The 288,358-nt window shown below is 39.9% G+C and overlaps 2 protein-coding genes and 1 non-coding gene across 5 annotated transcripts; 2 read left to right on the top strand and 1 right to left on the bottom strand.

The window, feature by feature from the left end:
• Positions 1-92,198: 92,198 nt before the first annotated feature.
• Positions 92,199-134,966, top strand: RRP15 (ribosomal RNA processing 15 homolog). The gene is made up of 5 exons (XM_057729359.1): positions 92,199-92,352; positions 103,974-104,245; positions 106,661-106,758; positions 109,158-109,359; positions 131,992-134,966. The coding sequence occupies exons 1-5, from the start codon at positions 92,211-92,213 to the stop codon at positions 132,133-132,135; spliced, it is 858 nt and encodes a 285-aa protein (XP_057585342.1). The 5' UTR covers positions 92,199-92,210; the 3' UTR covers positions 132,136-134,966.
• Positions 134,967-146,201: 11,235 nt separating this feature from the next.
• Positions 146,202-227,928, top strand: TGFB2 (transforming growth factor beta 2). 3 transcript variants are annotated; one of them, XM_057729144.1, is made up of 8 exons: positions 146,202-147,104; positions 161,707-161,790; positions 197,858-198,021; positions 217,717-217,849; positions 217,971-218,081; positions 219,607-219,784; positions 221,110-221,263; positions 224,511-227,928. In XM_057729144.1, the coding sequence occupies exons 1-8, from the start codon at positions 146,759-146,761 to the stop codon at positions 224,667-224,669; spliced, it is 1,329 nt and encodes a 442-aa protein (XP_057585127.1). In that variant the 5' UTR covers positions 146,202-146,758; the 3' UTR covers positions 224,670-227,928. The 3 variants fall into 3 exon arrangements, with proteins under 3 accessions (XP_057585127.1, XP_057585129.1, XP_057585128.1); XM_057729146.1 differs by having other exon boundaries at positions 219,722-219,784; positions 224,511-224,661; XM_057729145.1 differs by lacking the exon at positions 161,707-161,790.
• LOC130850554 (U6 spliceosomal RNA) lies at positions 177,838-177,944 on the bottom strand. Its single transcript, XR_009052926.1, has one exon. It is a non-coding gene; the product is annotated as a U6 spliceosomal RNA (small nuclear RNA).
• Positions 227,929-288,358: the final 60,430 nt, after the last annotated feature.

The following is a 288,358-nucleotide window of genomic DNA, read 5'->3' as shown; positions in this document are numbered from 1 at the left end:
CTTCTGGGCACTATCATAAAACGCAACGTAACTTCCATTTGGTTTGCTTCTTTCTAGAAACCTTCAGCCCATATGAGCAGCTTGACTACCCTGAGACTGCCATGTTGCAAGGAAGCCCAAACTACCCATGTGCAGAGATCATATGAAGAAGCCCTTGGACATATGAAGAGACCCACAGCTGATTGCTGCTCCATCCCCACCCCTGCCATGGTTCCAGCTCCAGACACCATCGGACTGCAATCAGAGTCCCACAGCAAGAACCACCCAGCTCAGCCCTTCCCGAATTCCTGGCCCACGGAAATCATGAGGAATAATAAGATGAAGGTTGTTGTATTAAGACACTAAATTTGGGAGTCATTTGTTATATAGCAATAGATAACCATGATGGCTTTCAGAAACTTAGTGCTGAAATGAAGGTAATGAAAAAAAATCTTGTTCTATGCACAGCTATAAAAGCAGGGTAGGCTGAGATTCAGAATTCTCTGGTCCTCTAGAAAGGTCTACCAGCTGTTGATACTTGTTCTTTGGCAGTACCTAAAATTATGCTTTATCATGATTTGTTAAATATTATTGAATTTTGTAAAATATATGTCACATTAGTATAATTTCTTTTAAAAACAGTATCCACCTTTCTATTAAATCTAGCAAGAGATTTTATTATTATATCCTATAATGCTAGGTGGGCAAATGGAGGCCTTTTATGCTCTTTTAAATGTATTACTCAAAAAATGTGGTAACTCCTGATATAAAACAGCATATGTCATTTAAGATTAGTTCAGCAGTAAATGACAGAAATCCTCAATTTACAAAAAAGAAGGAAATCTATTATCTCAAGAAATCCAGAAGTCAGGGATCTTCCATGATGGCATGGGCTCTGCTTCTTTGAGTCTTCTGGGTCAGCCTCACCTGTGGGTTGGCTTCATCCTTACACTAGTAACAAGAAGGCTGCAGCAGTTCTGTGCACCACGTCCAGACACAGCAATGGCCCAGAAAGAACAGTCTGTTCCTATGAACCCTTAATTTGAATGAAAAAACTCTTTAGCATTTAAAATCCATTCATTCAATAATTATTTATTCAACACTTGATAAATGCCTGCCAACAGTCTAAGTGCTTGAAATGCAGCTATCGGCAACATAGTAGACCTGCACTTATATGTCACTGAACATAAATAGGTCACATTTATGTACCCTGTACCCATTCAATGGAAAGAATTATAATAAAACCAGTATGATTGATTGAAACCCAATCCAAGGTATTCAGGGAAAAGGATCCCTCTTCTCTAAATCATGTAGGAGAGGCATAAACACTTGAACAGATTGGGGATTTTCTAGCAGGGATCAAATTGGGGGAAAGAATATGCAGTAGATCACTTCGCAGTGTCTGTAAACAGAACTTATCAGAATATATTCTTATTCAATTTATGAAGACTATCTAATAACATAGACATGTCTTGTTACATTATGTTAGGTTAAGTACCCAGGATTTTTAAAAGGTATGTATAAAATTATCTCAACTATGTATGTTTAAATCTTGGCATATTCAAAAAGACCAAATAGCAATACTAAAATGCTAGTAGCATATGGCCCATATACTTTTCATGGTAGAGCTCTTTGTGTATTTGTATATTCTATTCCACTTTCCCCCCTAAATTTTCTTTAATGAGCTTCCTCTTCTTTAAATAGTTCTTTAAATGAAAAATAATTTCTTGTCAACTGTCTGGCTACATTATCTACTGCCTAATCTAAATCAAATAAAACAAATTTATGGAGCCTGAAGTTTCCCAGTCTCAGATCATAGCAATGACATCTTTTTTTTTTTCCCAGTACTTTCAGCTCAGCCAAGAGACAAGCAATTTTAAATAAAGAAAAAGAACTCCCTTACCAAGAATCTTCAGGTCAGTGATCAGGAATATATGATATTTTAGAGTTTAAATATTTGTCAAAGATTAATATGGTTACAAATTCACTAAATATATATTCTTACAACCATACTAGGTTTTGGTTAATGTTAACATATCTTATGTTTGAATTAATTAATGATTTACCAGAAAATCTGTTTTATAGTATAAAAAGAAATAAAAACCTTTCCTCCAAGCATCCGGATGCCTAGAGCCTGCTAAGGTCAAGCCAAAAAATAAATTGTATATAGTTCATCCATCTCTCCTTCCCATTAGTATTTGATTTCAATTTTCATGTTGAAGGGCTAATTATGACCATGTAGGCTGTTGGGAGACACACATTCTCTTGGGAAGAAAAACTGTGAGGTTGAAAAGCAGCAGGGCTGCTTTTTCCCGCTGCAATCAGGATAGTCCACAAAATACACTCTGTAAGAGGTGTTTGTAGGCTAAAAAAAACATGAGTATTGTCATTTCTCAGTTGTACTAACATGCTTATGCTCATCAGCAGGGCTCAGTTGAAGACTTAGAAAAGGTAGATTTGGGAGACGAAACATTCAGTAATTTGCTTTTTAAAGGTGACTACCTATAAAGCAAGCTCTTCATGGCCGATGTAAATTGATAACCTCTTTCATGAATCTAAAGGACAGAAGCCTGTCTCTAGTCGTAGAGATGTGTTAACTGTTGACCTCTCAAAACTGTCTTCAGGAATGAGGTGAATACTGTTTTTCCCTATTAGTTTGACACCTAAACAGCTCAGAGCTGATAGGATTCTTCATCAATCAACTTGATCACAATAGCTGTATGGACAGGGAATTTAAGAGAGCTGATCTGCTCTGTCACTTTGGGCTACATTGTTCTCTTTTTCTTTCTTACTTTTCTTTAGGCCATCTCATCCATCAACTGAACTGCACAACAATTGAGACCTAAAACTAAAAAACACATTATAATGACACTTGGTTAAATGACTGGGCACTGCTAAACCCACAGGGAATCAGACTAACTCTTCAGTTTGATTTAAAGAATTAGTCCACCCGTTGTGAGGTACTCATGCAAACAAATGAGTATTTGGTAGTATACATCTTGTATCTAATAGTCTCTGGTATTGCAAAGACTTTAAATATCCAATGCAATAGTATACATTTTCAAAATAATATCAAAGAGATCAGATTTGTGGGTACCAAAGGCAGGGGGTGGAAGGAGTGAGAATTGGGTGAAGGTAGTCAAAAGGTACAAAATTCTAGTTGTAAGATAGATAAGTACTAGTGATGTAATGTACAACACAATAAATAAAATTAACACTATTGTACGTTATATATGAAAGTTGTTAAGGGAGTAAATTCTAAGAGTTCTCCTCGCAAGGATAATATTTTTTTATATTTCTATTTTTGTCTGTACATGAAATGACGCATGTTCACTAAACTTACTGTGGTCATCATTTCATGATGTATGTAAGTCAAATCATTATGCTGTACACCATAAACTTACACAGTGCTGTACGTCAGTTATATCTCAATAAAACTGAAAGAAAAATATTAAATCACAGGTGTCAAACTCTGTGAATGAATACTACTCTGAATAAATCAAAAAGGACATTGTTAGAAAAGAAAAAAACGAATACCAAATATAATAGTTCTGGTAAATGGGTGTCAAATGTGGACCACGTGTAGGAGTTTGTAGCTTATAAATTCAAGAATAAGCAGTGGGGTAAATGTGTCAGCCCACGATGTAGTGATGCATAGTGAGAAACCCAAGTAGCACAGCTTCAGCTGTCCCTGGGCACAGCCAGGGAATCTCTGAAGGCTCTGATACCTTGGAGGTCACATCTCCCTCTGAATTTAAAGGTGCCTTATTTTGTCTTTTACATCAGTGAATATGATTAAACTCCTGCTGTTGTGCTAAATTTCCAAGATTGTAAAAAGTCAGGGGAATTAGAAAGGTCACTGCAGTATTTCATTTCACTAGCAAATCTGTGGACTAATGTTATAGGAGGACATAGGAAATTACTTGAAAAGAGAACCTGTATCCAAATTCTGGAAAATCTGACTGGGAAAAACCTAGGAGGGAAAGAGAAGATCCTTTCAGGTGTGTAGGGACAAAGTGAGACTCCTTATCAGGATGTCTTAGTCAAGAAAATAAAAAGGTCATTTTAATAGTAACAAAAGGCTACATTCTGGTCACTTAAGGTGAAGATTTTCCAGGAGTTAGCTGCAATATCCATCTTTCTGTGGACACCTGGACTTCTTTATAAATTTAAAATATTGCTTTTACACCTTAAAGCTACACAGTAACTATACAACATAACCCTTTCTGTTTTAATACAATACCACTATTTTACACAACTAGGAGTAAAATGGTAGATATAAATATAAAATTAAGAAATAGTGACATCAACAAAGATAGAACACATACATGAATGAACAAGTCTGCATTCATTCAGGACAAAATGTAAAACAATTTGCTTACATCTGTAAGATGAAAAAATACTCATGCTGGCCTATAATAAAAATAATGGCAATGCATGTTAATGCATATATGCTTTGAAATCTGACTCCCATGAGTAATATAATATTTTGTGATATAGTTCAAAATTCAAGTTGTTTCAAGGACAGATCTTAAGCAGACCCGTCCAAAAGGACTGCCTCAAGTGTATTCCAATTTAGTGTCTGTACAACATGAGATATCAACATGGAGCATCTTGGGACTTCCCTGATGGCACAGTGGTTTAGACTCCGTGCTCCCAAAGAGGAAGTCCATGTTTGATCCCGGACCAGGGAACTAGATCCCACACGCATGCTGCAACTAAGAGTTCACATGCCACAGCTAAAGGAGCCCTCCTGCCGCAACTAAGACCTGGTGTAATCAAATAAATATATAAATAAAAACATGGAACATATTCAAAACAAGTTAATATTCATGATGTTTGATTATGTAAAACATTTGAAAAATCTTATAATTCTTTAATATTTGAATTTGGGTAGAACTTTTTTAGATTCTCCCAGGGTAAATGGTGTGCTTTATTAGTAAACGTTTATTAAATTCATAAAATATGTCAGACAAATGCTTTATAAGTATCATCTCATTTAATCTTCTCAAAAATACTATGAGGTAATATTATTATGTCCATTTGACAGATTAGAAAGCTGAGATACAGAGAAGCTAAGCAACTTGCATGAAGTAAATGTTGGAGCTGGAATATAAACACACAGCTCAAGCTCTTACTCAGTGTATTAGTATGTGTAGAAACAATTTAAGCTACAAACCACAGAGTCCTTACTTTAGTAAGTTCTGGTATACCTATAACATCATTATGAAAATAGTTTCAAACTATTATGTATAGGATGGATAAACAACAAGGTCCTACTGTATAGCACAGGGAACTATATTCAATACCCTGTGATAAACCATAATGGAAGAGAACATGAAAATGAATATGGATACGGTGGGGGGGGGGGGAAGTGCGCGAAGGGGAAGCCGGAATGAAGTGAGAGAGTAGCATTGACACATATACAATACCAAATGTAAAACTGATAGCTAGTGGGAAGCTGCTGCATAACACAGGGAGATCAACTCGATGATGGGTGATGACTTATAGGGCTGGGATAGAGAATGTGGGAAGGAGTCACGGGAGGGAGGGGATTTGGGAATATATGTATAAATACAACTGATTCACTTCATTGTACAGCAAAAACTGACACAACAGTGTAAAGCAATTATATTCCAATAAAGAGCTCAAAAAAAAAAGAAAATGATTATATATATATATATAACTGAATCATTTTTATGTACAGCAGAAATTAACACACATTGTAAATCAATGATACTTGAATAAAGTCAATTTTTAAAAAAGAAAATAGTTTGGTAACATTCAAAGATGTTGTGTAACTAACGCCTTTTAAATTGCAAAACTAAGTTCTTTTCAGGTTCAAATAACTCTCTGGGATGAGAGCTGTTGTGTTAACTGGAATTTGAGGTTAATTTATTTGATAGAGAAGCCATTTGTCTTTCAAGAAGGCCTCTCTGTGTAAACAAATAGAAAGAGCATTGAGGACCTGCTCATCTTTCTAGCCCAAACACCCAGTGTACTTAGCACATACTATGTGCTCATTAAGTATCTCTTGATTATATTAGCTAATCAATTAATTCATTTTTGAACACCTATTAAGTGAATCTTGATCTTATAAGCAAAATCATTTGTGTATTACATTCTTTAAAAGAGGCCTCATATGAGGTGGATAGAACTACAATCTGTCATACAGAGTGAAGTAAGTCAGAAAGAGAAGGACAAATATTGTATGCTAACTCACATATACGGAATCTAAAAATGGTACTGATGAACTCAGTGACAAGAACAAGGATGCAGATACAGAGAATGGACTGGAGAACTCGAGGTATGGGAGGGGGCAGGGGGTGAAGGGGAAACTGAGACGAAGCGAGAGAGTAGCACAGACATATATATACTACCAACTGTAAAATAGTCAGTGGGAAGTTGTTGTATAACAAAGGGAGTCCAACTAGAGGATGGAAGATGCCTTAGAGGACTGGGGCGGGGAGGGTGGGGGGGACTCGAGGCGGGGGGAGTCAAGGAAGGGAGGGAATACGGGGATATGTGTATAAAAACAGATGATTGAACCTGGTGTAACCCCAAAAAATAATAAAAAATAAAATAAAATAAGAAACAACTCAAAAAAAAAAAAAAAAAAGAGGCCTCATAAGTACACAACATTAACTTACCTCTGGTGGTTTTCTGAATTTACTTGTTGGATACATCTATAGAAAATGTAGAACAATACTCATACTCAAATTAAAACTTTGAATAAAGGCATTGTCTTAGTTCAGGCTATAATAACAGAATATCATAGACGGAGTGGCTTAAGCAACAAATATTATTTCTCATAGTTCTGGAAGCTAGAAAGTCCAAGATCCAGTGTCTGGTTAGGGCTCTCTTCCTGGTTCGCAGGAGGCCATCTTCTCATTGTATCTTCACATGGCAGAAAGGGAAGAGAGAAGAGAAGAGGGAGAGAACTTTCTAGGGCAAATTTCATTCATGAGGCCTCCACCCTCATGACCTAATTATCTCCCAAAGCCCCCCCACCACCTGCTAATACCATCACACTGGGGGTTAGGATTTCAACATATGAACTTCAAGGGCACAAATATTCCGTCCATAATGGATATCAAAAAAATATCGTCTTAATAAGTAATTCCTGTTGTTCATTTTTTATTCCTCTTATGCCTTTGTACTGAGTTAAATTTCTGTTCTCTCCTTAACAGTCCAATGTTCTGATTTGTGAATTTATCCATGCCTTTGTAAAAATATTACCAGGACCTAGAGACTGTCCTACAGAGTGAAGTAAGTCAGAAAGAGAAAAACAAATATTGTATATTAATGCATATATGCAGAATATAGAAAAATGGTACGAATTAACCAGTTTGCAAGGCAGAAATAGAGATGCAGAGAACAAACATATGGACACCAAGGAGGGAAAGTGGGGTGGGGGGTTACGGTGGGATGAATTGGGATATTGTGATTGCTATATATACATTACCAATAAGAAAAAAAAGTACCAAATTGTACACTTTAAATATATGAAGTTTATTGTATGTCAATTATATCTCAATAAAAATTCTTAAAAAAATAAAAAATAAAAATATTACCAATCTCACATAGTCATCTATGCATCATGTATAATTCCCTACTGAGTATGACTAGTAATTAATCTAACTTGTAGATGTCAGATAATATACTATAGTTACCTACTTGCCTAAAATTATACCAGAACTTTAGTCTGTGATCAACATATATAAAATCTCTCTGTATAATTTCTAAATCTTTTTTAAAAATGTGCTTGTGTACAACCGAAAGACAGCTTGGGAGTACAGATTTCTGGGCATCTTGAAGATCTATTCTCCACTAATTGCCTGAGACTGTTGGTTTCCCTAGCATGCTGACTGACTGGTTAAAGGTTTGGACTGTTCTTACTGCAAAGTGGTGATGGTGTTACCATTGCATCATTTACTTCCATGCAACAAATGTCCTTACCAAGGCCTGTATTTTATGATCAGTAAAAGTTTATGAATGAATGGGGAAATTGTCGCTCACACATTCTTGAGGTTAAGGGCATACCTAGTTGGAGAGGAGTACTCAAAGCTCTGGACCTCTCTTCACACCCTGAAAAATTGGAACAAGTAAAGACCATATCAGTTTCTAGGTGTGCATGTTCTCATACACTCAAACTTTTAGACTACTTTAACTTGTTGAGGCTCCTGAAGACAAAAGAGAGAACTGAGAGCCTGGTGAGTCCTTCCTTTCCATGTTGGGAGGATGGATGAATTGCTAGGACTGTCGAGCTAGCGTCCTGATTTGGGGATGAGAAATGAACATTAATATTCAAGTCTCTTAATGTCTTTCCTAAATTTCTTCGTCACAGCATCAGGATAATCAGTTTACAGGATTTGTACTGAAACCTTCAATATGAACTGGTGTCCTGCCTTTTCCGAGGATTCCTTCCTCGTTGTTTACATGAGCAGCACTTGGGAAGCAGAAGCCAGAACATCACTTCCACTCCCCTCCTTCCCCACGAAATTCCTTATCCGTGTGGCTCACAGATTCAACATTTGTGACCAGTGAGAGCCAAACCAAGTAATAGAAGCAAAGTGCTCGTCCTAAAGGATTGACTTATCTATTTAAATGATCTGTCTAAGATAGAACAGGCAATGGAAGGAAAAAAAACCTATGTTTTGAAGGCAGTATTAATAAATATTTTATGTTTCTACTGAAATATAGTGGTGTTTCACAGAAACACGTACACTCAATTTATCCATTTTATCTTGCAAAATTTTTTCTTACACAAAGTGAAATAGTGGAAGAAAGTAGAAACATAACAGCAATCATTATAAATGTTTATAGACATAAGTAAAGGCTTATCTAAAGTTCATCCAGTTTAAGGACATGTTTTATGTTGTACAATTCCTCTTAGAATATCAATCTAATAAGCACCAAATGAGGCTGAAGACAATGCTGTTATAAAAAATGGAGAAAAATGATTAAAATATGATAATTATACTGACAGCTTATATGCTCAATCTAATCAACCAAGCTTCCAATTTGTCATAATGTACACTCACTCATACATTATTGCTTAATTATAGCAACACTTCTATTTGGAAATGTTGTCAATCATGTGAATACCCATCATTTTTCTTTTTTTTTTTTTTCTTTCCCTAAGAAGGGGCATATTGTCAGCAAGGATTTGAAGCCACAGTGTTATTGATTTAACCCTTGAAATACTTTGTATCCAAAAACTGTTGTTCCCATTGAATATTTTTCTTTATACACATATTAATATGCTTACACTTTGTAACATTACTCTTCTATTTCAGAATTGATATACCACATTCTAAAATAAAATTAAATATTGACAGAATTTGGTGATTTTATGGTTAAGATTTCTATATGCTTGCACCAAGAGACAGAAGATGTGCTTTTTTTTTAAAAGAGGGAAAATTTGACCAGAGTGTTTCCCAATTTGCCTGTGATCTATATTGAGTAAGAAATGGCAGTAAGGGTGAAATTTAGATAGCTCTTTAGAAAGGATATGAAAGCTTATGTAAATGGGCTTTACCCTCAGCAAATTAAAGATTTCCCTTACCTTTTACAGTATCTCTTCTGGCTCCGTTATTCTTCTTTCTATTTGGTAAAAATGTTTAACATATTGCAAAAACAATCATATAAGTGCATCTGCCAGGGTCACCTACTAAGAGGTTAGTAATTGGATCATATAACCAAGTCTTTTCTAGCAAAATGAAGAAATACATTGAAACAACTACTCATACTATTGAAAAGACTGAAACTGTCTCAATTATTTTGAATATATTATTGACTTTGGAAGATATATGTTTGTGTATATATGCACACAGATCTATATATATAGATTATATGTGATCTCTGTATAAGTGTATAAGTTATTTCTCCTTTATTTCTTTAAATATTCTCTTTTGCAAGCGTAAAATACAGAAGCAAATGTTCACCTTTGCAAGCCTCCATTATTCCTTAAATCTAGTTTTGTGATGATGGGAGACCTGATATGTACAATTGCAAACACAGAGTCACTAAATCCAGCAAATGAATATTCATAGTCAATATTCATACTGGAGTCTAGTAACAATGCTTATGATATTATTCTTAGTTTTAGTACTTATATGCCCTTTTTTACTACTCCTTAACATCCAAAAATCTTTTAAGTCATTCATTTGTTTTTATATACTGTGGATAAAATACATCATCATTATTATAATTATAATTATCATTAACTAACATTTATTGAGAGAGTAAACATGCCAGGTACCATTCTTAGCTCCTTGGGTGTTTTACTTCATTTATCCTTCATAACAGCTGTGGGACTGGCATTATTAGTCATTATTTTCAATTGAGGAAATTGAGGCACAAAGAGATTAAGTAGCTTACCATAATTATTTACTAAATATTAGAAAATATTCAAGGTGGAATCCTAGAGTTTTCTGAGTGCACCAACAGTAATAACAATGAAAAATTTGGGAGGAAGTAAAGGCTTATGCTCCTTGTTTTAACTGCAGCCTCACTTCCTCCGCTGCTTTTTTGCCCCATTGTGGGGTGGCCTGCTCTGCAGTCTCTTTTCCTCCTGGCCCCGGGGAGCTGCTTCTCTAGGCTTGTTCCCTCATTTCCTGATGATTTCGTTTTGATAGTTGACTGACAACTCCAGGGAAGGATCCAGGTTCATCCCGACACCTTGCATGTCCAACATTAATTAATCTGGTTGTGTTCTGCTGATATCATATGTTTGTGCAAAAGCTGCATCCAAACTTCCTAAGCAGAATTTGTAAATTGTATAAATATGTAAATAAAATAACATACCTGAACATGTAAGGAGGGGAGATGAGTTTGGGTTTGAAATTATTCAAAGAATGGATATGTTTTCATTTCTTTCATACAATAACACAGCTGAAAGCAATCCTTGCTTACTGTGAAAGGAGGCAGGAAAGAGTCAGGAGAGTACTACACTACTGAACTCAGAGGAGGGTGAGAATGAAAAGTACCCAAATTCCACAGAGTTAGACTAACAGCTCTTTGCTGTAACACTCTGCCCTGATCCTGGGTGTGCACTCAACAGAGACCAGAACAAACAAGGATATTTTAATAATCAAGAAGGGTATCATAAAGAATGTAGGTTAGATGGAAGGAAGAACAATCTGACATGGAGAATATTTGACCATGACACTAAAATCCTTAAAAAATTTAGGTCAACTTTCAGCCAATTGGATTAAGAAGAAAAAAAATCCAACCAGGACATATATGTGACAGTATGGGAGTTGAGTTATAAAGACTATTAATGATGGGCTGAATTCTTTATTGGCCTGATTAAATTTATCACACAGTTTGCTATCAACATGGATGTCATTAGGTACTAAAGATAATCTATAATCTCATTTCATGGAGACGTAGAAAAATATAACTGCCTTCTTGTCTCAAAGAAAGAGGTTAACTCTTTCTAAAGAGAAAAGAATAGGGGATTTTCCTGGCAGTCCAGTGGTTAGGACTCCATGCTGCCAATGCAGGAGGCACTAGTTCGATTCCTGGTCGGGGAACTAGGAGTCCACATGCCATGCGACCAAAAAGATAAAAATAATAATAATAAAAAACAAAGAGAAAAGAATAAACAAGTTCATGCATTCAAAGTTTCTTCTAGCTCTTCTAATTAGTAACTAAGCATGTATAGATGTAACAATCATATAAATCATATAAATTTCAGGTTAAGGGAAGCACATACAAGGAACATTTTTTTCTCTTCTAGTATAACAATTAAAAAATTCAACACACATTTATTGCAATGGGCCTGGTGTTGTAAATAAGAACATCCATGTCCTCTACCTTATTTAACATTGTTATTAAACAGTCATTTTCATTTTCCTTGTAAAAAAGAAATTCTAACCCCTCTGTAGCCTGAGGGAACCACTTAACCTTTATTCTTCAATTTTACTTAAAATTGAGATGATAATATTTACTTTGCTAGGTACTATGAATACTAATTAATTAGCGCTGGCAAAAGATCTTGAAGACCAAAAAGTATGAAAATCGTAAACCTAATATTATTATGTTTTTATTCTTCATAGTGCCCTCAATATTAGTTTCCTTTTTCACTCCATTTCCTATCAGTAAGTAACATTTAACTTGAAACAGTTTGACATGAGCTAGCACCTACCAGTTGTTGTCAAGATCTCTTGGCTAAAGACAGTATTTATGTGAATGTTTGTAGTACATACCAAAATATATGTGTTTGTTCGCTAAATATAGGAAAATTTGAGTGAAAATAATATGACTAAATTTTTTTAATATTGGCTCCCATGTGATTTCAAATAGATACGAATATATGAAATGGAATACAATGCTTTGTTTTTCATATTATTGGTGATATAATTTGAAGTAGCTTTGATGTTAAGTAAACAAATGAAAGTATAATCATCTGCCTTTTGACTTTTCTCATGGAGTTCACTTTCTGTTAGGAATAGTCCATACCACTGAATACGTTTTGAAAATACTCAGAATAGTATTCTTCTTAGCTTTCTGAAGCTTATTTCACAATAATTAAGCAGCAATTTTATATTCTAAACCCAAAAGTCAAGCTCTTGGAAAAACTACAATTGAATTATTGTACTTATTATTGTACTTATTAAAATTCTCTGAAAATAATATTAAGGTTTTCACACATGGCATATTTTATATGAAATTCAGTTGAATCACAGCACTGTTTGGTTCCTAACACCTGTAACAATGAAAGGAACTCAGGAGTCCTGAAACAAAAAGGAATGAGTTTTCAAGTAAATAGAATGGGCAAATCTGTGAACTTTTAGTGTGCTTTTCTTTAGGGACTATTATATGTTATATTTTAATAAGAAAAAAACTCTTAATTTCAATGTCAATGTCAATCTCTCCTCTTCCCTTTCTTTTCCATTTCCAGCCCACGTATCTATGAATTGTGAGGTGATTCTGAAAACAAATTATCTTCCAATCTATGGCAACGTGTTTGTTTTAATTTCTTCCATATTATGAAATTTAAAGAATTAATATAAAAATATTTTATAATCGATAAATGATTAATTCCCTGTCTTAGACTGAGAGCAATTCTATTACCACTGTTAATATAACACAATATTTTACCTATAAATTTTTATAAACAGTTCAAGGTACAATATAAAACTAACACAGCAGACAAAATCTGTGAGGAGTTTGCAATCTATGTTAAAATTATATGGAAAATAAAATACTATTTGAATCAAATAGTTGATGTACTGTAACACAAGATCAAAATGAGGGCAAAAGAGGTAGGTGTATATGACCTTGGACAACTGATTCAGCCATCTTAAATTACACATGTAATGATATCAGGTAAATGATAGTATATTAGGAATCAAAAATGAGAGCAGAAGTGAAATCGTTTTAAACTTCTATACAAATGGCAGATATTATTGTAGTTGTATAAATTAATATGAACACAGAGAAAAAATACATATGTTGAAAGGATGGGATATAGGGAAATGATACTACTCTATTCCAGGTTGACAAGTTTTCACTGAGTGACATCATAATGCTTTAGACCTAGTAAACTGTATGCTTAATATCCAAGCTTAATGTACATGCTTGGGAATATCCCATGCTTTTAAGGCAAGGCTTCCAGAATGAGAATAGAAGGAGCAACCACAGAGGGAACTGGGGATCTTGGAAATGAGGGAAGTCACGTTTATGAATGAGAGATGGTGGTCTATTACTCAAGTGTTTGCCACCTTATTTTTCCAATTTCTGGGGCCACCCTTGCCTATGACTTTAAAACAAAAACAAACACTTTGGAACAATGATATTTAGTCAATTAAGATGTGGAATAGAATACAGTCAAACTCATAAGAGCAGAGAGTAAAATGGTGGCTACGAGGGGACAAAGGGAGGGAGAAATAGGGAGGTGATGGTCAAAGGGTACGAAGTGTTAGTTACACAACGAGTAGGTTCTGGAGATTATTACACAGTAAAGAGCCTATACAGCTAACAATACTGCATTCTATATTTAATTGCTAAGAGGGTAAATCTTATGTTGTGTTCTTACAACACACACACACACACAAACACACCACACTCTAATAATAAAGGGCAGGAGGAAACTTTGGGAGGTGATGAATATGTCTGTGACCTTGATGGTGATGATAGATTCTTGGGTGTAACCACTGAGTTTAGACTTTGAATATGTATAGTTTTTTATATGTCAATCATACTTCCATAAAATGGTTTTCTAAAAAAAATGCATACTTGCATTGAGTAGTCTGGAATGATAATCAATTAATATAATCTGATTATTATATCTGAATGGTGAGACTTTTTTTAGCAATAATTACTTTTACATTTGTAACTGGGCAACTGGTATGTATATTTTTATGATAAAAATCCTTATTCCACAAAACAATTTGGGAAACTAAGTACATGGTAAAAGAAAGCTTCACTAATAATAAAATGAATGAAAACTTTTAAAATGAGCTGTCATTTTTCACTTCTATAATTAAAAACAGTAAAATCTGATAAAGACTGGGGTTTTGCTCAAGCCACCTGGTCAATCAGTGTCTGAGGAATAGTCATAGGAGGCAGAGACAATGAAATTGCCACTTTTAGGATGACACACATTTGTTTATATAGGGTCAGGTAAATTTGCTTTAAAAATATTTGTAACTGATTCACTTTGCTGTACACCTGAAACTAACACAACATTGTAAATCAACTATACTCCAATAAAAAACCCTCAACCTTTTATAGCAACACTTCACGTATGTTAACATGATGAGGCACAGATTCAATATTTTATGAGATAGTTTTATTCTATGAATAGATACGTTATTAAACCATCAGCCTTCACAATAGAGGTAAATATATATACTAACCATTTTTCTCTGTTTTAATTCAGGCTTTATAGAATAAGTAAGGTGACTTCCTTTTGGAAAGATTTCGTTTGACACTGAGTTTTATTTCGTCACTTAAGATCATAAAATTGTTTTGAAATTGTTTGTTCCATTGGTGGGAGGGTGGGGGGTAGGTCAAAAAAGAAAATAAAAGAGTGAACACATATTATGGGAATTTTCCTCAGTGAAGGGAACAAAGGCTCCATGGGGTAGGTGAGTTTCTCTAGCCTAGTCTTCGGACTGTGATCTTCCTTTGCCACTATGGATACACATTCTCCATGTCACGTCACCCAGTGTCAAAAAATGGGGGAAGGAGATAAGAGGACACAAAGAATGACAAATTGAAAATGAGATATACATATATATGTAATCTCATTGGATGAAATATATAAATAGTTGGAAACGTCATTTTAATTACTACCTGGTGAATACAGAAGTATTTGACTTCACACTAATGATCTTGATATTGGCACTGAACCATAACTAATGTCAAAAATTTGCAGAATTTCTAAGAAGAATATCATCTATAATACCAATGTGTCCTAATATCAAGGTCATTCTCTAACGATGAGGATTGTACCTACTTACATAATTTATGTGTAAATGAAGAATACATATGCTTTATGTTTCTGAAGAAAAAAACTCCCACCAATGCCAAGTTTCTGATCCCTGACAGTGCTCTTATTAATACAATTCCAAGTGATATCACATTTCCCAAAAAATCTCTTGAGAGGGACTTGAGAGCCTCACCACTCTCTAAGATTTATCAATTATTGCTCTTCCTCCTGAGCTGGATAAAAATTATCCATCTCCAATAAATCAGCAAATACATGATAGTTCTGGGGCCGAGAGTAAAAGAAACCTTTCCTTAAATTGACAGCTCTTGGAAGACTGGCCTTTCCTAAGGGTTGGAAGATTGAGCCCCCATTACAGTGGCCTTTACCTGTTTGAAGATTTTATCTTAAGAATCAGTCCATCTACTGTCCTCTTTAGCTTGGGTTGCAGGATCAGTTAACTGTTTTCAACCCAGATAAAATATGTGTCTTTCAAACTGGTATCAAGATACCCAAATGGGATCATGGGAGAGCGTTCTGTGGAGTCTCTTAGACTATACACACTGTAGAGCTTCAGAGGCCTTCTCAGTGAAGATGGACGTGATCCTGAGATGAGGGTTGTGAATTTCATGAGCAGGCCTCCTCTGCTTCTGCCATCATCCATCTGGTTTTGTAGGATCCACTGCAAAGCTGTCAAAGCCCTAGATGACAGTAACACCAAGGGCAAGGGGAAAAAGCCCATTGTTAAATTGCTAGGGTAAAGGAAGCATAGTAAGTTCCATGTGCTGAGATGCCTCCTATAGGGTAGGTACACATGGTCTCACTTGTTAATTCCCACTCTGATCCTGGAACGAAAAATGTATTTATCCCTATTATGAAGATGAGAAAACTGAAGTTCAGAAAGGTTGAATAACTTACTCCAGGTCACAAAGCTTCTGAGTGGCAGAGACAGGATTAAAACCTTGGTTGATTTGTTACCAGGACCCCTGCTTTTTTTTTTTTTACCACCTCCCTAAGAAGGAGTGATATCCCAGCATGTGAAATTGTGTGTTCTCCCTGGGAGGTCAAAGAATAAAGAAATCATTGAACCCTGGAATTCAAAAGCTCCAACAGGGTCATTATTGTGAAGAACGGAGGAAGTTATATCCTGCAACGAATAGTTCTGTGCATTGTGGCTTTCTAATGGAAGGCACACAGGCAGAGCAGAGGTGAAATACAGGGGCTGGGGGTGGGGATAGAGATCAGAGCCCCAAAGAAGCAGAAGATAAGCAACACAGTTATACAGGGGCTGGAGAGCAGCCTTGAATGTACTCTACACAGATCACTGCAGACCAGCTCAGCTCCGAACGGTGTTTTCAGTCCTTTTCGAAAGCAGCTGGTTTCAGGCTGCAGGTAGTAACGGCCAAATTTTCACCTTCACATTTACACCCAGCTCTTCCCCCAGAAGATCATTCTTTGAGCTGAAAGAAATAGGAGTCAGGAGCTGTGCAGCGGTGCATGCCTGCTCAGCTTATTAAAACAGGGGAAGAAGGCAATATTTCACCCCCCAGAAATAAAAAAAGATAGACAAGTGAGAGCAGCTAATCCATCGGAAGAAATTAGCAGGCAGAGTATGGAGCTGTTTGAAATGATGAACGAGGCTGAAATAGCTACACAGGCTAACATCCAGTGGGATAATTACTCCAAGCTCTCAGGCTAAAATCTGTCTTGGAGGAACCGGGAGGCTTTGATGACTCAATTTCAATGGGCATGCTTATGAAATACGTAGTAAAAGCTATTAAAATTGAAATTGTTCTTGGTAGGTATTCTGTGACTAGGCTGCTGACCCTGTCAGGCGGCTTTTAATAAGGTACACACTATGTTTATTCTCAAAAGTGGCATGTACTTTAGCTGCCCACATACTCAGTTTAACCCTATAGTCACTTGCCCTATGATTTTTCCGTAGATGTGTGTTGTGTGTACTTGTATTCTTCTCATATAAATTGGTGAGTTTCCAAATCGGTGTAGACATTGTTGGTGTTTGCTGTAAGAGAAGCTGCTTTCCTTGATCCTGTCAACCAGTTTTCCAGTTTCAGAGACAAGGAACTGTCGACAGGACTGATCACACTTGATGTCCATGGAGCAAATGTTTTCATAATGCATACTTGCTGATCTACAACAACTTTGTTTTCCCACTGGTGCTGACTATGTTCAGCCATGACCATCCTGACATTATTCCTGTGGAATGTATCCACGTATGACCTAAAATAATCCCCACATTTTTGAAATTAATTAAAACTAAGTAGATCTCCCAATTTACATGCCTGGGCATAATTGTCTTAAGAAAATCCTCAAAAGTAGGAAAGAAGTTAGAGGATGGCTAGGGCCATACTACTCCAAGTGTGATCTTCAGAGCAACAAGATAGGAGCTTTTTAGAAATGCAGTATATCAGGCCTCCCTTCAGACCTACAGAATTAGAATCCGCATTTTCACAGGGTCCCCCAGGTAATATGTATGCACAGTAAATTTTGAGAAGCCCTGTTCTCATGCACAAATGGTTTTAGATTTCTATCATCATTCACCATCTAAGCAACATTGCACTCAGCCAGATCTTTCTCAAACATATTCAGAGGGAAAACAACTACAAAAAATCAGAGGAAATCCACTTTAACTCCCTCTATTTATAAAACCACCCCTTCATTCAAAAGTACTGAGAGTCAAAGCCACTCAATGATTTAAGGAAATCTAACAGCATAAATAGATGCCAAAGGAAACATGGAATTCAGGGAACAGAAGAGAACATTTACAAATTTCCAATTAGCATCTTCAAAGAGAGCTGAGGCAACGCCGAGAATTACAAAAGAACAAGCTTCTTTGAGAAAGGACCACTGAAAGAAGATGAATGAGCTCTGGTGAATTAAAAATATGATGACTGAAATCAAAATACAGTTAAAGAACTGGAGGTTGAGGCTAAAAAAAAAATTCCAGAATGTAGAACATAAAGACAGGGGAGGGAAAAATTCTTTCATTCACTCATGCGTGGAACAAGTATTTATCGTATAACTGCTTCAAGTCAAGCAAGGGCTGAGGTTTTGCTGTGAACACAGCAAAATATCCGTGCTTTCAGAGCTGATGAGGTGAAAATGATGTAAATAAAAGTTAAGACCTATGGAGAAGCAACCAAGGAAGTCTGTGATTCATTCAAAAAGAGTTTCAAAAAAGAAAACAGAGAAAATAGGACAGATAGAAAAAACTAAATAACAAACAAATGAAAAAGTAAATACAATTTTCCTGGAGCTGAAGAAAAACATGATTTTCATATTGAAAAAGCCCATCAAATACTTAATGGGAGACACCTATATATGTATATACATATATAGTTTTATATATATATATATTTATACATGCATATGAAATTTCATAATACTCACTAAAAATTGGATTATTTACCAAGAAACAAGATTTAAATTAGCAACAGAGTTTTTGTTAGTGATATTATATTTAGATAGAAAACACTGGGAAAATACTTCAAATTCTAAGGGAAAATGTTTTTCAATCTAGAATTCTATTCCCAGCCGAAGTTGACCAAAGGCAAGGGTGACCTGAGAGGTAAGGATGGGAAAATGAGGTGAAGAATCGTGCAGGAGCAGAGTTTGCTTCACCTTCACTCATAAAAAGTCAAAAGATACTATCTAAAGCTGACACAATAGAAAAAATAGGAGTTTTAAGTTTATTAAAGTAGAAAGGGTAACCAATAGAAGTACCAAAAAGTACTGTCTAAAATCAGAAGAGAGGAAAGATGAAAGCTATGAGGGAATTATATTTCTTATTTGTCAGGATGGGGCATCAGAAGATGCTGTTGCCAGTAGTTAAATCAAGAATCAAGACCGGATACTGTAAAACTCTTAAAGGAAAACATAGGCAGAACACTCTGACGTAAATCGCAGCAATATCTTTTTTGATCAGTCTCTCAGAGCAACGGAAATAAAAACAAAAATAAACAAATAGGACCTAATTAAACTCAAATGCTTTAGCACAGCAAAGGAAACCACAAACAAAACGAAAAGACAACCCTCAGAATGGGAGAAAATATTTGTAAACGATGTGACTGACAAGGGATTAGTCTCCAATATTTACAAACAGCTGAGGCAGCTCAAAGTCTGAAAAACAGACAACCTAATCAAAAAATGGGCAGAAGGCCTAAATAGACATTTCTCCAAAGAAGACATATACATGACCAAGAGGCACATGAAAAGATGTTCAACATCCCTAATTATTAGAGAAGTGCAAATCAAACCTACCATGAGGTATCACCTCACACCGGTCAGAGTGGCCATCATCAAAAAATCTACAAACAATAAATGCTGGAGAGGGTGTGGAGAAAAAGGAACCCTCCTACACTGTTGGTGGGAATGTAAGTTGGTACAGCCATTATTGAGAACAGTATGGAGGTTCCTTAAAAACTAAAAATAGAGCTACCATGTGATCCAGAAATCCCACTCTTGGTCATATATCTGGAGAAAAACATGGTTCGAAAGGATATATGTACCCCAGTGTTCACTGCAGCACTCTTTACAATAGCCAAGACATGGAAGGAATGTAAACGTTCATTGACAGACGAACAGATAAAGAAGATGTGGTACATGTATACAATGGAATATTGCTCTGCCATTAAAAAGAATGAAATAATGCCATTTGCAGCAACATGGATGGACCTGGAGATTATCATACTAAATGAAGTAAGTCAGAAAAAGACAAATATCATATGATATTGCTCATATGTGAAATCTAAGAAAAAAAAGTGATACAAATGATCTAATTTACAAAACAGAAACAGACTCACAGACTTAGAGAATGAATTTATGGTTACCAGGGAGGAAGGGTAGGGAAGGGTAGGGAGGAAGGGTAGGGAAGAGGGATAGATTGGGAGCTTGGGATTGACATGTACACATTGCTATAGTTAAAACAGATAACGAACAAGGACCTACTGTAAAATAAATAAACAAACAAAATTAAAATGAAAAGAACCAAAGTTCACACAGTTAAAAGTGGTCGTCTTTGAAGATTCAGGGTGGGTTGAGGCAAGCCAGGCAATTAACACTCCAGTGATGATTATTGTTACAGCTGAAGATGATGATGCATCCTGTCAAAGACCATCTCCCAATCCTCTCCTTGCTCCTCACGCCCCATTCACCAGCCCCATCCTCTTTCCAGAGTCGTTGTTTCCACTCACTCTTCTCCCACAGTGACATTTCAGCCCCCATGTCACTAATTTCTCTACTTGCTCTTCTCCTATTATCTAGCCTGTGATTTATATTCTGAACCGCAAGCTGAGGACACAGACGTCTCACTCATCAGTGTACCCAGAAGACAGTGGTTTTTTTTACTTAAAAGCATTAGATTTAGAACCCGGGATTGTAGCATATAAAGGAAGTGTGCTGCTGCTATCCAAGAAATGTTCATACTTCTGAGAAGTGAGGGATGGACTTGAGTCAAATCGTGCACAACAGGAAGCTGCTCTCTCTCAATTAAAAGAGAGTTATATACAAAAAAGAAGCAGACTCACAGATACAGAGAGTAAACGAGTGGTTACCAGTGGAGGGGGAATAATACAGGGGTGGGGGAGGGGGAGGCACAAACTATTGGGTGTAAGATAGACTTAAAGATGTATTGTGCAACATGGGGAACACAGCCAATATTTTGTAACAACTGCATATGGAAACTAACCTGTAAAATTTTTTTGTAATCTAAATAATAAAATAATCATGTTTTTAAAAGAGTTATATAGAAGCCTTCTCCTGAGAGCTGCTCAGGCCAGGATGTGATGGTTCTAGGTCATTTTGTTGTTCACGGACCCTTATGAGACCTAGAGAAAGTAGAGGACCCTCCACTTAGAAACATGCGCAGATACAACTTTGCATACAACTTCATGGATACCCTGAGTTCTTCTGTGAACCCCAGGTGAACAAGCCCTAGATGAGAGAATCACAGAGAGAACTATTCTATTGACAGGGATGCCAGTCCCGACCTAATAAAAACTGCTGCCAGCCTTGTACAGAAGTCATCCCCTCATGTCTGTACCATTAAAAACCGGAGATAAATTATTGAAAAAGACTGTTCACAGTCTCAGTTTAAACAATGTCACACACAGAGAATGAGAATTCTCTACTCCATTAGTAAAATTCCTGATACAAGAAAATGCATGTCCCACTACTGGTTACAGAGGAGAAAAATCAATAAGATCTAAAGAAAAAAAGGAAAGAAATAAAAAAAGGAAAAAAACACTAGTTTATTCAACAACAACCACAAAAATAACAGAAAACACAGAATCAAGATGATGAGAGAGAGGAAAAAAAAAAAAAAAAAGAAGAAAATTCATGTAAGATTAGACCAGACATGTTTTCCCTCATCTACTTCTAGGTTAGGTTTACACCACTTTGGTAATGCAAAGACTAGGAGTTATTACTGGGTCTGTCATTCAGGATGTTTGTAGTTTTGGGGTGGTAGTGGAGAAGGGGATTCACCATCTAGAGCACTGATCCAGTAATTTTTAGTGAATATTTGCTATTGTTTCTGTGAACACACAGTAAGAGTCCCTTCAGGTATCCTTAAAGGTGTACATCTGAGCCCATCGTACACTAAGCTTCTGTCATCCTGCGAACTCCACACCAACCCTGATTATCCTTGTCTCAACCCACCTCCAAGTCACTCCCCCTTATTCTGCAACCTGATTCATCCACTGTTACTTCTAAATGCCAATGATATTCCCTTCACCTCCTCTTTAAGCATACATTCCTATGACCACACCATAGTTGTCTTGTTTTGTTTTGTTTCTCCACCAAACCCACAATCCTGTAAGTCTTAAATTCTTTGACCATAGCCATGAGGCCCTCCAGTGCTCTGTGCACTCTACCCCATAGAGACCTCCAATGCCGTGAATTCTTCCTGGTCTCTCTTCCTTTTTTTTTTAAATTTATTTATTTATTTTATCTTTTATTTATTGGCTGCATTGGGTCTTTGTTGCTGTGCGAGGGCTTTCTATAGTCATGGAGAGCAGGGGCTACTCTTCGCAGGCTTCTTATTGAGGTGGCTTCTCTTGTTACAGAGCACGGACTCGAGGCATGCGGGCTTCAGTAGTTGCAGTGCATGGGCTCAATAGTTGTGGCTCATGGGCACTAGAGTGCAGGCTCAGTAGTTGTGGTGCACGGGCTTAGTTGCTCTGCGCCATGTGGGATCTTTCTAGACTAGAGCTCGAACCTGTGTCCCCTGCATTGGCAGGCAGATTCTTAACAACTGTGCCACCAGGGAAGCCCTCTCTCTTCCTTTTGAACCCAACTTGAACTCTGTGGTTGATCACAGGAACTCCTATGAACTTAACTCTTTCCCTCGCTTCTCAGTTTCTTTTCACGTGTCTCCTGCATCCATCCACCCAAATCCCAGCCTTGGATCCAGGTACCTACACAACATTAGAGAAAAGTCAAGCAATTGTGAATCTCTGGCCATTTCTTCCCTGTTACTAATGATCTTCTCTTCCTTCTCCTACATTTAAATACTAATGTTTCTACGTGTATTCCAAGGCTTAAATGACGTTATATTTTACCCTGAGCAATTAGACTTGCCCACTTCTCATGGTTTCAGCAAATATTTGTATGCAAATGGCTAACAAATTCACACTTTTAGAGGTAACTCTCTTCAGGGTCCAGATCATTTACTCAACCCCCTCTTTGGATATTTCATTTAGATATCACTTAAGCACCTAAAACTCATTATATCCAACATGGGCCCAATCCTTCCCCAGAACTGCTTCTTCTCCTGTGTTCCCAATCTGCATGGTACTACCATCCAAAAGACACCAAAGTTAGAACTTTGCTTTCTCACCAAACAATTGATTATAAAGGGTCAGTGATAAAAAACTTCCTAAATATTTCTGGACTTTAATTCTTATTTATTCTTCTTACTCGTTCAGGTAATTATCGTTTCTGTGAGGATTACTATAATTTCCTGCTTTTAGTCTTGATTTCTCAAATTCAACTTCCACACAGACAGCAGAGTCCAATATTCATTAATTAATTTCACAATTTTTTTACAGTAAAGTGAGAAAGATTATTATTTGTGTGACTAGGTGAGAATGGCAGCAATATAAAATTCCATAGTATATGGCAGGGGTCAACTACTTGTTTTTTTTGTACAGTCCACAAGCTGGGAATGAATTTTATATTTTTACATGATTAAAAAAGAAGAAAAGTCTTCCATGACACATGAATATTACATGAAATTCAAATTCAGCATGCCAAAATAAAGTTTTATTGGAACATGGCCATGCTTATTCATTTATGTATTTCTATCACTGCTTTTAAGCTACAAAAGAAGAGCTGATTAGTTATGACAGAGACTATCTGGCCAGATCATCTGAAAATGCAGGTATCTGAAAATATTCACTATCTGGCCCTTTGCAAAAAAGGCTTACTGACACCTGTAAGAGAGTATTTTTAAAATTTAGTGATATAGTGCCAAAAAATTGGGGGGGAAATGGTTTAGAGGTGCTTATATTTTATAGGCTTCAAAAAGCTTATTTAAATTTATGTATCTTCAAGTAATACTTTCAGTTTAATAGACATAATATATAAAAATTACCCCTCTGGTGAGTCCAATAAATATTTGTTGAGTACCTACACGTTAAATTTTTTCTAGGCACTGGACATACAAAGATGATAAATATAGGCCAGTGGGTTAGAAAAATAGAAAATTTTCATAAAATTAATCAGAGCTATGAAAAGCCTTACAAAGACTAACAAGTTATGAAAGACAGAAGAGGGACCGTCAGCCAACAAGGGATGTTCGGGAAGGTGTTAGAAAGGACCATTCAGCTAGAACTGGAAAACAGTGTGTTCTCACTCAACCCTCTCCCGTTGGTAAAAGTAATTCATCTCTTACATTCATTTATTCTTATATCCTACATGATAAGATTTCTTCATGTATTTTTTCACGTGACAAATAATAGTTTAAACTTATATTAATACATGTCGCAACCAGATGAAGCTAAAAGCTTTCATTCCCACACAACTGCTTGCACGCCAGTATCTTCACCAGGTTAATGACCACTGCCATTTGAGCCTACAATCATAATGAACATGGAAAATAACATAAGTCTGATGGATGGTGCCTAGTGCAAATATTTTATACCTGTTAGCTGAGTATGTATGTCAGATAATTATACATTTACTACTCTCGGACCTCAATTAATACATTCAAGATGATTGGATATTCGTGAAAATAAAAAAAATGCAAACACCATAACATTACCTGAAGGGGTATTTCATTACCTGTAGAATGTAGGAGACATTTCTCTCATTAGTGTTTTCTAGTAAATTAGGCTTTTATGTTGTTAGAGTATTTGTGGCTTAGTCAAAGCTCATAAAATAGACAGTAGCCAATAATGGAGAGAAATGATTTATTGGCAAGGAGCCAAGTCTCTAAGTCTTTTTTTTTTTTTTTTTTTACAGTCATGTAGACTGAAATTACTTACACACATCTTTTCATATTTCTTTCAGGAAAAGAAAAAAGAAAGAATAGATTTTTTTCTAAGTCAGGAACTTGTTTTAAAAGAATACATGTAAATTTAAAGACCTTCAACATTTTATACTGGCCACTAAAATTTCATTTGTACTGATCCAAGTACCAGCTGGAGATACAGATGTAACATGATTTTTACAAGTCATTTTTCATGTGTTCCTCCTGTTATACTTGCCAGCTCTACCATCTAGATAAGGAAATAATTTAAGATGGGCCGAATTATTGACTTGAGTGCTTATTAGCAAACAAGGTCAGAACTAGGAGTTAGTTTTCATAACTCATCCAGGAAACTGTGCTATTATCCCCTTACATCCGTAGTGGACAACAGCTGCACGTGTATCTGAGCCTATGAGCATTTTTGCAAGTTTCATTGACTTCCTCAATGCCACCAGCCTCAAACACCGGAGTGCTGCCTTTGCAACATAGATGTGGTGTACAAATGGGCAGAGTGACTCCCCTCAAAATCAAAATAATTTGCGTTTGGAAGAGATAAAAAGGTTGAGGAAGAGTGAGTGATCAAGAATGAGTGTGAAAGATAAATAAGGAACAAACCAGTCTTTACTGGTGGGAAGAGGGACGTGAGGAGGGGCAAGATAGGTGTGAGAGGAAAGAAAGGGTTATTATGGGATTATGTGAAATCATGCGTGTGAAACTTTTGAAACTTGTAAAGCACTATAGAATTTAAAGAACCTTTTATTCCATATAAAAAGAGAATGACTGTGGAAGCCTGAGAGATCATTTAAACTCAGTAAATATTTGTTTTAAAACTTCTGTAACCAAAAGTGGAGTCTGGCTGCTCACCGCTCAAAAGCCAATAAAGAGGCCAGGTTGGTGGAAAGGAAATTTTGCTTTATTTTGGATGCTGGCAACTGGCGGGGGGGTGGGCGGGTGGGTGGAGGGTAGGATGGCGGAGGGTGGACCCCTGTCCAAAGGCCAACTCCCCCACCTGACAATCGGGGGCAAGAGCTTTTATAGACAGAGGGAGGGGGCTACATGCAGAAACAGCACAGGCAGCTCTGACAGTCATCTTGAAATTGGTCATCAGTGGTCTGATCAGCATCATCTTGATTGTTTCTTAAAACAGTTAGTCTTCAGTTCCAGGGTTGGTTTGTTCCCATTTCCTTGAGGCCAATTCTCGGAATTGTGGCCGCTTATGTCATGGCTACAGTCTGGTCATCATGTAGTTAACTTCTTCCACCTGGTTGGAGGTTTCAGTATCTACCAGAGAGCTCACAGGTTATGGCTCAGAATATTGTCTATACCCCTTGAGGAGGAACTAAAGGTCCTTGACTTTGCTTATTGACTAAACTATTATTATCTGGTCTCCTTTGATTGTTTTCCTTTGTTTCTGCATTTTCTCACTTCTCTGATTAAACTTATTCTTTGGCTAAAGTTTTTCCACAGACAAAAGGCAGGCTGAGGACGTGGGGGGGTCAAGGACCTGCTCCATTTCACTTCTACTACAGTTTCGGAGGATTTGTCTAAAGCCAAAATATTTCATGGATCTTAGGACTGCAAAGCCCCTTTTCTTAGGGCTTGCTTTATTTTTACAGACTATTTAAATTTTATCACAAAATGATATACTTACTTTAAATATAATGTAATTTAAATTTCATTAGGCGCAAAAGTATTATATTCTCATTCAAAAACACATTTTTAAAGCACCTTCATGTCTTAGAAACAATATTAAGAGGCATATGCCTTTGGAATAATAGTAGCTAGCATATGTATCATTTAGTAAAGAATTTCATAGAATGAGATAACATTTGTAACAAAATATTTTTAATTAAGGAACTTAGACAATACTGGTCTCAACTCATGTGATTTAAGTTGCAAACTAGATTTTTAATTTTAAAATGTCTAACATCTTGGAAGTATTCAGTGGAATTATCTTTCTTTGAATCAAAAATATTTATTCAGTGCCTATTATATATAAAATACTATGCTAGGTAACTGAATATATAGACGTGTCCTCAAACTACTTATTGTCCAATGTTGGACACCACAATTCAAATAGGATGTATCAATCAAATGTAACAATAAACTAGGCTTTTCTCTGCTGGCATAACAGAGTTTATTGCATGAGATTAATTTTATGTTGTCTTACAATTAATTTCTTATGTGGTTCATTATCAAATATATTTACAACCTAAAAAATACGTGTTCACTTCATATAAGAATTTGCTAAGTTGATATTCTGTGATATGATTTGGAAGGTTTAACAAAATATAAAAACCAAGAAAGCACCTTTATAAATAAAATTCTGTTACTTTAGCTGATATAATTCCTACATGTCTTTTTGTGCTTTAGTGATGAAATGACTTTCTGATGACATCAACAGAAGAAGTCTTCACAACATGTAAATCAACTATATTTCAATAAAATTTTTTTAAAAATTGGAAGTCCTTTTCAATACCTCTTATGACTTTTTCTATCTATTCCTTTAGCCTGCCTTTCCTTCTTCATAGCAGCTTTGGCATTCAAAATCTTTCCTGCCTTCTCCTTTTTTCACATAATGAAAGATTACTCAGTTCTTTGGAAACTACCAGCAGAAATACAATAGCCCTTCTCCTTATATGTGTGTAAATAAAAGATTGCCTGTCTCAACCACCTATGTACACAATCCCAAATATTAAAATTTTAGGGCTTAGATACTCAATGGATGTTTCATTGATACTTTATAGTCAAAGCCTACAAGAATAAACATTATTTGTATTTTCTGTTAATGTTCAGTCATAATTTGGCTTAATAAAATCCCTAAGTGAGAAAGTTCTCCAAAGAGAACTATGTCAGAAATTCCAATTTAGTTTGCTGGCAAAGTAATGTTTAGAATGAGTGTATCAATAATATAAGAAAATGATGTTTGATTTTTTTCTCTTAGCTAATAGAAATGTTATATTTTCAGTTTAAATGAATTTTCCTTTCTACTTAAAGACTGTTTTTCAGACTTTTAGGGAACAAATTTAATATTCCTGCTATTAATCTGTTTCAAAACAATTTGTTTCCTAGGTCAGCATTATTTCTTGGTAAAAATAAGGGAGTGGCATTAAATGAATCCTGTGTTCAGACTTCAAAGCAATCAAACTTGACAAGTGTTGTGGCTGCTCACTGTCCATAGCTGACCTTACAATAGCAGGTGATCATGGACACCATTTAATGGACTTTTAATTCCCTATATTTTAGGGAGTTATAAGGAATCAAACATGGAAGGTAAAGAAGTATAGTATTCCAGAATTTAGAAAAATGCATCATTAAATGAAATATTCAATTATAAGAAAGAGTAGAATTAAATTTTCTACTGAATATGCTAACTATAAGTTGTTTCATTCAATACTTTAATATAAATTTCTGAAGCTTTTTAGAATAGAATATTTCTTTGCCTTCATTTTATAAGCTGATATACAGGAGGGATTTAACAGTATTTAAGGCAACCATCTATGATAAAACATAATTTCAGATCTTTTCTTAAGAAGTTGTAATGCAAATTCCAGTTGATCATCAAAGAGGCTCCACTAAAAGATTATTGGATATAACAAGATAATTCAGAAAGGTGACTAGATGCAAAATAAATATCAAAATTAGTAACATTTCCAAGGAAGAGCACTAATCAGAGAAATAATGGAAAATGTATGCTTCCATTCATGTTAACAACAAATACATATGAAAGAGTCAGAATGAAAACAACAAGCCAGATACAGGCTTTTGTGAAAAAACAAAAAACAAAACAAAGAACAAAAAAAACCCACAACACTTTCCTATAGGATATGAAAGAAGATTAGAAAGCATCTGACATTTCTAGCTGGTGACATCTAATAGTCAATATTTCTTGAATTAATTTGTGGGTTGATATAATTTTTATCAAACTTCAGTGGAATTTTATTTTGTGTCTTTACAAAATGATTCTAAGTTCACCACGAAAAAGAATGAGCTAGCAAAACCTCTGTGTGTGTATGTGAGTGTGTGCACGTGGGTGTGAGTGTGTGTGTGTGTGTGTGTGTGTGTGTGTACAGAGATAGAGAATGATGGGGGGTAGAAATGAACTCTCATATTCAAGGTTACATCTTATAAAGCTAAAAGCAATTAACAAAATATACTAGTTCAATGTTATAGAGACTGAACGATGAATACAGTAGAAGGTCCCCAATCTATTCACTTTATGTAAGAATTTAATATATAATAAAGGTGGTATTTCGAATTGGGAAAGAGCAAACTACTCATTAAATTGTACTGGCACAATTGAAGGAAGTTATCCTTATCCTCATTTTACAGGAGAGCAAACTGAAGCACAGAGAAGTTAGGTAATTTGCTTAAAGTCACACAGCTAACATACAAGAGATTTAGGACTCAAATTCAGTCGGATTTACTCCAAGGTCCAAGCTGTTACTATTACACTATCTCTTCCTAATACTTGATTTTTCCAACAACGTTATTTTATAAATAAGAAAACCAAACAACAGAAAAGTTAAGTAACCTCCTAAGATCACGTATCTGAAGTACTCCAGAAATAGTTTTGGAAAATTCAGGCCATCAGAGTAGTTATTTAATTTTTCAAAATATTTCATAACCATTATATCTGAATTTTTAAAAATCTAGGTCTTTTAAAGTGGTCAGATCATTTTTTCTAAAATACTTTCATCAATTATTATAAGCTATCAAATATAGTGTTATTTCTAGTGTTTGGATAAGAAACTGTGATAAAGAGATGTCTCACATCAACTATGGCCTTCCAAATTTAATAAAGACATAGCTCAAAAATTATTTTTATATTTCATAAAATTCTCCAAAATAGTCCCAGTTCAGATTTCACCTTCTTTGAGAATTTTTTTTGGAGGGAGGGACTTTATTTCACTTTCATCCCCAAACTTATGGCAAAATAAATTATTCCCTCCTTATTGTCCCCCTACCTCTAGTTGCGCACAGATTCCACACTGCATTATAATTATCTGTAAAAATGTTTGTTGTGCCAAGATATCAATAGCAAAGCAAAACATTTGTATTTTCAGTGCATATTATAGTATCTGGCATATAATAGAAGCTCAGTAAATATTCTGCCTTGTCCTGAGTCTGTTTGTCTGTACTTACAGAGCATCCTTCTTTATGGTACAAAACTGAAGACTCTTGGGAAATAGACAAGACTTTTTGATCCATAATCTCTATAAGCGGTAAGGGAGCAAGTAAAATGCCAGAAATCAGATTTTTAGAATCTGGCAACTTCTAAACTATTGATCTCTGAATTTTATATCTCTACAAAATAGAAATTATAATATTTACCTCTTAGGGTTTTTGTGAGCAATAAACAAGAAAAATTTAGTAGAAGGACCAATTATAATGTCTACTATGTACTACCGGTCAACAATGTTTATCCTATCAACATTAATATAGCCATTTTTAAATTACTACAACATGTCATCTCTTCTGCCAACCATTTTATATATCATCTCATCCTTATGACAGTGCTTTGATTCAGTAATGATATCTTCACTTTACAGGTAAGGAAAGATTCAGAGAAGTTAAATGGGTTGCCCATGGTCACACAGCTAGGAAGCAAGAAAACTAGAATTCCACCTCAGAAGTTGCTGATTATATTTCCTGCTCTGAGCCACTATAACGTTATTTTATAAAGCAATATCTTAAAAAATTGCAAATCACACTACTCTAAGAAAGCTGTTTTCTAAAACATAGACAATAAATAGATAAAGATTTGAGGGAAAACAATGGGAAAAAAAAGCAGACTTCCTGGATGACTTGTTTTATAGAACATTCTGGAGCCGAAATAGTAGAGTCAGGATTTAGAGAATGTCAAGTGACTTCCAATCATGCTCTCCATTCCAAATTTTGATTCTAATCTATTAACTACTGAATATTTTCACTTGGATGTCTCAGAGACTTTTTAAAGTCAACAGATCCAAAATTAAATTAATCCATCTTTTTTTTTTCTTTCCACAACTTTTGTTCTATCTTCCTCCCTACTAAAGAATTTCTTTTTCTGTGTTACTAAATCTGTGGATTACAACGCCATCCTTTCTTAATTGCCCATCTCAGAAATCCGGAAATCCTGCTTGAAACTTTTCTTTCATAACCATCTTCTCAAACCCCTCCATTTCTTCTGTTTCCCATCTTTACCACCATATCACGAACATACCTGGCAAGATTCTTGCCAAGAGAATTACTGTGCATACTGAGCACATTAAGCACTCTGAGAGCTGAGACAGCTTCCTGAAATGGGTGAAGGAAAATGATCAGAAAAAGAAGGAAGCCAAAGAGAAAGGTACTTGGGTTCAGCTGAAGCGCCAGCCTGCTCACCCAGAGAACCACACCTGGTGAGAACCAGTGGAAAGGAGACTGAACTGTTGGAACCCATTCCCTATGAATTCATGGCATGATGGGTGTGAAGAAAATAAAAGACCTGGACTGTAAAAAAAAATAATAATAATACAAGCCATCTACTTGACTTGTATTAAAATTATGTTTACAGGGACTTCCCTGGCGAGCCAGTGGTTAAGACTCCATGCTTCCAGTTAGGGGGTGTGGGCTCCATCCCTGGTCAGGGGACTAAGGTCCCACATGTCTTGTGGCATGGCCAACTAATTTTTTAAATATATGTTTACTGTCCATTTCCAGGTAAAGAAAATTGTGAATGCACTGATGGCAGAAAATTTGTCTTCCTCAAATTCTACCTTATGCTTTGCAGTATCTCACCTCGTGTTTGTCTCCTAATGAAAAAAAATCCTATTTGTCTGTTTAGGTATGTACATCTACCTGTCTATATATCTATCTACCTTTATGGGTACATTGTGCACAAAACAAAGGTAACCAATTTAAAGACAATGAATTCTTTGACTATGGGTAAAGTGTTCTGTTTTTCATCATCTAGTTTTAGTTAATACATAGCTCACTTCAAGCAAATATCCCAACCCTCTACCTAAATGCTGGTTAATTTTTATACTGAATAACTTTTTAAGTACAAGTAGGATGTTTTGGCAAAATACGTTCCTTTCATTTCAGTCCCTTCTCAATTTACATGTAGCATTTACTTTCAAAACACTACAGAATTCTGGTGTGACCACATGGAAAAAATATTCTGTACTGTATCTCTTTGTTTTTGCCTTCTCCAAAGGGTTAAACATCTTGAATTAGAATTCTCAGGTAGAAGTTAATTCTTTTAGAAGCTAAGTACATGTATTTATATTTATCTAACAAAGATTTTGAGGACCTATTATATGTCGGGCACTTTGCTAGGTGCTAAGGATAAGCAAAGATTTATAAAACAAGATCCCTGATAGTTAGAGGCCCACAGTGTACAAAGGCTGATGTTATTCACATTCAGTGAGAGGCACGTGAGAATATCGAGTTCAGTGTTTGCAGCATGCAAGGCACTCAATTAATGTATTAAAAGAAATAATCAGACTATGATACAGTAAGGACTACCTTACCGGTTCATACAGAAATTACATTCAGCAGCCTCTTTGTGGCTCAAATTATTTTCCAGGAGACAAAATTCCAAGAGATTAACCAAAGATATTTTGATTTCAAAAAAAAAAAAAAATCTCTATGTCTACATGCATCTGACATGTATATCAATTTTAATAAACCGCAACACATTTAGGGGAGGAAACAATTAATGCCATAGTACATAAAAGGCAGCTGATTGATAGAAGCACATCCCCAACCAGAGTAACTGCAATTATTTTAGCTATTTTGCTTTTCTCCTAATGCTAATATGTCTCTGAATTGTTTTCAGTGGTTTTAAAGCAGCGAGGTGATTGTTTTGCCACAGATTCTGGAAATCATGGTTTATTGGCCAAGTCGCTGACCTTCCAAGATCCTAAGCTAAAATCCCATTAGCACAAGTTGTTTTAATGTGAACTTGATACAGCAACTCAGAACCTGAGAGAGGAGATCTGAAAGGCACCTTTCTAAAAAACAATTGATTTGCTTCATTTCATTGAAATGGCTAATGCTTTGATGGTTCATATTTACAACGGCTTGTCCTGCTCCTCAATGGAGTTGATATGTTGGAGTCTTTAACATCATAAACTTGATCCGAACTTCCTCAGTAATAAACAGACTGGATGGAAGGGGAGCGCCCCTCCCCACCGGGCCTCTGAGCCCATTTGCTTACCAATTTGTAGCTAAAGACATTGAGAATGGTGCTCTTCATGCTTAACTGCTCCAGGTAGTTGAAAAGAGTGCTGGGAAACTCAATATGCAAACTGGTTTGGGAGCCTGAAAGATTTCAAAGGGAAGAACATTTGACCTTCCTTCGGAAAAGGCTGTTGCTCAGTTACATTCACTTTTAAGTATGGGATTTTGGTAGCATTCATAAAACCCACGAAGAAAGTCTATTTCCCTTGTAAGTCGCTGCCGAAACAACTCAGAAAACCAACAAGCTGGGATTCTAGTTTGTACATTTTTTTCCTAAATGCCAAAGGTGCGTCAAACTTCACAGTGATGTATGTTGAATCCCATGGCTGTTAACGAGCAACGGACACATACCTCTCCCCCGCTCTAGGGCACTCAGCGGCTACTAAAGGGCCTGGGAATGTTGGTTTGTTTTTTCTTTTCAATTCCATTCTGTCGGAGGTGTCGGAGTCAGTGTAATTTTTTTTTTCTTTACTTTTGAACAGCAGATCCCCTTTAATCGTGATGGTGTTAAAATTCAGCTAGTACAAAACGCAGATTCAATGTGCTCTCCACCTTTTTCTTTCTTTTTCTTTTTTTTTTTTTTTTTTTTTATGTCGGAAGGTTTTCTTTGAATAGGTATACCCTATGACAAGGTACAGAATCGCTCCCAGGTTACTTGCCTATGTGTTTGCGAAGTGATTTTGCCATAGGAGCACTTGGGTCTGTGTGATGAGGTCGGGGGTACCTTAACAGTCACCAACAAAAATTCCTACCCAAACCCTAAAAGATAAAAGAATTCCACTGGGGTCATACCTCAGTACTCAGAGATAGAAAATATATCCTCTGTGGGTCTGTAGGAAATCTTTGACAACTAATATCATCCCAATCTCTCCACACTCCTGCCAACAGAAAGAATTATATAAATTCCTTATGGAAAATCTCAGGCCAAAAATTAAAACATCTTTTTATACCTCATGGTGGACTCCTACTCAGCTTCTCACCTAGGTTTCAATAAAATCCTTCCATGACACCCAGCCCCATTTTTAGTGTATTTCTCTGGCATTTAACCTATTTCTTTTCATGATGAAAAATAACTGACTCATAAGTTCTTCATAAAAATTATGGCAAGAGACTTCCCTTGCAGTCCAGTGGTTAGGACTCTGCACTTCAACTGCAGTGGACCTGGGTTTTCAATCCCTGGTCAAGGAACTAAGATCCTGAATGCTGCTCGGTGCGGCATTAAAAAAAAAAAAAAAAAATGATGGGGATCATAGAAATACCATGATTAATAGTAAAAGTCATTTGTGCAGGAAACAAAAGATAAGATAAAATGATTTTATGTCAGGATTTCTATACTTTTTTTATGCTCTTTATTGGAGTATAATTGCTTTACACTGTTGTGTCAGTGTCTGCTGTACAACAAAGTGAACCAGCTGTATTTATACATATATCCCCATATCCCCTCCCTCCTGAGACTCCTTCCCACCCTCCCTATCCCAGCAGCTAGAGATTGTTTAAATCATTTGGAAAACAAATTCAAACTTGTAAGATGGATCAAGAAGCTGTTGTATGAAGTTGTTCATTACCAAGGGAACATTACCAAGGAAGAGTTGTACCTATTAAAAAGCAAAATCACATTTTAAATAAAATTAAATCATAAACTTATACATTTATTTTATTATTTTAATGTATATTATGTATGTATACATGTGTGTATGTATAATTGAGAATAGCATGTCTGCTTTCCTATGTATCTCCAAATCTCCAAATTGTCCAGCAATTGATAAAAGCAAAAAATTAAAAATCTCCTTATTTTCAAATATTTTAATATGTGTTGTTATACGTATTGAATAAAATGTGCAAATAATTTTTTTCCCTCAGTTTTCTTCTTTAGGAGCTTAACTGCTGCCAATTAAATGAGAGAATAAGTAAATAAATAATTATTTAAAGCTAAAGTATCTAAATTGATTTAATATTCCAAGTATTTCAGAATATACAGACAAATAATATCAATAAAGATGAAAAATTAATCTGAGGTCTCCAAATATTTATATATGTTTATGTATATTTATCTACGTTTTAATCTCTCAACTTGATAAGTAATAATCTGGCAGAAAAATCATGGAAATCCTTTTTCATTTCAACAGTGGTTCCTAATCTCAGCAAAAATACTCAAGAAAACTTGAAAACCACTCCTGACCATTTCACGGGCTTGCAAGTTCACACTTCAGAAGTTATTTATTTCTCCTGTATCTGTCTCAGCTAGAAAATTAGGCTAATACCCTTCCTCCTCAAGAGGGAAATTAAAATTTACATATCAAGTACAAAATAATGCCAGTTCTCTTATTTCTTTGAAGAAGAATTCATATGAAACACAATCTGTACAATTGTGAATGAAAGGTGGAAATTTAAAGAGAGTAGTAATGCATAGCTGTGAAATCCCAATGCCTATGAAATCCAATCAGACAAGGGAAGAGTTAAAATATGAGAACTCCCCAAAGCGTAGATGACTTTGGAAACACAGATCAAAAACAAAGAGACGGAAAGTATAATTAACTCCATTACTGCTCAGTCAAATGAAAACAGCCATGACATACTTTCTTATTTATGACACCAGCAAATAGCTCAATTCCACCCCTGGATACTGCTGTAGGACAGCACTGGTTCCACAGCAGGTGAAACAGAAACAAGCTGCTAAAATTTATGTCACTAGATCATGTTATAGATACAAGATTTATGCAGAAGTCCCATAAAAAATAAGTAGCTTTTATCTCTTCTTATAACAATTCTTGATCTTGAGCAAACCAAAGTCTATACACAGAAAGCTGTAATTTTCTCAAGTGCTTTTAGAATCATGAAAAGCCTATTTACTTAAGTATATATTTTGTCTCAGCTTTGGAATTTACCAACAACAATAATAAAATCTTTGCATCATCAAGCCATCTATTAACATTTATGAAATATTTCCATTTCTGAGTTGTCTTTCTTAGCAAATTGAAAAATTCACCAATGTGGTATAGAATCATCACTGTATAGAAGGTCCAAAAGGAGCAAGAACAAAGGGAATACTCAGGTCACTCACAACATTTCCTCCTGGGATGTTGTCTGATTCCTCTCCACCTCTGTTCTTACCTTTCTAGCCAAATCTTACCTTCCTGATCACTTTGGTATTCCTACTACCTAGGACAGTGCATGTAGTAGGTATTTGTCTGCAAAGAATTTCACTGTGCAAATATATTCTACTCAGACTCTGTTATATTTGCTTGAATCTATCTTCAATGCCTAGGACAAGTACCTTATTTACAATAGACGTATAATATTTAGTTGGTTGACCGATTTCCTGAGTTAGGTAGATAGTTTTACAATTATCTTAAATCTTTTCTTCACTGCTGGTGGGAATACAAATGGTTACAATCATTTGGATGGCAATCGGTTTTTGACACTTTTGGTCAAGAATATTCAATGACAAACTGCAGAACATAGTTTGTAAGAACAAAAAAAAGTAGGATGGATAAATAGTGATATATTCATAGAAGGTAATGTTGTAGACTAGTGAAAAAGTATCAAATATCCCTATACAGGTTACCATGGAGATTCCCCCAAATAAGATGTTGAGGGGAAAAAACAAAACAAAACTAAATTGCACATCATTTATATAAAGTTTTAAAGCATGAAATCAATACTGTCTATTTTATTATACAGGATACATTATTTTTTTAAATGCATGGAAATGCGAAGCATTACATTTAGTGGAGTGATCGCCTTGGGGTAAGAAAAGGATAGTGCAATCAAGAAGCGTACACAGGAACACGGAACACTGGGGAAGCCAAATGTTTTACTTTTTTAAACTGGATGTTGAGAACATGAGATTTTTAATTATTATCATTCTATTCACCTTTCTGCAAATCCTAAATAGTTTTTAAAGGAATAAGAAAATAACATTAACAAGGTAGTAATCTACCACGGGATAAATATCCTAATTAGATTCTTTTTCTCTTTACCATCTCAAAATTGTTAAGGAAGATACTGCCCTGAATAGAAATGACATGTTGACATGAGGGGCACCATTTAAATCAAGCATGGTGAAGGGACATGAACCCCAGAGCCCACAAGAATAGATATGAAACCTTAAAAAGCAAAGAAAACACACTCTTTTTAACCACTCAGTAAAACATGACATAGTGGCCAGGAATCCATCAAACACCTCCTTCTGCCAGCGATCTCAAAATGCTGCTCAAATTCTTTCTGTAAATTGGGTGAACACCTAAGTTATCATCCAAGTAACAGTTTTAAAAGCAAACATGGGCGCTATTAAAAACTACACTGGGACAAAAAAATGTAAACCAGGACTGTTCCCGCAAACCAGACTGACAATAGACCACAAATGCTGGATGTCCCACTGCAGTCACAGGTTTATTGAATTTAGTGGGTTTTACGGAGGCAAATATGAATAGAGAAGTGTAAATGTTGCACTCCATTTGAAATATTATTTTTAGATGAACTGGGAAATCAAAGAACTGGAAAATAAACTGACAAAAATCAGGTAGACATAGGGCAGGAGTGAAATCCTCTTCTTTAATTGTGATCTATCTGGAGATTTTGTCTAAAATCAACATTTGTAAATGTCAGATATAAGCATTTAATTCAGAGTCATAGTGGCAATTTAAGAAGCTTTAAGTGGTTATCTCCAGGAAGTAGAATAGCAGATGGAGGAGGAGTAATTATGTCAATAACCTTCCACGTGGCTGGAGACATTCTTTACTGTAAGCATGCATTCTTTTTATAATTAAAACGTGTTAAAAATTTATAAAAAGGATAATAGCCAGTACTCACAAATGTATGGGGTAAACAATGGCAATGCCTCATATTTTTATTGAGCCTTTATTATGTGCCATGTATGTACTTACTTAAATGCTGAATATGAGTTACAGTGTTTAATCTTCACCACCATCTGGTAAGTTATTACGCCCACATTCTAGATGAGGAAAATGAGACATTGGGTGGGTAGCACAACTTGTACAAAGACACACACAGCTCACGAGGGTGGGACCTGAGACTTGTACCTAGGCAATCGCACTCCAAAGCTGCCCTCTCACATCATTCTTCTGTTCTGTCTTCTACTTGAACGTGATGTTACAGGGAGTATAAACTGGTACAAGTTTTCATATAGTATTTTGATGACGTATCAAAACTTTTAGTGCATATACTTCTTGACTCAGAAATTCTAGTCGTACGTGTTTATGCTAAGAAATAATGGTAAATACGCCCCAAGGGATATTTCAAAGGAGGTTCATCCCTGCAATTCATATGAAAGCAAAAAAGAAAATCAATATCCATCAATAAAGGATTGATTTTCTTAAATTATGATATATTCATACAATATAATACGCTCAATCTACACTTATTAACATGGAAGATTAACACTGTTATATTGAAAAGGCAAGTTGCAAAACAATATGCACGTATGATCTTGTTTTTGTAAAAAATAAAAATGTATAAACAGAGCCATAGAAAACAGTTTGGACGGCTCTCCCCTATAACGTCACTTCCCAGGAGAGGTCATTTCTAAGAGCTTGACGTAAGTGGTACCTTCCCTGTTGATTTGCCATCATGATTCTCTGTTCTCAGCCATCATAAAATAATAATAATAATAATAATAATAATAATAATAATAATAATAATAATATACATTCATTTGCTTTCTTGCCTATTTTTTGCATCTTTCACCAGTTTTATGCTAACCAACCCCAAGGAACCCCAGCTGTATTAGTTACCCCTATTTACCTGGGCACAAGTGGTACAGAAAATGTGCTTCAGAAATACTTGTTGAATTAATGCCAAACAAATTTGTTTCCAGGTGATTTTCACTTTCAGGTCTCTAACTCCATCCATTGTTTCAGCTTTTACAAAGAGAAGGGTGGGTATTGCTGGTATAATTATGGGAAAAAAAAACAACAAAACAGTAAAGCTATTTTTATTACGGGAAAGCCAATCAATCAATTCATCTAGCAATGCAGAGGCAGTGCTGATGAATTTAAAAACCTTGCTAGATTTGCATCCACATGACTTCAGTCTGCAGCCTGCCTTCCAGCTCAGGCACTTACTAGCTGGGGCATCAGTCTCTTAAGCCTCATCCATCTTCTTTACTTTCCCTCTTACTCTCATTGAAAAAATGTATTTGCAGAGCAAAGAAGTGGGCTACCTGCCTCAAGGAGGCTACAGAATCTTGCAGTCCTCAGGGCCCTAGGTGGACCAGGAAGAACCCCGCACAGAGATTATAGAGGCAGGGCTGCTGAGGATTTGGTTTGAGGGTTTTTAGTTTGTTTTGGTTTGGAAGTGCCATCAGGAGGTGGAGGCCATAATTTAAGGAGCTGCAAAGCCTGCTTTCTCTCTCATTCTTCTCAAAGAGAATAGGCTGACCTAGCCCCGGCCTCCCACCGTCAAAGGAATAGTCACTCCATAAATATTGGTTGCAAAAAAGAATGAATAAGTGAACATGTAAAACATTCCTTTTCACTGGTTTGCTGTGGCAGTAAAAACCCTAAAAATCGTAACTGGAAATATGTATGATTTGATAAATATTGAGTTTAAGGAAGAAAAAAATGTATTTATAAATTAATTTGTTTTCAGTATAAGACCTTGTATGTAAGGTTCCAACACAGTGAATTTTTACAGTGAAGCTATAAACTCTAAAATGGGAATTATGAACGTGGACACTATAATTTATAATACTTGCATAGCTTTCAATTATTCAGGTGCTCAAAGCCCAACAAATTGAATAATGAACAGGGGTAATGAATTGAACACTGAGAAGATGATAACAGAAAATACTGGGAAGTCACCACGGAGAAATTCACATACAGAAGTAGCCCTGAAAGAAATACACTTGTTTGAAGGACACATTTTTATTTTCTTTCAAGCCAAAACATTTACAGAACAGTAATGCAAGTAGGAATTGCTTCCAAGAAATACCTGTTAAAGGCAGAAAGCTGCTAAAATAGTATATTTCAGATGACCAAACAGAGAATTAGAATCATAAATTGGCCTGTAACATTCTCAGAGAGCACAGTTCTCTATTTCATTATCTTTAACCACATGGAGAAGGGGGAGAAGTGGTCATATAAATTATTAAGCACCATCGCGTTAGATTTAGGCTGGGAAATGTGTTGATATTCCACAGATCCTAAAGCACGGGCTTCCTAAAAGTATTTCATACAACACTGCAAATCAGAAATTTAAATAATGAAATGGTTTCTGAACTCACTGTTCAGACCTGGGTTGGATGATGCATGCTCATGTCTGCAGGTGAAGGTTCTGGAGGAAGGATGCCTGCTAAGCCTGGTACCCACACCTCTGCTGTCAGTAACACTGCAGACCCAGACGGGCACAACGTGCAGTTGGCCAAAATCATGGAAAGAGTTGAAGTAAATGCAATTAGCTAAAGTCAATAAAAATTAACAACCCCCTGCACCCTCAACCCCCACTACCATCAAACACACTATTCAGTCTGCACACTCATCATCTTCTACATAAAGGATATTTATCAAAGTAACTTAAAAACCATCTGACTTCTAGACTATTACAAGCCAGAAGGTGATACTGTATAGTGATTAGAGAATTGTCCTTGAGGTCAACATCACTGGTTTCAAATCTCAGCTTTACTGTTTTCTAGATGTTCCTTAGGCAAACTATTTAACCCTCTAATATTCAGTTTCTTTCTCTGTATAATGGAGATAATAAAAGTACCTACCTCTTCAGATTATTGGGGGTATTAAATAAGATAATATATGCAAAACATTTAGTACAGTTCTTGGGCATAATTAGCACTCAGTAAGTATTAGCTTTTCTTACTGGCTAAAGCTGCATTGGCAAAGGCTATTTCAATGTATTTGTGACACTGGTGCCTGGCACCTGTAAATACTAGTTGTGCTGTTCACAAGAACTATTTAAATGATCATTGTGGGCTTGAGGCTTTCAGCTGCAGCTATTGCTATCATATCCTTAGAAACTGTTTCAGCAGCAACATGGAACAGTTCACATGGAAAATAAGGGCTTATTTACCTCTGACAATTATTTTGACGGGTAGACAAAAGAGACTCATCAGTTTGATAAGAATTGTGAAATATGTGTTACATTTGTTAAACTGTTGTACCTGTATAATTTGAGTTTGATTGTTCTGATCCTAAAATATTGTTCTACCCAGTAGAAATCATGGTAATTAACCCAAATCTATCCTGGAACTATAAGATCGACAGTGCACAGCTCTAAAACCAGTTATTTTACTGGGAGAATTTCATAGAAAATTCTCAGTGGTATTTCACCACTCAAAAAAACAATTTAAAACTATTGAGGTACTTCAGGACTTTTCTCAGATGCAAATGTAAACCTACTAGAACATGTGGACTATTTTGCCTCTTGTTTTAGGTCACTCACTAGTCAAGGGAAAGTGGAAATTTGTAGGAACATTAAAGATTAATCTGACCACCTTATATTAAAAATGAGAAAATAAGGATCAAGAGAGGAAGCTGTGTTTCAAAGAGGAAGCTGTGTTCAAATGGAATTTTTTCGTGAGCCATAAACATATTTCCAGTGATGTGAGTGGCTGCTGAAATGACCAGAAAACTATACCTAGACATTATAGAGCACAAAGTATAAGTTTTTCTCACTTTTACTTTATAATCTCAATAGTAAATTAATGGCTCTCTAAATATTAATACAAATACACTGTCTTTAGTTTCTTTAAGATAAAGCATAGGACACTTGCTCCACAGAATTCTCTTTATGAACAGCGTTTACATGCATACATCTAGCATTTCCTTTTTCCTCTTGCTATTTCTATTTCTTAAGTCTCCAATTAAATTGTAAGATATTAGGTGCAGAAACCTCTTTGCCGTTTTTTAATCACCTATAACATGGGGGGCATCTTCATGATAGGTTCCCATGATACACTGCCGATGAGTGAGTTCTAAAGGGAAGTATTTAAACTATTAAAGCCGATGAACTATGAACTCTGAACTCTTAGAAACCTTGCGAAAAAATATTTCGTTTAAGGGTGACCTGAACAATCAAAGGACAATAATTCACAATATGACCTTGGATAAGTCAATTAACCTCTTTGAACCTGGGTTTCTTCACCTGTAAAGCGAAGGGATTGGCCGGGGTGATGTCTAAAGAGCCTTCCAGGTCTCCCCATTCTACGATCCTGTGGTACTTCATTCCCGCGGTTTCTCTGTACAGTGTTAGGTTATAGCCGTCACCCCTTCTAATAGCCATTCAATCTTACTTCTAAAAGCCAGGTCCCACCGGTGTCGCTGCTGGTGGAGACTGTGCTGCGTGTTTCTAATGCGCGGTGGAGAATTCAGTGGTGGGGAACAGATGAGGATCAATGCCCCTGTTACGGCCACAGCTGGGAAGCAATCTCAACGGAGGGCCCTTTGCTTTGGGGTGGGGAGCATTTCAGATGGCAGGAAGGAAAACAGCCACTGGCAGGACAATCCCAGCACGGCTTTGTGTTGGGGGATGTCTTTTGCCAGGAATGTCACTTTCCTCCAGTGAGTATTTGGTCTGGAAAAACAACAACAAGAAGAACAACAACAACGTGTGTATCTGTTGAACTGATAGCACTGGGAGGCTTCCTTTCTGTTCAGCAAAGTACAGAAACCCCAGCCAAGTAGAAAATCTCCTCTTTGCCCCTCATCCCTAGCTTTTCACTCCAACTGAGATACACGGCCAGTACCAGGAATCTTTGCTCTAACCTCTGGAGACCTCCAGAGAAAGTAAAAGAGACTTAAAAAGGAAAACTCCTCCCCTAAATCATAAAACTGGCATGAATAGAAGGCCTCCACAGCAGGCAAGCAAAAAGGAGGCAACTAAGTTGGTTTAGGCCAGAGTAATGTGAATATTCCACCCAAATAAATCTTATTAGGTGAGGATACAGCAAGAGAAATGGCCAGAGGCAAGAAAATCAGGGAGACCCTAGAGCTGTATTAAAGAAGGAACACGCTGTCCACTTTTTCAGTTGAAGGTAAGTTCACTGATAAAATAGGGTACAAATAGCAGTCACCTCCTTGGACAAAGCTACTGATTCACACAATAGCCTGGAGAAAGAAGAGTACAAGTGGAAAATTACCGAAAATAACAATCTTCTCCTCACCACCATAACCCCCTCTAGCATGTCATTTCCTAAACTGCCCAAGGCGTCCCCACTGAGACATTACTAATGCTGACCAATTAGCTGTAAGGATAAACAAGCCCTTAGAAAAGTATGATTATTTGAGAGAAAAGGATAAAAGAAAATCTCTTAGTGATGGCAATTCCAAAATTGAACAATTCTCAATTATTCTATCTGTTTCTTCTGAAGTTCACCAGCTTTGCTTGGAAAGGTTTGTGTGTGTGTGTGTGTGTGTGTGTGTGTGAATATTTATTTATTTATTTTATTTTTATTTTTTGGCTGTGTCAGGTCTTAGTTGCACAAGCAGGATTTTTCATTGAGCCATACAGGCTTTTCTCTAGTTGTGGCACGTGGGCTCAGTAGTTGTGGCATGGGCTTAGTTCCCCGCGGCATGTGGGATCTTAGTTCCCCAACCAGGGATCAAACTGGGGTCCCCTGCATCACAAGATGAATTCTTAACCACTGGACCACCAGAGAAGTCCCTGTGTTTTCGTTTTTAATTTAATAACAAGTTAGAAATCTTGTTGCTCATGTCCTAAACATTTTCTATCCCATGATCTTCATTATTATCCATTCACTTTCTCGTTCTCACAATAAGAACTTGAGGAGACACAAACAATAATTAGCCTAAGATTCCTATCTTTTTCTAAATGTATCAAGTCTATATCTGACTCAGAGAGCAGAAGGTTAGAATAAGGCTCTTCTTATAAGCCAGCTATGGGCAAGCAGACTCTTCAAGCTTCAGTTTCTTCATCTGTAAAATAAAAATAAGAACAAATTTCTAATAGAATGCTGCACACAAAATACCTGGACTAGTCTTTGGAACATAGTGGGAGCTCAATAAATAACAAGAATTATTACCTTTACCATCAGTATTTTCTTGTGTGCTGTTAGCTACCTTCCAATTATGTACAGAGAGTTCTACTTCAATGAAGTTTTCAAACACAAGGGAATAGATTATATTACATCCATAATAAATCATCTTGCTTTCCTTATCAATTTCAAATCTGCAAAATTTTAGGAACAGGAGGTGTCATACTTAGCCAAACTGTTCAAGTAGTCTGTCACCAACAGAAACACTAAAGACAAATTGTCAGTGACAATGATAGTGGTTACCATTTATTGAGCTCTTACTATCTATAAGGCCCATGCTAAGGAATTTATATAGATTGTTTCCTTTCACCCTTTTAAAAACCTTACAAAAGCCCCTATGGAATTGTTATTTTTATCCCCATTTTCCAGATGAAGAGCAGGGATGCTGTTGGGAGTTGCTTGGAAAGAATGCATTACTTGTCCAAATTTACATAGCTAGTAGGCAAATAAACCAGGATCTGAAACCAGGTCCCTCTTATAACAAAGTTTTATGCTTTTACACTCTATCAAGGGTCTAGTATTCTTCTGAAGAATGATAGCATTTTAGAAATTTAAGGGAGGAAGAAATTCGGGGGTTTTTAGCACAAGACCATCCTTTGAGAAAAAGTGTTTTCTCTACTCAGTAAAATCCCTGAGTATGGAGCCCAAGACATGTACACTTCAAAGCTCCCCAAAGTGATTTTGATAATTTTTTGAAAACCATTGCTCATCCCAAATCCCGTTTATAGTTCTAACACAAACAAATTTGTTTACATTCTTTCTTGGTCAGTTTTTATTTTATGCCAGTGTTTCCTCATAAAATACGGAATCCCAAACATTAATTATGAGATAAGTGAAGTTTTAAATCATAATTTTAGAAAATTTTCTTGAAATGTATTTGGCTTTAGTTTCAAATGGTAGCTTCTCTACAGAGTTTCTGGCTTTGATGAAAATGTTTAGATTTATTTATCTATATTATCAGCCTTCATGGTCATTTTCAGAGGTGAAATTTGCACAGTTTTCTTATAACCAATAATTTTCTCCCACCTCATTTCCTCAACCATGTAAATTACTTTTTCCTGACACTTTTTTAGTTCTGTAGATTGTATATGAATTTCCCCCAATGAATCATACCTCCCAACAGACATCAGCAAACATGAAGACAGAGCGGTATAGTAGCAGAAGCTTGGGCTTTGGAGTCAGCAAGACCCAGGTTCAAATCAGAGATTTGAAATGTGTTAGCAAAGACAGTGGAAAAATCATTCGATTCCTCTGGTCCTCATTTTAAGAGGCAGGTTTCAAATGGTAGCATATGTCACAATTCTAGAGCCTGTGCTCCGCAGCAAGAGAAACCACCGCACTGAGAAGCCCAAACACCGCGACAAAGAGTAGCCTCCATTCGCCACAACTAGAGAAAGCCTGTGTGCAGCAACAAAGCCCCAAAGCAGCCAAAAATAAATAAATAATAAAATAATAAATAAATCTTTTAAAAAATGTTTAAAAATTAAATTAAAATTTTAATTATTAAATTATGATGGAAAATCTTGTCCTGGGTGTGCATTCATTCATTCATTTTGAAGATGTTTATTGCAGTATAATGAAGTGATCGAAAGTGCTGACTCCAAACCAGACTGCTCGTCTTTTAATATTAGTGTGACCATTCTCTAGCTGGGTGATCTTAGGTATATAACGTCTCTGTGCCTTGGTATCTATCTTCAGCATAGGGGTAATAAGATAACAATAGCATATATTTCATGGAATTATGAGAATTCAATAATTAATATATGTGGAATGTTAGAACAGTGTGTGGCACAGAATAAATACTCAACAAATGTTGGCTGTTGTCATAGTCAATTGTGGCTGCTATAACAAAATACCATAGACAGACTGGCTTAAACAACAAACATTTATTTCTCACAGTTCTGGAGGCTGGGAAGTCCAAGGTCAAGGTGTGGGCAGATTCGGTGTTTGGTAAGTGCTTTCTTCCTGGTTTGCAGACTTCTTGCTGTGTCCTCAGATGGTGAGGAGAGGGCTTTGCTCTCTTCCTCTTGTTATAAGGGCACTAATCCCATCACGAGGTTCCCACCTTCATGACCTCATCAAAAGCTAATTACCTCCCAAAGGCCCCACCTGCAAATTCCATCAGTTGGCGATTACAGCTTCAATACACAATCTGGGGGAAGACAAACATTCTGTCCATAGCAACTGTGGATGTGATTAGGAATATTTATTGGGTGTCTTAGCTCTGTGCCACAGATTGTGCCAAAAGCTTGGGTTGCAGAAATGGATACCACTGGATGGCCAGCCTGTACAATTTTTTACATAATTATCCCACATAAAAGAAAACTGTGTAGTTGGTAAGTAGAACAGGCTCCATCACCTCCAGGTCCCTGTTTCAAAACTCTTTCCCATCAAGAAGAGATAGAACTCATCTTTAGCAGTCTGTTGAAAGGCTGTAGGAAATCAGCTGCAGTTCTTTGTGATTAAGTCCACCCGAAGCCATAGAAACTTAGGTGACATCTTCCTAAACGGATGCATCTGTGACTTCCATTGAACTGGTACGACTTCCTACATTGCAATATAAAATATGTAATAAACAATTAATAACTTAGATATGCCAAGCACTTTTCAAAATTGTTGTCATTAATTTTCAGAATAATTCCATCAGTTAAGTGCTATTATTATCCCATTTTAAAGATGAGGAAAAAGGCACAGAATGGTGAGTACCTAGGGTCATATAGCTTGTAGGTAGAAGAGCCCAGTTTGGCTCCAGCATCTTTGCTCTTAAAAGCTGTACCATAGTGCCTTTTTATAATTAGTCTGCCTAAGTCTCTCATAATTCAATGGTTTTTCATATAAACTATGACTGATGAGGATATACAAAGAGATCTAGATGGCATAGTTCAGAAATTTGGTGTCATATTCATGAGCATTTCTTCAATAAGAAATAACAGGGGGCTTCTCTGGTGGCACAGTGGTTAAGAATCTGCCTGGCAATGCAGGGGACATGGGTTTGAGCCCTAGTCCAGGAAGATCCCACATGCCACAGAGCAACTAACCCCATGAGCCACAACTACTGAAGCCCGTGTGCCCAGAGCCCACGCTCCGCAACAAAAGAAGCCCCGTGCTCGCCATAACTAGAGAAAGCCCCCGCGCAACAAAGAAAATACAGCGCAGCCAATTAATTAATTAATTTAAAATTAAAAAAAAGGAAATAGATCCTGGATCTCTGTCTCACCAAGGACTAGAAACATCATGGCACCAAACAGCTGCACCTCCAGTCTAGTTACTCAAACACATCAGCTAGTTGGGTTTACACAGAACAAACAACTTGCTGATTTACTGGCCTTTTCACACATCCGTGGATTGTTTGGTGTTATGAAGACATAACATGATTCAAATGCATTTGATAGAGCTTGTTTGGGGAGGCACAGATAGCTTCTATTTGGTGGGGAAAATACGTGTAGATAATCTAAGTCTCAATTTGACATTTTCATCAAGCACTACATTTACAGAAGGAAGTCTAAGCAGGCAGAGGTCTCTCTAGACAGAGTAACTTAGAAGGGTGGCAGGTAGATTTCCATTTGATACAGCATCCTATACACAGGTGAGCAAATTAAGGCTCTAGTTCTTTTGGCAATAGGGTGAAATTCTTTTCTTTCTTTTTTCATACCTCTTGCAATTATACCCTCTATAGACTCGCTTTTAGAAGTTATCAATAAGGACCATGCCCCAGTTAGTCCCAAGGTAGACGGGAATTATCCTAGAAATCAGAGAACTTCCTTGCTCTTCTCATCAAACATGCATGTTTCCATTGTCCTGTACAGCCTGCCTTTTGGCAGCCATCTACACACACAAGGGGAAATTCTACTAATGCCTCAAATCAAATCCCTAATTTGGATCATTCAATCATTTATCTACAGATTTGTTTGTTTATTCTTTTTTAGGGGTGGATCTATGCTTCAGTTCTCTACTGCATTCTAAAGTGATACGCAGGCCATGAACAAAAATTCACATGGAGTTTTACTTTCAAATTTAAGTCTCTAGTTGCTTCAGGATAGGTTAGTTCTTCACTTGAGTTCATCCTTGTCTGCATGAGGATAAATGCAAATGATGCATAGGCAGAATGGTGCTCACCAAGATTTGAAGCGAGAAAAGAGGATCTAGGATGGAATGCCGTTCACTTTATCCATTCGCCTTCAATTCATCCTTGTTAAAACTGGTATAAATGCCTTTCAACAATTTGGAACTTCAGCAGTGAGAGGGCCTGTCCAGTTTCTGGGGAGAATTGATCTTCTGCCATCTACAGAGCTTAGGTACTTTGGGTGTGTTTAAGATTTCTCCTCTTAGTCATTCTCTTACTCATGAGAGCTCCAATTTAGGGGACCTTTGTGGATCAGTTACCTATTGAAACCGCTCTCAGTTCATTTCCATGAAAATAGATAATTAGCATGTAGTGATACTGGCTCTATATTTTTTATAGCAGGAGAAGATACATCTTGATGAATTCTGTCCAACAGAAATAAAATGGGAGCCACATATGTAACTTAAAATTTTCCAATAGCCATGTTGAAAGGAGCAAAAAGAGGCAGTTGTAATTCATTTTACTGTCATATTTTATTTAACCCACATATCCCAAGTGTTCTCATTTCAGTATATAATCAATATACAAATTATTAATGAGATATTTTTTGTCTTTGGTACTAAGTCTCCATTCTGACTAGTCACATTTCAAGTGCTCAATAACCACATGTGGCCAGTGGCTACCTTTTGGGTAGTGAAGCTCTAGATCATCAAAAAGAGGCTGAAAATCATTAAATTAAAATAAGGTGCCTCCAGACCAATTTTATTTGACTCAAAATTGTTTAGTTTCTACTGAGACACCTTAATTGTATACAATTGTACACAATTACCCTAAAAATAAAGGTTCTATGTAAACAGGAAGCTATTCTCAGCTGAGTCAAACTATAATGAATTTCTTTTCACAAGATCAAAGGTCAAGGATATCTGTACAGCTGACAAATGTTCTTGAGATTTTTGTACTATAATTAACAAAATGCTTCATAAAAAGTTAAAAGTGAGTAATGTGGATTAATAGTAAATAGCTATGTTCGAATCTGAGTGCTCTTCATCCAAAAATAATTTACCAAATAAAAATCTTTATTATGAATATCTAGTAACTATACAATTCTAATTATAGAAATTTATCCTAAGGAAAAAATTTTAAATGTACATATGAAACTCTTTGTCTACAAAAATGTTTACTTTACCACTGTGTATAAGAAAATAAAGTTATAAACAATATAAATATTGTTACAATAATATGAGAATGGTTATGTAAACTGTAATACAGTAGAGTCTGATTCAAGCATTCAAAATTAATTTGTAGATAATATGTATTGATAGGATATTTTTATATTTTGCTTGATGAATGAAATTGGTTACTGTTTTTTAAAAGTATACATATATATAAAAGCATAAAAAAACTGACAGAACATCTGCTGTGAGGTTGATGATGCCTCTGTATCGTAGAATTAGTTAGTTTTTCCTTTTCGCATATTTGCATTTAAAAATTTTGCCTCCAATACCTTTTCTTTGATAAAACAAAATCAGTAATTTTTTAAATAAAAATGTATATTTCTCTATTGAATATCTTTTTCAAAAGGAGGAAACTAGCACAAAAATTAGATGGAATGACTAAAATACTAAGTCAGTTGTTTGGGGAGAATACCCTCCCTAGACTCATAGACATCAAGAATCCAAGCCTACAAGTCAGGGAAGGTTTACAATAATACTACTACTAGAGAAAAAAAAAATCTTTTCCTGAGACCTCACTTAATTTCAATCAACCAAAGTGAAGAAGTTAAAGAGGGACCTGATACCTTCAGAATGTGGGCCAGCTATCTCGGATTCTAAAGCAGAAAAATAAAAGATTTTTCTTACAGTATTTGCTAACTTCTTGCTGACTGCAGATCCTAGTGACCAAAATTATCGCCATCTACATAGTTTGGTTATGTAGAAATTTCATTAATGCAAAAAGAGATATACATTGGACAAAGTAACAGGTGGCCTCTTCTATATGTCTCGTCTTAATCTGATTAATAACTTGTGTGTTTATGTTTTCTCCCTTATTTTCTCTAACAACCCAGATCCCAAAAGACAAATCCACATTTACCTAAAAGAGAAATAAAAGCAGTAACCTGTTGATGTGGAATAAGAGGGGGGACCTTTCTGTCAAAACAACAAAGGGAAAATTCCTACATCTACACACAGAAGACAATCACAAAATTCAAAACAACCTTACATCATACTTTGCATTGAATGGTATTCATTATATCTTTCTGTCTTTTTATGCTGAAGAGAGTAGATGCAGTTTCATTGACAATACATGAAAAGTGAAGATATTGGCAGTTTCTCCTCAAGTTAAAGATACAAGCATTAAAATGACCCGGTGGTGCTACTCTTGAATACTTACTCAATAGCAATAAAATCATGTTAAAAAAATTACTGGAAAAAGTTCATAGCTCAACAATAGTAAGCAGCTAGAAACAACCCAAACATCTATCAACAGGTGAATGGATTAACAGTTGTGATGTACTTACACAATGGTGTGTGAACACAACCATAAAAAGGAACAAGCTACAGATGGGAGCAAAAACCTCAACACTGCACAGCTCAAAAATAATGTGACGAGCAGCAAAAGATGTATACTCGCTCCCCTCCCTCCCACCCCCTGCTTATAATTACATCTGCATGATGTTCTAAAACAAGCAAAACAGAGTTATGGGGTCAGAATTCAAAATAGTTGGGCAGCTGACCAGAAAGGCATGAGGAAGTGTGAGTGATAATTGAATTGTTTCATAGCTTGATTGAGGTGGTGGTTATATTGTTGTATACTTCTGTCAAATGTCATTGGGCTGAGCACTTAAAACCTATGCATATATAAGTAATAAAATAAATTCAAAGTTAATTTAAAAACTTTAAAAAAGAGTAAAAGGACAGTGGTCACTTTTATTCAGACTATAGTTACACCATGTTCTTGTGTAATAGCTTTCGGTCTCTTCAACCTTCTTACAGATATTTTAACTCCCCCCTCTCCCACCCAATTTGCACTAAGGATGAGCGATGAAAAGTCTCCCGATGATCGTTTTCACTGAAGAGCTAATATTAAGTGAAAATATAGATGGGGATCTGCAGTCTACTCACACTTCTCCATCATTTCTACCATAGTTTTATTATTTTTTGGCAGATATTCAGTGGTGACAAGTGATTTTTCAAAGGGTAAACAATTAGTATATAAGATTCAGCACATTAAACAGATTTCATGGTCTCTTTATTCATCTTGAACTTGATAATTTCTGGAAATTTTGAATCAAGGGGTTTCTGGTTACTTTCCAATGACATTTAACAGTTAGACTTAAAAATACAGAAGAAAGCATTATAAGTTTTATCCAAAATGATTATGGCCATCATTTGAATAAAATACAGATTTTGCAAGCTGTAAAGCATATCATTACTACACACTGGCCTAAGTAAGGTTTGGTTCACAAACTATAGAGCTCTAACCAAGTCATTAAATCTATCTAAAAGGGCCTCATTTGAGAAGCAATAAAATTTTTAATCATTTTATTATTAAAAGAGTGTTTAATATGTAGCTAATTAAATGCCAAAGGCAGGTTATCTGAGTTTAACCTTCAAAAAGAAAATGATGTATCAAAGTCTGCCTCTGGCATCATGGGATAGAAATGTCATCCTCATAATCATCGCGTGACAACTAGCTGGTGGCCTTTTCTAGAGCTATAGTTAAATTACCTGATTAAATTAATAGCCATTTAGATGTTTTAGGAACTGCAAAGACCTATACTAAATGAAAATTAGGTCCATTACATTTTCTGAGTGGGCTAGATAGACCCTAAAATAAAACACGTATGCCATTGCCCACATTACTTAGATTAAGCAATTAAAAGCTCTTTCTAAAAAGCGACTAATTCCCTAATAAAGTACAGACAACTGGATTTACACTAATGACCAGAGGTAAGTTTTTTTTTTCCTGCTTGTTTTTTTTTTCTGCTTGTTTTTCCCTATCCTCAGACAAATTCTCTGTTTATTTTAAAATAGAAGATTAAAATTTGAACATATTACCTAAATATGTAGCTAAATATGTAGCTATTTGTAAGTTTATTTTTATAAGGCAATGAACAGTGTTTATATTCAAGTAAAACAGTAAATTAGACAGTAAAATAAAAAATCATCCTAATTGGGAATTCACCGAGTCATTATTGAAGCATTCTAGGTAACAACTTTTAAACTATTCAGTCTCAAATGTTTGGAAAGAATACAAAAAGAATTTATGCCTTCTTTCCTTACTATGTTCTTTCATATGAAATCCAGATCATCAAGTAATTAAATATGTCTGAAAATGCAAACAGCATATTTATTAACTTATTTAAGAGGCAAATACTATTCCTTCCATATACTTCCAGTTGCAAATGAATACAGATTGCACCTAAGTTTTAAGGACAAAATGTGTGGTCACTGCTATGTGCAGAGTACCTAGAATAGCATCTAATACATAATAGGTATTCCATGAATATTTGTTGGGTTGAAGACAAGCCTGAAATTTTTTATCAGTTTTAATTAATATCAGTTATTTAGAAGTCATATTGACATATCAAAATTCCTTATTTTGACAGCATGTTATAAAACTAAAAATTTTCACAAGGAATTTTTAGTCCAGTGCCATTTGATATGCAACTAATAATAAATGAATTGCATCAGTGTGGGGGCTTCCTTTATTTATAATTAAGATTTTGCTTAACTTAATTTCATTTCATACTTACCAAGGATACAATGTTTTATCCTATTCAGGGACTTTAAGGGATTCAAAATAGATACAAACTGTTAGCAATATTTCTTAGAATCCTTCTTGTGGCTAATAAAGCTTAGATCTACTATAACATCTGGTACTATTTACGGATAAATTTCACCTGTGACATGTTCATGATGTTTTAAACATTAAGGAGAAAGAACCAAGGCAGCATTGATAAGAATGTGTAAACAAATCACTCTTTGGGAATCAACAGTGCTTTCATCATAACTTGGTTGCATATGAGTTAGTCTTTATTCATTGAATCCTCATTTATTGGGGGGCTTATGGTGTGTTTGCATTGCACTAGACACTTTGTAAAAATACAAAGAGTAATAAAACAACCGGTGTCTTAACTCTTGTGTAAATAAATAACCAACACTGAATATGAAAGAATAATCAACAATGTACAGGAGCAAAATTAGAAATGTGGACAAAGTACAGTGGCTATAATGAGACAGAAATGATAAACTGTCTCACAGATGGTGGAGACAAGCTGCAATAGAAGTTTAAAAAAAAAAGACAATGTTCAGAATTGTTACATGACAAAATGAAGATGGAAACTTGTAGATGAGGATGTCAAATCAAAAAAAAAAAAAAAGAAAACCCTAAAAAGATGTGTGAGAAACTAGATTTAATTTAATACAGATCTTTCTTGGAAAATATCAGACTCCGATTTAACGGATTGCATTTTTTCAGTTGTTTTATTGGTATGTCAAAAAAATATCTCTAAGTACTTTGTGATTTTTTTCAAAGTTACCATGGAAAAACTTCCTACAGAGGAGCATCATAGGAAGGACATTTCCATAAGAAAGAAGATAAAGGAATGTTGTCATGTTTACAGGAAAGCACAGAAATAAAAATTTAAAACTTTCATAGACCACGTGCTTTAGAATGTATTCTATAGAGACCACACCATGTCCCACTGACCCAAAGCCTAATTGTCCTGGTAAGGGAGCTGTGAGAAAACCCCTCAAATTCAGCTAGGGTAAGGGAGGAAAGACTGGGAAGAAATAACCAGGTAATCATAACAGAGATGGACCTAAGGCAGAACATATTGGAAAATCAACCTTAACAAACAATTTTAAATTGTATTTTCAGCCTATGCCTGTCTTAAGTTTTAGTTGTTTTGCCTGTCAGAAGGTTGGGTATTTGACAAACAATAACACTGACAGGAAAATTCCTGTATACATTCATAGAAGCCCATCTCAGCCTAGATCCATTTTGGATGTCACCGGAGCTATTAAGAATAGTAGTCCGTATATGTGAGTTAGCATACAATATTTGTCTTTCTCTTTCTGACTTACTTCACTATGTATGACAGATTGTAGTTCTATCCCCCTCATTACATATAGCTCCATCTCATCCCTTTTTATAGCTGAGTAATATTCCATTGTATATATATGCCACATCTTCTGTATCCATTCATTTGTTGATGGGCATTTAGGTTGCTTCCATGTCCTGGCTATTGCAAATAGTGCTGCAATAAACATTATGGTACACGTTTCTTTTGAGATTATGGTTTTCTTTGGGTATATGCCCAGTAGTGGGATTACTGGATCATATGGTAGTTCTATTTGTAGTTTTTTAAGGAACCTCCAAATTGTTTTCCATAGTGGCTGTACCAACTTACAGTCCCACCAACAGTGCAGGAGAGTTCCCTTTTCTCCACACCCTCTCCAACATTTGTGGTTTCCAGACTTTGTGATGATGGCCATTCTGATTGGTGTGAGGTGATACCTCATTGTGGCTTTGACTTGCATTTCTCTGATGATGAGTGATGTTGAGCATCTTTTCATGTGTTTGTTGGCCATCTGTATGTCTTCTTTGGAGAAATGTCTATTTAGGTCTTCTGCCCATTTGTGGATTGGGTTATTTGCTTTTTTGGTATTAAGCTTCATGAGCTGCTTGTATATTTTGGAGGTTAATCCTTTGTCTGTTGTTTCACTGGCAATTATTTTTTCCCATTCTGAGGGTTGCCTTTTAGTCTTGTTTATGGTTTCTCTTGCTGTGCAAAAGCTTTTAAGTTTCATGAGGTCCCATTTGTTTATTCTTGATTTTATTTCCATGATTCTCGGAGGTGGGTCCAAAAGGATCTTGCTTTGATGGATGTCATAGAGTGTTCTGCCTATGTTTTCCTCTAGGAGTTTTAGAGTGTCTGGCCTTACATGTAGGTCTTTAATCCATTTGGAGTTTATTTTTGTGTATGGTGTTTGGAAGTGTTCTCATTTCATTCTTTTACATGTTGCTGTCCAATTTTCCCAGCACCACTTATTGAAGAGGCTGTCTTTTTTCCATTGTATACTCGTGCCTCTTTTGTCAAAGATAAGGTGCCCATATGTGTTTGGGCTTACTTCTGAGTTCTCTATTCTATTCCATTGATCTTCCTTTCTCTTTTTGTGCCAGTACCATACTGTCTTGATCACTATGGCCTTGTAATATAGTTTGAAGTCAGGAAGCCTGATTCCACCAACTCCATTTTTCCTTCTCAAGATTGCTTTGGCTATTCAGGGTCTTTTGCGTTTCCATACAAATCATAAGATTTCTTGCTCTAGTTCTGTGAAAAATGCCATTGGTAATTTGATCAGGATTGCATTGAATCTGTAAATTGCTTTGGGTAGTACATTTTCACAATGTTGATTCTTCCAATCCAGGAACATGGTATGTCCCTCCATCTGTTTGTGTCGTCTTTGATTTCTTTCATCAATGTCTTAAAGTTTTCTGCATACAGATTTTTTGCCTCCTTAGGCAGGTTTATTCCTAGGTATTATATTCTTTTTGTTGCAATGGTAAATGGGAGAGTTTCCTTAATTTCTCTTTCTGCTCTTCCGTTGTTAGTGTATAGGAATGCAAGAGATTTCTGTGCATTAATTTTTTATCCTGCTACTTTACTAAACTCATCAATTAGTGCTAGCAGTTTTCTGGTAGAGTCTCTAGGGTTTTCTATATATAATATTATGTCATCTGCAAAGAGTGACAATTTTACTTCTTCTTTTCCAATTTGGATTCCTTTAATTTCTTTTTCTTCTCTGATTGCTGTGGCTAACTCACATATATGGAATCTAAACATGGTACTGATGAACTCAGTGACAAGAACAAGGATGCAGATACAGAGAATGGACTGGAGAACTCGAGGTATGGGGGGGCGGGGGGTGAAGGGGAAACTGAGACGAAGCGAGAGAGTAGCACAGACATATATATACTACCAACTGTAAAATAGTCAGTGGGAAGTTGTTGTATAACAAAGGGAGTCCAACTCGAGGATGGAAGATGCCTTAGAGGACTGGGGCGGGGAGGGTGGGGGGGACTCGAGGGGGGGAGTCAAGGAAGGGAGGGAATACGGGGATATGTGTATAAAAACAGATGATTGAACCTGGTGTACCCCCAAAAAAATAAAAAAATAAAAAATAAATTAAAAAAAAAATGGTAGTCAAGCTGTACAAGGGATTGTGTACATCTCCAGGGAGATCTTGGAGTTCATTCATAAGGGCTAGAAAAATATTTAGTCTATTCACCCCACATACACAACGTTTCTGTTTTACATAAGATCTAGTATTGAAGTATTGTAGGTAATGGTAATAACCATGACTTCCTACCCACATGCTATGCTCTGTACTTACTAGGATTTTTCAACCTTCACACTATGGTTACTTGGGCGAGAGAATTCTTTGTTGTGTGGCCTGTTTTGCGCTTTATAGGGTGTCCAGCAATATCCTTGGCCTCTGAACATTAGATACTAGTAATACCCCTTCTCTAGTTGTGATGACCAAAAATGTCACTAGATTTTGCCAAGTGTCACCTGGGATGGAAGAGAGGAAAGAGGGCACAAAATCATCTCCTCTTGAGAACCACTATTATAAATGATCATTTACTTGTTACCTTTTTCTTTTTCTAACAATCCTGCATGGTAAGAATCATTACGCCTAATTTAAAAATGAGAAAACTAAGATTTATAGGAGGATTTAAACCTGGGTTTGTAACCACAGTCTTTATTCTGCACACCATGCTGTATTATCTCCACCTTTAAAGATTTTTTACTCTGAATTTTCTAAAAGATTTAACATTAATCCCAGAAACATCCTTGTGATACAAGTCTAGAATTGAAGGTCCTTAACATACTCAACCCAATGTGGTTGGGTATGTGGTTGAGTATGTGGTTCAAGATTTTCTTTTAGTGTTGCTCTGTCTTATCTACCAAGTCTCATGATCATTTTTGGATGGAAAGCAAAGAAATCAAAACCACTGGGGGACTTTGGTTGTTTGCTGATTTTCAGAAGTGTTTTGTGCGTGTTTCATGGGGGAAAGAGAAGGAACTCCTAAATAAATCTCTGTAGTTCATAAAAATATTGTTTGATGTTCACATGAACGGTAAAACTTTCTCTCATCTTATTGTGACTCTGTTTGCATATTTCTGAATCTGTCAAAAGATTTACGGATTCCTAGTGATTGGACAAGTTGAATTGACAAGGGCAATGAGGAAGGAATTGTGTTATCTCTTTTTCCTTTTGTGACCAACTTCCATAATTACTTCATATCGTGCTCTAAGTTGCTTCTGAAAAGCTCTGCCCAATGGAAGAATTTCCTCCCTCAGTTCAACAAAAGCTGGACTGGTGTAACAGCATACTTTTTTTTTTACCTGATTACCTAGCATAGAAGTCGAGGCTGAAAAATGTCTGTTGAATGAATAATAAATAATGAACTAATGTCAGATGAATAAATAATTGGCAGATTCTTGAATTCTGGTTACACATAAAAGATGTTTTATTGCTATTAGCTGCAGTGAGTCACCTGCAGACCTGGAAGAGAATATCAGAGATGATCATTTCTTTAATTTCTAAAATTCGCCTCCCCCCTCCCCCCGCTATCACTACTAATTTATGTGGTGGGAAGTCAGGGAAAAGGTAGTGGCTGCTCTTTTTTAAAGGAAGAATTAGGTACTTGGGAAGTTTGGGCTTTCACACTTAAAACATTCATTAACATGGAGAAGAAAAAAACATAGGGTATAAAGAAAGAAGAAACTATTACTTTTGCCTGTTCTTCTGAAATAAAAGGAGTCTAAAGTTTTCCTTTGAATGCTATAGTATGGCTTTTTAGATGGTAGAAATCACCCATATCTACAATAATTCAATTTTTGTAAAAAAAAGAGCTATGTATACAGATTATCAGAACAAAATAGAACAAAGCAAGCAAAATCTTCATTTTACAATTGATTGTGTTAGTCAATAATTTTGAATCTTTTTATAATTATGAAATGTTAGCATGAGTGTCATTATTTGATTTACTGGCATTCTTGTCCTTCCTTACACAAGTATACTATGATTTTTAAGAATTATAGAATGCTGCATTTTTGAAGCTAAAAGTTACCTGATGTTATCTGTTTCAATCCACATGCCCCTCATAAAAAACAAACAAACCACCCCCCACCTGGCCCAAAAACCAAAAAATCAGTTGAAAAAAAAAAAAATGAAACTTTAGTCAAGAAGTTAGCTTAGGGACTTCCTAGGTGGCGCAGTTGTTAAGGATCCTTCTGCCAATGCAGGGGACACAGGTTTGATCCCTACTCCAGGAAGATCCCACATGCCGTAGAGCAACTAAGCCCATGAGCCACAACTACTGAGCCCATGTGCTGCAACTACTGAAGCCCACATACCTAGAGCCTGTGCTCTGCAACAAGAGAAACCACTGCAATGAGGAGCCCGTGCACCACAACCAAGAGTAGCCCCTGCTGGCTGCAACTAGAGAAAGCCTGCGTGCAGCAAAGAAGACCCAACACAGCCAAAAAATAAATAAATTTATATAAAGAAAAGTTAGCTTATACCAGACCCTGCCTTCCTTTTGCAATTAAGTAAAAATGTAATTGAAATTTTAAAGTTTTAATTTGAAATTGTGAAACAGGTCATTATTTTGACCCTTTAAGCTCCAAGGAGCATTGCCGGCATTATCAGAACTTCTAGTAAAGATTCTTTCTCTAAATCTGTTTTCAGATGACATGGGTTGAGATTTCTGCCGATTTTAAGCAGGAGGCCCTGCATTAGCTTCTTTTTTTTATATATATATATTTTATTTATTGGATGCGTTGGGTCTTCGTTGCTGTGCGCAGGCTTTCTCTAGTTGTGGAGAGCAGGGGATACACTTCATTGTGGTGCGTGGGCTTCTCATTTCGGTGGCTTCTCTTGTTGCAGAGCACGGGCTCTAGATGCATGGGCTTAGTAATTGTGGCACATGGACCTAGTTGCTCTGTGGTATGTGGGATCTTCCCGGACCAGGGATCAAACCCTTGTCCCCTGCATTGGCAGGCAAATTCTTAACTACTGCGCCCTCAGAGAAGTCCCCGTGTTAGCTGCTTAACCGTTCTTTGCCTCAGTTTCCTCTCATAGGAAATAAGTGCTTCAGCTATGACCTCTGAGGTCCCTGCTAGCATTTCTTCTCTGACTGTAGCTCCTGTTGGATTTTCCTTCTAGAAAAAAGAGACTTTTCTTGCCTCAAGATGGGTGAGGGTTAAAACCTATTTTCAGTATTTATTTTGGAAGTGTTCCATCCACTGAGCCATCATTTGATAACCCAAAAGTTTCTAGGAATATCTGTCTTTAAAGTAACTTTTGAAGTGGAGAGCTAGAATCCTTAATGAACACCAGGAATGAACAAGTTTCATAACCTCAAAGGGTCTGGGCAAGACAACCTAAAAGGCTCATTACACACATACTAGTAGTAAATTTCCCAGTAAAGATGCCACAAACAGCAAATATTTACCAGGAACCTATGCTGTGCTCAGATCTCATTTCCCTTTACTTAATCTCTGTAGTGATCTCATCTACATCTGGACTTTAAACTACCATGTGTATCCTTAATTCATCACACAACATCTTCCTTCTTAGCCCTGGATCTGTGCATATTAGAAATAATTTCCACATGTTTGTTCCACAGGCATCTCAAATACATTAAGTCCAAACTGTCCTTTCTACCTGCCTTCTAATCTCATCCAACATTTCTCACCCATGTGAAAAGGACTACTATGCGCTCCATCTTCTAATGCAATAAAAGTGAAGGACCCTGTGGGGAAATAAGAAAAATGCGGTTAGAAAAGAAGAGGTGAACACTGAAGATGGAGAAACAGACAGTGGGAAGACAGGCAAAGGATTGTTCTGATTTGACCAGGCATGATAGGATAAAAAGGTCTGGAATGGGAAATAGCCATGACCACATCACAAATGAATGAATGAATGGCTGTGTTCATGTAATTTGTGTGTGTGTAGTTTATTAAGAAAAATAATAAGACAAGGGACACTGAAGAGAACCACATTGATGCACTAACTCTTAAGTCATCTAAAACACATGTTATCATTAGTTCTTACTTCTTTGTTGACAAGTTCATAGAAAGGGCAGGCTCACTTTTATTAAAAGGGTAAGGAGAAGGCAAAACCTGCAAATTGCAACAGTTTTCACACTGTAGCTTGGCTCAATGTGTTTTGAAGCAAGGAGTGCAATGAAACATCCTTTCATTTGGTGGGGCCTCTTCTCGCTGAGTTCTTCCTTGGAGGTTAGCAGCTGCTTCCTCACTCATGGAGTTTGTGACAACTTGATTGTACTCAGTTCTTTTTCCTGTCTCCAAATATGTGCTGACATGTCCAAAAAGGTGATGTTAGCACCAGGATCATTTTCTGGAGAATCAAATGTACTTCTGTGTCAGTTGATCAATAGACACGAACTTTAAGTTGCATTTTGTACTTTGTTATCAAAAATTACCATTTAGATTTTTAATGTACAAAGATATATGAAAGCTTGTCAAGCAAAAGTGAGCAGCTCCTTTGTGCCTTTGTGGACGGGCAGAAGCAGGGCAACAAAGATGTGTCTGTCACTCCCACACTCAGGATTCTCAGAATGACGAGCAGAGAGAAACCCATCTCTTTCACAAATTGAGGGTTGCTCGTTTTACGTTCCACACTTGATTATAATGTCCAGGAAAGCAAAGACCATGCCTCACTCATAATCTATTAGCTAAAGTTAGAGCAAAACCAATACAGCTCCTGCTCCAAGAAGTTTATCATAGAATACAATGGAGAAACATATGTATAAATGAACCATAATGCAAGTATTACGTCAGTGAGTCTCAAGCTTGGCCATGCATGAGAATCACCTAGTAGGTGTGTTAATCCACATATTACTGGACCCCATCACCAGAGTCGCTAATACAGTAGGTGTTAGGTTGTAATATGGAAGAACTTTTGTATTCTATGACAAGTTAAGCACTAAAGGGATGTTTCCTATAAGCTTAAATTATACATAATGGCCCATCTCCGGGAACCCTGCCTTCCAAGTAATGAGCATTCAGCTAAAATGTCTTGTTTAGCTCACAGGAAACATCCGGGCCAGGCCCACCTGTGAATGGCTGCAGGAAGGAAGAAATTAACATATCCCCTTTGGAGTCTGGCTGGAACCAGGACTTTCCCCCTCCCCTTTTCATATAAAAGAAGCCCGAATTCTAACAAGGGGAAGATGGTTCTTTGGGACACTAGTCCACCATCTTCTCAGTCTGCTGGCTTTCCAAATAAAATCACTATGCTTTGCCCCAATAACTCTTCTATCTATTGGCCTGTTACTCAGCGAGCAGTACGAGCTTGGACTTGGTAATTTTTAATGAGTGATGATGATTCTGCTGGTCTTGGGACCACACTTGGAGAAGACTAAAATATGGTATTGATGGTGGATAGGTGAGCTTATACTTACTCCCAAATAATCACAATATGGTGGGGCTGACAAAATTTTAGAATTGAAAGGGAATTCTGAGATCTTTGAATTTAATCTCCCAAATATTATGTAACAGAAGTCAATAGCGGTGGGACTCAAACTCCGTACTCCTCACCCAACTTCTCTCCACCATCTTTTCTGCTTCCCAAATGAGGTTTCCCAGATTTAGTAAAATCACCGAAAGGCATCCTGCATTTATGTCTCCCATATAAAATAGCTGTAGAAATCAATAGGAGTTCTGTGTCTACAGCTATATCATTGGTTGCTTATGGGTTTTATTCCATAAGTAGAAATAACAGAAAAAATACACATGCGTTGGTTTGATTTTGGTCCCTTTGCTTGACTTTTAGAGGTAAAAATGAATATGAAAATGTGTTCTTTCTGAGGTTTTTCTCCCAGGCGTTTCCCTTTTTATTTCTCAGGCAAAGTTGGCTGCTGTCTTAAACAGGAATAAAAGGCTCCCTGCCCTTTTTCACCCGCCGTTATGCAGAGTCAGTTTTCCACCATTTAGAATTTAGTGCATCTTTGGTGAAGCCTGACAGGTACACGGAGGGTCGGTGGAGAGAGGTTGGAGGAAGGTAAGAGGGCTAAGAAAGCAGCCATATAATTTACAATCTTCATGACCATAAAAGCACAGTAAGCAGGTAAGGTCGAGCGCTCTGTCACGGGGGCACTAGCCAGGCCTCCACAAGCTACAGGGTCTTATTTCATTATCCTGTGACCTGCATCACAGTGCACAGAAGTCCCACTCTAGGGCCATAGCTAATCTACCCTGACAGAATAGGAAAACAACTGCAGAACTCTGCAGCTTCTCTTCCTCATAACCAGGAGGCCAAATGCAAGCGACAGAACTACATTCTTTTGGAGAACCAGTGTGACAAGTTAGAGCATCCAGAACTTACGATCAGGCTCTGACTCTGTGATTTCATAGCTGCTACCACAGTGCTGCCTAGATGTTTAGTGCATGGGTTTTGGGCTCACATATTGATTCTGCCATTTGTGAGGTGGATAACCTTAGCTTCTACTTCAATAAGTTGCATCTTCCTTAACTATTAGATAGTGATCAGAATAAAGCCAAACACTAAGGGTTGTTAAGAGATATGAAAAAACTAATCCACGTAAGATGCAGAGTACAGGACACGTCCCATAGGAAGCTTTTATGATTACAGCAGGTGCCTCATCAGTCTATCTGCGATATGTCAGGCTAATTTACTTAGAGCTGCTTATATATTTTTTGGCTCTTTGTCTTTAGCTATTAAAGAGACTGTCCTCAAGTTTTACAGGTTAGGCTGATGAACGAAGCAGGTCACAACAATGAAACACTCACACCTTGACCATATCGTGACGATTACCTGAATAACCAAGGAAACAATTCAAATGTGTCCTGCAAAGGAGAGCTTCACAAAATGTTGAGTCTGCATGGGTTTCTTATAATCAGTTTTTTTTTTATTGAAGTATAGTTGATTTGCGATGTTGTGATAATTTCTGAGGTACAGCAAAGTAACTCAATTATACACATATATACATTCTTATTTTTATATTCTTTTCCATTATGGTTTATTCCAGGAGATTGGATATAGTTCCCTGTGCTATACAGTAGGACCTCATTGTTTATCCATTCTAAACATAATAGTTTGCATCTACTAAGCTCAAACTCCCCCAAGCCCCAAACTCTTACAATCAGTTCTTATCCTTCCCTTGGAAGGACACAGCTCACCTCGGAGTAATGTAAAAATCACAATAAAGATACAACTAGAGCAAAATAATTAGTTTCATGTGCTGTTTTGCCATTGATGAAACAGGACACCATTTCCAGCAGGTCACAAATAATATTTTACAATGAAGAGCTCCACTAACATTAAAGAAATGCTATACCTAGACTCTGAAAACTGACCTTCAGATTGGCCTCTGTATCATTGAGTCCTTTTGTTAGTGGACAAAGAAATAAAGGAGGTAGCAGTCAGCGTTCATGCTTTACTTTCTAGATTTGAAAAGAAAATGAACCATGGTGATGTTTTTGATCTACAGTGAAACATAATATTCTGCTCAGGAGTTGACATTAGTATCACCGTATTGGGGAAGGGGGGCAGGTGGGGACAGAGGGGACCCTGCATATTTTTTGACTGTTTCCTCTCTCATCAACTAGAAACGTGACAGTGTTAGTAGCAAGTGTTCTATCCAGTGTATAAAAACCAAGCACTTAGGCATTTTTTGAGTGATAATTCAATAGGATTAAATTACACTCATGTGACAGCTCAACTTCACTAATGAGGTATGTTTCAGTAAACTGTTGACAGAACTGTCTGGAAGGTTTCTTTAATTTACCAACATGTAACAACATGGGAAAAGCATTAGTCAACTAGATGAAGATGAATAAGCAGCGAGGTCTAGGGGTATTTTACATTAATACCTGACAACCTGAAAGGGCTTTTGTCACCTGCTCTACTTAGCCCAAGGCAGGCACAGAATCGCTGGTACCTGTTAGTGTGATTGACTTACCAAAGCAATGAAAGGAATTATCTCGAAGAGGGCTGAGTGGAAAATATGTCAGAGAAATTTCATTTCCTTCCAGTTAACATGAAGCATGTTTCTTGCAAAGTGGGGGCTGGTTGCACTAAAGTTGAAGGAATGTTTCAAAGCTTTTCAGATGGCTACATCAATATTTTCATTTTTCAAATTCTTTGAGTTTGTCCTTATAGATGAAAAAATCTGTCTGTATAGATTTCCAGACAGATGCTGATTGGGAATAATGTAAGGTTATCCTTGCTCAACTAAATAATTTATTCCAAGCCAAGAAAAGAAAGAAAATATAGGAAACATGGAAGAACAGTAAATAGGAGACAAGGAAGTATGCTTATGAAGGCATTAAATGCTTATTGAAAAGATGCTCTAGCTAAGATTATACTGTCCAACAAGAAGGCCATGAAATCATTTGCATTTTTTGAAACATATCCCCAAACTACTGTTCCTCTAGTGTCTGGCAAGCAATAGGTTTAAAGAAAAAAATCAAACTCTTATCTAAATGGATAAACATGGCAACCATTAGGGGGCGCTACAGATTCCAAAATAGATATTTCTGTACCAAAGTTAACCTGTTTCACTAGAATCATAGACAGAACACAAATTTAGTCACCAAAGGTGGGGGGGGTGGGTATAAATTAGGAATTTGGAATTAAACTATACACACTACTATATATGAAATTGATAACCGATAAGGACCTACTATATAACACAGGGAATCATACTGAATATCTTATAATAACCCCTAATGGAAAAGAATCTAAAAAAGATATATATGTATATGTATAACTGAATCACTTTGCTGTACACCTGAAACTAACACAACATTGTAAATCAACTATATTTCAATAAAAATTTAAATAATAAAATAGAATAAAATAGAATTAAAAAATAGTTATTCTCCATACCTAATCATCCTAAAAAAGTTAATATTTCAATACATCCTCAAGGGAAGGTCTGCCTCAAAGGAGAGCTGGAAGCAAAGACGGAAATACTTTCTTACTACATCTGTTGACCAGAAATTACTCGAAACCACTGAGCATTTTAGACGAATTAGGAGAAAAAAAAAGAATCAGTGACAACTTTAACTCTTGAGTATCAAACACATTAGAGAGAATGGTCAGTTTAGCTAACCCAAACTATCAGCTAATCTATAAACCACATTTATTTAGCTGTGAGAGAAGAATAAAGTTTATGGGGTTTCTTTGCAGCAAGTTACCTTTCTCATTTCACCTTGATATGGTGATTATTCTAGTGATTTTGCATTTCCAGAATACACAGTGATTTGTTGGAGACGCTTTGGAGACAGGCTAAGAGGGAGATGGTGGAAAGATCTAAAAAAAATAGAAACCGAATTTTCACAATTTCAGCTGTGTCAGCTCAAAGTATTCTACCTGAGTGGTAACAAAGGTGAGAAAAACATTCAGCAATATTGTCAACACACACATACACATATAATTTCAAGCTGGACCCTGGAGTAAGACAGAAATTCTGCCAATAGAAAAGCTCTAGGAGGTCTGAAAATGCTGACAAAGGGTTTGCTGAATGGAATGGGGAGTATTACAAAAGAGCCAGATAATTTTATAGATGATTTCTTTTGCTGGCCTCAGATACTATCTCTAACTCTCTGAATGCATTTCCAGGTTCAGTAATCATAATAACAATAATTGCTAAAATTTTCCCCATGTTCTGTTACTCACAAAAACTTACACCACCTCATTTGCTCCCGTGAGGTAGGTAGGGTGGTATTTTTATAAAACTTGACAGATGAAGAAGCTGACTTCAGCAACTGCCCATTCAGGCTGCAAAACCAGCCAAATGAGACAAAAACTCAGGTCCTCTGACTCCAAATCCAAGTACTTTACTTCCACTGTACCGAAATGTCACGGAACATCTACAGGCAAAGTTGCAGATTTTGAGGAGGGCTGGTACAATCCAAGTGGACATTGAATATCCCAGAGGGCTTTGATCTGAGTGGTTCTCATAGAGAATCCAAGAGGAAGGATTCTAGCTTTCCACAGTCAGGTTAGGCATTTGGAAGACCAATAATTTGATTCTATCTTTCCTTTCCTTTACTCTAACTGTGTAAAAAACATGGGCAGGGGGAGTTCCAAAGTAGTGAAGGCCAAACATTCTTTTTGAGTTCTTTTTTTTTTTCTTACTCTATTACATTTTTATTAGTAGAAGCAATAGAACAAAATTATGAGGAATAGTATTGGTAGATTTTTCCAAATATCTCTGTTACCTAAATTTCAAAAGAAGAATCACTGGGTTCAAAGATATGCACATTTAATAGTTGATTTACAATAGTGTGCTAATTTCAGGGGTACAGCAAAGTGATTCGGTTCTACACACACACACACACACACACGTGTATGTATATATATACATATACAAACACACACATATATATTCTTTTTTCTATTCTTTTCCATTATAGATTATTACAAGATATCGAATATAGTTCCTGTGCTGTAATCTTTGTTGTTCATCTATTTTACATACGTTAGTGTGTATCTGTTAATCCCATACTTGACTCCTTTCACATTACAGAACAATATAAAATTAATAATAAAAGCAAACTAGCAACAGAGAAAGAAAACAAGATTTCATGCCTATAAAATATTTTAGTATAAGTTCTCAGTTGAAAACACTTATCTGAACAGTGATACTTTCCTTACCCAATAGTGTGTATATAGTAGTTGCTAAAGCTTGGACCATATCTACTTATAGTACGGTTCTGAACAGTGTTAGGTTAAAAGAATTGTCTGGCTGTTATTCTGACCAAGTAAAGATTGTCAAGTAATAGCTTGATGTAAACAGTTTTAAATGAAAAATGAACAATCAAATTTTGTCTGTCATTGACTCAGCTATCTAGTCGATTATTTTGTAAAGTTTAAATAATATTAATAGCCCACGATAGTTAAGATTTTTTGACTGCTTACTGTAAGCCAGAAGCTATGCATTTATAAGCATTATGTAATTTCATTCCCCTACGGTTATATGAATGTCGGTGCTGTTATTAGCCACATAGAGAAGATGCAAAAAACAGACTGAGAGCCTAGGTAACTTGCCTACATTATACAGCTAGTAATCAGTGGACCTACCACTTGAATCCAGGTCTGTATTATTTCAGAGTCTAAACACTTTACTATGTCCACTTGACTCTACGTTGGCCAGATCCTCTCTCTCAATTAACTTCCTAATGTTCTGCTATATTCCTAATTCTGGTTATCGAACTCAAAGACAGCTTACTTGCGAAAGATGGAATGAAGTTAAATCAACTGAGAGCAAAATGGAACACATATTAATAGGAAAGCCTGCTTTCTGTAATGGGGTAGTTTGGCACCAAGGTGAGTAGCCAGTGCGTGGCCAGGAATAGTATCAGAAGCAGTTCTTTTCAAATAAGAAATTAATCTTCCAGATATACTTGAATTCAAATATAAAAATGTATCACAATGATTTTAAAATTGCATGTAATAGGAAAAGATACAAAATTTAGATGGAACCAGAATACATAAATTATGACAAATGCATACAATAGAGTACTGTGCAACCTTAAAAGAAATTAGATTAGTGTGTGCTAATGTAGATCAGTCACCAAGACATACTGTTATGTGGAAAATCAAGGTTCTGACTAGTGTGACCAGGATGTTACTAAATGGATCTTAAAAGATAGACACACAAATTCATACAAAATAGAATATCACTGGAAAGATATACAAGGTCCTGATATAGTCTCTGGAGACGGTTAACTGTGATTCAGAGAAAAGAGAGCGTCTACATTTTACTATGCAATTATTTGTATTGTTCAATCTTTTATCATATACATAAATTTATTAAAAGTATTTTAATATTAATAAATAATAATAGGTGTGCAATCAATATTTGTGGACCTGAATAATGATTGGAACACGTGGGCCATGTCAGCCTAGAAGCATTGGAATTGGAAATAGACCCAAAAAATGAGATTTGGCTCTGTCACCAACTAGCAGGGCAGGGTTTGTGTAAGGGACTTAATCTTTTAGTTACAATTTCACTTATGGGAAATTGGTACAATGGTATCTCACAGGTTCCCGAGGATGAGATGAGATAATTTACAAAAAAGCATTCTCTGCAGTGTAATAATGCAAGGAATTACTGTCGCTGATCTTTTTATTTCTTGGCGAAGCAGGCTCTGGTTCAGGTTAGGAAGCCATGTGGGCAGAAAGGAGGACTTACCATGTGCAGCCTGACTTGCCACATCAAGCAGAGCAACCAAATATTTGCCAAATATTCACTTATTTTGTACCGTATTCCTATTGTTTTGCAACTAGATGTGAAAATATTTATGTGAAAATATTTACTAGATGTGAAAATATTTATGATTTCTCCTTTAGAAAGGGGAAAATCTCTGTTTGGAGAAATATTTGGGTGTTTCTTTGGGGTAGAAGGTAAATGTGAGAGGGACCTCGGCAAGATGGAGAGAAACAGTCTTGTTCCTTCGAAGAAGAAGGTGAAGGGGAGAGAGGAATGGATGAAGCCTCAGACAAGTGGAAGATGGGGGGCTCAGCAGTGTGACCCCGCCAGACTGCCTGTCACTAGAACCACAGAATGGCGAAGGTGAGCAGAGTTTAGTTTAGGAGAAGCTAGTAAAAAGGGGGAGTACAACACGCATAGGGTCCCTTGAGACAAAAGAGACAGGGATTATGACAGTGAGACTGAGAGAGATGTATAGGAAGTAAAAACCCAGGACCTCTCAGGAATATAAGGAAGATTCTTGGACTGTCACAGACGTGGACTGAGATCCAGGTTTACCCTAGAAGTCTAAGGGGCAGGGGCCGCAGCTGACCTCAGGGTAACATACTATTTCCCCAAATACACGCTTAGCTATCAGGATGCCCGAGCCTTAGACGGAGCTTACAGAATGCGGCTCGTAGACGGACTGCCAGGGGACTGATTGTCCGCGATCAGCAGGAACATTCCTGGGTGAAGTGCAAATTGCTTTCCCTGGTGCTTGACCCCTGCAAGCCATAATGGTAATTGCTGCTAGGTTGCAAGCTGGGCGTGTGCACAACGTGGGGGTTAGTGCCCTCCCCTCAGGAAGGCTACAGAGGAGTAGGGACTGCATGCATCTGATTGTGACAAATGACTAGTTTAGCTGCTAATCAGCACACAGTAGTAGGTATGTCGTATCTCACCAAAGCAGAAAACCCCACACCTCTCAACTCAAAAAAAATCAAATCAAATCTACTGCTTCTATATATTTCTGGTAAGAAATGAAATCGGTTCAATTTTAATCCCATGAGCAGTCAATCATATATTAAACTGAAAACAATGAACTACAAAGAGCCTCCTTCAAGTCACTTAGCATTGATAAATTAGTAATGTATTATTAAATTATTGATATCTTTTTTCTTTCCTTTGGACTATAATGATATACTGTACACAGCACTGATAATTTACTTAGGCTGAGTCCATTCATTTAATTATGCTGCTAAACTTGGTAGGCCAATTGGTCATCATGAGAGTTTCCAGGCGAGCTAATCACAAATATATAGAACATGTTCCTTATTGTCCCCAGCGGTTAAGTGCTAAAATGCTATTTAGTGCTCAGAAGGTTAATGTCCTGCTTATGTAAATTGTCCAATTTAACATTCAGCAGCAGTATCATAAATTCTGGCTCCAGGATTTCATTAAACGTATGTTCAAACTAGTTGACCTTAAAGGTTAACAAGCACAAGTTAAACAGGACAATTATTTAACTCACTTCTTATCAAGAGACTGAAGTGTACTAGCCATTTAATAGCTCTGCCGACTTCACAATTAGAATTCTTCGAAGGTCTCTGATAAAACGGCAGGTCATGAATTTTCATAAGGATGTCAGATCATAACTATTTATCTGCACTTGTTTTTCTTTCTTATAAACTTAAACTCTGATCTTAACATTCAATTAGAAATGAGTCCACAGAGAAGAACTAGGTGACTCAAGTTGCTAGGGTTTGCCTTCATTTGGGTCTGCAAGGGGATTTAAAACATTGTCTTTGCATTGTCATTCATGGAAATTAACATGAAAGTCAGGGGCTCACCGTTAAGCGTGCAGGGCTCAAATGAAGCATGGGGCCCAACACTGACTTACAACATTGCTACTGGTTTGGGACATTAGACTAAACACTTGATTCTTTTCTTAAAAGACCCCCAAATGCCTATTAACCTCCTGGAAAAAAAGTGCATTCTCCCTTGCATTTATTTTATGATGTGTTTTAAGACAACAGAGAGATGATTCAAGACATCCTTTTCTTTGCCAGTCTGGTTTCTTCTGGTCTCTTTGGGCATTTTGTGTGTGTGTGTGTGTGTGTGTGTGTGTGTGTGTGTGTGTGTGAGAAATGGGAGCGAATCTCTGGACGTGATGGCTACAGCCCTGCTACCTACACTGGGGCGAAGCTTGGAGCGAAGTCCCCAGGATGACATATCCGCGTGCTTCTCTCTGAAGGAGGCTCAGGCAGTGGCTTCAGGGATGCATTAAATTAGTAACCACACACCAGCAATCTCAACTGTTGACAGTGATTGTCCACCAGGAAAAGGCACAGAAACCTTCCCTCCTTGCAGGTTTAACTGTTCAGACTGCAGCTCTTTGGAAGATAAAGCAGCAAATAAGAGAAACAGGACTTTATTAATAAATCATGAGCTGAGTTTCTGTTAGGAGCTGAAATGGAGCAAAATGTGTCCAATTTGCCTGTAGGTACATTTACTGGGGGCGTGATAAGGAATTTTTAAAATTTGGTAATGTGCGTTAAAGCTAATTAAATGTAATGATAGGAAAGGGATAGATAGATGATAGATAGATAGATGATAGATGATAGATAGATAGATAGATAGATAGATAGATAGATAGATAGATAGATGTTAAATAATACCTATGCTTGGCCCACTTCCTTTCTGCATTCCTCATTCCCCCAGAGGTTACTTATTCTTAGGAGCTGTTTAAAAAAAATAATATAAGGAAGAAATATTTTCTAGCATGAAAAGATGTGACAGTGTTTTATATCCTCTTGTGTTGCTCTTCATCCAAACTTCATCTTTTGAATATTGGCTTCAAATCCTGCCTGAAAGGGGACATAAATAAAGTGAAATGGCTAATGGACTAAAAACACTTATGATCAGGTTTTCATAACTAACATTATTGATAGCTTCTCCCGCGCAGGCGCCTGCACACAGGGCAATATCCATTTCTAAAGTAAGATTTAGAGCCCTATTTGCAATAAAAAGGCTAGCACATGCAAATAAAGAATGCGAGAGTGAGACTGGGAATGGCCTCCCCCAAGAGAGGGAGGAAAGACCTCCTTTCATAGCAGAACTGACCACGGGGGACACAGAACACTTTTTCAGATTTCAGACGTGGCTGTGCATTTCACGGTGTCCTGGAAGGGTCTTTAGAGACAGAAAATTGTTAAGTCCTTAATTTGGAAACAACCACTTCTTTCTATTCAATGGCATGAATATCTGCACTTGGTCAAGTGAATAAATTCGCATGTCTGTGCATTGAAAGAATAACAAGGTTGCCCTTCAGTAAATGTAACACAATACAAATAAGGAAGCAGGCAAGATGGGAATATTTTCATGCAGTCCAGTGCTTTCCATGTCCATTCCATTTTAATGTAATTTTCCTGTTTTTTTCTTCTTCTGAGGATTTTTATTTTAGCAAAAATAGAAAAGCCTTTCTGATGACTAGAAATTTATTTTGTGTTTAAAAATTTTCTTACCAATAACTAACTAATGAGAAGGTGCTGTGTAGCACAGGGAACTCTACTTAATGCTCTGTGGTGATCTAAATAGGAAGGAAATCCAAAAAAGAGGGGACATATGTATACATATAGCTGATTTACCTTGTTGTACAGCAGAAACAAATACAACATTGCAAAGAAACTATACTCTGATAAAAAATTTTAAAAAAACAACTCTCTTTAAAAATATTTTATCTGTAGTAATAATAAGAAAGATGCTAACAAAGCAAAAAGCTTTTTATCTGCCTTTTGCTATTTAGATGTGGTTTTGGGCCATAATTTTCTTTTCTTTTAGTTCTTACTGTTCCCACCTCAGCAGAAAAAAAAATTTTTTCCTTCAAACTCTGGATTTTATTTATTATTCTACAAAAATGAAGTTCATATTACATAGGAAACTGTAAATTATGGCTTTATTAAGTTAAATTAATTTGAAAGAGCATTGGATTTGTGGGACTGGTATAGTTGCTTAGGTCTATAGCTTCTATTACGGTCGGATCAGCTCCTTCAATTATGTTGAAAATCTGAAAACAGTAGAATCCCAGTATATGTTTCCCCTTGAAACTGTGCATTAATATCAGAAATTGTCACTTCTGTACTCTAAAGAATAGTAATGGTTTTTGAGTTATATAGAACCAACAGCAAAACCTTTCTCCCACCCTTCAGAATCACACAGTCCTGTAAAGTATTACCGAGAGAGAAAAAATGTTTTATACAGGAAATTGCAACAAGGATTTCAAGCACAAGTATCTGTGTTTAGTTGCGAGTCCCTATTTTTGTCCTTTCTTTCATCTGAATTTGAGTATAACAGAGAACAAAGAAAGATGTAAAAAGGAGGATGCAAAATGACTGCAAACTCTTCATAAATGGCATAGTCATTGCTCAGAGACAAGCTGAGGCTCATTGCTGATGACAGACACAGCCCAGATGCCCGGATGCAATCAATGCCACCTGGCAGGGAGCTGGGAATGATGAGACTAGTGTGACACCCCCTCCTCCCACCCCCTCCCCGCACCCACTCCTGCCACCAGAGCAGAGAAAGGGCCAGCAGTCCAAATCATAACTCCAGCCTGCTGCATGCCAGCACAAGTCCAGACAGTGTCCACTGTAGGAGAGACAGCCCAAAGGGATGCTCAAGTCACGTGACAGCCAGCTTTGTGACATATCAGGAATGAGTGGCAGCTGGGTGAAGACAAGTGGAAGACACACTGGCGTAAGAGAGGGAAGGGGGTTGCCATGGGTTGAATCGTCTCCTCCGCAAAGATATGCTGAAGTCTTAATCATTGATCCCTGTGATATGAGCTTCTTTGGAAATAGGGTCTTGGCAAATGCAGTCAAGTTGAGGTCGTACTGGATTAGAGTGCGCCCTAAATCCAATAATGGGTGTCCTTATTAAGAGGGAGAGATTTAGAGATGCAGAGAGAATGCCATGTGATGATGCAGGCAGAGACTGAAGGGATGTATGTTCAAGCCAGGGATCTCTCAGGATGGCAGGCAACCACCAGAAGCTAGGAGAGGGCATGGAACAGCTGTCTCCCTCAGAGCATATACTAGGAACCAACCCTGCTGACACCTTGATTTCAAATTTCTAGTCTCCAGTATGATGAAAGAACACATTTCTGGTTATTTTAAGCCACCCAGTATGTGGTACGTTATGGCAGCCCTAGGAAACTAATACAGAGGTGAATAGGAACTTGACCAACTTCCTTCTTCTCAGTTTCTCCTGGCAGTCCCTGGGCCAGAATCTGTTCTGGCATCTTTCCTATTCTCCTGAACAGAACTCACAGACTGACCAGCACTGATTACACTAAATCAGAGGATCATCATGCGGAAGTCTTGATGTCCTTTCTCAAACTGGACCTGCTTCTTGGCCCACATGCCAGTAAGTGAGACCTGATTTTGCTCTAGTTCCTCAGAATTGATTTTGAACTTCCTCCTTAATTAATTATTAATTAATTATTATTAATGCCTCCTTATATCTCCCCATTTTAAAAAAAAAGGTCATCAGCTCTTGACCCATATCTTCCTCTAAAAACAGCCCTGGCTTGGACCTAGCTCCCATTCATCTAAAAGTTTATCAAGTATCACATTTATACGGCCATGCTCTTTAGGGCAGACAGGAACAGGCAGAGGTAACTGCTAGATTGCATTTAGAGGTTAGGTTTGGTGCTCAGACGCCTTTGATGAAGGGAAAACGAATCTGGCAGCTTCCGTAAGCCTATCCTCAGACCTTATGTCCTTGTCTCCTGCAGGGTTGAAGCCTAAAAGCTTTTCAGACAAGACTGCCTGGCAGTAGTTATTGGTTTAAGGTTAGATAATCATAACCATGTCAATTTTGGCCAAATGTACAATCGCCACCATCGTGGCGTACATCGTAACAGCTACAACTCACAACTGCGACTCCAAAAGAACAGGGTTTGGGGTTATGAATGACAGACCACTTTGTATCAGGTTTCCAATGCTCATGACCTGTTCACGGTTGGATTAATATGACACAAATGCCAGGACCAACTTTCACCCCAAGTATATAATTATTCAAGGTGAGTTACTAATGACACAACATACATATGTGTGTATGTGTGTGTATATCGTCCTGACACCCTTATAATTACTCATACACTCTATACATAGCTTCCATAATATCTTTCCCCAAAAGAAATCTTTAAAAAATTTTTGTTTAGTTTTTTTACACAATTTTTAAAGTTACTTTCCATTTACAGTTATTAGAAAATATTGGCTGTATTCCCCATGTTGTACGATGCATCCTTGAGCCCAGCTTACCCCCCATAGTTTATGCCTGCTCCTCCACTGCTCCCCCCAACTGGTAACTGCTAGTTTGTTCTTTATATCTGTGAGTCTGCTTTTTTTTTGTTTTATTCACTAGTTTGTTGTATTTTGTAGATCCCACATATAAGTGATATCATACAGTACTTGTCTTTCTCCGTCTGAACTTACTTCACTTAGTATAATGCCCTCCAAGTCCATCCATGTTGCTGCAAATGGCAAAATGTTGTTCTTTTCTATGGCTGGGTAGTATTCCATTGTGTGTGTGTATACATACATAAACCACATCTTCTTTATCCATTCATCTAATAATGGGCACTTAGGTTGCTTCCATATCTTGGCAATAGTAAATCATGCTGCTATGAACATTGGGGGTGCATATATCTTTTTGAATTAGTGTTTTAGTTCCCAAAAGAACTCTTATTCAACCATTTAAGGGAAAAAACACCTTGTTGCATAATTTCCACTTTGCTAACTTTCCTGACCCTGTTTCCAAAAGTCAACTACAGTTAACAGTCAAGGCATACCATAGGATTTATAAAACCAACAAAACCTTCACAACCAGCAGGAGAGATGTAATTTGCTTAAACTTTTGTCTACAGTTGTGAAAATGAAACATAATTTTAAAGGACTCCTTCTGCTGTGGAAGTTTTTCTCTGTTATAACTTCTGTGTAAAATTGAATATTCTTTGCCTTTAACAGGGGGGCCAAAGGGATTCATTAAATCACCAGCCTGTTTTTCCAGGGGCTTCTAACTGGCTCAAGGGAGAGAGAAAAATAATGAATCGTGAGCATACCTTTTGCTTTTCCTATGTGTCTCTTTCCCTTTTCCTCTTATATGTCTCCTTCTTATACCTCGTGGATTAACCACCTAGTAGACAAACAGACACTAAATAAAGACAGACATGAAACTCTTTCAAAGATGTGATGTGGAAGAATGGGTATGAATTTGGAAGGCAGGGAATCCTAGCGCATCACTTACTAAGCTGTGACCTTTGGCGAGGAAGTTCACTCATCCATTCAACAAACACATACTGACGCCCACTTTGAGCTGGCCCCTGGAGTTAACAACAACAAATGTCAGATGTGGGGCCTTCGCTCAAAATATTTCACTATATTTAACTATCTTCTCCAAAGCTCAGCTTCCTCCTCTGTTAATCTGGCATAATTATAACACCTAATTCATGGGGAAAGTATGAGGAATGGATGACATTCAATACACGTGAAGGAATTGTGGAGCCCAGTAAAATTAGCTATTGTTTCCTCTGGATAGGAAATTCCTTCAGAGTAAAGACGGCTTGCTATTTACCTTTGGTATCCCCTGCACCTTGCACAATGCTTGGCGTCTAGTAGCTACTCAGTGAAAATTTATTGTATGATTATGAACACCAATGGAGATCAAATTAGTCGCTTCCTCATCTGCTCTTCATAACCGCTACCACACTTTGAATACACCATGCAGTGTGAGAGCGTGTTATGCTCGTTTGGGTATTCCTCTCGCCCTTTCTCTCACCCTGACTCAATCCTCAGAGCATAGGGGTGCTTGGAACTTATCTGAGTGCAATGTCTGTCAGTTATTAGTCATTTCAAATAGAAAACTTAAGGGGGGAAGGATCAGCACTCAGCCTCGTCTGCTCCGAGCTCTGCAGAGGGGGGTCCAGCACGCCCTCTCCCACCAGCTAGCAGCCTGTACTGAAGACTTCAGTATCAGTTCCACCCATGTCTGGAAATGACCCTAACCATGCTTGTTAGTACATAAGAGACTGGGTGGACGCTGGACAAGGTTTACCTCTGGAAAGGACTCTTAAAGTAACGGTTAGATGATGAGGGGGGGAATTGCTGGGGAGAGAGCCTATCTTTCAGAGAAAATAACATACACGAAGGACTGAAAATAGGAGATAAGATGGAAAACTTGTGAAACCAAGAAACCTAGCGTGTTTGAAGTGTAAGTCAGGAGGACAGTGGTCCAAGATGAGGGTAAGGGGTGGGCAGGGGCTGGGCCGGATTGGCAACGTCCACACTGTTGACATTTGGAGCCAGAAAATTCTTAGATGTGGAGTCCTGTCCTGTGCCTTGTGGATGGTTAGCAGAATAATCTCTAGATGCCAACAATATGCCCCAGTGTAATGAGCAAAAATGTCTCCAGATGCCGCCAAAAGGCCCTCTGGGGGACAATCTTCTGGGATTGAGAACCACTGGGCCGCTAGGCCATTGCAGGGCACATAAGGAAGTACAGGAGATCACTGTGACCTGACTTGCAGTTTGAAGAAATTACTATCTGCTGAATCCATGCAGGGAGACCAACTGGGAAGCCATGGCAAGAAGTCCACTGGAGGGAAAACAGAGATTTTGACCAAGATAGTGGCAGTAGGATGGACAGAGCCTGGTGGATTCAAGAGACATGAGGAAGTAGAATGCGAGTAGTATTCATAATTTTGCCAATCGTCTTTTTTTTCTGACCATTTTCACTGTTCTTTTTGGCCCTACTCAAGGCCTGGGGAAGAACCAGCAGAGCAGGTCTTCTGGTTAATACCCATCAGATTTCAATTGGTTACATCCTTCTTCTGACTCAGAAGACTTCTGTGCTTATTACTTATTACTTATCACTATAATTTCTTTTTTTTTAATTAAATTTTTAAAAAATTCCTTACTTTTTATTAAGGTTGACCTTGCAACTATCTGTGAAGGACATTGTTTGCATTTCCTTTTGAAGTTCACATGCCCCTTTTGATTATCTACCTGTTTTTCCTGGAGGCAGGAAATTACCAGAAGCTTGTCAAAACAGTTCCCATCCTTCCACTGATCCCTGTTTTACAAGGAACCTCAGGGAGGAATCCCAAGTTTAAAGGACAAAAAAATACCATTGATGAATCTACCATAATCTGAGCACTTGCTGAAGTCAACAGAATGGTCTTCTGGTTAACTCACAGAAAAATCAACAGTAGTCAGAACATATTTATTACCCTATTTAGCGGATTTCAGTACCAATCTCATTATGACTCCCCTCACACAGTATAAGGCCTTTTCCATTAGTAAAAGGAGGAACAAAAGGTCATAGCTTCCCTGCAACTTCCATCCACTAATTAGAGAGACCCTTTGCTAGCTGAGGCTGAACATAATTGGGCCATTACCTACCCCGTTACAAAATAAAAAATATACAATTTCACTTTTGTTGGTTTTCCTGTGAGTGAGATACAGATTGTCAGTGGATATTTAAAGTGTAGCAAGAATATTACTGATGGGTTTTCTAAATGTGAGATTCCAGCTCCAGGGATTTTATTAATATTCCTCACATTAGAGAACCTGAATGGACAGGTAGCCATTTGGGACCTGCTTCTGATCCAAAGCCATTCCAAATATCTAGTTTCACCATTGTGAGCCTAATTCAATGGCAAGTTCAGAAAATAATATTGACAGTGAGAGGAAAACTCTTTTCTTCAGTAAATACAGCAAGGTTTCCTTAAAGCCAAAAATATTCCAGGAACAATTTAATAAAAATCCTCCTAAAAAGATTCGTGGGTATATATACACATAGAGGCAAAATCATGGTACCCACTTCTACCTAGAGCTGTATGTACACGTCCGGATTAGGACCTCAAAATCTGGCCTCAAGTCACTAGACAACCACTAGCTTCACGGAGACACCTTCTTCTCTGCAGGCGAAGCTAGCTATAAATTCTATTGCAAACTCTCATATCCTCCACCCATTTCTCTTGTCTTCTCTGCAAAGACAAGGCCCTAGTGCAATGAGTCTGATGTTTTGTTGTTGTTGTTGCCAAATGTTGTCTAGTTTCCATCTGAAGAAAATTAAATGTCATGTTTTCTACTTTCATATGAATGAGTCCATTGGAAATGACAAAATGAACAAAGCTTGAAAGAAAATTAGAAAAGCAAGTAGGCAATGCACTCTAGCTTACCTTGAAAGTGTTTGTGGTAATAATGGCCATTTTTCATTTGTCGCGCTAATGAATATGATTAGGCTTCATCAAGCACATGACTAGCCTCATTTTTTAATAAATCTCTTGCACTTTTTAAAATTAATTAATTAATTTATTTATTGGCTGCGTTGGGTCTTCATTGCTGTGCGTGGGCTTCTCATTGCGGTGGCTTCTCGTTGCAGAGCACAGGCTCTAGGTGCACGGGCTTCAGTAATTGTGGCTCATGGGTTCATAGTTGTGGCATGTGGGCTCTAGAGAGCAAGCTCAGTAGTTGTGGCACACGGGCTTAGTTGCTCCGCAGCATGTGGGATCTTCCTGGACCAGGGATCGAACCTGTGTCCCCTGCATTGGCAGGTGGATTCTTAACCACTGAGCCATCAGAGAAGTCCTTATCCTCATTTTTTTTAAAGGAAAGTTCTGTCTATTTAATACCATAACAACTCCTCAAGGTAGTACAGTCCAAAAAACTGCAAAGTTAATATCTCAGTAGAGCCTGAAAAGGACAACCTTGTTATCCATGGAGAGGCAACGTGGTGCTGAAGAAAGAACACAGAGCCGGGAGTCAGCTCGATGAGTGCTGGACAGTTCCTCCTCCCGTGTGGCCTTAGACATATGAGTCTCAACCCACCCAAGACTCATACATCTAAGGCTTTACCAGGCATTAAAATTCTATGATTGAAAGAAATAGAGGCATATATCCAGACAAAGCTATAATTCAAAAAGATACATGCTGTGTTCTCTGCTGCACTATTCACAATAGCAAAGACATGGAAACAACCTAAACATCTATCAACAGATGAATAGATAAAGGAGATGTGGTATATATATATAATATATATATATAATGGAATATTACTCAGCCAAAAAAAGAACAAAATAATGCCATTTGCAGCAACATGGATGCAACTAGAGATTATCATACAAAGTGAAGTAAGAAAAAGACAAATACCATATGATATCACTTACATGTAGAATCTGAAATATGATACAATAAACCTATCTATGAAACAGAAACAGAATCATGGACATAGAGAACAGACTGGTGGTTGCCAAGGTGGAGGGGGTTTAGGGGAGGGGTGGAATGGGAGGTTGGGATTAACAGATGTAAGCTTTTATATATACAATGGATAAACAAGGTCCTACTATATAGCACAGAGAACTATATTCAATATCTTATGATAAACCATAATGGAAAAGAATACAAAAAATAGAATGTATATATATACATGTATAACTGAATCACTTTTCTGTACAGCAGTAATTAACACAACATTGCAAATCAACTATACTTCGAAGAAAAAGAAAAAAAGAACCCACAAGATCACATGCTTTCTTTTAGTCCTCCATGACTTCATATGGCCATGAGAGGCAACAGAAAAACAAATTCCTTTGCTAAGAAAGGGGAAATTGTCTTTTGGCGATTAGTTCCCTAATGTCTTTCTCAACTTGAGAGCTCACTTTCCAGACTCACTGCATATTGGGGTCCTTTTCAGCCCAGGTCCAGGATCATTCTGAAAATAGAAATGTTTTTCTCACTCTGCTAGGCAGCAAGTGTTCAGAACAAGACTGAAAGGCTAGACAAATCTCTCCATTGTCTAAATGTCAGGATTCTTGTTATCACCCATCTGTGAATCAGAAATTCAGAAAACAGAATCCCTGTTTTCTAAGACAAAGAAGCCTGAGGGCTGAGTGGTGCATTGTGCCACATGCTGAGCCCATATTTTGAACCCAGCAACCGTAACCAATACCCCTAAATTCAATAAGAAATAAACACTGAGAAACTCTGTAGGGTAACAGCATCAGTCCTCTGTGCTTAGCATCCCTTCCAGGTACTGGAAGTGCAGTGGTGGAGCAGTGAAACAGCAGAGAATCTGATGACAGAAATCTTTATGATACAATATTTAGTGGAGAAGTAGTATATACAACTATGATCCAAATTATATTTCAGTATAAATGTAAATTTTTTCCTTGGATGCATCTTTTCCAAAATTCTTACAGTAAAATTTTATTAATTTTGTTGTAAAAAATACAACAAATTCTATTTTGAAAACATAGAAATATTTAGCAAATCAATGTAAGTTGAGAAGTCACCCAGTTTTTAAAATTTTGCCAGTTTTAATTTGTATTTTTTTTCAAAATTTTATCCACATATTGATGACTTTGGCTTGTTATGTCAAAAATTTACATGCTTTTGCTAAGCACAGGAGAGGTGGATATTATATTACAGCATTCAAATGTTCTCTTACTCTTTTGTGTGTGTATGTATGACATCATAGGGTGAATTAGAAGATTAGGAGTAAGAACCACAAAATCCCTGCCATCAATCTCATAGCACTTGGCATTATTTGACTATCTGCCTACAGTGCTTTATTGTGCAATTAATAAAAATGGGGGTGGGGAGGGCTAGCTTTAAAATAGCTGGTTTACAAACATTATAGCTTTGCAGGCAAAGCTGAATGTGGTCATCTTTCCTTAATCAGTGGATGGTGCTAATGAATTTACAACTACAGAGTCAATGAAAATAGACAGAATTTAAATACAAAAGACTATGTACATACAATTCTATGTATATAAAATTGTATAAAAGGCAAAACCAGAGTGTCAGAAAAGAGCTCAGTTGTTGTTAGGGGCTGGCGGTGGGTTGAGGGGATCTAATACAAAGGGATATGAGAACACTTTAGGGCAAGGAGATGTTGCTGTATCTTAATTATTGTACTATCAGGATTCTGCACAAGCACTCATTAAATTGTACTTTCAAAATTGGTGGATTTTAGTGTATGTAAATAATACCCTAATACACACAAAAGAGGAGGAAATGGGCAAGATTTGCCTAGACCTGTTCATTTGAGGCAAGACCTAAGGTTCTAGAAAGGGGACAGAGGGTAGTGTTTACCATACGTGGTAAGAATTCCATGAAGACCCATAAGAGAATCATTAACTGACATTTTCCTTGTTTATTTCTTGATTGGTTGATGGGATTTTTGTTCACTCAGTCCCATAAGAATATAATCTCCATGAGAAGAATGCCCTAGTTTGTCTTGTTCTTAGTTGTGTTTTAACACCTAGGATAGTGTCTGGCATATAAATATTTCTTGACTGAATAAAATAAGCAAATACATAAGAAAATTTCAGATTCCAGTAGGCACTTGAAAATTCCTTATAATAAGGAAGGTTGTCAATTAAATTTGCCTGAACAAAGTATTTTCTGCATGGTAAGTCTGGACAACAATTCTGAGATATTAATTTATGTTTTTCTGTTTAGACTCCTCCCTTCTTTCTAGTTGCAAGCAGATAACTAGGTCTTTGTATTTTATTGATCCTTAGACTTATAGGGTTATAAGCAAGCTGTTTGAAGTCTGTTACTCTTCAAGTCTTTGTAAAATCATGAATTCAATCTAAGAGATTATATGTCCCTTAGACTGCTGGGAAGGGCTGCTGGGAAGTGAGGGGAATACCTTTAAGTAACAAAGGAGAGAAGAGAAATATCTGGTGGACTGGGAATAGGGAGTTACTCCAAGGTAGCAGCAAAGAAATGCCGTGACTGTGTGAAAAAGGGTCACCCTCAGGCATCAGAACACTTTTCCCAGGTGAGATCGCCCCTTGCCTAGATTGCCGCAGGATTTCATAGTTGCTCAGCGAGCCCATGTCTACCAAAGAAAGACTCCAAGCTGCATCTGAATTTTCCCTCTTACTAGCTGATGATCAGGTGACCTCCTCCATCATTACTGCATTTCCCTGTTTCCCCCAATCACCACCTGAAACCTCCAGATCATTCATTTTCACCCAGACACTTGTCCTAAGCTGCTTGGAAAATCTCCAATCTGATCCATTCCCTCTACTCCCTGTCCTCTCAAACCCTTCTACTCTGCCCCACATCAACCAAAACCTGTCATCAGCAAATTCCCTACATCTTCACCCTCTTCCCTCAGGATTCCTTTCACTTTCTATTCAACTGAAATTTGACCTACCTTAGAAGTCTCATAGGGAGGCTTGACTTTTTTTCTCCTGTCACACCTGAAATAGCCCAAGTATTCTTCCTGCTCCTCTTTGCCAATCTTGCTTCTCCTTCTTTAAAATCATGTCTTTCTGAAACATCTGCTCCCACTCACTTTGTTTTGTCATCCTCCAACCTCAGCACCTTATTCGTCAAGGATTCTCACACCGCTACCCTTGGTGACTTCAGCAGACACATACACTCATAGCTCTCACCCTTACTGTGGATCAGAATGAACTAGAGTGCTTTCTGAAAATACCAGTGCTGATGCCCTGTCCCCAGAGATGTGGATTTAGTTATTCTGGAATCGGACTTATCTCTCAGGAGGAAGTGGATTCCCCACCTCAATCCACTCTTGTCTGCCCCACGGCAATAGTGCACCAATCTTCCTGCCCAGTGGTGTCCAAAGAACAGGGAGCTGATGTTCTTTCCACTGCCTGATGGAAGTGGGCAGGGCTTTGATGCCTGCCAAGTGGTGTCGAAGGCTGAGTGAGGAGCTGCCTTCTGTCCCCCACTCTGCCAAGTGGTGCTCTGGTTCCCTCACCAGCATAGTGTCCGCAGAGTCCAGCGGACAGCTGTACCTCCACCCCATCTGGCAGCAAGGAGGCAGAACAAGGCATAATGAGGTGGGAGGAGGTGGAGTCTAGTGTCAGTAGGGCCCTGCAGCCACAAAGCTTATGTCAGATCTCCACTTTTTCCTTCCCTGGTGTCAGCAGTGCTCAGCAGGGTGCTGAGCTGACACCTCCATTTGGCAACAAGTAAGCAGCATGAGTCAGTTCTACTTTTGCTGGGGTGGTTGGTATCAGAGGGTTCAGCAGTAAACAACACACATCTACTTGGTCCCCATGTTATATCTCAACAGGGGCACAGTCTGCTAAATAAAGAAGATTAAACAGGATCCAGTCTCATAATATAATATTCCAAATATTCAGTAGAGTCTGGAGTCTCATAATATTATATCTTAACTGTCCAAACTATAATTTAAAAAAATCACTTATTAATAGTAAGAAAATTACTATACCAGGAAAATTTACACCTTGAATGAGAAGAGGCAATTGATAGACTCTAAGACCAAGACGAGTCAGATGCTAAAACTATGACAAAAATTTTGAAAACAGCAACCACAAAATGCTTCAACAGTAATTATGAATGATCTTGAAACAAATGAACAAATAGAGAAATCTCAGGAAAAACTATAAATTATTTTTTAAAAGGACAAAATGTAAATTGTAAAACTGAAAAATAAAATCACTAAAATAAAAAGCTAGCTGGATAAGTTCAATAGTAGAGTGGATATGACAGAAATATGACAGAAGATATGACCAAAGAAGAAGAGAGACTATATTAATATCAGATAAAATAAACTTCAGAGCATTGAAAATCACTAGAGATACACAAACAAACATTACATAATGATAAAAGGATGAATCCACCAGGAATACATTAACACTCCTAAATGTGTACATACCAAGTGATGGAGAGTCAAAATACATGAAGCAATAACTGATAGAGCTGAAATCTTGATTCTGGGTATTTCACATATTCTTTTTGAGCCAGAAAGTTCTTATCTGTAAAATGGGGCTATTAAACACCTGTTACATTGCCTGGTATATAACAAGTGCTCAGTAAATAGAGCACTGGAAATCTTAGCCACCCATGGCCATGAGAGAAGCGTGGCCAAATGGTCCAGGCCACTTGATCTGCTTTACTCAAGGGAAGTCTCTCCCCTCCCCATAAAGCAGCTCAGGATTCAGGCTGCAGCTCAGCAGAGAACTCAGGGCTGCTGCAGCTGAGGTCTGTATGGGGCTCCACAAAGTTGGGTTTCAAGTTCCTGGCATGGCCAAGCAAAAAGATCACTCTTTATGCACCAAAGGATATACGGGTGTCTGGCTGGCTGCTGGTCATGTCAGTACAGACTTCAAAGGCCATCATGTCTGCCAAATAGGACCAGTAGGGGAGCCTCGGTCTGCAAACAGGAAGGATGACAACTAGTGCTGGCCAACTTAGGACAGGCTTCCAGTACATCCTGCCCTATCCAGTGTCCTCCGGGAGTAAGTAGGTCTTGATAAGTGCTGGGGAATCCCAGGGAGGCGGTGCGGGGGGTGAAGACCATGGTCTGTACCTGGCTGATCCTCCCTGAACCTCAGCTTTGGCTCTCCTCTGTGAAAGGGCCACCATCCCTCCCTCTCAGCCTGAAGGAGATGATGGAAATGTTCCCCTGTGCGGCGTTCCCACCATGACCACTCACAAACTTCTGAGATGGGTGAGAGCAAAGCGGAGATTTCTACTTTGAAAACACCCTATGAACACAATCCTGTCCCCACCTATCCTGACCTCACAATACTATTTAACAAAGATGATGCTTGCTTTCTTTGTGAAGCACTTTTCTCTCTTGCTTTCTTAATTTCCGAATTCTTTCTACTTTCTGGCTATACATTTTCATGAATTGTCTCTTTATCTCTAAATACGGGAGTTCCTGCCACCTGGACTGTAGCCTCCTTTTTCTCTTCTGCCTGGAAAACCTGCTTTAACACCCTGGTGTTAAAACCCACCAATATTATGTCATATGCTATCAAATTTTATACCTTGTGTCTCTAGCCCTGGCCTCTGTCTTGAGATCAAACTACTTATTCAACATCTTGACTTAGATGTCAAGATCTTAAACCTAATAGTCCAGGTAGAAACAATTGATTTTTCCCACAAAGCTGTTCTTACCAGCCTTCCCCATATCAGCAATTGGCACCATCATCCAGCGAGCCATTAAATCAAAAATTTAGGCATAATTTCTAATTCTTTTTCCCTCGCTTCCTATATCCAAACCATCAACAACCATTTTCATATCTAAAATATACCCTTGAGATGTCAATTTTTATTTATCTCCACCCCAGTCTGAGCCACCATGACCTCTCACATAGAATTTTACAGTCGCCTCCTAACTGGTCTGTGCACCGACTCTCTGACCCCCACGTTCTCCAAAAAAACTAAAAGGCGTTTGAGAAGTGAGTTCTGATCCTGTTATTACTCTGTTTAACATTGTACCATGGGTCCCCATTTCTCTTGGCACAGAGCTGAATGTCCTTGCCACGACCTACGAGAACATATTAACCTGGCCCCTTCTTAACTCTCTTATCTCAGCATGTACTACCCTCCCCCCCACCCTCCCCCCACCCCCCACCACGTTCACTAAGCCTTACTCATGCTGGCTTTTGTTCCTCAAAAGAACTTGCCTCCTGAAAAAATTTCCCCCAGATTGTCACATGGCCATCTTAGTCACACCATTCATATCCCAGCTCAAATGTCATCCCTTAGAACTTCTCTGATATCTACCTAAGGTGCCCCACTCCAGCCATCACCCTATTCCAAATCTTTCTCTACTGCATGACCCTGTTTTATTATCTTCCTAACATATTATCTGCAGTTATTCATTTTATTTTTTATTTACTTATTTATTGTTGTCTCACTCACATAGAATGTATGTCTCAATAAGAACAAGGACCCTGTCTGTTTTGACAGGAATCCCTAGTGCCTAAAACAGAAACTGGCACATGGTAAGGCCTCATTAAATATTTGATGAACGAATGAGCAAATGAATGAATGGGTAGCATGTCTAGGACGGCTGGACCCTGGGATCTTAACACTGGACAAATCATCACTTGACTTGGATGATGAAGTCATTCAACTTCAGAAGGATGAAATAAGAAGGCCGAGCTCTTAAGGCCTCTTCCGTCTGTATTGCTGGTATATTAAAGACACACGGATTGGATTCAACTGTCACCATGGGAAGGAAGGGGCAGTTTCTTGTATACAGTTTGTGATGCACTTTATACTAGCAGAAATAAGAACCTGAAAGTCTGGAAGGGTCGAGGTAGCCCACTTTTCTCTTTTGGTTGCTTGATCATTCAGAAATCCAGAAATCTTGTCATGGGTGATGAATACTGCCTAAGAGACTGTTAACTCCCACAGGGAGGTGAGTGTTTAATGGAGAGGCTTTATGCAAGGTGGAATATGTCTCCTTGATGCATGATAGTAGCCGTCCCACTAATGCAGGCTCTGAGACCCAGAGTCCAAGAGTAATTTGTTCAAATGAAATAAAGCCTGTTAGTCTTGCCAGTATTCTCCTGCTTCGTTGTTTAACACCAACCAGATGATGTAATCTGTCCCTTTTTTGTTTACAGGGATGTTTCTAAAGAGACAATCAAACACTGCCTCAGTCATGTTAGGAATAATGAGGCCATTGCCTGGGTCTTAATTATATCACCGGCAGAAGTCCAGTGCTAGAGGAGAGGAAAAGATGAAGAGGAAAGCTATTCTCTTTTTAAGGATGTTCCGAAGGATTCAAAGACGTGTCCTGAAAATAAAGTTGATAAGATTCAGAAACAGCCACATGAACAGAAGCAGTCTGGAATGCTTGGATTTTGGGGGTAGTTCCACTTTTCCTATAAAGCAAAATTACCTGGTTTGAGAGAAAATGGAGTTCTAGTTATCTGCTCCTTAATGGATTTCAAAGCATTAAGGTGACTCACATAAAAGGTGATTACTAGTAATTTCTTCTGTCCTTAGGCTCAGTCTCCAGAGGAGACATGGAGCTACACACTCATAGGCATCTAAATTCTGAGTCTTCTTTTCCCACAAAGGAAGTTTCTCTACTTTGCTGTGTTCAGAGCTTTTCTACACCGGAGAATTTGTGTTCATCTTTATATTCTTTCCACTCTGTTACTACTTTAAAAAAAAATACAGAGTTCAGAACCAAACATCATCATCATCACCATTATTATTATTACTACTATTAATTTTAGGTTACTGCTATTAAATAACTTCAGAAAAGTTTGCATGTCAGTCTAGAGTCATAGATTTTGGATGAAGTGGGGATGGTCTTGGAAAACAAAGTCTACCTGGAAGTTTATTCTATAATGCATAGAAATTTTAGCTGAAAAGATTTTTAGAGTTTGTTTAGTCCAGCTCCCTTATTTTTAATATGAGGAAACTGAAACACCTTTACATTTTTGAAGGTAAAGCAACTTGACCAACATGTGTAGTGTATCCAGTGCAATGTTTTTTGGATGTAAAGAATAGAAAACCTGACTTACTGCAAACTGACCTAAACAATGATCCAATTTATCTTACTAAAAGGAAGGACAGGTATAGGGTGGGAGTATTAGTTTTCTAGGGCTGCCATAGCAAAATGCCACAGACTGGGGGACTTAAATAATGTATGCTTATTCTCTACACTTCTAGAGGCTTCACGGTGCCAGCAGGGATGGTTTCTTCTGAGGCCTCTCTCTTTGGCTCGCAAATGGCCACCTTCTCTGTGTAAATACATCACTGGTGTCTTTCCTCTTTTTTTAAGGACACCCATTCTATTGGATTGAGGCTGCCCATAGGCCCTGATTTAACTTTAATTATCTATTTGAAGGCTCTATCTCCAAATATAGTCACATTGGCAGTTAGAGTTTCAACTTAAGAACTTTGGGGACACATTTAAGTCCATAACAGTGAACCCAGTTGGGCCCGGTGTTTTCTGTTTGGTGAGGTTATTAATTATTGATTCCATTTATTTAATAGATACAGGCCTATTCAGATTGTCTATTTCTATTTGTGTGAATTTGGGGGAAATGTACCTTTTAAGAAATTGGTCCGTTTAATCTAGGTTATCAAATTTGTGGGCATAGAGTTGTTCATGCTATTCCTTTATCATACTTTTTACATCCATAGGATCTGTAGTGATGTCCTCTCTTTTGTTCCTAATATTAGTGATTTTTGAACTTTTTGAAGTTCTTTTATTCTTAGCCTAGCTAGACGTTTATCCATTTCATTGATCTTTTCAAAGAAAGAGCTTTTGGTTTCATCACTTTTCTCTGTTGAGATTCTCCTTTCAATTGTATTGATTTCTGCTCTAAAGCTTATTTCTTTTCTTCTGCTTATTTGGATTTAATTTACTTTTCTCTTTCTAGTTTCCTAAGGTAGAAACTTAGATTACTGATTTTAGATCTTTCATCTTTTACATGCATATAAATGTATGCATTTAATGCTATAAAGTTTCCTCTAAGCACTGCTTTTTCTGCATCCCACAAATTGTTTATTTTCATTTAGTTCAAAATATTTTAAAATTTCTCTTATGGTTTCTTCTTTAGCCCATATGTTATTTAGAAGTGTGCTTCTTAATCTTCACATATTTTTGGATTTTCCATTTATCTTTCTGCTATTGATTTCCAGTTTAATTCCATTGTGATCCAAGAGCAGACATTGCATTGTTTCTATTCTTTTGACTATACTAAGGTGTGTTTTATGGCCCAGAATGTGGTCTATCATGGTGAATGTTCCATGTGATCTTGAGAGAAATTCTGCTGTTATTGGATGAAGTAGTCTATAGATTCAATTATATCCTATTGGTTGATGGTGCTTGTGAGCTCAGCTATGTTCTTCCTGATTTTCTGTCTGCTGAATCTATCCATTTTGGATGGGTGTATTGAAGTCTCCAACTATCATAGTGAATTCATCTATTTCTCTTTGCAAGTCTGACAGTTTTTGCCTCACATAGTTTGACACTGTTGTTAGGTAAATGCACATTAGGGGTTGTTATGTCTTCTTAGAGAATTATCCCTTTGTTATTATATAATGCCCTTCTTTATCCCTGATAACTTGTCTTGCTTTGAATTCTTCTGTCTGAAATTACTATACCTACTCCTGCTTTCTTTTGATGTGGCTTGTCTTTTCATTCTCTGAAGTCTTTCAAAGAGCAGGTTTTTAATTTTGATAAAGTCTAATTTTTCAATATGTTCTCTTATGGATCATGTTTTTGGTGCTGTACTAAGAAAACTTTGCCTAACTCAAGGACATGGTGGTTTTCTCCTATGCTTTCTTACAGAAAATATATAGTTGTATGTTTTCTTAGATATACAGTTTTTTGTTTTTATATAATTAGATCTACTGTTCTCTTTTTCAGAATTACTCCCATTGATTTTAAACTTGGAAAGTTGTTTCTACAATTTCAATAAATCAGACATTCACTTCTTTTTTTTCTTATATTTTGTTTCATATTTAATTCTGGAATTAATTTTAGGGTAAGATGTGAGCCTCTAATTTCTCTTTCTCACTAAACAGTTAATTTTACTAAAATAAATTTTGCAGAGTTTATCCCTTCTCTCTTTTACTCATGATAGTTCCTGCATAACATTTTAAGTTTTACATATTCTAGAGTTTGTTTCATCATCACTTATTTTTTCTTTTGATCTGTACATTTTAATTATTGTAGCTTTATATATAGTATATTCTAATATCTGAACAGGCAAGCTTTGTCTCAAGATGCCTCTTTTTAAAAAATATTATTCTCATTTATTTTGAAACATAGAATTATTTCATTAAGACTTTGCTCTTTTCCTTTCTCCTTCCAAAACTAATTCCAATGGCATTTTGGTTGGAATAAACAAATAATTTAAAAAAGTTTGAGCTGTCTTTCAGGAATATAGTATATTTTTCTTTCCCTTCCTTCCTTCCGTCCGTCCATCCATCCGTCCGTCCTTCCTTCCTTCCTTCCTTCCTTCCTTTCTCTCCTTTTTTCTTTCATTTTTTAAGTTTTCCTTTGCATCTCTTGTTAAAGTGATGAGTCAATTAAATGTTTATTATTCTTTTCCTATGAGACCACAGTAGAGTTTAACACTGATGACAACCTCTTCTTCTGTATCCGAGTGTTTAGAGACCTAGCACTGCTCTTCTCATAACTCTCTATCCTGATCCCTCTTTCTTGTGCCTTTCCACATAGCAAACCTAGATATTCCCTATGATCCTGAGATATCTTCTTTCTCTTTACACTCTCGCTTTATAGATTCCCTTCTGTGTAGAGAACCCAAGAACTATTGCTTAATCAGAATCTCTTTCCAGAGCATTCAGACCTTGCCAGACACAGCACCCCCTGCTCTGGATGCAGCGTGCAGCTACCTCTCCCTCTTATCTGCTCCGCGTCCGTTAGTTTAAAGCTCTTCAGTGCATTCACATCAGCCAAGCTGCAATGAATCATTCAGAAGAAATTATTCTATCTGTTCTCCTCCTATAAATACTTGCATTTTAACAAGAAACTCTACTCAATACCCCAACTCTTCTAAAAATGAATAACCCTTAATGGAACTTTTTAACAGTGCTGCAGACTGGCAGGGACAGTATTTTGGGACTGATAATATTTGCATCACAACACCTATTTTATCTTTGTATCAGTAAGGCCAATCAGGAGATGGAAACCACTTAGGAATTTGATCAGGAATATTTAATATACAGAACTGTTAACTTTAACAGGATTGGAATAACAAGGGATTAGCTAGTGAGAAGTGAAGAGAACTCTAAAGAATATAGTGATAGCAGATAAAAGGAGCAGAGGGATGCAGCACCCAAAGATAAAGCGTGCCCGCTCCCCCTTTAGAAATTTTGGGTATTGAAAACCAAGAAGTTTAGGGAAAGCCTTTGGAATACGCCTGGCCTATGTACAGAACACCATGTAAGAAATTGCTACTTTATCCATTTGACTCATTAACTTTGTGAATGGTTGTATTCTGTCATTCACTCATCCCTTCCAAAAATATATCTTTGAGTTTCTATCACCTGCCAGGCCCCGTTGCTGGCCTCGGGGGTCAGATGGTGAGTGAAACATTGTCCTCACCGTCGACGAGCCAACAAGAGAATAGGGGCAGGTTGTGGTAACAGCTTCGAGGGAAAGCGGGGCTGGGAAAGCCGATGGCAGAGGCTGGCCTCAGGGAGATGCTGGCCCCGGGAGGGAGGCAGGAGCAGCTCCTGGAGGGCAAAGCTGCGGCACTCTCGGTGTTCACCGCGCCCAGAGCGCGCGGGGCGGAGCTGGGGCGAAGGGAGGAGGGTGGGGCTGGAACCCTTCACACCTGCGACCCAAGGGAAGAAAGCGAGACTCCATTCGTTTTGCAATTGGAGGGCACTCAGGGGTTAATCAGAGGGAGATTATCTGATCAACGTTTTAAGAAAGAGCTGGCGTGTTGATTTGTGCATCTCTGCTGGTGGTGGTCAGAGGAGCGGGGAGAACATTCTAATATTCTAATCATCGACCCCTCACGCGATTTTCCTCGCTTCCTACCTTCTAGCGCGTTTAGTAGGCACGTTCAGGACATTCGTCCAACACCATAAATCAACAAGAAATAAGGCAGCAGATGCGGCAACGGCCGTGGGGAGGGAACGAAGGTGGACCGGGTGGGCTAGGGTCAGAGGGCGACGGCGCACCAGGACAGAAGAGTCGGCTGAGAATGTACACTCATTGATTTTATTATTATTGCTATGATTATTTTATTGAAGCAGACAGTGCGTAAAGGCAACCAACTAGTCCTCGTTCCAACCCATCTTCTGAGCCTCCAGCCCGAAAACTCCCGGCTAGATGGCCCCGCCCCGGAACCTTGTATCACCGGAACTAGATGCCGATGTTCCTTGTGTTACCATCGGACGCAACTCCCACAGGACGCTTCCGGTTAGGCAACATGGCCGCGGCCGTTCCGGACTCACGTGTGAGTGCGGGGAAAAAGCTGAAAAATTCACTAAAGAAGAAGAAGATGAAAATGCTAGCCCCGGCGGTAGCATCGGAGCTGGAAGAGAAAGACAAAGACGCTGCCGATGATGGAGGTAACGTACTAGGGCTGAGCTTTGGCTGCTCAGAGGAAAGGCCGGGCTGAGTTTGCGGGAAGCTCGGGATGCTGGTGCGTTTGCCGCTAGGCGCCCGAATTTTATCTCCTCAGGACGGCGAAGGGGCGACTTTGGCTTCGTGAGAAGGCTTGGGAAAGTGATGTTCAGGGAAGGGTCGCTGTCGCGTGCTAAAGTTTCCAAGTTCTTTTATAAGACATTTTCATCGTCACTGTAATTAAATAAAACAGATGAAACTGTTGCTGCTTATAACAGCAAAAAGGGGGATATTGGAAAATACAAAAATGAGTTAGGTCTCATAGGGAGCGAGGAGTAAAAGGCTGAAAGAGGAAGATGGATAGTGTGCTTGAATTTTCTTTTGCGGTAGGTGCGTGCTTCTGTGGCGGAGTTAGAGGCGAGATAGTAATGAAAGAAGAGTAGGTGGTTAAAGTAGAATAAATAAAAGTAGCAGTTGATAACTTTTGGTCAGAGACGTTTGGTATTGAAAGCAAGGAAGTATATTTTGAGGCTTTCAACCATGATGTGTCCGTGCTGCTACCCTTTAGCATCGTTCTTGGCACTAGGTTCTTAAGTTACAAGGGATCGCAGACGACCCCTGACTTCTGCTGCCCAGTGACTGCTCCTTTGTAATAGCTAGAGCTTTGTAACAGGCAGACCTGTTCTTTCATAATGTGCCTCAGATCGTGTCAGTTATTTGCTCAAGGCAATCCAGTGGTTTCCCATCTCCGAATAACATCCAGAGGCCTTAGCCTGTGTATGATCTAGTTCAGGCATCTCTCTCATCATCTGCTACTCTGCCCCTTACTAGCCACCAACTGTAATCTGGCCACACTGATATCCTGTAGTTTTTTTACACGTCAGCGGTAGCTCCCACACCAGGGCTTCTGCGCTTGCTGGTTTCACTGCCTAGAATACTTTTCTGTTGCTGGAATGGCTCTCCCTCCTTCAGTCTCTGATTCAGTCCCTTATCTGTGAGACTTGTCCCTGACCACTACTACTTTTCTCCGTGTCTCCCTGCCTTCACTTTTTGCCTTATTAACCCTGCTTTATCTTTCTCAGCGTTTTCCAAACCCTCTGACATATATTTGCTGTGTGTCTCTTCCAGCTGGAATGTAAGTTCCATAAAAGGAGAGACTGCTCTGTCCCCAGTGTCTAAGACAGTGCCTGTTGTGTAGTGGATCCTTCACAGATATTTAAGTAACTGAGTGAATAAACCTCAACTTCCAGGACCAAGAAGAAGAAACTGTCACATGCTACTGCAGTCCCTAGGTAATCAAAGTGCTTAACCCCTGCCAAAGGAATTAAGGGAAACAAACTATTCATTGAACAGGGATTGGAACATCTTCCAGTATTTTTTGAGCTCAATAGACTAGTTCGTGTGAGGTTATCAGAGAAAGAAACACTACTAGTACGTTTGGAGCAGAATATCAGTACTGGTTACAGATTTAGGTGGAAAGTAGATTTCTCTACTCAGGTACTGAATAATTTCAAGTTAGAGCTTTTCTGACTTCTCAATGCATTACTGTAAACATGATTAGATTTTACAGTCCTCTTGCTACTATAGTTCACTTACATTTTGGGTTAAGAAGGCTTTTGACTAATATAGAGACCTTGTTATTCAGTTCAGTTCAGTGAGCAGTTCTGTTGTGTTCTGGTCACCCTCTAGGTGTTGGGGATGCAAAGGGTGAGTAAATTCCTGCCTGAGAATCAGGCTCAGGGAAGTGGATGTTAAACACAGGACTGTAATACAGTGCGTTGAGTGTCATTAAGAGGCGTTATAAAGGCGGTTATCATGATCCTGATCCAGTTAAAAATGGTAAGGATGAGGACTGCCCTGGCAGTCCAGTGGTGAAGACTCCGTGCTTCCAATTTAGGGGATGCAGGTTTGATCCCTGGTTGGGGATCCCACATGCCATGGGGTGTGGCCAAAAAATTTTTTAAAAAAAGGTAAGGATGGAGACAGAGAAATCCATATCCTGTAGAACCCAGCCTAGGTGTCGCTTCCATCTGTCTTACACGTATTACTTACGATATACTATATTATTATTTTACTTTAACATGTCTCTCTCCTTGTGAATGTAAGTTCCTCAAGTGCTGGAGTGAAGTCTCATTCATCTTTATTTTCATAGGGGATTCCTTACACATTTTGGTACTAAGTAAGTTTCCTTGCTGAATAAATAAGGTATCATTTCATCCAGGCCTTAAAAGGATGAATAGTTTTCTAATTCTGGGGATGGAGGGGACAGTTTTCTCAGACATAGGGAAAGCACATACAGTGGTATGCAGTCCCTTAAAATGCATACCAGTAAGGTTGAAATCAATTCTTGGCTATGGCTGTAGCTATTCAGAGGAGATACGGAAACTAGGAACAGAGGATAAAGCCAGATTGTAAAGGGGCTTGTGTGCCGTGTGAAGGAGATTGGATTCTCTGTTTGTAGGCAGTATGGCGCTATTGGGACCTTTCAAGCAAGAGAGTGACACTTTATAAATATCACTGCTAACTGTATGGTGACTGCCATAGAGTGCCAGAACAGTTAGGCAGTTGCAAAGCTCTGTTAGGGATTGCGCTAGGAAAGTACAGGGAAGACTGAGAGAAAGTACCCACTTGAAATGTTTTCTGAAGAAAAGCATTCCATTTTCCAGACAACCAACTTGCAAATAAACGTAGCACCATAAATTTGGTGTGTACTGTATAGGAATTAGGTGATAATAATAACAGCCTATGTACTATTCGAAGCTCCCTTCATTATTGCTTTAATTCTGACAACAAGCCTGTGAGACAGGTATTATTATTATACTTATTTTACTTATAAGAAACTGAGAGGCAGAGAGGTTATGTCTTGCTCCCGCGATGCATAAACCGATAAACAGGTTGGTAAGTGACACAACCATTATTGAAGTTTACTCTGGAGCCTTGACTCTGACCCCTAATTCCCCTGATACGGTTGAGGAACCGGAAGAATAGAGATGATTAAAAAAAAAAAATTCTCCAGAAAGTAAAAAAGCAGGGGTATAGAATCTTAAGAAAGGATTGGATATGAGCAGACCTTGGTATTGAGACAGATTTTTCTTCCACTCAGGAAGGTTCCGACACTAAGGATTGTTTTTGTGGTCAGAATCCTGTAGAAGTCTTTCCACTGTTTATAACTGTAGTCTGCCTTCCTTCCTTCCTTCCTTCTTCTCTTCTCCTATCCTTCCTTCCTTTCTTCTTTTCTCCTAAAATCCATGTGTTAACTCTAGAAATAAATGATCACTTTTACTCAGTTGTGTAAGAGGCACCTGTGCACTGCTTTTCAGAGTGATCTTGGGCTGCTTATTTACTGCCTCAGTTTCCTCATCCCAAAAATGGAGGTGATGATAGTGTTTCCTCAGGATTGCTGTGAAGATTCAATGAGCTCATGTATGTAAAGCATTTAATGTTTGGCACATGGCACCTGCTCATAAATATTTGGATTAATGATCATGACGTCTTTCCTGATCCAACAAAACTGCTGGTCCCCTCTCTTGGCTGCCCAGTAAGCCTTCCAGCCTTTGATAACAGTGATGTTTCTAAGTTGGAGCATTCTCTGGAAAAAAGGTTAGAATTTCCTCTGGTAACCCTGCAAGGTAGCTGATGGTGTTTGTTTTACAGATGAGGAGACAGAGACTTGGAGATACTGTTTCCATTAGAGTAGAATGCCTCCCAGTGGAAAGCTGTTCGCTCCATAGATGCATGTTCTTTCTTAATTCTGTCCTTCTTACTCCATAATCAAACCATGTGATCACGTATTTGTGGTAAAATTCAGGGTTAATAATAGAGATTTTGACAACTATGGATCGCGTATGCTTAGTTGTTCCATAGATACCTCATAATTAACATTTGCAAGGCTGAATTCATAGTTTCACTTTCCCAAATACAGAATCCATGAGTAAGGAGGATGGACTGTACCATTGTGAACTGGCGATAGTCTGCACACCCAGCCTCCAAGACCTGATGGCTGCTTACCGCTCAAGGCTCCTGTCTCGCTGCCCCCCCCAGCTTGCTAGTGTCACAGTTTCTGAACTCCTCGTTTCTGGAACACATTTGCTGTCCTGCCTCCCAGCCATGCCTGTGCTGTTCTACTAGCTGCTCTTTTTTCCTTCACTCTCTCTTAACTAGTGTCTTTGTGTCCTTAGTTGTCTCCCTCTGCTTTTTCTTTCAGGATTGAAAACGTATGTCTTCAGTAGAGATAAATTTACTTAATAAATTCAGTTATGTAGGTCCTTTGGGTGGGACTTTTTCCTTTGGTTTAACAGAGAATTTGTTATTTAATATAAGAAGTGAATTTTTTTCCTTTTGTGCAATCAGATATTTCTGGAAAAGGTGACCCATGGAAACAGCTTTTCTAGTTCAGATATTTGTGTACATGGCACCTTGGCAGAATCATTAAGTTATCACAAATTTACAGAGAATGGATTCTGAGAGACTATAAAGGCAGATGATTGAAGCTGACTTCAGACACGTGAGGAATCAGTGTGCAAATTATAGGCTTATTATTAACGTATACTAGCTCATGTATCAGGAAATTGAATCAGAGACTTATCTTTGAATTTTAATTTGTTCATAAAAATTAATAGGAATGTGCCTTATATCAACATTTGAAAGCAACTTCCTTTAGCAAGATGCTACTTAAATTTCATACAAAACACACAGGTATAGCCCATGTGTCATTTGAACTTTATTTTTTGTCTTCTGGCTTTAGTTTCTTTTGACACATTATCTAAGAAAGGTAGAAAATTGTGCTTTTATGAATGTAAAACTATTCAGTGTTATTTGTCAGACTTTGCAGAAGTTTCCTAGTTCTGTGGGGAGAGACCTTGAAAGCTTTGATTATAGCTCTCTCAGAACTTGGCATAAATCCTGAAACATGGTGTAGTATTCAATTTCAATATCCATTTATTATGGATTGGAAACTTCTCTTATTGTGGTTTTTACACTCTTTTCTTATGTACCAGCTATCATTGAGGTTAAAAACTAACAGAAGTTTTGCGTAATATAAACTTGAATGATAGCAAAATGATTCTGACTGCAGTTTTGGTGAATTGTAGCATTCTTTAGTAGGGTTTGGAATTTGGTCATAGTAAAATTATGGATGATCACAAATCAGAGATGTGAAAGGCAGAATGCAGTAATCAGAATTTGAGTGATCCATAAATGTCAAGCAGTATACAGGAGAGGGTGACACCCCTAAGTAAGTTAGCCTGGAACTACTCAGATTTATTGAATTGATCCTTGTTGGAGATTTAGATACAATATATATTTGGCTCTTAAGTTTGTAGTCTAAATAAAAACCTCGGGCACAGCCAGCCTTCCCAGTCAGTAAATCAACTCAGGTGAAAAAAATGAAAACACTGGTGATATCAAGTATGATAAAGAGGAGTATGATAACCTCTGTGTCTGAGTTATCATTGAACTACTCAGATTTATGGAGTTTATGCACTGTTGGAGGTTTAGACACAATGCCTGCTTGCTTCTTAAGCTTGTAGTCTTTATTTTAAAAAAAAAAGCTCTGTAATAAATAAATCAACCCAAGTGAAAAAAGCCTTGGTGCAGTGCCATGAAGTGATTGACCCCTCCCTCATAGGATGTGCCCATACGCCTATAAACTAGTAGGGAGGAATGGTAATTTCATTTTTTTTGAATTGTTCTGGTCACATATTTGAAAAATGGCCATATACTTCTAAAACAAGACTTGATAACAATCCAGTTTAGAAGCTCCTAGGAGCTATCCCTTCATTTTTGATAAACTACAGAGCAGTATTTAAGATGTAATAACCTGGTAGATAAATGTGCTTTTCATCAAACTGCAGCATATAGCCTCCTTCATCGTTTAAGTTACTTAAAATAGCAAAGGAACATGCCTAAGAAATGAAGTATATCATAGTCCTACTTGAGTGGTTTAGCAATTTATAGGACAGACTCAGGAAACAGACCACTTCCAGGCTCTGTCTGCTCTGACTTGCCCAGATAGCACATAGTAATCACATCCGACAGTTTGTCCCGTGGTAGAACTTTCATTTTATTTTTGGTTATTTTTATGGAAACCTGGGATGACTTCATTTTTTTTAAAAAAGGTTTCAAGTGTCAGTTTTGGATATTCTAAACTAAGTAGTAATGGGCAGGAAAGATCACGTGGCGTGATCAGAACAGATGATTTACACCTAGAGTGGGAAACGGTGGTTTCCTAGAGCTCTGCATGACTCGGGGCAGAATGAGAATGGGCGCGAGCAATGGCTGTTCTGCTTACCTGCAGCTTAGAGAGAAATTGCTTTTTATTTCAAGCTTTTTTAAACTATGTTGTGAATACTTTCTGCATTAGTTCAGTATACATAAGTCTGAGCTGAATCTTTGATTCAAAGCTTTGTAAAGCGCCTTAGAAATCAGCAGCCATATCACCCTACCTTGTTAACTTTGCGACTTTGGGCATGTTTTTAACTTTTCTAAGCTTCAGAACCATTCCCTTTGTAAATAGAATAATACTAGCAACTCGGAGAGTGTTGTGAGGATTAAATAATAATGCATAAAAAGCGTTTTAAATAGTACCTAGCCTTAAACATATGTTGGCTAGTCAGTATTCATCATTATTTTAGAGTACTTGGAAAACTGTAGGACAGAGGCATCAACCACTTCTGAAACAGAGTCAAAGGTGACTTGCTCATCATGAACCCCTGGCACGTGGGTTATAGACCATAGCCAACAAGACTCTGGGTAGAATTGTAGTGGAAGGAAAATTTATTCCCCCTCCCCCCTGTGTTTGGGCATCCTTTGTAAAGCTTTTGGGATGCCTCCCTTCTCTGGCTCCTAGGTTCTTAGTAGCCTTGTCTGTGTTCTGGTTACTGTCATCTATTTAATAACTGTGCCAGGGGTGCACTAAGTGCTTTTCCTGTGTTATCTCATATAGTCATTGTAACAACCCAGTGAGGTAGGTACCATTTTTATTCCCATTTTACGGAGACACAGAGGGGTTAGGTAACTTGCCCAAGATTAAGCTGGTAGGAAGTAATGGAAACAGGACATAGCACCAAGTCAGCCTAATTTTATAATCTGAGCTCTTAACCCCTGTTCGGTAACTGGTCATCTAAAGCTTCTCATTCAGCACCTCACATGTCCTGTAGATTCCAGCCACCAGAGCTATTTCTTCTTTGTTGCTCTCCTCTCTGCAGCCACATTAGGTGGGTGGGGGTGTGGGGGGGGGGGGGTGTAATTGACATGTGAGCATTTACTGTGGGCTAGGCACTCTTTTAAGAACTTTGTGTATATTAAGTCATTTAATTACCACAAAACCTGATGAAGTAGATACTGTTTTATTGCCATTTGTACAGATGAGGAAACTAAGGTTGAGAACATAAAAACCTTCAGGAAAGTTACATAGGTTTGTGTCTGGACTTAAGATTGAGTCAGGAAGCCTGAGTTCTGTGTCTTTACTCTTTAACCATTACTAGCTGATCTCAATCAGATGTTTATGAGAGCTCTATTTGATTTAGGGTAAATTCTAAAGGTGTGAAGTAAGATCAAGATTAACCAATAACCTTAATGCTCCCAGATGATATTTGTATTTTAAAAGAACAGCCTTCTTAATCCAGTAGAGAAACTTTTTTAAAAATAGGGACTTGAGGTAGGTGGTAAAAGAAAAAAAAGCACTAGCAGTTTGGCCACTTACTGGAAGTATAAACCTATAGTACAGAACTTAGGGCTTGATGTATATTTTATTTCTTGGATGATAAATCAGACCAGCGTATTTATATAAAGCGACCAGCTTTTCATACCCAGTTCTTACCATCCAATCCCCAAATCTCCAATTTCAGCCAGTGTGAACTTGTTATTTTATAAGTATCTTACCTGCTTCAGCATTCCCATGCTTTTGGACATGCTGGTTTTTCCTGCCTGGAATCTCAATAATAATGATGATTACAATAATAATTTTAATTTTAATACAGAGCATTGACTCAAATCTAGGACGTTTTGGTTCTAGATTCAGTGATCTTGTCCCCTGCCTCTTTCAGTTGGCCTCATTATAGAATCTTGCTTCTTTGGTCTTTTTCCTTCTCTTGTCATTCAAGCTCTTGCTTTACCTTTAAGAAACAACTTGAAATCATCTTTGTAAAAGATACCCCTAAACAGTCACCCTTTTCTTCATTGTTTTTCTTTTAGAAGAACACTTAAAAATTTTACAAATTGTAAAACCAAATTTTACAGTTGGTTTTAACTGATTTATATATCCTACTAAACATGTGACTTCCTCAAGGAGAAAACCTAGAATTTGATTTTTCATTTACCCCTTCCTTCATCTTCATTCATGAGTACTTGGTAAATATTGAAGGATTGTGAGTCTTCTCTAAAAACTTTATCCCAGTTCCAAAGGCTAAGGAAAGTAGCTCACTTTTCTGCCAGCAGCTAACCATATCTGGGATCAGGGACAGATGGCAAGTTTAAAAGGCTGGTGGAAGTTTGGGGAAAAGGCAGGAAGAGATGGAGAAATAACCTCTGTCTACCTCATTATCTCAGAGGTCTAATCCTGCCCTGTCCAATATGGTAGCCACTAGTCACTACTAAAGTAATTAAAATTAAATAAAGTTGAAAATTAAGTGACTCAGTAGTACTAGCCACATTTGAAGTACTCAGTAGGCTTTTGTGGCTGGTGGCTAGTGGACAGCTCTGATAATAGAACATTTCCATGAATGCAGAAAGTTCTGTTGGAACCTTTAGTTATTACTTCTAATAAGCATTCTTTGTAGCCCTTAATGTCCAGGTTTTTAAAATAGAATGCAAAATTAGAGTTAATGTTTAAAATAGCATACAGGACTTCAAAGGAATTTTTTGCTTATCTGGTGCCCTTAGACCCCTGGGTACATCCACTTAACTCCTGTTAAATATCAATTTGTGGTAAATTCAAAAAATCTCATCTTTGTAGGCTAAAGTAAATTTTTAAGAACCAGTACTATTTTCTGATTTGCATAGGGACTATATTTGGTATCCTAGAAGTAAATCCTGTTTTTTAGGATGTTAGAAGACCTCATTACATTGGCACTTTACATTTATTTATATAAAATATCATTTCCATTGGCAGTGAATGTGTGACTAAAAACTTCTCAGCTAGAGCTTCTTACAAAAATAATAAAATAAAAACTATGACTTCAGCAAATTCTTCTGGATTTTTTTTTTTAATTGGAGGGGTAAGTGCAGGTTGTATGAAATGGTGTTATAAAACTTCATGGATTTGTTATGTCCATAACATGCATGTTGGGGTAGTCAAGCTGAGTAAGAAACACACCAAAGAAAAATAGCCAATGTTTAGAAATGGAGAATTGGAGTGGCTTATACAACCATAAAGCCTTTGGCTGCCTTCACAGTGTAGGTGAAAATGTGAAATTTGCTGCAACTTGTGTGTGAATTCGTCAGGACAAAACACTAGATGTCAGTGTTGTAGTTTTGATGTTTTACCAGGAGCTAGTAAAGACTTCTGCTTTTAATCACGCAGAGATTCTTCATCGACACAAACTTTTAAGCCATTGTGCCTCTTTACATTTAGATAAATGCTTACTAAGAAGAAGTACTTTTCAAAGAATTGTTTATTTTGTTATTAGTACCTGTCTGGTGCTCCTGACTCTGAGGAATAAACGTATGCAATATTAACATATATGTTTTTCAGCTAACTACGTTCTCCAAACTTTGTTTCTGAACGTATTTTCCAGGAAACACTGATCCTAGGAGATCCTTCTGGGGGAAACAGTATGTAACTCTGGAATCTGGTATAGTAGACACTCAGATTTCATTGAATGATAGCGCTTTCAATGAAACCTGAGTGTTTGGCAAAATTTAGATGCTTTTTCTTATGTTGCGGGCAGTAAGGGTTCTTGTATCACCTAGCTCTGCATGTCAGATCCTAGTCATTTTCTCAGATTTGTTAAATTTGCCTGGTATACAGGATACAGAGGAGACTTCAAATTAAATAACTGGCAAATTAATTTCTCTTTTAAAAAATTCTTTTTATTAAGAAGCATACAGCACCTTAGGGCAGTAGAATTCTTAATGATTCTTGCTTCTTTGTCATTTCCTTTAATATTTTTGATACCATCACCAGACTTTATGCTTTAAGATCATGCTTTTTGAAAATAAAAAGTATTATTTTGCTCTCTGTGTTCAACTCTAATTTTTTGTATTGTTCTGTTAATTTTTTGAAGATACTTCCTTTTTACTCCTATGCTTGAGGCTCATTTATACATATGTATGAAATGTTTTGTTTTATATATTTTTATTTGCAGTTTTCTAATATGTTACAAATTTTTGTTTGAAATGTGTTAAATATTTAGTTTTCCATCCTTTTATTTCATGAATTCTCAGCAATTAAAAAATAAAGGTATTATGCAAAAGTAATACCAAAAAGCAAGCATAATGATGACTAGCGAAAAGTCAGGTCTTTCCAGCAGTGCTCTCTTAAATTCATGGCTTAAAGTCAAGAGGTTAGGGAGGATCACTCAAAACTGAAGAGCCGACTATACATTCAATTCCTTTCGCTTTGATGGTGGCCAGAAGTTGATACAAAACTACTTTTGAAGTATTTCCTAATAGTTCCATAGGTTTCTGAAGAACAAAGCAGAAGCTTTTCAGAAGGCTCCGAATCATCTAGTTGCAAGACTGTGCTGGCACTTATGCTCTTGTTGTTAAAGTATAGTGAGCTTCAGAATTTGAGATAGGCTGCAAAACTTAAAGTACCCAGAGCTTCTCAGCAAGTTGACTTTCGAGCAACGTCACCAACTGAATTGTTGTTTCAGCCACTCCTCTGACCCCAGCCATTTGAATCTTACATGATGACACAGTTTCCTGGTAACCTGTATATGCTTCTTTTGGTGGTTCTGCATGAGAAAATTCAACAATATACAAATTTGTATCCTCAACTCAGAACTTGATGTTTTCATTCCATCTCCCAGCAGCGCAATCAAATTTTGGGCATGTATCACTTCGTTAGATTATTTTTCAAAAGTGTTGAAAAATCCCAATTGATTTATGTCATATATAGATTCTATAAAAGGAAGCCAGTTTTTAGATTTTTTTTTTTTGCACACAAATTCTGAATTTTAAACATCTGGACCAAAGCCCTCAGACAACTTAATCTGACTTCTCTGTGCCATGGGAACACTGTACCATTTTCCTGACAGATTAAAGTGTTTGTTGTTATTTGTTTTTAAAGTAATCTTCATTAGTCTCTTCGAGTAGTTTAATGACACAGTTAAAGCCTGGGGATTTGAACACTCTGCACTGGCCCCATGTCAGCATCTGTCACCACCTTGGAGACAGGATATGGTGGGGCTGTTGGATTTATTTCGGTTTCCTGGGTCCTGGGCACTAAAGCCCCTGGGGACTTCCTCTGTCCACGTGGCTGGGCCATGTCTTTGGGGGAGGTTGGCAACAGGATGGACGGTCCTGCCATTCTCCACTGTTACTGTGGAAAAGTCTCTTCTTGCAAGAATAGAGACTGATGGAGAACCGTTAGCCTTAGCAAGGGCTCCCGGGGTCTCATCATGTCCTTGCCAAGCTCTGCCTCTGGTATTAAAGTTTAATTTGTTTATACTCTTATGTTCTGTAGGAAGCTATGGATCAGAAAAGGATCATTTTTCCTCTGGTGATGAAGCAATAGAAGCTGACAGTGAAGATGAAGATGAAGCTGAACCCTGTGACGATGAGAGTGAAAGTGCTACAGAAGCTCGTATTGGAACTAATGTAGGCTGGGCAGACGCCATGGCTAAAATCCTTAACAAGAAGACTCCTAAAAGCAAACCCACCATCCTGGTCAAAAACAAAGAGCTGGAAAAGGAAAAAGAGAAGTTAAAGCAAGAGAGACTAGAGAAACGAAAACAGGTGTGTCCTACCAGTTGTTCTGTAGATTAGGTTGTCTAGTCTAGGTCTTATCTGTACCAGATTGTTCCCTGCAGTGTTTGTCCAATTAACATTCCAGTTTGTAACTTGCGTTTTATGTGGGGGTGGATAACCGAGTCTGAATGTTCAGAAACCTAGTCTGAATCATTCTGTTGAACATGTTCACTTTTTATTCATCTAAGCAAAGCAATAGAAATGTAAACTCCAAGGAAATGTATCCATTTAAAATCGAGTAGTTATTATACATGTGGCCCCAGCTCCTGGGTTTGAATATCTTATTCAACTTAACTGTCCAGATACTAACTTTATTAATTCTGAACTAATAGAATTATGTTACTTACTTTTTGCTCAAAATCTGTTTTATAATATAAATCTTTGATGATGTCATTGTCAGGGGTTGGTTGCAGTTCTGAAAACAAACTGTTTCACTGTTCGATAAACTTGAATTCCCTGTACCTTTCCTTAGATGACTGGTGGAAGAAGTTAGACTAGTGCAGTCTTCTAATGAAAGGCCAAAAGTTGGACTTAGTTTGCTGTTGTGTATAACAAAGATAAAGAAGCAATAATAAGGTCTTATATCCCGTGATGAAGTATTTCTATGTCTAAAATAGTTGGTTACTGAAATAGGTATTTTTTAGTGAAAGAAAAATAACGTTCTACAGTTGTACTGTAGTCATTTCCAAAAGGTACTGTATACGTAAAAATGAAAGAAAAGTAGACTTCAATTGGCATTTATTTCCATTTAAGTTCATCATCCCCTTATCTTATTTTAAGATGAATGTTTTCTTTGTTCCTAATACTGGTTGGCTCCCTGTAAGAGGAACTTTTCAAGTGTGCTCTTACAAACAACGTGCTCTCTTATTAATTCGATATTCTCATTGTACTTTAGTTAAGATCTGTTTTGTCTCTCAATCTTACTGATCGCTTTTCAACTGAAAATTTGAATCTTTGTTTTTTATCTGGCAAAAACTAGAAGAAGCTTTAATCCTTAATTACCTCTAGTCTCAGTGTTCCAGTGAAAAGAACAGCATTTTGACGCAAACAGAAATGAGTCTCTAACTTTGCTGTAGGCCAAAGCTTTGAGTGCTAGGGATGGTTCTGTCCACATAGTGCATGAAAGCACACATGTTGATATCAGAAACACAACACAGCAGCCACAAACACTCTGAGTATATATGTCTGGGTAGAGCCTGTGTAAATTATCATTATTTCTTAATGTTAAATATTATTGGTTTCCAGAATGTTGGCTACTTATTTCGAATCATAAGTAAAAAAGTACATTTCAGAGTTAAACGATATTTTGGGATCATGTGTGCCTATTACCCCTTGGGTACAATAGATAATTAAGAAGCGACTATTTTAAAAGTAAGATTTTTTTATTTCTGGCATAATCTGATAGTGAGTTTCATAATGGTTAAAATAAATTACCTGATTTGGGGAAGAATCTGTTCCTTTAAAAGGGAATCAAAAGTAATCTTTATAGCAAGAGGGAAGATTTGGTTTTACAGTAATCAGAAGTTTTCATTAATACAAAATGAGAGATTAGGTAAATGGAGAAAAGGAAGAGATAAAAGAAGTCTTTTTCCCACTGGTTCTTACTGGTTTAGATGCTCACCAGCTTCTTGGTGATTAATTCATCATATTCAGTAATTTGATATTTAGTGACATGTTGGCCTGAGGAGGGGACCTGGAGAAGCAGTGTATCAACTCAGGTACCAGAGACCAGGATACCCAGTGAAAACAACTCTGAATTAGATTATGTTTTCTGTGAGGTTTTCTTATCTCCTTATCCCTTTGTATTTCTGCTTTATAGCAAAGAATCAGTAGTTTGTGACTGATATGCCGTAGATGGCAAGGATATTGGTCAGATGTGCCATAAGAGAAAAGGAAAATAGTCACTGTATACGTAGGGCTGATCTGGATATGATGCTGTTCTTCTCAAAGCTGATACGAATTCTTAATGACTCTGACTGCTGAGGAAGTCACTTTCTAAAAATAGAGACACGGTGTTTAAACTTGTGCTTACAGAAGAGGATGGTTCGGAGCCTCGCTGATGCTGCTCTCTGCGGATCTGGCGATCTGGCGATGGCAGGACGGGGAACGTGGCTCCTCACACCCTGCCTGGCCCCACCTGGCCCCACGCGCTGGCGGCCCTCCAGGCTCCTGCTGTCTGAGAGCCTGCCGGCAGCTCACTTGGTGCCTCTCACATGACATGCGGAGTGCTAACCACAGGCTCCCTGAGCCAAAGCCCTGAAAGTGTGGGTTTTTGAAAGTCCCCATGACAAACTAAGCCAGAATGATTTATTACCTTTGTCCTTTCACAGAGTATCATATCAAAGTGTGCTGCACTTTCAAAAATGCCTAATATTCTTTCACATAACAATATTTATAACACAGCTTGATAAGAAGCGGGAATGGGAAATGATGTGCAGAGTAAAGCCAGATGTTGTCAAAGACAAAGAAACAGAGAGAAATCTTCAGAGAATTGCAACGAGGTAAGACAGCGTTCTTGCCCTTTAAAAAATAAGTATACTAAAGCTTTGTAGTAAGCTATTTCTGACTAGATTTGATTCTTAAGCTCTGCCTTCTCAGAGCCAAGTGATTTATATCTCAGCCTGCCTGTTTCATACTGGATTCAACCACAGATTTTGGAGGTCTCATGAGGCAAGAATATAACGTGCTAAGTGGATATTTGGTATGAACCTATTTCAGATCATCTTGTATTTTATAGTCACGAGAACAGTATAATCTGACCTCTTACTGCGTTTCCCTTAGGATGCTTTTCTAAATTTATGGCACTAGATGATTGTTTTTGTTATCTTGCACTGTATTTATGGCATAACAAATTACACATTATAGCAGCTTCATGCTGTCCTTCCGCTCACCATTTTTTTATCATTGGCACCAAACATTTGTTTGATACCCTCTGTGTCCAAAGATAAATAGAATCTGGTGGCTGCTGCTTGGTCCTTGTCCACTTATCTATAGGAATTGTAGTCTCTTTGTGAATAAAAGTACATCCTGTGTGTTGAGAACACATGATGGGAGATTGTAGGGGAGTTGGGGAGGCTCCACGGAGGAGGTAAGAGTTGGGTTGCTACTATAGCAATTACGTTTAGTGGAATTCCTTTTAGCATCCTCATTGCCTACAACAATCCACCTGGGTGTTGTACAGTGAGACAGTGAGGCTGGTGGGTAAGAGAGTGAGCAGTAGAGCCAGACTGCTAACCTATCCCAGGACTGACTGACTAGCTGGGTGTCCCTGGGCATTTACTTGATTTCTCTCTGTCTTAGTTTATTTATCCATAGAAACAGGAGAGAATGTTATACCTACCCTCTACGATTTCTCTGAGAATTAAATGAATTAATATCCATGCAGAGCTTAGAAGAGTGCAGGATTAGTGCCAGAGAGTAAGTGCCTCCTTAAATTTTATACCCTGGGCAACTCACTCTGCTCGCCTTGGTCCCAGCTTTGCTGTGAAGGGTATGGAATTTTACCCTCCTTGTAAACACATAAGCTAGCTTGTTAAAGTTTCTTGGATGCTGGCAGAAGACAAGAGGCTTGTGGGTCAGAGACAAAGGACTTTGTTAACGGTGAAAGCAGTAGCCAGAGCGTCACGTTCCCACTGGTTCCCTGTGTCCCGAGAGGGTGGTGCAGGTGCCCTAGATGGATGCCTGTGCGTGCAGTGGGTTGTGTTACAAAAGAAGAACTCTGTACCTGAGAATCTATTGCTTTTATGGTGAATGTTAACAAGACTGCTCTTTGTCTGGGGGGAGACATTACCTCATCTCTTAAGGTTGCGTACTGCGATCACAACCCTGAGAAACGGCCTGGGTAAGAGCAGTCAGGGCCTTGCATTCTTGAAGAACCCAGCAGGAACATGTAGGGATGCTCAGGGCCTGTGGCAGAGTGCCTCCGTCAGTGATGATGGCAGGAAAATTACCAGATCATAGGATTTTAGAGCTGGAAGGGATGTTAATGGTCTAAATCAGTGCTGTCCAGTAGAAATACGATGTGAGCCACGTGTGTAATTTAAAATTTTCTTATAGCCACATTGAAAATAGTAAAAAGAGAGATGAAATTAATTTCAATAAAATTTTTATTTAACTCAATATATATTCAAATTATTTTAGCATGTAATCAATATAAAACAATTATTAAAGAGATTTTAAAATTCTCTTTTTCATACTAAGTCTTCCAAAATCCAGTGTATATTTTAAACTTGGAGCACATTGCTATTCGTACAGGCTGTGTTTTATATGTTTGGTAGCTCTACGTGTGGCTCGTGGCTGCTGTAGTAGACATGATAGTTCTTAATCTTCAGAGTTTATCTTTCAGTGAGCTTAACTACAGCACAAAGCAGTTCAAATAAATTTTTTTAAAAATTAGTTTTATTTCATAAGAGTTGCAAATAACATAGCTGAATACTTTTTAAGCTTCTTGAGTATTGTTTTTCCCATTTACAGATGAATTCAAGATCCAGAAAACCTTCCCTAGAGTATGATGATTAGACAGCTCACCTTAAAGGCTGCTCATTCCGTTTTCAGTGTAAAGCCATTACGTGATTATATTTTGAGAAGTAGGTGTTTGTGTTAAAACAACTTAGTTCTAATTCTTAGTTCTAATTGTACGAAAGTGGATTTAGAAAGACTAAATAAGCTGGAAAAAAAATCACAAACCAATCCACATATGTGTATTCTCTATTTAGAAATTTATATTCATTCATTGAAATGTGTTCACTTTTCAGATTTGTTCAACGCTTTTCACTTGAGTTGCCTGTTAAATGATTGCCTCTTTTCTGAGCAGCGAAAATACATTGTTCCTGTCCTCAGAGTTTGTGTTCTAGTGTAATTGTTATATAACTACATTGTTCTGGTCATTTATGTTCTGTAGGGGTGTGGTGCAGCTATTTAATGCTGTTCAGAAGCACCAAAAGAACGTTGATGAAAAGGTTAAAGAAGCTGGAGGCTCTATTAGAAAGCGGGCTAAGTTGATATCAGCTGTTTCCAAGAAAGATTTCATCAGTGTTCTGAGAGGAATGGATGGAAGCACCAATGAGAAAAGTTCAACTGGGAGGAACTCGAAAGCCAAACAGGTAAGACTGTTACATAGGATTCAGTGCATCAGATGTCAGCTCTTAGAGTTCTGAGGTGAAAAAACATACTACAGAATTGTAGGTTTTTGTTTTTGTTTTTGTTTTCAGATTTTAGTAAAATTTCTACATGCCCACAGCCTAATTTAAAAGTTTGTATTCTTACATTTCATGGTGTCTTATTCAGTGTGGAAGTTGCCAGTTATAGATGCCATGGCCTTGCTGTTAGAACTCAGGAACTGGTAGATTCAGGTAGATTCTTTAGAGAGAGAGCGGTCTCTCTCCTATCTGAAATCCTGCGTTTTGTGCATTTTGTAGAATAGAAGGCTGAGTGAGGGATACAGCTTCAATTGAGACTGTTACCCACAGCAGTAGTCGTGATGGTCTGTAACTTCTAAAGTGAAGAATGAGAGCTTTGGGAGATGTGGGGAGAAGCCATCCTTGTGCTGAGGCAGCTTTGATGGCGCTTGGCTGGCTGGGAGGTGAAGAGCATGGTCTTTCCTTGGTCTTTGGCATGAATCTCTGCTTCTCTGGCCCTTTAAGCTGTGAACCCCAACAGCTTTCTTTTTACTGTACCAGGTGGCAGATTCTGAAATGTGCTTTACTCTCAAAAGGGCTGTGTTTTTTTGTATGTTTTTTTTTCTTTTTCTTTTTTTAAATTAAAGCATAATTTAAATAAAACATAGTTGTGTTTGATGGCTTGGTTTCTGTTGCCAACAAAGAGTACTTCAATCAAGAAACTAGAGTTTCTATAATACGTTTTTTGTTGGTATTTTGGGAAAACAGTAGAAATTGGCAAGAAGAGCATTTAGTAATTTCATGCTAGCCTAGGGTTGAAGTATTTTTCAAGTTTCTTGATTAAGTTGCCATTTTACCTGACAAAAGTTTTCTAAGCTGTTTATACTTTGTCTATGTCTTGAATATCAAAGGACTCAACTTCTGTATATTTATGTAAATATGCTCACTGGTGCTACCTTTTAAAGTGTTTGTCAGAAGTAATTATAAACACATGGATATTATTTGTGGGTTTAAGTTAAAAAGTCTGACAGGCTGTGTTCTCACTCGTGATATAATGATATTTTACTGTAAGAACTGGAGAAGAATCCAGCAGTATTGGATAAGAAAGAGCTAATGGGGAGATGGAAAAGGAAAGACTTTTTTCCCCCTTTTCCTTGTTGGTTTCGAAGTAACTTTTAATAGAAGCATTTGTTTTTGCTTTGGGATTAGTTTTTTCATGAGTTATGAAAATACATGAAGGGTTCCTTTCAATAGCGTTATTGCATTTTCTTTGTTACCATTTGCTTTTTTGCCCTTGCCTTTCTTTTTTTCTACTTCAGTAATCACAGGGATGGTATTAATCTGTGACAAGGTCAAAAATTGCTTGAGATTTAAACCCGAGTAGCTTTGCTTTAAAATAATTTGTTTCTAGAACTAGCTATCCCATGCCTGTGATACCCTGGCACATTTTTTTCTTTTAAAAATGTTTGTTTTCATTTTGACTTTATATTTATGGAAAAACATTAAGTACCTATTTGTACCAGGTGCTATCCTTGTATCTTTTAAAGGCTTACAATTTAAATACACACGACCTCAAGTAAATAAGTAAACAAGATTAACATGACAACATACAAATTCTAAATTAGTATGTCTAGACTGTTATCAGTTACACTGGGCACAATAGCTATAAATTAAGTGGCTATTCCCATTTGTGGGGAGAATTTTTGAAGTAACCACTATTATTCGTTTAGGACATAGATCAGTAAGTCTATGTAGGTGAGTTGGAATAGGTGGACTTTTAAGACAGTTGAAGTGAAAGGAAGGCCAAGGTGGGATAGATTTGGTGTGCCAAAACACTGTTTGGAAATGAGTCATATATTAAAGGATGGATAAAGGAGGAGGTTAATGAGGTAGAAAATAAGACTTCCTTTTTTTCTCTTATTTCACCTTATCCTGGCACCATTGCTGCTACACATTTTCCTAGTAAATGCTCCTTCTCCCCTCCTACAGTCTGACAGAAGAGCTTTTATGGAAGTTGCTCATTGTCTGTCCCTTTTCTGGGCATAATGGTATTCAGAACATAGGCCTTTAATCTCGTATTTCTAATACTGTGGAATCTTTAGAGTTCATCCGCATATAAACTGGATTCACTAGCAGCTATTATCAGGATACCAATCCAGAAATACCTTCATTGTATCTTCAACCTTCCTTTACCCAGTGGTTGTGACATTAGAGTTCAAAAACAGGAAAAGAGCCAGCAGTGTTATATTAAGCAAAGCTGGGTAGAGTTGTAATAATGGAACAAAGAGGTTGGTCCATTATAGTCAGTATACCTAAGGAGTGCTCTTGTGTTGGGTGTAGTTGGTTGGTTGGTTGGTTGGTTGATTTGTCTCTGTTTTTGAATCCTTAGGAAGACTTATGACTTGGGAATTTATTTTTAAGAACCTCCAAGAATTTCCATACTCCTACAGGATATTAGAAACTTTGAGACATTGTGACAAATGTTTCTTAACTGTGTTACAACCCTGAACAAGTTACTTTTCTCAGAACCTTATTTTTTGCTGCATTGTTTTAAAAAAATTTATTTTCAAAGCAATAGGAACACAGCTTCAAAAGTGAACAATGACTAAATAAAATAGCCAGTACCCTTCCCCATCCCCTTCTACCCCTTGTCCTTTCGTCCCAAGGTAATAGATTTTTCTTCTAGTATTTACCTTCATGTATTAAATAATATATATACTGCTTCATTATCCATATTAGATATTATCTTTTGTGGAAGATAAGAATTGGTATTCTTAACATTCCTTCAACCCCATATATCTCATACTCGGCCCTTACAATATAGTATATTCATGTTTTTGGCTGAATCAGTATTCAGTGTAAACATTGTTCACTGCTGAGCAAAGTAATGTACGATAATATTAATTTTATTTCTTTATTTCCTTACAGTTTTTCTTTTCCTGGAGTTAACAGTTGCCTCTTTTTTTCATTTGGTTAGTTTTATGCATCAAAGTCTTGCTACACTCCTCAAGAGAACTCTTCAACCCTTCTCAGTACTGTTTTCCTCATGGCCTTCCTGCTGCAATCCAGACTGATTGTTTCTTACCTGGTGTGCACTGTCTGTTTTCAGCTCTGCTTTATCACTGACTTGGGAATTCCCTTTGCCTCTTTCCTGTGCAGTAGCCTCTGTTTCTTCGACTAAATGTCTTATTTTCTCTTGGTTTTCTCCCTCATTTTGATGAGGTTACATTTACCATTAGCTTTCTGGGAAAGGATTTAGGTATCCTCACTTTTAATTGATGTTATTGGCTGGATATATGTAGTAGGTTAAATGGTGGCCCCCAAAATAAGTCCATGTCCTGATTCCCGGAAGCTGTGATATACCTTATTTGGAGAAGGGGGTCTTTGCAGATGTAATTAAGTTAAGGACCTTGAGAAGAAGAAATCATACTGAATTATCTGCATGGGCCCTAAATCCAGTGACAGTTACCCTTATAAGAGACAATGGAGATCTGACAGAAGCGGAAGAGGTAGTATGACAACTGAGGCCAAGGCTGGAGTTATAGCCACAAATCAAAGAGTGCTGGCACCCCGCAGGAGCTAGAGGAAGCACAGGACCAGTGTTCCCGCACAGCCCTCAGGAAGGGAGACCTGGCCACAATCTGAACTGTGGGAGGATAAATTGCTGTTGTTTTAAGCCACCCAGTTGGTGGTAGTAATTTTATGGCAGCCATGGGAAACTAATACAGTGTAGATAGATGTGTGTGTTAGAAATAATTTTCCCTCAGAAATTTGAAGTTATTGTTTCATTTTCTTGTTTCTTTTTTGCCAGTGAGAGGCCCAATGCTGTTTTCATTTCTGATTCTTTACTCCTTGAAACCTTTTGGGTCGTCTCATTCTCTCTGCTGTTCTGAAACTTTGCAGTGAAATGCCCTGGGCAGCTTGTTCACTCCTTGTGCTGGACCCGTGGTGGCTTTATCAACCCAGTGAGAAGTTCATGTTCCTCCCTTCTAGACGCATTGTTTGGTTTCTTTGATGTAATATCTTTGATTATTTTTGTCCCTTTTTTTTTTTTTTTGCTGTGTTGGCTTTCTGGAATTTCTGCTAATTGGTTGTTAGATCTTCTGGATTGATCCTCTTATTTTCATAACTTTTTTCCCTCTGCTTTTCTCTCTCTCTGGCACCTTTCTGGAGGAAGTTCTTTGATTTCTAGTCCTTGAGTTTTAAAAATATGTGACTTCATATTTTTTAATTTTGAAGAACTTTTTTTTGTTCTTTTGTTTTTTTCTTGGGATCCTATTGCTATTTCACAAGTGCACTATCCGTTCTCTTTGGGGAATTAATTATAGGCATCTTAAATTTTTCTTCTACTCTGCCTTGTTTTAAAATCTCCTGAACTCATTTGTGCTGTTGGTTTTGGCCTCAGTCTTTCCATTTGGAGGCCTTCCTTAGTACATAGTGAGCCTCACTGTCCATTCATATTTAAGAGTAAAGTACTAGAGAAAGGATTGAACATCCCAGCATGAGCCCAGAGTTTACTGGTTGGTGAGCTCAGCTATAAAAGAATCAAGAGAGTTGGTTCCTTCTTTGGGGAATGTCCAAATGTCGGTTTCTGTAGGACTTTCTTCTGGAACCTTATATTTTTTCTAGAGAAGACTCTTAAAAATATGCTGCCTGTGTATGGGGTAAGAACTTGCTGCCAGTATTCTCGGAGCAGAATGTAGGAATTGTCTTTGGGACTGCAGCATTCAGTACGTAGACTTATTCAGCACAAGCTCTTTGTGTTAACCAGTGTTCCAGAGTCCAGGACCTCTCTGGTTTAATATCTTCAGGGGGTAAACTGCTGTCCATGTTAGGGTCAGTCACCTGCCTCCATAAGCCTGGGAGGGAACCTAGAGGTCTAATAACTGCTTCTTATAAGGACTATCAGCCAATCTTCTGTTTTTATCGCACCCTTGACCCCTACCTCCGCCCACTGCCTCCAGTTCCTGAGCATGGATCCACTGTTTCTCACTTAAACATCAGCTTATTTTTCTCTGTTAATTGGTTGTTACTACTGTGTCTAGTTTTCTTCCCCCCAAAATTTGTTGGCATATTCTGTCTACTGTTGTTTTCTCTACTATATTGTTTCCTTGTATGTTTATAACTTTTATACCTTTATTTTAATTTCGTAGGCTTTCTGTCAGTGTTGGAGATAAATGCGTGTCTGAGATTTAATTGGAAGACTTCTCTTTTATTTTAAAAGCAAAAAGGTTGATCTATCATAGCTTCCTGTTGCTTTAATGGAATTATTGGTAGTCTTAAGTTGATTATAAAGTATTTCACAAACAATAAACCTTTAAATTTTGACATTTTTAGTGTTTTGAAGCGAATTATTTTAAAAATACTTTATAAGCATACTTCCTAAAATTTTAACCATATGAAGAGGGAAATGCCCATATGAAGCAGATATGTGCACCTGTATTTCTATGGGTTTGCGACTTCTTTGGAAAAAGTCTTTGAGATTTTCTGTCTTCCTTTGAGAGTCTTTAGATATTTAGATTTGTGCTCTGGCATAGGTGTGTTTAGCATTGTTTCTTAGAAAACAGAGAAGAAAAGAGATAGTTATGCTTTTTAAGAAATTTGACTAGTCTGTTCATTTTTCTTATGTAATCTGATAGATAACTAGAATTACTAATTCATTTCTTTAGAAGTCACATATCTATGATTTTTAAGTCTGTTTTAAGGGTAATATGTGCTTGTGCACTGTATGTCTACATTTGACTTGTTTCATTTTATGTTTTATATTTACTTTTTTGTGAGCTTCAGCTGTTTAAAGTCTGCTTATTTCATTTAAAACCATGATCTTTTTCAAGGCTTTTGGTGCCTAGATTGGAGTACTTTTTGGTGTGTTCCAAAGACTGCCTTTTGTATCATTAGCTGTTTATCAAGACTTTTTTAATCCTCTGATCCTGCTGATTTGGATAATACTGTTGCCCTTAGAATTTTTTTTTTTATCTCTTTCTTTCCTAATTTTGTTATAGGTAGTTATTATTTCTGGAGCAAAGTACTTGGGAACTTGTATGTTAGAAAGCTCTCCTTAGGGCAGAAAAGGTGTAATTGCTTTTTAAAGATCATTTTTAGGGAGAGAGATTTTGAAATGACTTACAAGTATTTTAAAAGATGTCACACTGCTATATTAAATTACATTTGAGTCACCAATTACTGTACTTTACACCTTAGAGCTGAGCTTGGGTACTGCAAAGTAAAACAAAAAGGTACTTGATGTTGTCATTTCAGAAGAAATGACAGCTAATATTTGTAAATCAAAAAAAGCCATCACTAGCGCCTAGGGCAGTTATTATTCTAAGTATTTTTCATCTCTAAAAAAATGAGCTGTTTCTTCAGTTACATATGTATGGTTTGATTTTTTTTTCCTTAATAAATAATCGTGTATCTCTTTCATCTTGTTAAGCCAGGTCATTAGCACAGAGGATATACATCATGTTAATAAATGTAAACACATTACACCTCAGCATTCACAAATTTAACACTCTATTTTTTTTTTTCCTTTCTAAAAAAAGATCCTCATATTGTAAAGCTGGTATGCAGAAATATGTCACTTACTGGTGAGTTCACTCCCCAGTATCCACTTTTATACCCATTGTTTTCTCTATTCCCCATCATATCATGTCACAGTGAATCTTGTTAAAGCAATACAGGGGACTTAGTTTATTTTTACATTTTATTTTATTTGTATTTTTGTGAGATAGGGCCATGAAAAGGAACATTGTTAGTGGAAATGAGAAAGCCTAAAGAAAAGAGTGATTCTTAGCCAAAAAATAAAAACTTGGGGTAAAGTATTGAATATCAAATTCAATAGAGGTTGGTTCTTTGAATGAATCAGTCCATCAGCTATTTCACATAGAAACAAAAAGAGAAACCATTTGAAAAATTATTTTAGTATGTGTTCCAGGTGGTACAGAAGTTACCTCATGAAATTAGAAAGTCTAAAGTTGGAAAAATTATGGTGTGAGAATGTTCATAGAAAAGGTGACTCTCAAGAGGAATGTGCTTTGGAAGAATAAGAACCTTAACTTTGATTTTAAAATGTCATGAAGCAAACGTAGTGATGGTACTAGTTCATCCTTTGGACGAACCTAGTCTGTAGGAAAAGGTGCTTCGAGTAACTGAAGAAGCATTTTTCATTGTATGATGGTGCATTCAGATAACAGGGGAGGAAGCAGCAGTGAGTAATAACTTCTGTTGAAGTGTTTACCTTCAAGCTAAAGAATTTCGTAAAGAAAGTCACAAAGAACAAGTGTTCAGTGTTGCTGAAACCAGCCTATATTGAGACAATCTTTGAAAACACTTAAATGAAATAAGCATCAGAGAGTAATGCCATAATCAGTAGACGTTTTCACTAGAAGTAATTCAAGGGAAAAGAGCCAGTACATCTCATCTTTACTTCTTTTCAAGGCATACTTATGCAATTGGTTAGGAAAAAAAGAACTGCCAATCTTTGTACTACTATAAGGGAAAAAAGCCTAACAGTTTTCCAGTTTTTAATTCTTTATAATTTTCTTTCTTTTCTCTTTTCTTCTTCCATAGAGGTTGGAATATAGGGATTTGCTGAAGGGTGGGGAGCTAGAAAAGGGGATTCTGAGTAAGTTGGGATCAGATATTTTAGTCTTGTACCTTCAGTTAAGGAATTTGGACTTTATCCTTTAGGCATTTGGGAGCCAGTTGTAATTTTTCATCAGGTAAGTGATGTGATCAGATTTGATTGTTTTTAAGAAAAAGAAAGCTGAAGGATATAAAGCCTGTGTCAGAAGACCAACCAGTGGGAGGCTATTGTGGTAATCAAAGCAAGAAGGGAGAACTCAGAGGAGGTGAACTAAGGTTGTGTGGGGATGGGTGGATGGATGGTGGGATGGGTGAATAGGAAAGAGGAACCAGATTTGAGAGGCAGTTTTGAGGTTGACTTGGTCTGGGACTAACATGATTCAGAGGGATGAAGGAGACGGAGGGACTGTGAGTGACTGTGAGGATGACAGCTTGGGAGATTCAGAATGGTGACAACTTTCACCAAATTGAGACTGTAAAAGGTGGAACGTGTCTGAGAGGTGACGACTTTCGGAGGCATTGTCTCCTCCAGGTTGTAATCAGAAATGAGATGGATGACAATAAATAACGATCAGGTTAAGAACGTCAAGTGTGGGGAGAGGCACTTGGGTTAGCGTGGGAAACATGACGCAAAGGAGCAGGCAGCCCGAACAGTTTGTGTGTAGGCCGCTTAGTGCGGGAGTTCACGAGTTGTCTGTCTCTGTAGGGTCCTGGTCACCCGGAGAAAAAGTAGTCTGTTTACCTAGTCAGGGAAGGTGAATGGTGTACTTTAGATTTCTAGGTTTAAAGAATTAATTGTCACCTATTTGGAGGGAATTCTCTAATCCAGAATCTGTAAATCCCTCCCTTGGACCAGGTAAATGAAGTCCTGTATGTGCCTGCTGCATACCAACATGTGGCAGGGCGCCTTGGCTGCTTCCCTGACATTGACCCTGAATGATTTTTTTTTTTTAAGATAAAATTGTATTTAGGACACTGTTTAAGGAAGCAACAAAAACTTAGATTTTGTATAAGAAAGGTTTTCAGTAGAGATTTGTTTTAATACTTAAGGGAATAGCACCTTCCTTCCCCATTCAGAACACGTACCAGTCTAGATCTGTTTTCTCAATATGTTGAATAATCAAGATTTTAATAATTAGAGCTGCTAGTTTTTGCTTTACCTTTCAAAGCTGTGATTATTCCTTTTGCTCTTTTCTTGAAAAGTCGACTAAAATTAAGTGCCTGTTTCCTTAAAAGTGGCACTGAAGCAAAGGTGATGCAGTTGAAATCTGTCAGTCTCTAAGGAGACTATATTGGCTATATGTTACTTAACACTCTTGAATGACAGACTTTGTGCAAGGTTTTCATTTATTTGAAATTGCCAGTATATCAATTTCGGCTTTTGTTATAATGAAACCATAATAATAATTTTGTAGTAAGGGAAAGTGCTGGCTAGTTTCTGTTAGAAAGTAATTTCCTTACTGATTGCAGGGCAACAAATTTCAGTCAAAATCATGGGGAAAGTTACTGAAAGAGAGGGGGTGTTTACTTTTTTCTGGTTTTGTGATATGAGCACTTTAAGTGTCAAACATAGAGATAAGTTAGGGGGCTCTGTTTCTCATACATTTCTCATAAATGATAACCATGTAATTTCTTCACAGCTAGGTATTTAGTGGTGGGAATACTTTTGAAATACCTGGCTTCTTTGGTATCTTGGTAACTTAGACCTGGACTCTGAATTGCTGTGTACTTTTAAAATTGTGCATTCCTGCTAGTTCATAGACCTACTGAATTCCTGCTCCCAAAGGAGAAAGGCTAGGAATGGAGGGACTCCTCACCCAGGTCCCTAGGTGGTCCCCCAGCCATTTTCAGGCCTCAGTTTTTAAAAGGAGTTGGGGGCGTGGAAAGCAGGCTGGGGGGTGGAGAAGGATGCTGTCCTTAAGTTGCCCCGACATTGCAGGGCAACAGTGTTTTCTTTACTCTCACGTAAAAGCGCTCTAACAGGAATGTGTGGAATGCTCACTTTGTAAATAATTCAGCTTAATGTTTGTTTACTGAAAATGCCTAAATAGATTAGAGTTTAGACAAAAGAGAGACTCCAAGTTTGAAATGAGAATAAGCATGATTGTACACATTGCAGTTGATGGAAACAGTCTAAAGCCAGTTTCTCTTTGTACTCACTTCTTTCAAAATATGCTGTTTAATTTTAAGTAGGGCGGTTTCTGATTTGAACAGCAGTTGCAATCAAAGTGAACGTATGTTTGGCAGTGTGGTAATGTGCAGCATTTGACATGGGGGAGATACAGGTACAAGTGAAGAATATAATTGTGGAGCTGCTGTGGAAATCTTCAGTTCCCTGTTAAAATAAAAATTAATAATGATTGGCATACATCTTCTGGTCCGCGTTGAAGAAATATTCTATTTGAAGTTGCTGAAGTGGCTGCCTGAATAGGGTTTTCATCGGTGAGGTTGAGGCTTTTTTTTTTCTTTTTTTAAAATTTAAATGTCCTGCAACAAAGTGTGTCTTATACCATGTGTTTGCACTTACAGTGCATTTTTAAAAATCAAAAGAATATTTTATTGTTTCTTGCATCATTTTTGTGTTGTAGGCAGTTGAAAATGTGTATGGAGATGGATAACGTATTATACATAGTGGCAGAGATCATAGACTCGAGAACCTGACAGCCTGGGTTCAGAATACTTGGTCTGCCTCTTACTGCAGATAGGTTGCTTACCCACACCAAACCTAGGTTACTTCTCTGTTTAAGACAGTCATTCTAGGAGTTACAACCACCTCACAGAGATACTGTGAGAGTCAAGTGAGTTAGTATACATAATGTGCTTAGAATTAGAAACACTTGGCATCTGGTAAGCACTATATAGATGTTTGCAATTGCATGTCATTATTAGAATGAGTTTCTTATAGTCAGTTCTTATTTTTTCCTAACAGGTAAATAGTCAAAGATGAATCTAAAGTTGGAAGCTAGTTTGAAAGGAAACTGTTGTTACTACTGCTGAATTACCGGATAGTCCCAAAATTATCCAATAATTGAATAAAAATTGTGTTTAGATTTGGAAAATTCTCTCATTTTAGGTGTGTCTGGTCTAGTAATGCATAATTCTTACAAAATAATAAAACTAGATTTTGAGGACCTGGAAATGTGTCAACTTTCTCTTACCCTGCGCTTCAAGCTGTGGTTGAACTGTGTGACTTACAAGATTTTCTTTAGCAAGGGGGAATTTGGTTTCTTACGGGGTGCTTTGCTACTGTTTGAACGTCCTCATGTTTGGGTATAGTGCCCAGAACATCATTAGAAGATCACAGATGACTCGGGGCATTAGTAGGTAGGGGGAGTGGTAGATGGGCTGGGGGGGCCTCATTGTTGTTGACTTTGTGCCAGGTACTGTGGACAGTGTTTTTATATAATTATCATTTTAGGAAATACTAGAACTCCCTTTCTAGAGAGAAGAAACCCAAGTCAGATTAGGTGCCTCGCCTCAGGCCGCGTTGATAATCATCAGCAATCCCTGGTCTGTGTTGCTCCAGGACTGCCTCTCGGCCACTAGTGCCTGTGCGCTTAAAACAGTGAGCTGCTTTTTAGAAGCAGAACAGAAAACTGTCTCCTTTCTCTCACCTAGAGGAGCTGGTTGCAAGCCAGAGAGTTGCCAGCCCAGGCTAGACAGAAGGGTGAGCAAGGCAGCCTTCCTCCTGGGTCTCACCTCGCCTTCACTGGTTGTGTAGTAGCACTTGGGGAATGACTCACCTTAAAATCTCATTCCTTAAAACTGGTTAAGGAGGAAGTAAAATAAAATATTATCATAGTGAAACACTTCAGAATTCTAAAACTCATTAAACTCATTTAGAAGATTCTGTAGGGAATTCTCTGGCAAGCCGGTGGTTAGGACTCCACGCTTTCACTGCTGTGGGCCTGTGTTCAGTCCCTGGTCAGGGAACTAAGATCCCACAAGCCACGCAGTGTGGCCCCCCCAAAAAAAACTTTGTAAGTTTACTGTTAGAATTGACTTTCTATTCATTTATCAAGGTATTTAAAGTTATTGGATATTATTTAATCATTGTTTACCTAATAGAAATTTTAGAATTTTTTAGTTGTTTTATAGAAAATTTTCAAACAGGGAAAACATGTGAAAGACCAGTATTTCTATCACATAGTTTCTAAAATTTTTAGCACTTGTCCATGTGTTTATTTTATACAGCTGTCTGCCTAACCTCTCTCCATCTAGTTTTTGTTTATTTGGGATGATTATTTGAAGGTAGTCCGTATACTGTCCCAGAGATTCTTTTTTAAAAAATAGCTTTATTGAGATATACCACAAAATTCAAAGAATTCTTTTATAACTTCGAGAACTGGAATCCAGTCAAGGCTCACACCGTACATTGTATCTTGGTCTCTTTTCTTCTCAACCAGTGCCTTGTCCTCCCTGACCCCACGTTTTTTTAAAAGACTATATAAAGAGACATACCAGTTGTCTTGAAGAATGAATCCAGATTCTGAATTTGCCTGATGGTTTTGTCATGATATGTTTTAACCTGTTCCTCTGTGTCCTTTTTATGTAAGCTGGAAATTAGGACTAAAGGTTAGGATTTCGGTTAAACTCTTTTGGCCTATTTCATAGGTGTGATACTTAGATGCTCTGTACTTATTATTGCATCATGTCCCATATTAGTGACAATAATTTTTCATTTGGTTAAAGTGGTAATAAATAGTCCTTTATTAAAGATCCCTTTCCCCCGTACAGTTGTAAAGTAGTTTCTGGGATTAATACTTTGAAATGAGCAAGTATATCTTTCCCTATCTCTCTTTTGCCTTTTAGTGTCAATTGATCATCCTTGTCTAAAACAGTTATGTCATTGGAGTTTACAGAATGGTGATCTTCTCATTTATTTATTTATTTATTTATTTATTTATTTTTTTTTTTTGGGGGGGGTACACCGGGTTCAATCATCTGTTTTTATACACATATCCCCGTATTCCCTCCCTTCCTTGACTCCCCCCCCCCTCGAGTCCCCCCCCACCCTCCCCACCCCAGTCCTCTAAGGCATCTTCCATTCTCGAGTTGGACTCCCTTTGTTATACAACAACTTCCCACTGACTATTTTACAGTTGGTAGTATATATATGTCTGTGCTACTCTCTCGCTTCGTCTCAGTTTCCCCTTCACCCCCTGAGAGAATTTATATTCTCTTAAGATTTGTTAATAAGTTAAAGTTGACTTAACTACATAAAAAGACAAATGTAACATCTCAAGGAGCTTTTTGACACAAGTGCTCTATACATTTTCATACTCAATAGGAACATGAAATATTTAGAATACACTCTGCCAGTTGGTCTCTTAAAGCACATCCTTATTCTTGTATCTGCTACATTACGTAGTATGTTAATGAGAATTCAGATTTATAAACAAATTAGCAGAGCTGTGAATTTATGTAGAAAATAGACACCAATGTTTTAATATTTCCTCCATGTAAGGACACAGTGAGAAGATATGTCTGTGAACCAGGAAGCAGGTTCTCACCAGACACCAAATCTGCCAGGTGCCCTGATCTTGGACTCCCAGCCTCCCGAACTGTGAGAAATGAATATCTGTTGCTTAAGCCACCCAGTCTGTGATAATCTGTTAGAGCAGCTTGAATGAGCTAAGACAGCATGTTACCTGACAATTTCCTCTTCTGAAGTATAAGGGATGCTAATAGTAAATATCCTCTCCCTCACATACCACATACACACGCAGCCACAAAGGTCACTGACAGAAATAAATGGCTGCTTTTCCCACCAAAAAATTCGTCATTCTTTTAAATGTAATATGTGATTATTATCCCTCCATTCTTCTTCATTTCCTGAAGTACCCAACTATCAAGGTCTTTGCACCAATGAAACATAGAGACTTCTTGTTAGCCCAACACTGCAGTTAGTTTATGAGATAGGGGTATCAACAAGGAAAAATTTTTTTAAAAAATATGTAAAAGTTCTTTGTAAAACCATGAAAAGCTATACAAACAAAACTGCGTTATATCTGGTAGATAATACGCATACTATCAAGCTTCTGGAGCCAACAAAAGATGTAAAAATAAGTGGACTGCCTCACTAGGGTTCCTTGTACAAACGGGTGATTCCAAGTCTGGGACACAGGAAGTTCAAGGTTTGGTCTAGGACACCTTGCTATCCCAGAAAGCAGGAAAGTACTCAAAGAAAAATGGGGTCATGTCAAAAGGGTACAATAGCCAGTTTGCACTCGTTCCCATTACCTCATTTGTGAATTTAAGCATCAAAAAGCATGACTGTAAAATACTGAACAAATAAAAATTCTTATGTCCATGATTTAAAAAAAAAAAACAAAAAACCCACACACAAAGACAAAAGGGGGAAGGAGAGAAGGCTCTCTTGCCAGCACTGGAGATGACTGTTAAACCAACTCCCCACTCCAGAAAGCAGTAATCAAAGGGAAAGGAACATTAGCCTCCATTTTTAGGAGCTTAAATTTATTCCTAGAAAAATAAATAAAAAATAAATGAATCAGGGTTGCAGGCATGTTTCCTAAAACTTAATTATGTGGAGCTAGATGTATGTAGATAGCAAGTTAGAATAGTAAGAAACCAAACACAACCACTTTGAGCAAGGATATGAGTTAAGTGCATAGCAAAATCAAAGGCAGCAAATGAAATAAACACAACAAACAGCATAGTGGATGAAAAAAAAATGCATCAGGGACTTCCCTGGTGGCGCATTGGTTAAGAATCTGCCTGCCAATGCAGGGGACACGAGTTCGATCCCTGCCCCAGGAAGATCCCACATGCCTTGGAGCAACTGAGCTCATGTGCCACAACTGTTGAGCTTGCACTCTAGAGCCCATGAGCCACAACTGTTGAGCCCATGTGCCTAGAGTCCGTACTTCACAACAAGAGAAGCCACCACAATGAGGAGCCCGCGCACCACAATGAAGAGTAGCCCCCACTCACTGCAACTAGAGAAAGCCCATGTGCAGCAACAAAGACCCAACACAGCCAATTAAAGAAAAAAAAAAAGCAACGAGGGCCTAGTTTATAATGTCTTTATCTTCAGATGTTCTGTGTTGTGGAGGACAGGGGAAAAAAAAAAGAAAAAAATAGCATCAAAGAAGCTTGCTTTCCAAGAATATTAGGCCTGAATTCTTGGAAAGCCAGGCAGAAATAGGTTTTCTTAGAGCACTCTGTACATTTAATATGTGCTTGGGCTATAATTAAAGGTGACATAATTTTAGCATCTTGATCTTTTTCCCTAGGATTTCTTATTAAAATGCTTTTCTAGTTTGGATCTTAGAAATTACCCATCTGAATTTGTAAACTACAGGAATCTGGAAACTAAACAAAGAGTTAACAAAAATGAAGCCCAGTGGGATTGTTGCCTGGCATACCATCCTGGTAAAAGAGTTAAACCACTGAAACAAGCTTGTGAAGGAATGGAGAAGGCAAAAATTGATAAAGACAAGTAGGAATTGCTTATTAAGAATTGTTTGAGAATCAGAGAAAAGTTGTTTGTTTAGATATGGGATCTTTCACATAAACTTGAATCACTAGGTTCTTCATTGGAATTCTCATATTCTAGATTGAAAATTTTCAATCCTTTATGATTGAATTTTCAATTCTTTAGTGGGATGTTACAGTCTTGCATGATTAGAAAATCATTTGTATTCTTATTCAGATTCTAAAGATTTGGGCCTATATTTTACTTATGTTGATTTCTACCAGAATACAATTTTATATAAAGGGATTTCTCATATACCCTTCATTTCACAGGCAGAACTTTTAGATAAGATTTAAAATGTCAACCAAAAATAAAATAAAATAAAACCACGGGTAGGAGGCTGTGAATAAGAAAAGAGTTTATTTGGGGTCTTAAGAATTGCAGTTTAGGAGATGCAGGTTTGGGTGATCCCAGAAGAATGTTACAGGGAGGAGAAAGTCAGGGGCTTATAAAGATGAAAAGCCATGAGGTTATTAGAAGTCACCTGGTGAGAATTGTGATTGACTCTGACTCAAGTCAGAAAATATTTGTCCTTAAGAAATCATGAGTTGTTTTAGGGTAGGGGGTCCAGTAAGTAGATAGGCTGTGCTGTCACGAATTTCTGATAGATGTTTTGGATGGCTTCATCAGGTCAAAAGATCAGATTCCATCCAGGCGGAGATGTGCATAAGTCACACTTCTTTAGTGGCCACTCAGCTGTTTTAGAGCACTCTCTTAGCAATACTGACTCCATTTTGATTTTCCTTTCACAAATGTAGGGGAAACTACTAACTACAGTTGTAAATAGCTTACAAAAACTTGCAACAACAAAGGTATTAAGATGAATTTAGCCAGTGGTATGAACCTTTTTTAGTTTAGGTGAAAATAAATTAAAATGAAAACAGAACGTTCTTAGGGAAAGCAATGAAATCAGCTATTGCTGATTGCTAAATATAGATATGATTATCATGTTTATTTTTTTAGGATTTGACTTTAATTTTCCCCTTTCAAAACTGGAATGAGGTTAAGCTCTTAATTATTTGGTATTAGACTAATGAATAATTCCAAACCTCTGTTTTCAGTTTTCTTTTCAATAGCTGCCAATGTATGTTTGAACCTTGAAATGGAAGCTGATTAACATTTTTAAGGGTTGTCTTCATCTTCAAAATCAACACAGACTGCTTCTGTATGATCTTGATTAAATATTTGTGTAAAACCAGGCCAGTGAGGGTGGGGGCTATTTTGTTTCCTTGTGTCATGTGGTTTTCATTAAGTTTTTGCATTCAAGTCAGTTTTATTTTTCAGTTTATGTAGGCACAGAGAGTTGTCTTGTAGGTTGCTTTAGGTCACTGAGTCATTGCTGCCTTGCAATAACCCTGACAGACTTCATAAGCTGCTAAATTTTGATCAAGCCAGTCTATACTTAGATGTCAACACAGCTTCCATCTGATGGTGGTAAATATCTGTGCCTCACATGTACAGTATGGTTGACTGTCTCTCACGTTATATTTATACCAAGGTTAAGAATGGGAAGTATGGAGATTGGGGTTGACATATATATGCTAACATGCATAAAATAGATAACTAATTTTAAAAAAAGTAAAAAAAAAAAATGAATGGGAAGTACACTGAATTCCTTTCAAGTCTTGGACATCTACCTAAACTTTCTCATTTGTAGTGTTGTAGTTAGTGTCTAACAGTGATTCAAATCCGGAACTGTCTTGCTTTTTTTATTCCTTTTGTAAACATAATACATCAAATTGCTGCTACTTTTATTTTATAAACAAAACAGAAACCTTTATTTCTCATGATGTCTTAACATTTAATGAAACCTATCTAGGGATCACCCTAGGCAAGTTTTACCAGTGAATGACACCTTTGGAATTTGCCTCAAGCTTTCTCCTTTTCTTATATTAATATCTGATCCACCTTTTCTTTGTGGGTGCTCCAAGTATTTAGGAAGTTTTATACTTAATGGTAAGTCATCTTTGGGGAAAAGATCCAGTGAGTTGAAATTATATAAATCTGTTGTGTGAGATAAATTTTGACTTTCATAGAAATTATACTTTCATAGAGATTTTTTTAAGGAAGATGTTGGAGGAGGCTTTTAAAACTAGGGTTTGTGGAACTGTTTGAAGAATAGTAGGTTTTCTCCTTGTCCTGTTTTTTTCCTTTTTAAGTTATTTTTACTTATGCTTGTAGTTTAAAAGACTACATTTGCCAAAAGGTTCATTATCAAATAAAGCAGTTTTCTGCCCCATTCTGTCCACTGTGGGCAGCCCAGGCAGCTGGTCCTGCGCCTGGTTCTGCTGGCACTTCCACATCCTGATATTCCCAACTGTCACAGTCAGAGCTTTTGATTTGTCAGTTTGAGGCGTTGCCTATTGGATTCTGTTATTGTAGGCAAAGATTTCATTCTCTTACGTAGTCTGTTTCCTCCCTATTGTCCTTTCAATATAGTTAGTTTATAATTTTTGGCTAATTCAGTATTCAACATATGTTATTATGCCTATTCAAGTATTATGTAATATTCCTTCCTTATGTTTCCTTTCTATTTGTTTTTCCTGAAATTAATAATTGCCTTGATTTTCATGTTTAACTTCCATATTTTATTTAGCTTTTCAAAATCAAATCACCTCAGGTAATGTATCTATTATAAAAACTTTCTTGGAGACATTCTCTCCTAGAATCCTGTATTTTCCTTTTTCTGGGCTGATTGCTCTCTTGGGCCGCTTCACAGTTACCCTGGGACGTAAGTTTCTTGCGATCCTTGGAATATCTGCTGGATTGGATTCCCTGTTTCCTGAATCTTGTATCTTCTTTCTTGGTTTACTCCTACTGTTTTGGTAAAGCATACCCTCCAGGGGTTTTGTCAAGTTAAAGTGATGGAACTGTGATCACAGCTCTCAGCAGCCTTCCCTGAGGTCACTCCTCCAGGCTTTCCTCCCCTCTGACTGTAGTCACCTCGCTGGAGTCTCCATTCAGTCTGGTCCTCGACATGCCCTTCTCTTTACTGTGTTGGATCTCATTATTTTTTCCTTTCTTGCGTCTTTCTCTTGATTTACTCCACCTTTTTTTGGAGGACATTTTTAGTAGTTTCATGAGAAAGGCTTAATTGGAAGTAAAGTTTTGGGTACCTTATGTGTCTGAAAGTGCCTCTATTCTGTCCTCACACTTGAATAACAGTGTGTCTGGGTATTAAATGTTCAATTGGAAGTTCTTTTCTTTTAGCAGTTGGAAAGCATTCATCTATTGCTTTTTTGCTTCCAGTGGTGCTAAAGGAAAATCTGAATCTTATTCTGATTCCTGATCATCTGTATGTATGTGATTTATTTGTTTTCCTTCTGGAAGCTTATAGCACATTCGTTTAGCACCCCTTTGTTCTGAAATTTTACATGGTGTCCTTGTTATGGCTCCGTTTTTCTTTAGTGTTTTGGACGTTCAGGAGGGCGCCTTTCACTCTGGAAATGTGTGTGCACTTTCAGAAACTTTTCTTGAAGTGTTTCATCCGTTTTCCTCCTCTCCATTTTTGCATCTCTCTGTCTCTAGGCCTGTTATTTGTCTGTTAAACTCCTGGACTGGTCCTCTGATTATCTTACTTTTTCTTCTGTTTTCCATCACTTTTTTTTTTTTACTTTATTTTCTGTCATTTCTGTAACTTTATCTTCTCACTCTTACGTTAATTTTTTTATTTCTGCCATCATGTTTTAAATTTCAAGCTGTTATTCTTTTGATGTTTATTTTATTAATAGTAACTATTCTCATTTTGTGGGTGCAATATAATCTCCTAACTCTTCAAGGATGTTAGTGGTATTTTCCTCTAAATTTTCTTTATTTGAATAGTTTCTTTTTGCCTACAACTTACTTTTTAAATGTTTGTGTTTATGTTATTCTCTGTCTTCTTTATGATAAACCTTAGTTGTCTGTTCATGATTAGAACAAATAACCCTAAAAAGGTTATTGGAAGCTCTGAGTATGTGGATATTGTCCACATGACATGTGAGCTTTAATGTAAGCTTCTCTTGGTGGGTTATTTATTAATAACTGGTCAGATTTTCTATAGAGTATGCCTGATCTCCTGCCTGGAGAAAAAAGATCTGCCTGCTAGCATTTTGGGAGCCCAGTGTGAAAAGAAGGCTGGGACTCATTGTTGGGGGTGGAGTGTGTGCATGCGTGTGTGCGTGCGTGTGTGTGTGTGTGTGTGTGTGTGTGTGTGTGTGTGTGTGACTGAATCCGCTGGTTTTGGTATTGCACCCATGCCTTCAACTGTGCTAGCTCATAACCTCTCCGGAGGTTAGACCTCTAGTCTGCCAAGGGAATGTGTGTGTGTGTGTGGGGGGGGGGGGGGGGGGGGGTGGCGGGAGGGGGTGGAATCTAGAGATCTGATAGTTTCTCAACATAACTTTCACCTAGTTCTCTTTATTTTGGTTCCTCCATTTCTGCCCTCACTTCCAGAAGTACCCAGAACGCTTGTTCCTAGGATTGTTTTTTTTTTTTTGCCCCCTGAACATTCTGCAGTGTGAATTGGGTTACTTATCAGCCTGACAATTACAGTTTTAGGATTAACCTTCCTTGGCTTTGCCAAGACAGTTTCCTCCAGTCCATCTGCTTTCACCTTCTAAAGTCTCATTGCTATTTTTCTCTTTGGATCTTGTCCTTGTGGATTATGTCTTTAAAACAGCAGATCACTTACTTTTCTGTTGTTGCTTAAGTTGTGCAGTTGACCAGGACTAGTTGTTTATGTTCGAATGGCTACCTTAACACAGATCCTCTTGCTTTTTTTCTTGCTTCGTATTTCTTCAGCATGTTGAGGCATTAGAAGTTAAAGGGTCATTCTCTTGCCTTTAAAGCAAAGATTTCTGTCTTGAGCTGCCATATTGAGAGATACTATAGAAAATACCTGTTTTTAAAATATATTAATCTACACTTGTTGGTACTAAATTTTCTATTGTATGTTTTTTTTCCCCATATCATTGCTTCATGGTGTAAAAATGCCACTGTAGTGTAGCTTGAATGATAGCAGTCTGTAAAGCATCCATTGCTGTGTCTGACATTGAATTCCAAAATCTGAGATATTTTCTCTCCAGCCATGAAGTGTACTTAGTCTTACAGCAGTGAAAGAAAACTGTCACTAAGAAATATTTGTCCTTTTATTTGGTGGTTCTCAAGCTTTAGTAAACATCAGAAGCACTGTCTGGCTTATTAAAACAGATTAAACCAGAGTTTCTGATTCAGTAGATCTGGAAGAGGGCCTGAGTTTTTTTGTTTGGTTTTTGTTTTGTTTTTTTAAATGTTTCTATACATATGGGCCTGAGATTTTGAATTCCTAGCAAGTGATGCTGATGCTGGTCTGGGGGCCACACTTCGAGACTCACTGACGTAGACTGTATGATTGCTCGAAAACCAAAAACACCACCACCAAGACCCCCCAGGAAAGCTTTACTTCATTATCTTCAAACTGGACAATTGAGAGAAGCTTTGAATTTATTCTGTTGTTGCTCTCTCTGACTAAAATATGTTTACTTAATCGTTTTCAAGACAAGCATGGGAGATAGTTGGTCTCAACATTTTAATTAATGCATCCTTTCCTTTGGTCCACCGTTACTCCCCTCTTTCTTTCTGAACTGCTTGTTTAAGATTTTGTCCTCGTCTCCCCTTCTTCCTTCCCTCCTTTCTTGTGGTGCCTGCAGCTCTGTGGTGCAGCAGAAGTTGGCTGTCAGGGTGAGCTCTCACATAGAAGCAAGTCTGCATTGAGGTCAGTCGTGTGGTAGTGTGTTCATAGCATGTTGGGTATAGTTACTTAAACATGAAGCCTTACCGTTGAGGTTGTGCATACCTGCATGTAAACACAAACGTTAATGTCAGGCTGTTTTTACTAATCAGTCATTTGTGTATGCCTGTACCAGGAAGCATACACTTTTTAGAATTTAATTGAAAACTGAATAATTAATTTGACAGAAGTGTTACAGTTATTGATTCTAAATGGATTGCTGTTCGTTGGGAACAGCTCTCTCCTAATTTAAGGTGAGGAGATTGGCAAAGAAAACTTGGGCTGAATCAGGGAAAATGGCCTTTTTATCCAGTTAGGTAACTTTAACAGAAGCAGAAATCGTTTTAGGAATGCAGGTTTCAAACTAAAGAGATGAGGGATAGAGGAGAGGTGTTGGCATCCTGCGTGAACAGCATTGTAAGTTGCCTTTCTACTTCATTCCTCTGTCGGTGCGGCATGAAAAGCATTGGAACTGTTTTAACTAGCACAGATGTTTTTTGTTTCTTTATGCTGGTTAAATTATAGTACAAAGTGTACTATTTGATTCATTAAGTCAATTCTGAAATCTTTGCTCATATTTATATGCTGTCCAGTCTTTAGGTTCTATTGATATTTAGGCACAAGCCCTGAGGAGTAAGCCAATAGGACATTTTTCCTGTTTGTAATAGTGTCTTTTTTTTTTTTTAAAGTGGTATGACTGTTTCAGGGCTATATTTTTTCAAATAAAAGGTAGCTTCAGCAGAATTAGATAAGTAATCTCTTAACCCAGCAAATGCTTTTTAACATCTTTTCTCTTAATAATTGCTTTTTATATGGTTAATGACTCCCATAAGGTAACATTATTTTCTAACCAAATGGGTTCTTGTGTATTTACAGAGATTTTCCCCACATTGTGTATTTCTGCGTGTATTTCAAAGCACAGATTGTTAGCTCCATGAAGACAGGGACTTTGTTTTGTTCATCACTCTATTTCTAACACTAAGAACGGTATTTAATACGCAGTTCTCAGTAAATATTTGTGGAATGACAGAAAAACTAGTTTAGAGTTAAGCATCCTGCATTACTTAATTAATGCCACAAGGTGGTACTGTTGTACCATGAACTAAGAGGCTGTAATTCTTAGATTCTCTTACATAGTTTTATATAAATCCTATGAATAAACAAAATGAATTGCCTAACTATTATGTTTATTGCCTGTTTCTGTTATTTATGGGTTTAGCCTGTGATTACTCTTTTGAGTCCATGATTTGGGCAGGCAGTGAGATCATAACCTAAATAAAGAACATTTGGTTCAAATTTTTATCAAATGTTAAATGAGATAGCATCTATAAAAACCTAGCACAGTATCAGGTTAGTTTCCTTTTCTCTAATTTATTTTGGGTTAAAAGCCTTTGTTAAATGTCTCTTTGTCTTAAAATAATTTGCCAAATGATTTCTAATAAGTTATCATTGAATGTTAAACAGTATTTTGTAAGTCTGTTTTGATTGTCAGAAGATTTAAAAAATTGATACCAAACCTAGAATTTACTATCTTCCCCCTTCATTGCAAGAAAAAAAAAAGTTTAATTCTGCTTCCTGGTTCTTTTATGAGGCTAAAATATTTTAATATAGTACTGCATATCTGTGCATATATGATCATAGTGTATAAACAAACTTAATCTATAATTTGTCTTGATTTCACTCCTGTTATAAAACAAAGTGTTGACAAGTTTGTTTTGTAGCTTGGAATTTCAAAATTTCCTTATGATATTGACTTTTGAACATTTTGATTGTGATTTTTCTGCAGACTGAAGCGAAATCAGAAGAGGGCCCCGGATGGACTATCCTACGTGATGATTTCATGATGGGGGCATCTATGAAAGACTGGGACAAAGAAAGTGATGCACCGGATGACTGCAGACAGGGGTCTGGAAGTGACTCTGACACATAAAGCCATTTAAGAAACAGAGTTTACATTTTATTTCTCCTAGAAAAATACTTCATGCTCTGAAAGTTGGGGAATTATAAAGACCCCATTTGTAAGAAAACCAAAAGACTTTCACTGTTACCAACTTTGGTGTTTCCCTTTTTCATGTAAACTTCGTTAAAATTATCTTTCAATTTGAAGATTATTCCTTAGGGCATTTGTAAAAAGAAATATTTCTACTTGAGATATGCATTTTGCCAGATTCATTATAGGTTTACATATTGCTCTTGGATATTGGCATTTTATTTAAGTATCACCAGTGTTTATAGAAATGCAATATCAATTCATAATTAAAGTGAACTCCTTGAAGTTAATATTTTTCAGCCTCCAATTTACAGACCTATATATGTATATTTTTTCTGGGGAAAGGTTGATGTTTGTTTTGGTGAGCTATTGAGAAAACCTGTGTTGCAGAATTTTTAAATTATAGCATTTCTGATTTGGGGTGATGATTTTATTTTTAGATACTCTGGCAAATATGATTTAAGAATCATCAAATTTCTACTTTTATATTGTTTCCTTTTATATGCTAAGTAATATATATAAATAATGGCTTAGATTTATTTTAAATGTTAGGTTATTTTTCTATGAGAGATTTACTGAGGTGGAAATTCTCATATTTCACTTATACAATGAGGCATAATTTCTTAGGAGGCATATTTGACATGTTCTAGTTTCTCTTATTTTCCCTAAATATATTTGAGTTAGCTTAAATTCTTTTTTGTGGACTGACTGACCAGTGAAATGGTAGACAACAGGTAGTCAGCATCAGAATACTGCATCTGATATAAGACTTGATTCCTTACAGTTGCCTTAGAGATTATTAAATTGGGTGACTTTTAGAATCTAGGTGTTAAACAAAAAGAGAAGAGAAAGCAGGACTATTTAATATCATTCCAAAATTTCTGTGAAACTGGACCTCAGATGCAAAGTTTGTAGGGGAGTTATTTAATAGAATTGATCTTTTCTTTTTTAAGAGGATCCATCTCTTTCTGAGTCTTTCCATAATAAAAATGGTTCCCTCCTGCTACCCAGTTGCACATGCTTGCATCTGTTATATATCGAAGGATAATCCTCCCCTCAAAACTATGCTAGAGCAGAGATGTTTATATTTGCAAACCCATTTGAGTGTTACAAGTATTATGTAACCAAAGTTAAATTAGTCCATGGCCTGGTATTTGTTACCCTAAAGGAAGGTATACATCTAAGATATCAAATGATTAAACTAGCAGAGCTCAAAATGCAGTTTTGTATTTGTCCAAACTTTTGAAATGTAGTGTCTTCTTAAATTATAGAACTGCTATTTTTCAGTGTAATGTAAGTAAATGTGAACAGATATTCTTCAGTAGTAACATGAGCATGCTAAACATCTCACTGTAACCTAACACAGATAAATATTTCAATACAACCTCACATGTAGATAATTTTGAAAAAAAATTGCAGCACGCGCCTAAAAACTTTCATCTTCTCAGAATTAAAGATTTTGCTTAATCTTTTTGCTATTTGTTTCTGAATGATTCATATTAAAACTTTGCAACAATTCTCCTGCATAGTACATCAGGTGATAGAAATGGGTAAATAACTTCTCCTTTAGTAAAAAAGTTGTTTTTGAAACATAATACTCATTGTATGGTCCTTGGTTTAATTTGGAAAAATTGAACAACATTTTCAAACTGAAAGGAAGGAAGAGAATATTTGCAGATTTTCTTCTCTCAGAAATTATTTTACCTCAAAATAAAATTGAGGTACCCCATTAGAAAAAAAATGTATCACTTATCCTAGAAGGCTATAAAGCATATGTAAATTACATGAAATAACTTTTTTATCATAAAGATGGGATGTTTTATATGTATTAGTGTTTCTGCATATTGACTGTCAAATAATTAAGCAAAATACCACCATGTGTGACTCTAAGGATGAGCATATTATTTTAGAAACTAAGTGTGTATCTTTAGATGAATATTTTAAGTAATCTAGCTCTGTCATCTCTACCCTAAATATTTTACCTGCAACATTTAAATTCTTCTGACATCTAAATATAACAACATGTGGATTTTATTTTTGGTAACTATTTAGGGTAATAGAGTAATAAAAAGGTTTTATTTTTCTTTGTTTAGAAAGAACAATGGAAAATAGTAACCAGGTAACCAATAGCTAGGTATTATCTTATTCCCTAATCTGGATATGCAGATGTCTAGGGTGAATATTCTCAGCTTTAGCATAATTTAAAATTGCTTATTTTTTGTTTTTAGGAATTGCAATCTCATAAAGTTAATACCTGTTATAGACTGATAGTAACTTAGAATCATTACAGTAGTTTAGGACTTAAACTTAGAATACTGAATTTATTTTCAAGTTACCCAGACTTTATTAATATGTAGATTATTATTCTACTCATTGAAAAATATATCTAGGAAATGCTTTGGATGGACTGGTTCAAAGGCTCACTTTCAGTACTTAGAAACTGAAAAGACTCAATTGGAAATTCTGAAAGGTTTATTTGAGAGTGAGTCCAGTCCTTTAAAATATTTTGTCTGTTACAGTAAGTGGATGAAAGAGAATGCTTGAATTTTGGAAAATCTTTTAGGGCTTTTTAATCACCATGTTTTTGGACATATGAACATACTTAATATTCAGTGGCTGCCAACTGAATTAATCCTGCCACCCATGCTGGTCTTCAGGACATGTGAATACAGTACTTAACCATAAAGCCATTTAATTACAGTTTATAGATGCCTACAGGTGTCCCAGGTAAATATATAACAGCAGAGGAGTCCTAAGGTTGAAGTGTGCACAGAAACATGGATAAACTGAAGACATAAATTTGTTGCTAAGGAGTTAAAGGAATTGTAAGGCCTAAGAAAATGCCTGTAAAAGACTCTTCATAGAGCACAAATATTTCTTTCAAAGAGATGAGAGGAAGTCAAATAAATAAGTTGACACTTTTGCATCTTTTGGATAACTTTTTTCCTCCCTGTATTTTTATTTACTTATTTTTGTTATTTTATTATAGGTTTTTATTAATATATTTGTTGAAAGATTCAGAAGTGAAATGGGATGGAAGTTTTATTTTTTCAATCTTCTTAATGACCACAGAGTACCATTATTGTGCTTAGTATACTGATACATTTGTGCCACGTGAGTTTCATTTTTAAAACAAACATTTGAAAAATCAGCAGTTTTTTTTAACATTTGTAATTTCTTAAGAAAGGGTGTATGTGTGTCTTAGTCCAGGTCGCTATACCAGATACCATAGAATGGGTGGCGAAAACAACAGACTTTTATTTCTCATGGTTCTGGAGTCTGGGAAGTCCAAGGTCAAAGTGCTGGCAGATTTGATGTCTGATTAGCACCTCCTTCCTGGTTTGTAGACCACTGACTTCTTTACTTGAGGGGGAGAGAGATCATCTTTGTCAGTGTCCCTTTTTTGTAAGGGAACTAATCCCCTTTGTGAGGGCTCCATCCTCATGGCCTAATTACCTCTTAAAGGGTTCCACCTCCAGTACTATCATACTAGGACTAGAGCTTCCACATATGAATCGGGGAAGAGGGAGGACAAAAATTCAGTCCATAGCAATGTATAAAATAGCCTATGGTACATTTTTAACTTTGATGTGAAATAACTTTACCATTGTTTCTCGACTTAAATTTCCTAGTAGAATTAGAAGGTTAAGTGAAATGTTTTTCTGGCATTAATTGAGCACCTATTCCAGGAACTGTGCTAGAATTGAGTGGTGATATTATTTATGGCAAAATAAGAGATAATTTTACTCCTTAAAAATCAGAAAGTTGAATCTCTTATTAAAGTTGACTTCCTGCAGTAAGTACCCAATTGAATCGTGTGGCAGTTTGGATTCACAGTGATAACTTGAAACAAATCAGTTATCTACCATGACTTAAGAAATATTTGTTAAAAGATAACCTTTTAACAACTATTATAGTGTCATCTAAGTTGCACATTAAAAAACTTAGAATTGTACAATAATTGTACAGTAACGGGAGTCCTAGAATAATGAAGCTTATCTAGTAATTTGTCAGTGCTCTATCAATACTAATTTCGTTTTTATTTGAAAACAATGTTCAGTTGAGGGAAGCAGAGTTCATTCTGCTCTTTCCTTAAATTCGTCTATTAGGATCAGTGTGACTGATGTTTGCCTCTGCTGGGTATGTCAGTGATAGGCAGTGAGTCTGTTGAGCCCTGCAGGTATTATGAGTACGAAGCCTATTTGAGGTGAATTGGCAGTTAGAACAAATTTTGGAAACAGGAGAGAGAACTCCTCCATGCCCACAAAAAGCTCTCTCATGTTAGGCCACCGAGCCTAAAAAATAGCATTTGATTTTTTAATATTATCCCCTGTAGCTTTCAGAGTGAACACACGAAACTTTGTCTCATTTCTGTACTCTGAAAGAATAGGTTTGTGAGGCACAAAAAAGGACATACGGAGAACTGCCAGAGCAGCAGGCAGCAGATGTCATCTAAGGCAGCGAATGCTAGTGCTGGGGACTTCTGTCAGGAGCCTCCTTATCTCGGAGGTTTCCTGAGGAAGAGCCTTCAGTGACGAGGTGCCCAGCAGCTCCGATCTGTCCCAGCACACACTGGACATCCTGCCAGGGCAAATGTAGGTTGCAGATTTGGGTAAAAAAAACCCGGAAAACAAAGAGCGCCATGAGCATTATTAGCACAGCCAGCCTAAAATGATGAGGTGTTAACCGCATTTGTATAAATAACAGTTTCTGTAACCCCTGAATCATTACCCTGCATCTTTAATGCAATCGGTTCATAAACATCAAAGCAGGAACACCAAATTTGTATGGGGTCAAGACCAACTGGGGCCCTGAATGGAAAGACAGCTGAGAGCTGTGTCCTTTGTGTGGGTGGCCTCGCAGCTGTTGATTCACCCTGAGGCTACTAGACAGTTGCCTCTGCGCGCTCGCAGAACCAGACTTCCGTCTTAGGTAAAAATGGATCCCCTCCCATGGGATGGACATAAACAGTGAATTGACATCAGCTCTCAAAACATCAGCAAGGCAGCCAGACACAGCAGTTACCCTGAAACACTGAGTAGTACCAAGCATAACATCAGGGCTGTTTCTGCATAATATTTGTCTTTGTACAATAACACTGGGCTCTCTTAAGTGTATTATAAATAATAAAAGCTCAAAGTCCGAAAGATTCAAGGTGACATTATCCTTCTCTGTAAATGGTAGGAATGGCAGGAATATATGTTGCATGACACAGCTGCTATATTTTGGTCCTTACAGGACTCCCAAGTACACTTTTTAATGATAAATGAAGTTATATATACATGAAATATTTTTAGAAATATCAGTATTCATTGTTAGATGACAGAAGACAAAATTTTGGAATCAGAACTGAGTTCAGAGTTCAGTTTGGACTCTTATTAAGCCATGTGTCCTTGTATAAATAAATGTCTTAAAACTTTTTGAAGCTAGCATGTCCCTCAGATGTAGGGGTATGTGCATATTGGAGGGGTTGGAATGATGTATTCACAGCACCTGTCTAGTGCAGTTCATGCTGCGTAGTAAGGAGAGTCCCAAGAAACAGGATTGTGCATTTGGAGGGTTAGATGCTGTGCATGGAGATTTGTCATTCATTCCTGATCTATGTTATCATCAGTGTTCCTCTTCTAGATAAAGAGCTCCCCCCACAGAAGTTTGAATTCTGGCAGATAGTAGATACTTACGGACACCCAGTAATGCTACTTCCAGAAACCCTCCTCAGGAAAAGATCCTGATTACAAACTGTATATGTGAACAGTATAATAGCATTATTTTGAATAGCAATAAATTCTAGACGAAACCAACTACAAGTTCAGTGACATGAGAACACACACAGACATCAACTACAGTACTTCCACTTTTGTGCTACCATTTAACACAATGGCTGTGAAGACTGATGAAATCACGTGTTGAGAATGCATGTAGATGGAAATATGTAAGATTAAAGACACTATGGAGAGCATAAGTACATTTTTCAAATGCCAAAAATTCATTAGATGAATAGAAGAACATAGTACATTCTTTTTTTTAAGAAAATAATTTTTGACGGCCTGAAAACATGTCTCACACTGAGTACCAAGAACCTGACATTTAATGGGAGATTAAAACATATTTACTGCCAGCTTCAACTGTTCCGGAACTCAAACTCTAAGGGTTGACATGGAGAGGCACAATTGATGGCTACATGAAGGCTGTCCCACAACTATTCAAGTAGAAGTTGGACCAGAACAGTAATAAAAACAGCAAACATTTGTACAGTAATTATTATGTGCCAGATACTATTTAACAGATTATAATGCCCTTAACTCATCCAGTCAGTCTTCCTATAACCCTATGAGGGAGGTGCTGCTATAGTTGAGGAAACAGGTAATAAGATTAAATAACTTGCCCAAGTTCACACAGCTAATACAGTCCAGTCCAAGTTCGAGTCATAGACCCGTTAAACACAACAGGATTCCTCACATTTTAGATATTAATGTCTTAGAGAAAGTGAGATTCTAGAAATTTGCACTTTGCTCTGGGAAAAGTAAATAGGTATATATTATATTTTTTAGTTTCATTTACTCATGACGTGAACCTATGGCCAGTGGAAGGTAGGGGAAAATGGCATGTATCAAAAGGTGAACATCTTCCTGGCACTAGCAATTTAAAGGTAGCTTATCAGCTCAGGCTTTATTTTCGTTGCTACTGTCAGTTTGTTATACAATGCACTACTGGAGAATTTATTATAGATCTTGTTTGAATATGTCTGATAATTAAACCTTTACTGTTTAATTATCTGGATGCTGCAGAAATGGAACTACTGTAACTGTTGGTGTGGTGTCCAATAGTTTTGTCTATTGGAACATGACTGGCTTTGTTTATGCTAAGATACAATATATTGCCCATAGCTCTGGTTGTTACTTGATGACATTAGATGACTCATTGAAGTGTAAGTACTGATATTTTTGCTATTAAGAATTTAGATATTCAAATTATGCTCTATAAATTGACTAGATTTTAGTTTAGACTGTTATTGGCTAGGAGATAACAGGTAGCTAAAACTTAATAATTTTTCCTGTGAGAAAAAAAATCAATGGAAAATATTCTTGAGGTAAATCTTAATTACAGTTTTTTAAGAAAGATTTCCAGCTACATGAAGTTGTTTGACTGTTTAATAGGCTGTGATGAAAATACCCAGGGAACTTGAGCATGTTGGTTTTCTCTAAATAGGAAGTTCTAAGACACCACTTTTCTCCTCTAGGTGGCATGATTTAGGCTATCATTGAATTAACTGATTTTTTTCCCCCCACAACCAGATAAGTGACTAGTTTATGAACAATCAGTATAACCGGGGTATTGATTCCATTTAACTGTTATAACGACCTTGTAACAATCTGTTGTTTAGTGACCTTAAGTAACTTAATTAGCAAAGACCTCTTAAAAAACAAAAACCTGTTATCTCTAATAACCAGGTAGCCAAAATCATTTTTGTGTATTGCTGAAGTCTCTTTGGGTCATAGCAGACACCCATTTATGGATTTATTTCTTTGGGCTTATGGTAACAGCTTGCCATTTGATAGGAACTGGAAAGATAACTGCCTTTGTACTTTAAAAGCACATAGATATAACTGAAATAATCCAAAAAGAAACCAGAAATTGTAGGTGAAGTGAACTTCCCAGGTATCCCTGGTTTTGTGCAGCCTTTACTGTTCACTAAACAAGAAGGATCAACATGTAAAATGCTGGTATTAAGTGACCTGGACGCAGCACATAACATTTTTTTTTCTTCTATACACTAAAATGGGAAGCGGACACTTTATTATTACCTTTCAGATTCTCTATCTATTGTTCACTTTCCAAAATTTAAAAATGAATTTGGCGCTACCCAGAATACATGAAATACTTGTTAATCCCCAGTCATTTCCATCTTCATTCCCTTCTTCCTGTCTGTGTGGGAGATGGGCTTTTATGGAACTCAGAAGAATCTTGACCAGGCATCTCTTAGGGGCTTCATTTTGGGGGTGGTGCATGTTTATAGGAAAGCTAAAATCATACAAATAAGCATTTTCAAATTATAGCTCTGATAGTGATTAATAGAATCGGTAGCATAGGCTAAGAAAAAAAGGCTTGCAAATATGCAAAATATATCACTCTTGTAAGAGAGAAGAGATGAAAAGTTAACTGATGCGTTGTTCCAGATTCAGATTTGAAAGTGGCTTCACTTTAGGGTGACAGCCTGGGACAGTTCTGGCTTACCCCTGTCATCCTGTGTATTGCTGAAAAGCATCCCCTTCACTCTCGAAAGTGCTCAGGTTTGTGCGATAAATTATATGGTCGTCCTAGATGTAAGAACTAACTTTCTTTTCTAAGACTTGAAACAAACATCAGGAAAAGTTTGTGGCCCTTAGTCTCCACTTTTACAAATCATAACTACCGATATCTTTGCTTTTTAAAATACATATTAAAGGGTACTCACACTTTGCTTTTTAAAATACGTATTTACTTGTTTTTCCTTAAAACATTAAAAAAACTACATCCAGGTTTTCTTTTTATCTGCAATTGCTATTGCCTGTTGGGTTTTGTCTTATTTTCATTTTTTAATTGCAGGATAATTGAGGCAGCAGAAAGGCAAGGTTGTTTGAAAAATAGGTTGGTAACCTTGCTCGTGGTAATTTACATGTTCAGAATTTTCCACAATCTATGAAGCCCACTGAAATGATGACAGATTCATTTAAAGACTATATATCTTAGAAAATAAAAATTCCACTTTATGTTGTCATGCTCATTTTAATTATGAGAGCATCATTATGTTTCTGTCTTATCCTTTGCCTTTTCCTTCCTCATCTTTTAATTTTTACTTTGTTCATACTTCCCTCTCCTATTCACCCCAGCAGCCTACTTCCAGTCTCTTGCTTTGTGAGAAGTTGGGGGACTGCTGGGCTGGTGGGGTCAGTGAAGTAGGAGCAGAGATTTTGTAAAAGGCAAGTGTCAAATCCTGCCCTAAAAAATGAGGAAAACTCTGCTGCTGGCTTCTTTTGTCAGCATTAGCATTTCATCAAGCACGTATCCATATTTTACTGTAAGACTAGTGTCCCCATAACGTCCATTTATTTGTATCAATCACTAAATGCTCTTTATTTATATCAGTCACCAAGTGCTATTTTAGTGGCTGAATTTCATGGGGGTAAGAGACCAGAGTCTCTGGCAGATTTCAGTAGGCCCTGGCAATGACAGTATCTAGGCCCCTGGAGGTTGCCCCCTGTTGGAAATTTCACGGAGCTGAAAATGTAGAGATGGAAGGGCCCCAAAGCCACCAGCAGTAATCCATCAACTAATCACAATTCCAGAGGGTAAGATCAGTGTTCCCACAGCGTATCATCAAAGTGTGAGGAGTTTATCTCTTTAAAACCTCACAGCCTAGTAATATGTCTGCTTTTCCTCCTTGCTGTCTCCTGAGTTCATCCCTTTATCTTTTACCACCTCTGATCTTCTCTTTCAGCCTTCTCCTCCCTGCCAGTGTGCCATCCTTTGTCCTTTATCACGTCTTCCTTAGATAAGCCTATAGACACAGAATGGAAACAATAATTGGATGATTTTTCTTGGGGAAATCACTAATCTTTCCATTTCATTACTCTGAGAGCAGGAACTTGCATAAAAATGCATATAGAACATGAGACAGAAGGTGTTATGGACCAAACATTGTTTTTGAATTGTGGTATCAAAGATAAAATTATAAGTAAGAACTTAAAAGGTTTTTGTTGGTATATTTTCACATTAAAGGGTTATTTTGCATTTATCAAGTGTAACTATTGAAAGTTAAATGTAATCAATTACAGTAGCTCTGTATATTTCTTTTCCCCACCTCCTGGTTTTTAAGGCCTGAAACCACTAGGGAAAGCTTTCAGAATTATTACAGATGAAGTTATTCTTTCATCAGACTTATGAAAGACCTATTAGGTAATAAACTCTTTTCTGTGATCTTTAGGGGTAAAACTCCAGGACAGGGATGAGTAGTTGTTTTGATACCAAGCATTTGTTTAGGCTCTTGAAGGAATTGCAGATTAGTTAAATGAATAGACCCATTAATGAACAGAGAAGGGCTAGCGATCGAAACAGTTGTACCCTCTGCTGCTCTGATCTGGAAAACAAAGAATTCCATTTTAGGGTGTTATATAAGTAATAAGAACTTAAACTGGAATTTGGACTTAACTGGATTTTGATAATCATTTAGAGTTCTATTCACCAAAAGTGTATTTTGTCTTTTCTTCCCGCAATTAGTAGGGGCAAAATATCATATTGTTTAAAATAACAATGAGCGTGAACTTACAGAAACTGCCAGGAGGCAGACCATGAAGCAAATTCTTATTAGCATCTCCCCTGGCTTTTTCATTCTATTTATATCTGAGAAAGAGCAGACAAAAATGAAGAAGTGAGAGGATACAAAACTGGCCGCTAACATTTCACGAGCACATATTAAGTGCCACGTTGTGTTAGAAGCGCTCTTGGTACCTTGTGTAATTTAATCCTCACAATAATCTGTTATTGGTACTATGTGTTATCCCCATTTCACAGATGAAGAAACTAATACAAAGTGTCTGAGTAACTTGGCCATAAAGTGACAGAAATTTGAACCCAAGAAAACTTGAGTCTGGAACCTGCCCTTTTTACCAGGATGTTCCTCTGCCTCCTTGAGGCAATCAGGATGGTCCGTGTGGGTTAAATACCCTTTTACCATATGGTTATGGTAAACCAGGGAGACAGCCTTTGAAGTCTTACCTGTTGCATCTTCAAAGGATTGCTCACCTGAGAGGTAGAAAGGGACGCCTCCTCCCCTGCTGCACTCCAGTCATTAACCTCAGCCACACCAGGAGAGTTTGCCAACCCCGCCCAGTCCGCCCTTCCCGGGCTTTGGGGAAATTAAAAGTAGCCTCTTATGGACAGACCAGGAGTCCAAGGGGTTGTAAAGTAAGCAATACGTGTTCATCAAGCTAAATATCATGGGACAAAAGTGTGTGTGTTTATGTTGAGAAGGGGGTTGTCAGAAGGATTTATGGTTTAGGTTGTTTTCCTGGCAGTGATGGAGATGGACCTCTGCTGCTTTATCCACACTCTAATCTGAGTCCACTTCACCTCAGGTGCGTTTGCGTTTATATCTAGAAGGTAGTCTCCCTAATTCGAAGGAAGGCTGAGCCTATGTCCTCCGCAGAATACAGTCCCTGAGGTAACCAGCCACCTTCCAAAGCCACATCTTCACTCAGTAGCTTCTGCTTTATGTTCTATAATTGCCCCAGGTGTAGGAATATTCACTTTTCTCCTCTATGTATAGCCAGATTAGTGCAGTTCTCAAAGTCAACTCAAAAGGGATGACAAATTGATGGAAGTACTTGCCCCATAGCAGCGCCTCTTGACTATATTTTGCTTTGGCTATTGGAATTGTAGCTGGTTGTCTAACTCCCTTCAAGTTGCTTCAATCTGAAATTGACCTCCAGGAAAGGAATGTGCTAATGCTGATTTACACATAAATTTGAGAATTATTCAGTGGGTTGCAACAAGTCCTTTGTTCCAGAGTTTTCTGATGTGTTTTCATAAGGAAAAATACCATGTTCAATAGAGTTCAGAAAATGCTGGGTTAAAAGAGTTAAACAGGTTTATTTTCTGTAAGATTCTCAGAGCTTTTAACATGATGGGAACTGTGAATCTAAGAGGGCAACAGAGTACCCAGTACCTCCCAAACTTAACTTCACCACACAGTCCCTGTTTGTCAGGCATATTCTGGTACCAGTGCTTCTTAGAAATACATAGTGGGTAAGAACATAGACAATGGATTCTGATTGCAAAATCCAGCTCTGTCTCTTACTGTGGTCTTGAACAAGGTGTTTAACCTCTCTGTACCACAGTCTCCTCCTCTGCAAAACAGAGATGATAATAATAATACCTCCTTTAGAATGGTGTTGCAAAGATTAAATGACTATATATATACACACACATACACATCTATCAATCTACCTCACATTACTACGTGTAATATGTGTTAGCTACTGTTATTATAACTATCCAGCCCTCTACGTATTAATGATATAGACTCCATACACATGGAAAGTGTAAATTCCAAAAGTTAGAGAAAGTTCCTTATGACCTTTCTATAATAAAAGGAACATCTGAACTAAGGAATGATATAGTGGCTTTGAATTTGGGGGGAAAACTCAACAGAGTTTCCAGTTTAAATCATCTGTCTAGTCGGTCATGATGAAATGAAAAGGTGGACTCTGAGTAACTAAAGGTAAAAGAAAAGAAAAAGGGAAAAGTGAACAGGGGTAAGAATTATTTTTTGTATTCATCTAATTTGGACTAGGTTGAAATAGAAAATGTCAAGTTATGAGTAGTGTATAACAGCAGACATCAAACTTAAAATCCCAGCTTCCTGGCTATATGCTATGGAAAGAATGAAGTTGATTGCTAAAGTCTAGCTGGGGAAGAAGGTGATGAGAAAGCCATGTCAAGAAGTGGCTTAGGCAGCAACTTAAGAGGATATCCATTCATTCAAACAGTAAAATAAATGTAATTCATTCTCTAGGTGCAAAAATGGAGCTCTGTTTTCAGCCATTCGCAGTCAAATACAGAGCTAGGCTGTAAACAACAGACATCATAAGATAAGCTTTAGGACAGAGGTACCAGCAGGGTGCTATGGAATCTCAGAAAATGATTCCACTAAAAAGCTCCGAGGTGGAGCTTGGATGACCTATGTCAGGGCTGGCCTGGCCCAGAGTCAACTGTTTGATGCTCATTTGCGTGTGTGTGTATAATACAGAAGGGAAGACTTCCATTCTAGAGCAAGTGATCCCATCTGGGAGGCTGTGAGCAAGCCACACGAAGTGAAAATGGGAGGCTTGATCGCTTGTCCTTCACCAGACCGGTCCAAAATGACTATATAAAGTAAATACCATAAATCACTGTTGTCAGGGCGCACACTCCACCTCCTCCCTCCCTTCCTCGCAGCCGTCCTCATTTCCACACCCCCTCAACGGTTCAGGGAGAGCTCGTGGTCTAAGTAAACGAGAGGACTTCTGACTGTAATCCTAGCACGTCACTTTGTTGAAGGCAAACACGTGGTTCAGAGAGAACTTATAAATCTCTCCTCCCAGGCAGGATCGTGATGTTATCTGCTGGCAGCAGAAGGTTCGCTCGGAGGGGAGCTCCAGAAGCTCCCGACGAGAGAGAGAGAGAAAGCGAGAGAGAGAGAGAGAGAGAGAGAGAGAGAGAGAGAGAGGCAGCCAGAGAGAGAGAGACCGAGAGAGAGGTAGAGGGAGACACACAGGGAAGAGCCAGAGCACAAGTGAAGGAGGCCTGGAGAGAGGGATGGAGAACCTAGGATAACGGTCTAGGGAGCCTTTCGGGAGCAACCAGAGGGGCTGCCAGGCTGCAGAAGGGGGAAAAGGAGAGGGTCTACTGCAGGCTGCCAAGTGCCTACCACCCTGAGCGAGAAGGTCCAAGTGGGAGAGGAACCAGGCGGGGGTGGGCAAGGGTGGGAGTCCAAGGGAACCCCCTCGCAACCCCCTAGGAATAAAACTCCCTCGGTCGGCGCGTCCCGGGGCTGCCGCTGCGGTCCGCGGGGGGCGAAAGCCACGGCGGCGGCCGCCGCTCGTCTGTTGCCGGGTTGGCGTTTGGAGCGAGAGGAGAAGGAGGAGCAGAAGGAGGGAGCTGGAGGCCGGACGCGTTCGCCAGCGGCGGCGGCGGCGGCAACGTGGAGTGACCGGGCGGGTCGGCGCGCCGGCCGGGGTGTCGGCCCCCGCGCGCAGCTCCGGGAGCAGGATCCTCGCCGCCTCCCTCCGCGGCCCCCGCGGCCCCCGCCGGACCCGGCCGAGCCCCCGGGCGCCGCGCGAAGCGCTCCCGCCTCCCCGCCGCGGGCCGGGCTCGCCCCCGGCGCGCGCACACACGGGCGCGCGCGCGCGCACACTCGCGCACACACTCGCACACACACTCACACACGTGTGCGCTCCTCCGCTCCGGAGCTGCTGCTGCTCCCGCTCCCGGCGCCGCAGTGGCAGGCAGGGCCGCGCCGCTCCTTCTTTAAATATATAAATTGGAGCCGGTCGGCCTCGGCCGCCCCCCCTGACAGCGCTGCCCGCGCCCCTCCCGCCGGCGCGCCCGCTGCCAGCCCCGGGACCTTTTCATCTCTTCCCTTTTGGCCGGAGGAGCCGAGTTCAGATCCGCCGCTCCGCACCCGAAACTGACACACTGAACTCCGTTTCCTCCTCCTAAATTTATTTCTGCCTAATAGCCACTCGTCTCTTTTTTCCCCCCGCATCTCGTCGCTCCAAGAAAACTTTTGCTGACTCCCCACCCCCTAGTGAAGGTTCCCCCTGCCCGTCGTGTATTCATATATCCACTTGGGGAACGACTTGCCTTTTTCTTTTTAAAGGAATTCAAGCAAGATACCTTTTTCTCTTGGACCTTGACTCTCGACTGTTTGCAAAAGTTTCGCATTAAAAAAAAATCTACCTGATCTGTACTTTGAGAGCTGTTAGGTTTTTTTCTTACCTTTTTTACTTTTTAAAGAAAACTTTTTGCCACCTTTAAAAAAAAAATGCACTACTGTGTGCTGAGCGCTTTTCTGCTCCTGCATCTGGTCACGGTCGCGCTCAGCCTGTCTACCTGCAGCACGCTCGACATGGACCAGTTCATGCGCAAGAGGATCGAGGCGATCCGCGGACAAATCCTGAGCAAGCTGAAACTCACCAGCCCCCCAGAAGACTACCCCGAACCCGAGGAGGTCCCCCCGGAGGTGATTTCCATCTACAACAGCACCAGGGACTTGCTCCAGGAGAAGGCGAGCCGGCGGGCGGCCGCCTGCGAGCGCGAGCGCAGCGACGAGGAGTACTACGCCAAGGAGGTTTACAAAATAGACATGCCGCCCTTCTTCCCCTCGGAAAGTAAGTACCGCTCCCCGCTTCCCCTCCCCGGGGCTTAGCGCTGCCCGAGGCTTCCAGAACCGCAGCCACTCCAGGGATCGCCCTGCCCTCTCCCGGTCCCCGCTCGCTCCTTCCGTCCCCTGCTCCTGTCCTCCGGGCCACCCACCTCCTTGCCAGTTGTGTGCTTGAGGACGTTAGCCTTTAAAACGTGGACTTGAGACTTTTATTTTCTCCATGTCTCCCTTCCCCCAACGCCCCGTCCTTTATAAGGCGTTATTCTCTCTTTTTTTTCCCCCCCTCTTCCCTGGAATTCTCGACTCGGCCACCGGCTAGGACTCAGCCCTCCTCTGTCAAACTAGAGGCGCTCCTTGGGGCCGAGTTAAACCGGGAAACCTTGGTGGGTTTGTTTTCTTGGCTCCGATTGGCCTGGAGCCCGCCGAACTGGTGCATGAAGAGTTAAAAAAAAAGTGGCTCAAAACTAGCCTCTCCGGAAGGCGCCCCTTTCCGTGCCGACCTATCAGCTGATTCCCCAAGCCTTCCCTATTGTCTCTAACTCCCCGAAAAATGTCAGCATTGCCAAGACAAAACCCCATCTGGAGACCCCTCCAAAAACCTACCTCCGACCCCACAATTCTTCAATCTATTGCCTCGGCGAAGTGTTTACATCCCCCCCAAGGCGAGATCTTGTAACCACGTCCTCTTTTGATTTCACCTGGAATGGTAGAAAGGACAGCTTCATTTCTGACTACACTTAAAAGAGTTTTTCCTTCATGTTATTTTTTTCAGAGTTCACTCAAACCTGCCTTCTTAAAATCGCCGGTGTAGCAGAACCTTTTTCTTATGTGTTTATCGTTTATCTTTCTCGCTCCTGAGCCCGGTGTTCCCTGCCCTTTCATAGGCTTCCTGCAGTCGCTTCGTTGCATTCCTAAATCTCAGCGTAGAAGACAGCCGATTTTTTTTTTTTCTCAAACTGGCTTCTCTGAGGGCAGTGTCCTCAAAACCAGCTGGCATACAGTAGCATTGGGAGTGAAATGATTTATTGTTGGAGTTTCTTGGGGGGAAAGGAAGAGGGCAGTTAGCTTAGAATGATTTCCAAGTTCTTTAAAAAAAAAGAAAAGAAGCATATATTGATACCTGAGAGGGTTAAATACCAGGAAGAAGAAAAACGAAAAAAAAAAAAAAAAAAAAAAAAAAACCTCTAACATTGGCGTATTCCAAATCCCAAGTCGTACACTTTTCATTGGTTGCCCATCTCTCTCCTCCCCTTTCCATGCCCTATATACTCCCTGGCTGCCTTCACAAAGTCTCTGTGTCTTGCCTACAGAGATAATATGGCCATCTTGGTAATTTTATCCCAGAGGTTTTAATTGCAGGGTGGGGCTTTTCTTTTTGAATATTTATATTTAGTTTGACAAGTCGTGGTTCCAGGACTTGCCTTGTCCTGTGTTGTGTTTGATGGTCTCAGAGTGTCAGCTGAAGCATCCAACCCCAGGCTTCCTGGCAACCTCTGTTTTGCTGGGTATCATCTTTTATTTAAGAGCAGAGCGGAGGCAGGCGATCCTGGCAGGCGGGGAGATTTTATTATTGAAATTACGGCACCAGCCACAACAGTGGTGATACAGACTTCCCATCCTGGTGGTTCCCCCCGTCCCGCCCCCCTCGCGGGGAGGGAAGGAAAGCTTTCTACCTGGGATGGAGCCAAGGAGAAATTAGGAAAGACAGTTCATTGTAATTAGTCCAAAAGCATTGAGACCCAACAGGGAGTTGAGTCAGTTTGCTTTCTCTAGCACGTGCAGCCGTTCTTCTGGAATTTGGGCAGGCGGGCAGTGATGTTATGTAGAACCAGAACAAGCCAGCCCTTCCATGTTTACCTGCAACAGCTCTAATGAACTGCTGGCACTTTCATAACAGAGAGGAGGTCTGATCTCTTCATGAGATAGTCGTGGAGAGAGCTAGTTATCCAAGAGGGTGTTCATTCTTTGTTGGGTCAAGCCCTCGTCAGTCTGAACAACTAAGGTGATCCCACTCAAGGTCATAATCATCACCAAATTGGAAAAAATTCTCAAATTATTAGGATTTCAGAGGTTGGCATCTAAGATGGGTGTGTGGATTCCCTTCTGCCTCCACTCCCAGCTACCAAAGAAATGAAAACCTCTGATCGGTGCAGCAGGGTACAATATCTACTATCAGTTTTCCTACAAAGAATACAGGCTGCCTAAAGCCTGAAAGGAAGTTTAGGAGCAGAAAGCCATATTAATAGCAGATTTGATACTACTGTGCTAGGACTGTGGATAATTTTATAGAAAGTAGGTTAACTGATTTTCCAGCACTTTCTAGTTATACTGGAATATAGTGAACCCTTCCAAAAAAAAGGAAGAAAAGAAAAAAAAAATCACTCCACCATATTTTTAAAGGGCAAATTGAAAGGACAGCATTGGCTTATATACCAAATTTCCCTCTTTAGGACTTTTCCGCCTAACTTTTAACTCAGTTCTCCCTGAAGCGGTTGTGGGGAGGGAGTGTGCCTGTCATTTCTCGAAGGGAATCTGCGGAGGATCATAAGCCCCAGAGATGAAGGCATGGGAAAGATCACTGGTTCATTTTTAACCACCAACTTAGCGTTCAGGGAGTGACTTCAGCCCAAATATTACAAATATGCTCTAATTATACTCAATGAGCTATATATCATTACGGATTGTTGATAGCCCTTTGTGGGACATTTTATATAGTTCAGACGAAATATTTTTAGCAATGTGAAGTTTTAAAAGTAAAAATATAAGAGATATTGTATATGCCTTCAGGCATATTTTGTCTTAAATATTATCCTTGGCCCAGCGTACTATATAAATACAGTAAATATGAATAGAACTGGCCAGGTGCCAATCTCCTAGGATGAATTTTAGTCAAGAAGGTATTTATGGGATATAAATAATACTGTGTCAACATTTGAAGAAGGGGTCTGATTAGTTTTGAATTTTTTTGTATTGATCTCTTCACATGCTGTTAGTTTAAGGCTCAAAGTGGAGTTATGCTAAGGTTTACCCATACTTTACCCAGTGGGAATTAGTGGATTTCTCGTCCTTTTGACAATCCACTTGAACTTCAAGGCACATCTATTCAAAAGACACTGTACAAGGCTTTAGAAATTTAGAAAGAGTGATTCCACTTAATAGAGTAAGAATCCAAATGATTAACAATGAAAATATGTAGACTCTTGGACAGTCAAAAAAAAAAAAAAAGAGGAAGGGACAAAGTTTTATTTTCTTTCTTTCCCCTCTTGTCCGTGTAACCAATCAGGCACGTGTTGTGGTTCTAACTGTGGTGATTTTTGCCTCTCCCCCAGCCCCCACCCTTAGGGAGCAGTTGGCAATGTCTGGGGACATTTTTGGTTGTCGTGACTGGGAGTAGAAGAGCGAGGGATGTTGCTAACCATTCTAGAATGCACAGGACAGGTCCCTTTCCCACCCCCCACCCCCATACATCAAAGAAGTATCCAGCTCCAAATGCCAGTAATCCCCACATGGAGAAACCCAGGAATGCTGGGATTTATTTGGGGTAACTGAATTCTGCTAATAGTACCATTTCCAAAGTAATAACCTAAACGTAAAACATCTTCCTGATCAAAAGGACATTAACATGGAATACAAAGATCACCAGAAAGTTCCCTTAAATAAGTGGGACTATGAATTCGACTCTTTTGTATGGTGTATACTGTATTGTTTTGATTTTAAAGGGCCTAAATTAGAGGCATCAAAACTTCCCATTCATTTAGCCTAAGTGAGGGTGTCGCCCCACCCATCTGTAACTTCAGTTAGCAGCCACGTGATGTTAGGACAGCGAAAAAAGACGTGAGGGATTATCTTGGATTTTCCTTGCAAGGAAAATAAGCAGCGCATGTTAAGGAAGAGTGAAATCTCTAAGTTAGGCAACAGAAGAAAGTAAATACTCCTGTTGGTTTATTCTCTCCTACTGAATTAGATGAACTAAAATAAATAGCCTGAGACATCACGATGAGGTTTCCTTTGTAATTGTTTCACATAAATGCTAAACATTTAATACCAAGCAATCGCTTTTTCTATTTCTCTTGTCATTTTCCAAGTGAAGTCGTGGAAGATAGGGTGAATGCCGAAAGCACTGTGGTTTGGGGGGGAATGCAGCTTAACATTCTATTCATGGATCTGTCTTTCTGTGTCCATATTGCTGGACTATCAGCCAATTGCCCGATGAAAGAAGATGTTAGCAATTGCTGGGACACAGCAGTGTTTTTGCTTGATGTTCAGGGATTTTTTTTTTCTTTTTCGTTTATTGATTTACCATATTGTGTTAGTTTCAGGTGTACAGCAAAGTGATAGGGGTTTTATTTTTGAAGATTCTGCATGTGTGGTTGTGTGAGAGAGACACAGAGACAGAGACAGAGAGGGATCAAAGACAGACCTGAATCCCTTCCCTAGACTTCCCCAACGATTGAGTTATTAATACACAGCAGACCAAACTCTAATTCCCCCACTTGTATTGCATCACTGCTTGTACTAATTCTAGTGCCTAATTGTGGTCGCATTTAACTTAGGCCATGTTCTCCTCCAGGACTTTCTCTCTTTTCTTTTACTTTTCAAAGTCTAGGAAAAATCCTCAAAGAAATATGCTGGTTATAACTGAAGCAGTTGGGCTGTCTTTGTTGCCAAGGGAGGCCGGTCTCCTCTCCTGAGGAGTCCCCACTGGATAGAGGCTGGGCTTTGTGAAGCTGGAGAGGTAGATGGGGACCAGCTGACCTGGCAGAGGCGCTGGGAGCCCTCTGTGTCTCCACAGCGACCCCTGGGGTCTACTCAAGGAGCTGCACTTTTCGAATGATGCCTTCTGCCTGGTGAAAAGATGCTGATGTAACCCAGTCACAGCATCTTTCGTATAAAAAGATATGAAAGAATGACAGATCCTGTTTCCTAGAGGAAACCGAGATGTGAGAAAAGGGCTAATGACTCACTGTTGATCCCATATCAAATCTGGGTTAGAACAAAGGCAGTCACTGACTCCTAGGCCTTTGCCCAGAGATTACAACACACTTCAGGCTGCATTTTTAGAAGGGTAGGGAAAATAGAGTGGAAGAGCCTGGCCCTGGGAGAGATGTGCAAGCCAATCACTGAGGCAGGACTCTGAGGAGACTCCTCCCTCCCCGCCACCACCCTCACCCCTTTACAGGTTCGGTATTAAGGTGAGCCAGGAGCAAAGAGCCTGCGGGGAGGAGCTCTGGAAACCGCCCCATCAGTACTCTTGATGTAGCATTTCCGGTCCTGAGGGATCCTGGAGAGAGGCTGTGGATTTGCCAGATGTGCTCGCTCTCTTTAGGCAGCCCTTCTGCTGAAGGGTGGATCCACTTTGCAGATTCTGAACAGCTTGACGAAATGGGCCTCTGGCCGAGATAAACAAACGTTTCCATTGTCATTTTGAAACCATATGGTGTGCTTGGGGTTTTTAATATTCTTTAAATAAAGATAGTTTTTAACCTAGGAATTCAGTGTTCTCCAGGTAGTTTCAGTTTAATCACATGCTAGGGATTCTTTGATGGGTTTGTTTAGACTGAAAATCTTGCTTCCATCCTGTGTTTGCGAGAAATTCTCCTCACGCTGTAATCACAAGTGGGTTTTGGTGGCTGTCGTTGGTTTCGTTTCTTTTCTAACTGCTGATAGGTTAGAACTGCACTGCACTGGGACCACCACCTTGCTTCCAGATTGGCCTGGTGGCCTCAACTCTGCATAAACACTCCCCCTTGACCTCTTCCCCACAGGCTCTGAATTGCCTTCTTGTTTCTCTCTCTTCTGGAATACCTGTGGGTAGGGTGGTGAACTTCATTCAGCCACGCCCCCATTTCTTCTCTTGTAAAGATGAAGAAGATGCTGGCTTCCTAGGGTTGCAAAGGACTGCCCATGACCTGTGTCAAGAAGTCCTGAGCTCTGTTGCTTCTGGCACTTAGTAGACCTTCTTTGCATGCCAGCCATTAATCATTGATTCTCAAACACCATTGATTTGAAGGTGCACCGTTATTTTATGTGCCACGAAGAAAGAAATATCACTGATAATTGACTGTAATGTGCCATTGACTAGGAGATATTAAAAGGAGATATTTTGGAGATATTCCAATGTGATTAAAAGTGATGCTCTGGGGACCACTCCCACCAGCCTGGGATATCTCAGGACCTCCATCCCATTCGTTTCTTTGTAAGTTCCACTCAGTGGATCTATTTCCCTGGCTTGCTTGGATTGGTCCTTAGGTGACCTTAGCCACCTAAGGGTCTGGGAGCAGAGACTGGCAGGCTGGTCATTCAGGACAGCCAGCACTATCTAATCCTCGTATAGGGAAGCCTTGAGAATGTAGGCTTCATAGGTAAGATTTCAAATGTCTTAGATAATATCCAAGACCTCTGAGGGTCAGGACCCTCCTCCTTGCTCTGCACCCCCCAGCTAAATCCCCCCAAGAAAACTACACTCCAGCCAGATCACCCTCTTTGCCTTTACCCACAAGGGCCCTTTATTTTCATGCCTCCAGCCCTTTGTTTATGTTGTTTCTTCCACTTAGAGATCCATCTTGTAGCACCTTTAAACATCCTTCCAGGTTTAGTTCTTGCCATCTCCTTATGAAACCTTCTTTGATGTTCCCCGTCATATTTAATTAGCTCTTCCTCTGCACTCTCACAATATTGATGTTCATCTCTATCTCAGCCTCTTTTCTTTTGCTGTAGGTAAAATCTAGCTGTGTCCTGACCTGTCTTCTTCATTGGTTGGTAAACCGCCTCAGCACAGGAACTCACTCCGACTTATGTTCTTACAGCGTATTGTTTTTGCTCAATCCATGCTTAATGAATGAGTGTTTCCCTTTAGAGAATAAGATTGAGTCACCAGAAGAAGCATCTATGAGATCAAAGCATTAGGACCAGGAGATGTGGAGAGACGGAAATCTACTCACCTCCGGTGGCGGGGAGACTGAGCCTGATGTATCTTGTTCGTTTGCTGAAGGCAATACCAGGCTTCTCAGAACCATGCATTTCCTTTTCCCCGTTTTGCAGATAAAAATGAAAACAATGGTGATAAGGATGCTGATGAAAGCTGCCCCTCATTGGGCACATACTATGTGCAGTGTATAGTTTTAGATATTGTACATGTGTGCACTTATTTCATACTCACAAATGACCCTCTGTAGTCCATACTAGCATTTTCCCTGTGACGTGTGAGGACATGGCTATAACTATTTCTATCAGCGGTGTCTTACTGAAAGTCAGACTTTTAGGTACCACAAGTAATAGAGGCCCCAAATAGAGGCCAGGAAATGGAGAGCATGACCTTTCCTGTCCTTTTGCAAAATGATATAGTACATCCATGGAAGAGGGGTGACTGTCCTCTCCTGGCAGGAATTACATTCCTAGAAGCTCTGCATTCTTTCCCTCCAGAAGGAAATGTACTTCTGAAGCCTTTCCTACTACCCTGGGTCTCTTTTCTTGCCTCTAACACATTCCACTTTTATCTCTGCACTTGGTTGATACAAAAATTGTGATTTCTCCAGTCTCCTGGTCTTGATCGTGAACTGCAGTCATTTTCTCCGCAAAATTTTTGTAAGTTTGATTGATAGGTGATTCGTCTTGTCTCTTGCAGAAAATTAATTTATTGAGGAAGGCAGGATGGTGCTGTACAATGAGCACAGATTTGAGAGCCAGACAGATCCAAGAAGGAAAAGAAAGAGAATAAATAAAAGGGACTGGAACCAGAGGAGTCTCAGAGGTGGAAAGAGACGAGGGAGCATCAAAGACAAGAGGTCCTACTTGAGGCCAGTGGCAGTTGTTCAAATGTGGTCTTGTTTAGGTTTGCACCTTGGCTGTCTCAGTGCAAGGTATTAAATCTGCCTCGCTGACATTTAAGTTGCTTCCTGCTGAATTCAGATCTTGGCTCTGCCATCGTTGGCTTGGTGACCAGGCTGAAGCCCCTGCACTTAAGCTGATCTCAGTTTGTTCACTTGTAACGGTGAAGGTGATGATCCCTGCTCCCTAGGCTTGTAGAGGTTGGACAGTGACGTGCAAAGAAACACCGAGTGCGGCTGCTTCTGGCACTTAATAGGCATGCTTTGCACGGTGGCTGTCATTCACTGAATCTCAAACGCTGTTGATTTTACGGTGCACCATTGTTTTTATATGCCACTTAAAAAGAAATATCATTGCCAATTAATTGTAACATGCCACTGATTCTGAGAGAGCATTGGGATTTTAGAAGTATTAAACTATGAAAAATAGGTAAAGTCAGTGAAGTCACATAAATGTTTCTGGTTTGGAAGAATAGCGGTCCATGTGCATGAAGCAGAGTGCTATGTCCTAGAAGCACATGGAAAATAAAATTAAGTGGGAGCATGATACCTGCCCTCAGAAAACATTTCTGTTTAGTAAACTTTAAGATTCTCCAACTGGTAATAGCCATCTCTGGCACCAGAAGCAGGAGGTCCGCATCATGGTTTCCTCCCAGCTGGAGTGTCTTGCTCTTCGTGCTCAGAGCATTAATATCCAGTTTTGATTTTTTTTTTTTTTTGCTATCTCAAGATGTTACCAGTTGTTTCAAAGGGCCTATATATTTCTAGGGAAAAATGTTTTAAATTATTTTATTTATTTATTTATCTCTCTGAATGTGTGTATGAGTCACGTAGCACTCACCTCTTTATCTTTCTGGGCCATAAAGGCTGAAATCCAACTAAAGGAGGGGGTGGGGGTGGGGGGGAGGATGTTGTTCATAAAAGGCCAACATGCAGAAGGGGCTTCTGGGTAACATGCTTCTGGGCTGGCTTCGCCCCTCCTCCTAGGCCCCCTGTCTCACCCCCCACCTCCCCTCCCCTGGTGAGAGGCTCTGTTGAGAAGGAAGCCAGGACGTTTGGACCTCACTTCAGCTCCATGACAGCCGGGCAGCAGCCACAGCAGTTTCTTCGCTGTCAGGCAATTTCGTTTAAAAACAGACTTTGGCAACAAAATGTCATAAGGGGGTAGAAATCTCCCAGAGGAGGATGCATGGGAGGAAAGAGAGGGTGGTGAGGAGTCCCCACAGAAGGCTTGAGGAGGAAATGAAAACTTAGGAAGTGATGTCAGGGAGGCCACACTAGGGCCAGGGCAGCTGTTAACAGAGCGAGATGCTCTCTGCGTGGGGTAGCATCCTGGCTTTCCTGGGGCGACTGAGTAAAACCACTTCGTTGCTGTGAGAAGACACTGCTGTCCAAGAAGAATCGAGTTTACCAGATTTAGCATCTGTTAGAAGGAGGGAAAGTCTGCTGGTGCCCAGAAAGCTCTTCTCTGTGGACCAGCCCCATCCCTTCATTCTCAAAAATGAGCCCTTGGATTTGGTTCTGCCTGATAAGTCAGAAATGTGGGGCTTAGATGTTCCTTGAATCACAACAACTTGAGGAACTTAAAGCAAATGGAAAATGCTTTCTGGATGTTGCAAAGCCCAGACCTTCTGAAAATAGTTCAAATGCATTTCCAACCTCCCCTGGCAGCTGTTTGCTCTCACACTGGTCTGTTGCACACGTCTCTGTCCATAGAGAGAGTGTTACTCTTCCTGCAGGCCTCCTGAGTGGCCTCCGTGTCGGCCATTAGGAAGCAAGACATTCCCGAGGAAGAGACACGGTGTTTCTGAAAGGAGAGTCATGGGGCGGCTATTGGAGAGGAAGGCTGCTTTTTTGGAGATGCCATTAGTTTCAGGAAGTACTGTAGCATCTTTCCAGTCTCAAGGAAGAAAAAGAAAAATGTTGTAACTTTGACCTTGGCGCTCCGTTCATTTGGCTTTCCCTATCTAACCAATACCACACTGACAAATAGCACATCTGTCTTGACAAGCTAGTTCACAAATAACTGCTCATTCATAACTTTAGGCTGTTGTAAGAATCCTTATTTGTTACTGCAGCTTATGAAGGAGAATGCAAAGTTTGGTTTTGAAAAAGACATTGAAACAATCACAAGTCCACTGGTCTTTGCAGATCTCAGAGGAAGCACTGTCTGAAAGAGAAGACAGTATTTTTTAATGCATTTTAAGAGCACTAAAATATATTATTGCCCATAAATGGGAGTTTTCTGGGAAATGTAATTTTTAAGTTTTGGAGTCACTTCAGTATTGGGAATTCAACACGTCTTAAACCAAATTTATTGGGGATTATTCTCTCTAGACCATATGTAGCAGTCACTTTGTCATTCCTTCCATTGCCGGGGTGGGGAGGGAGGGGGGGTGGTGGTCGTGGTTATTCTTATGGGGTCATTTATTTCCCTATCCATTGACTTAATCTCATTTTCGCTCTGCTTTGACAACTTAATGACCATGCCATTGAAGTTGTTTCTTCTTGCCTTATAATAAACTCCTATAATTCAGTTACTGGCTGAGAAAAGCGCCCCCTCCACACTAACCAAAAAAAAAAAAAAGGTGATGACTTATTCTAATTTGACTTTAGAAGGGGAGAAAAAAAGAAAATCACAGAGTTAGGACATTTCTTTACAGAAGATGGATGATTTGGTAAAGGATCCGCTCGCTCTCACTTGGAGGTCTGTCAGGGCTTTCTGTAGGGAAGTGTTTCCACATCCAAGCTCACACCTTAGTATCTGGGGCTCTAGAAGTTAAGGAGAGAGATACAGGGGTAGGAGCTGTTACCCAGAAATAGGCAGAACCAAAGGAGAATTATGGCTGTCATCTCAGGTTCTAAGGCAGTAGTTCTCACCCTTAGATATGTCTGTTACATAGTCATTTTGATCTGAATAGTAACTTAGTCATTCATACCTCCTCAGAGTATCAAGCCTTAGGTTGTGTGTTAGTGGAGTTCACTGGTCACATCTGTGAACTCAGTCCTGGGTGGCCACTGTTTTACCTACTCAGCTTTTGCTTTTCTCCTCCATAGAATTAGGTGGCAGTGCTGGTTTGTCTTGGAGAGAGATGTATTTCAGAAGAATTCCGCTGTCAGAAAACATCACCATCAATAATGAAACTGTGCATAGGGTCAGGTCTAATTTCATTAATTCTTTGGAAATCATACCAGGCTTCTAGAAAGAGGGTCTTGAGCCAAACTGACCCTGGATCATTAGACACGGGGGATCAGCAGTCTGCCCTTTCTCAGTAACATTCGCTGGGAATTCTCTAAGTGGAGTGGAAGCTTGCTGTCGTCTCGTGCTGGGAGGGAATGACCGTACCCGCTTCTGGAATTGCTGTTACCACAAAAGAGAGATGTGTGTGGGGTGTTTGTGTGGAGGCTGGGGAGGGGTTGACACAGGGACTCGTTGAATGTGAAGTTTACTGCAGCATTTTTAATGACATTTAATTCTGCTTAAGATATCATTGCAGCAAGAATGGTTTTCTCTCTGGCTAAGAGACACTTTCACGCTACTTAAAACCACGAGTTACTCAGAACAGACCACCCTTATGAGAGGATAGTTTCTCCGTGGTCCATACGATTGGGTTGTTTTGAGATCAAATGAGCTTTTGTAGAAGGTCTTTCTAACCTCTAAGTCACAAAGACCTAAACCAGTGCTTCTTGAATTTTACCAAGCACAAGAATCACCTGGAGTGCTATGTGTGGATTCCCAAAGCTTTGTCTCCTACCCTCCATCCAAATTATTATTCAGTAGTTCTTGTTTGTTTGTTTGTTCATTTGGGCTTTCTTGGCCTTGCTGCTTGGCTTGGGCTTGTGGGAGCTTACTTCCCCAACTAGGGATCATACCTGGGCCCTTGTCAGTGAGAGCACAGAGTCCTAACCACTGGACTGCCAGGGAATTCCCAAGATTATTATTCTGTAGGGTTTGTTTTTTGTTTTTTTCACTTTTTGGCCACACTTGCAGCATGTGGGATCTTAGTTCCCCAATTTGGAAAGCAAAGTCTTAACCACTGGACTGCCAGGGAAGTTCCTATTATTCCGTAGTTTTAAGGTGAACTCCAGGTAACTGCCTCTCAGCAAGAAAGCCAGGTGATTCCCAAGCAGGTAGTTCAGAAGCACTCTCTGGAAACACTGGGTACTGGGGTTTTGTTGCTTTATTTCTTAGCTGTGTCATCACAGGCAAAAATGAGTCCCAGCACTTTTATAGTTAGCTTCACTGTCTTTCAGTTATTTTGTAAATGACACACGCAACGTTTTAATTCCAGGACTGTTTCTCTCTTATGACTTACGTGAGCCACTCTCCCCCATTATTTGTGACTGAGTGCCCAGGTACTTCTAAAAATGTTTATTTCTCTAAGACTGTTCATGTCTCAGATTTTTCATAGGGTTTCACATTTTAAAAAGCATTTCACATGGACCCCACACCTCACTGATCTGAAAAAACTTATCCATACCACCATGCCACTTCACACACACAAAGTGTTGAAAATTCATTTTCAAAAAACTCACAATTACTTTCTTTGGCCTAAATCATCCCTGTTCGCACCAATTATATCTTCATCCAATTCATGGTCTTAACTTCTGGGGCATTGCATCAGCGCCAGAGCAGCCTGTTCTTTGGCCCTGCTTTAGAACAAACAAACAAACAAAAAGGAGGGGGAGGACAGAAAGGATTTTAATACTGTAGCTTGATAGCGGAGTGAAAGTAAACCAAAGGTGCATACTTGAGGACTGCTTGTTGGAAACGACCAATGAGGACAGTTAGCTTGCCTCAGTCCCACACAGGCTGCCTTTGACCCGGGCGACCTGGGGTGATCTCAGGGACCTGGATTCTGTGCATAGCATCATCGCTCTCTGGCACCACAACACCCACTGGCCTGAAGAAGGTGCTGTTTCCCAGGAAAAGGAGTGAAATCCCCCCAAGAAACGCACAGGGCCCTAGTTGGAAGAGAAAGTATTGCTAACCGAGCGATGTACTGCATATCCTGCCTGTCTCTGGTTCTGCTCCTGGAGGTTTTTATTGGAGATAACTTTCAGCATCTCTTTTTAGAGGTCAGATCTGAATGGGAAGACGTTGTGTGCCTCGCTGATCTTGTGACAAACAGTTTATACCCCGTCTGTAGCTTCCTGTCTTTGCTGATGGGTGATTTGAGGGAATTTTCTCTCTGTGAGGCTGTGGAGAGGGCTCTGAAAATAAACAACATGGTCGCTTATTGGTGAGAACATGTGTGAGCAGATGTCAGCTGGTAACAGCATATGGTGGCAACATGATAGCAGCGTGTTACCAAGACCTGGGTTAGGCCTTCGTCTGTCTTTCAGGCCCTTTGGGCCATGCAGATCCCACATCTCAATTAAAGAGGGTTTTGATTGGAAGGTGTAATCCACATAAGGTGATAATAGGTCCCTGGGATCTTGTTAGTGGGCTGAATGTTGGAGATGCTAAGTTACAGGACGTGGAAAAACGTCTTCCTTATCTGTTTTAAAATTGAGAGATAAAGGTACAAGTCTGGCAAAAAAAAAGGGGGGGTGTTGGGTGGGTGGGGTGGGGCATGGGGTGGGAGGGAATCCACAAGGCTTTTGTCTTTTGTCCAAAGAAGTTTTCAAGTCAGGTATGAATAGTGGCCGTGCTACTTCTCTAAGACATGGCCTAGGTGAATGGAAGGTGCATGGATTTTAGATTGGTATAAAGGAGCTGGGAAAGAAGTGTATTCCTGCAGACCTAGAAGGCTACCAGGGGTTTATCTATCAAATAATTTAGATAAATAACTAGTTATCAAATAAGTTAGATAACTAATATTATTACATACCTCAAGCACCTTTTATTTCTGTTTCTTTTAAATATCTCATTTCAATCTTTCAAAAACCCTCAGGGATAGCATGATGTCAGTTTCATCTTATAGCAACAGAGGCTTGGGTGCATCAAGGCATTTGTCCAGAGAGCCCAGGAAACTAATGACAGAGCAGGGGTGTCCATCTACATCTTCTCATGCAAAAATCTGTTATTTATTATTGACTCTATCATAGATAGGATAGCCTTTGAACACTCAGCAGTGTTTTCTCTTCAGCTGGAGGTATTTTTTGGTGTCTTTTCTTTTGTAAGCATGTGGTGGGCAATATACAAGGTCTAGTTGCTACTGTTACTTTAAAGAAAACAAAGTTCAACGTTTCAGGATGTCAAGACTATCACGGAAGATATGTTTAATCCATTCCAAGGAGCCCTAGATTTTTAAACGGCAGCTAACCAGCCCCAAACCAATATATGCTTGAATTTTTGCTCACCGGAGAAGGAGTTTTCATGTGTGGGTTAGAAATGATGACAGGTGGTTTTAAGAAAACTGAAATTGAGGCCAACCAAATGAAAATCAGAACTGCATTCCTAACGGGAAGGCTGTCTTTTGTCAAAGAGGTCAAGGCCTTTCCTGTTCATCTTTAATATAAGTCAAGGTATTTATTTGACCATTTCAGTATGTAAACTGTACATTGTTATTTTAACGCTAGAATGTGGTAAAGGGAACCCCGAAATCAGGAGCCTGACTGCTGGTTAAGGGATGCCAACAGGTCTGGGGCAAGAATCCACAGTCCCCCAGAGATCCCTCCTGCCTAGTCCCCTGGCCCTGAGTAGGGGGGACCTTTTATTTCCGGGGGAATGATAAGTACATTCATTGAGTCCCTCTTCTGCATTGAATCTTTGTATAGCTCTGTACAAGGCATCTCCTCAGTAAAATAGCTAATGACTGTGCTTTTTAAAACTCCTAGCTGTCTGCCCAGTTGTTACAACACCCTCTGGCTCAGTGGGCAGCTTGTGCTCCAGACAGTCCCAGGTGCTCTGTGGGTACCTTGGTGAGTACACTTGTCTGCTTTATATCCCTCATTTGACGTAGTGGTAGCTGCTCCATCTTAAGTGTTTGTCTGCTGGGGGGGACGTGTCAGAGGCAACAGGGAATTCTGAAGTGCAGCCTTGAAGCTGGACAGCCACACAGGTGCCCCCAGTTTTGTGGTCAGAGTTGCTCTGAGAAAGACTCATGAGGTGATATGATGACGTGATTGCAGTGTGGGGGAAGAATGGATGGGGGGGAGTGGGGGCGGTGTATGAGATGTGTGGTCCAGGGATTACCAAGTGATATGACAGATTGATCTGACCCCCTGGGAGAATACTGTCTGGAGGGTTGAATGGTATGGCCAGAATGTCAAGGGTCCCTTTCTGGTATCTTATTTGAATCTATGTTCTTGTTTCTGGCACATAGCAAAGGCTCAATTAATGTTTCTGCTACTGAGCGGAAAGGGAAGAAGGAGATTTTCTCTCCTTTGAAGTTCTAGAGGGAGGCCTTTGGGAAACGTATGCTGATCTTTGTTTGTGACCTTCATGTTGGCATTAATGGGTTGCATGAGAGAATGGGGCGGTCATGGTCAAAGCTTCAATTGACCAAACCTGGGAGCTCGCCGCGTCGCCCTGACCCTCAGAACAAGTGCAGACTCCTCAGAGACCCTCAGAACAAGTGCAGACTCCTCAGAGCCAGGGCCACGTGTTAGGCTGGGGGCCACCAAAGCCGGAGGGCTCACCCCTTTCTGATTTGGAACATTAATCAGTGCAGCCAGCTTTTATTGGGCGCCATCTTTTACTGTATGCTGGGCCATGAGACCACAGCAAAGAGTAGGCCTTAAACGATCCTGACACTCAAGCATTCTGGCCCAGGTTGCACCCAGCTCCCAGCTCAGGAAGGGAGGAAAGGGACTTACCATCTTGGTGGTCCCACTGCACTTTTGAGGCCCTGAGGAAGCGAGGAACATATTGATTCTAAATGTGGGTGGAGGTCCCGCATAAGGACAAGAGAGATGTCTTTATCACCTCAGTAGCCGTCTGACGCACTGGGGTATCCTACCGTGCCCCTTACCATGCCTAACCTTGCTTCTTAGGAATCAAGGAATCAAGAAATGAAATAGTTTATTTACAGTGGCCTAAGCTGGGCTTTCCTCAAAAAGAAAGAGTGAGAGAGAGAGGAAGGAGGAAGGAAGGTAGGAAGGAAGGAAGGATGGGAGGGACGGAGGACAAAAGTTGATTTTATTGAGAATACACACTTACTTTAGTACAGAGGGCCATAGAGTGGCTAGACGCTGCCATGTGAATAAAAAGAGTGCATGGCTTAATCCATGCTTTTAAAGTTCCTTTTTGTGAGGCAGATTATATTGGGGTTTTCATCTCTAAATGTGTATTTTATTTCACTCTCTAAACCAAGGAGTTGTCTGAATTTTTTTTTTTTTTTTTTTTTGTCTCACCAGCTTTTTGGAAAAGACAAGGGAGAGGGATGAGAGAAGGAAAGCATTGGTTGACTAACCCCCAAGCCCCTGATACTTCAGGCCCGTCATCCTAATCCTCCCCACCTTGGGGAGGGCCGAGATGACATCCGCATTTCTCGGAAAACTGTGGCTCGGAGAGGAATACCTTGTCCTCTGTCACTGAGCTAGCAGAGGGGGCAAAGCCAAAATCTGGATTCAGGTCTGGCCCCCTGTACCCTCCACCACACCGTGGAGACCCCAACCTTTTTTTTTTTTTTTTTTTTTGCCTTCCTTTTGCTTTCCCTTTGGAATCCTGTACCATTCATTTTGTAATTCTCGTATCTACCACTTTGGATTCATTTCCTTTTCATCTTTTCCTCCCACAGTAAACAAGTGGAGAGGCCTACTCTAGTTCTTGGCCTCAGACACGCCTTCTCACTTGGGGTTATTTTTGGTCATTTAATCACTGCAAGCTTCCCTCTTTCTTTGGTGAAAAAACACTGGAAACCCACCCTGCCTCTCCTGCGTCTGGGAAAATCAGAAGTGTCTTGGAGGTATGGCCAGGGTTGGGGAGAGAGAGGCACAGATTCCCCAGTACAGTGGGGGCCTCTCCCACCCCACCCAGCTTCCCGCCTGGGAGAAAACCCTGCAGACCCTTCCAGACCTTCCATGCAAGACTGCTGAGCAGTGGGGCTCTGCTTTTTTTTTTTGTCTCTGTTCTTAGAAATAGTAATTGAGTAAAAATGTAAGTGAGCGGATGCCAGGGGGCAGGCGTCCAGGGTCAGGGTGAATTTCTCCATGCTGACTGTGATTCTGAACACTCGTTAAGTGGAGCCTGGCCTGTGCCAAGTGGCTCGAGGGCCATCCCTGTCACCTTGTATGAACCGCCTCTCCATTCCAAGGAGATGTTGGGAGCGGCCTCAGGGAGTGCGGGAGCCCCCGTGGCGCCTCCGGCTTTCCTCCCTCCCTCTCTAACCTGGGTGTAGTTATCACTACGTGTCCTGACACCCATGCTTGGACGGGCAGTGCTGATGCTTCATCAGCTCTACATCAAATCCCCTGGAGGAAGAAACAGTCCTTGCTCCTCACAGCCTGTGTGGCCGCTACATCATTTTTTCTCCCTGTAAGTTCATGCTCTGCAAAAATGTAGGTTAAGATGAGGTTAGCCTACCTGAAGGTTTTTCTCCTGAGGCAGAAGAAGCCAGGAGAAAAAGCAGTTGAGACGGTCTCTCTATGAACGAATGGGTTAAAAGTCATGAAGGTGAAGTCAGCTTTGTTCGTTCTTCAAGTATTTACCGAGCGTGCTGCTTCTCGTTAGCTTGGTTCAGATTTAAAGATGGGCCTCTCAAAGCGTGGCCTGCATTTGTATGTCCCGAAAGGGTCATCACAAGCCGATGCCCCGACCTATCTCAGACCTACAGAGTCAGAATCACTGGGTGGGGGGTGGAGCCGAGGAGTCTGTGCCTTTAAGAGGCAGCACCGGTGAGTCCGGCCCTCCTAGGTGAGGCAGTGGCTGCTCTCCTTCTGCTGGTCTGTTTACTCCAGGTCCTTCAGCTTGAAGGATTCAGATCCAGCGGGGCCTCTGTGTGATCAGCTGGTCCTGCAAGTGGGAGACCCCGAATCCACAGCATGGCTGAGTTTTCACCCAGTGCTCTCCATGTCCCCAGAGGCACACAACTACCAAGGGAGATCTGTGCTTACTCACACTTATCACACCCCTGCTCACCATTCACTGCAGAGGGGGCCGTGCGTGTGTGAGCAAGTGATCACATGGCGGGTGGATGCCTAGTTGGGATGTTACGCACAGGAGGGGATGGCTCCATTCAAGTGTGGATTGGGAAGGGCAGTTTCCAAACTAATGTATCATGTGTAAGAGACATATAATTTATAATGTCTTAGTCAATGTATAATGTTTAATTCGCTGAGGTAGTGTTTGGTCAAAGCACTGCTGACCTCTTCATGGCCTGAATCCTGTTCTGAGACATTCCATGGGGTAAGGATCTCGCCAGCAATGGAATGTAAACTGTACTCTCTCAGCCAAATTCAGCTACAAGGAACTGCAGTTTTCTCTTTCCAAATAGTGTTTTTTGTTTTTTTTTTCAACCAGAGGTATTCAAGCAGGTGAAAATCTGACCCAGATATCAAAAAGAAAAAGTTAATGGTAAATTACTTGGTATTTCCTTTGTGCAACCCTAGACCTCCTGTTATTTTGAGGTTGTTTGGGAGCCATCCAGTATTTTGAATCCAGACAGTATGGATATTGTATAACTACTGTAGTGTTTTGACCATCAAGCTAGAGAAATAGCCAGTTCTTCTACATGGTCTGTATCACTAAACCAAAAGAAAAATTATTATTATTGTTATTTTTATATAAACATGCCCAGAGAGTGTCCTTATGCCCCAAGTGGTTTCCCCGTTATTTCTACCAGTTTGAGAACTAGGTTGTTTGCTGTGTGGTGAAGGGTAAACATAACAGTCAACTAACTAACCAGAGGAAGAGGCACTAACTACAGTGGTTACTTGATACTCACCCTAGGATTATACTCCTCAGGCTCAATAACCCCTAGAAAACATTAGGTTTATAATACTAGTATTATAAGAACTCTTATCACTTGGCAGATTTATTTTTTCAAAGATTTTTTTTTTGATGTGGACCATTTTTAAAGTCTTTATTGAATTTGTCACAATATTGCTTCTGTTTTATGTCTTGGTTTTTTGGCCCCGAGGCATGTAGGACTTTAGCTCCCCGACCAGGGATCGAACCCACATGCCTTGCATTGGAAGGTGAACTCTTAACCACTGGACCACCAGGGAAGTCCCACTTTGCAGATTTAAACAATGTGAAAAAAGCATTTTTCCATTGAAGTAGGAAAAGAATGTCTGGTAGTATTCATTCTATTTCCCAGCAAGCCTTCCATTAAAAGGTCTCTACATGCACTCCAAATATAGATCTAGTTTTAAGATAAATGTTAAATGCATGCAGAGATTGTGGGAAGACGAAGGTAAAGACAAGACATTCTTACGATAGCGTGATTCACTCCACTGTGTTCATTGTCTGCTATGTAATAGGCACCCATCTAGGCACTAGTGATACCATCAGTGAATCAAACAGCAGAAAACTTGGCCATTGGGGAGCTTCATGTCTTGGAGCAAGAAGATAGACAATTAATTCAAAAGACAAGAATGGTAGAATTTAATTAATGTTCTAGGGGAGAAAAGCAGTGTTGGGGATGGGGAGGTGAGTTGCGATTTGGAGTAGGCTGGGCGTGGAAGGGCTTGTTAAGAGGGTGACATGGAAGCAGAGACTTGAAGGAGATCAGAGGACAGCCTGGGACAATGTGAGGAAGAGAATTTCTGGCAGAGGGAGCAGTGGGTACCATTTCTTCCACATTCAAGGAAGATCAAAAGTATCCTAGGAGATGACACTAGAGAGAGAATGACAGGTCAGGTAGGGCCTTGGAGGCCATTGTAAAGTCTGTGGGTTTTCCTCTGGATAAAGTGGGGAGAAGGGTGGTTTTTAGCCAAGGGGTTCCTGTGGCTAAACTGAGAATAGCGCACAGGTGACCAAGGCAGGAGCATGAAGCCCAGCGAGTTGGACTTGGCAATGCATTGGGAAGACACTTCGCAGCTGCATTTCTAGGTGAAGCTGCACCAGGAACTTCAACCAGACCTCCCTTGTGCTGAGTTCTTTCTTTAGCAGATAATTTGATAGGCAGGCTACACGTGGGTACTGCATGCAGAATATGTTTTTTGGGCTTTTTTTTTTTTATTGTTTTGAATGAATACGCCTTCCTTTCTGGAAAGAAGCTATCTTTGCACCCTTCTGTGTATGAAAATAACCTCTTGGTTCTCCCATCTTGTGCTGACAAGTGTGGAAGGGCAGCTGTTGGAGGCTGTCCTTGCTGTACCGCCTAGTCACGGCCATCCTCGATTCAGCGACCAGGGACACAGGGCACTAAAGTCATAGGTGACCACAGTTGGCCTTGGAGAATGACAAGCTGTCCCTCCCCATGGGAAGTGGGAAGTTGGGTTTGGAAGGGTCTTTGGATCTGTCCAGCTGTGCCTTGTGCCTTTGCCTAAACTTCGAAATGAGGTCATAAGCCAGGGAATTTATAAAACCATGTCCCTTATCAGTCAGAAAGCATTTCTGTTGGACAAGAGTTTGCATTCTAATTTTTAAGTCTTGAACAGCAAGACTTTACACTGGGGTGTTGACTTGATTCCTGCATCCATCTGTACCAGGCATGTCTATCGAGTCTGCTGCATGCAGGTGCTGTGTGAGGTCTGCCGATGGATGGAGGAGTAGTGGATAGACCCCATCTTCAGGAGCCCAAAACCTAGTGAGGAGCTCAGGCAAACCGAGATGCTAACACCATGTGGTTGATTATAAGTAAGGGTCTGAGAGATCAGAAGAATGGCTGAACTTGTTTTAGAGAGGTCAGGGAAGCCTTCTTGGGCATGGTGGTATTTGCTGCTTAGAAAGATGACCTTTGGGACGATAGTTTGGCAGTCATCCAGTAGCACTAGGAAGCTGCTTTGGTTTTCTGGAAGGAGAGGATTTGCCCTCTCACGCTGTTTTCTTCATCTGTGAGCTCACATGACTACCGTCTTGATGAATCATGAGACAGCAGAAACACTTAGTGTAGTCGTTGAAAAATTGGATGAATTCCTACAGGAGACCAGCTGTGAAATACTGAGGCCGGAGAACAGGGCAAGATCATGATAGCAAGTATTTGTTATTCAAAATCGATACATTCAGAAGACATAATGGACCCATGGTGTATAGAATCCATGATCCCACAATACGCTGTGGTATAATGGGACTCTGGAATGTGACATCATTTTACAAGCTCAAAGTCACTAGTGCTTCCTTCCTTCATCTCAAGGGCACATCACAAAGACCGATCCCGCACTCATTATTTTGTGGATCTGTGAGTTGGTGGTGGCTCTGCTCCGGGACATCGTCATTGCAGGACACAGGCTGAGGGAGCAGCGTGTAACCTTGGCACGCTGACTTCCTGGCTGGACCTCATGAGATGTGACCGTTATCCCCACCCCATTCCATTGGCCAAGCCTGATTTCAGTAGGACAGGAAGAGGCACAAGAAAGGGTCCATGTGGCCATGGGCCCAGGGGAGAGGGACAGACCACACTGTGACCAAAATGATGCAGTCTACCACAGTGTAGGCGGAGGAATTGGGGAGAGAGGAAGATTTCACCCATGTTAAAAACTGTCTACGTTGACGTGGTGTGGTCGGATCCACAGTATCACTTTATCTGTGGAATTATGAGGATTTTTATAATGGATATTTACTGAATAATTAGTAGGTTGGCTTTGTAAGACAGACATCAATGTCCTTCTCCTCCATTTTTATATATGACTTGTTCCTCCAACCGAGACAAGATCATTTGGTATCAGAGGCACAGCTGGTAGTACTAGGCTTAGAAAGCAAGTCCTGATGTGGTATGTGAAATTTATGTATGTCAGGAAAGCTCAGACTTACCTCCAAAATGTGTACTCACATCTCTTAGCCTTAGGGTCTCAGGTTGCCACTGTGGTCCTGACACACCCAGCAATATCTGGTGAATGTTCTTCACAGTAAGGATCCAGGCTAAGTTTCCATGAGACTATAAGTTTGAAGATGCTTAATTGTTTGCTAGAGGGACCATGACTTTCCTATTTCTTATCTCTCTTGTGTGAGTTCCATGCCACACAAGAGAGATGAATGATTTAAATGTCGTGTACCACGTGGTTCCCTAGAATTCTGTCTAATCTGAACCTTAGACACCTGACAATGGCCCATCAGGTCGACAGCTTAGATTCTGGCTCCTTCCTGCTGGGTCCAGTGAGAAAACTGGAGAATGACCCCACCTGGCTTGGCGCATCTTCTGTGCTCCTCTCAACCCCAGGGGCAGCCACCCATCCCCTCTGAGCGCCCCTGAGTGTGCTGGGTAACTCCGTGCTTGCAAGGTCATCGTCATCTCTGCAGCCTATTCTTAGTAGCAGCAGATGCTGAGCTTTTCCATCCTGCTCTTGGGGTCAGCAGTGGGAAAGAGCAAAAAAAAAAAAAAAAAAATGAAACCATTGTTTTGCACATGGCTGGACATCTGTATTTCTGAATTGCCCTGTTGTGTGGATGATGCAACCGCTGGAGCTGTTTTGCTGAATGTGAACTTTGTCCACCGACTGGACTCTAAATTGGTTTTGGATCCTTGTGAAATCTAAACGGTCAGACCATATTTTTCTAATCTTCAGTTGGATTGTATCTTTGCTGCGAAGCAGAGCTGACTCGTATGTGTTCGCAGCCACGCCAGGGGTTGCTTCTCTGTTTTCCTGGTCTGTGTTGCTTGTTTTCTCAAGGCTGCTACTTACCTCATCCATTGTGTGTTTTCAGGAGAGTGGGAGGGCAGCTCCCGGAGGGAACTGCGGCCACTGTGGCTTCAGGGATGGTTTACTCGCGCGTTACTGTTAGGGAGAGAGCAGACTGGATTTTAGAAACTAAGCAGGGGGAGCACCGAGACCAGCTCACCCACAGGTATGCTGGTACCATGGCAAAGACTTGAACTTGGGCTTCAGATATCAAGGCACTCAGATGCTTTATTGGAAGTGTTGACCTTCAGGGCTATGGTCTCTACGTGGTGCTCTAGTGCTGAAATTCTCAACCTCACTGTACATGAGAATCACCTGGGAGATATTTAACATACATTCAGGCTGGAGTCCACCTCCAGAAATTCTGATTCAATTGGTCTGGGGTGGGATCTGGCATCTTTTGTTTTAAAAAGCTTCCTGGGGCATTCTAATGTGCAGCCAGATTTGAGAAGTCCTGTTTTGGGTATTTATGTAGCTTCTGCTACTATGATTTTCTGTCTAGCTATCCATGTTCAAATACAAGTGAATTTCTGCATGAAGAAAAGGCATATATCTGGGTGGGGGTATTGATAGATAAAAAGGGTAGATTCTCGCTTTAGTAATTATAAAATGGATAATAACGATACTGAGAGCCATTAGTTATTGAATATTAATGTTAGGCACTGCACTAATCTTTAGATTAGCTCTATAGGATAAACACTACTCTTATTCTCAGTTTTACAGATAAGGCAACTGAGGCTTACAGACATCGTGTAATTTCCCCACAGTCACACAAGCTGATAAGTGGCAGAGCCAGAACTTGAACTTGGTCTGTCTGGTTCCAAAGCTCATCCAACCAATCCCTCCCCTAAGATAATAAACTTAAATATAAACAAGAAGATTTGGGGTGAAGGGATGATGTAGCAGAAAAGGAGAATTCACTGAATGAGAATAATATGTATCTGTATTTTAAGGAGATCATTCTTTTCTGAGAAAGGAAAAAGATATGTTTGGATGGCTTTTTTTTTCCTTTTAAATCCAGTATTTCTCTCCTAAAAACCTATGGAAATTCAAAGCAGGCAGCAGAACCCAAGGGCTTGAATGCCAGTGTTGGAATTAAGCAGTGACTTCAGAGTTTAGTTTGTCTTTATTCTCTGTGTTCCCCATTTGATGAACGGAAGTGGTTGCTTCTTATATGAACTTATACGAGTATGATGCATCCTTATGTGATTTTCTTGTCCATACTAGGTAGTCACTGGAGTGCACAATATAAAATCCTGGGTTCTTTTTGTTTGTTTTTTCTTTCTCCCTAGATAGGAACAAGCTTTTTTTTTTTTTTTTTTGCAGGCTAGTAAATCTGAGTTCTTACTCAAACTACTGCATTAATCCTTTAATGCCTATTAAAAGATCAGAATGGTACCAGGCCAAGGCCCTAGAAATTCCATCTCCAGTTCCTGGCCTTCTTATGTATCCTCATACATGTGAAGGAACGTTGCAGATCGAGGCATCCAATAAATATTTGTTAAATGAGGGAGTGAATGAATTTTGCAAATAGGGGCCATCATAGAAATAGCGCCTTGTGTATGGCTAAAGACCTCTTGGGAAGTGAGCGAGGTCTCAGTCCACTGGTCTGCACCCAGTTTCTCCATGGGCCACTTGGTCTGTTAGCCAATTCCCAATTCCTACCTGGGGGAACTTTTTGTACACTAAGCATAACAATATTAATAGGGTTAAAAAAATCTTATTATCACCAAGCGCTGTTTATATCTCTCAGCCTGGATGAAGGGATAGTGACTTTTTCTTCCCTCTCAGTAGTATTTTTCGTGTTATAAGTTAGGAAAAATTCAGAGTCCCCGGAGGCATGGAAAGAGCAGGAGAGAGACTACTCGCAGGCCCATATGGAAACCAAGCCCATATTTTGTGTATTCTTATTATGGAGGGTCCCCTAGGGACACCTGGTTTAGCCCTTACTCCCTCTGTGAGTTCCAGCTGCTGTCCCTGGAGTTATAATAAAGGGACAGTTGGGCCTGTGTTCTTGGGTCCTCAGCCAGACAGCACAAGTATTTTTAGGGCTCTTCTTGTCTCAATCTAACTTCTGGTTGAAACTTTAACACATGCAGGCTGCACAGAAATGACTTTTAAACTACTCTCTGAGTAGTGTAGGAGGGCTTGGATTAGTACTACAGCCTTTAAGCATTTTTTTTTTTTTTATTGCTAAAGATCTAACAGGCTGAACAGAGGAAATTCAAGTCTAACCCTGGGGGGACCCCTGTTTAGTCATCTGTCTAGACAGACGAGTTCATATAATAGGCCTCTCTGTTTCTCTTGCTTTGTTATAACAGACGGTGGTCCCTTCCTTTCAGCTTTGTGAGGATGTCAACCTTTGGTTTTTTGATCCTAGCCTACTCTTGATAAGCCAAGAAAGTGACTCACACATGAGCCAAAGATGACTCTTGAGGGTGACACTTAGTCTGTGATATAACAGAAAGAAAATACAAGCTTTGCATAAAGGAGAATCCTGGGTAAAATCCTGACTGTGAAATATTGGGCAAGTCAGTTACCCTCTCTGAACCTCATTTTTCTCTTCTCTAAAATGAGAATTGATTTTTAAAAATACACTTCTTAATGGTACTTTAAAAAAAGAAGTTAATGTATAAAAATGACTTGAATGTGGTAGGGAGTGAAAACACTTTTTATTCATTCATTCATTCACTTATTAATTCATTCATTCATTCCAAGGTGATCAGTGAAGATTTAACTTTCTGGCTTTTGTATTCTGAGAACTGTAGAAAACCCAGAAATTCTAGCCCATGTTTTTAATATCAAGCTGCCATTCATTGAGAAAAGCAAGTGACATATTTTTTTAAAGTCGAGGAAAAAATTAAAAGTCCTACCAATTTCTGTCAGAGGAAAATAATATTGGTGATATTGTTTAAACATTGGTAAAAGAATGATATGCTCTGGCTTATCAGGAGGGCTCAAAACTCTCAGAACTTGCCTAAAAGAACTCTGTGTTAGTAACTATTTCTACAGCTAAGTGGCACATCTCTCTCCCTTGTGATTTCCCTTTAATCCCTTCCTGGACTGTCCCTGAATACAATGATGTGGAAAATATTGTTTTATTCAATTTAATTCAATAAATCTTCACTGAGCATGTACTGCCTCAAGGGCTTGCTGCCTGAATCACAGAGGTGGATAAAAATGAGGCACGTAGGGGTGAATCTCCCAGGAGGGACAGCACAGACAGCCCAGAGGAAGGCATTGGGATCACATAACATAGGTGTAAGTGGAGGCGCCGTATTTCTAATTATATAACATCAGATTGGGTGCGCTCCCTCTTTAAGCCTCAGTTTCTTAGCTTCCACCAAAATGGGGTAATCATTGTGGGTACATGACAGATGGCATGCCCTTCAAAACGTATAGTGTTACTTTTGTCATTGTTCTTATTCTTTTTATTGTTAATCTTATATTATCCCCGCCCTCAAGTAGCTTATAGCCTATTTGTGAAGATGAATTGGTACACCCACTGCCCTACACAAAGCAGAACCATTAAAAAGTTGCTGAATGATATTTACAAGCCAAGGCCAATGGTAACACAAAAATATGGTAATTGGGTAACAAAACCAACTTTTAAAAAAACCAATCCACGTCGTACAAAGAACAATATGTGTACCTGAGCGGTGAATAGTCAGAGCCTCAGTGTGAAAAGGGAAATAGGAAAGTCAGCATCTCCTTCAGTTGTTAAAGGACAGAAGCAGATGATGTCTGTGTTGATAGCAGAGCTTTTCACATCTCAGAGTACAGTTCTTGACGTTTTCATACATTGAAATTCCATTAGAACCCAGTGCTTTACGTGGCTTCGGATATGGTATGTCTGAGTCATGTCTCTTTCAATACAACTGCAATCAATAAAAAAGCCCAGTAAAATGTGGTTAACCACAAGGACATCCCTCCCCATCAGCCCCACCCCCAATCAGCACTGTGATTCATTCAGTTTACTGCTCCTCCCCCCTCACAGACTCTGTATTGAGAGAGACTTATGCTTCTTCAAGTACAAAGAACAGAAAGTCCCACTCTTGTGCTGGTTGCCTGCCCCTGTGTTGTCTAGCTTGCCCCGATCCTGACCCCTGGGAAGCCCCGTCCTGTTCTGTGCCTTGGGTGGCTGTGGCCAGGGAGAAGCTCTGCCTAGGGTCATGGGTACGGAGCATAGATGTCTCCAGAGGATGTGGCCTGAGGTTCCAGAAGGCCTTACAGAGTAAAAAATCTTGCCCTCTCTCTTACTAATACAACTGGCTTCCTCCTGTAACCTCTTTAAAGTGAATCTTGAGGCCCCTGCTAGCCATCACCTCCTCCCTTTTATTTTTAAGAACTTTTATGGAGATAAAATCGACATATAGTAAACTGCATATATTTAAAGTATACAATTGAATATTTTTACCTCCTTCATTTTAATTCTTTATGTATCTTGTAGTGCTTTTTCCTTCTTGTTCTTACACAGAGGGGACCTAAGGAAGCAGCAGGAATTGTGAATGCACAGGGAAGCCAGGGGGGAGGAGAAGGGAGGAGGGTGGCAGTCAGACAGGTGTGCAAAGGACAGAGACAGCCTTTACCTGCTTGCTGTTTGGACATAGCCATTACCTGCTAGAGAAGCACCTTCCCAGGCTAGAGAAACCAGCAGGGTGTCTGCCAGCAGACTTGAGCTGTCATCCCAGAAGTCCTTGACCTTCCATCACCCACAGGGGAAAGTGGGCCTCCTGATTACCTTTAACTGGCAAAGCAGACCAAGAGAATGTGTTCTGTTTTCTTTACTCCTAGGAAAATGGTGCACCTTTCTTTGTTAGTGCCTAGTGCGCAACGTCTGCTTTGATATTTACTCTCAAGGTTGCCATTTGGGACGAGGTTTTATGGAAAAGTGCTGAAGTTACATATTTGGAGAGTACGTTAAAGCCAGTTGAAAACGGTGTCCTTTTTCTATTCTCTTAACCGAGAGAAGTTCAATCCTGACCTCTGAATCTCTGAAGGCCAAAGTTTACGTCACTGGCTGTGATATAATCTAATTTTGCCACGTTCCACTACTTGCTTCTAGTTCATGGAGAGCGAGATGGACCTAAATATGTCTAACACAACTTTTTTTACTTACTGGGAGAACCAGTTACCCTTTTATTCACACTTGGTGTTTGGTCCATAATAACAATAACAACAAAAACAATAATACTTATAATAATAATATTTGTTACTTGTACTGATGTAGTGCTTCTATCTCAGGTACTCTCCTAAGCCCTTTAGGGATATTGACTCATTTGATCCTGGCAATAATAGATAAGTAGTATTATTTTCTCCATTGCACATAGGAGGAAACCAAGGCACAGAGAGAGATTAAATCACTCCCAAGATCGATAGCAAACAAGGGGAAGAACCAGGACACCACCGGCCCTTCCCCCATATTTTCCACTGTCCTCATTGCTCACTCCCATTAATCGAAGCGTGAGTCGATCACGTGACACAGAAGCAGCAACGCGGAGTAATGGTTAAGGGCATAACTCCAGAATGAAAACTGCCCAGGCCTGTTTGTTTGGAGAAAGGCAGTCCACTTTGAAAGCAGAGTCCACCTGGCCTAACACATAGAATCAGTCATATATGAGAAATCCTTGCAGTGCATATACACACAGTGCTCCTTTGGGTCTACATTGAAAAAGAGCAGTCCACATGCCAAGTCCTCTTCGGAAGACGTTTTTCAACTAACCCCTCTGATTAGCAAACAGTACAAATGTTTACAGAGTTGGAGGATTTTTAATATCTTTATTTGCATTGCACAAAGCAGCCAAATGTAGCTTGGCCCTGGGCTGCAGCCTATACGTGTCTGGATGCCAAGAAGCAACTGCACTCCGCCTGGGATGCCGAGCATTCCAGACCTGTTACCTTGTAAGTGTAATATTTACCAGATTTTCGCTTCATCTGGAGATGAAGAGAAGAGCTGCCCAGAGTGGGGGCGGGGGCGGCTGCTGGGAAGGGAGCTGTGTGTGCAGAGGCATCCCTGAACGAGCAGGGGGCTGGGAAGGTGAACACACATCTGCCAGAAACAAGCCCTTTTGCTGGCAACTGGGAACCAAGGGGAAAATAACAGAGGCTATGATGTGGGGGCTTCCAGCAAACTCACGGTGCTGAGTGCTTTTGCTTTCACAGCCTGAGTTTATCCTTGCATCTCTAGGCGATACATAGACGCTGTCTCGTCCCCATTTTACAGATGGGCAGAGTGCAGTTTAGAGAGTTAAATGGATTGCCCGAGATCACGTAGCTAGTTCTGTTCCAAGGTCTGTCTGTAGTTTTACTTTAGTAAAACTAGTTTAGAGCAAGGGGTGAGGGTGGCCAAGTGGGGCCCAGTCATTCCCTGTAGCCTCTCTTGATTGTCACTTCCTCTGACCTTCCCAACCTCCCTGCCAGGTAGGTGTTCCTCACATTTTACAGATGAGGAAACTGAGGCCTAGAAAGGTTAAGAGATGTGCCCAAGGCCAGCTTTTAAGTGGCAAAGCCAGAGCAGAATCTGGGTCTGCTGAGTCCCAAACCTCAAATCGCCTCCTGTTACAGCACAACGTCTTCATCAGGCGCCAGTGCCAAGATGACAAACAAAACCCCATCCTAAAACTCTGGACAAGCACAGCTCTCTCTGATGTTCCTACATTTTGAGAAGGGGCTGGAGGCCGAGTTCCAGACAGTCTGTACTGAACCCTGTATATCAATAAACAGAGCTAGTAAATGACATAATGTTAGTGTGTGTGTGTGTGTGTGTGTGTGTGTGTGTCTGTGATGCACATAGTGGGGACAGTCCTAGGCTGGAGCAGGGGAGAATGATTTTCAAATCCAAGAGACCAGCACTTGCCAGAGCAGCACATGTGTAATGAACCATATTTCACTTTCATCATCACTTTATTCGATGACTAAACAGTGACAAAATCCCCGAGGTCAGCAAAAGGAGACGGTGAAAACTGCTTCTAGTTCCTTCTGCCCTTCCTGGATGGGGGCTGCCATCAGGACCCTCAACACAGCTGTAATTTTTTCTTTTTTGCTTTTTGTTTCTTTCTTTCTTTTCTTATTCTGTCTTTTTTTTTTTTTTTGGCGGAGGAGTGTTTGTGTGAAAATGAAGCCAGAGCATTGGAAGCGGAATGCTCCCCCCGAAGTGCTCAGGGCTGTCTTCCAATGAGGCTGGAAATATAAACAGAAGAGCCAGCTTGCGGCGGGGCCCCTTGCAAAAGCCCTTATTTGCTACCGCTCCCTTTGCGTTGGGGGGTGATGCTTTGGTTGAATCGCACCCAAAAGGCAGTATTTTTAGCCGAAGGTGGAAAATTATAAAAGCAAAGGTGTGAAATGAAGCTCTTTGGTGAGTGTTGTCAGTGGAAGAACAGTCATCCCCAGCATAGAGAAAGTTGCTCCAAGATTCCCATCCAGACTCGGGCAGGGCCCCTGACTCACAGAGGCGCCTGCTCTCGCGAGACTGATAAAGGGACTAGTTTTAAGCGCTTGGTTTCACTTCCACAAGGAAGTAGGTGGGCAGGTTGTTTTTTTTTTTTTCTTTGTGGAAATTCAGAGTTTTTCTCTACTGGCTTCACAGTGCCAAAGTGTCCTGTATTGAACATTTGGTCACAGGACCCGAATCCGAAGGATGATTTTCCATCATTTTAAAATTTTCTTGGTGGGGGGTTATGTATACAACAGATCTTGGTTATGCTACTATTTTGTTGAGTGAGTTTTGTTTCGTGAGTGGATTTGGTCTATACGTTCCCTTTTCTGAGTCAGTTTTGGTATCAAGGTTATACTGCCTGCCGAAGTGAGGGGATATCTCCCCATTTCTTTCTTTGAGATTGTCTGCCTGGATTGGAATGATGTATTTCCTGAAAGTCTAGTGAGATTCCTTTGTACAACTTCCTGGGACTAATATTTGTTTGTAGGGCATTACATAATGATATTATTTTAAAAATATTTATATGCATTTTCATCCTTCTAATTTCTTTTTTCCCCCATTCTTTTTTGTTTGTGTTTAGTTTTTTTAAAATTGAAGTATAGTAGATTTACAATGTGTGAGTTTCTGGTGTGCAGTAAAGTGATTCAGTTATACATATATACTCATTTTCATATTTTCTATTATGGTTTACTATAGGATATTGAATATAGTTCCTTGTACTATACAGTAGGACCTTGCTGTTTATCCATTTTATATATAATAGTTTGCACATGCTAATCCCAAACGCCCCATCCAACCCTCTTCCACCCAAAAAGATGGAACACTTCACGAATTTGCGTGTCATCCTCGCGCAGGGGTCATGCTAATCTTCTCTGCATCATTCCAGTTTTAGTACATGTTCTGCCAAAGCAAGCACTCCCCATTCTTAATGGAAGTTCTATTTACATACAGCAAAATGCACAGGTCTTAAGTATGCAGCTTGGTGAGTTTTGACAAAAATATACCTTCAACAAAATTTTGAAGCAGAGGAGAGGGGAGTAACTTGCCTGCAGTGAAACAGTCAGTATTTAGGGAAAGGAGTCAGGGTTAGGAAGAGGCAGATGAAAGCTACTAACTCCTGCTCCCCATATAACGCTAAGGTCATCTTCAAATACCATCTCTAGTTTCCTCAGGAGTGCAGGTCTTTAATGGGCTTTCCTTTTCAAGCTCTGGTGGAATAAGGAGCTACGGTGTGCTCCTTCCCTTTTGATTCCTCATCTCACCTTTTGAAAATCAATATTTATGGGGACTAGGAGGTTGTCATATGACACAAGCTTACTGTAAATTGTTTTTAGAGTCTTCTTGGAAATAACTGGGTTTTTGAATTAAACACTAGATGGTTAGGAAAAGTTTCAAGGAGGAATAAAAAGCAAAAGGAAAGGCAATTCCCAACCAGGAGGAAAGAAAACTATGTGATAGAGCCTTAAACGTGTGGGTACTGCCCCGGGATGTTACAGGAGAGCTGTGGGGCTGGATTTATGGTCTCAACAGAGGTTAAATTGAAAGCCTAGGACCACAAATGCACCCACATTTAGACAGGATCTCAAACTGCTGTTTTGTCGAGGTAGAATCCTTCTGGGATTTGTAAGTGATCTTTTAGTAAGGTCGAAACTGCAGGGTGACAAAGCATATACCTTTTCAAAAAATATATAATCTATTGTAGATATGAATCCACGTTTGGAAAAACACGAGATCATTTTGAAATGCAGTAACAAGATTGCTCGTTTACCCTTCAGAGGTCCGTTTTCTGTTCGATGGGAAAGCAGGTGACATGCGGGTGGGGAGGGAGTCACAGCCTTCAGTGTCACACAGGCTTCTGTTGGCTTCAGAGGCAGTAGGAATTCTTACTGAGAAGTGGCAGCCGTTGCATAAACCATTTATCCCTCTAACCATGAGGTCTGGGAGTTTTTTACCAAAGAATTTTAACACAACTACATGTCAGAATATTCGCCAGATTTGGTGATATGAGTCAGGTTTCAAGGAGTTAGAAGTTGCAGCAAAATTAACCACAGGCTTCTGAAGAACTTTCCATGAAACACATTTTCAAGTAAGAAATGTTGCCTTTGGATTTCCCGACCTAAAAAGGTAGAGTGTAAACACACACTGACCAAAAAGTACCACATTCTGGAGCCTCCCAAAAATTGTGAAATGACACAAGAATGCCTTTTCTCTACCCTTTCCTTCATTTCGGCCTCACAGAATTTGTCATGCATGGCGATTTTGTGGTGATGTGACAGTTCTGTAGAGATGAGATATAGGGAAAGTTTGTTTAAGGTTTACCTAAATAATATAAAGTAATTCACAAAGTTTTTTCCCCCTCCTCCGCCAGAACATCTTGATTCATTTTTTTTAAAAATGGAAAAAAACAAAGGAATTATGTAGCATAAGTGTTTTGTATGCATTGGGTATGTGTCATTTTTAGTGACAGGTATTGTCATTTATTCTTTTATAGGGTTAGAGGTTATCATCTTTTTCATGTAGACAGTTTAAATTGCTATGTGTGTTGGAATAGAATCAGAATAACTTGACATGGAAAAAGCATTAGTGGGTGTGTGTCTATTTGCCAAGCTGAGAAAAGCAAGTATGTTAGATGTTCTACTGTGTGTTATAAACAAGATTGTATATAAGTGGGTTTATCTTACTTCATGAAGTGAAGTACTAAAAGTAGTCCATTGTATTGATAAGTCACTTCCACTCTGGAACCACCACTTATTGACTGTGTGACCTTAGATAAGTTATATAATCCTCCTAAGCCTTAGTCTCCTCATCTGCAAAATGGGAATGAAAAGAGTTTCTACCTTGTCAAGTCTTTGCGAGGCTTAAAGGACATAGTACAGGTAGGTCTCTGAGCTGCTGCTATTATTATTGGCATCTTACATATTGAGAGGCTGGCTTTCCAGGCAGTGGATCTACCATGTGTTTGCTTCACCTCATTCATCCTTAACCTCAGGGGCTGTGGACAGTCCTTCACATCCCTAGGGTCTGGCTAAAAAGGGATAGAAGGCAAAACTCAAATCTGCTGGTTAAAACTCAGCTTGGAGGATGACCTGCGGGGGGTTCAGGGAAGCCAGGGAAACAGATGAGGGTTGGCTGAGGTGCTTCAGGGCCCTGGGCAGGTATCGTTCACAGGGCTGAGCACTCTGATCTTACAGCCCCCTGAGAGTGGCTCAGGTTCACTGCACTGTAACCTGAATGGACCCTTCCCAAGTCTGAGGCAACGTGGTGAGTGGGAGGAACACCTGTTAGGCATCAGGATTGGGGATAGATAATCCACTTACCACTGCTCCCTGATCACTAACTCTGAGCCTCAGTTTCCTTATCTGCAAAGTGGAATATCTGCCTCAAAAGTTGTTTCTGGTGGATTAGATGAGCTTGTGTCAGCAAATGCTTGTTGTCTTTGAGTGACCTCTGGGGATGTATGGCAAGTAAGTTCTTCTTCAGTGACTGTCAGAGCGGCTGTCCCCAAAAAGACAGCAAATAACAAGTGTTGGCGAGGATGTGGAGAAGAGGGAACCCTCATGCACTGTTGGTGGGAATGTAAATTGGTGCCATCAGCATAGAAAATAGTATGGAGATGCCTCAAAAAATTAAAGATAAAACTACTCTATGATCCAGCAATTTCACTTCTGGGTGTTTAGCTGAAGAAAGCAAAAAACATTAATTTGAAAAAAATATATGCACCCCTATGTTTATTGCAGCATTATTCACAATAGCCAAGATAAGGATGAAACCTAGTGGTCCTCTGACAGATGAAAAAATAAAGATGATGTGGTATATATGCAATGGAATATTACTCAGCCATCAAAAGAATTGAATCTCATCATTTGTGACAACATGGATAGACCTAGAGGGTATCTTGCTAAGTAAAATAAGTCAGACAGAGAAAGACAAATACCATATGACTTCACTTATACATGATGTCTAAAAAACAAAACAAGTGAACAAACAACAAAACAGAAACTGACTCATAGACTCAGAGAACAAACAGGTAGTTGCCAGAGGGGAGAGGGTGGGAAGATAAGTGAAATAGGTGAGGGAGACCAAGGGGTACAGACTGCCAGTTATAAAATAAATAAGAAAAGCTATAATTTACAGCATAGGGAACATAGTCAATTATATAACAATAACTTTGTGTAGTTACAGGTGGTAATGAGACTTATCAAGGCGATCATTTTATGATGTATAAAAATATTGAATCTCTATGTTGTACACCTGCAACTAATATAATATTGTAAGTCAATTATACTTCAATCAAAAAAGATATTAACAAAGAATAAGTGTAAATACAGTCATGCCACCTTGCACTTATGAATCCCTTCACAGTTAACAAAGCCCCTTCACATATATCATCATATTTGACCCTGACCAGACCCATGTGAAGTGGTCACCAGCTCCCAAGGCACAGAGAGGTTCGGGACAACACAGCTTCAGAGGCAAATGGGAATTCTTACCAAGAAGTGATAGTCCTGTGTATAAACCCTCCATCCTTTTAACCATGGGGTTTGAGAGTTTTTTACTAAAGGGTTTTAACACAACCACATGTCAAGATGAAGACCACCAGGCTCCTCACTTAGCTGCAGCAGACAACATTGGATCAAGAGCTAGAAAATCACACACAAAACGTATGCTTGACCTGTAAGGAGCCGAGGAGAAGGAGCAGTAACACAGACCTCACGTCTCGCCTTCAAAACCTAAATGAGGCTTTTCAGAAGCTCAGCCTCTGAACCCTAAGTGCTCTCTGCCTCCTTCTCCATCTTTCCTCTTTGAGGAAAATTGAGAATTCAGAGGGCTAGAACTAGACTTGTCTAATAAACCTCAGCACAGTGTCACAGGTTGTCAGGGTGGTCCCATTTCAAAAGTCATCTGGTTCTGTCATCTCTCCTTGAATCTTGTTCCAAGACTCTGGCTGTTGCCAGGGAAGTTCCTGACTCCTTCTGTGCCTGGTTCTGGCACTTAGGAGGTTCATTCTTTACTGAGCTTTGGCTGTTCTTCTGGAACTTCCCACCTGCTGGTCCTTGAAGAACTTCAGAAGGAGCCTTTGTTGGGAAGAGGGGGCAATGGAGCAGTAGAAAGATCGTGGACTTCGGGTCAGATAGAGCGGGTTTGCGATTTCCAGCCACTTCCTGTTCTAGCTGTGTGCATGAGTGATTTGCCTGCTCTAAACCCCTGTCTATTCATTTGTACAACGGAAGCAGTGGGTGGTGGGCTCATGTCAGGCACTGTCAATAAGACAGCACTTGTAGGAGGGCATTTATATGAGCTGTCACTAAGGTTAAAAATGAGATGATATCCAAGAAAGCAGGTTGTAAATTGCTTGTAAAATGTGGGTACTTTTCATAGTAAAATCACTCGAAGTCTCCGTTTATACCCGCTTTTATGTGAGTGAGCCAATGGGTCTACAAGCCTAGTGACTCCAGATTGGTTTTCTAAGATGTGTCCGGTTGAATTGGGCTCATGTGTGCCCATAGGTTCCTGATGTTGATAGTGATAAACCGAGGAGCAGAGGCAGAGCCAAGGACCGTGCTGCTTTGTTTGGCTTTGTAAAGGCAGAAAAAAATGCCTGCCATCCACAGGGTTTCAGATACCACTGCAGTTTTGTGATATGTGACCTTTTTCTTGTTTCTGGTTAGGAGAGACTTCCTGGCATTGAACTCTGAGAGTAGGTGCAGCCTTTTTTGGTGAGGGGGGAGTGAGGGGGAGGGGCAGGAATATGTTGCAATTTTTTGCAATTTATTTTTTAAATTTAATTTAATTTTTATTTTATATTGGAGTGTAGTTGATTTACAATGTTGTGTTAGTTTCAGGTGCACCGCAAAGTGATTCATTTATACATATACATATATTCATTCTTTTTCAGATTCTTTTCCCATATAGGTTATTACAGAATGTTGAGTAGAGTTCCCTGTGTTATACAGCAGGTCCTTACTAGTTATCTATTTCATATATGGTAGTGTGTTTATGTTAATCCCAAACTCCTAATTTATCCCTCCCAGACCACCTTTCCCCTTTGGTAACCATAAATTTGTATTTTATGCCTGTGAGTTTGTTTCTGTTTTGTAAATGAGTTCATTTGTATCACTTTTTTTAGATTCAACATATAAGTGATATTGTATGATATATGTCTTTCTCTTTCTGACTTACTTCACTCAGTATGTTAATCTCTAGGTCCATCCACGTTGCTGCAAATGGCATGCTCTTTAAGACAGAAAATGCCTGCCATCCACAGGGTTTCAGGTACCACTGCAGTTCTGACATATGTGACGTTTTCTTTGTTCCTGGTTAGGAGGGACTTCCTGGCATGGGACTCTGAGCGTAGGTGCAGCCTTTCCTCTTCTGCTCCCAGTGATCTGTTAACAGTATAAACTTACATTTCTGAGTACTCACTACGTTCATAGTCTTTGCCTTAGTTTACCCTTATAGCAATTCTTAGAGGTAAGAGTTGGTATTATCACACTTTAAAGGTAAATGAATCTGAGTCCTTGCTCTCATGCTGTCATCTATCAGATAAACATCTAAAGGGAGAGCTATCGTACACAATAGGCTAAGTGTTGTTGGGCCCAAACAAGGGAGAGATTGCTTCTGCTCTGGAAGAGCTGGAAATTCTTCTGATAAGAGGGGAAACTGGGCTGGACCTTCAAGAATGAGTAGAATTTGCCAAATGTAAAGGGTTTCTAGGTGAAGGATTCATGTGGCATGGGTGTGGCAGTGTGTCAGCACTTGGCATGTTTGGATATTGGAAGTCATATGGTGCATTTAGGGCTTGGGGCAGAGTCCGCTGTGGCCGGTGGCCTGGGCAGGGGGGGAGGGGACAGGGCAGCGGAGATGGCGGCATGCCCACGGAGCTAGACACGTAGGTTGGGGTCACAGGGGACAAAGCAAGACATGCCTTGAAGTTGTCCCTTTATTTGAAAATTGTCAAGACTTTTCACTGGTTAGAGGTTAAGAGAGAGACAAGGATGATTGAGAATAAAAGTGGGCTTCCTTAGTACCATGGTGTCTATTATCGCTAGAAAAGGCAGGCCATGCTTTCTAACCTTGAGTCCCCATAACCTCAAGGGTAGCCAGTGACTCTGCCAGCCTTAGAGTCTAGTCCAAGCCCAACATCCTTTCAGACATGAGGGAACCGAGGCCTAGAAGGGTTGCTGATACCCCATAGTGAGATGTACTGAGGGATGGTACTGTCCCGCCCTCTTCAGGCTCACATCTGAAAAGCTCCTCCCGTATTGCACATTTTATTTTATCTTTTAACTTCTTATTTTTTGCCTTTTAATCTTCTAATTTGTTTTTGGTTGGAGTATGGTTGCTTTACAATGTTGTGTTAGTTTCTGCTCCACAGCAAAGTGAATGAGTTGTACATATACATATACCTACTCTTTTTGCAAATCAAAACTACAATGAGGTATCACCTCACACCGGTCAGAATGGCCATCATCAAAAAATCTGGAAACAATAAATGCTGGAGAGGGTGTGGAAAAAAGGGAACCCTCCTACACTGTTGGTAGGAATGTAAATTGGCACAGGCACTATGGAGAACAGTACGGAGGCTCCTTAAAAAACTAAAAATAGAACTACCATATGACCCATAATCTCACTCCTAGGCATATACCCAGAGACAACCATAATTCAAAAGGATGCAAGCACCCCAGTGTTCAGCACTGTTTACAACAGCCAGGAGATGGAAGCAACCTAAATGTCCATCGACAGAGGAATGGATAAAGAAAATGTGGTATGTATATGCAGTGGAATATTACTCAGCCATAAAAAGGAATGAATTAAGACCATTTGCAGAGACATGGGTGGACCTAGAGATTATCATACAGAGTGAAGTGAGTCAGAAAGAAAAAGCAAGTATAGTATAATATTGCTAATATGTGGAATCTAGAAAAATGGTGCAGGTGAACTTATTTGCAAAGCAGAAATAGAAACATAGTGTGCATTTTAAATTCCTCCACAGTCCAAATGGCCTCCATCCAAGACCTGTTGCCACATGTCCTTTTCACTTCCCTTCATTCACACTGTACTTGTGAGAAAAGCTGGTTTGATTGAAGCCTGGGGAAATAGGACTGACTCTGTGCTGACTTTCTCTCTCTATATTAGACTCATATAATGCTTTTAGGATTCTGGGATCCTCCTCTGGGATATTTTATGTTGCTGAACATGCTATGAAGTTCGTGTGCCTGTATGTGCACCCCCCACCATCATGCTCCCCATCAGTGTTATCCTTCATGGAAACAGACGCAGCCTGGGAGGCCCACCAAGAGCAAGGCCACGTGTCTGTCCTCTGCAAGATTAGAAGCTCTCGTTAGAGGACCCCGGGCACCCACAGAGCCATAGACGTGAGCTTAGACATGTGTATAATTGTAGTAGAGCTATGGAGAACCTCTGAGAGCCAGTCAGCTTCCTTCCTGCAATGAACAAGGAGTAATTAATGTGTGATCAGTTGGTTTCAAAAAAAAAAAAAAAGAAAAGAAAAGAAAAGAAGAAGAAGCAAAGGGATCAGCTGGCATTTGTAAAAGTCCATCTGTGTTTGGGCTGTGTTGGTGGCCTGTTCAAGGCAGAATGACTTCTGTGAGGCCATCTTGCGGGAGGAGCGGTCACAGCTGATCTCCTCCATCCACAGGGAAAAATTTTAAAGTGCAGTAGACTTCTGGGCAATTGTGGACTCGCTTTATACACTGAAAAGTGATTTTGTCATTGATTTGTGGTCAGAAAGCATCTCTCTTTTTTTTTTAAATTGCTTTTTAAGTTGAATATTTTTTTATTTTTGGGTGTGCCGTGTGGCTTGCAGGATCTTAGTTTCCCGACCAGGGATTGAACCCATGCCCCCTGCAGTAAAAATGCAGAGTCCTAACCACTGGACATCCAGGGAAGTCCCTTTGAGTCTTTCTTATGCCCACTGCTGAGGCTGCCTGTGGTCCAGGCTCCTCCTCACCCACTGTAGAAGAAAGAGATGTCCTGAAGACATCTTAACTCCCTATTGAAACATGGAGGAACCTGCTCCCTCCTTCTCTCTTGAATCTCTCTTGGCGTCATTCCCAAAGTACCAGTTCCAGGGAAGGTCACTGAAGGTCATGATCCCCAAGGTTGCTGCCTGAGCATAAACCGCTTTCTCCATCTTGGTCCCTTCTGGGGCCCATCCCTCTCAGGCCGCCAGGCATTTAGGGGAAGATGCTTCTGCTCTTGGCACTAGAATAGCTATTCACAGTAACAGTGAAAAATGCTCAGAGCATCAGGGACAGTAGAAAAGGCAGCGTGTTTATTTTAACGTTGCTGTATCTCTTCAAGTTGGATACCGCGAAGGTCTCAGAACTGGTCTTCCCAGCCCTCACTTGGGAATGCACAGTCTAAGAGAGCGTGCTGCTCAGTCGGCTGCTTTACATCTTACAGGAAGGGCAAGACCCGAGCCTGGTGTCAGAAGTTAACACTAAGAAATCCCCAGACTCATTTAAATACAACCATTTGGCTTCTGAACTGTGCTTCCCCTGACAGTAGAATGGAGATAACACTACCTAGTTTACGGAGTTATCAGGCTCAGATAAGTAATGTACGTGAAAGTACATTGCAAGGCATAAAAATCCTAGGAAGATGTCAGGGCTCGTGATTTACATTGGTCCTCATCATATGATTTAGCTGCTTGAGAAAAGGATTAATCTCCTTTTCCTTTGTGATGTTTACTGAACACTTATTATGTGCTAGGAGCCTTGGAGAGAGAGAAGATGAAAGATTCAGCCCCTGTACTTGTGAGACTTAGAAAGGCTCCTCCCACAAATATAGAGCCAGCGGTCCCAGGGCCGTTCCTACAAGTGTTGCTCCAGTGGGTGGCCTGGTCAGGAGGGTCTAAAAAGGAGCTCTCTGATGGGTGAAATAGATATGTGCAGGTCTCTTTCTGGTCCTCAGGGATCTCCAATCCAGGGCTTTAGCCAAGCAGCCACACGACTTGCTCCCTGCTGAGGAGAATTCTTGGGGTGTCTAAGAGCCCTTGAAAGGAATTGAGAGGAGTTATCAAGTCTCCTTTGTCAAACCTTCTCTGGCAGCAACTGTCCTCAGGACTGTGCCACGTGGGTGTTCTGTTGTGCAGTATTCTTCACTGATAACCTTCCTTCCCTGCACACACAAAAGCTCAATTAATTTATTCAGATGAGATTATGTAACTGGCTATTTTCTCACTTTATTGACACGGGGAAATCTTTCTGATATGTTGTCTATGTTGACTTTTTAAAAATAGTCTGATGAAACCAATGTAATATGACAAGAAACGGAATATGGTGTGTCATGGACATAGCGGACACACCCTGACCTGGTAAAAGTTATTCCCCTGATTTTAGGGCATCCTTGAGGACATGCAGGTAAACCCCACGCTGGTGTTGTGGGATGGTGCCACCTCTCTACCTTAGCTTGTGGCTGATGTCACTCTGGTTCTGCATGTGTGTATATATCACTGTGGTACTCTGGGAGTTCTGTTTGCTTTCACCCTAACATATTTAAGAAGCACTGGCTTATGCAACAGGCTCTTCTTTAAAGGGGACTTAGTAAATGCTTTTTTAAGACGTGTAGGAGAGCCATTGGCTTGGAACTAAATAAAGACATCTGTCCTAGGCCATCTACACAATTGCCTGTGAGCAAAGAGAGCAGGGAAAGCTTCAGAAAGCACCTGAGTTTTGACCCCTGCCACTAGGGCTTCTGGAGGCTTCGAAAGATAATAGAGATGTAAGACAGAGCTTAAGCTTCCCCAACGAGAAGAAACTGTTTTTTTTCTGAAGAATTCTCCTTTCATTCTCAAAATGACAATGCCTTCTTCCTTTGCTGGGATGTAAAGTAACTTGGGACCAGTTGGATTCACTCTTTGGATGTCCTGGCTCCTACTCTTTAGTCAGTTTTCTCTCCTGGTGTCCATAAGAGCAGAGGAAAATTTGTGCATGTTATGCCTTTATACACCAGAGTCATGAGATGGAAACTAAAGGGTAGGGCTTGCTCTCAGATAGTTACATAAAAACAAGACACAAACATTTCAAAGTACTTAGCTGTGGTCTAGTTCTTTCATGGATATTCTTACTTTAAAGACTGTTTTTCCTCCTCTCACAAATGGTGCCCCGACCTTGAACAGAAAGCCGCTTAGCGCCCAAATGAACGTGAATTCTTAGAACAAGCATAACACCTGCGGCTCCATTCCAGACCTCGGTCATGCCACAGTTCAGCTGGATTCCTATAATTCCTGTATGTTCCCATATCTTAATTGCCCATAGCTGTGTTGCCAGTACAAACAGGATAGGGGAAGAGTCCACACCCTTAATGAATACATCAACCAACCCTAAGAAAGCACCATCCTTTGAAACTCTAGTATTCTTTGTAAGATACTGAATGACCATCTACTGAAATGCTAATAAAGATATCTGATAACTAAAAATTCCTTTCAAGCAATTCTTACTCCCTACCATCTTTCTAGCTGAGATTCAGGACTGGCATTCAGCACAAAGAGAAATTCTGACTTTAAGACTCTGTCCTCTGCAACGTTATTTAACAAATGCATGCACAAGGTTCACCAAATCAGACTTCAAATCCATCTCAGCATATCTGAAATGAGGAGTCAGATCAAAGAAGTACATATTGGGTAGGGGTATATTGTCAAATTTTTACACAAGAAAAGCCCGTAAAATAGGTTGTATGGAAAAGACAGAAGACTTGTAATTTATTATGTACTCAAAACACAAAGAAAATGTGATATGAGTACAAAGGTTGAAAAGAGAATGTGTGTGTGTGAGAGAGAGAGAGAGAGAGAGAATGAGAATGAGTGAGAATTATCACTGTTGGGATGTATTAATGAAAGTATAAGTTCCACAATGAAGAAGGTGATAGTTCTACTCTATTTTGCCTTAAGAATTATGTTAAGATTTAAGGATCTGATTTTAAAACTGGAGCAAAGAGGAAACCATCCATGAAGGTAAAAGGTGCTCATGAAAAATAATAAAAAGATATAGGAATATTTACTTAGAAAAGAAAAGACGAGGGGCAGGGAGACATAAGATTTGGGTTCGCAATTTCTGAGTAAGGTCAAGTGGAAAAGGAGTAAATCATCTTGGGTGGCAGAACCAGACCCAGTGGGCAGATCTTGTAGGTAAGCAGATCTCAGCCCAAGATAGGGAAGAACTCTTTGTACAGTTGGGGCTGTCAGAGACTGCACTAGGTCATCTGCCTAAGTTCTGAGTTCTCCGTCACTGAAGGAGTTCTGGGAGACACTGTCTTGTCTTGTAGAGAAAACTGCAGTAAGAGGAATTAGATACCAGTAACATTGAGAGAGCACATAATAGGTGCCAGGCAAACCCTTTCTGTGTTCTCATTTTTAAGTGCAATGAAGACTTTCAGAGAGGATGAACGTTAGCTGTATTTGCTTTCCTTTTCAAACCGGTTAATCCAGACCATCTCTTACTCTTCACATTTACTCACTCCCAAGTTATGAATTTAATACATCAGCAATAATCGCCTGTCCCACTTGATGAAGTTGGTAAATAGCTTGCAATCCTAGCAGGGTGTGCCCTGTTGCTTATTAGTTTAGCTTCAGGGCAGAGCAGCAAATCAGCACCATGCCTCCAAGTAATTAGGCGATTGCCTGACAAAGAAGTTAGGCCACAAGCAAGAAGCTTACAGACAACACAGAGACGAGCTCCTGGTACAAGACACGCACTGGCCATTATATGCGTCACTGCTATAATTTTAGAAAGATTAGAGAAAGACTTTTGGGCTAATAAGGAGACACTACACCCATTAAGCATGTCAAGCAGTCCACCCCAATCATCACAGAGCTGCAGGGAAAGTGCAGTAGTTTCTGGAAAGGGGGGTGTTGAAGTTTGTTCTGGACTAAGAAGGCTCTCTGCAGTGCATTTCCATCTTTATTTTGCCAATGCTGGGTGTAATTCTGGCAAGATTTTACTCGTTTCTCAATATGTAGAAGGAGATTAAAAATAAAGGGTGCTTCTCATCCTTTAAGAGCTTAAGGGTGAGATCCTACATTTCCAAGTTTAATTTGTTAGTGGAATCGACACATATTGCCTTCTTTCTGCTGACCTTGTCGGGATGCATTGCTGGATTCTAGAACAGCTGTGTGGATAACTATGTCACGAGGTCATTGGCCTCCTTAAAGGCCATTAGTGGACCCAAATCATGACTATTTTGTGGGTCCCCCCCTTCTTTTAAGAAGAAAAAAAAAAGCACAGATTGAAGAGAAGTAAGAAAAGAGAGAAAGAATGGAGCAAAGGAAGGAGAGAAGATAGGAGGAAGAGAGGAAAAAAAGTAAACCAAGAGAGTCATAAGAGAGGAGTGGCTTTGATCACCTCGTCCAACCAGGAGGACAGCCTCCCACCGTGACGTCATTCCAAAGGACTGTGTCCTGTTCGTGGTCCACCTGCCCGCAAAAGTGGGTCTGCGCGCCCTCTTCACACACAGTCCTGAGCGCGATGAGAAACCTGGAGGAATCAAAATGCGATAGGTGTCTCCAAGTAAGTGGAGTTTTATGAAGGTGATGGAAACTTTGGAGTAGAAACTAGAAACCCCGTGTCTGTCATAGTTCAAGCAAACCAGCCACTGTGGGCCGGCATCCCTGTGATTTGACTTTTTTTTTTTTTTTTTGGCTCGTGTAAGAAGGGGCCCAAACAGTCCCGCTGACAGTGTGCACAGCCTCAAATAGCAGTTAGAAGAGGGCCGAGTCTCATAAGCTGATACTGACACAATGACTCCCAACTGCCAGCAGCACGTCAGGTCTGACATTGTCCCCTGCTCAGAGACTCCCACTTTCCATCACAGATGCTCCGGTGCCGGGTTACATTTAATAGGAGGGATGGCCGGGGAGAAAATCAGAAACCACCGGTGATGTGCTGTTTATTCCTCAGTCACTTTGTGTTAAATTGCTGTGACTTGAATGTCAGCAGTGTTTGGGATGTGGTAGTGAAATCAAATCCGTCTCCCGTGTGCCAAGACAAATTTGAGAAAACCCCCAAACACAATTGTCTTGGTTTCTTGCTGGCTGAGTCTGCGCACACGCAAATAGCAGCTCGTTTCTTGCCCTCCAACCATGCGGCGGGTTGCTTGTCTTGCTGCACTCTGGGGGATGTCTAATGAACCCCAAACTACTTCCCTCAAAGCCGGGGATGTCGGGAATGAGGGGCCACTGCACTCATTAAGCACTGCCAGCAGTCCATGCCAGTTACTGCAGAGCTGCAGGGAAAGTGCACTCATTTCTGGAAAGGGGAATGAAGAGTTTGTTCTGTTTGTTTGAGGAGCTTGGGGATGAGAGCCAGTAGATGCTACTGGGGCTAGATGCGCCAAGCACATCTTGTACATGGGTCCGAAAGATCCTGGGCAGTCCTGGTATTAGCAAAGCGCCTATTGTGGGGGAACTTTTTTTTTTTTTTAATTATTTTTTTGGGGGGGGCACACCAGGTTCAATCATCTGTTTTTACACACATATCCCCGTATTCCCTCCCTTCCTTGACTCCCCGCCCCGAGTTCCCCCCACCCTCCCCGCCCCAGTCCTCTAAGGCATCTTCCATCCTCGAGTTGGACTCCCTTTGTTATACAACAACTTCCCACTGACTATTTTACAGTTGGTAGTATATATATGTCTGTGCTACTCTCTTGCTTCGTCTCAGTTTCCCCTTCACCCCCCGCCCCCTCCCATACCTCGAGTTCTCCAGTCCATTCTCTGTATCTGCTTCCTTGTTCTTGTCACTGAGTTCATCAGTACCATTTTTAGATTCCGTATATGTGGGTTAGCATACAATATTTGTCCTTCTCTTTCTGACTTACTTCACTCTGTATGACAGATTGTAGTTCTATCCACCTCATTACATATAGCTCCATCTCATCCCTTTTTATAGCTGAGTAATATTCCATTGTATATATATGCCACATCTTCTGTATCCATTCATTTGTTGATGGGCATTTAGGTTGTTTCCATGTCCTGGCTATTGTAAATAGTGCTGCAATGTGGGGGAACTTTTGCACTGAACAAGCCCCAGATCTCCAAACCAGGGCCACTCTTTTAAGGAGTATCAGTGAAAGTACTGGACCTTGCATTAAAGTTTTTGGAGCTTTTCTGCAAGGTCAAACAGATCTCTAATTATGCAGGAGCATAATTTCTTTGTGCCTGTTTTTGCAGCAGTGCTCCAGGGAGGATGTTGGTTTTTCTCTCTGGGGTGCAGTTCACGTCTTTGACTCAGGGGAGTGCTTTGCACAAAGGGCAGGATGTTGTGGTGAAAAGCTACAGCTTTTGATTGACAGGCCAGCTTCACCTTGACCTTAGCCAGGAGTTATTTCATTCTGCTTGCTCTTGATTTCTGTATCTGTGAAATGGGGATTAAAAACACCTTCTTAGAAGAAATGAAGCATGTAAAGCTATTAGAAAATGGGAGGGGATTGTGAAGTAAAATTCTGAGGCTGCAGTGAGAGTAGGCCATTCTTTTTTTGGGGGGTAGGGGGGCGGGATGGTGGGATGGACATACTTTACTCATCCATAACTAGTTCCTAACACTGAAGGGAAGGGAAGCCTGGCCGTGTTCATTATGGTTGGACCATGGTCTAGGGCCGATGTTATTAAATCTGAATGTACAACAGAATCACCTGGGATTCAACCAGTGGGTCTGGGATGGAGACAGATAATAAGCATATTCATAAGCCACTCCCCCTCCCCCAGCCATGTGACTCCAATGCAGGTGGCAAGGGACAATCATCTGATGCAGGATTTCAGGGAGAAAAAATACTTGTTGGAGGCTCATCTTTTGATATTGAGAATATCAAAACGAGAATGATGAAAGGGCAGAGCTGCAAGTGAGCTGAGCGGCCACCTAGCTCACCCTGCCACCAGATTCAGGCTAGATGATCAAACCCTTGCCTCCCCAAAGCCTGAGCTCTGGACATCCTTGGGGTATTTCTTTCAGGCTCCAAATCTACACTTTCTATCAGAGCTCCTCGCATATTGGTGACGTGGTAAGACCTTTCTTCAGTGTGTGTCTTCCGCTAACATTTGTTAAGTGGTCCTAATGGAAGCATCAAACTGGGAGGTGGGATTGTTTGATGCAGAGGGTGTTTGGTGGGGAAGGTAGAATTCTCTCATCACACTTTCTGACGGTCAGGGTTTAGTGAAACAGGTGAAATATTAAAGCATGGTGGCGGGGCATCTGTGAGAACCACGGTGACTGTAATTGCTCTCTGCAGGGGGGAGGAGTCAAATACCCAGAGTCGTTTATAAACTGTCCCAGGACACTTAGCTGGTTCTGCTCCTTCTCTTCTAGTTAAGTTAGGTGCTAAGAGAGTGTTCTTTCTCTGTGGGACATTTAAGGAAAGCCCAAGGACCACTTAGCATCTTTTTTGCAAGATGGAAAGGCAGTAGGAAGGGACCTTTTTGAGGGGAAATTTGTACTAGATCCAGTGCTCGCATGTTCATCTGCTCACTTGATTCTGACAACCTGAGTCAATACACATGAGGTAGGAAATGATTTACCTCCTTATATACATGAAGAAGCAGGCTCAGAAAAGCCAAATGATGTCCCTGTTGCCACAGTGCTAGGACTTTTTGATTTGGGGTTAAAATTCAGATGGCCTTAAAGGTCCCATTGCATCAGATCCTATAGCTATATGTGACTGTGCAGGACTAGGTCTTTGCTCCCACTGAGTTGCCTCTGAATGTGCTGTCAGCCTGGGGTGAAACAGCTGTCCCTGCGCCCTGCCCGGAGACGGTTCGGGTGTGGGTGCCTGACGCCGGCTCTTCCAGTGGTGAGGGGCAGGGGGCTGAGGGCCAATCCTGGGGAGGCCGGCAGGTGACGGGAGGGTGGCACAGCGCGTGAGCGAGGCCCCATGCCCCCGCACGTGCCCCGCTGTCCCATCACACTTCAAGTGTGAAGCCTAAATTCAAAGGTGAAATGATTAAGGGTTTCAAGATGGTGACCGCAGAGCATCAAACTCCAGTGTGAGGCTTTTCTGAGCTCAGGACCTGGTGCAGCTGTCCTGGTCACATGCCCATGAAGCCAGCCCTGGGCTGTGGAGAACCAAAGAACTCTAAGTGAAGATTCCTGACCGCAAGGTGCTAATACGGGGAGAAGATAATTTACAATGAGCTAATCAATTATTTGGAACAGGTAACAAGTCAACCTAGCATGCTTATAAAAGTGGTTTGTGGTCATGTTCTGTTGCTAGGCACTCTGTACACGATTACTCTGTAAATCAGTAGCTAGATTTCTTCCTTTTTTTTAACCCCTGTGTCCATTCCCCAAGAGGCCAGTGGATTTTAGCAGGAATGTGTGGCCAGGGTTAAGGTGAGGAGAACACCACTTACTGGGTGACATTCTGGAATCTCCCATATGCAAGCTTTTCCACGACAGGAAGGCATGTGGGACAGCAGGGGGCCCTTGGGGTAGGGGTTCAGAACGGGCCTGGTGGTCTGAAATCCACAGGGCTGGAGGAAAGTGCATCCGATGGAACCAAAAAAAGTGGGTCGGACATCAAGAGGAGGGCGATAACTAGGATGAGCGTGGGCAAGTTGCCAGAGGTCAAACACAAGTCCCTGACCTCCTGGCAGTGGCGTAGGGACTGGACTGGAATACCACAGGCCTTGAGAGAGAACTCCCATTCCAAAGGGGGAAATGAGTTCTTGGAGAAGGCAGAGGAAAAAGCTGCATCCCTCCAAGGCTGGGTGGGTGGATCAGGGCTGCCCAAGCCATTACACACCTATCCTGCCGCCCCAAGCCCGGGAAACGAGCCTCAGCCTCCAGGCTGGGTACAGAAGGACTGCGTTGAGCTCTTCACACCAGGCGTCCGAAAGCTTTTATGCGGTAAGCGCAGGGTCACAGGCTAGGCCCGAACACTTTGCTGTGATTTTTATTTTTTCCCCCAAATGCAAGGATATTTGGCAAGTCACTCAAAGTCTCCAGCCAGGCAGGGGGCTGGTGACCTGTAGCAGAGGACAGCCGGGGACAGCTGGGACCGACCCTTAGAAGTGGTGGTCAGTTCTTTAGTTACCAGTCTTTGTCCAGTGAGCTCCTGCTCTTGGGTGCTAGAGCGGGGGTGTGGGAGAGGCTGCTGTGCCCTGCTGGCTTGGTCCCTTCTCTGTGGCCACAAGAGCAAAGCCGAGGCGCTAGTGGCGGGTGCTCAGCTGTCATTTCACCTCCTGCATGAACTGCTTCAACTTACAAAACGTGAACCAAAACTGTGGATTTGTATTATCAGGCAGTCAAAACAGCCAAATGGTTATAATGGCCGGAGGGGGGGAAGGCTGTTTGCCAGCTTATAGGGAACAGAGCAGAGCAACGTACTTAGCTATCAAGCAGCCCCTGTAAATATTTGCAAACACCCCTTCAAAGCTCGAAAGCCTAGGACAGGATCATTGGATGATTTGCTTAGAAGAAGGAGAAACAAAATTGACCTCCTGGTCCAAAGCGGCCATAAAAAGAAAGCGTGTGTATGGGCAGAAGACCAGAAAGAGAAAAAGATTGTTCAAAGTTTAATAAACACAAAAGAGAATAAAAATAAATCTCAAGAGCACTTATTTACAAACTTGATGGAAGGATAAGATTGGGGCAGGCGGGTGTGAACGACGGGTGTCTGTGGAAGTAGCACAGGCCTGGTGGGGGGTTCCACTGAGAGGAAGCGGGGAACCAATGAGATGTTTACTTTTCCTAATGACAGGAAATGCACTGAAGCAGCTTTGCCCTTTCAGGACGCTCTTTCAAAGCATGTTTGAAGCTGCTGCTGTCCAGTGGGGAGGCCGTGCAAACTTGAATGCAGCCACTAGGCCTCTGGAAGGTTCTGGCCAAACTAAAGAGTGTGTGAAGCCAGGGAGCTTAGTGCCAGCCCTCCCTAGGCCTCTCTGCCTGGGCCCCCAGCCTGTTTTCAGCTGAGCTGGTCAGGATGGGACCACCTGTCCAATCACCTGGGCTGGGCACGTTCCAGCAGAGAGAAAGGTTGACTTCTTCTTGCTGCTCCCTTTTCAGATTGCTGCTAGGGGGCTCCCCAAACCTTTCTGCCTGGGTGAATGTTTGCCTGCCTGGAACTGTCCACCAAGTATTTTATGGTAGTGATGCAGCAGGCCATCCCTGTGTCAGCATGAATACCTCCTTTTCTCTGAAACCGCGGTGCTTTAGATTTGGGGGGGTGGGGGGGTGTTGTTTGCTTGTTTATTTGTTCATTTCTGAGACTTCTGAGCTACAGAACCTCAATTCACACAGTCCTTTGTGAAACAGTCATCGAGCAGAGCATGGTTTGAAGTTCACGGCTTCCCCACAAGCTGCTTTCTGAGAGTCACAGAACATGAGAAAGGAATGGCGAAAATCCTCTATGAGGGAAAAAAGTGCAGAGCTCTTAAGATGAAGAAATGTTGGTGTGTTCCTGGCATTTTATTTTTTTCAGTGTAATTGTCAGGGTGTGGATTTCCCAGGAAATTGTGAAAGGTATTTATTTCTATTTTAAAATCGTCAGGATGGTTCATTTATTTAATAAGAAGCTAGTCTTGCCGATAGCCAGATGCCTGAGTCTTTCAAGACTCCTGTTGATGACCAGCTACGTAAACAGTGGGTATTTGGTGAATGCCATGTGTGCAGAGCCCTGTCCTAGGTAGATGGAGAAAACGAAAGACCTGGAAAATAGGGTTAGTCCTCAAGGTTCTTAAAATTTCATGGGGAAAACAAAATAAGCAAACATAACAATGAAGTAATAAAGACATTTGTAAGGAGGCATAAAAAACCATGAATGATTATGTTGTAATCAAGTGACATAATTGAGGAGGGGGTAGAAAATCACGGAGCCGCCAGCATTGGATGGAACATTCCAGAATAATGAAAGTAAGTTTGCAGGAGATTTTGGAAGAGTATTGTAGAAATATACCTATTCTGCCTATAGTGTAGAAACATAACAGATGGCCTGTACAGTGTAGGTGCTTAATAAATGGGTGTCACATATGAAGTATGGGGACAGAATTTGGACTTGCTGTGGTTTGGGGGTAACCTCAAGTTGCATATTCAAAGGCAATGAGAGATTACTACAAAATGACAACAAAATTCTAGCAGCCCATGAACCTGACATTGTTGTGGGCTTTCTGCATCTCTGTATTTTTCATGGCGTAGAGCAGAAGTCATTTGGGTTGATTCTTTCTCTTCATTAGCTAGGATTCCCTCCCACCAACGGACATGTATGCCAAATACAGAATTTTAAGACTGGACCTGGTATAGCCAGTATGTGTGTATTTTTCTTCAAATGTTCTCACCCTAACTTGACTAGAGGGTGTATTTGGTCCTATGTGTGTGAAAGACCAAATTGTCGAAGCCAAGAAAGATGCAGTCCATGAACCTGGAGAGGGTACAGTGTTTGGATGCCAAAATTTCAAGGAAAAAAAATACATGGGCAAACTGCTTGCCATTAGGAGCTATTTTCTTGGCACAACTTATTAAAGTGTATGCAAGCCTGACAGCTCTCTCCAGGCATCAACTGTCGTGAACTTGTCCCATTTCATTACCATCTAGGATCTTCCACCACTCTGTCCACTTTCAAAGGAGAGGGTTAACTTCACACCCTCAAATGGAGTTGGAAGTGGTTTGTTCATCCCTGTTTACTGGCTACTCCTGTAACCAAATATGCATGTTTATATATTTCTTTCTGGTTCAATTGTTAATGAAATTAAATTGGCCATTGGAAACGACATCATTCTGTAGATATTTCCCGTATGGTTTCTTAAGACTATCTCATGCTGCGTGGTCTTTTGTGAGAGAACAATGGATTTCTATCATTTTGAATGACTGCCCTAACTTTTTACAGATGCCATCCCGCCCACCTTCTACAGACCCTACTTCAGAATTGTCCGATTTGATGTCTCCGCTATGGAGAAGAATGCTTCCAATCTGGTGAAGGCAGAGTTCAGAGTCTTTCGTTTACAGAACCCGAAAGCCAGAGTGCCTGAACAACGGATCGAACTGTATCAGGTAACTTTTGTTTGGGTGGCTTGAATGGACAGTCAGTTTGAAGTCAGGGTAAAGGACTTCCTACAGACTGAGATTTTCTGAACTAAGATATAGTGTTTTCTACACTCATAATCACGAGATAGACCCTCATTTGTTATTCTTCTCACTCGCTCATTCCTCACTCGCTCAGGAAGGTAGAACCTTTAGAGTAAACGGGGTTAGCTCTGAGCATGAATGGCTGGAGTGCCCATCCTTGGGAGGGCTCAAGTCCAGAAGTCTACCCCCTGCTCTGGAAGCTCAGATGACTTAGGACCAGTCCCACTCCAAGGAGAGACGTCAGCTACCGTTCTTTTCTCACCTGATGGCCATCCCTTTCTCCCTTTCTTCCCTCGTCTCTTCCTTCCTGTTGTCTCCTCTCTCCATCTTTTTCACTCTCTTTTCTTCCTCTCTTTGCTACCTCCTGTCTCTTCACTAACCTCATCCTGCCTCCCTTTCCTCTTTGATTCTACCCACGCTTTCCTGTCCACCTGCCACCAGATCCACATCCTCTGTTCAACCCTGGCCTGCGTTATTTCAGGCAGCCCTGACATCTCATCTCCCTAAGTACAGTGTCTGGATAGCTGTGTCAGAAGTTGATGATGATGATGATGATGGTGATGGTGATGCCAGGTTACCGAGATGTGAGCGATGTTTTTAATAGCTTATTACTCACGTGGGCTACTGGGCAGTAGCATCAGCATTACTTAGGAGCTGAGAGAAATGCAGAATCTTGTGCCCCACCCAGACTTACTGCATCAGAATGTAGACCAAAATTTACATTTTTAACAAGGTCTTTAGGGGATTCTGATACACATGAAAGCACTGCTCCGAAAGCCCTGAGTCTGGCGAGGGAGGCAGACCAGGTCATAGTGAATAAGTCATAGTGTCATATGAACCGTGTATGTAGAGGGCAGAGTTGGAAAGATTTCACCAGGGACTGGATGTTTGGGTGGGGCCTCAAGAAGCATCTGTTAAAACAGAATGAGGGATGGTCATTCTTGACAGAAGGAGCTACGTCTCCCTAAACAGGGCCTTCTTTGAAGGAGCCTGTTGAGGGTACCAAAGAGATGGTGCTCAGTGCCAGGAGGTGAGGAAAGACTAGGGCAGAGGGTTGACCTCCAGGGAAGATGTGTAGAAGGAGACTAAGCGAGAACAGACCCGAGAACCCCCGTGTTAAGGAGGGGGCATGTGAGACAGTGTAACGGAACAGCAGGCTTACGTGAGGGAATGAAAGCAGTTGGCATCTGCATGTGGAAACCTCTAATTGTCCTGCGATTGTGAACATTTGGAAATTTTGGTCATTGGGATAAGACTTGGCTTTGCTTTTACTAGGAAAATGGAAGAATTCCCATACAAATGAACACTGTATGTGAAATCTCAGGGAATGAGTTTGAAGTTGTTAAAACAGTTTTTAAGTACTAGTTTACCTGTGTGTTCATGAAAAGTAGTTCTTACTTATTAAAATGGATCCTCAGGGACCTCTCTTTGGAGACCTTCAAATCTTAATGCATGTTCTGAGAGCATCAGACAGAGTCGGCTTTCTGTGGACCAGCCCCGCTGCTAAGCACTTTATAAGTATTGTCTCCGTTAGTATTCACAGCTCTACTGTGAAGTTTGCAGGATGAAGTATCTTTTTTGTTTCACTTATTGACAGGTAATAGACAGATACCATTGTATTAGTTCAAGGTGTACAACATAAAGATTTGATATATGTATATATTGCAAAATGATCACTACAATAAGTTTAGTTAACATCCATCACTTCACATAGTCACACTGTTTTTTTCCCTTTGTGGTAAGAACTTTTAAGATTTACTCCCTTAGCAACTTTTAAATACTCAGTACAATATTGCAAACTATCGTCACCATGTTGTACATTACATCCCCAGAACTTATCTTATAGCTGGAAGTTTGTGCCTTTAGACCACCTTCACTCATTTCAAATGTTCTTTCTACTACTGTATTCTTTCTCCTTTTTACAGGGAAAGATGCTGAGTCACAGAGATACTAAGTCACTTGGCCAGGGTCACACAGCTGGGGGGTGGGCAGGGCTGGGATACAGATCCAGCTCCGATTCCCAGGCGCTCACTCCTCATCACATTTGCTGTTTGTAGCAAATCCTTCCCTACCTCTTTGCCTCAATATCAGCCAGAATAGAAGAAAAATAAGAGAAACTAGGCCGGCCAGAGGGTGGAGTGATATTTGGAGGGAAAGCAACGACTGAGTTCTCTGAAAAAGCAGCTTGATCAAACGTAGCCAGAGATATTGCAAGGTAATTTGAAAAATATAAACAAAAACACGATTCCCTGCCTTCTTTTTTCTTCTTTTTCAATTAAGTCTGCCTTACATGACTCTCTGTACAGATGGATTGCCCTCTCTGGCCCTGTTTCAGTTACGTGTCTTCAGTTAATTGAAGTGCAAGGTCTGTTAGGTTTTGTTGCCTGTAACGTAAGCTGCTAAATCACTGTTATTCTTTGACTCCTGACCTTATGCTCCAAGGAGTGGCCTCTGAGAGCCGATTACTGATGGTTAGTCTTCCTTCCAGAGGCCATCTCCTCTCCGGGAGGGGATCTGTCCCTGCAAGCTGGTCATCTAGAGGACCCTAGTGAGTTCTCAGTGGATGCGTGCCTTCCCAGAGGTTACTGCAGTACTGGCTGCCCCATGACACAAGCAGCAGGCTCTGCTCCAATTAAAGTCCCCCAATTGGAAAAGATACAGCCCGAGATGGAAGCTTATTGTATGGAGAACGTGACCTTGGGCTTGTTCAGTGTCACTGAACACGGGATCCGGGAAGGAGGTAGTTTCAGAGGAAAATAAGGAAGAATAACATCTTTATCTATCTGGAGCTCAGCTATGTGGCAATCTAACCTCCTGAAACACAGCCAAGGTCCAGGAAGTAAGTCAGAGAGATCCCTGCACCCCCTCACAGCAGACACGGCGCACACACACAGCTGACTCACCGGAAAGACCGCCTTTGGTCCTCTCTGGGATCACAAGGAATTCAAAGCCCTGGATTAGAAGGAGGGCTGGAGGGGGGAGAGGACCCTTTAGACTTGAGATGTTTGCCCGTGCACCCCAGTGATGCCAGCCCAGAAGATCAAGTCACAGAATGCAATGCCTCTTAGGGACAACTTTCCTAAATCTTATCCTGTTTGTAGTTAACCCCGTCTTTACCTCTGTGGCACCCTGCCTGGCTTCTGACATCTGTTTGTGGCCTCTTTATTTGGAGTCCCATTTCTGGCTTGTTCTTCTCCGACGGTCCACTTGCCTTCAATGCATTTGGAAGTCTTTGCCGCCTTCAGTGATAAACTCCCTTTTCAAGTCCCAGGGCAGAAATTGATGCTTATGGTAATGGCTTTGAATTATGCAGGTGATGCTAAATTATATTCAGGTAGCTGAATGCGTGCTGTGAAATACTAGAGAGCTTTCTACCCAAAATTGCCAAAAGGCTGTTTTGAAAAATAAAATACTCAGTGCTTAAATGGGCAGATCTGTAGATATTTGGAGAGCTCAACTATTCAGGAGAACAAAGCCTCTGAAGTTTCTAGATGCCCTTTGACTATTATATTACTTGACACATGGGTGACAATCTACTTCCTAGAGGAAGAAAGATAGGAGGACTAGGAACAGGTTTCCAGGGCGTTTAGATGATTGCGTGGATGATTTATTAGGACTCCTCAGGACATTGATTTGAATCAGGGCGCGCGCGAGAGAGAGCATGTGTGCGCACTCACATGTGGGTTCAGGAGGTACTCCCCTACCTCTAAATGCCCTGGGGGAGCTTCTACAAGACCTGCCCGTGGTCCCTTTCCTGGAGATTCTGATTCTTTCTGGAGGGGGAAAAGATTTGCCTCTGGACAGATGTGGTTTCAAAAAGCTCTCCTCGTGATTCAGATGTGATCATTCCATTGGGAGGCACAGATCTGAGGCATAGCCCAGGCTTTTGGGGGTCATTCTGTCCCATAAAATGTATATGGGTCCTCCTTCTAGAGTCAGAATCGCAGGCTGGAAGGACCTAAGATAGCATTTCTGGGAGTGAGTTCAGAGTTCGTTTTGTCCAGGGCTTTGCAACTGTTGATTTCTCCCTGCCTGGGAGAGTCAGGACACCCGAGCTTCTGTGGAAATCGTGTTTAGTTTGGCAAGGCGACTCTCACTCTTCTCCTCTCTACAGAATAGTCTGTCAGAGCTGTGATGAATGATGGTAATATAAAACCGTACTGTCCTCTTGCTACCTCGGCCTTCCGTTATGTTAACAGACTCTAAAGAGCATATACTGGTGTGACTGTGATATGACTTCAGACAGACACCAGTACCGGAGGGAATAGGAAAGGGATGAAGGCTTCTGATGTGAAGGGAGAGAGGGCAAAAAAGAGGAAAACTGAAATTTTTCCAAATAGGAGTGACCCTTACCATATTTTTAGAGATTTCTGTCAAAGGCAGCCTTTATTGAAATATGCTCTGATAAAGCTCCAGTGCTCTGGGAATGCTTTTGAACCTACTAATATTTAGTAGAGCTCTCAGCCCATTTGGAAAATTGAATACATCTTTCTTTGATTAAGTTGCGCTTGTATTTATGATTAAAATCAGGCCCAGAGTTATAAGAGGGAAAAAAATAGGGAAAGGGGAATCTTCTCCAATCGAATATCACCAACAAGAGCAAGGGTATATGCCGCCTTGGAGGGGCCCAAGTGCCCAGTTTTACAAGCAGAGCACTGAGGCACCAAGCAATTAGTAACTTATGGAAGGATGCCCATGACCTTGTGGCCGTATGGGACCACCAAAGAATACTTATGTTTAGGGGTGCTGACCTCAGAGGGCCTTGGAAATCCCAGCTATTTCTAGCTTCCTCTCGCCAACTTACACCCTTTTCAGACTTATTTTCCATTTTTTTAATTGAAATGTAGTTGATTTACAATGTTGTGTTAGTTTCTGGTGTACAGCAAAGTGATTCAGTGATACATTCCCCCCCCCGCCACATGCACACATGCACTTTTTCAGATTCTTTTCCCTTATAGGTTATTACAAAACATCAGGTATAGTTCCCTGTACTATATAGTAGGTCCTTGTTGGTTATCTGTTTTATATATAGTACTGTGTATGTGTTAATCCCACACTCCCGACTTATCCCTCCCTCCCTTTCCCCTTTGGTAACCATAAATTGGTTTTCTCTGTCTGCGGCTCTATTTACCACTCATTTAAAATTTTACCACCTCTAGGATAAGATTTGTACCTTTGTAATGTTTATCTCGTCACAGTATGACAAACTACTCCCAATTTTCATGGCCTCAAATATCAATTATTTTATCAATTTTTAGGGGTCAGAAACTTGGGCAGGACTTGGCTAGGCTGTTCTTCTGCTCCATGTGGCTTTGACTGGGGCCACTTGATGGTGCTCAGGTGGCAGCTGGGCTGGTCTGCAGGATCTGTGATGAGTTTGCTCATAAGCTTGGAGCTTCGATGGGATGACGGAGCCCCTCCTTCTCTCTGAATGGTTTCAGGATGCATCCACGTGGTCTTCCCAGAAGAGTAGTCGGGCTTTTTACATGAGGCTTAGGGGGCCACGTGCCCAAGGCAGAAGCTGCCAGTCCTCTGAAAGACAAGGCCCAGAACCAGCAGAGCATCACTTTCACCTTATTCTGTTGATTAAACGACCTACAGCCCAGGCCAGATTCAAAGGCAAAGGAAATAGTCACCATCTCTTGATGGGAGGAGGGTCAAAGAAGTTGCAGCCATCTTCAATCTGCCACGCTAACCCACTATATAGAGTTTATTTATTTATTTGTTTATTTTGGCCATGCCTCTCGGCACGGCATGCGGGATCTTAGTTCCCTGACCAGGCATCAAACCCATGCCCCCTGCAGTAGAAGCGTGGAGCCCTAACCACTGGACTGCCGGGGAACTCCCAATTCTTGGAATGTAATGCCTAGTTGACTTTGCATTTATACAGTAACAGGTTGTCTAATGTGATGAAATCTCATCTTTAGCGATCCCTTGCAAAGCTGTACAAAGCAGCTGCTAAATCCTAGGTCATTTATATCCATTTTTTTAGTAAGAACTTGTATTGAGATATAATTGACATACAATATATCCATTTATTTTTAGCTTCAAGCCGTATAGTTCATATGAAATGATTTTTCAGATTTGAAGGTGAAAGGGTGAATTGATGTTTATGGAGCAAAATAAGTAAACAAAGAGTTTAGTGGGGAGGAGCGAATCCCGGCTGCTTTTAATGGACATTGTATCTCATCTCAGCGAAAGATTTTAAACGATGCACACCCCTAAGGCTTTACAGTGAAAATTCAAGGTAGATAGCCTTGGTCTGCATTTTAAGGGACTTTAAAGCTGCAAAATGAAGGGTGAGGTTCCTGTCATTGCAAGGACTGCAGCACTAACGGGGTTAATGAAAATTGCACCCTCTTCCTAATCCCAAACACATGCGCGCGCACGTGCGTATATATGCAATTGTGTGCACACAGGCCCGCGTGCGTGCGCGCACACACACAGAGTTCAGCTTTCATTTCTCATATTGCCCAAGGGTGTGCAAAATATAAAGAGGTAGGCCAAGAAACCTGACTGTCTGAAATTAGACTTGCAAAAAGTGCTACTGAAAAAAAAAAAGTTATACTGTGCTCCTGTTGTCCAGAATTTTACAGCGTACAATCCCCTTAATACCGATCCTAACTCTGGCGCCACGTTGGAGACACACACGGTATAGTAACCCACTTTTTAAAAAAAGCCGTGGGTATAATAAACACTTTGTTTGCACAAAGCCATTAATATCTCAGGTTTTTGCAAACTGATCGAATGACATGCTCACCTCGTAAGGAAATTGGATGGCTCTCATTTGCATCAGGTTATGACGTTACCCAGAGCCTGTGAAACCTGTGAGCAGACGGGACCCCAAAAGTGGTGTGAACAGTGGTCCTTCCCCGCTGTATTCAGAGTAATGTTAATAATTATGCAATGGTAACTGATAAATCTCTGTTCTTTTGCGTAGTGTGAGAGTAACCACGCTGATAATTATCTCTAATCCATGCGATGCTTACTGTCTGCTGGGCACTATTTTAAGTGCTTTGTAGAGATTGATTCATTTAATCCTTATAATAATCCTATGAGGTGGTTACTATGATAGTCTTCATTTTACAAATGAGGAAACTGAGGTGCAGAGAGGTTGAGAAACTTTCCCAGGCCACACAGCTTCAAGGAGGCCGAGCCAGGAGTTGAACCCAGGCAGTCTGGCCCCGAAGGCCGTGCTGTTGACTACTTTACTCAACTGGTAGGAGGAGCCCAGGCTTTGGAGTTGGGTCAGTGTGGGTTCCAGGTGTGGCTTTGCCCCGTGGGGGAATCTGAGGAAGTTACATCACTGAGATGACGTCTGTATCAGTAAAATGTGGATAAAAGCACTTACTTGGCAAGGATTTTGTAAGGCATGGAGAGAGTTCATGGAAACTCTTAGCACCATATCAGTCAATTCAATGGTTACTATTATTATTATAGTTTTCGAAGCATTGTCTTTGAACTTTTATCAGAAACAATTTCTTAAATTTATGATCTGCTTAAAATCCCTTAGTAATGAAAACTCACCTTAGCGCCTAGTGTTGCGGGTCCTGGGTTTGCACTGGCTGTCCCAGGAGTTAGCTTCGGGACTTCCTTAAACAGTATTTGCAACTCACTCTGTGTGCGGTGGTCTCATTCAATTGCTGGTGAGTAGCTCTGGGGTAGGAAAGAAAAGGAACATTGCCGCCAGTCAGCCCTGGGTTCACCTTTCACCTTTTCTATTTATTAGCTTTCTGGTCTTACAAATCACTTATGTCTCTGAGCCTCACTGTTTCATCATCCAGTGGAGGTAACAGTTCTTGTCTAATGAGTTGCTGTGAGGACAACACAGCCATGAGGTGTCTGGCACATTGGCTGCGTCAGGAGTGGATTCTTTTCATCAGGGCTTTGCTTGTCATCTAGAACATAGTTTATGTTTCCCCTAGAGTGGCTTTGTGATTGTAAAATTACTCCGCGATGATGTCAGTCACCTCTGGTTGGATGATGTCATTCATCTCTGATTGGATGAGGTCTCATCTGACCCATTTCCAGGGATCAGGGGAGCAGAGCAGGATTACGGGGACAGCCGTGGTGTTAGTGCTCTGGGTGTTTGCTTTATCAAAATGCCAGGGGCAGCCCTGATGAGCTGGGGGCTGTGATGTGTTTTGCTTTTCTTTTTGAGGAAACCATTACAGAGTGACTGACCTCAGTGGGGATGTCTTTTTACCTCATCTCCAGCCCCGTAACTACCTCTGCCTGCCTCACCACCACACGCATAGGCTTGATACCTGCTTCCTGGATTGATTTTAAAATAGTTTTATTTCCATCTTGTAAATGTATGTCAACTTTTCCATAACTCCACCGGGGCAAAAATTGTTCCAAGGGAAGATATATGTTTGTTTCCTGATAGCAACAGTAATCAGAATATTTTGGGGGAACTTTGGGTTCTGAAACTGTGTTCAGAGCCCACAAATACACAATTGAGAATTCCTTCAACGGGGACAAATCTGGATTTTTTTGAAAGATACTGTTGATTTTTGAAAACTGTCAAAGTTCTCAATAAGAGGAAAGTAAAAAGTAATTCCGTTGATTTTCCTATATGATGGCAGTTTTTAAAAGATGAGTCCGAAATCCAACCACTTCTCACATCTCTGCTGCTACCACCCTGGTCCCAGGGGTTCTTGTCTCTTGCTTGGGCTTTTGCAGTGGCCTCGTCTTGCTGTTTGTACCCTGGCGGCCTTCAAGGCTGTATGCAACACAGCAGTGAGGGTGATCTCTGCTGAGAGGTTGGTCAGATCCAAGTCCCCTGGTCAGAGCCCTGTAGTGGCTTCTTACCTCACTCCACGTAGGAGCCAAAGGCCTTCTTGTGCCTCCTGAGGCCGTCCCTGACCTATTGCTCGCTTGCCCCGCCCAGTCGTGTCTGGCCCCACTCAGGGGGCTCCCCCATCCTAGCCTCTTTGCTGCTCCTCAAACACCCTGGGCTCACTCCATCCTAAAGCCGGCAGCCGCTATTCTCTCCACCCGCAGTGCTCTTTGCCATTTTCCAGAAGGCTCCCTCTCTTTATGCCTTCAGATCTTTCCTCAAATATCACCTGCTCAGAGACTTTCCTGGCCACCCTGTCTGACATCTCAGGGTCCCTGTTCTCCACGTTTGTCCTCCATATGCTTGTCACCTGCTACACGTGATCTTCTTCATTTTCATCTTGTTTATGGTCTTGTCTCCACCTCTAGAGATAAACTTCTAGAGATAAACTTCCAGAACAGCACCTGGTGCATAGATGATGCTCAATACATGTCTTTGAGTCATTGAAGAAACATTTCAAAATAAGACTTAAGTATAAGGATTATATATATTTATAACCGATTCACTTTGCTGCACGCCTGAAACTAACACAACATTGTAAATCAACTATACTCCAATAAAAATTTTTTAAAAAGATATAAGTACAAGGACCGTTGTAGAAATACGTGTGTAACATCATCAGGGGACTTGAGAAACATCAGTTGTTTGGATTTGGAAATTCTGTTAGATTTGTTTTAAAACTATCTATGTGGCTATTTATGAGGAAAGAAACATTGATAGCTATCCATTTTTTGTTATTTATTCCGAGCTACTTCTGATTAAGTGAATAATAACCATGTAGGTAAAATACATCTATACAGTAAATTAATGAAACTGATACTCTTGGGTAACCCATAAACACAGTAGGAAAACCAGGCTCTTTATTTATTTTTTTAGACTCATTACTTTGGAATCGCAGCCCCTAAATTAAAGGGCTCAGCTGAATGTAAGCAGGGACTTGAATCACAGTACAGGTCACATGGGTGGCTGGGAGCCAGGAAGAAGGAAAAGGGGGCTGGAAGTGTGTCCCCTAAGTATGTGTGTGTTTGTGTCCAGTCAGAGCAGCATTGGAAGGGGAGATCAAATGAGAAAATCAGAAGACATGGCCCCAGAGAGCTCTCAGTTTTCTTGGGGAGACTCATTTCCCCAGGGTAGGAAATCGCTGGCTAATTATCCACATCTGCAGGACTGAGATGTGTGGTTTGGTCCTAAGGACTGACCTGACCTGTGGTCTTGACTTTGTTTCCCATCAGATTCCATCATTGACTTTGGATGGTGCAGGCCTCTTTCCTTGCCTGTGCGGATGTGACTTGTGTCTAGTTGAGTCATTTTCTCTGCGGTGTGATTTATATCCAATGGTCTTGTGAATGTGGTCAAGCTGCAGCATCTCAGAGACTTTCCGTTTACACAAAGGACTCCTTCATCCCTCAGACCTGAGGAGATGCACGTACTTGTTTATGCACACGTGCAGCCAGCACAAAGGCCCGTGTGTGGAGATTGAAAAAAGTGAAGGGAACAATAGGGAACTTTGAGGTGTTTTCATCAGAGATGAGAGGCTTTCCTCTGTGTGTGTGTGTGTGTGTGTGTGTGTGTGTGTGTGTATGTGTGTATGTATGTATGTGTGTAGGGGTGTGTGTGTATGTGTGTGTGTATATGTATATGTGTGTGTATGTGTGTATATGTGTGTATGTATGTGTGTAGGGGTGTGTGTGTGTAGCTTGCTGGTGTCATTTCCATAAAGGTCATTAAAGACCTCTGTATACCATACTTTATTGTAATTGGCCGTGGATCTGTGTAGTATAGAACCATACCAATGTGCGTTACTTTGTACTGTAACAAGAAAGAGCTAATGTCAGGACATAATAATGTAAATATCTCACCTCCAAAGGGACTGTATTTTTACGCAAGTCTTTCTTTTGAAGCTGATGTATGTTGCATAGGCATCTACTATGCAGGCTCTTGTGAAGCTCTTGTGAAGTGTGCATTCCTTTCGACCTCTTAGAGGGATGCAGTCACAAAGGAGCCATGGCAGTTACAGGCCGTGGCGATGGGAGAAGCAGGATAAGAGCTGGGTCTGTTAGGCCACTTTCCGAAGGATAATCGTGCAGTGTGTCAGTTTGTTAGACATGCCCAAGGTGACCTAGCGTTGTTCAAAGTGGCTGCAGTTAAACAGGGACAAAGGGCTACGTTTATGCCTCAGTGGAAGAGAAGCCGTTTACCCAGTTCTGATTCTAAGACCCCACTTTCTATTACTTGGAAATTCTACTTTCTTGCTTTTTCTCATCATTTTCATTCTCACAATGAAATATATTAAGTAAGAAGGGTAAAATACAGTATAAAATTGTTTATATTGGTGATTCTTTGTCGTCATAGATAGAGGTATAGATATATAGATGTAGATGCCTGTGTGTCTGTCTATCTATGACGTCTCTATGACGAGAATGTCCATGTGTATGTGTAAAATTCTGAGAAGTAGTTTCTATCACTATAAAAGACTGATTGTTCAGGGGCTTGTATGTCACTTGATCATCTATGTCTTTCTAATGAAGTCTGTTAGTCGATAAGAATTTACCAAGGACAGACTATATAAACTTCAGTGGAAAAAACTATGGAAGAATAAGAATTTTTTGCTTTGAAGAACTTCCCCATCAGATCAAGCATCAGAACATATGCAACCCAGAGTCATGCATGCATACCCACTGTTATAGGTTGAATTGTGTCCCTTCAAAAATGATATGTGGACGTCCCGACCCTCAGCATCTCAGAACGTGACCTTATTTGGAAGTAGGCTCATTGCAGATGTAATTAGTTAAGTTAACATGAGGTTATACCAGAGTAGGATAGACTTCTCACCCTATATGGTCAGTGTCCTTCTAAGAAGAAAGCCATGTGCACATGAAAAGATGTTCAACATCCCTAATTATTAGAGAAATGCAAATCAGAACCACAGTGAGGTATCACCTCACACCAGTCAGAATGGCCATCATCAAAAAATCTACAAATAACAAATGCTGGAGAGGGTGTGGAGAAAAGGGAGCCCTCCTACACAGTTGGTGAGAATGTAAATTGGTGCAGCCACTATGGATAACAGTATGGAGGTTCCTTAAAGAACTAAAAATAGAGCCAGCATATGATCCTGCAATCCCATTCCTGGGTATACATACAGAGAAAACTCTAATTGGAAAAGATATGTGCACTTCAGTTGTTCATAGCAGCACTATTCACAATAGCCAAGTCTCAGAAGCAACCTAAGTTAACACTGATACATGAATGGATAAAGAAGATGTGGTACACACATTCAATGGAATACTACTCAGACATAAAAAAGAATGAAATGATGCCATTTGCAGCAACATGGATGGGCCCAGAGACTATCATACTAAGGAAGTGATGGTTTATGTTTGCCTGACTTCAAAGCCTATGAACCTTTTCCCTACACTAATGATTTCCGGAAGTACTTGGCAAGCTCCATGGGTTCTTCAAAGAAACCTAAAGAACCACAGAGGGTATGGAATGGATCAGTGAAGATGGGCAGGACTCCAGCTTAAACTGGGCCTCACACCTCATGTACACTAGTGAAGTTCTGCTTTGTTCTGCTGTATACAACACACCACAGGGTGTTGATTAAAGAAAACAAGGCCAACCAGAAAAGAAGTAACTATGGATACAGCACCAGGTTATGGCTTTGGCTCTATATAATTTAATGCTGTTATCATCAACCTGATGAAGACATTGGATGTGTAGTGACTGGTACTATGGCAAGGATAGCAAACTTAAGGTTCAGAGAGATTCCAAAATGTTAAAAATCCAGGTCAAATGAGAAGTTCAAAGTTAACGGAGATATATGTGAAATTTGCATATAGGTTCAAAACTGAATTGTGTCAATGTAGACTAGAACAGTAGTTCTCTGAGTGGCCCTTAGACCAGCAGCTTGTGCATCACCTAGGAGCATGTTAGAAATGCAAATTCTTGTGCCCCAACTTCATCCCTATTAAATTAGAGACTCTATAGATGTTTCAATAAGCCCTTCAGATGTGTCTAATGTGGGCTAATGTTGGCGAACCACTGGCCAGAAAAACCAATCTTCCCTCTCTCTTTGCCTTCCTTCATTTCTTTGTCTTTATGCCATGTCCTTCCCAAGAAAGGACTTGGGGTGGAAAATCTGACTTAACAGTTTGTGTAAGAACAAAGGTTTTATTTTACAAAAAGCTTAGACTCACTGGTGTGATGTGGCTCCTGCCAAAAAAAGTTTGCATTAAAAACAGTGACCAGAACAAAGGAAGCAAGAGGCTCCCCCTCCCCATTTGGCATATTCCATGTCTTTGCCATATTCCTCTAGACTGTACCTGGAATTTGTTGAGGAAATGATTTTAAAAGGGATGTTGAAAAGGGGCTTGACAAGAATGACAGAGAACCACAAGCCTTGTCTTGAAGGAAGAAGTTGCGGGAAGCCACCTGCTGTGATGGGGGTGCTGACATACAGAAGAAAGAGAATCTTACATCTTATTCCAGAGAGCAAAATATGCACAGTGTTGGAAAGCCCCCTTCACTGGTATGAACAGGGCAAGATGTTTCCAGGCTTTTCCTCCAGGGCCTTGGTAACCCAGGTAAGTCCTTTAGGCTTCTTCTCCTCCAGATAGGGTATCGAGATAAGAAGGGTCTGTGAAGACAGCAAAGTGTGAAAATGTTTCAGTATTTGAAAAGCTAACATCATTGTATGAAGATGAGGCAATGGTACTATTATTAAATAAGACAAGTTGATGGAAATTTTAAGTCCAAGGTGAAGAGAAATTTCAACCTACCAATGGGCCCAAAGTGGGATGATTTTTCTCAATAAGTAGCAAGTTCACTGTCGTGAGGGGTCTTCAGACAAAGACAGAGATGTGAGGATTGTTCTGGTTTGGAGAGATGGCCGCGAAGTTTCTCTCTGACGCCAGTGTTTCATGACTCGGAGGTTAGTGACCCGAGGTGAGGCAGATCTACGAGAATGGTGCTCAGAGCCAGCGGAGTAAACATTTAACTCAGCAGTCCCTCATCCCTCCGTGCACGCCACTGCAGACGTGTTAAACGCTGAAATACATTTAAACATTAAGTACATTAAAAACATTTCAAAGGAACAAGATGGGCCCTTGCTAGTTAGCTGGGTGTCAGTTTTTCTCTCCAGGCCTATTGTTAAATTTCGCTTTCCATTAGAAGTCTGGTTGAATGGGCCCCGAGATTCTTCTGTAGATCTGTTGATGTCTGAATATGGAAAGTAAAATAGAATTCCCAGTGCTTTCTTATAACTCTTTGCGATGTCTCATAGTAATGGAAAAGGTGTCTCCCTCAGGGTCTAAGGCAAATCCTGAGTCGATTTATAGCATTATTCCTTTAAGACTAAGATTTCCTCTGGCTATAAACTTGCATCTAGAATTCTATTTCTCTGTTTTTTTTCTTTTGCCCCGAAACTATTGGGTAACATCCGTGACTTTTGCCTCTCTCCACTCCCTGATTGGCTGGTTTCCAGTGGCAGGAGATGAATGGATCCTTTTGTTTGGGGAGTTTTGTAATTCAGGGAAGAACTGAGAGCTTTGCCAAAGGCGATACGTGGGTATTTTACACACGTTACAGATAATGTGTATGTATCAGTAGCGCAGTGAAGGTACCATTCAAGCGTCATTGTGGGTGGTAGCTGAAGGGACAGCTGAATCTCACTGTTAATATATTAGATGCTCTCTTCTAATTCAATCAGGAACAGTTGTTGATCTGTTATTTAAAGAAAAAAGTCAGTTAAAGCAGGGGATTATAGAAACATGAGTTGGGGGAGCAAGCTTTATATTTTAATTTAAAACATATATATGTGTATGTATATGTATAACATGCATGCAAACACAGTTTAAAGCATACAAACACAATTTAAATACTAAGTTTTTTATAAACGACCAGGGACTTTGCATTGACTATGGCTCTGCCAGTTGCCAATCCATGTCTTGTTTTTTGCCTAAACGACATCCACAGTGCATCATCAATACTTTCTAGTTTTTAGTCTCTTTGAAGAAGAGAGAGGTGTTTCAGGACAATTGCTAAGCAGACTGAGTGCAGGATCCTTCTAGACTTTTAACATATTTCCTCCTTTGATAGTTGTCTCTCCCACATCTAAAATTACAAAAAAATTTATTGTGGTAAAATATACGTAACATAACATTTACCTTTTAACCATTTTTTACAGTATACGATTTCAGTGGCATCAAGTAAATTCACAATGTTGTCCAACTACCACCATTATCCATTTCCAGAAATTTTTCATTATCCTAAATGGAAGCTCTTGCACACCCACAAGACCAAAAAACAAACAAACAAACAAACAAAAAAAACCAAACAACTCCCCATTCCCACTACGCCCCAGCTCCTGGTAACGTCTATGCTACTTTATATCTTCACGAATTTGCCCGTTCTAGGTATCTCATGTAAGTGAAATCATACAGTATTTGTCCTTTTGTGTCTGGCTTATTTCACTCAGCATAATGTTTTCAAGAGTCATCCATGTTGTAACGTGTCAGCATGTCATTACTCTTCATGGCTGACGACTATTCTATTGCATGTGTACACTACATTTTGTTTATCCATATATCTGTTGATGGACACTTGGGTTGTTTTCATCATTCAACTACTGTGATTAATGCTGTTATGAACATTGATGTACAAGTGTCTATTTGAGTCCCTGCTTTCAATTCTTTGGGGTATATATCTAGGAGTAGAATTACTAGATCATATGGTAATTCTATGTTTACCTTTTTGAGGACCCACTAAGCTGCTTTTCAAAAAAAATTTTTTTTCAAGAAACTTGTCATTATGAAGACTTTCTAAGGCGTTCAGCTTGGTTCTCACAGAAACAGCAGCTCTCTTTACGTTCGGTCCTGTATTTCATCAGTTTCTAGACCATCTAATTAACTTCTATAATTACAATATCAAGTCCAACTATCATAAACAAGTTTAGAAACATATACAATTGATACTTGCTAAGCATACAACTCAACTGGTAAGACCAGAACATACTAGAGAATTGCCTTCCAGCCATAAGCCCCAGGGTGCTGTGTGCACCAGCCAATACCTAGTACAGAACCAATGGAGAATATTGGTTAATCTGACCAGTCAAATGGAGGCCAGTTAAGAGAGCTTTTACCATTCAACTAAATTATCTTTGTCATAATAAGATATATAAAGGAATTTAGAAATGACCATGGCTCTAGAGAAAAAAACCAACCAAACAAAAAAAACAGCTGCACATTCAGGACTGTTAACATTTAACATACTTGCTGTTGGGAGAGTGGAGAAAGGCAGACAGCAAAGGCTAAAATAGAATGGGAAGTAGACCAAGGTGGTCATTTTTGTATCAACTCTTGAATTTGCGAAAGTGCTAATCAATAAGAGCAGTAGGTTGATTTTCTTCCCTTACAGCTTCATTTAGCGTGGGTGATAAATGGAAGATAAACAGGCAATAGGGAGATCGTGCCTATTCTTAGAAAGAAAATACCTTTCAAGTTAAGATTCGAGATTTGGGGATGTGATTAGAAGATTTTCTAGCCAGTTCTGAAATGAAATCACCAAGCTGTAGGAGGAGTACTTTTATGCAGCATCATCCATCCTTGTTGGCAACCCAAGTGATTAAAGGTTTGGGAAATTGCCCCTCTAAATATGGGCTAAAGGAACTGGGTTTATTTAGCTTAGAGAGGGAGACTGAGCATGCTCAGGGGGACTTAATAATAGCCTCCAAGAATATGAGGGATATTCTACCAGTGATGGAAAGCAGCTGTTTCCTGTTTCCACTGAGGACTGGATAAGAAAGAATGGAGTTAAATTGCAACAAGTGGGTTTAAGAACTCCTTGGCCATAAAGTTCAAGACAACAAACCCACAAGACCAAAGTCACTTCTCTGTTTCAGAATTATGTAGCTCCTTAGCTGCCTTTCTTGGGCAGTTTCAATTGGCCTGTTCTTGAACTAGTAAAAAGATATGGAAGACCTTTCACCCGTGTGAGAGTATGAAGTTGTCCAGTGTCAGAACCTACCAGTGTTCTGTGGCTGAGGAAGCACTTATCTTCTAGTGAAATTTAAAGGGAAAAATAATTCAGAATCTCTTTGCTGCCCCTGGATCTGCTTTTTAAAGGCAGATAAACTACATTTACTTCTTCTGTAGGAGATGAAGAATTTCCATAAATTTTCCATTTTGTATGTTTTTTCTGCCCACTTGGTCAATGTGGTCATGACTTTAAAAAGTTCTGTGTTTGTAGTGAGATTGTGTATACACATATATGTGTATACATACATATATGTAGACATGTGTATATGTATGGTGTCTTTAAGATATGAGATATATACACATATATCTCATCGATAGTGTAGATATATGATATATGATGTATATATATTTATCATATGTAATTAATTCAACAATGAAAGCAATATTTTGTTCTAGACAGTGCGTCTATGTATTGGGGTATGAAGGTGAATAAGATATACACTGTGCTAATTAGGAGCAAAGAAAATACACAAAGCATTATGAAATATTGCATCGTTATAGAAAGTCAGCTAGGGGAAGAAATTTATGGAAAAGTGAGTTTTGGGAATGTTATTAGTCTTTAGTCAGCGAGGCATATGGAAATGCCTGAGAATGTCTTCTCAACTATTGCTTCACCATTGTTTTCCTGTGTTAGGTGAATTTTACCATTTATTCTGAATTGGATAAGTGGCGTCTTATTTGCCTAATTAGGAGTCTTTTCAAGGCAAGGTTTGATTTCCAGAGGATTGACTGCTGTTAAGTTGTATCTGGAAAATTATAGGTTTATATCAGCATTAACTGTGTATACGTTCCACATGGTATATTTTCATCTTGTACCAACATTTATTATAAGCTTATTAGAACTTTTTGCCTCTATCATTGAGTGTTTTCTGTCACCTGCAAAGGGGTAGGGGTGAGTCATAATCCAACCTTGACTCCCACAACTCTTTTGGCCTTCAAAAATCCAGCATCAAAGGAGGAAAAATGACTTGGGATTACTTTGAATCACTCATTCACTGTGAGACTTTGGGCAAGTTACTTAACCTCTCTGAGTTTCATTTTCCTTCATCTACCTGACAAGAATGTTTTCAGGATTAAATGAAATGAAATGATATGTTCCAAGCTCAGAGCTCATGTGCCTAGCCTTTAAGTCACTGATTCACAAAGGGCATCTCTTGCCTATGGTATAATCATGTTAACTCTAGATTATCTTCCCTTGTGGGCTTTGCTGGACCTCAGGGGCAGGTCTGTAGAGTAGAGTTGGTCTAAAATTCATGAGGGCACCCAAAATCCAATTGTATGATTTTTTTTCCCTTTTCTATACTTAATCCAGAAGAAACAAAAAGTCCACTATAATGCCAAATATTCTAGGAAGCGTTTGTCGTCAGACTACTTGAAACAAATGACGTGCACATGTGAAAGGAAAGTGCACTGTCCCCTCAGGACAGGGAGGCGGGGAGCGAGTCTCGGGAGGGAGGGGATATGGGGATATATAAATACAGCTGATTCACTTTGGTGTACCTCAAAAACTGGTACAAGAGTGTAAAGCAAATATATTCCAATAAAAAGCTTAAAAAAATCAGCAGGAAGATTATGCATTTTTGTTTTACAAGGTTTAAAGGAGAATAAACCAATCTGCTAGATATGTAGGTAGTCATTTAATAGACATTGATTAAATTGAGTGCTGTGCTTTGAAATGATATCAAATTGAAGACATGATCCCTGCCCTGCCCTCAGAGGGTTTATGAACTTATTGGAGAGACCAAACACGTATATGTGAAATGACCACAGAATGGTTAGACTCAATCTCAGGAAAGGAAGTATAAAACAACAGGGCTTCAGCCTGTAAGTACTGAGGAAAGGCAGGATTCAGGCTTGGGCTGGGATTTAATATAGTTCTTGGAGACTTAGGATCACGGTTTGACTGGTTCATAAAACACTACCATTTAAAGACAGACAGAATTAAAAAAAAAAAAAAACACCAACCTAAAATGTTCACTTCCTATAGAAACCTAAGAACATACTGCAGTTGCTCTTAACTTATTTGAAATAAATGCATCCTTCTAAATGCTCAGCGTTCAGGATGATTTCCTTTCAGACTCTCCCTCTAGTACCGTGCCAGACTGCTCCTGCCCAAATTCATTCTTCGTCTGCGGGATAGGGAATATCTTTATAAATCATAACAAGTCACAGGGAGAGTAAAAATCCCAGCAAGAGACTTACCTCAAAAGCTGAGGCATGCCACATATTTTAATGGCGGAGGATTTAGGAACCGTGGTTAGGACCTTTCTCTCTTTATTAAAAGAAGATTTATAATTCAGAGACTTCCGAGGGTGAGCCCAGATCCTCTGACCTGGACCCATCCTACAGTCCCTCCCCACATCCCAGCTCCCCAAGTGGAATAAGGAGGGAAGCAGAACAACAAAACCATTAACTTAATAGCATAGAATTTATGGCTGAAATCTTGCAAAGCATATGTCAACAGAGGAAAATAATTACTGTCACTTTCGTTGAGACACTTGGCTTTATGGTGCCTGTCACCTTTATCATAACACACAGCTGATTTAGTAGCTCTGTTTTTCATGGCAAGTGGCCTGGTGTGATGTTGTTCTGCATGCGGCCATGCTAGTGAGATGACAATACGTGGGTAGACTCGAAGGGGACTAAGTTTAGATGATGAATTGGGATACTGTGAATGGTCTGGGTTTAGTCATGCTGTCTGTATGCCAGCTGAGCTTTTTCTCTTGCTCTTTCCTCCTCTAGATTCTCAAATCCAAAGATTTAACATCTCCAACCCAGCGCTACATCGACAGCAAAGTTGTGAAGACTAGAGCAGAAGGCGAATGGCTCTCCTTCGACGTCACCGACGCTGTTCACGAATGGCTCCATCACAAAGGTGACCACTGCCCTCTGTTTTCCTCCTTTGAGGTTCAATGACCCTGTTATTGTGAGTTGATGGCAGGTTGAGGGGTATTAGATGCACAGACAAATGACTTCCTTGACTTAATGTTTTCCAGACAGGAACCTGGGATTTAAAATAAGTTTACACTGTCCCTGCTGCACCTTTGTACCATCGAATAATTACATCATCCCCAATAAAAGTGAAGAACTGGAAGCACGATTTGCAGGTAAGTGAAACTTGGGCGTATGAGGTGGGGGAAGGAAGGGCCTCTGTTGGTAATCTCCTGGGGCGATGAGGTCAGTTTGCATGTGAAAACGAGATTTCCAGGTGAGGCCTGGGGTGTTTCATTTGTTGGGGCAAAGATATGGTTGGGGAAAGACATATATATGAAGGCAGAAAGGATTGGAAGAAATTGATTGGTTCCCAGTTTACACTGCTGGATGCCCAGTGATGACTTGGCAATACTAATTGACAGACTACCAACCTTCCAGACTCTTAAATAGCCTGTTAAGCCCTTTACTTTTCACTTAAGCAAACCAACATTCCATCTATACGAATGTTATAGAAGAAGAAGATAACATGCATTCAGGGGCATCCGGTAAACATCCCCCCCAAACGCAACGTCAGGAACACACCCCTGTATTTCACAGAAGGACGTCCCCTCCCACCACAACCTCTGTAACTAACCTGACTGTGCCAGAACACACCACCTTTTCTAGCTGGTGCCCAATATTCCAAGTGACTTCCTTATCAGACTTTCATAACAGCTTATTAACACATAACAAGGTTTTAGGTGTCCCTCTAGTCTTGCTCATCTTTTAGTGAATTAGCCAAAAGCCAGAGAGGATGAGGAGATACCAAGGGTTCAAGTCATGTCTTGCATTAGATAACAAGTCATTGGATGATGGGAGGTGAGGGGGGAGTCTGGACCAATCGCGGGTGCAGCACTGGCTCCACACCACCAGGTTAGGGAGCTGGTTGCCCTTCCCTAACTAACCGCACCTGGGACCTCCATCCATTGGCAGAAGGCTCAGTGGGCCTCACTCATGGAAAATTACTCCCAGAGGTCTAGAGATTTATTTCAGTGTCTAAGCTGGTCATGATTCTCTAGAGTGTGGAGATTAAATGCTTAAGCTGGCAGTCTCCTGAGCGTGCTTTGAGGAGCTCGAGTTTCTGCATCTCAGTTGGAAAGAGGAAAGTGTTGAGGATGCCTAAAAGCAATGAAAAAGCCCTTTCTTCACTTCCCAAAATAGCATTAGGTCAGGGTGACTTTGGTTTCCCTTGAACTTCACTCACTGCAATTTAGTGTAATCTCACTTTAGGTTCACCAGGGAAGTCTTTTGAGTTGAGCAGTCCTAGGAAGAGAGGGGACCAGCAGGTGACAAGGCGTGTTCTATGGCCGTGTCAGCGGTCGTTGAGGGGTTGAGCACAGCCTACACTGAGGACTGACAAAAAAAAATGCCGAGATTGCCCTTAGACTCGAGGTCAAAGACTTCTTCTGTAGCGACTTTCATAACCAACAGGCCCTACCTTGGCCACTGACCTGCCTTCTGACAGCAACCCCGTTTAGCTGTGTTCCCTGTCACCTGCGCTAGTCCTAGACATTGCCGTGGGAGTGAGCCAGCTGCTGCAGTTGTGTGGTCATCACTGCTATTTGTGACAATAGACAAAGGAAAAAAAAAAAGATATTAGCTGATTCTATTTGATGAAGGTAAAGCTAAATGTTTATCACCCGAATGCATTTTTTCAAGGTATTGATGGCACCTCCACATATACCAGTGGTGATCAGAAAACAATAAAGTCCACTAGGAAAAAAAACAGTGGGAAGACCCCACATCTCCTGCTAATGTTGTTGCCCTCCTACAGACTTGAGTCACAACAGTCCAACCGGCGGAAGAAGCGTGCTTTGGATGCCGCCTATTGCTTTAGGTAAAGGAAATAAAAAGAAAACAAAAAGTAATTGTGTCTGTTTAACTCTTGTACTGCCTTTGCCCTTTGTTTGACCAAAAATGGACTTGAATTGCGACTTGTTGCTTAAAGCCAGGAATAGAAAAGTAGAGCCTTCGAATTTCATAGCGTCATCCTCTCTGAAGGTTGAAACAGTTATTTCTTTGCTGTATTCATCAGTTCTTTAGCGATGAAGCTACTGCGAAGGGAGAAAACTAGCCCCCTGAACTTTTCCCCCAAATCCTTCTGAAGCACTCTGAAGCTGAAGAAGAAGAGGAGCTCTCTGCTCTCCAGAGCAAAGATAGGTTTATTTGAGGTGTGTGAAGGCGGCTCCCTAATTGGGGAGACTCACCATCTGTGGGAGCCTTCACTCTCCCTGCAGGATACCCATGGTCAGACCTCCTTCGCAGTGACAGCGATGAGACAGACAGAAGAAGAATGCTATTTGTCATGTCTTTTGCTAGAGAATATGAGAGAACGGAGGGTAACATAAATGTATCTCCCATTTCCACATGAATTCACGGAGGGAAAGTGTGAACCTTCTTCTGTGGTTTTTTCTTTTCTTTTTTTGGGGGGTGGGGTGTGGGCTTGTGGGAATCTTAGTTCCCTGACCAGAGATTGAACCCATGCCCCCGGCAGTGGACGCACAGAGTCCTAACCACTGGACCACCATGGAATTCCCCTCTTCTTTGGTTTCTTAGCGAGCCTGGTGGGAGCTGTGGGGCGGTGAGGTGTCCTCACTGATAAAGTGCTCAATGTGTCTGAGTTCACAAGAAAAGGGTATTTTTTGGTTGCCAGAGCCACTGGTTGCTCTAAGCAAGACTCCATGTTTCTTGCTCTCTGGTTCATTCGTAGATCCAGGAACAGGAAATGAAATAAAGGGTTTATTCTCAAAGGAAAATGCCTTAGATCGTTCTTTGTAAATAGCTGTTGTACTTCATCCATTTTGCATTTGAAAAGGTGATAGAGGCTGGATGGGAAAACTGTGCATTGTAGGTTGGAAGGGGCTTGGTCTCCATCTGCCACCTCTCTGCTTATACCTCATCATTCAAGGGAAGGGTTTGATTTTTGAGGTCACAGATGAGAGGGTCAGGTATAGAGCTCCTAAGGGAGTCCAGTGAATCACCATCACACCCCATCATGAAAGTCTCTTGAGATAGCAGTTCAGCCATTAAAACCTGGCCCATGCTATTTGCTCATACACATTTGTTGAATAAACAAGTGAGTCATTTTCCTGGTTTGGGATGAGGGGCGGGTGGGGGGAGGGGGATCAGCTTTAAAATCTCCATTGCTCTTTCTTTTATCAGAAATGTGCAGGATAATTGTTGCCTACGCCCACTTTACATTGATTTCAAGAGGGATCTTGGGTGGAAATGGATACATGAGCCTAAAGGGTACAATGCCAACTTCTGTGCTGGAGCGTGCCCGTATCTGTGGAGCTCAGACACTCAGCACAGTAGGGTAAGTACGGGCCTCATTTGTCTCTTCTGTTCATGGGCTGCTAGTCTGTACCTGCTGAAGTATTTCCAAGTGAATTCAAATAGCCTGCTGCCCTTTTGTCTTCACGCATAAATGGATGCTGAAGAAACCCTTTTGAATGATGAGAAGAAAATGTGGGTGAACTCAGAAAGTAACACTGATGAGTTTGGACAGTAGGTCTGGCCTTCCCAATTAGATTGTAAGCAACTTGAGGACAGGTTTGTTTAATTTTTTCTTTGTTTTATACTCTTAACAGCTGTAAGCATAAGTAGATAGAATCAATATATCACTTAGCGTCATGTACTGTTAAGATGTGCAGGGACCCAGGTCTCCATCTAAAAAAGGATCTGTTATCACCTCCCTCAGGGACTGTCATATTAGAAAGACCATCCAGGACTTCAGTAGATACTTTAGCAGAGTGATTCCTTGGCATATGACAATTATAAAATCATTTAACTTCTCCAAACCTCAGTTTCTCATCAGTAAAAAGGAATGTCTGTATTAAAAATTATCTTTGAAATAATAATGTCCAGCTCTAGAGTGGATGTGAAATAGAGACACAGATGTAGGGAACAAACATATGGACACCAAGTGGGGAAAGCAGGGAGGGTTGGGGGGGAATGAATTGGGAGATTGGGATACCAAATTGTACACTCTAAATACATGCAGTTTATTGTCTGTTAACTGTATCTCAATAAAAGTTCTTAAAAAAATAAAAGAGTGGACGTGAAGAACATAAAGATGATATATGTGACAATGACTTGAAAATCAGTCTCTCTCAGTCTTTTTGAATATAACCCAAAGTAAATGAGAATCTGAATATTTTATTAACTTACTTCAGTAAGGAGTGAAGGCTAATCAGAAGGCAGGTCCTAGATTGGCCAGCATGGGTTCCCAGCCCAGATTAGCAAAGACTTTTTCTATGTAATAATGATATTTGTCCAAATGCTTCTTCCTGGTGCCTGGTCATGTAGGATTTTAGAGATGGAAAGGACTTCATAAGTTATATTGTCCCATCTTGTAGTACTAGATAGAAGATAGATAAACAGCAAAGACGTACTGTATAGCACAGAGAACTATACTTATAATAATGTATAAGGGAAAAGAATCTGAAAAAGAATATTTTTATATATATGTGTGTGTATATATATACACACACACATAACTGAATCACTTTGCTGTATACCTGAAACTAACACAACATTGTAGATCAACTATACTTCAATTAAAAAAAAATGAAATAAAATAACAGTAATAAATAATAGATTATCTTGTTCAAACCTTTCATTTTTTTAAAGAAATCAGAGTCTAGATCAAGTAGATGACTTGCCCAAGAGTAAACAGTTGGTGACAAACCAAAGCTTGGAACGCAGGCCTCCTTGTCTTATAACCAGGCCTTCGTTCGCTCCATCTTAGAGTTTAATTCCTGAAATGTGGCTACGTGTTGGGGTTATGCCTCTGTAAATCTCCTTATTAAAGAAGCATTAGAAAAATTGCCTTCACTGCAGGGTAGGAAAATGAATCTCCTGCCAAAAAATCACATAATGCGTTCAGCTGAACTCAAGAGTTTGGGGAATATCAATTATTTTAGACAATCTGTATTATACAATTCCTCTTGAGTTCTGCTGAAAAATCCTGTGTTGGTGGAACAGGAAGTCTACTTATTGATAAACACTTACATACACTAAACTTTCAATTGACAAATATGACTCCCCTTCCTTCAGCTGCTTCCCCAGCTACCCCGGAGGTTTTGGCTCTCTGGGCTGACCACGTGCTTGGCCACGTGAGGGAAGCTTGCTCATGCCTGTCCCTTTGTCTGAACTCTCTGGCCAGGCTGCTTCAGCTGGGCTGTGGCAACAGTAGCTGTAATGTGGGCAAGGCCCAGCTGCCAAGTAGAAACATAATTCTCCTCCCTGATACACAGAGGGAGTGTGTGAAGGCTGAGACCATGCTTGTTTTTCAAGGAGAGAGGAAGAATCACTGTCATGATCACAAATATGTGGTTTGGACAGTTACCCAAAAAGCCAGAGGTAGCTTAATAAAGTAGTCAGTGTTGCTGTGCTGAACGGATCTTCTGTCTTAGGCCGAAAACATCGCAGTGAATCTCGAGGAAAAGGTCACTTGCTGTTTGACGAACACATTAATGGCATCCTTGGAAATGTCTCTTTATCATCACTGGGGAAGCTCCATGCTTCCGTTGGTAGAGATCACATACTCCTTTGATACAGGATCAGGGTAGAGGTGTAGCACTCACTGTAGAACTGTCTTTTCATTCTAAGACTGGCTATTCACTCCTCCAACTTAGCTACTATCATGTGCCACATGGAAAGCTAAATGGAGAGTTTATTATTATTATTATTATTTTCTTTTTAAGAAAATGTAACAAAGTGAATAATTAAGAGTATAGATCAATTCTGAGGTCATTCATAGCGTGATTGTATTTATAAAGCAATGAAAAATGAAAAGACTTTGACCTTTTTTAATTTTAAATGAAAATTTAGTGACATTAAATTGGCCTGAGAAGACACTTAGCACAGGAAGATTTCACACTGCAGACAGGTGTCTTTTGCTCTACCTAAGGGTAGATTAAAGCTCTGATGACAGTTTCAATAAAAAATGTTATTCTCCTACTTATCCATGTATTCATTTCTTCACCTAGCGTGTGAGTCTTATTTTATCCAGAGAAGACTTACGAGGGCTATAAGGTTTAAAAAAAAAAAGAAAAAGAGGTGTATAGAGTCCCTGATCTCAAGGGAACTCTTCATCTAGGTGGAAATCGAAAATATCTACTCACAAAACAACTTCAGTTGTAAAGAAGCGTAGACAAAAGATGAAATACCAAGTGTGGTACTTGGACCAAGTTTTCTGAGGGCCTGGGAAGTGTGGGCAGAGAAGTAGCGATCAAAGACTCATTGGAAAAACTGGAAAATCTGTTGAATGAGCAATTTTGTCCAATCTGACATTTACAGAATTATTTGCCTGCAATGTATGAGAAAAGGATTTCTGCAGGAAAATGATGAAAACCCAGGGATTCCTAGGGACACCTGCCCATTTAACTGTAACTGGAGGATAAGTGAAGGAAAGTGTAAGCCCCAAATATAATAACTTAAATTGCCCACTCAATGCTGTGACTGATAAGATAACACTGTAGGATGGTTCTATTAAAAAATAATTGTCTTTTTTTTTTGGTGTTTTCCTATGTTTTCTGTCTTCTCCTGTGTCCTTCCAGGTTCTCAGTTTATATAATACCATAAATCCAGAAGCATCTGCTTCCCCTTGCTGTGTGTCCCAGGATTTAGAACCGCTCACCATTCTCTACTACATCGGCAAAACACCCAAGATTGAACAGCTTTCTAACATGATCGTGAAGTCTTGCAAATGCAGCTAAGATTCTTGGAAAAATGACAAGACGATAATCACATACGACGATGATGGTGATGGTGACAAAGGCAATGTTTGTAACAAGAAAACACGAGAAAGCCTTGCTTCATCAGTGTTAAAAAAAAATTTGAAAAAGCGGTACTAGTTCAAACACTTCGGAAGTTGGTGTCCTGTTTGTTAAAACTGGCATCTGAAACAAAAAAAAAAAAGTTGAAGGCTTTATTCTATATTTTACCTACTCTGTAAGTGAGAGAGACAAGAAGCAAAACCTTTTTTTCTTAAGAAAAAAAAATAAACACTGGAAGAATTTGTTAGTGTTAATTATGTGAAAGAAAAAAAAAGAACAGGAAAATCCCGTTAAGTGGAGTTGCTGTACATACGTTTTGATCCCACGCCTCACTTGAGTTTTCTGTATTGCTATGCAATAGGCATCCTTCCCATTCTTACTCTTAGAGTTTAACAGTGAGTTATTTATTGTGTGTTACTATATAATGAACATTTTATTGCCCTTGGAAAATAAAACAGGTGTATAAAGTGAAGACCAAATACTTTGCCAGAAACTCACGGATGGCTTAAGGAACTTGAACTCAAACGAGCCAGAAAAAAAAAAAAAAGGAGGTCATATTAACGGGATGAAAAATGCAAGTGACATATTATATGACCAAGCAAGTCTGCATGAAGAGAAAGACCCTACAAACACATGCTCTCTACCAACTGCCCGAGGAAGCCTCTTGTAAGGTTCAAAACTGAAAAGCCTGTTAATAAAGGAAACTTGCAGTCAGAATAAGTCTGTAAGATTTTTTTTCTTTTTAATTGTAAATGATTCTTTGTCAGTTTAGTCAACCAGTGAAATGTTGAAATGTTTTGATATGTACTGGTCAAACTTCAGACCTTAAAGTATTGCTGTATAGCTATGCTCTAGATTTTTCCTTCGTTTTGGTGTATGTAATCATACCTATATTATTACAATAGGTGGTATAGAAGCCAGTATAATTGGAAACACATCTGCAGATCTCTTTTTGCAAACGATGAAAGCAAAATGTAACTATTGGGTTGGCCAAAAAGTTCGTTCAGGCCTTTCCATAAGATATTATGGAAAAACCCCAATGAACTTTTTGCTCAACCCAATACTTTATGTGTAATGTGTAAATTTTTACCATATTTTCAATGTTCTGCAATAATGCCAACTCTGATTTAGATTGGACTTAAATTTGGGCTCTTTTTAATGATCTTTCGGAATTGTGTGTTTCCTTTAGCTGGCCAGTACTTTTGAGTAAAGCCCCTATATTTTGACTTGCACTACAAATACATGTTTGATAGTATTTGTTCCACTTGTGCTTTTGCATTGTCCATTATGACATAAGCTACCTGAGTCCACTTGTCCTTTTTTTTTTTTCTTTTATAAAAAGTCATAGTTTTTCTTCATTTTCTAAGCATCATTACTAATCAGTTCAGACATTAACAATCTTCTATTTTAGGGAAATTGGGGATTATAGATACATAGATAATTGAGGTGAAGTGTTTTAGTTTTAGCAAGGGCTTAAGGATCTGACTGGAACTCAGAATCTTGGTGACTGGGTTAAGAAAGGTTTCTCTAACTTGGTTTAAATCAGTATTTTCACAGAATTCTACTGTTGCAAAAGAGCAGACAGTTCACAGGAAACAGCTTTTTCTTTAATCAGATTTTTAGTGTTCAGGGAGAAATGGAAAGATTTACATTTTAGTTGATTTTTTTTAAGGAAGAAAGAAAATCCCAGGTTAGCATAAGTCATTTAGTATATTTCACTGAAGTTAAGATTTCTATAGATGTTCTTTGAAGGTTGAAAAGGCACAAGGCAAATTCTCCCATGATCAAAAAAATCCTTTCTTTCCTCTGATGAGAGATATCAAATCAGAGGTTAGAATTTACCTTGCTGAAATACATGATTTGCCACATTTTTGCAGAGGAGGTAACCTTATGTCAGGGGTTGTAGGATATGTCAGTTTGTCAGTTGTCTCTTATTTAGCTTTAGGATAACAATTAATAGTAAGTCAATGGAATATTTGCAGTTTTACCTAAAGAGCAGCACAGTGAGGTGTGAATCCAGAGTGAAGTTGTTTGTTTGATATTGTATACTTCTTTTTTGGAATTTCCTGACCATCATTACAATGACAAATTGGATTTGTTTGAAAACTGGAAAAGCAAGAGCTAGGATGCCACAATACCAAACAACCCTTGGGTTGGATATAAGCCAATCCCAGCTTGGAGTGTGTTGATTTTTTTTTTTTTTTCTCTTCCACTTTTCTATTCATTCTATGTAAATCACTTTTACTTCTGCAGGTATTTTCCTCTCCGATAGAATGACATTTTGTTTTGTATTATTTTGTCTTTCCTCATGAATGCACTGATAATATTTTAAATGCTCTATTTTAAGATCTCTTGAATCCTTTTTTTTTTTTTTTTTTTTAGTTTGGGGGTTCTGTAAGGCCTTTATTTCCCATAAGTAAATATCGCCATGAGAGGGGAGGGAGACGGGAGGGAATGGGGAAAATGTTAGTATGTGGGTGGGGTGGGGCAGCAGTGTTTCTGTGTTAAACAGCAATACAGTTTTATGGTTGGCATGATTTTTGAAAAAAAAAAAAAATGGAACCTAAGAATAGCTGTTTTGTATTTTGATGACTGATTACGCTGTATTTTAACACGATGTATGTCTGTTTTTGTGGTGCTCTAGTGGTAAATAAATTATTTCAATTATATGTCGATGTGTTTTTCCTGTCCTGGTATCATCCTGGAGACCAGAGAGTACCTGTGATGCCGGGAGCATGATCTCAACCCAGAAAAGTCATACCAGCTTTAAGATTGTGCTTTTTTTTTTTAAGTTTTTTCTCAAAGAGATTCAGTCCAGAGATGTCATGCTTTAGAGTTCAAGAGCCAGGATGTATCTATCAAGGCCTGAAGAAAGCCCTGTGCAGTCTTTTTATTCCCTTGTTTATTGCTATTTGGTAATTGTTGGAGATTTAGTTTCCATCCAGCTTGACTGTCTACCAGAAAAAAATGCAGAGAGATGTTTGGACCATGCTTTGGCTTTCTGATCCTATGTTCTGCCAATCTCAGGGCCAAAAGAACTGGTCTAGACAGTATCCCCTGTAGCCCCATAACTTGGATAGTTGCTGAGCCAGCCAGATATAACAAGAGCCATGTGCTCTTTGGGGTTGGTCTTTGAGAGCAGCTACTCCTCACTCTATTTCTCCCCTACCACTGCACCAAAAAACCCCTGTTCCCGCAAACTTCCTTGGCTGTTCCCTACAAGACCAGACTTTGCAAGTGAGTTGCCAGTCTCTTAATAAATAGAACTAATAAAAAAAAGTCGTGTGGCTCCATCTGGCTGTCCTGCTTTATCTAATGAAAGGACAAGTTTGTGGCTGTTGTCTAAACATCACCTAGAAACAAACCATCCATTCAAAAGTCTAGGTAGACTAGGAAACGGTTCCCTTTTCTACAATCTGTGTTTCATCTTATACTCAACTCATAGATAAAGTGTTTCACTTTCAAACAATTTGTTCTGGCTTCTCTGCAGAGGACCAGTACCAGGCTTATCATCCCAGCCCGCATCACCTTTATTTGATGTGTGAGAATAAGAGGGTCATGAGAAGAGTCACCTAAGAGCTGTATCAACTTCAGCAAATTTGTCAGCCATTCTGAGCCTCCGTTTCCTTATCTTTAAAATAAGGATGAAACTACCTGCTTTACAGGGCTTTGCGTGTTTGTTTTGTGCCCTTGCTGTTGTTAAGTAAATGGACATACAGAAAGCATTTTGGGGTCTGGCCTGTAGCTGATGGTCAGTAAAACGTAGTCTTAACAATATTTCCCAAACCGTGCTAGTTTTGGCTTCTCGGCCATCCTGCTGTAATGAGCTTCTTAACGTCTATTCTGACTGTAACCCAGGGCCATGCTTCTTCCTCTTGATACTGAATGGGTAACCTCCAGACCCCAATCTCATGAATGAATCAAGTCATCAGTTATTCCTGAGAATATTCTGTTACTCTGTTTCTTAACTTTTTGATTACATGACTGACCAGAAATTGTTTAAAATCATGGGAAGATGTTCAGGTGAAGCTTTGTGTTCGGTCCACCCCCTGAAATGCAAAGTGACAGAGACAAGGTGTTTTAGCTGAAGGACCCGTTTTCTACGACAATGATGGTGAGAACGCAGTTTGTCGCGCACCCCCCAGGTGCTGTTCTCTGTTATCCTGCTTAACCTCCATGTCACCCGATGGCGTAGGGTTTTTTGATAGAACTCCATTTTACAGGGATGTGAGCAGACTCAGAATGGTTACATTACATGTCCAAGATCACCCAGTTTGTAAAAGGAGGGTTGAGAATTTCATTGTTCAATATACCAGCTACTAGCCATGTGTGGCTTTCAAGCAATGGAAATACGGCGAATCTGAACAGACATATTCCAAGGTGTAATATACAAACCATATTTTGAAGACTTAGTGTAAAAGAGAAAGAATGTACAATGTCTCATTACTTTTTTATATTGATTACATGTCTAAATAATACTATTTTGGATATATGGGATTAAATAAAGTATATTATTGAAATCATTTCACCTGCTTCTTTTTACTTTTTTAATACAATTACTAGAAAATTTAAAGTTACATATGGGGCTGGTATTCCTGGCCTATTGTATTTCTCTAGAATTTTTTTTTTTTCAGTTCTTTCTTAGAGTTTCCCCATGTCTCTGCTTACATTGTCCATCTGTTCTCGCATGCTGTCTACTTTATCTATTAGGACCCTTAGCATATTAATCATAGTTGTTTTAAATTCCAGGTCTCGTAATTCCAACATCCCTGCCATGTCTGGTTCTAATGCTTGCTCTGTCTCTTCAAATTGTGTTTTTTGCCTTTGGATATGCCTTGTAATTTTTTCTTATACCTGGACATGATGTACTGGGTAAGAGAAACTGCTGTAAATAGGCCTTAGTAACGTGCTGCTGAGGTGGAAGGGGAAGCATTCTGTAGGTCTGTGATTAGGTCTCAGGCTTTCGGTGAGCCTGGGCCTCTGGACTGTGACCTTCACAAGAGTTGCCCAGATTTCTTCTCCCTCCTTAGCTGGGGCAGGGTGGCTGGCATGGGATATAGTTGGATATTTCCCTTCCTCAAGGTCAGCAGTTAGTTAGTCTCTGATAATACTCCAGCAGGTTAACTAGTTTCCCCAGAGAGCTTGTTAAGAACAGAGTGCTCTGGTGTACTGCAGAATGATTCCTTTACCCCACCCCCTGCAGGAAGTACTAGACTTTTCTCTGGTTTTCACTTGGGAATCTGGTGGAGCTCCTGGAGGTAAATCTCACAGTACTGTGTGTCTGTAGGGGTGGGGGGAGGCTATGGGTGGGTCCCCCAGAGTTTTTAAACTCTCAGAGGTGTCCACACTGAGCCTCCAGCAATTCAAAAATTACCATTCAGGTTTTCTTACTGGCGCTGGTTCTTGCAGCCGTTCCTTTTCTTTTTTCTTTTGTCTATCAATAATGTGATTCATGAAGCATAGTCCTTTCATACAATGAAATGTTGTCCAGTAATTAAAATAAAATGAATTAGATTTAAATGTATCAACATATATACATCTCAAAACTACAATGTTGAGTGAAAATAGCAAGTTACAAGAATACATGTGCAGATCCCCATCTTGAAGTTGGATTTTATCTTCATATCTGTATAGTTTATATTTTTACTATATATGTATTCACAAATAATATATAATATTAATTTGTTCTTGAATTTTATGTAAATCACATCACCTGCAGTGGTTTCTGCTTAGTAAGTCTCTCCTCTGGGAAGTGGTGATGACCTCTATTTTCTCATCTATCTCTCCAATCTTAGGGGCAGTGGTTTGCCCTGTGTCCTCCCCTCTCTCATGGATTCAGGAAGAGTTGTTGATTTTTTTTTTTTCAGTCTTTTTAGCTTTTTACTAGTTGTTAGGACAGAGTGGTGATTCCTAAGCTCCTTACATGTGGAGTCAGAAGTTCTCTCTACTTTTATGAGACAGCTGTATTGTAGAATTCGAAAGCAGTTCTGTTTAAAGGCTTAACTATTCCCTTAAGCTGTATTACCAGCTTTTGTGTTTGTAATTAACCTATGATTGAACAATATTGAGTCAAACCCTATGAAACTGTTTTTGTAGGTTGTGATTTGTTGAATGTTGCCAGTTCTTTATGTTTCAACCTAATAGTTGGAGCTGATTGATAGATGTGGTAATGAAAATACAAATGTTATACAAGCTCCACTGGTAAAGCTCTTGATACAATTGGTGGTTACACATCAGCAAAGCACTCCTGAGACAGTACAACCTCTTTCTAGGGTAGTTGGACTACTGTACAAATATTTTCAGTCCACGGAAATCTTCATTAATGTATCCGTGACAACATTTTCTACTGTACTGAAGAGGGGAAAAGCCAAAATGCTCACTGTGCTTGTTCAAGTCACTGATCTTGAGAAGACATTGCTTTTCTATCTGAAATGAGCTGTGCTCCCTTTGCTAACAGGTCTTAGAAGGGTGAATCCAGGCTTTGTGTTCTGGAAGCTTATATAAGGGAGGTTTTTGTTTTTGTTTTTGTTTTAAGAATCAAAATTACAAATACAAAATTAGATTCAGAGCCTTTGAGAGGGCCCATAAAAGTGAGAAACTGGGACATTTTGAGATTTAGGAGCTTCACTGCAAACTGGCCTCTGGGCTTTAAACTAATACATGCCTTTGTTACTATCAGATGGTTACTTTGTAATTCTAGCAAAAACTAGGTCCCATCTCTTTATTGATAATCTACTAAATCACATCTTATGTGCTGAACAAAAGAGAAAAAGATCTTGGTTTTACTATCATTCTGGGTCAGAGGCAATAATGATGTTATTTTTATATCTCTTTTGAAACACCCTATGAAATTGGAGACATCGTTATTATAAACATTAGGCAATTGTATCAGTAGATATGAATAACTTCACCTGAAATGGCAAAAACAATGCTTTTCAATTACCTTTTTTAAAGGAAAGAATTGCTCTGGGTTTCCCCCTGATTGTGTGTGATTGTGTCTTTATTTCCCTGAAACACTTTGTAGTTGGTTTCTTTATTTCAGCAACTAATGGCTGTTTGGAGAAGAGATGAGTGTTTTCCTATAATTGGGCAGAGACCTAGTAAAAGGAACAGAACGTACTGAGGGAGACCGTGCTGTGTGATCAAAACTAGGAAACTCATTCAGCCTAAGAGAACAGACATAATTAAATAGCAAAGCAAGAAATTAGTGGTCAAGAAAATGGCTCAATACAGTCTCTCAGGCATTACCCCAAAGTGGGCTTTTCTCTCCCACAGATGCCAACCCAACTGGAAGAACACAGATGTGTGACTCAGGTGACATCGTAAAAGTCTGGTCAATGGAAACTGTCTCCTCAGGCCCTAATCTCCATTCTGATTCATATAGAAAATCCCGAATCTCAGGATGTTGGGAGCAAACAAGTTAAGAAGTTACGTAATCCCACCCAGCTCTGAAGGCGATGTGAAGTCATGTAGCTTGGCCTGTTCTCAAACATGGGTGTAACACTAATTTCTTCATTTGAAATAAAATTAAGTGAAACAGTACAGAAAACTGAGGAGAACCGTTCAATCAAGTGGTGGTTGTTCATTTCATGAAATATCAGATTTCACATTACCATCTGCGTACATCTTCCCCTTGCTCACATCCTGGTGTCCCCCAAAGCCACCGGCTACTTTCAGATTCCTACAAAAGTGAAACACAGAGAGAAGGTGGCATGGCAGACCTAGAGGGGGCCCAGGGAGGAGGCTCTTACAGTCAACCATGAAGAATTAGTCCTGTAGGATTTTCCCCAAGGAGATTAGATAGACAGATGAATAGATAGATAGATTTTTAAAAATATTTATTTTACTTTTGGTATCCTTATGGGTGTAGTGCAGGAAACAATTTCAACCAATGGTGCTAGGATCGATTTTGATTTATTTCCTCTTGATCTGGGATCTGGAATAGTGAGACCGATGAACACTCAGAGTACAGTGGAAGTAGAAGTGGGGAGGGGACGCCAGGAGGGGGACAGGAGAGGGAGTAGATTACACTGAGCAACAACTTTATGTGCATCACACACTGAGTCAAGAGCGTGATGTCTGTATATAACACCAAAGCAACTAAACAAATGTGGTGAGAAATACAGAACAAATTGGTCAGCTGGGCTTAAGCATGAGCAAAAGTTTCAAAGGAGGAGTCCCACTGTGCCATTGCCTTTCAACAGGCATCTTGAAAAAGCCGAGGAACTGGTTGCATAAATGATGTGACTGGAAGAAGTGGTTCTTTGTGCTCTGTCTCTGCCCCGCTGTGCTGGGTGTTGGGAATGGTCATATCCCACCCCCAGGGGCCTTCCTCAGAACAGTAAGCGTCCCAATCCTACGTTTCCTTTTCTGGACCCGTCCTCATTTATCTTGTGCTCTCAGCACCTACTATACAACTTAGCTCATGACAAAAATTGAAGAAAGGCATGAGATGAGATTATAGCCCCAACTCTGCCACTAACACACTGTCTGGGACCCAGAGACATCATTTTCAGGGTCTCCTTCAATAAAACGAAAGGGTTAAATTAGATGATCTACAAAGTCCTTTGTAAATTCCTTTTTTTTCTGATTGGTAGGATGCCCTCATGTGTTTTTCTATGTTTGCACAGTGAACATGAAGCATCTCTTCACTAGGATTCACTCAACAAATAATTACCAAACATATCCTATGTACCAGATTTTGTTTTAGGTTTTACATTCTAGGTTCACATAAGTGAACAAAGCAGGCCGAGTCTCTGCCTTCAGTAGGTGATGCTCTGGGTGGAGAGGGTGGATTTCACCCCTGTGAAACCCTAAAGAAGATGCTGTAATCTGTTCTCTCTCTTGCCGCACCTTCCTTGCTGCAGGTGCTGAGACTTGGTCGTCCATCTCCGGTGGAGGCAGAATCAGCAGCCACTTGTCTGGCTGATTTTAGAGGTAATGGAGAAGGAAGTAGCCCTGCTTCCCCAATACTTTCTCCACGAGAGCAAAGCCTTTTATTTGCCAATCCTAGATGTGGCTCGGCTATAACCCCTGTGTGAGGGAGAGCCCAACGCTGCAGTTCACACAGAGGAAGGGATTAATTGCTCTTCATTATGAAGAAAGACTAGAACCATGTTGCTTCTGCAGGTGGAGGATCAGCAAAGAGGGCTTCGGATGCATATTCCACCACCTATAATCCTTCTTAGCAGTGAACAGTAACTAGTTTGGCACCCCAGGAGCTCACAGTTGAGAGTGAAAGAACCAATGAACCCAATTATACTTATCATTCGTTTTGTTGCCAACAATAACATCATCAACAAAATCATCACTACAACCTACTAACTGTGTGTATCTTGATTTATCTCCCATGGCTAACTTGTTCCATCTAAACCAATGATTCTGAACCAGGAGCTATTTTTTGCCTCCTCCTGCCTTCCCCCATGGGACTTTTGACAAAGTCTGGAGACATTTCTTGTTGTCACAACTCAGGAAGTGCTATTGGCATCTAGGGGGTAAAGGCTAGGGATGCAGCTAAACATCCCACAATGCACAGGACAGTCCCCTTCCATGTAGAATTTTCGAGCCAAAAAATGTCAATGTTGCCGAGATTGAAAAACCCTGATCTAGATCAAAACTTCTGCAACATTTGGTAGTTATCAAGTATTTCACAAAATAGTAAGCAATGATGAACACATTTGCAGAAATGTAGTGTGAGTAACTGTAATGAGTTTCTGAAATAGCTGTCTAGTTACACAGTAGCAAAAGTGACAATATCTCTGAAAGCACTCACCTCAACCTGAGAGTCTCTTAAAGCAATTTCTGCATTAATTCGTGTTTATTACAAGGCCCCAATTATGACTGCATATATTGGAATGTCATTTCACCCTCACTGTGCTCAGAAGTCTTTTAGTCTCTGTTGAGAGAAGTCTTCTAGTGAAATGGAGGAGGACTCTGTGGGGCTTTCCCAGGTACAAATCTTTTCTGTGTCCCTTGTTTCTTGTTTGTAGGAAATTGGCTTCATTCAGCCTCCTTGACCTTCCCTGAGTTCCAAAGGGCAGATTCAAATATTTGCTACTCAGGGAAGGGAGGGAATGCAGAAACAAAGGAGGAACAGTCAAGAAACAATAGTGCAACAATAAAGCAGGGTCCTGGTTCCTCCTAAAGGGATATACATAACAATATCTTTGAATTCTTCTACAGGGACTAAGACCCCCACCTAGGAGATGGTTGGTAACTTCAGGCTGAGCACGTGATTCCTGGAACACCACCCTGTTACCTCGCTACCAGCCAATCAGGAGAAAATCTGCACACAATGGAGGATAAGGGAGACTCTGATCCCCTCCCCAAAAGATTCTCCCTTTATAAACTTTCATGGTTGAGCAGATTCTTCAGAGTTGGCTTTTGGACATGAGTCCACCTTCTCCCCAGGTTGCCAGTCTCCTGAATAAAGCATCCTTTCCTTTCCAATCAGCACTGTCTCTCAAGTGTTGGATTTCAAGTGAGGAGCAGCTGAACGTGAGTTAGGTGATAATAGGAAATTCTATTGGAGGATGTATGAAGTTGTCCTCCTCAACTTTAACTAGTAATATCAACCAGACGTTGCTCAAACATTTAAGGATGGTCACTTCTGGATTCCTTAATTTATGCTGTTCTGAAAAGACTAACAGATCTCGCTGCCTCTTACCTTGTTCCCTCCAACAGCATCTCCACAGTTTAGCAAGAGGATCTTTCTCCAGCAATGACAAATATGTCAGTCCCTGTGTGAAATCCTTCAGTGCATTCCCATTGCATAGGGGACAAATGTAAAACCCTTCACATGGTGGATACGCATTTTAAGACTGGGTATTGAGATATGCAAAAAAGAATTTTATGTTTCTATGACTGAATCCACTTAACTTCTAAACCTCTCGTTTCATTTGGGTAGCAGAGCAAATAAGCCTTTCAAGCCAAGACAACAATGTCACTTTGATTTAAAAGCTGTCTCTTTTGGCTAAGCACTCAGTCAGTTTTGGATTTGTTCTGCCTGCACCTTTTCCTTTTCTCTGTTGCTTGAGTAGCACATGGGTCCTTGAAGAGTCTTCCTTACGCTATGGGGCCTACAAGGAGGTATATGTATATATATAAGTTTTCATTTGAGCATAGTTGATTTAAAGTGTTGTGTTAGTTTCAGGTGTACAGCAAAGTGAATCAGTTATACATATACACATATCCACTCTTTTTAAAATTCTTTCCCCAGATAGGTCATTACAGAGTATTGAGAAGAATTCCTTGTGCAATACTGTAGGTCCTTATTAGTTATCTATTCTATATATAGTAGTCAAGGAGGTATATATTTTGTCTGTGGTGCTTTTCTCTCTTCTGTGCCCTCTGGGGTATATCATAACCCATCAGATCTTGGACATTGCCTCCTGTCAGATGGGGTTTAAACACGAAAATAAAAACCACTAGTATTTGAAACAGGAATTTGTTGTACAGAACTGGTTATGCAGGTGATGGAAAGGCTGAGAAACCAAGCAGGGGACTTTAAGGCAACCCTAAGATTAGCAACGACAAGAAGCTGGTAACCACCCTTAAGCCAGAGGGACAAGAGGAGAAGCAGTGTTTCCAGAGCCCAGGGGCTGGTATCAGAGGGGGGCTGTCTGTAAGGAGCTGGCACCTTGAAGGACACATGGCCTTTGCAGGAAATGTTGTCTGAGGTGAAGAAATAGAGAAGTTCCCAAGCTTCTTTCTTCCTCTTGCCCTCAGTGTTCTGCCAGGATCGTCACTGGGTAAACCCAGTGGGAAGCCATGTGAGACGGGAGCCGAGGAACTGAAACATGCAAAGGTAAGCCTCCCTATGTTGGAGGACAGGGCTGGGGAATGGTGGGGATTGATCTCATGGCCAATGGGCTGGGCCTAGCACACAATGTGTGCTTGCTTCTCGTGCTACTAATGTAAGAGGACTTGCTGCAGCTGCCCTCTTCTCAGGAAGATATGCTTTACATTCTCCTTATCTTAATGCCCATGTCTCCTCTGGTTGAGTGAGCCTCTCACTTCTGTGCCTTTCTCAGAGGGGTTGGGTACTCTTGCCTGTTTTTCTTGATTTAAGCCGAGTTCATAAAACTCTCTGATGCTGCCTTAAGTTCATCTTTTCAAACATCTCCTTCATTGTTGTTCACAGCTCAGGTCCCGTGTTTGACTGCCGTAGGAAGTTTGCTGTCTAGGGAACTGAGACATGGATGCTCCTCATACCCAACCAAGGTTATGGGACCTTGGTTCCCTTCTCACCTTCTAAACCCTAAATAAGTTGTCTCCAATATCCTCTTTCTTACTTACTTGTGAAACTCTTATTTCCTTTGAGGAAATAAAACATATTCTTCCTGTTCCATATTGGACATACGGAGGGGGCAAAAACTTAGTTCATTGGTCTCCAGATCAAGAGAAACCGTACTTGGTGTGATGAACCTGAGGAATTTCACCTAAGCCTCACCATAGCTAGATCTCATTTAGATGACAGGATCCTGGACTGCAAGTTTATGGCATGAGACATTGAAGTTTGGAAGGAGGAGTTATATGTATGTTGCATGTGGGAGGGATGAGGGTGGAATATGGCAAATATATAATATTTTTCAAAGATGGTTGCCACAATGCATCCCATCCCACGTACCCATCTTACATCATGAAATTTATGCTCCTTCCAATACTTGTAGGCTCTATGTCTTGTCCCCTTGGATTTGGCTGGGCTTGGGACTAGAGTGGGAGTGCTGCTCTTTGATATTCAAGGATAGGTCATAAAAGGCAGAGCTTTTGCCTTGTTCTCTTGGGATGTTTGTTCTTGGAAACCAGTTGCCATGCTTTGAGGAAACCCAAGTAATATGGAGAGACCACATTAAAATTTTCCAGCCAACAGCCTCAGCTAAGAGCTCAGCTGACAGTCAATATCAACTGTCCAACTTGTGGGTTAAGAAGCCATCAGAGGGCTCCAGTTGCAGCCACTGACATTCTTCACAAAGAATCTCAAGCAAGAATTTCTTAGCTAAGGGACTTCCCTGGTGGTCCAGTGGGTAAGACCCTGAGCTTCCAATGCCGGGGGACCTGGTTCAATCCCTGGTTGGGGAACTAGATCCTGCATCCAGGCACAGCCAAAATAAAGAAAGAAAGAAACTGTCGAAAAAAAAGAATTGCTTAGCTAAGCCCAGTTAATACTCAGAACCATAAAAGTTAATAGTAAAAATAATTATTGCTATTTTAAGCCACTGATTTGGGATGATTGGTTATACAGCAAAGATAACTGAAATGTTGACTATTTTGGCCTTTGTAATTAAGAAGTTATGTGCATGGCTTTTACTAATTAAACTAAGAGCCCCTGTGAAATAAGAAAATTTTATTAGATGATCAGCATGGGTCTTTTCTCTCAAAATATAACTTTGTGAGTTCAGTCACTCAGCAAGTTTTAATATTACCAGGATCTGTATAAATTGCTGGAGATTCAGAGATAAGAAATCCACAATCTCTGGCCACAAAGTTTTCACAGTCTTCTGAAAGAGCAAGATGTATAAATATTTAAAGTACAATCTGGAAGTCAAAAGCAATTAATTTATCAAATATTTATTGAGCACCCATGATGTGATAGGCACCCTACAGCTATTGGGAATATAGTGGTTTTGAGAAGACAGACACATGGAAGTGATACTAGTGGGTTATAATAACATGTGTGAGATGTGTTGGAAATGTACTGTGGGTCTTAGTAACAACAGAAAATAAGTCTAGTAAAATTATCAGGTCAGACTATAAGAAGCTGGTTTATTGTAGGTTAAAAAAGATTGTCTATTGATAAGTTTATATGAGACTCACAGAATCAACAGGATTCAGGAAGACCAGACTTGAGGATTAGCAGGGATCAAGGAAAACCTGGAGGAATTGGAAACAGGAAGGAGGAACCAACCTCTTATTGCAGGAATTGCCAGTAGGGGCGCTGCTGAGCCAGCCACCACCGCTGCTATGAGAATGGCCTGATGCTACCTCCATCTGTGCCTCCCTCACTCAAGATGGAAAGTCCGAGGAGAAAGCATCCAGTTGTCTGAGCTTAGGTCATGTGCCAATTCCTATGCTTAGAACATGGGTTTATAGAAGAGGAATCTGGTACCCTTGGCTTTTGTGGTGGGTGTAGCAACAGCAAGTTATCGTTCCAGCAAGGCTGCTTACACTGGGGAAACTTCGTTACACAGGAGAAAGGTTTATTAGGAAGGTAGATAGAGGCTGGACCACTAAATAATGACTAATGTTTATGTATTAATTTAGTAGGACTGCTGAAACAAAGCATCACAAACTGGGTGGTGTCACGACATAAATTAATTTTCTCAGGGTTCTGGAGGCTAGAAGTTCAAAGTCAAGGTATCCACAGGGTTGGTTCTTTCTGAAGATTGCAATGGAATAATCTATTCCAGGTCTCTCTCTTTGGTTTATGGATGGCTGTCTTCTCCCTCTGTCTCCTCACATCATCTTGCCACTAGGCATATCTATCTCTGTGTCCAAACTTCCCCTTTTAACAAGGATACCAGTCATACTGGATTAGGGCCCACCCTAGTTACTTTGTTTTAACTTAATTATTGCTGTAAAAATCCTGTCTCCAAATGAAGTCACATTCTGAGGTTCTGGGAGTTAGGACTCCAACATTTCTTTTGGGGGGAACACAATTTAACCCACAACAGTTTAAATCAGAAATACAGAAGACAATGAATAATTATCCCTGGGGAAGTTAAAGGAAATAATAAACTGTATACGAAATGGGCTTTCCCCATCTGCTAATGGCTAGATATTTCTGCCAATAATAGAGAAAGATTTGGGCCAATTTAGACCAAACTCTGTTACCCAGTCTCCTTTGTGAGACATTTTGAAAAGTCTACAGTTGTGGGGTGGAGAAAAGTTCACATTCTCTTATGGTCTGGCGCTCTGTCTACCCACAGTGGTCTCAAACCAGGGTACACAACAGAGTCATCTGGAGGGATTTAAAAATGAGAGACTCCTATCTCCATCCCAGGCCAACTAAATCAGATCATTTTTGAGATGGAAATGGGATTTTAGAGTAAAAAAAGAAAATCTCTTCCAAGGAAATCTGATGCAGTCCCATGCTAGCATTTGTCAGTTACAGTTGACCTGGGAACAACAGAGGCTTGTATGTGGATTTCTTTTCACTAGTAGATACTATAGTACTATTCCATCTGCAGATGGATGAATCCATGGATACGGGAGGGCCAAATGTAAAGTTTTTTGTTTGTTTGCTTTATTGAAGTATAGTTGATTTACAATGTTGTGTTAGTTTCAGGTATACAGCAAAGTGATTCGGTTATACATACATATATATCTATTCTTTGTCCGATGCTTTTCCCTTATAGGTTATAACAAAATAGTAAGTATAGTTCCCTGTGCTATACAGTAGGTCCTTGTTGGTTACTTATTTTGTATATCGATAGTGTATATTATATGTGGATTTTCAGCTGTGGAGAGGGTTGACACCCTAACTCCTGCATCGTTCAATCGTCAACTGTACTGTCTAAACAAATGGGTATAAATATGAGCAAATGTTCATAAAAATGGGACCATTTCAATGAGAGAGTTTCCAGACACTATAAGTATTTGAAAAGCTATCAGTCAGAAGATGAGTAATGATAATGTCATGTGGCAGTAGACCCCCACTCACAAATCCAGGGATCTGATCATCTTGGCTCCACTCTCTGTTAGGAGATGCTTGTGGTTCTGTCTATCTCTCCAAAAGCAGTATTGCCTGTCTGTAAAAATAGAAGCATCTTTATCTCCAGTCCTTTGCGTGGCGAGGATCTCTTGGGAAAATGTCAAATATCAAACATAAAATGTTTAGAAGACCACAGTTTGTCATTTCCCAAAAAAGATGTATCCCAGGACGAAAAGGAGAATTGTTTCTTCACATGATGGTAGCTACAGGAGGTTGAGATGGAAGTTTGGCAAGTGGAGTGGTCTGGGATCCATCATCTCAACTAGACATTTCCTGTGGGCCTGAGTTTTTCTATGGGAACTTTCTTGAGAGTTTCGCTGGTAGAGAGTCCTTCTCTAATGGCAGCTCTTAATTGCGTCTCCCCAACTGATACAGAGTCTGGCTCTGCTGTGGGTCTCCGATCAACTCGATCTCTCGTGATAAAAAGTGCAACTCAATTTTGCTAATTTTGCCCCAGATTAAATCAGTTAACTAGTTGATTCATCGTAGATAGCCAACATAGCTAGTTTTTGGTTTGTGTTTTGTTTTGTTTCCCAGCAATGATTTGGTGTCTGCCTATGTGCCTTTAATAAGGATGGTTTCCAAGGCAAAAGAAACATTATCTGGGCTCATATAATGAATGTTTTCCCAACTATATTATAGCATTTGGTTCAAGTATCTATTTTCCTCCCCCAGCACCTGTCTGCTAAGTACAGAGGGAAATGGAGTGAATAAGCAAAGAACTGATTTGTGTGACCCAATATTTACTACTTCATTGGTTCGTGGGAACCAGGTTGCCACAGTTTATTTCTAAAGAAAGCAGACTTTGCAGGAGAATGTGAGTGCTTGACCTTTAGAACCCTAAGATAAAATGGATAAAAATGCCAACTCATTGTGCCTGGCACATAATAGATGTTCAAGATTTCTGTGTCCTTTCTTTGTCTCCCTAATCGCATTACATCCTTACCTCATGCCATCTTTCTTTGTGGCAAACCTCCCCCTGAAGACAGCTTCCTTGCTTTCTTCAAACCTGTTCCAACGAGGCTTGCTTGACAGCTATTACCTGCCCAGCAGGCAACACTTAAGTAAAGAACTCATCAATTAGGAGGTTCACCCCCAAAGTAAGCCCAGGTCTGTAGATCCCTTGTCTGTCTTCACAACTCTCCAATTACCCACTTCTTTTGGAAAACTGCCCTGACTCCAGTGCGAGGGTACCCCCAGAGTGCAATTGGCCATTGTCTGTGTCCTTGGAGGGAAGAGGAACTCTGTTTTTTAGGGGCCAGGGGAGGTAGCAGTGTCCTAACACGTGCTGAACCACTTTGGCATCCTGGAAATTGGCTCAGCTGGTTCTGTAAAGGTTGTCTGCTCCTCACCATAGCAGAACACAATTGCTTTTAAGGAATGTTTGGATAAAACTTTTTCCAGGCCACATTTATCCCTTTGGAGGACTATGTTATATGTGACAACATTCCAATTTTGAGGCATGACTTGTGCCAATCCACACAGGCAATTAGAGCTGACACATTCCATGGGCTATTGGTCAAGCCCTCAGTAGACCAGAAAGAAAACCCACAAAGAAAAACTTTACCAATAAAGGGAACCAATTGGAGTTAACTGTGGAGCCTTAGAGCAGAAATTTCTTCCTCAGTTTGTATGCTGGGCTTTTCTACTATTTCACCATTTCTCCTGCCTAAATATCCCCAAGGCTAGGTGTGCTGGGTGCTAAAGTGGTGGGCAATACTTGGACATGTCCCACCTGAGACAGGCAAAGCTCAGTGAACATTTCAGAAGAGTAGAGTGGTTTTAAACTTTGTCAACTCGAGTGACATCACAGTCAGCCTGAAAGTGGCCCTCATCCCACGCAAGTACAGTGCAGGTGGTATAAAAAGAATCTCCCTGCTTCCCCCTCCAAGAGCAATCACTATTAGAAAAGCTGGGAAGTACACAAATGACAAAGTAAACCAATGTCACTCTTGGTAAAGTTGTGACATCATTTCCTAAATGTGAATCTTGTCAACTCTTACTCAACTCTCTTTCACACAAAGAAAATGCTGTCTTGAGGTTTCTGTGATCTCTTGTAAAATAAGCTAGCTGTTCAAAAACAAAGCCTGTTCCATGGATGGTTTCGGAAATGTCTATAGCTCTAGGCGACTGGTTCTGATCACTGACCTATTTTGATTGTTAATCTATGATGCTTTAATTATAGGAACGTATTAATTGAGCGATTTGAGTTCATAGAAAATCTAAATGTGAGAAATCACTTAAAAATGCAATATTAATGTTTTCAAGGGTTCAAAGTACAGTGACTGTAGGATAAAGAAAGTGTTATGTCATAGAGGCTTTGGGGGACCTAAAATAAGGATGAAATAGATGAGACACAGAAGAGCTCTTTTTAGTGGGTGTCAATTTTGGGTATGTAAACAGCTTATCAGGAGCTTTAAATGATTCTCAAGTGTGTTTAATAAACTTGGTGCAATCTTGTCTTTCTTACTCATTTTCTCAAGCTTTGTAAAAACAAATTGTTTCTGATACCATAGACAACATACTATGTTGGCACTTATTTTTAATTCATGTTTTCTTCTCAAGGGGAATGAATTCATGTATTATCTCTGTTGGGCTCAAGATGGACTCTCTCATGCTAAGCTCCACGTCAATAAACCAAAACTGAACTGAGTTTCTATACTCAGCTCTCCCAGTAAAGAAAGGTGTTGGGTAACCTGTCAGTGTTTGCTTACTCAGCACAAGTTGCTCACCTGACAGGGTGCCAAGATTTCCCTTCAGTCCATATGAGGAAGGTAACCTTGCAATAACCAGTCTGCTTGTGCCCAGAATAACTTCCTTGTTCTTGTTCACTTTGGTTTATGAAACCCTCTCAAAATGTACAACTCCTTGGAGCTCCATCCTATCTGCTGACCAATTGGATGCTGCGTGATTTATGAATCACTGAATAAGGCCAATTAAGATCTTTAACATTTACTTGGTTGAATTTTGTTCTTTCACATCTCTATCAGGAAAGAGTATAAGTAGGAATTATCTATAGCCGTAAAATGAAATACTACATTAAGCCACACAGAGTTAAGATACAGCAAGTAGAAGCTGTTAAATCAAGGGCAATCTGTTGCATGAGGGGTGATTTATGTTTGTTTTTACAAATATTATCCGAGTTGTTTTTTTTTTTTTTTGGCTGCGTTGGGTCTTCATTGCTGCACTCAGGCTTTTTCTAGTTGTGACGAGCCGGGGCTACTCTATGTTGGGATGCTCGGGCATCTCATTGCGGTGGCTTCTCTTGTTGAGAAGCACGGGCTCTAGGCATGCGGGCTTCATTAGTTGCAGCACACGGGCTCAGCAGCTGTGGCTCGAGGGATCTAGAGCACAGGCTCAGTAGTTGTGGTGCACGGGCTTAGTTGCTCTGCAGCATGTGGGACCTCCCCAGACTAGGGATCGAACCCGTGTCCCCTGCATTGGCAGGCGGATTCTTAACCACTGCACCACCAGGGAAGTCCCTATCCAGTTTTAAAAGCTAATGATTATGCATGCACTTGGAGAGCCTCAAGAGAAGATGAGACGTGGTTTCCTGAGGAATATCTGTGTTTTGGGGAAATATTTAAAATACAGCCCCTAATGTGTTCTTTATGGTCCCATATAGAAAAGACCATATGCAATTCCACTTAGAGTCAACTGCTAATAGAATATGTCTTCCCTGATGTAATAGGAAGCTTTCTTGCATGAGATTGTGAGAGAATACAATGCCTCAATGACCTATTTTTATCCTGGCTGCCAGTGAACTTAGAGCTAAATTTTATAATCAATCACAGGAGTTTACTTAGCTTAAGTTGCCAGGTAGAATTTCCCGCTCCTTCTGCTCTTCTGCTCTCTATTACAGAGCTCCCATCTGTCATCTCTCTTTTTGCTGTGATACATCCTTTCTGGAGATTAGGTTTTACAGTGACCTTGTGAGACTGGTTTTTGTTATAGTTCCCATTATTCAGATAAGGTGCTTGGGTTGATGTGAGGTTAAATAGATTGGCCAAAGTCACATAGGTCGCTGTATAACCCAGCAATTCCACTCTTGGGTATATATTTTAAAAAAACAAAAAAGCTAATTCAACAATACATGCCTCCCAATATTCATATCGGTGTTATTCACGATAGCCAAGATATGGAAGCAACCTTAGTGTCCATCCACAGATGAACAGATAAAGAAGATGTGGTATGTGTATACGATGGAATACTACTCAGCCATGAGAAGAACAACTTTTTACCATTTGTAGCAACATGGATGGACTTGGAGAGCATTGTGCTAAGTGAAATAAGTCAGACAGAGAAAGACAAATACTGTGCGATATCACTTATATATGGAAGTTATAAAACACAACAAACTAGTGAATAAAACAAAAAACAAGAAACAGGCTCACAGATATAGAGAACAAACTAGGGGTTACCAGTATGGGGGGAGGGGCAATATACAGATAGGGGAGTAAGAGGTACAAACTATTCGGTATAAAATAAGCTACACGGATATACTGTACATCAAGGGGCATATAGCCAATATTTTATAACTATAAATGGAGTATAACCTTTAAAAATTGTGAATCACTATATTGTATACCTGTAACATGTAATATTATACAGCAACTATACGTCAATAAAATAAAGTCACGGAGGTCTCGAGTGGAGGAGCTAATGTAAAAGGAAGCAACTGTCTCCAAGTCTATTCCTTTAAGCTCCATGCAATTCAGCAGAGAAATGTATCTAAATGCTAGCAGTTCTTAAATCCAAGGGGTGATTGATATTTCTTATTTCTCTGAGCTTTTTTTCCCCCTTATAGTAAACATATATTACCATGATACAAATAATTTCTATTCAAAAGGCAAAATCATTAAACGATATTAACAACCTAAGGCTAGTAATCACTGCCCACTTCATGGAGTTTGGTGAGGATGGACTATAAACTCAGGCCCTCACTTGGTAGGCAGTGCAGCGATTTTGCGAGGATTGTTGTCTGATGCGGGCCTCGGTTTCGGCTGCTGGCTTTCTGAAGAGCTGTGAGACGGAGGGGATGGGGCCTGAAGGAACATCTGTGGGGTGTCCGTAGGCAGGTGGCCAACATGGCGGCTTGGTGGCCAGCCCTGCAGCACTGACTCCGGAGGAAAGGGCTTCCAAGAGATTTGGTCCAGCTGCCCCGAGTCCCTTGCTTTGAGCCTTCAGTCTATTTCCCTTTTGTCTGTTTCCCGTCATCTGCTAAGGGTCTTGTTCTGAAAACATTTTATTCATCAAAATTAGCCCCACCTTCTCAGCTAAAAGTGGATCCCTGTCATCCATGTGTCTGACAAGCTCCCGTTCTCCTGGAAGTCCCTCGGGCAAGATGGGAATAAATGCAATTGCTGAGCCCTTGGCAGCCAAGGTGACCTTGTCTGTACGTAGCTCAGATCCTTCCTCGCCACAGAAATGGGATTCCAAACCAGACCCAGTATGAGCCAGTTGAGAAGCCTCACAGCATCCGAGCAGGGTGTTCAGCCTCATGCATAGTTTTTAGATGACTCACACCCAATGCTTCCTAAAAGAGACTCATTAAGTTACGGTAACATTTTAGAGTGGTATTTATAGTGCCAAGAGAAAATAGGAAGGGCAAGTTATTTGGACATTGCCTCTTTCTGTGCACCACCACCCCAGCTCTTTTTCTCTTTTTCAGTTTTCAAGACTTCTTTGTCCTCTGACCAAAGGCAAAGCCTGCATGAGATTGCCTTCTGATGCCCTTGGGGCCCTGCCACTGACCCCTCACAGCCTCTCAAATACTCAAGTGTTCCTATTATATCTCCCCCTATCAAACCCTCCCCCAGCCCCACAAGCTGGACCCTCCAATCTGCTCTGTTCCTTCCAACAGTTCTGTTCTCTGTTTATTAACAATTCAGATGGACTGTCCTGAAATGAGTGGAAATGCCAGAGGTTATTTGTTCTGGTTTCCTTCCACTGTGTATGCTCCGTTTCCGTGGCTGTCTGTTGGTTACCTAGGATATGGCCAGGAGAGGCAATGGATTGGCTGGGAGCTTGGATGGATTCCCTGGGAGGCTGGGGAGCAGGGCTTAGTGGTCAGTAGGATGCCCTATTTGAGTGCCTGATTAACCACTCCATGACCCCTTCTGGGCTAAGTTCATAGTGTCCTGTCCAGGGTCCCAAGAGTTCCATAGATATACCCCTGTTTTGGCTTTTCCCCAACTGGTAATATAAATTTATACCTCTGCCCACCACTAGGCACCAGAATCCTCTAAAGCAGTGATCATATATTATTCTTTGCTGTGCCCAGCACAGTTCAAATCACACAAAAGTTGCTTAACATATGTAGGTCGAATACGTGCCTAAATGAATATTTGGCCTATTTCTTTGGAGTTTGAAATACTCAGCATTTGATATTCCATCAGTGGTTTTATTGAAAAACAAAAGTAACATGTATTAATCACCTATAGGGTCAGGACCCTTTTGGATATATTAACGTTTTTGCCCTTTGCAACAATTCTGATAAAGTAGTTATTACTGCCTTCAATTTTAAATGTAAAATTACAGCGTTCAGGGAGGTTAAGACATTTTCCCTGAAGTCTCTCTGTTTATAAGTAGTGAAATCAGGATTTGGGGCCCTGGGTGTCTTATTGATTACACTGTTTTAGAACAACTCCCCCCATCAACTAGGTTGCCGACTGTATTAAACGGGGAAACTGTCCTTTTTTAAAACAGTCACTCAAGGAGTTGAGATGGAAAATCAATGAATGACTGCATAAAACTTTAAAAAGCTTTTTATTGTGGAAAACTTCAAACATGCACAAAAGTAGCAAGAATAGTGGAATAACCCCCCTCTTGTACCCTTTATTCAGCTCTGTTTTGTCTACGTCTCTGCTCACTTTCCTCTTCCTCTTACTGGATTATTTTGAAACGAATCCCAGATATTGTATCAGTTGACTAAGATATTAAAAACCATTAGCGTAATGATACTCCTCTGGAACATAGACAGACTCAGACAATGTGGGTAAAACCAACTAGAGAAATTGATTCCCTCCAGGTGCCAGAAGCATAAGGCTGCCGCTCTTTCCAAAAGGATGGAGCGAGCAGTTCCATTACCCTCAGATCCCATTAGTCCTTTAGGCGAAGCCGTGTGTTCTATATTAGTAGAGAACTGAAGATCCATTAAGGTGTCCTCCATATTTTAGATAGAGTCACAGCTCGGGAAGAAGTGTGCGATTCCGCATGTTCCGTGCAGAACCCCAAAAGACTGCTCCAGATCAGCCCAAACGGGGTAAACTTTCAAGGGTTATTACTTTCTTTCCCATTGCAGATAAGAAACTTTTTTCATCCTTTTTCATGGGCTGTCTGTCCAATTTGCAGAGACTTCTGGTTAGTAGTACCTGCAGGAAGGGTAACATCCATGACAGCCTCAGAGTTCGAGAGTGGTTTGGAGAAACCACTAATATTCAAATGCTTATAGACAAACTTGCCACAACGCAGGCATTTTTTTATTACAGTTTTGCAGGGGAAGCCTTAGCAAGAATGATCTTTTATGTGCAGGAAAGAGTTAAATATTTCTCCTCCTCCTCATCATGGTTTGGGTTATGATGAAAACTAAGGATTTGGCAGTAGGATTTTATGGAGGGGTCAGAGGTGTGTGTGTGTGTGTGTGTGCACAAATGAGACAGAACAAGGGAACAGCAGTCTGTGCAGGTGATGGGAGGGGCATGTCCACTAGGATGAGAATCATCTTGGTATCTGTAGCTTTATATACTTTGGAATCTCAGATCTAAAAATAACCCCCGTTTGGAATCCTTGTTGTTTATCTGTATCCTGGGTTTTCCCATTCTTAAAAATACCCTGACATGCATATGGAGACTGTGCTCCAAAGGTTAATACTCCTTAATCCTGAAGGGAGTGGTGAGTAAATGCCTTATATATCAATCTAAGAATAGGACTTGGAGCTATTCTAGTATATGTCATAATGTGAGTGGTTTCTTCTTTTTTTTTTTTTTTTTTTTTTAATCCAGATGCCATACTTTATTATTATTTTATTTTATTTTTTTTGGGGGGGTACACCAGGTTCAATCAACTGTTTCTTCTTTTTTTTTAAAGGAAGCACATAGTAATGGCCAGGCAAGGAGAGGAGTCAAAGGACGAGATGAATAAAAGCACTTGGACACGATAAAAATTGCCCTTAACATTTGCCTATAGCTTAAAAGAATCATCGCCTAGAAATAGTTTTATCTGAGAGTGTAGGGGAAAAAGGAATTGTGTTAGAACAGTCCCCCAGGCAACTGTGGCATTTCCAAATGAAGCCTAACCAGAAAACTCTGGAAATCAGAGGAAAGTCAGCACTTAAAAAAATTAAAAAAAAAAAAAAATTTTTTTAAGGCTGCTTTCCACTCTGATTTTTTTTTTTTTAATTCAAGAGGTTCTGATGATTTCCCCTGCATGCAACGATAACAGGCCTGGCCATGTCCAGCTTGCCCTCTCCACACAGAATCCTTTTTGTCTGTCTCTGGCAACCAGCCTTTCTGAATCAGCATAGTTTCTGCACGACTGCACCTGACTTTCTGGAGTCCAGGCAAAGAGTGAAATAAAAAGAATTGAAATGAAATCAATGAGGCTGGTAAAGGTTTCAGACAGATCCCAGTTTCCTCTCTGAATGGACTGCTCTCCTGCATGTCTCTTGAAGCTCCTGCTCACCACCTTCTAGGCCAACAGATCCCCTCTGCCCAACACTCAATGGTATTTCCCCACAGTAACCTGCTTTTTGGTGAATTCAAAACAAGCATAATTTTAAAATGGTGTACATCTGAACAAGTTGGAAAGGTCAACTAGGTTTTATTTTTTTTTAAAGGATGTATTTCTGCATGACTCACTGGGCCTTCTTATTTCCTGCTAGAATGTTTACAAAATGAATCCGGGAGACAATGAACGTGCTGAAAGCGACATGGAATATTGGCAGGTCTACTATAGTATCAGGTGCCCTTTGGCCACTGGGTTTTTCCTTGGTCTCCCTCCAGGGTCCCCAGCAAAGTCACAAATTGGGCAGAGATAACATTTTCTTCCCCCAAGCTGGCTTATGACATTAGGCATTTTGGGAAAACTAGTGGCTACTGATAAAACTGAAAACTTCTGCTCATGTGCAGCCCGGGAAAAAAGTGCCCTGGAAAGAGATTACGTGATGGGTTGTGATGACATTGTTTTTTCTGAGTGTCATTGTGAAATGTGTCCTGTCGTAATTATAGATCTCGGCACTCAGTTTAGATCTCAAGTTCTCAAGCAAAATCGTATATAGTCAAAAGGGAGCTCTCTGCCCCTAAACACCTCTTGTTCTGGTGTCAGGCCTATAATCATATTTGTTCCGATAGGTTATTTAGATGTCTTTTGAGATAATTAGTTGTACGTAGGCAACCTCTCCCTTTATTTGGAGTCTTTTCAAAGGAGAATCGTATATCAAAAAAAACCTCACCAATTCAGAATAAAGGCAGGAGTGTTCTAAGTGTTTTCGAAACATTGGTTTAAGTGCAAAAGATAAAGATCCTAACTACTGTTATGTCTTAGGCTCTATCCAGTCTCAGGCCCACCTCTTCTCTTAGATTCTCCCCACTCTTCCTGCCTCCTCGATATTATAGATTCACACAGTTGCGATGCTGGCTCTCTATTCTGAATCTTTAGCCCTAACTTCTCTCCTGGGCACTGGTCCCCCTTAGAGAAGGGTCAGTTGAATAATTCACTTAGATGACTGGCTACCTTCACCCCAAGGGTTCCAACAGGGGTGATTTTGCCGCCCCAGAGGATATATGACAATGTCTGGAGATTTTTGGGTTGCCACACTTAGAGGGGGATATTACTGGTATGTCGGCTAGAGGCCAGAGATGTAGACATCCTACAATGCATGGAAAAGGCCCCCACAACAAGGTCATTAGGGCCTAGACTGAGAAAGCCTGCCTTAACCTAAGATGGAATTTATGCATTTTTCCTTCTAAATTCCACTTCTTCCATTAAATTTTCTCCAGACCATCCTATTTTCTCCCTTCTTTGAACTCTGCTCTGTGTTTGGCACTAAGCCATATTCTGCACAGCGTTGTTCTTCTGAATTTATCTATAACTTATCTACCTAATTGGATTTGAGGTTTCCCGACAGCAGGGTTTATCTCCTCTTCCTTTTGTGCTTTTAACTGTACCCAACCCAATACTCTCGACTCAGCTCATGGTCAGTACAGTCCTGATAAATATATGTATATCTTCAGTGAATGATTGAATTCTGAAGTTTGAAGATGAAACAATGGAGTGAAAGCAAGGGTTTCCCAAGAAACTCAGCAATGGGGTAAAGAAAGGATGCTATTAGAGATTCAAAGAAATTAAGTAAGCATATAATGCAAGTGGATAGCTATCTTCTGGAGTCCAGAGAAATAGCCATTCAATAACTGGTTAATCTTAACACCTTTAAATATGCAGCACAGAAGAAAAGGGGCAAAAGAATTAGTGATTTTTGTTGCTTTATCGAGTGGGCTGAAGTGACTGAATTTGGCATAGATCTCTGTAGAGTGTTGTTCCCTGTGAGATGATGAGAATTTCATTGAACCTTATCTTTGCTTAGATGACATGATCCTCAAGACATTCCCCACCCATGGGTTTCAGTTCCACGCCAACCAAACAACATGCAGATGAATAACCGGGCTATCTGACTACCCAGTACATGGAAGGGAATGTCTTCAGATGGGAGGGGCAGGCATTCAGCACCCCGACATAGATATTCCCTCTTAAGAAATTGGTAAATTGGCCTTTGGGCTTACACATTACTCTCCTGTGAACTTAGTGTGTGACTCTCTCCTTAAGATTCTGACTACATCTGAGATTCTCCATAAGGTCCAGTTACAGGACTGAAAAGGCAAAGGGCCAGACTGGTCTGTGACTCATTCACCAAAGTAATGCCATGTTGGAAGCTGCTTGACCGGTGGCTAACAGGCTTTCCCCTGTGACACCCTATTTTGCCTCAAGCCTCTCGATTCAGCTTGAACATATCTTACCATTGTCAGGTTTCACATCCCATCCCAGATCCTGGAATTATCCCTTTTTCATTTCCAAAGTCCCCTGAAAATTCCATTCATACTTTATTTAGAAATATTCTTATTGGAAACAAACAAACAAAAAACCCACATGCAGCTTCTTTTTTAATAAAGGAAACGAAATGGGAAGGTCAAATTGCTCTTAGAACTTTTTATAGGCCTGGCAGCACTGGAAATATTTCATCATTAAAGAACGTGTGACAAGTCACTGGGACCATTTACTGAGGGTTTCTCAGGGACAGACCAAGAATAGCAAAAGGGAACTTTTCTAAAAGACTCCATGATTTGTTTCGATTTTCCTGAGAACAGCTAGGACTAATTAGACACAACTTACAGCTTGTATTAGTTACATCTGAGTATTTGTTAACAAGCTCTTGTAGGCAAAACAAAGATTGATTTCAACTCGATTCATCACTCAAGTTCTCTTTCCATGTTCTGCTCCCATCTATTCATTTAAATGCAAGCATTTCTGGTTTAATGTCATTAATTAGCAGAGGAAGTTAGGATGAAAATATCTTGAATACTCCACCTAATTATAGAGCCAGTCGTGAATGCTGGAGAAGATGTGGCTTCTTAATAAAAAGAAAACAGTCTAGAACAATATTATGCAGTTTATAAATTCCACCGAACCACTGTACAAATAAACAATGCTACTGAATCACACAACAAATCATCTCACAATTAGGCCACACAAGACCAGCTGCTTCACAAAGGAGCCCATGAGCCAAAGAGGAAAACTTTGAAGATAAATATTGCCATATGTGAAAAGAAAAAAAGACGTTCCCAACAAACCTTAATTGCTCGGAGCATCATTTGCAAATGCTATTTGCCGTGGGAATAAAGGAGCTTGTGTTGTGACCCGTGACTGTTGTAAGCATCTTCTTCCGTATGAGGGATAGAATTACGGATCTGATTGGAGGCACCATGGGCCTGCCTACACCTGATTTATGCCTCCTTCTTGCCCCATCTCTTCTTTCCTAACCTACTGGCATTTCTCATCGCCCAACATTTAAAATCAATTCTCCATTAATCTGGGTGGTTTGTCCACTTTGGACTTCAACTGAAGAAAAATGTTAAGCGCAGGCCGGCCTCCCAGAACTAGGAGTTGGTTGGATATCCCCAGGGCATAGACTCATTTTAGTATTTGCTAGAGTTCAACAAGAAGGCTCTCTCAATTTCACGATCCATTCCAAAGCCAAGCATTAATGCTCTTTGGCTTAACTGCAATTCTTAGATTATCCTTGCATTTGACAGTAACTGTAGTTCTTGGATTATCCTTGTCACCACTTCCCTTATTTTTTAAAGCCTTGACAATGACCGCATTTGCAACTTCATTTCTCATTTATGTCAAAGAGTGGCCAGGGTGGGACAATCACCCCAGGAAGAACTAGAGAATTCCCAGGGTGCCAAAAGCAAGGCAGTCAAGCTCAGAGTTGTGGGTATCAGCCACCATTGTGAAGCCCAAAGAGTCACAGTCACCCAAAGACTAGAAGGAAAATCCTTGCTCAGATTTCTAGAGACTGTCATACTGAGTGAAATAAGTCAGAAAGGGAAAAATAAATATCGCATATTAACGCATATTTCTGTAATCCAGAGAAATGGTAAGGATGAACCCGTTTGCAAGGCAGAAATAGAGACACAGATGTAGAGAACACCAAGAGGGGAAAGAAGGGGTGGGATGATTTGGGAGATTGGGATTAACGTATATACACTAATATGTATAAAATAGGTAAATAATGAGAAGCTGCTGTATAACTAACACAAAACTGAAAACAACTCTACCCCAATAAAAACAGAAAAATTTTTTTCTAAGGGTGTCTCTACTTTTAATATTGTAATCTTTGTAAATGCAATACTTGGAGAGCTCTTTGGAAGAAAATCACTCCATCTTATTATTATTTGTGAATGGTCAGCATATCTAACATGTCTTTATTCATTGGTGCACCATCTTTTAGCTTATATGGAATCTTTCTTTGGTCCATAATGGGTGAAGTAGTAACATTAACAACAAAACTGTGCTTTTACAACATCCTGTTTGCACTGTTTCCTAAGATAAGTTCTTTTTTCTCCTCATGCTTTACAGAGGAAATGCTTCTCTTTCATTTTACTTTCTCCTTCTTCAGAGATTCAGGAATCAAATCTGCCAGAATCAAATTAGAACCTCCTAAAAGGGCAACCAAACATATCAGATGGTTATAGTCTGTTACATTTGTCAAAATATGATCCAGAGTGTTTTAAGGTTGATGGTGGAAAAATGTTATATTTTTGAGCAATTACCCTGGTTTGCATAATATTTTATTTTAGAAAGCCGGAGAAGAAAACCAAACAGTTAAGAAGAGGTTGGATTCTTTGTTCCTTTGCAATGGGAATGCATTATTAACAGAAAAAGTTTGAGGAGCACCTATTTACTTAAAAAGATATTTAGGATTTAAATTACATATAATTTCGGAGATCTGTTCTCCTGTATAATTATTGGTCACAGGTCATTATCTCCAAGAGTGTAAATCAGGCATCCTCCATTATCATTTTCTCAGGGCTTGCTTGGGTTTAGCTCTTCTATTATATCTGCTTTATATTTGAAATCAGCAGTGTTAACATAATAAATGTCTGTGGTGATGTGGTAAAGAATGATGGTTACCTGATTTTTTTTTCTGTACCAAATATAACAGTTCCTGTTTGTTATGAACTTCAACAGCAGTACAGCACAATAGTTAAGATCATGGGCTATGGAGACACACATATTTGGGTCATAACATTGTATGTGCATGGAAGAATTCCATTATTAAATGGAAGCAGTATAAATGAGATTAGGTTAAAGCAGGTCCTAAAGGCAAATGTGAGTTGCATGTTCAAAGGCACTGGTACGCATGGGACATCCTTCTGCTATATGGCTTCTTCCTTCTCAACAAACATATGGCCCCATGGGGGTTCCCTATTATCCGTTGGCTGAGGAAGCACTCATTTAGGTCTGGTTTATGGATAGTTTGGGGCAATATGCTGGCACTACTCCAAAGCAGACAGTTACAGTCCCATAGCTCTACTCTGGGGTGGCCCTAAAGACAGTGGTAAGGGAAAGGACTTCAAGCAACCTTGGTTGTTCATTTTGCTTAGAAAGAGAGAGGGTGAGAGATGTGGATATACAGTAATACATGGGTTGTGGCTATTGGTTTGCCTAGATGGTCAGGAACTTGGAAGGAGCTCAGTTGGAAAATTAGTGACAAAGAGGTCTTGGGAAGTTACTGGTCATAGGTCATTATCTCCAAGAGTGTCAGTCAGGCATCTTCTGATTGTGGGTGGACTTTTGTGAATGTGCATCGAAAAGCAACCTAAACAGGGAAGGCTCTTAATAATCAGGTGTCCAAGATAACCTGTTCTATGAATACCAATCAGTTTCTCTTCCCAGTTTTCCCCATCCTTGCCCAGTTGACTCCATGAACAAAGTGGGCAAAGAAAGAGGAGTGGAGGTCATGCATGGGCTCAACAGCGCAGACTCTTCCTCACTAAGGCTGATTTGGCTTCAGCCACTGCTGAAGATATGTCCTACCAACAGCAGAGAATGACCATGAGCTCCCAACATGGCACCTCCCTGATGGGCTTAACCAGGCACCTGGTGGCAGGTTGATTCCATTGGGCCAGTTGTATCATGTAAGGGACAACACTAGCACTTTGTTCTCATTGGAATAGATGTTTACTCTAGATGTGGATTTGCCTTAACTTCCTTCAGTGCTTCTGCCAATACTAACTTCTATAGACTTACAGATGCCATGATCACCATACAACATTGCTTTTGACGGAGGGCACCATTTCACAAGAAATTAAGTGCGGCAATGGGCTCACACTCATGTAACTCACTGGTCCTATTAGGTTCCCCACCACGCTGAAGCAGGTGGCCTGATAGAAGAGTAGAATGGCCTTTTGAGACTTATTATAGTGCCAGGTGGTTGTAAATAGCTTAGAAGACTGAAGGAATAGCCTCCAAGATACATTATCTGATCTAAACCAGTGAGTAATAGATGGTACTCTCTCCCATAGCTAGGATTTACAGTCTAGGAATCAAGAGGTAGACATGCAAATGGTTTCTCTTATTATCACCCTTTGTGACACGCTAGTGGAATTTTTGCTACCTGTCCCTGTTCTGCTGGTCTAGAGGTCTTAGTCCCCAAGAGTGTGGATATCGCAATGGTCCCCTTAAACTGGAAGTGAGAACCTCACAGGTTTTCATGTAGTTTTGTGGCAAATGCCCTGGCTCTCGTGCAGATTTTATGCATCATTGGAGTTGGAGGCTTGGAGGTAGTGAGAGGCTAGCATCGGCTCCAGTTCCTTCTCATAGATTCCAGCTTATTCTCATGGATGTAGTTTGTCCTTGCTCTCCCTTAACTTCATGTCCCTCTTTTCTTTCCTGAAAGCCTGCCCTCTGACTTTAGGCCCAGCTGTACGTAAACCATTCAGTCAGTTCCGATAATTATAGGTAAGGTCAAATATATATCACTCTTGGGACTTCCCTGGTTGCGCAGTAGTTAAGAATCTGCCTGGCAGTGCTAGGGGACATGGGTTCAATCCCTGGTCCAGGAAGATCCCATATGCCGCGGAGCAACTAAGCCTATGTGCCACAACTACTGAGCATGTGCTCTAAAGTCCACAAGCCACAACTACTGAAGCCTGCACGCCTAGAGCCCGTGCTCCACAACAAGAGAAGCACAGCAATGAGAAGCCCGCACACCGCAACGAAGAGTAGCCCCCGCTTGCCACAGCTGGAGAAAGCCTACACAGCAAAGAAGATCCAATGCAGCCAAAAAAATAAACAAATAAATTTATCAAAAGAACAGTTTTAAAAAATATATATATATATATATCACTCCTGGTGATTTTTCTTCTCTGAGTGAGCCCCAACTAACCGATTAGGTTAGAATCCAATATCTTCCTCTAGCTATCAATACAATAGTAGGAAAATCTCTCTAAGCAAATTTCTTCATCTGTAAAATGGGGATAGTACTAACTACCATACAGGATTGTTGTGAGGATTTTATGAGCCAAGAGCCGAGAACTCTGCTAGGCACATAGGAAGCACTCAATTAATGGTTACTACTACCTATAGAACCTGACTTTGACTGCAGGTAATTTTCCATAGTAATATGGGGTTTGCGGCCTGGCAGAATTTTGAGAGGTTATCTGAACCAGTAATTTGTCCTAAAAAGACCAAAATTCCCAATCATTTTAGGGTCGATATCTTATTCTTGCTAGTTTAATGTCACTAAACTGTAATATCCAGTTTTATTTATAAGACATATACTGGAGAGAAAATTCATTCAATATTCATTACTGCTGAGAGAAGGGTTTTAAAAGCAAATATTCGATTTTATAATTTAAATAAATGTTATTCTTCAAATAAATCTTTCCGAGTCTGTTTCCTTCATCTTCTGTAAATAAGAAAAATCAGAAAAAATTATCACAAAAGTCCCTCCTAATTCTAAAATTGTATAAAGATTAGTCAACTGGGAGACTATTCATGTATCCAGTGAAGATTTCTTTGCTTTTTTTCAGGCAGAGGTAAGTGTTTCTTCTTGGACATTATCTTTAGAACTGGCTCTTGAGGTCAAACCAGAGAAAATGTCTCATTAGATTATAGCCAAATTTTGTTTGTGTCTCAAATGAAGCTTGTATTATGAGACTTGGCATCAAATGATTTCCGGCTCTGCAAAAGCCAAATCTATTGTCTAAGGAAAGAGATGGACCACCATTGAAAATATTCTGATAGACACCTCAAAAATGGGATTACAAAATTCTTTTGGGTAATATCAATATTATCTTGGGATATAATTAGAGTTCAATTTGACGATTTTCCTTGGCAAATCAGAGGAAGCAAGGACTTAGTATATGCCCTAAACTGTAATGTGTAAGAGGTTAGGAGCTACAAGTTGAAGTCCTGGTTCCAGCATTTACCAGCTCTATTCTCTCAGGAGGCCACTTTACTCCTGGAAGTTTTGGGAACTTCATCCATAATATGGGGATAATGTACCAAACTAGATTTCTCAGAGAATTGTGAAGCACAAATGAGATAGTAGATGTGAGAGCACATTGCATGGAAAGCACCCAAGAATATAAGCTGAGGTTGGCAAACTATAGGTCGGATTCCTTCTGTTGCCTGTTTCTGCACGGCCAGTGAGTAAAGAGGAGTACCAGTGAATATCGATTTGTTGATAGAGACTGCTAGCTTTGAACCCCAGCTGTGAAAAATGTTACCACTCCCTACACCCAAGAATTCCTTTCTTCTCCATAGTTGGTCTATATTATAATAGAATTGAACTCAATTATTATTATTACACTTTAAATTTCATCAGTAAAGATTTTATGGAAATGTTTCTTCTCTTTGGTTATGTAAATACCAGCATAATATCCTCTCTTTTGCCTCTTGGCCCACAAAGGTCTAAAATATTTACTATCAGACTTTCATGGAAAAATCCTGTTGATCCCTGCTATAAAGTATTGTGCTAAGGGATTTCTGTGATTGAAAACAAGCATAGTTCTTGCTCTCAAGCAAATGCAGCTGTAAACTATTTGTTTGCTTTTCCTCCTAGGTATATTCAATCTCTTTGTTTATACTTTTAATTTGTATAACACAACACTTTTTCTTACAGATGGCAGAAAGAAATGGAGAGAATTCTGTTACCTAGATGGATTATAATCTGAATTGCAAAATTCCAAATTTGTGAAAATTTGAGGGAAAAAAAGAAAATTAAGTAACAAAAGAGAACCTGAAGAATCAAACCAGGAGTAGATGCTGGCTTGTCCCCAGCTCTAAAAGTCCCTCTGAGGGCTTCTCTGATTGGTGGACCCTGGGGGCGGTTCTCAGAAAAAGACATGGATATTGAGAGAAGACACTCGGAGACGTCATGCATGCCGGTGTGAAAGTAGGAGCTTCCTCACCTGCCTCTGATAGAAAACCAGGCAATTCTAGATATAGCAGTCATAACATCTTTATGGGTAGGAAAATCTTTAAAATGAATCAAAATTTGCTTTGTCTGAGAATGATTTCAGATGCAGATGTCTTTATTGGAAATACAAAATACCAGAGTCATCTTTGGGGGCTAAAGCTTCCCTTGCATAGGTCCATGACACACATCGATATCTTCATTCAAGAAAGAAGACAAAGAAGAAAAACGAATAGGAAAAGAAAGGAAGGGAAAAAGATTTCTTTCAAATATGCACTGCCTGTTTTTAACGTTTCAAAGATTTGTCTCATAGCATGTTTGGTGTGCCTTTATTAGAGATTAATTAGGCAAATTTGATTTTCTAAATGATAGGAGACAGAAGAGCAAAGGTGGCGTCTCTCTTCTCTTGGGAAGGGGAAGCTGAGGGGAGATGAAAGAGAGAATAACCTTTACCTCATAATTTCCCTTCCCCTCCTCTCTGTGCAAGCCACATTAGTCTCTCAGTAAAGGTACTTGGAGAAACTTGCTAAAATTTTCCCTCATGCTTGAAATTTACTTACCCTGGGTAACAGGAAATGTGGCGTCTTGTGATGTAGATTGTTATACCAGATGGTAATCTTAGCACATGCTATTTATGTAGATCAGCCATGTGTGTGAGTCACCCATTTGAGGCTGACCTCAGCCACTGTGAAATTGGGTTCCATACTGCTGTTATTAATAAATAATAATAAAAGTGGTACTGATTATGCATCTTTCTCATGCACACTTAATGAGGCCACTCCCTTCACACAGTATTAATATGAAATTGTTTTCTTTTTCCAAATTGTCCTTTTTTTTAAACGAACTGGTCTCGTCGGTCAATTGCCCTTCCTTAATGGCAAGGGCAAACACAACGTTTAACTCAGTTGAATTAGGTAATTAATATGTGCCACTTGCATTATACTTGTCATTGACTGCCCTGCCTTTCCAGCAAGTTTCTATTCTTACTCAAATTGCTCTCTTCTAGACCCTGTGATTTGAGTTAATATTGTACTACTGAAGATGAACTTGAGTGGACTAACCCACCCTCTCACCCTCTCTCCCTTTAACCACTGGCTGATTTAGCCAAGGGAGACAACTTCGAATTTCTTAAAATTTTGATTTTCTGCTAGTGGCACATAAGCCAGGTCGTGAAGGCTGGGCAAGAATAAACTCTTCAAAGTCAGGGTGTATGTTGTCTTTGCTTCCTACCATCCAGTTGTTCAGCTTTTCTGCCATTCATCCTCCTGGACTTTCCTTCCCTTCTGCTTCTTTTTCTGGCACTTTTCCCTTCGTGGCGCCTAGAACTGGTTTTCACACAAAATAGTGAATACCCTTTTGGCTTTGTAATTGTCTGCAGACGTTTTCTAACATGATGCTTGGCTGTCCTTTTGCTTGAAGGGCTTCCCACTGATGCACTGTCCTCTCGCTGACATCAGTTGTCACTTTCCTGTGTATCCTACTTGCCCTCACACTTTACAGCACCTGAATAATGTGTCACTTCTTCCTTTTCTTTCTGTTCCTTCTCAGCTGTCGTTTACTTCTACGTGTGGTCAGATATTGAAGTGAGGGGAAGTGCACAGCTGAGATTCTCTGCTCCTGACCTTTGCTTAGCCCAGCTCTTGTTGTTCTTTGGTCCCCTTAGTTATGTCACGTTCTTTCTCCAACTTTCTTCTGAGAGGACTCAGTGTTTGCTCTCTCTTCTTCCTCTGTCCTCCTTTGTCCTGTTTACATGACAAGGGGTCATCCCACCTTCCTAGAATACTTCCTGTGGGTCTCTGAGAGAAATGCCTCCGTCGTTTTTTGCTTGGCTTCTCTTATCCAAAGATAACATTTCTGACCCAACATTGTTATAGGATAAAGACTTGACAGTTTAATGGTAATGAGTTTATAGGCATTTTTTCCCCCTCTGATTGCGACCAGAGTCCCTCATGTTATGACAGAATTTGGATCAGAGAACAAAGATAGCAAGTTCCACTGGAGCAACATAGTGATGAAGGGTACAGATGAGACAAGTTTCGATGAGAAATCTGAGGCATTGGTTCACCTCTTTCCTTTGGGGGTTAGGGTGTAAACTGTTACTGATATTGTGCTGCTAGTATTTCTTAGCTCTAATTTTAGGGGTTTGTTTGCTTGTCTTAAGTTGCCTTACTGAGAGAGGGATAGAGCCATGAGGTCTCTGGAATTCTTTGGAGCAAGATCCTTTATCACCCAGGACTTTCTAGGCACAGCCTTCCCTGAGGGTCCAAGCTGTGTCTTGGTGGCTCCTCTTCCCTCACTCCTGCTCTCTCTGAGGAAACAACACTTTGCAGTTTACTAAGATTCAAGCAGGGGCTCATCTGAGACTGTCTTAGCTCCCTGGTGGGAGGGGCAGTCTCCACCCACCATGAGCACAGAGAGCTGGTTTGGGAATCAGCTCAAGGTAGGACAGGGTTCCAGCCCCCATGACCAACTGTAACATCTGACAAGTAACAAAACCTCTCTTTGCCTTAGATTCCTCACACATTACATGGTATAACATGGCACCCAGCTCATAAAGTGGCTGTGAGAAGTCAATGAGAGAATCATGTAAAGTACCTGGCACCAGTAGAAGGCAGCTATTTTTATCTATGATCCAGGAGGTAGAACATTTTTGTGTTCTCTCCAGCCTGAAATGGAGATGACTTTACATCATCCTTCATGGCTATTCTTAATGACTCTTGTCATTTGACTTTTAAACGCCCATCGTTAGCTTCCTATTAAACTAAATGTCTATAAAACAAAATGAATAGCAATTATATAAGCAGTCTCTGCAGAGCTTTGGGATCCTAAAATTTTGTCAGAATTTTTAGACCATCAGTGATTAAGGGCACTGAAGAGCAGAGCATGTCAAGTCCAGGTTTATCACTAAAACTAACCACCACTACTCTCCTACCTTAAAATGCTAAGGCGTTGCAATCATGCACGATGCCTAGGTAGTAAGATGCAGGTGAGCTTTAAGAGGTCAGGACTGGAGACAGGAGATGTGGCTTTCGGGGTCAGTTCTTCCAGCTCTAATAGCCCTATAATCCATGCTGATGAGTTCCTTAGCTAGATTCAAGACTCCTTGAAGGGCTTATTGATTCTGGAGGGAGGAAGCTGGCAGTTAGAATGTATAGTGATCTGAAATCAAATCAATTTTTATATTGGAAAATTCCACTCCTGTCTGAAAAGGAACTAATCTCTCCAAAATAGTGAGCCTTACTGTAATCTCTACATGTAGCAAGCATCTAGCTAGTGCCTCCCAGATCTCTTATACAAAGTTCACACTTCATAGAAGAGACTTGCATACTGATTTCAAGGTCGTTATAATAATCTAGTTAAGGAGATAAACAGTTCAATCTTGAAACATGAAGAGCACCCATTATACAGCAATTTATGAATGTAGATTGTACTCACTCCCCTCAATTTTCTTTAATGCACATAGTAAAGACTCAAACCTGAGTTGTTTCGCTCTTTCCTGAAGTTCTTTAATTCACTTATTTACTTCAACTCCTACACATCCTATCTATAAGATGCTGTAGGAAATAAGAATTAGAAAATTCTTGAATATGATTATTACAAGGGCCCATTTTAAAAGATCATGATTTGTGAGTCTAAGATCCTATAACTACAGTCATCAACATGATGGCTGATCAGCGTGATGGCCCCATTAGAAAATGCCAAGAATTCAAAGACACTTGTGTGATGAGTCACTGCCATTGAGCTTCTTCCACAAATGGTCTTAACCTAAGCAGGACTCTTAAATCAACAAATGGTTGTTGCTACAAAAGGCGTTTGCAGTTTAACAATGAAGTTTGAATTACTTTTCAGTTTCTATTTGTGTTTCTTTAACCTCTAGCGTAAAATTGGGAGCCTGAAGGACTTAGAGATGGGCTAAGTCCTTATGCTGTGTGTAAGCTCCCTCCATACTCTATGCCGTTGTCCAGCCACTGTTAATCCATCAGTGCTGTCCACTAGCAATAGAATGTGAGCCAGGAATAAAGCCACATATGTAATTTTAAATTTTCTAATGGTCACACTAAAAAAAGTAAAAACACACAGGTGAAATTAATTTTAACGCTGTTTTATGTAACTCGGTAGGTCCAAAACATTGTTACTTCAGCATGTAAACATTGTAAAGTTATTAATGAGATATTTTACGTTCTTATTTTTTTCATACCAAGCCTTAAAAATTCAGGGTAATTTACAATGAAAGCACATCTTACTTTGGACTAGCCACACTTCAATTAATCAATAGTCACACATAGTTCATGGCTACTGTATTGAACAGCACAGATTTAGATAGTCACAAAGAAAAATTATCTTCCGATACCTTCTGACTCTCCTCTAGATACCAATTATACTTTTCAACAGCTCTAGGGATCAGAAAGTTCTTCTTTGTGTTGCACTGAAATCTGCATTTTTTTGATTTCTCACCTTAGTCTTGGTTCTACTGTCACAGTCTGAATACAGTTTGAATACTACTGAAATTTCACATTGATTTTCAGTGGTGGCAGTATTACCATGATGTAACCCTGGTTTTTTTCGAGTGTTCTCTTCTTAAACCACATTTCTCCATTTTTGAAACTGGATTTTTTTTAGATCAGATACAGAATTTTCTATTTAGAGTTATTACATTTCCCCTTGCTAGTTGACTCGTTGTTTCCGATCGACCCACTTTCTTTTGGAATAGAATTCTCGCAGCTAACTAATCGGGTCTCCCTCTCAGTTACATATTATCTAATTATGGAATCAGCTGACTATCAGCATTGTCATTTAATTTAGTGATAAACACGTTAACTTGGACAGGGCATGTATGGTTTGCTGTGAGAATCCTCCTCCCAGGCTAACTGCTGTCTATCGTCACGCCATGTAGGTTACAGTCATTTGAACAGTTAGAAAGTCACCAACCGACTGGTCATTTCAGTCCACATTTCTTCATCTTCTCCACCAGGATACCATGACTCACCTTGTCAAATGTCCTTCCCAGACGGTCAAGGTTCTCAGCTGTCAGAACAGGAAATAAGTTAATACTTCTTGCTTATTCAGTGAACGCATGGTGAGCTTGGTCCAGAACCACATTTTTCTCTCTCCAGGCTTCTGTCACCTTTTGTGTCCTTCACAGTTCCTCAAAATAATTGACAATGGTTCATAGCTCTCATCTTTTGGTTTCCTCATCCCAGGGATCTTATATAAAGTAAGTAGTTGGGTTTGGTTCTTTTTCAGCATTAATTTTTCCTATTAATATTTTTCCCATTCTTTAGATCCGAAAGTTAATTTTAAACATTCTTGGCATAGATTATATGACTCAGTTTTTAAATCATTGTTACGGTTAGCTTATTGAAACAGTCTTGTATGCATGTGTGAGAGTGTGCGTGTGAGTGTGTGTGTGTGTGTGTCTGAATTTTCCTAACAGTGCAAGTTTCTGAAGCCAGAAGGGTCTCGTTATTAGAGTGATGAGAAAATATTTACTTCTTAGATCAGAGAGAGAGAACAAGCTTTTCGCAGAGAAAGCGTGGTTTCCAAGGGTCTGCTATTGTTACTTTCTTTTTCCTTTATCTTCTGCCCCTACTGATTCACTTTTTTGGCAGCACGGCTTGTTCTACTCTTCTCCTCCTATTATTCCAACTTGCTGCTTTTCTTTAAATTAAAGGGCTAGGCATCATTTTTTTTCCCCAGGAACGCAACCAATGGATCCAAAGGTTTGTTTGTTTGGAAGCACAGAAAAGCAACCCATCAATGGCTCAGTGGAAGGATGCATATTTCTCCAGCTCCTTCTAAAGTTAGGTCCTATGTGTGGTCCAAACAGGGTCATGTTATCAGCTCGTCACTGACAAAATTGTGTTTTAATTTTCCATTTTGGGGAGTGGCTCACCCACTCATCTGTGAACTCTTGGATGTCAGCGGCTACATCTTATGAATCTCTGCTTTATCATCAGCACCTTATGCTTCATAGACACTCCATAAATACAGTGCCATTAGTGAGTAAGTTAATGAATGAATCACTTATATGACACTTACATACAGCTTCTCCTGGGGTGCTTCCTGTTCTGAAATACCACTTTGCTAGTCAATCCATTACTGTGTTGGATAGGTTTAATGACAAAAAAAACTTTTCTTTGGTATTAAGCTAAACCCATCCTCAGAACTTCCATTTTCCCACAGAAAACCTCTTTCCCATGTATTTATTCTAAATATTAAACTGAAGGCTTCAGGCCTGATGAAGATAGCAATTTTGTTTTCAACAGGAAGTACTGTGCTTATTCCTTTGCTTGTTCAACCATCTTCATTCCAGTGGCATTCCAGTGGCAAGCTTCTGGCATGCCAGCCACCCAGGTCATCTAGGGAGAAATCCAAATTCCATTTAGACACATTTTGAACTCCTCTAAATATTGTACTTTCTCAGGCTTCCAGGGAGCTAGTGTTTATCACTGGATGAGTACAGTTATAGAGAGATCAAGGACTTAGTTTATTCTGGGTCACATCCATTATAATGGCCTGGTTTAGACCAAGGAGTCCTCTTGTTCCCAAGCACTTTCCTGGGCCTTAGGCTGAAATTTTCTGCCATGTTGCCCTCCTTCCCAGGATGAACCCATGTGCCCAGGCTGTGACTGCTTTTTCTTTTTTCTAAAGCAGCCACGCTGTTTTCCACAGCTCTTACTCTCTCCTGTTTTCACTGCCAGACAATACAGTATGCGGAACCCAGTATCGGACACTCATATTTGGCTCAGGGCTGGTTTGTGAGTCACATGTCAGAGCAGAACTTTAAATCTCACGTCCAACACAAAGAGAGATGACGCCAGTGCTTTGAAATGTCTTTTAGCGCAAAATATGTCAATTCAGTGACCCCCCTCCAACCCTGCCCCTTTCTTTCTTCCTTGCATTTTTTCGAGATGTTTAGAAATTGTGTCATCTTTGTTTGCGAAATATGATCTTAGGATAAAAGTATGTCAATATTGTGAAGCTGCCCTGAAAAACACTGCAAGGAACATGAGACCATGATTATACCGGCTTTGATCATACTGATTCCACTAATTAAAAATTCCACCAAGGAAAGTGCTGTGGAATCATGTAAATCCTGTGAATTACCTAATAATGATAGAAATATTCAAAGCATTACCGATTAATGAACAGATGTGAAGAGGCAACGCAAGCTGATGGGAAACCATTTCTGATGGTGATGTCAGCAAGGAAAAATTTGCAGACATAATTACTAAAAAATTATCAGAGACTTCCTTGTCAAGTATTTTGTGTGTTTATAAAGCTGTTGGTGACTCATTTTAGAAGTCTGGGAGACTTATTTGATTTGGAATCAGGATTTTATTATAGCTTAGCTGTTATGTAATAGTTTACTCAGACTGATGGGGAGATATTCTTCCATGTCAACATAACTTGGATGTGTGCAGTGAGATTTCCTTGTAGTTATTTCAGTCATTCGTATCTGAATGCTTTCCCATATTTTCATGCCTGGAGTATATTCTCCAGTATGCAAAATGGAGCACAAAATGGCTGTGAGATGAATTATTCAATAGATTGCCAGAAACTCTGATAACTAATAAGGACCTACTGTACAGCACAGGGAACTTCACCGAATACTATGTAATGGCCTATATGGGAAGAGAATCTAAAAAAGAGTGGATATCTGTATATGTATAACTGATTCACTTTGCTGTACATCTGAAACGAACACAACATTGTAAATCAACTATACTCCCATGAAAATTAAAAACAAAATGATTACCACGAACTCTGATGGCTTAGGGTATCGGATCAAAGCTGCTTTAGATTGGGAGTTTGGTAATGTCATGTGCAGTGCTGTCTCTAGCACACTATAAACTCAATATATAAATTTTTTGTCATACATATGTCAGGCTACTCGGCACAGTAAGTCCTCCATGGCTATCCCAAGATCAATACCACACTTAGTCAAGCTGTACCCACAGACCCTCAAATTCTAATGCTTGAGTGCAAAGTCATCTGGGCACATCCAATTTTGAAGTTGGCTGGGAAACCATTGTTTGATCAACACCTCTCGTTGCTAACTACAAAGAAGCATTTCATTTGGCATCTTCAAAACACTAATAGCAACCAGATAGACGTTGTGTCTGTCCCTTGCCTCCAATTTTAATGATGTTGTTGTCTCCAGAACAACTCCAAAAGAAACATAGCTTGAAAAATGTGATGCTTTCCAAGAAAGGTTGGGTGTTATCTTTGCTCTGAAGGGGATAATGTGGAGAAATAATTAAATAGAATAAGCAGAGAGGCTCCTGTATTCTGTTCTTGGCTCTACAACTGCCTCGCTGCTACTGTACCATTGATAGTTTTTCTGGTTTCTCTTTCTATAAGTTTCTTTATCTATTGGCTCAGAGAAGCAGCATTTAGCCATGAAACTCCATAAATAGTCTGAATATGTGCCTGCATGGCTTTATATGCAAATACAAGATTTTATTTAAACACTTTTAAATGAATTTATGTTCTTATTTGATATCCGATTTGATAGGATATTTGATATTTCTGCCTCTACAATATATGTTAACATGGAGAGGAGCAAGTGAGCAAGGAGAGGATAGTGGAAAAGAGGAACTTGCAACAATGGATGAAAAGTAGCGGACTTGCTCCTTTGGGTAAATGAAGGTCAATAATATATTTTCCATGCTAGGACACAATTTTTCAACACTAACAGCAGAAATGCCTCTGTTTTGTAGTCATGAGTAATGAAGAACATTTTATGATGCGGAAAAGTCAGAAAGTCACAGCACAAAGGCACTACTTCTTTTTGGCGAGTTTGTAGTTTACAATAAACAAAGCTTCTATTTTAATTCCTGAAGCACACATTGTCAAGCAAGACAGTCCCAAGAGGAAGGCATTGCGCTTCCTTTTGGCATCTTTTGGAAGTTATCTCAAGCAACGTTACGGCTCTGCCATTTCACGGTGAGCATCACAAATGCTAGTGATACCTTGTGGAATAAGGCTGAGTGGGAATGGGGTCCAAGGGCCGCTGGCCAGTACTGTATATACAGACTCAGAAATCACAGGTAGTTTATAACGGAGAAGGATGGGTTGGTGAGGTGGGGAGCAGCATGGTCACCATGTTTCAGGAGGTGTTATAGAGCTGAGGTCCCGCCAAGACACCGGCCAAGAACAGAAGAGGGTAATTGGATCCGTGTTGAGGACAGGCTTCAGTTGTGCCGGTAAATGCAACTCTGCTGGGTAGTGGTTTTTCTGGTTCCATGTGTCTGTTGCTGCTTCTGTATCTCCAAAGATCCAGGGGCTGAGGAAATTCACTTATTAGCCCCCCTTTCCTCTTGATCTTTACTTAGAGGGTGGACAAGACAAATATAATCATAAAAATAACAACTAGCCTCTATTGAGTCCTTGCTATGTGGAAAGCAGTGTACTAAATGGTTAAACATATGACCTCATTGTGTCCTTTCACCAGTTTTAGGAACATGGTATTATTCATTTCATTTTAAAGATGAGGAAACTGAGGCTTAGAGAGCGATTTGCCCAAAGTCACCGAGCTAGTCAGTGGCAGAACAGAACTCCAACCCAAGCTCTCTGACTCCAGGGCTGACGCTCTTGAACACTATTCTACATAGCCCCTCACATATGGAATTTGGAATGTTTGGTGCCAGAGGTGACTGATGCTGTTGGTCAAAGTGGAGAAAGAAGTTGAAGAGTCTTTGGAATCCAAAAGTGAATCTTCCACATTATGTCCCCAAGTTCCTGCTTTTTCATTCCCATTGTGGATACTAGAGCTCAAGTCGCCATCACCTATTACTTGAACATCTTTGAAAAATATTATTTCTTGCTAATTCCAGTATCATTATATACTCATTGTAAAAATTATGGAAAACAAGGAGAAGATCAGAAGAAACATGAGAAAAAAACATCACTTACAATCTCCCTAATTAGCTGTATGGTTTATTTTATCTACTGTTCCATGTGTTTTTTATCTTACAACTTTTTTCACTTAACTTAATAAAATAAGCATTTTCTTCAAGTTATTACAAACTCCTGGCAAATATATTTTTTCATAGACTTTATTTTTTTTAGAGCAGTTTTAGGTTCATAGCAAAATTGAGCAGAAGGTGCAGGGGTTTCCTGTATACCCCCTGCCCCCACACATAGACAGCTTCCCCTGTTATCAACATCTCCTGTTATCATCTCCCTCCAGACTGGTACACTAGTTACATTTGAAGAACCTACATTGACACATCGTCATCACCCGAAATCCATAGTTTATATTGGGGTTCAATCCTAGGATTATACGTTCAATGGGTTTGGACAAATTTATAATGATACGCATCTACCATTATAGTGTCATACACAGCAATTTAACTGGCAAATATATTTAATGATTATGGAATAGCCCAACCTACTTCTCCTATTAGCCCTTATTATTAATGATTTCTTACTTTCTACTTACTATAAATAATTGTCATAAGCATCTTTATGCCTCAACGATTCCCTGGCAACAGCCTCTTATCTCGTCCCCTTTTCTCTCTTTCCCAACTTACACCATAGTGATGGCAGCTACCAAACAATTTTCTTAAAATGCATGCCTTACCCCGATGCATATCCACAACACTGTCAACACCAATTTCAGTTTTTTAGCCTGAAACAGAATGTGTCTGGCACTGTTACTGTTGGGCCTCCAAAATTTTAAAGGAATGAATGCATTGTGTGTATCTTGTATATACCTCTCCTATTTCCTGTGCACCGAGTCTATGATATATTTATCCGTGTACCTTACAGTGTCTAGCAAGTTCTATGCTTACGTAGGTGCTTAATTACCAGATGACTTGATCTGTGCCTTCTCATTTTCCTTGAGTACAGGAAACTATGAGCTTGTTGTAAGTTAGGCTGAAATTAGAATTACAGGTTTCTGGATTATTGAGTATCTAATGTTGCTAAATTGATACTGTATGGGACTTCTGAAATATTAGGATATTTTTTGAAGTACATAGCCATGTTAACATTACAGACTTCATAAAACCATGTTATGGTAGAACTGTGTGGGATTTTTGCGGTCACTGGATTTGACCTTTTAATTTCATGGAGAAGAAAACAGAGCCAGGGAGGTGCCTAATGTCAGCAACCCTTACTGTTAGAGCAGGACCTGGAGGGCAAGTTTTTGTGCTCTGAATCCAGGGGTAATTGGCTACAACTTTCTGCCTTGACTTTCCTGGAACAGGAAGATCAGATAAAAAACAAAAAGTCTCTCACCAGATTGAAATACATGTTTGCATCTGGCTTGGGAAATTGGGTGCAAGTTTCCTTTTTATTTAGTTGCTGCTCTTTAAGAGCTCTTAGATTTATGTCATTTGTGTTAAAGTGGATATTTGCATCTAAAAGCCTGTCCCTGATTCTTCAGGGAACTTCAGAGGTCAAATTTCATTATTAAACTACACTTCCTTCAAAATATACTTTTAGGTGCCAGATTCCTTCTAGCTGAGTAATGAACATTTCTTTAGTATTAAATAATCACAGTCATTGGATCTTAGGAAAGATCTTAAGACGATTAGCTCCAATGATCTTATTTTATATTCAAGGAAACTGAGATGTAGAGAGGTCTTGACTTCATGAGCAGTCACAACCAGGAACAGAAGTCTTTCCAAGACAGCATGCAGTTATCATCCTTGTGTAAAGCCTGGAGAAAACAAAGGAGCCTTGGGTCTTGCCCTCATGAGGGTTGTATAATGATGTTACAGCTACTGGTCAGTTCTTTTGCTGATGAGCACAAAGGAGATATTTCCGATGTTGAACAAGTAGGATTCAGGATTAAGACAATGACTTGACATGGATGATTCAAAGATGAGTGTTAGTGATACCAAAGAGGGTGGTGATGAAGAAGTGAGCTGTTATTAAAACAACCCTATGCTTTGTCATGGCCTCAGCCTCTAGCTGATGAGCTCACAGATGTCTGGCACTTTCCTTCACTTGGTATCTCCTGCATTGAGGACACTGGTCTAGATCACAGCAGTGAACGTGTGTTGAATGAATGAACGAATGGCCTGATGGCTAAGCAAGTATGGATCTGTTATTTTAAAAAAGAAGGAAAAGAAACAAAACAAAAAACAAGTAGCACAATAAAAATACCCTACGTATATCTCTGGTAGTAGGTTATAAACATTTTAGGTATCATTAAAGGGGTTCACTAAATCTGGCCTGAGAAATTGGACTTCAGTTACTTAGATCTGAGAAACAAGGGGAAAATAAATAAATCATGCGGTAGAAACCTCAGAAACAGTGTGTGAGAGATCATATGTGATCCCTCAGGTATGTTTTCCCATTCATTCATTCATTCCTCCATTCATCAAGCAGCTACTTAGTGCCATTTGGTGGGATACACAAATGTCAAGGTGACTGCCTTTAAAGAGCTCAAGAAACTCCTCCAAATTCCCCCTTCTTACGCTGAATTTGTACATTCTGTTGCATAAAATGAGATGAGAAAATGCTGAATGGGAAACATCTTAAAGGAAGTTTGGCATTATTCTTTATGTGTTCTTCATAGGATTTTGAGGATACTGTCTAATTAATTTTTGATTTTGTCTCTAGACCTGCGGATTTGCAAGTGATTCTGGAATTTCCTTCAAACAAGATGCCTTTCCTCCAAAGGCATTTGTGTGTCTCAGGAACGTAGCAAGTGATGGCTGCTCTTCCAGCAGGTCCAATGTCATGAACTCTGCAGACATCCTCACTGTGGCTGGCAGGTTCAGATTCTCAGTCAGTCCTTTCATGGGCAAAACTTGTTTGCTCTGCGCCTATATCACCCATAGATTAGTTAAGCAAACTCACAAACACAGTGGTTTGCGTATGAGAAATCATCCTACTTGGAGTCACCTAAGATTTCTTAAACTGCTCACATCCGGCCACTCTAAATGACTACCCAAAATGTAGTAGAGTAAGAGCGTTGCTAAAAGCAACCAACGATCAGAACACTGATAAGCTGGGCCTTTTTAGAAAAATTTCACCTGTCCCTGGTTTATGTACATTAGGGGGACAGAATGATGTAAAAGGAAAGAGTAACTCTGGAGCTAGATGTCCTGGGTTCAAATCCCAACTCCTCCCCTGATCGACTGTGGCCTGCGTTAAGTCTCAGTGCCTCGGTTTTCTCAACTGTGAAATGGAGAAAACATCAGTACTAACCACACAGGGTAGTTGTGAAGATAAAATAAGGTAATGCACGTGAAGTACTTAAAATCTTCTAGAAACACACTCATTAACATGATATTGTGTTGAGAAAATTACCAAAGCTGACTCGAAAGGCAAACAGCACACCTAAAGTGTAGAGATGGGCATTGATTTTAACCAATGGATACGATACAAATGATTAAGTATTGACACATTTCCTCCCTTCACTGGTTCATTCTCTTGAATCTTGGGTAAGCTGCAATGAGCAGATATATTTTTTTCCTTCTGTTGCAGATGGAAAAATTTACATGCACACTGTGTTTTTGCTAAATTAGTCTTTGTGGGATATATACACGAAGCAAATAAATCAGTGTGTGTCATCTACTCTCTGTTTTGATGGAATTCAGGAAAAAGCTCAAAGTTAGTCACACAGACATTTTGTGTGGGTTAATATGCTGATCTGTCTGATGTTCCTCTTCATTTGACTTTACATCATCAGGTAGATCATAGCAGAGGCAGCGTTGAATGACTCCCCAAGCATCTTTGCACCTTTCTCCCCCTGGCCTTTGTACTTGGAACCTCTGTGGAATTGGTCCCACTCTTCACTGTCAAGTTCAAGGTCTTCCTCTTCTGGGACGGCTTCCTGGCCCTCCCAAATTCCCAAGTCCAGTGAGGGCTCCATTCTTTGAATGTCTGGGACCCATTTCCTTGGTCCCCAGCATAAAATACTTGTTAACTTCATTAAAAAAAAATCATGTAATGACATGGATGGAACTAGAGACTATCATACAGAGTGAAGTAAGTCAGAAAGAGGAAAACATATATTAACGCATGTATGTGGAATCTGAAAAACGTAGTATAGATGATCTTATTTACAAAGCAGAAATAGAGACATAGGCGTAGAGAACAAACATATGGATACCATGGGGAAAGCAGGGGTGGGATGAATTGGGAGATTGAGATTGACATATATACACTATTGATACTATGTATAAAGTAGATAATTACTGTTTATAGCACAAGGAACTCTACTCAGTGCTCTGTGGTGACCTAAATGGGAAGGAAATCACAAAAAGGGGGATATATGTATACATATAGCTCATTCACTTTGCTGTACAGCAGAAACAAACAACATTGTAGGGCAACTATAATCCAATAAAAATTAAAAAAAAAAATCATGTAAAAACCATCCTATTTTCAAGAACTAGAGTTCAATTTATTTGAGAAAAAGGACTGAGCCTTACCTTTTTGGTGTGCTCAGCTCATAGACGAGTGCCCTACGCCACGTATCTGTTCAGTAATGGGCTATTCCAGATGGTAATTCTTAATATGGTGTCCAAGGACCTGCAGGATGTAGCTGCTGCCAACATCTCCAGCACCTCTTTCTTCTCCTCACTTGCTGTGCTCTGGCTACCATAATTTCCTTTCAAAATTTCTTCTAACCTGCTGTGCTCTGTTCTACCTCATGCTATTCCCTGTGTTTAACTTGCTATTTCACCATCTTTGCCTGATTAATTGCTACTCCTCTTTCAGATTAGTCCAAAGTCATTGTTGCAAAGAAGCTTCTGGAACAGGCCTTCTCACCCTTGAGCAGGACCAAGCTGGGGCCTCTCTTCTCTTGCTCTACCTTTTCCTTCATGGTATATATCGTGGTTTATAACTACCTGCAATGTTTTTATGTGGTTATCTGGTTAATGTTTATCTCCTCTGCTAGAGTGAGCTTTCCCTAAAGAGGAAAAATGTCTGCTCAGAACACATTTGATTGCCAGCAACTAGTGGAGTGACTGATTCACAGTGTTTGAAGAACTGATAAAGATGGGAAAAAAAGGGGTGCTGACACTCCTGTTTAATATGCAAATGTAGTCAGTAAATTTTGCTGAGTCTCCTCCATGTGCCAGCATCGTGGTAAGTTCTGGGGATGCCGCAGAGAACAAGGCAGGTGTGGGAAAAGGTGTGCTTCGAATGGGTAACTTTCCACCCTGTGTCTCTGCATGGTCCGATGAGCCACTACGATTTCTCTCTCAGTGAGCCTGGCTTGACTTCCCAGATGGAGAGAAAGTGACTATTTTTGTCTATAATCCTCTATCGTAGTATAATCATGATATATAGTTATCAATGAGAAGGCATTAAATCCACACAACTGAGTTTTATACCAGGTATCTCTCATAGTTACTACAGACAATTAAATAGCTTATTTGTATGCAAGATTTTCTGGATGTTTTCTAATTTATTTATCTCTTTCTTTTCTCCACACTGCCAACAAGTCATATCAAATGCCAGCAAACTTGCCACCTTTATTCTATGATCTACATTTTACTAATTCTTTGCCATCATATGCTATTAATTATGTTTTTTTGTTTAATATTTTCTGTTCAATTTTATGTACATCATATTCTTAATGTTTCCTTCTCATACTATCATTTTGTTAAAACATGAACAATTCAGTCAGACTAACAAACTATTAACTAATGGCAGTTAATTCAGTATCATTTCTGTTTTTTTTCCCCCATTGACTGTTGCTACAGATGAAGGAGAGAAACTTTATAGAATCTGGACACACATCTGTTCATCTAAGGTAAAGTACAACACAGCCTCATTGCAGAAAGGGGCCAGTATCTGATAACAAAGTCTCACAAGTCAGACTCTCACAATGGCAGGAGACCTGGGGACAACTTAGTCCAATCCTCCTATCTTGCAGATGAGGAAACTAAGACCTGTTGAGGTTAGATCTTATGTCTTCTGAGGCTGGGACAAGACCTGAGATCTCCCGACTCCTGCTCCATGGGCTTTTTCCACTTTATTCCATGCCATCTTACTAATTTTCATGATCCTTATGAAGGGACGTATTTTTGCCTTTCTAGCAAGAATAGACCTTTGACCAAAGAAGAAAAAAGAAAGCACCTTGAAAGCCTCACTCTGAACTTTCAGGCAATGAGGCTCTTTTCACATCTTAGAGAAAGGAGATTTCGCTGCAGGTTGCTCCTTTGTGGCATTGAGGAATCATTTCTCTATGAGAATCAGGCCCTCAGTGGAGTCGTTGATTGTCTGCTATATCATGATGGATGGATATCAAGTTCCGTGTCCATATCTCTGCTCTGTGACGTCACCCATCTGGAGACGTGCCTCCAAACATGTAGGTTGACTGAGGGAGGGAAAGACGTTCCTCAGCCCAGCTCTCTGACTAAACAGCTGTTATTGTCTCTAGGCCAAGATGATTCCATTTCTCTGAGCTTTTTCTCAGGTTCCTACCCCCAGCCTGGTCTGGAGGCACTAAGGGCTCATTGACTTTCCCCCTAAAGCAAATGAAAGCCCTCCTGAATGGTGAGCTGGGAAAACCCAGCACCTGCTCAGCCTTGCTATTCTTCTCTCCTGCACCCTGGGGATAACTGTGCTCAAAACAGGAGCTGGTCTGTGCCTGCTGCCAAGCCGAGAACCCTGATTAGAATAATGCCCAGCAGGCCTCTGCTTTCTCTTCTCCTTCCCCATGCCTTTCCCAGCCTTAAACAAACTAGGGGATGGCTGTTGCTAAGGGCCAAAATAACAAGGCCTGAGCGCTTTTCATTGTTATTTCAAAGACCTGAGCCGCCGTCCACGGGAAGGAAAGCTAAAGAGACTGGGAAAGCTGTTGTAATCTATTGAACTTAATGAATGAGAACGGTTTTATTCAAAGGATGAACACACATCTGTTTGGAATGAAACATCCTTTGTTTTAGCCAATGTTGGCCAAATTCGGCAATGGGTGAGTGTGCTCAGTAATGCAGTCAAAGTGGGTGATCTTGGGTGCAGGTGGGAAATGCTTTGGTTAGAATTGGAAGTTGGAGGTAGGCAGGGCTTCAATTCTTTCCAGATCTTTCATTTTGTTTGTTAGTACAGACGAGAGAGCTACTTCTCCTCCCATCTCCCTCTCCCTTCTCTTTGCCTTCTGTTCCTCTTGCATACTCTCCTCTTTCTCCTGAAGTTTAAGTGGATCCTGAATTGGAAGATGGAGGACAAGTAGTATAGTCCCGTCTAAAGGCAACTCAGGTCGTTCCTGGACAAAATACCCACTCACAGATGAAACGTGGTCTACACAGGTTTGAATGTATAATGTATGTCAAATGAAACTGATTCTCACCCCAAAATTCCAATGACAGTTCCTTTATGAATACTTAAAAAAAGTATTATCTATCTCATCTTGGGCAATCTTTCTTCGGGAGAGGTTTTGATAAGAAAATGTGAACTGAGTGGTCAAAAGTAGACACAGATAGGTTAGGAGAATTACTAGGTGTGTGAGGAAGTCATAGAAGAGGCAACATGATGGTTTTAGTTTTGTAGCTTTTAAACAAACAAACAAACAAACAAAAAAAGCTAAAAGTATGACAAAATAAAAAGCAAGACCCAAACAGGATAGCATTTTATTACCCAGAATGGCTGAGCTGTAATCCTGGCCAAAGAGGCAGAGGTGTATTAGGTGAAATATTATGGGTTTTTTTTTTTCTTTTTCTTATTTTCTTCTTTTGGGGGGAGGGGGGCTGCGTTTATCTTCATTGCTGCGTGTGGGCTTTCTCCAGTTGTGGCGAGCGGGGGCGATTCTTTGCTGCAACATGAGGGCTTCTGAGTGCAGTGGCTTCTCTAGTTGTGAAGCATGGGCTCAGCAGTTGTGGTTCGAGGGTTCTAGAGCGCAGGCTCAGTAGTTGTAGCATGGGCTTAGTTGCTCAGCAGCATGTGAGATCTTCCTGGACCAGGGATCGAACTCATGTCCCCTGCATTGGTAGGTGGATTCTTAACCACTGCACCACCAAGGAAGTCCCTACGTTGTTCTTCCTATGGTTTTGGTTTCTCCATTTTTTTCTTTTTTGAAAAGAGAAAATCTCCCCCTTAGAACACAGTCTGACGGGAGTTAATTAGAATAGAGTGGAATTGAGAAATGGAGGGTGTTAAGATGTTTGTGGAGACATCACATGACCCAGGAGCTTAAAAGCACTTTAAGTTTTCCCTGTCCCTAAGAAAGAGAGAGAGAGGGAGAGAGAGAAGGAGGGAGAGAGAGACTCTCATTCAATCCTTTGAAGGTCTGCAACTCAGTAAGGAAGTAAGCCCAGTCTGTGTGAATCAGTTCAAGTCAACACGAGTGATGACTTATGTTCTGAGCATTCAGGGGAGGCTGGAACTCTTCACAGTCCTGCTGGTAACCCTAGGAGGCTGTGCTCACAGTGACCGGATCTGTTGAGGCAGTTACAGGCTGAGACTGTAGATGGAGTACATTGATGACACACATAAGTAAACTAAATCTTGTCCTCTGAAAGGAGCCTGGGGTGTTGCAGTACAGGAAGCTGTTGGTTAAGTGATTTTTTTTCCACTTGGGATCCTTAGAGTAGAAGAAAACCTTGGTGTGTATCTTCAATAGATCCTCCAATGTGTGGAGCACTGACATTTAATTCAGGGAAAGAAAAAGAAATATATTTATACATATATGCACACAATATCTATGTATGTATATAATATATGCATATAGATATTTGTGTGTGTAACTATCTTTGTGTGCAAAAAAACTTCTTAATGAAATTGATGTAATTATCTTTTACCCCACCCCCACCCCAATCTATATGTTATGCCACAGTTACTTAAGGCATAGTTTTTGACCTTGTAAAACAGTTTTTTCCTTCACAAAATGATTCCTTAGAACTAGTAAGCTGCTATTGGTTTCTGAAAATAGGATTTGCTAGAGTACCATTCATGGTAATTAGCATTCATAAATCTTTTTGTTTGTGCCAGGTACCGCGCTAAGAGCTTTATATGAAATATCTCGTTGAAATATCTCAGTCACCCTAGGAGGTAAGGTACTATCATTATCCCCTGCTTCTCAGAAATTGAGGTCTAGTGAGTTCAGCAACTTGCCCAAAGTCACACTATTATTAGTAGGTGTAGCTGGGATTTGATCCTAGATGGTCTAACACTAGGGTCTGTACCCACCTCTTTCCAAGGGCATTTCTATATTTGGGTATCACGGCTCTTATGTAAAGTGACGGATCTGTACAGATAGTTTGAGCAAAGCAATGCACACAACTAAGATATGAAGGGAAAGGAAAATATTAACCCTTGCTTCGGATCCAAATGTTATCCAGTTTGGCCAATGTTTTCCTTTCCGTCTTTAAGCATTTTGCCTTTTTTTTAAGTTTGGAAAAATCTGATATCAAACAAATTCACTGAATTCTGTGTCACCACATGGCAAATGCTAGTCCTGGTCATGGAAAGACAGACACAGTATTAAAGGAATGCGGAGACACTGCCAATCTAGATCTTTCTCTGTAGGAGAAAGTACACTTCCCTTGATACAGAATAGGCTATGCAGGGACCAAAGCATTCGCCTATTGGACCAGAAACTGTTAATTTTGATGTGGTGAATCACCCCGCATGCTCAGATCTTATGGAAGTGGGGCCAATTCCAGCATTTTGTAATATTGCCCAAGGATAATCCAGTCTAGCACCTGCAGGCTTGAAAAATCAATTGGATCCCTCTTCCCTCCCACATATACTCCCAATAGACACACACCACATATAGAAATAGCCACGCATGAGTGATGGACCTTGGGAAATGACCACTATTTATTCAGTTAATAAAAGACAGAATCGTTTTCCTAGAAACACCAGCAAGACAAAGAAAGCGAGCGAGAGGCACCCTGATTCTAGCAGGGGGATGAATGGGTGTGAGAAAATGCGAGGGAGACTTCTTGGATAAACATAACTGAGGTTGAAGGTCATGGCAGCCTCAGCCACGCGAAAATATGGTGGAGATGGATGTGCCAGGCTGGGCAAGCCGGGCGCGATCCGTCAGGAGAGGTGAGGAGTGGGGAGCGGAAGGGGTCCACGACCTATGCTTATCTATTAGCTGAAGTTTTGATCTCAAGGCTGGGAAAGACGCAGCCAGAAATAAGTGTTTAGGGCATGACATTCTTTCCATGTTAGGACACCGCATTCTTGCTATTTGGTGACAAATGACTGAACAGGGAACTGGGTCCCATTTATGATCTAATTTCGTAAAAATGAACCTCTGGGCAACTGCTTCAGAGCATTCCAGGAAAGAGTTAAAGCAGAATCTTCCTCACTCTTCTCTTCCTTTTTGGTGAATGACGGGCTGGGATGCTGAACTGGCGGTGTTCCAGGGGTGCTTTTTCTCTCTTTCTCCGGATTTTGTGTTGTGCCTTCTGTGGAAGAAAGCAGCTCTCTGGGCTTCCCTCTTCCCCTTGGCTTGAAATTACTTATGATGAACATACACCTTGTATCTGAAGGCTGCAGAGATAAGCGAAAAGAAGTGAAAACCATTCCCACTTTAGAAAAACCGAGAGAGAGATGGACTGAGTGTGTGGGTGTGTCTGGCTGTGCGTGTTCCGTGTAGGAAGTGTTTGAGAGGAGTCCCGTCAGGGGAACTTGCTGCAATAATTCTCCAACTGCCTGAACAAAGCTTCCAATAATACATAGTGACATTTACACAAATATTTGTGGTTGTGCTTTCCATTTCTTCTTATAGGAAACAAGTGAGATTTTGAAATGCTTGAGCGATGTGATCAGTAGACAGTAGTGGGAAAGAATTTCCCTGAAACTCGACTTGCAATCAAAATAAGGAAGGAAGATCTGAAAGAACCGAGAATATTTCAGCTAATCAGGATATGGCACTTTCCGACATCTGGATGTCCAAACAAGTGCTTTGAATTCAATACTATTAACATGTGTCACTTTAATGAATATTTTCCCTTGGAGCCGATGGGGTGGTTACATTTTTGGCAATCACCTTGCAGTCTGTTGCTTACATTACCTGACCCGCAGTCCATTTTCCTTGTGTTGGCTGTGGGAAAGAAAAAAAAGTGGAAAATATCTCAGAACCTGGAAAACTGTATTGAGAATGCGACTCACCTTTTAACTGAACCACTTCAAATAGAGGCTCTCTAAGGATGATCTTCTCACCGTCTGTGACATCAGACGGTGAGAACACCGTCTTTGTAACAAAAAGAGTGTAACAAAAAGGTGGGGGGGGAAATCCCATAAAATGAGAGGGATTTTTTTTTTTTAAAGCCTGAAATAGAAGGTCAGTTTCTGCATTCATTCTTTTGACTTTTAACAAAACCAACCAAAGACAAGTAACTTCCTTAGAGCAAAAAGGGTTTTCAAGAGGTTGAGAATAAGATATCCTAATTGATCATTTCAAAAGCCCCACATAGGAACATCACCTCCTGTTCTCAAAAGTGGTTTTCGGCTTCTGTTTTTTGCAGAAGTTTTAAACACATTGTATTTTCTATAAGGAAGAGTCCATGACTAATTCCAGGGGCCTTTCTGAGGAGCAAGGGGGAAGAGGCAGGGCAGCCCTAGGCTGACAGCTCTGTGTGTGTGTGTGTGTCCATGTGTGTGAACACGGGTATGTGAATATGTGAGTTTATGTGAGTACCTGTGTATATATGAGTGGATATGCATGTGTATATGTGTATAGGTGAGTATGTTTCCCATTAGACATTAGCTCATTGGGGTAGTTTATCAGAATGCTTTTAAAGGCACGGACTTTGGAATCACAAAGGTTACATCATCCTCTGGCTGAACAACCTCCGACAGGTTGCTCCATCTTTCCTGGCCTCAGGTTCCTCACCTGTGAATGTAAATACCAGCAGCACCCATCTCCTAAGGGTGCCATGAAATAGGACCTGGGACGTGATTTGCATGGTGCCTGATATAAAAAGTTCTCAGTCTAAACCTTGGGTATCATTGATTGGAGAGCTCTCCCCTGCACAGTTCCTGGAGGAGTTCTGGGTTCTGTTTTTTGTTTTGAAATAAAGTGGGTGTCGCATCTGTGTTGTGGCTTCTCTGACTCATGGCCGCATGTGGATTCTTGTTTCAGAGAAGCCATCCGCTTGCTTGGCCAGGATGTCGGCACCACTTCCCATCTGAAGGCCCAGGGGCACAAGGAGCACAGCTCCACAATGCTAATACTGCAGTTACATGCATGCAGAAGAGGCTTCTACCCTCCTACACAACATCCAGTCCAGGCTACAGAGAGTCCTCCACAGATGGGAAGGAAGCAAGCCAAGTCTAAGGAATGCGATGGACTCCAGGTCCAGGGAATCATTTTCTTTCAAACTGACTCTGAATTCCATTGAGTAGCCACTGAAATTCCCACGTGTTGCACTAAAGAAGTAGTAAAAGACAGACCGAAAAGGCACGTTGCCTTTGCATTCGAGATGCCATTACCGCACTGGGTTGGCGCAATACTTTCTGGTGGGATATTCCTTCTGACTGCTCGCGATGGCCACTTTCCAGCGACCTCTCCTATCTTCAACTCTGTTTTCTAAACTTACTTTGTGGGGAAATATATTTGGAAAGCTGATGGGTCAGTTATGGTTTCAGAGTAGTTATGAGTTCAACACATCCTCATGTATTATTCTTCTAGGTGGCAGGAACCATGCTAGATATTGGCAGAAGAGAGTCATTTAAGACACTGTCCCTGATTCCAAAACGTTTGCAGCACAGTTAAGGAGAAAGGCTGGTAAATTAGTGATTTCAGTGTGGTGTGATAAGGGCTGGGATAAATGTAGTAGCACAGGGTTTATGAGATGGTGGGCAGAAAGGGGAGAGGTTAAGTAATGTGTCTAGGGTCAGAAAGCTTGTAAGGGGTGGAGGCAGGGTTCAAGCCCGGTTTCTCTGACTATGAAATTGTACACGCTAAGATAATGCCTCTTTCTTCATCTACCCGCATCAAAGATTTTGACTGGTAACTAAAAAAGGATCCTTCAATTCCGAGATGAAAGTTCTACAATCATACTAATGTGGGTTTTGTCATTGAAACATTTTTAATCACACATTTTTTTTAATACATTTATTTTTATTGGCTGTGTTGGGTCTTTATTGCTGTGCTCGGGCTTTCTCTCATTGCAGCGAGCAGGGGCTACTCTTCGTTGCAGTGCACGGGCTTCTCATTGTGGTGGCTTCTCTTGTTGTGGAGCACGGGCTCTAGGTGCACCGGCTTCAGTAGTTGCAGCATGTGGTCTCAGTAGTTGTGGCACATGGGCTTAGTTGCTTCACAGCATGTGGGATCTTCCCAGCCCAGGGATGGAACTTGTGTCCCCTGAATTGGCAGGTGGATTCTTAACCACTGCACCACCAGGGAAGTCCCAATCATACATTATTTTTAAGACACAAAATCTCACAGTTCATCGTAGTGATAGGAACCAGGCTACCAGAGTGGCAAAGGCTAAAACATACAACCAGATAAAAAATAAAAATCACTGATGGTGCACCTGTTGTACCTGTATCAAATTGCATATTCACGGGGCCTTCGGAAGTTTCTTCTGTCAGTTAGGATTGTGTTAGGCTACAAAAGCTAGAAAAAGCCTGTGCCCTCAGTGGCCTCTTGGAGGGGCTACACCAACCCCGAACTCGCACTTTAGACCTATTTGAAGCCACTGTACCTGGTTTCTGATCACGTGGTTTTCATCCTCCTGGTTGCAAGGTGACTCCTTTGACCTCCAGGGAGTGCATTTACTTTCGAGACTGAGCGAAAGGGAGAAGAGGTGAGAGCAAAGGATACCAAGGCACCTGCCAGCTGACTCTGGTCCCTGTCATTAGGAAAACAACCTTATCCCCTTCCTCTTTATCTTGTTGTCCTGTGCTGGGTAATGCAACCATCTGGAGCTGCAAAGATTCTGGGAAAGTGAATGCTTTTCCTGGGCTGAACTGCTGCCCTCAACCGAATCTGGGCTCTGTTAGTAACGAGGAATGAAAGAATGCACGCTGGGTAGGCAGCCAGCACCGTCTGCCACGTTCCCTTAAGTAGGTTAACTATTCGCTTCGACTCTTGTTTAAACCATTCGTCCCCTCACGAAACTCATTAAAATATATGTCGGGCAAGAATTCAATTCAACTCAGGCTTGTTTGAATTATCACATAGTCTAAAGAAGTTGAGTCTGAATTACTGAATTTGATGGTACAAGAGGAGCAGATAACTTTTTACCTCTCTTGGGTGGCTGCCTCCCCAAAACGTTCTTTTAGGTAAGAGTGAACCCGTTTCCCAGTTATTTTATGCTTTCAAATGAAATATTACTATACTTCTTATATTATCTGGGTTCTCCTTTATTCCTAATTTGTGCCAATAGTTATTTTCACTGGCTTGTAATAAAAGTTTTCATAAAATATGCCTTGGCTTTAGCCTAAGAATTAACAGAAGAAGAACTGAATCAGAGTGTGAATACAGAAACCAAAGAGCTCAATAATGAATCCCTCAACACATATTTATTGAGTGTTTTCCATAGCCAAGGTAATGACTTTATAACACAAACCTTTATTATTTCCCTCAGCACCTGGCATGTGCTGTACTATACGTGATGCTCAGTAGTGTTGCTGCCTGACCAAGCTGCATCCTCCAGGGATTTAAATGGTCAGAGAAATAGTGTGATTTCATCTATCATCCTCACCTACATCATCATCAGTACAGTTTTTATTAGTGGGGGAGGTTTGCCTTAAATGTCAGTTTTATTTATTTATTATTTATTTATTTATTTAATTTACCTATTGGCTGTGTTGGGTCTTAGTTGCTGCAGGTGGGCTTTCTTTAGTTGCAGTGAGTGGGGGCTACTCTTCGTTGTGGTGCATGGTCTCCTCATTACTGTGGCTTCTCTTGCTGCGGAGCATGGGCTCTAGGTGTGCTGGCTTCAGTAGTTGCAGCACAGGGGCTCAATAGTTGTGGCTCACGGGCTTAGTTGCTCCACGGCATGTGAGATCTTCCTGGAGCAAGAATCGAACCTGTGTCCCCTGCATTGGCAGGCAGATTCGTAACCACTGCACCACCTAGGAAGTCCAAATGTTAGTTTTAAAATGAAGTGGCTATGAGCTGGGATTGTGCAAGAGTAAGAATGAAAGCTCTGGGCCGCTCAGGAGTTCCGGCAAAGAAATGAAGAGTGGAAATGAAACTATCACCCTTGATGGCCCAGAAGTGAATCTTCCAGCCATTGAGTGCTGCCATTTTGACTGCTGATTACTTTGATTCTTTCTACTGTAACGCTAGGGAGCCTTGCTTCTGACAGTGAGATGCACAGAACAATGAATGTTCTGCATTAAGATATACACAAAAGGTCAATGCTATGTGTGATAGCCTGTGAAGAAACTGGCCCATTTGCAGATTGGAGCACATAACTCTGAAGGCTGTGCAGATCAAGCCCCAATTTCAAGGCGTGCTTGAAACCAGTCAAGGAGAATGGAAATATCAACACATTTTGAAAGAAGGCCTTGTGATACAAATGTCAACAGATCTATTCATTCCCTTATTTATTTACTTAACAAATATTTATGGAGGGCCGGCGGCTTGCCTGGTACTACGTTCTATGCTCTGAAAATGGCAGTAGACAAAATCCAAGTCCCTGCTCACATAGAGCTTCTACTCTATGGAGGAGACAGACTATTAACCAATAAATAAATACACGCATATGCACACACATCACATAATGTTCAGAAGTCAAATAAAGCAGGAGAGAGGATAGAAAGCTCTGGGTAGTGGTAGGGGTGGGGGTGCTGTTTTACAATGGGCTGGTTAGGGGTGGTCTCTCTGATAAGAGGGTATTTGAGCAGAGACCTGAAAGAACTTAGGGAGGGACGTGTATGTTTCTCTGGGGAAAGACACGTCTGTAAAGGAAGGCAAAAGAGACAGGAGCTGCTGGGCTTGTTTGAAGAAGATCTGGCAGGAAGACAAGGTGAAACACGGTGGCATAGGGGGCTGCTATAATAGTCCAGGATGATGGCAGCGGGGACCAGAGTGGGGGCAGTGGACACATCTGGGTGATAACAGTGATTATCTCTGAGTGTTAGGATTCCGGGCTGTTTTTCTGTGTGTGTGTGTGTGTGTGTGTGTGTGTGTGTGTTTAATACATTTCCAGGCTTTGCCCATTTTCTACAAGGAATACATTACTTATGTAATCAGAAGAAACAAATATTGCTCCCTCTCCTAATCTGGAATAATTAAAAAAAGATGACTTAGAGAAAAGAGGTCACCCAGGATCAGACTTTAGAATTCAAATTTTAAAAGATCTATTTGTGATTTTTAGTGGATTTTGTCAAGCACTTACAACAAATTTTAAGAATGAGTTTAATAATGCAGGGGATAATGAAAAGTGGGAAAATGGCAGGGAAGGGAGAATAACAGGTTCATGGGGGGAGGCATTAAAAACATATTTAGCGAAGAAAAATGTGACATTTTAAATAGCAACACTAATAGGCTGCCCAAGAACTAGTCTACCGTTTGAGGGGATGCTTTTTTAAAGTAAAATTTCTTTTTGACAAACTTTCTTAAAACAATTTAAAAATATGGAAAATATAAGAATAGAACTGATTCTTTCCTTTAGGGTGTTTTATTACTGTATAAGGAAACTTTCATTTGAAAATTTGGGGAATAGGAGGAAACATCATACAATACGGTGAGCAAACTTGTTACTGAACTCTTTAAAAAATTCTGGAATAGGGCTTCCTAGGTGGCGCATTGGTTAAGAATCCGCCTGCCAATGCAAGGGACATGGGTTCGATCCCTGCTCCGGGAAGATCCCACATGCCGCGGAGCAACTAAGCCCGTGTGCCACAATTATTGAGCCCATGTGCTGCAACTACTGAAGCCCACGCGCCTAGAGCCTGTGCTCCGCGAGGAGAAGCCACGGCCATGAAGAGCCCACGCACCACAACGGAGAGTAGCCCCCGCTCACCGCAGCTAAAGAAACCCTGCTAGCAGCAACAAAGACCCAACACAACCAATAAATAAATAAGTAAATAAATTTATTTTAAAAATTCTGGAATATAAGAACAAGGTAGAATATGTAACAAGGCAGACAGTGGTCTACCGTGAAAGGTTTTGTAGTCTCTATCAAGGATTCCCGCCCTCCCCCGCCTCCACTTTCATTGAGATGTAATTGACAAACATTACTGTATAAGTTTAAGGTGTACAACATAGAGATTTGACTTACGTATATTGTTAAATGTTTACCACAATAAGTTTAGTTCGCATTCATCCTGTCACATAGATTCAATAAAGAGAAAGAGAAAAAAATGAATTTTTCTTTTTCTGTTATAAATCTTAGAATTTACTCTCAATAGCTTGCATGTATGTATCAGACAGCAGTGTTCATTACCGTCTTCAAGCTGTGTATGACCTCCCCAGTATTTATTTATCTTATTGCTGGAAGTTTGTACCTTTTGACCATCTTTCTCTAATTCCCACCACCCCCACATCTCGTAACCACGAATCAGATCTCTTTTTCTGTGAGGTCTTGCTTTGCTTTTAGATTCCACATATAAGTGAAATCATACAGTATCTGTCTTTCTCTGTCTGACTTGTTCGTTTAGCATAATGCCCTCAAGGTCCATCCACATTGTTGCAAATGGCAGGATTTCCTCCCTTTATGGCTGAATTGGATTCCATTGTATATATAGCCGACCCTCTGTATCCGCAGACTCCTCATCTGTGGATACGGAGGGCCACCTCTACCACCCTGTTTTGTACGAGGGATTTGAGCAACTATGGATTTGGTATCCCCAGGGGGCCTGGAACCAATTCCCCAGGGAAGCCAAGGGACAGTTGTATATACCACAATGTCTTTACGCATCCATCTGTTGACGCGTAGGCTGGCCCCATATGACCTTATTAAAAATTTTGGTGTTTATCCTAAAAGCAGCAGGAAACCACTGAGGTGTTTGAAGCCAGAAGGTGACTTGATCAGAGCTGTGTTTCCAAGTTTCACTTTAAAAACAAAGAAATAAACAAAAACGTTTTTCTGTTATGACAGAAAGATGTGTCTGATGTAATCAACAAGAGAATGAGGAAATACACACGCAGAAATGCAAATACCACAACATATGGGACAATGGAAGCACATTTTCATCAGAAGATGAATCGTGTGAGTCTCAGAAGTCACAAAATAACACTGGGAAGCAAGAGTAATCACAACATGCAAATATTCACTGGTGAACTGACCATGTAGCAGATAAACCCGTGCTCCAATCTTTCATGAAATCTCCATCACTCCTGTTCCAGCCCTGTCCACCTCATGGTGTCTGTCTCTCTCTATTGGTTGTTTATAATTCCATGCGCGTGCAGAGTGACTTGGCAAGTTTTGCAAAATACAAAGGGTTTCATAAAGTCAATGAAAGTGATGTTGGAGAACTCTGGCAAGCACGGTCCTTGACAGTGAGGACCTGCCAGAGTCTGCCCGGCACAGCGCTCGCTGTGGCTGACTAGCTGGCTTTTCCCGCCGCAAATGATTAGTCTAAACCTGTCATGATAATCTGTTCCTTTTACCCCTTATTCATCTAAGAATAATTTGAGTTAAGCAGGGTTTAAAAGATGAATACTTAAGATATTATCTTTTTGAGATTTCCAAGTTTTGAAAATTTTACTTTGAGGCTGAGAGGCAGAAAAAGAAACCAGTGACATTAATTTATATCAAGAACCAGTCAGTTTTCTCTGCTAGTTCAATTACAAATTAATAACATTAGTGGGTATGAATTATCCTAGATATTTGCAGTACTTGGACCTATCACTATAAGAAAGCCATACCTGATGTATCCATGCAGTAAGGCACAGGCTAATTTTAGGCAGGAGACAGCAGATAATAGTGCAGAGACTGAGAAAAACATCACTGGGAATGCCTATTACAAGTTAGAGGTCAGAGATGAGAAGATAAGCAAGCATCACTCCTTCTCTTGGGAAGATTTTACAGGGAAAAGTCTACAGACACAGCTGGGATACTACTTAGGAAACCTAAGTCCAACAGAAGGGGAGGGGAGGAAGGGAATGCAGAGATTCAAATGTCAGTATTGATAAGAGGTCACTTAATTGGATGCCATGACTGAAGATCCACCTCTGTCTTTGATTTTCATTTCCTGATCTCCCATTTCTTCTGCTCATAACCCACTCCATTATTCTTATAAACTGTGGAAGAAGTGGTCCCCAAATCTCCATGTTGGTTCATCTATTCTCTCTGTGGATTTCTGTCAGTTAATAACCCCCACTTTCTGTCTGGTACTCTAAACTTCCTTGCTTCTTCCTCACTACAGATAATCTGTTTTGAAAGCACTTGCAACCAACTAACTAAACATGTCAAATCAGAGACTCCTAGACTAGTAGCTTTTAACTGGCTGCACAGGAGAAATGCTGAAAGGCGTTTTTAAAAGTGCCAATGTCTTGTCAGCTTGGAGAGATCAGAGTTGAATTGGTTTGGGTTGGACATTTGTGATTCTATAGTGCACCAGGGTTGAGAAAACCTAAGCCAGCCCTGGGGGCTAGCTACCTTTCCATTCAGTCCTTTTCATTGTTCCCCGTGATATTAATTTTTTTCTTCTCCCCTTGGTCTCTGACTCCACAACCACAAAGCAAGATGGAAACCCTCTTGCTCTCAGCACTAGTGTGCAACAAACAGGAAGATGTCTGGAGGCAAAGCTTCTATCATGGCATTATTCTTTCCAGAATTCCATGTTGACTTCTGAACATAAACTGTAGAGAATCAGAGTTAAGTTCCTAGACCACAGATCCCGAGGCCGCCTACTCACTGACCTTCCCAGGGTCTTTCTCATCCCTCTTTACAACATGGTCTATGTTTTTACTCTCAAACAAATAGAGGCTCTCGATCTTTTTATATCCTGTTCCTCTCATGCCTCCAACCAGCATACATCCTATTTTCCTTTTCTTAAAGTTAGATCTTTACCGTCTGTTAATTTTCCATACTTGAGTTGCATTTTCCTTTGCTAACAGTATCTGGGTTTAGTCACTCCTTGGATAACTGCTCAGTAAAG

The sequence above is a fragment of the Hippopotamus amphibius genome, chromosome 3 (genome assembly GCF_030028045.1).
Source record: "Hippopotamus amphibius kiboko isolate mHipAmp2 chromosome 3, mHipAmp2.hap2, whole genome shotgun sequence".
Classification (NCBI taxonomy): Eukaryota; Metazoa; Chordata; class Mammalia; order Artiodactyla; family Hippopotamidae; genus Hippopotamus; species Hippopotamus amphibius.
Note: the sequence above shows the minus strand (reverse complement) of the source record. Positions and strands in the feature narration are given on the sequence as shown.

What these genes read in the sequence shown, in the direction of transcription:
- RRP15 (XM_057729359.1), top strand. Translation starts at nt 92,211, where the DNA reads ATGGCCGCGGCCGTTCCGGACTCACGTGTGAGTGCGGGGAAAAAGCTG. An exon ending in GACTAGAGAAACGAAAACAG is followed by an intron (nt 104,246 to 106,660) that starts GTGTGTCCTACC and finishes TTTATAACACAG; the next exon opens with CTTGATAAGAAGCGGGAATG. An exon ending in CTTCAGAGAATTGCAACGAG is followed by an intron (nt 106,759 to 109,157) that starts GTAAGACAGCGT and finishes TATGTTCTGTAG; the next exon opens with GGGTGTGGTGCAGCTATTTA.
- TGFB2 (XM_057729144.1), top strand. Translation starts at nt 146,759, where the DNA reads ATGCACTACTGTGTGCTGAGCGCTTTTCTGCTCCTGCATCTGGTCACG. An exon ending in GGTGCTCTGTGGGTACCTTG is followed by an intron (nt 161,791 to 197,857) that starts GTGAGTACACTT and finishes AACTTTTTACAG; the next exon opens with ATGCCATCCCGCCCACCTTC. An exon ending in CAGACACTCAGCACAGTAGG is followed by an intron (nt 221,264 to 224,510) that starts GTAAGTACGGGC and finishes GTGTCCTTCCAG; the next exon opens with GTTCTCAGTTTATATAATAC.